This window comes from Moschus berezovskii, chromosome 13 (genome assembly GCF_049115385.1).
Source record: "Moschus berezovskii isolate FMDL1 chromosome 13, NW_MosBer_1.0, whole genome shotgun sequence".
In the NCBI taxonomy this organism is placed as follows: Eukaryota; Metazoa; Chordata; class Mammalia; order Artiodactyla; family Moschidae; genus Moschus; species Moschus berezovskii.
The window spans coordinates 75,766,148-76,054,505 of NC_142472.1; the positions used below are offsets into that span (position 1 = coordinate 75,766,148).

The 288,358-nt window shown below is 42.0% G+C and overlaps 5 protein-coding genes, 1 non-coding gene and 3 pseudogenes across 10 annotated transcripts in view; 6 read left to right on the forward strand and 3 right to left on the reverse strand.

Moving 5' to 3' along the window:
- The first annotated feature begins 2,440 nt into the window (after nt 1-2,440).
- MTRF1 (mitochondrial translation release factor 1) lies at nt 2,441-47,263 on the forward strand. 3 transcript variants are annotated; one of them, XM_055426026.2, is made up of 10 exons: nt 2,441-2,727; nt 5,190-5,615; nt 13,957-14,048; nt 15,880-15,961; nt 17,223-17,330; nt 26,302-26,474; nt 30,543-30,660; nt 36,086-36,222; nt 39,128-39,226; nt 45,920-47,263. In XM_055426026.2, the coding sequence occupies exons 2-10, from the start codon at nt 5,198-5,200 to the stop codon at nt 46,031-46,033; spliced, it is 1,341 nt and encodes a 446-aa protein (XP_055282001.2). In that variant the 5' UTR covers nt 2,441-2,727; nt 5,190-5,197; the 3' UTR covers nt 46,034-47,263. The 3 variants fall into 3 exon arrangements, with proteins under 3 accessions (XP_055282001.2, XP_055282003.2, XP_055282000.2); XM_055426028.2 differs by having other exon boundaries at nt 2,441-2,714; nt 45,886-45,995; XM_055426025.2 differs by having other exon boundaries at nt 2,442-2,714; nt 45,920-47,262.
- An 11,583-nt stretch (nt 47,264-58,846) lies between these two features.
- Nucleotides 58,847-61,426, forward strand: KBTBD7 (kelch repeat and BTB domain containing 7). The gene has a single exon (XM_055426023.2). It carries the CDS (start codon nt 59,153-59,155, stop codon nt 61,193-61,195), a length of 2,043 nt encoding a protein of 680 aa, XP_055281998.1. The 5' UTR covers nt 58,847-59,152; the 3' UTR covers nt 61,196-61,426.
- Nucleotides 61,427-65,141: 3,715 nt separating this feature from the next.
- On the forward strand, nt 65,142-146,476 carry LOC129556220 (kelch repeat and BTB domain-containing protein 6). Its single transcript, XM_088842788.1, has 10 exons — nt 65,142-70,312; nt 78,713-78,833; nt 79,122-79,193; nt 99,838-100,019; nt 101,169-101,500; nt 114,995-115,088; nt 115,188-116,361; nt 121,192-121,965; nt 123,960-124,060; nt 138,067-146,476. Exon 10 carries the CDS (start codon nt 138,801-138,803, stop codon nt 140,916-140,918), a length of 2,118 nt encoding a protein of 705 aa, XP_088698914.1. The 5' UTR covers nt 65,142-70,312; nt 78,713-78,833; nt 79,122-79,193; nt 99,838-100,019; nt 101,169-101,500; nt 114,995-115,088; nt 115,188-116,361; nt 121,192-121,965; nt 123,960-124,060; nt 138,067-138,800; the 3' UTR covers nt 140,919-146,476.
- LOC148775872 (proteasome subunit alpha type-7 pseudogene) lies at nt 93,087-93,975 on the forward strand (annotated as a pseudogene).
- A 30,407-nt stretch (nt 146,477-176,883) lies between the features above and the next one.
- WBP4 (WW domain binding protein 4) lies at nt 176,884-196,748 on the reverse strand. Its single transcript, XM_088842793.1, is given in 11 exon segments — nt 176,884-178,428; nt 183,372-183,589; nt 187,827-188,032; nt 190,006-190,081; nt 190,540-190,586; nt 191,694-191,861; nt 193,537-193,660; nt 193,751-193,813; nt 196,222-196,294; nt 196,619-196,661; nt 196,664-196,748. Coding segments are annotated over 11 exon segments (1,299 nt in total). The 5' UTR covers nt 196,734-196,748; the 3' UTR covers nt 176,884-178,217.
- Nucleotides 196,749-198,088: 1,340 nt separating this feature from the next.
- The window catches only part of ELF1 (E74 like ETS transcription factor 1), a 117,802-nt gene continuing 27,532 nt past the window's right edge, over nt 198,089-288,358 (forward strand). The window contains exons 1-3 of one of the 3 annotated variants that reach the window (XM_088842789.1): nt 198,089-198,207; nt 259,198-259,478; nt 286,917-287,097. In XM_088842789.1, the coding sequence (XP_088698915.1) occupies nt 259,407-259,478; nt 286,917-287,097 (253 nt within the window). In that variant the 5' untranslated portion in view covers nt 198,089-198,207; nt 259,198-259,406. Of the gene's footprint in view, nt 198,208-230,361; nt 230,699-258,236; nt 258,596-259,197; nt 259,479-286,916; nt 287,098-288,358 lie in introns of those variants that run through there. The other 2 variants (XM_055426016.2, XM_055426017.2) reach the window with 2 other exon arrangements.
- On the forward strand, nt 198,238-198,309 carry TRNAE-UUC (transfer RNA glutamic acid (anticodon UUC)). The gene has a single exon. It is a non-coding gene; the product is annotated as a tRNA-Glu (tRNA).
- LOC129556670 (small nucleolar RNA SNORA70) lies at nt 225,621-225,743 on the reverse strand (annotated as a pseudogene).
- On the reverse strand, nt 250,886-251,701 carry LOC129556219 (glutathione peroxidase 1 pseudogene; annotated as a pseudogene).

Sequence of the window (288,358 nt, forward strand, 5' to 3'; positions counted from 1 at the left end):
CTAAGGTTTATTTTTTAAAAAGAAAGCTTTATATGTACTACTTAAGTTATATATTTGCATTGTTGTTGTTTAGTCACTAAGTCATGTCCGACCCTTTGCAACCCCATGAAATGTGCACACCAGTCTTCCCTGTCCTTCACCATCTCCTGGAGTTCACTCAAATTCATGTCCTTTGAGTCAGTGATGCCATCCAACCATCTCATCTTCTGTTGTCCCTTTCTGCTCCTGCCCTCAATCTTTCCCAGCATCAAGGTCTTTTCCAGTGAGGTGGCTCACTGCATCAGGCAGCCAAAGTATTGGAGCTTCAGCTTCAGCATCAGTCCTTCCAGTGAATATTCAGGGTTGATTTCCTTCAGGATTGACTGATTTGATCTCCCTTCTGTCCAAGGGACTGTCAAGAATCTTCTCCAACACCACAGTTCAAAAGCATCAATTCTTTGGCGCTCAGCCTTCTTTATGATCCAACTCTCACATCTGTACATGACTGCTGGAGAAACCATAGCTTTGATGATACAGACCTTTGTCAGCAGTGTTAGCTTTAATATATTGAATTGGAAGGGATACAGTTCAGTCCATAGCACTAAGGTTTATTTTTTAAGGAGAAAGCCTTGTATGTACTACTTAAGTTATGTATTTGGATAATATATCAAAATAAAAATAAAAAGATTTTGTTGAATAATTTAGAAGAATGATTTATGTGGTTCCTCTGGAATTTGTGGGGCTTCCTTGGTGGCTCAGCTGGTAAAGAATTTGCTTGCAGTGCAGGAGACCTGGGTTCGATCCCTGGGTTGGGAAGATCCCCTGGAGAAGGGAACAGCTAGCCACTCCAGTGTTCTTGCCTAGAGAAGTCCATGGGGTCGCAAAGAGTCAGACACGACTGAGTGACTTTCAGTTTCTGGAATTTGTGAGGTCAAAGATTTATGTCTTTTCTATTTATTGCTAAATTCTCATGTCTAGAACAGTGAGGAGCATGTAACTAGTGCTCCGTATTTACTGAATGAATGACTGAATGCTCTCTTTTTTTTCTGGAGGAGGGAGCTAGTATCAGAACTTAAGAGCCATAGATTACTAAGACAGGTAAGCTTTATCACTAGTTCTTTTCCTTGGCCAAGTTACTAAAATTCTCTGTGCCATAGTTTTCTCTTCTGCAAAATGGGTTATTTTAGGGTTGTTGTAAAGATTAATTAAAAGGCTCAAGCCATTTAGAATAGTATCCAATATGTAGTTGGTAGAAGTGGATACCTTGATATAGGCAATAAATGCTAGATATTTATGTTTATGCCTAATTCCCCTTTTTATACTTATGTTCATAACCTAAGAAAATATCCTGTGAAGTCGGTAATATGGAATTCTTGTTGCCTCTGCTTTTCAGGAAGAAATACTGAGGCACAGAGTCCAAATGACTTGTAAATGTGATCTGCAATGTAAATAAGTACCCTACTTGAATATTTAAAGTAAGGCAATATATTTGCATTTTGCTGGAATTGTTTATTATTTATGTTTTTTAGTGTTTTACTTAATCGATGGTTTACAAACCTAAATTGAGCCCCCAAATTCGGTTTATGCATATACAACAGATATAAAGTCAGTAACTTGTGGCTATATATGGTCTCCCATATTTTGGATCCTCCTTGTGACTTTTAGGGCTTCCTGGTAGGCAGCAGTCCCTGGGGTCACTATGAGTCCGACATGACTGAGCGACTTCACTTTCACTTTTCACTTTCACGTATTGGAGAAGGAAATGGCAACCCACTCCAGTGTTCTTGCCTGGAGAATCCCAGGGACGGGGGAGCCTGGTGGGCTGCCGTCTGTGGGGTCGCACAGAGTCGGACACGACTGAAGCGACTTAGCAGCAGCAGGTAGTGCTAGTGGTAAAGAATCTGCCTGCAATGTGGGAGACCAGGGCTCAACCAAGGTAGGGAAGACCTCCTGTTGGAGGAAATGGCAACCCATTCCAGTATTGTTGCCTGGAGACTCCCATGGACATGGGAGTCTGGAGGCCTGTAGTCCATGGGAGGTGGGGGTCACACCACAAGAGTGAAACACAACTCGCTCTCTGAGCACTGCCATGATTTTTTTAAAGATATACATTTACAGTCTCAACTAGTCATTAGGTGTTTTCTCTGGCAAGGAAAGCTGAAAAGTACAAGCGTTCAGAATCCTGTAAACTTTCGAATCCTCATTTATAAAAAAAAAAAAAAAACAGGAATCCCTGCTCCAGTGGCTCCACATGTAAGGAAATTTTTGTATATCTTGAGCTCTTAATCAGAGCAGCAGAGAACCTCCCTTTTGAGCTTGCCTGAGACTGGGAAAACCGAAGCTGCAGGTTCGGCCTAGGGACTTGGGGGCGGAGCGCCTGTCCGACAGAAACTACAACTCCCAGGACCCCCGGGAGTCGCGGTTCATTCAACACGCGGGTTCGCGTCGTCCGCACGCCGCCCCTCTCGTCCCCTGGCAAGCCACACTTTGGGTTCCGACTCCAGACCAGCAAGCCCGCGGCCGTCTCGCGGGGAGTTTTCTTGCTGTGTCGTTTTCTCTCTTGTTCCCTCTGTTAGCTTTTGTTGCGCTCACTCAAGAACTCCTCCTCCGCAGGGGAGTGGAGACGCCCGAGGAGGCGGGGTCGGGCTCTAACCCAGGCTGGGTGAACCCGGAGGTGAAAGGACCCGGTGACCGCGGGGCTGAAATGTAGTGGATCACAGAAGGTTCCGACCTCAGTAAGGAAACCTAGTGTCCTTAATTTTTTTAAGTACTCACAGTTCATTTCTCTTTTCTGATCTTAAAAGTCTGTTTTCTTTCTCTAGCTTTTTTTCCCCACGGCGCCTCCCTCTGGGATCATGCCTGATACCGAGTAACTCCGCGTAACTTACACGCGATGCCCTTGTGCGGGCTTAGTGTCCCTTCTGCTCTGCCGAGGCTGAGAGTTCCTAGAATTTCAGATTAATCTTGTTGACTGTGTGTATCGGGGCGAGGGGCTGAGGGGTGAAGGAGAAGACTTGCGATTCTCTAGTATAGATAACCCTAGAGGGTGAAGGTCTTAGGGTTTACTTAACAAGAAGTTCATGACCTAGAGAGATATTTCACTTGTTCAGCCGCTCAGTGGTGTCCGACTCTTCACCAGGCTTCCCTGCCCTTCACTGTCTCTGGGAGTTTGCCCAGCCTCCAGTCCATTGAGTCGATGATGCCATCCAGCCATCTCATCCTCTGTCCTCCCCCTTCTACTAACTGTTCCTAAAAAGGAACTCTAGCTAGAAATGTTTCAACAAAAATCTTTTTGCCGTTTTTTACTCTGTCCTTTTTCAAATGGACACACCTTCTGTGATGGAGACTAGATGTTGCTACCCATCAGCGTTCTTGGCCTCCTTAATCACTAGAAAGTGTTCAGAGGCTAGTCAGGAAAATGAAACAAGGCTTTATTGAGGCCCCTGCTACAGCAGGGGCGAGCCAGAACAAGTTTGCTTGCTTGCTCACTTGCTGGGGCTGGGGAGAGAGAGGTGAGCTTGTTCGTGTCCGGGGGGTCGGAAGGAGGGGTAGCTTAAGTGGTTTGTCCCTCCCTTTGAGGGGTCATGCTTAGTACCATGCTTTTACTCCCAGCTCTTCAGGCTCTTGGGAGGTGGCAGTTGGGCTTTTTGGTCTCTCTGTATCTAGGTCTCCAGAATTTGCCCCAACTGCGCATGCACGCAGTTATTTTAAGTCCCTTATAGTTTGTGTTTTGTTGCTCCTGGAGATGTTTGTCCAGGTGCAAGCATGGTATCCCTGCACCAACGGGGTCCCAGGTACCAGCCTGTCTCAATGTGAAGACGAGTAGTAACTCCTGCTGGAGGACTAGCTTTTGTGGATACTGGACATTGGTGCCCTCTTTAGAGTGTGATTAAGTTACATTTTGTTAGGAGAACCCTGCAAATTTTGAATATTTTAGAGATCATTCTGTTTCTTAGGAAATAATGATATCCAAGTTAGCCGACCTGCAATGATCAACTGAATTAATATATTAATACACCTAGCATAGTAGGAACACTGGAGATAATAAAGGTTGATTCTGATCAGTTTTGACCCTTATTTCAAATTCAAACCTCAGGATTCTAGGGGCAAAGTATTTGTCTTAGAACATTTTATCTTCTCCCTTTCTTATTCAGTAATCACAATTGTGTACATTTGTTAGCTTTTTTGGTTATCTCTGTCAGAGGGAAGGAGAACAGATATTGGACACAGCCAAATTCACCTAACTTGAATTTTTTAAGTAATTTTTTCCTTGATTGTAAAAATACTATGTGCTGTATGTATAGGAAATTCAGAAAACACTAAAAAGTAGGGGGAAAAGAAAAAGTATCCATAATCTCACAACTAGAGACCGTAGTATTAACATTTTGGTGTGTATTTTTATCTAGTTTTCTTTTTTCAAAATAAAAATCTTCCTCAATTATGAGGGGTTATGTCCCCATAAATCTTTGTATTCCGTATACTGTAGAAATTTTGAAAACCTAATTGATAATATATTGTTTTGGGGTCTGCTTTTTTCTTTTAGTATAACTAGCTTCATTGTCTTTTTTTTAAAGCCAGATTTCTACATTTTTACTATTAATATGCAAAGTCTTTATCCTTTGAATCTCAGCTAAAAGGGAAGCATCTTTGAAGACAGATTGCATAGTTGGGAATGAAAAACACTGAGCTCTGAACAGGCAACTTGCATTCACCTCAGCTCTGCCTGAAACTGGTAGAATGAATAATCATGATTAAGTTACTTGACTTCTTGGGCATCTGGGTACCTAAAATTAAAGTATTAGACAAGGAAATAGTATTTCCTTCAAATTTAGAAATCTGTTAATATGTGAGACACCTAAGTTTGCATGGTTATTTTGTACCTGTGCTTATTCACACACTCAATTTTAGATTCTGGATATGTTATAAGAAATAGGTGATACAACCTATTCTATTGATATATTTATTCATTATACTCTTACTCATTTGCCTTAGTTAATTATTTATGGTGAGTGGGTGGAAAACAGTGCTGTCTTCATTTATTTTGTTTGATTCAGAGATTTGAAGAATCATTTTCCTTTGTGGGTTATTGAATTTGGGGACTGTGTTTGGAGCTGGCTGAGGCAGTGAACTGAGCTAGATTGCTTGAGGTTCCTCCCAGTTTTTCTGTCTGTGGAGTTGATATTTTTCAACTTGCGCTTATTTTGTTTCAGATGCTGAGATGAATCGTCACCTATTTGCTTGGCTTTTTAGACATCTGTCTCTTAATGGTCACCTCCAGTGTCACGTCCATCACCATTCTCATCAGCTTACACAGATCCCTCTTGACACAAGACTGTGGGTCTTTAGGCAAAACAGGAATCACATTCTCCATCGTCTGTTGAATGAGAATTGCTCCAGGAGATACTGTCATCAAGATACCAGCATGCTCTGGAAGCATAAAGCGCTACAAAAATATATGGAGGGCCTGAGTAAGGAGTACCAAACACCTGACCATTGTTTGCATCACAGCTCTGCCAGCGAAGGGGACCGGAGGTCCTTGGCTCGACGGCATGCTGAGATGGCCCTGCTTGCGGTCATTTACAAAGAAATTCGGGAGGCTGAACAAGCCATTGAAGAATTAGAATCAATGTGTAAAAGTAGGTAAAAGATGTGTGTGTGTACAAGTACAGGATTGATTCTAAGTTAAAGCGATATTGAACTCAAGCTCTTAAAAAACTGACGCGTAATAAGCCCTACAGTTGGAAAGGACAGGACTCTGTACTGTAGTCTGGGTGTCTGACAGCTTCTAAAGAGTAGCTCCTCCTATGAGACTGAGGTCCTCATGGCACTCGCCAAGATGCTGTTAAGGTCTGGGACGCTGAACACCGACCTTTTCAGAAGCTTGAATTTATTGAATAGATCTCGAGCACTGTGCTAGATGCTACATACCATGGACACAAAAATCCAATTTCTACCCCATCAGAGGGCTCATGTAGTACGGGTATTGTTTCATCACCCTCAGAGGAAACCCTGCACCCTTTAGCTGTCTCATCCCAATCCCGCCATCCCTACCAGCCTTACTTTCTGTCTCTACCCAGTTACTTATTTCAGGCATTTTATATAGATGGAGTCACCCAATATGTGATTGGGTGATTAGCTTCTTTCATAAGCTAAGATTGGCTGAGATTGGCTTCTTTCACTTAGGATATGTTTAAGGTTCAATTTCGTTGTAGCATGTTTGTGAGCTTCATTTCTTTTTATTGATGAATTACGTCCCGTTGTATAGATGGCTCACATTTTATTTATCCATTCATCAGCTTTTGGTTATTGAGTTGTTTCCACCTTTTGGTTATTATGAACAATGCTGTTACGAATACTTGTGTACAAGTTTTTGTGTGGACATATATTGCTGTGTGGTAACTCCATGTTTAATCTTTTGAGGAACTGCCTGACAGGTTTTCCTAAGTGGCTGCACCATTTTACACTCCATCTCCCATGTGTGAGAGTTCTGGTTTCTCCATATCCTCTCCAGCCTTTGTGATCCACCTTTGTGATTCTAGCCATCCTGGTGTGTGAAATGGTATCTTACTGTGATTTTGACTTTCATTTCTCTGATGAATGTACCTATTGTATGTTACCTGTGGATAAATGACTGTTTAAATCCTTTGCCCATTTTTTAAATTGAGTTGTCTTTTTTGAGTTGTAAGAGTTCTTTATGTTACAGGTACAAGTTCCTTATCAGATATATTATTTGCAAAATTTCTCTTCCATTCTGTGAGTTGTCCCTTGAAGCACCACCGTTTTTAATTTTGATGAGGTTTATCTTTTTTTTTCCTCCTGCTTGTGTTTTGGTGCCATATCTTAAGAAACCCACAAAGATTCAGATCTGTGCTTTATTCTGAGAGTTTTATATTTTTAGCCCTTACATTTAGGTCATTGATCTATTTGAGCTAATTTTATATACATAATGTGAGAGGTGTTAATTTTCAATTTCAGCATTTCTTAATATTACTGTCTTAACATTTTTCTTTTATAAACAGTTTCCAAAATATATAGAAGTTGAGAAAAAAGTATAATGGGTTACCCTGGGATTCCAGCTTACTTTGCTGTTAGCTTTCGGTTTAGTTTGTAAGCTTCGTTCTGTGTGTCGTCCTGTCTCATTAAGCCTCAGAGACGGTGAGCAGTATTGCTGCCAGTCACGGCTATACCTGTGAAGTCCTGGATGTCCAAACCCTCACCTTTTTCTGCCTTCTGTTAGTGGTCCTGTGAGTTTCTTACCTCTTTTTTTTTTAATATGTATATGGTTTTAAATTTTTTATGTGTTTGTTTTACTGATGGCTGCACTGCGTGTCTCTTGCAGCGTTGCCGCCCTTCTCTAATCCCGGGACGACTCTCTGGTTGCGGTGCATGGGCTTCTCATCGCGGCGGCTTCTCTTTCTGTGGAGCACACGCCCTAGGGCTTGCGGGCTTCAGTAGTTGTGCACAAGCTTAGTTGCTCCGCAGCGTGTGGGATCTTCCCGGACCAGGGATTAACCCATGCCCCCTCCAGTGTTCTTGCCTGGAGAATCCCAGGGAAGGGGGAGCCTGGTGGGCTTCCGTCCATGGGGTCACACAGAGTTGGACACGACTGAAGTGACTTAGCAGCAGCAGCCTGCATTGCAAGGCAGATTCTTAACCACTGGACCACCAGGGAAGCCCTTCTCGCCTCTTTCAATGAGTACTGTTTTTTACTCTTTGGCATAATTCCTCTCAAATTTGTAATTGGGAGAGTTGCTTGCACATATTATGCGTATAAGTCACTCAGTCGTGTCTGACTCTTTGCGACCCCATGGACTGTAGCCCTCCAGGCTCCTCTGTCCATGGAATTTTCCAGGCAAGAATACTGGAGTGGCTTGCCATCCCCCTCTCCAGGGAATCTTCCCAACTCAGGGATCAAACCCTATTGCACATAATAGGAGCTTAGTAAATGTTTTCCAAATTAAACTGACACAAACTCTGTCAGCCATGTTTGTATCATGCAATATTGGTAGATTCAATTAGTAGATTTCTTCTGAAGTTTCTACTACAATTCTGCTATTTTATAATAATAGTGATAATAGCTACATTTACCAAGTCTTATTATGTGCCAGGCACTAAGCTAAGTATTTTGGAAATATTAATCTCATTTGAATGCTCACGATGACCTTATGAGGTAGGAATTTTTATTAATATTCCCACTTTATAGATGAAGAAACCGAGAGGTTAAAATGCCAAAGGTCACTTAGCTGGTCCAGAGAGGAGCAGGGATTTGAACCCAATCAATGAGATTCCCTGGTGGCTCAGAGGTTAAAGCATCTGCCTCCAATGCGTGAGACCCGGGTTCGATCCCTGGGTCAGGAAGATCCCCTGGAGAAGGAAACGGTAACCCACTCCAGTATTCTTGCCTGGAGAATCCCATGGACGGAGAAGCCTGGTAGGCTACAGTCCACGGGGTCGCAAAGAGTCAGACACGACTGAGCGACGGAACGGAATGAGATTCCACAGCTGCTACTCTTAATTCACTGCCCAAGGATTCAAAGTCCAATATAGAGTGTACCTCTGTAATATATCTTGCATGAGTCTTCTCCTATTCTTTCCACTACTTTATATTTTCCTTATAGCTCATCAAAGATGCTTACAATATATTCCTAACTTGTACTCTCATCTCCAAGCTTTTCCAGCCTAGTGAGTGATTGCTCAGTTGTGTCCAACTCTTAGTGACCCCATGGACTATGTCGTCCATGGAATTCTCCAGGCCAGAATACTGGAGTGGGTAGCCTTTTCCTTCTCCAGGGGATCTTCCCAACCCAGGGATCGAACCCAGGTCTCCCACATTGAAGGCAGATTCTTTACCAGCTGAGCCACAAGGGAAGCCCAAGAATACTGAAGTTGGGTAGCCTACTGAAGTTGGGTAGCCTATCCCTTCTCCAGGGAATCTTCCTGACCCAGGAATCAAACCGGGGTCTCCCGCATTGCAGGCGGATTCTTTCCATATTGAGCTAGGAGGGGTTTCCAGCTTAAGTACAACCTTAACTATACTACTTTCCTGCTGTGAATTTTCAGTAAATCCCATTGCCTGTAAATATAGATTGTTTGGCTTGGCATTTAAGAGTCCCCGCAGAGTGACCCCCACCTCTCTGTGTAGTCTTAATTCCCTTTGCATGTTCTATCTTCCAACCAAAATAGACCAATTTGCCATTTCCTGAATATACTCAGACCATCCCATGTCTTTGCTCATGGTCTTAACCCACCAATTTCATCTTCTTGAAACTCAGTTCGCTTACTTATGTCATACTTTGGCTTCACTCCCCTCTGTAAAACAAGTATGATTACCTTTCTTTGTTTTGTATTCTAATCCCTTATGTAACTGTCTTAACTTCAGTCCCTTTCCCTGAGCCTCAAGTACAGGGCCTGTGTCTTATTTTTATTTCCTGCAGGACCAGTCACAGGGTGTAATAGACTCTTGAATCTGTTGACATTGGATTGAATCTGGTGAAATTGAATTAGGTTGGATTTTACAATTCAGTAAGGAATAAAAGACCACAAAAATAATTTTATATGATTGCAAATCAGCAAGTTTATCTGGTATACCTTTGACCCAGCCGACACATTGAGTCATGGCAGCCTGGCTACCGTCTGAGGCTTACATGCACAAGGCGAGGCCAGCAGTGATAGTACAATTCTGCAACAGGACGTTTATAATTAGAAATTGAGGTCAGGGACTTCCCTGGTGGTCCAGTGGTTGAGACTTCAGCTTCCAGTGTAGGCAGTGTGGGTTTGATCCCTGGTCAGAGAGCTAAGATCACACACATACAAAAAAGGAAGAGATTCAGTTCAGATGGCACCTTATTTAGGAATCTTCCTTAAGGGTCAGTGTCTGGGTTAGACCACCCTTTAGGCCTCACTGGCACTACTTTTACTACCTGTTGTAACCAGGTGAATGTGTCCATCTTTGCCAGCAGGCTGAGCCCCTTGAGGCCTGAACCATGTTTTATTCATCCTTGGGACCCCAGCAACTAGAGCCAGTGTTAAGTGTTGAAAGACGGAATAAGGCATAGAATTCCACCAGACCCCGATGACTTCCATGACTAGAGAAGGATTTTAAAGAGACTTCTCTCTTTTATGAGCCTTCATTTCTAATTTTTTTAATTATTAAGAATCAAGAATGTCTACCTCATTTAGCACACATCACCACTGACAAATGGAGTCTCTAGGCCTCTGAAGCAGTGGGGTCAAAGGTTATGGGATTCACCCTATTTGGCCACTATCTCATTGACAGCTTGTTTTGTGAGAGTTCCAGGATTTAATTTTCTGCTTTGAAATGTGAAAAGAACCACTCTTTCCATAAAGCAGAGGTTGGCAAGATGTGTGCGTTTTTGCCCCATGTGGTGTTTTAAAAAAATGTTTACTAAGGATGAGCATTTTCAAGAGCATTCAAAATTTTAAGAGTTCTTAGGTCTGACTTAAAAAAAATAGAGGTTCTAGCCATGCTAGATTACTCAGTGTGCTAACCAATGACTGCCACCTTTAGACAAATAGTCACCCCAGTTTACTCTAAAACTTAGCTCATTTGGGTCGGGAAGTTGTCATCACTGATTTTTATATTTACTTATAGACATGCATATCACCAGTCTTTGGAGCAAGATTATACTTGTTTTCACACAAGTTTTTTGGACATACTTCAGTTCAGTTCAGTTCAGTTGCTCAGTCGTGTCCGACTCCTTGCGACCCCATGAATCATAGCACACCAGGCCTCCCTGTCCATCACCAACTCCCGGAGCTCACTCAAACACATGTCCATCGAGTTGGTGATGCCATCCAGCCATCTCATTCTCTGTCGTCCCTGTCTCCTCCCACCCCCAATCCCTCCCAGCATCAGACTCTTTTCCAGTGACTCAACTCGTCGCATGAGGTGGCCAAAGTATTGGAGTTTCAGCTTTAGCATCAGTCCCTCCAATGAACACCCAGGATTGATCTCCTCTAGAATGGACTGGTTGGATCTCCTTGCAGTCCAAGGGACTCTCAAGAGTCTTCTCCAGCACCACAGTTCAAAAGCATCAATTCTTCGGTGCTCAGCTTTCTTCACAGTCCAACTCTCACATCCATACATGACCATGGGAAAAACCATAGCCTTGACTAGACAGACCTTGGTTGGCAAAGTAATGTCTCTGCTTTTTAATATGCTATCTAGGTTGGTCATAACTTTCCTTCCAAGGAGTAAGCGTCTTTTAATTTCATGGCTGCAATCAGCATCTGCAGTGATTTTGGAGCCCCCAAAAATAAAGTCTGACACTGTTTCCACTGTTTCCCCATCTATTTCCCATGAAGTGATGGGACCAGATGCCATGATCTTCGTTTTCTGAATGTTGAGCTTCAAGCCAACCTTTTCACTCTCCTCTTTCACTTTCATCAAGAGGCCTTTGAGTTTCTCTTCACTTTCTGCCATAACGGTGGTGTCATCTTCATATCTGAGGTTATTGATATTTCTCCCGGCAATCTTGATTCCAGCTTGCGCTTCTTCCAGCCCAGCATTCCTCATGATGTACTCTGCATATAAGTTAAATAAGCAGGGTGACAATATACAACCTTGATGTACTCCTTTACCTATTTGGAACCAGTCTGTTGTTCCATGTCCAGTTCTAACTGTTGCTTCCTGACCTGTATACAAGTTTCTCAAGAGGCAGGTTAGGTAGTCTGGTATTCCCATCTCTTTCAGAATGTTCCACAGTTTATTGTGATCCACACAGTCAAAGGCTTTGGCATAGTCAATGAAGCAGAAATAGATGGTTTTCTGGAACTCTCTTGCTTTCTCCATGGTCCAGCGGATGTTGGCAGTTTGATCTCTGGTGCCTCTGCCTTTTCTAAAACCTGCTTGAACATCTGGAAGTTCACAGTTCACATATTGCTGAAGCCTGGCTTGGAGAATTTTGAGCATGACTTTACTAGCGTGTGAGATGAGTGCAATTGTGCAGTAGTTTGACCATTCTTTGGCATTCCCTTTCTTTGGGATTGGAATGAAGACTGACCTCTTCCAGTCCTGTGGCCACTGCTGAGTTTTCCAAATTTGCTGGCATATTGAGTGCAGCACTTTCACAGCATCATCTTTCAGGATTTGAAATAGCTCAATTGGAATTCCATCTCATCCACTAGCTTTGTTCGTAGTGATGCTTGACTTCACATTCCAAGATGTCTGGTTCCAGGTGAGTGATCACGCCATTGTGATTATCTTCATCGTGAAGATCTTTTTTGTACAGTTCTTCTGTGTATTCTTGCCACCTCTTCTTAATATCTTCTGCTTCTGTTAGGTCCATACCATTTCTGTCCTTTATCGAGCCCATCTTTGCATGAAATGTTCCCTTGATATCTCTAATTTTCTTGAAAAGATCTCTTGTTTTTCCTGTTCTGTTGTTTTCCTCTATTTCTTTGCATTGATCTTTGAGGAAGGCTTTCTTATCTCTCCTAGCTATTCTTTGGAACTCTGCATTCAGATGCTTATATCTTTCCTTTTCTCCTTTGCTTTTCGCTTCTCTTCTTTTCACAGCTATTTGTAAGGCCTCCTCAGACAGCCATTTTGCTTTTTTGCATTTCTTTTCCATGGGGATGGTCTTGGTCCCTGTCTCCTGTACAATGTCACGAACCTCCATCCAGAGCTCATCAGGCACTCTATCTATCAGATCTAGTCCCTTAAATCTATTTCTTACTTCCATTGTATAATCATAAGGGATTTGATTTAGGTCATATCTGAATGGTCTAGTGGTTTTCCCTCCTTTCTTCAATTTCAGTCTGAATTTGGCAATAAGGAGTTCATGATCTGAGCCACAGTCAGCTCCTGGTCTTGTTTTTGCTAACTGTATAGAGCTTCTCCATCTTTGGCTGCAAAGAATAAAATCAATCTGATTTCAGTGTTGACCATCTGGTGATGTCCATGTGTAGAGTCTTCTCTTGTGTTGTTGGAAGAGGGTGTTTGCTATGACCAGTGCGTTCTCTTGGCAAAACTCTATTAGCCTTTGCCCTGCTCCATTCTGTGCTCCAAGGCCAAATTTGCCTGTTACTCCAGGTGTTTCTTGACTTCCTACTTTTGCATTCCAGTCCCCTATAATGAAAAGGACATCTTTTTGGGGTGTTAGTTCTAAAAGGTCTTGTAGGTCTTCATAGAACCATTCAACTTCGGCTTCTTCAGCATTACTGGTTGGGGCATAGACTTGGATTACTGTAATATTGAATGGTTTGCCTTGGAAACTAACAGAAATCATTCTGTCGTTTTTAAGATTGCATTTCGGACTTTTGTTGACCATGATGGCCACTCCATTTCTTCTAAGGGATTCCTGCCCACAGTAGTAGATATAATGGTCATCTGAGTTAAATTCACCCATTCCAGTCCATTTTAGTTCACTGATTCCTAGAATGTCGACGTTCACTCTTGTCATCTCCTGTTTGACCACTTCCAATTTGCCTTGATTCATGGACCTAACATTCCAGGTTCCCATGCAATATTGCTCTTTACAGCACCGGACCTTGCTTTTATCACCAGTCACATCCACAACTGGGTATTTGTTTCGCTTTGGCTCCATCCCTTCATTCTTTCTGGAGTTATTTCTCCACTGGGCTCCAGTAGCATACTGGGCACCTACCGACCTGGGGAATTCCTCATTCAGTATCCTGTCATTTTGCCTTTTGATACTGTTCATGGGGTTCTCAAGGCAAGTATACTGAAGTGGTTTGCCATTCCACTTATTTTGACATACTTAGCAAATACTTAATTAATATTCTCTATCTATTGTAATAGTTCTTTTTTATAATTCCTTGTCTTCACAAGATAAAATTTAGCAGATTGAGTTTAGGTACCTTTTTAAGAGTTTCTTGGTGAGTATTTAAGCATCTTTACTATTAGATAAAACCTAGTAGATAGAGATTAGGTAGCTATTTAAGAGTTTCTTTGTGAGTATTTAAACATTTTCACTATTATTTGATGGTTTGCAGGTCTAAATAAACAAGATGAAAAACAGCTACAAGAACTTGCATTGGAAGAGAGGCAAACCATTGCTCAGAAAATCAACATGTTATACAGTGAGGTATGTTTTAAGAGGTAAACTGAACCTAATACTATGAATATAAAGGAATACTGTTCTTGCTAGATTATGTTTTGGTGCTTAAAGTACTTTCTGAACACCAGTTTTGTTAAGTCTTCTCTTAGAATGATTGATAATGTTGGGTTTAGTGCTATAATTTACGACAGAATGAGATTGAGATGAAGAGATTGTGATGGCAAAGAAAAGAACAAGACCCCTACCTCCAGACAAAAGTATTCCAAAGCTGAATCTACTTCAACAAGGGGGGGAGTCCAGGGTTTTTAAGTCTTAGAAAAAGGGAGTGGTCCATGCTGCTTAGGTTAATTATGGAACGAGTCCAAGACTGTGGAGACAATGGGTTAATGTAAGTCTTTAGCCCTTTCTAGCTCAGTGGATGGATTGTCTGAAAGAAAGTGGAGATGCAGCCCTGCGTCTTATGTTCCCTTTGTCATGTTTGCCATCCTCCTGCCTTCAGTCTTCCCTACTCTAGGGATCCAGTAGACGCGCTTTTTTTTTTAATTGAAGTATAGTTGATTTACAGTGTCGTGTTAGTTTCAGGTGTACAGTACAGTTATTCTGTTACACACACACACACACACACACACACACACACATATGTCTTCTTTCTCAGCTTCCTTTTCATTATAGGTTATTACAAAATTTTCAGTATAATTCCCTGTCCTATACAGTAGGTCCTTGTTGTTTATATATATATATGTATGTTAATCCCAAACTCTCAATATATCCCTCCCCCTTTTCCCTTTGATGACCCTAAGTTTGTTTTCTATGTCTGTGTATCTATTTCTGTTTTGTAAATAAGTTCATTTGTATTCCATTTTTTTTTTTTTAAGATTCCACAGATAAGCAACAGTATATGATATTTGTCTTTCTCTCTCTGGCTTACTTCACTTAGTATGATAATAATCTCTGGAGAGGCTTTTTGAGGGGTTGAGGAGGATGTGGTGAGGTATCAATATTTTTTTCCCTGATGTAAACAGCTAGTCAAAAACAGAAGTCAGACGTCTGACTCCTAGTCTAATATTCTGTCCATCAGGCCATATCATTTCTAGCAGAGATGGACTATTTCAAACACTATCAGTAGGAAGAATCATGATACATGGGTAATTTCAGTTTGATTTGAAAGACCTTTTAGTAATAATAAAAATAAAACTGCTTCCTTTTTCTTCCTAAGGGAAATAGGTTCTTTATCAGAAAGTCCCTCTTTTTCTTATTACCCTAATAAAATATTTGAGTCTTATCTTGGGAGTCCTCAATCTACTCTTTAAACAGCAACTCTGCTAAGAAGACACGGCATGGCCTGGCACTGGCATTTATTGTGGGAGAGAACATGTAATCATATATAAAAAGTCCTCATTTTCTCCAAATGAAGACTTTGAAAGCCTTCTTTCATTAGATGAAAGAAGCTACTGTTCAGGACTACTAGAAGCAGAATCTGAAGAAAACTGAATGGAACACTGGACTTTGATCTAAACGTCTGCATTTTAGAAAATTGAGATAATTTGATAGCATTGTAGAAACTATCCCAACAAGTAACTTCATTGTTTAACATAAACTGATTGCTTATCTTAGGCCTAATTCAGTTCAGTTCAGTTCAGTCGCTCAGTCGTGACCGACTCTTTGCGACCCCATGAATCACAGCACGCCAGGCCTCCCTGTCCGGTCTACTTATTAAAGCCATACCTCTTTTGGGGTGATCTATGATTTTATTAATTACTCATTTTATTAATATTTGGGAATCTCTTGTCTAAGTTCAAGTAATAACAGCATACCATGGAAACTATACACACTAATACTGATTTTTCCTCCTTTTCAGCTTTTCCAGATTCTACTGCCAAAGGAGAAATATGACAAAAATGATGTTATTTTAGAAGTGACATCTGGAAGAACGACTGGAGGTCAGTAAAACAATTTTATTGTAAATGATCTTAAAAAATACTTGAACGTTACCTTGATTTGACACACTGTAACTTTAAAAGTTTGTTAAATGTGTTTCCCTTTGGAAGTAGTTACTTCTCAACTTCTAAGGGACCTTATATCAATACTTAAGGAGGACTTTCCTAAAATTTCCTGGAATTTCTTCTCCTAGAAAAAGCAGAAATTTTATTTTTATTGAAGTATAGTTGATTTATAGTATTGTCTTAGTTTCTAACATACAGTGATTCAGTTACACCTATATATTTATTCTTTTTCGTATTTTTTTAATTTGGTTTATTATAGGATATTGAATATATTCAATTCTAGTGTGCTATACAATAGAACGTTGTTGTTGATCTATTATGTATATAGTATTATGTATCTGCTAATCCCAGACTCCTCATTTATCCCTCCTCATCCCCTATCCCGGAGAAGGCAATGGCAACCCACTCCAGTACTCTTGCCTGGAAAATCCTATGGGCTGCCGTCTATGCGGTCGCACAGAGTCGGACACGACTGAAGCGACTTAGCAGCAGCAGCAGCATCCCCTGTCCCCTTTGGTAAACATAAATTGATGTCTGTATAAGTCTGTTTCATAAATAAGTTCATTTGAGTCATATTTTAGATTCTACATGGAAGTGATATCATTTGATATTTTTCTTTCTCTTCTGACTTACTTCATTTTGTAAGATAATCTCTAGGTCCATCCATATTGCTGCACAGATGGCACTACTTTGTTCTTTTCTAAGGCTGAGTAGTATTCCATTGTACATGTATGCCAGACCTTCTTTACCTACTTATCTGTCAGTGGACATTTAGGTTGTTTCCATGTCTTGGCTATTGTCAATAATGCTGCAGTGAACACTAAGGTGCATGTGCCTTTTTGTATTAGAGTTTTCTCCAGATACATGCCCAGGAATAGGGTTGTGAGTCATATGGCAACTCTATTTTTAGTTTTTTAAGGAACCTCCATACTGTTTTCCATAGTGACTCTACCAGTTTACATTCCCACCAACAATGTTGGAGGGTTCCTTTCTCTCCACACCTTCTCCAGCATTTGTTCTTCGTAGACTTTTTAATGGTGGCCATTCTGACCAGTGTGAATCGATACCTCCTTTGTAGTTTTGATTTGCATTTCTCTAATAATTAGTGATGTTGAACATCTTTTCATGTGCCTATTGTCCATCTGTATGTCTTCTTTGGAAAACGTATACTGACTGGATATTTAAAATTTTCTTTTAGGTGATATCTGCCAACAGTTTACCCGAGAAATATTTGATATGTACCAGAATTATTCAAGCTACAAACACTGGAGATTTGAACTTCTGAATTATACACCAGCTGATTATGGTAGGTGTGTTTGAGGATTTTGTCCATAGATGATGCTGAAAATTATTTTTTCTCTGCTTTTTTTTTTTTACCTTACATTAATATATTGGTTGGTTTTGCCATACATTGACATGAATCTGCCCCGGGTGTACATGTGTTCTGTTTCTTGAACCCCCCTCCCACCTCCCTCTTCCCCATATCCTCCCTCCATGTCATCCCCGTGCACCAGCCCCAAGCATCCTGTATCATGCGTCGAACCTGGACTGGTCACTTATGATAATATACATGCTACAATGCCGTTCTCCCCAATCATCCCACCTTCACCCTCTCCCACAGAGTCCCAAAGACTGTTGTATATGCCTATGTCTCAACATCCCTCATAATCAGAGAAATGCAAATCAAAACCACAATGAGATACCATTTCACACCAGTCAGAATGGTTGCTATCCAAAAGTCTACATGCATAAATGCTGGAGAGAGTGTGGAGAAAAGGGAACCCTCTTACACTGTTGGTGGGAATGCAAACTAGTACAGCCACTATGGAGAACAGTGTGGAGATTCCTCAAAAAACTAGAAATAGAACTGCCATATGATCCAGCGATCGCACTCCTGGGCATACACACCGAGGAAACCAGAATTGAAAGAGACACATGTACTCCAATGTTCATTGCAGCACTGTTTATAATAGCCAGGACATGGAAGCAACCTAGATGTCCATCTGCAGATGAATGGATAAGAAAGCTTTGGTACATATACACAATGGAGTATTTTTCAGCCATCAAAAAGAATGCATTTGAATCAGTTTTAATGAGGTGGATGAAACTGGAGCCTATTATACAGAGTGAAGTAAGCCAGAAAGAAAAACATCAATACAGTATACTAACACATATATATGGAATTTAGAAAGATGGTAACCTGAACCCTGTATACGAGACTGCAAAAGAGACATAGGCATATAGAACAGTCTTTTTCTCTGCTTTTGATTAGAACCATGTTGTCCTGTTTTTTAAAACATGTCGTCTATATCTACTAAATATTGTGACATGGACTCATCAATCGCAGTGGCTTACTACAGTAGAATTCTTGCTATAGAAGAAGAGAATGGGAGAGAGAGGAGTCCTCTCAGAAAGGAACATATGAATCAGAAAAACTTTCCCTGTGGAGGGCTGATAAATGCCGTGCCTGGGAAATCATTGTTCTGTTATTCAAAGCCAAGATGTACTAAACTTTTTACTCTAAAGTATGTATAATGTGTTAGAGGTTTATGGGAATGAAGAAAAAGTTAGTCATTTATCTTTAGTTTCAATATGCTCCCACTCAAGCTGGACTGATAAAAACTTAGACAACATAAACAATAAGAAACTAGTGCAAGTCTTTAAAGTTTTAAATACTCAAGTATGTTAAATTAGAACAGCTGATAATTCTTTTTTGTTCCATTCTTTTAATCCATCTGGAAGTTTTTTAATCTGCTTGGTTACACAAAAATACACCATAGTAGACAGAGGGCCCATGAGTAATAACCCACAGATGATCAGAGCGGGGAAAGAAGATTCACATAAGTGACACAATCCAGGGAAATGAAAACCAGTGGCGCGCATAGGAAGTGTGTGGTTGGTACAGATTTGAAGTATAGCCGGTGGTCAGGAAAGGGGAAGACCAGGAGAGCAGAGGGAAGGAGTAATCCAAGCAACGGCATGATGATGGGGAACGTCTTGCTGTGTGTGTAGAAGTGGCGAAGCCAGTTAATCGGGATATTTGTGATGAGAAGTGAGAGGAAATAGGTTTGAAAGAGTAGCTTTGCAGCAGACAAGAAAGCCGAACACGCCTGATTATTAGGGAGCTGCTGAACATTTTGTTAATAAGAATATCATTTGATAAATATGTATTGTAAGAAGATTATTTTTCTTTTTTATTGAAGTATAATTGGTTAATAGTATGTTTTCAATTTTTGCTATCTATCACAGTGATTCACACACACACACACACACATAATTCTCTGTGCTATACCGTAGGTCCTTGTAGGTCTTCTGTTTTATGTACGTGAAGTGAAAGTCACTCAGTCCTGTCTGACTCTTTGCGACCTCATGGACTATACAGTCCATGGAATTCTCCAGGCCAGAATACTGGGGTGGGTAGCCTTTCCCTTCTCCAGGGGGTCTTCCCAACCCAGGGGTCAAACCCAGGTTTCCCGCATGGCAGGTGGATTCTTTACCACCTGAGCCACAAGGGAAGCCCAGTTTATGTATAGTAGTGTATATATGTTAATCCAAATCTTCTAAATCTCTGCCCCTCTTTCCTCTTTGGTAACCAAAAATTAGTTTTAAGATTATTTTGACAGCAGTGTGAAAGATGGATTGAAGAGGCTAAATTTAAGGCAGGTGGCTGAGAGGTTATTAGAGTAACCAAGTATGACTAAGAGTTAGAATTGGGAGTAGACATATGAGAGACCTTCAGAGGAAGAATGGGCAGAATCTGGTAACTGATGAGAGAAACTATTGCTTGCCAACTGTGTCTGGCATGCGGTGTGGGTCATTTGATCCTTAAAACCCTGTGAGATGGGTATTGTTAATCCTATTTCACAGATGAAAATCTAGGCTCAGAGAGTAAGTAACTAATCCAAGATCACACAGTAAGTAATGGCAGTCCTGGGGTTAGATTTAACTCCACACTACATCCCATTAGTTTATTCGGACACAAAGGAAATGGGACACAGGGACCTAATCTTTCTAGCTGAGACGATTGCAGTATTCATTCATGCCAAATGAAATAGAAATTGGAAGGCAGACTCCACTTGGGAACAACAGGGAAAGTGGTTTTTGCATGATTGTGTGTGTTGTTATAGTGAATATCCCTTTAGAAATATCCAGTAAGTGCTGAAGTTGTATAGTCAGAGCTTTGGTGAGAGAATAGATTTGCGGAGAGATATTTGATAGCTGTTAGCAGAACAGAGATGGGGGCTTCCCTGTTGCTCAGCTGGTAAAGAATCCACCTGCAATGCAGGAAACCCTGGTTCGATTCCTGGGTTGGGAAGATCCCCTGGAGGAGGACATGGAAACCCACTCCAGGATTCTTGCCTGGAGAATCCCTGTGGACAGAGGAGCCTGGTGGGCTACAGTCTGTGGGGTCACAAAGCGTCGGACATGACTGAGTGGCTAAGCACAGCACAGAACAGAGATGTTGGCTGGTGCCGAGAGAATGAGTGAGGGAGAGTCTATAGAGAGGGTCCCAAACCATGGAGAATGGCCACTCTTAGAAAAACAGACTAGTTGGCAAAAGAGAAAAAGGAGTCAGGTAAGCAGGAACAAGGATGAGGACAGTATATGTTGTAGGCGCAGGAGAGGAGAGAGTTTCAAGACTGTACTCAGAAACAGCATTAGAAAAGAAAGTGTCATCTCAGGTGTATACACTGAACTCAACTTTCAACAATGAAAGGGAGATGAACTTGACATTGGGAGGAGAGATTCTGCTCCAGGGACACAGAGCAGACAGTGTATCTTTTTTTTAGATACACTGACTCCCTAGCAAAATAAAATAAAACATATTTTAAAAAGTACAAAGTTGAGCTTTCCTGATGGCTCAGTGGTTAAGACATGGTTTCAATACCTGGTCCTGGAAGATCCCATGTACCATGGAGCAGCTGAGCCCGTGTACCGCAAGTACTGAGCCCGTGCTCTTGAGCCCACAGACCACAGCAGCTGAAGCCGGCAGGCCTGGAGCCCGTCTCCACAACAAGAGAAACCACAACAGTGAGAGGCCCAGCACAACTAGAGAGTCGCCCCTGCTTCCTACAGCTGGAGAAGGCCTGTGCCCTGCAGCAAAGACCCAGCACAGCCATGAGCGAAGTAAATACATGTTTCAAAAAAGAAACAGATTATTGTATACAAAATAGAAGGAAAAAAAAGGTTAAAAATCCTTTTATCAAAAACGAAAAAATTTGGGGAATTCCATGGCAGTCCAGTGGTTAGGATTCTCTGCTTTCATTGCTGTGGGCCTGGGTTCGATCCCTAGTCGGGGAACTAAGGTCCATGTCTCACCTACCACCAAAAAAAAAAAAAGGAAAAAAAACCTTAATACTCTACGCATATACCTTTAAAACCTAAGAATAAACCTTTATCCATTAGAATTATAAAATATAATTTTATTTACTGTAATGAGGAGAAGACAAAGATATGGATAGGGAAAGACTAAAATAGAGATGGGGGAAAAAGTATCTATCTTATAAAATATGTATGTTAAAGTATATGTGTAGGGCTTCCCAGGTGGCACTAGTGGTAAAGAGCCTGCTTGCCAATACAGGAGACTTTAGAGATTCAGGCTTGATCCCTGGGTCAGGAAGATCCCCTGGAGGAGACCGTGGCAACCCGCTCCAGTATTCTTGCCAGGAGAATCCCGTGGACAGGGGAGCCTGGTTGGCTACCATCCATAGGGTTGCAAAGAGTTGGACACAACTAAAGAGACTTAGCACAGCATATATATATATATATGTGTGTGTGTGTGTGTGTGTGTGTGTATGTACATACTTAACGTTTAACTGAAATATAGGGAACTCACAGAGATTCAAATAGCACTGGAAGCTAAGATTGGGAAAAAATACATTTAAATGTAAAGATTCATATATCAAATGACTTCAAGTCTTTTAGTTTTGTGATCTTGGGACAGATAGGGAAAATCTTCAACCATTACATAAGTAGTCAATACTATGTGATTACAAGATTAGTCTTTGCAGGGTGATGGCTCTTGACATGTAGTGTAGGTCTGTCACTGTCATTCTGAATTTCTGATTTCTAGGGAGTTGAGAAAAATGTCTTTCAAATTAAAGGGGGCTTCCCTGAGTGGCTCAGTGGTAAAGAACCCACTTATAATGCAGGAGACTCGGGTTCAATCCCTGGGTTGGGAAGATCTCCTGGAGAAGGAAATGGCAACCCACTCTAGTATTCTTGCCTGGAAAGTCCCACCATGGACAGAGGAGCCTGGCAGGCTATAGTCCATGGGGTTGCAAAAGAGTCAGACAGGACTTGGTGACTGAAAAACAAAAACAAATGAAGTTTATTATATTCTCTCTTCCTTCCCAACCGATTAATGTTTATAATTATGTTTTGTTATTTTCTGCTCACCAGCTGAATTCAGGGAGAGGTCATTAAAGTAATGTGGTGGTTGGGACTTCTCTGGTGGTCCAGTGGTTAAGAGGCAGTGCTCCCAGTCCCGGGGGCATGGGTTTGATCTCTAGTTGGTGAACTAAGATCCTGCAGGCCACACGTCAAGGCATAAAAAAATAACTAAATAAATAAAAATAACATGGTGGTTAATTTAATGTGTCCAGATATTATACTTTTCACCACAACTATCGAGAAATAAATTTATGAAGGGAGCCCTGGTGGCACTCTGGTAGCTTTTACTTACAGCCAAGACCTTACAGTGGGAACTCTAGTAGATGAATTGGGAAACCTAGGGGCAGTTGGAAAATCCCATGGATGGAGGAGCCTGGTTGGCTGCAGTCCGTGGGGTCGCTAAGGGTCGGACACGACTGAGTGACTTCACTTTCACTTTTCACTTTCACACATTGGAGAAGGAAATGGCAACCCACTCCAGTGTTCTTGCCTGGAGAATCCCAGGGACGGGGGAGCCTGGTGGGCTTCCGTCTATGGGGTCACAGAGAGTCGGACACGACTGAAGTGACTTAGCAGCAGCAGCAGCAGCAGCAGGGGCAGTTGGAGTAATTGGATCTCAAGGTAGCAGTGTTGACACTCAGTGGCCAAAGGCAATATGGGCGTGGTTACCGTAATGGACAGCAAAGTAAAAGAGCAATTGGAACAGGCTGACTTATGCAGACAGGGCATTGGCTGGTTGACATGTGTCCCTGGGAGTAAAGAATGGAAGCCTACTAAATTCTTATTTGATCTGTATAAGCAGAAAAGTTCTAGGTCAAGTGAACAAAAGTCTAACCTGAGTCATAAAAACAGAAGTCATGGCCCCTTAGTCAGTTCCCAGACGTGAGCCAGTTTGTAGACATAAAACCCCTTGAATAGGGCAAGACTGGGTCCTCTTGAGAAAGTCAGTACATGCCAGCAATTTATACTGCCAGTCTCTCTCCCAGGCTTTCCTGGTGGCTCAGACAGTAAAGAATCTGCCTGCAATGCAGGAAACCTGAGTTCTCTCCCTGGGTTGGGAAGATCCCCTGGAGTAGAAAATGGTATTCTTGCCTGGGGAATCCCATGGACAGAGGAGCCTGGCGGGCTACAGTACATGGAGTTGCAGAATCAGACACGACTGAGCAACTAACGCTTTCACTTTCCCTAAAGGGGAGTATTAAATACATGATTATCTATAGAACTAGGTCTAGTTGAGGACTAAGAGGAAAAAGTACAGTATATAAGGACTGTTAGATCTGACAGTACAGAGTGCAGTCATTTGCAAAATGGGGAGGAGAATGGGAAGAGCACATGCAAAACAGTTTTATAATGTTTTTAGTAATCATACTGGTGGCGGAACTAGTACTGGCATTCTGAGACTGTTGTTTATGAAATATGGGATAAAATAGAAGAGTAATTATGAGAGACTCTGATTCTGGTATCTTCTCTGTCTTTGGGAACCAAGATCCTCAGTATGGAAAGCAAGTGACACAGGAGTGTTAGAGAAGACATAGTGATCTTTAATTTATATTAGAAGTATCAGTTATCAAGAAAAAGTTGTCTGAGATTTTATCCTACTTGCAAGACAGGAATTTAGCAAGTCATTTTCATGTGTGTGTGTGTGTGTGTGAGACACTCAGTCGTGTCCGACTCTTTGTGACCCCATGGACTGTAGCCCACCAGGCTGCTCCATCCATGGGATTCTCCAGGCAAGAATACTGGAGCGGGCCACCACTGAAGGATGGTTTATGACTCATGGTAGTAGCAGCAACCAGAATATCAGCATTTTTGTGCTGGTTTCATGAGCTCCACGTCCCAAAGGGCAACCGGAAGAAGGTTAGATGACACCTGCCCACATGGTGGGTTTCAAAACACGAGAGGAATCCTGAGCTTGGGGTTCTCAAGTCTATTTTATTTTGCTGAGTCTCCATTGCCATGCACGCAGGCTTAGTTGCCCTGCAGCATGTAGGATCTTAGTTCTCTGATCAGGGATCAAACCCATGTCCCCTGCATCGGAAGGTGGAATCTTTTCCTTGGCTGTGCTGGGTGGGCCACGTGGGCTTTTTCTCTAGTTGAGGTGAGCAGGGGCTCCTCTGTAGTTGCGGTGGCTTCTCTTGTTGCAGAGCATGGGCTCTAGGGTGTGTGGGCTTCAGTAATCGTGGTTCCCCGGCTCTAGAGCACAGGCTCAGTAGCTGTGGCGCACAGGTTTAGTTGCTCCACAGCATGTGAGATCTTCCCGACCAGGGATGGCATCCATGTCTCCTACATTGGCAGGCACTTTTCCTTTGCTCTAGAGGGAGACATTATCTCCAAAGCTGTTCACTAAACAAATACCCTTAAAAAGATATTCTGGAACAAAAGGGCGGGCAGTTCCTTGTTTACAAGATGTGGAGAAATGCAAGAAACTGATAAGGAATTGTTTCTCAACATCCCTGTAAACTCATGAGGTATTTCCTATCTCTGTCCATTGAAAAGGTCTAGAAACAATGACCAGCCCAGTATTAGTGAATATCCCTAGTTCCCAAATATTGAAAACATTGAAATATTATTTTCCTTCAGAAGGAACCAGGGCTTCTTGGAGAAATGGCTGAATCTAGGTTTTTTGTTTTTTGTTTTAAGTCACTCAGTTATGTCCGATTCTTTGTGACCCCATGGACTATACAGTCCCTGGAATCCTCCAGGCCAGAATACTGGAGTGGGTAGCTTTTCCCTTCTCCAGGGGATCTTTCCAACCCAGGGATCGGACCCAGGTCTCCTGCAGTGCAGGTGGATTCTTTACCAGCTGAGCCACAAGGGAAGCCCATAGAATTGGACTATCACCCTTTTACAACCTCTGTGGTATATGAAGCATCAAACATTGTCAAAGCCATAAAAACAGACAGCCAGACATTGTCTGTCTCCTGTTGTCTTGCCAAAGAGTTCAATCTAGTTTCTGGATCCAGCTGCCCAGTAGCAGCCAGTACAGAGGGCAGAAAAGAGATTGAAGCAAGCCAAGAGTATGCAGTCAGCAAAACCAAGCTGTGGGAAATTTCTATGTGAATAGCCCTGGTTCCTCAATGGATAACTTGATTTGGGTGATGAACTTATAGACTGAGATTTGAAAGACGTATCAACTGTTTTAAATGGACAAGACTACACTGTAGTGCCTAGGGCAGCACATTAGGTGATAAAATTATAGTATGGAAGGGAATAAAAAGTACTGGTTACCTGAGAAAGGGAGAGGATTGTAGGAAAGGCGGATCTATGGGAGGGCTTTGCAGGTGCCTGATAAAGTTCTCTTGAACCATGCATTTGATTCATGTGGTTTTCTACGTCTGTATATTATTTTACAATAAAAAGATTTTTTTAAACAATATGTTCAGTAAGAAGCTAGCTTAGGCATTGTGCTTATTTTCCCGCTTCACAGACAAGCAAGAATTGAATTTCAATAGATTCTTGAAAGCTTGGGAGGACCTACAGAATTATTCATCATTTTAAATTGCTGTGTTACTGAGCACTCTTATATATGGCACCAAATTAGCCTAAGATCGCATTGATTCAATGCAGAAAATGTCCCAGTATTCTTTTTTCTAATACTATTTTTATAAAAGTGAAATTTGTTCATCATATAAAACTTTGCAACAAAAAAATTTAAGATGAAAAACATGCTGTTGTTCTGTTCTCCAGAGATAACCATAAGCAATTTTTTGGCATGTTTCCTATTACATATTAATACACTTGTGTTGGGAAAACGTCTTTTTGGACCTACTTTCTGTTCTCATCTCAGGCTCTGTGCTCACAGAGGCCTTTGCTGAAGGCCATTTAAGGTCTTGATGCCTTTCAAAGTAGAATTTATTATTACGCTGGAACTTTTTTTTTCATAGGTGGGCTCCATCATGCGGCGGCCCGAATTTCCGGTGATAACGTCTATAAGCACTTGAAGTATGAAGGTGGGATTCACCGGGTTCAGCGAATCCCGGAGGTGGGGCTGTCATCCCGGATGCAGCGTATTCACACGGGAACGATGTCGGTGATCGTCCTCCCCCACCCAGATGAGGTAACCCCCTGCAGGAACCCCGAACCATTATCCGTGAAGATCCACCGGAGTTTGACTGTCCACGAAAAGCTCCTGTGCGTTCTACTTACAGAATGCTTCTGCACCCCAAACGTGTGAACTTCTTTTCCCCCACGAAGCAGTCCCTCCATTCTCTGTGGACAACAAGTGACCGTCCTACAGTTCAGCTCACGTCTGACACCGTCTCCCTGGGGAAGTGGCTAAGGTTCCACAAGCTGGACGCAGCCCCGCAGGACAGCCGCCCCTCCCACGTCAGAGCCGGACGCGAGACCAGGCTGTCTCCTGTGTTCCTGCATCCAGAGGGTCCCGTGACCCCCCTACTTAGTCTCAGTAATTTACTAAAGGGGCTCTCAGAACACAGGAAAACAGTGTCCTTACTAGCGCGTGCATGCTGTCGTGTCCGACTCTCTGTGACCCCACGGACCTCTGTCCGTGGAATTCTCCAGGCAAGAATACTGGTGTGGGTTGCCATGCCTTTCTTCAGGGGATCTTCCCAACCCAGGGATAGAACTCGAGTCTCCTGCGTTGGCAGGTGGATTCTTTACCACTGAGCCACCTGGGAAGCTCATACTTACTAGCTGCTGCTGCTAAGTCACTTCAGTCGTGTCCGACTCTGTGCGGCCCCAGACGGAAGCCGACCAGGCTCCGCCGTCCCTGGGATTCTCCAGGCAAGAACACTGGAGTGGGTTGCCATTTCCTTCTCCAATGTGTGAAAGTGAAAGTGAAGTCGCTCAGTCGTGTCCAACTAGTAGCGACCTCATGGACTGCAGCCTACCAGGCTCCTCTGTCCATGCGATTTTCCAGGCAAAAGTACTGGAGTGGCTTGCCATTGCCTTCTCCGCATACTTACTAGACCACTGCTTTATTACAAAAAATGTAACTCAGGAAGGGCCAGATGGAAGAAACTCAGAGACCACAAAGAGGTGTAGGGCTTCCATACCCTCTCCAGGCTCACCACCTACCTTGAAGCTTCACCTGTTCACCAGCCTGGAAGAGCTCTGAACCCTGTGCTTGGGGGACTTTTAGGGAATCTTCCATACATAGACATGATTGGTTAAATAAATAGATTTTGGGGATTAATTCAACCTCCGGCCCCTCTCCCCTCCCTGGAGATTGAGGTGGAGCTTTCAGCTAGTCCTGTTTGGTTCCTCTGGCCATCAGTCCACATGCTGTGGTTATCCAGGGTTTTCCAAATATCACCTTATTAACATAAAGTCAAATGTGGTTCAAAGGGGCTTGTTATGAATAACAAAGGACACTTTTGTCACTCTTATCACTTAGGAAAATATCCAAGGGTTTTATGAGCTCTCTCCTGAGAACTGAACAATATATATTTCTTACCATAAATCACAATATCACAATTAATACTTAGTTCAGTTAATAGTTTCCTCAGTCATCAAAAAGTATCTTTATAGCTATTTTCTTAAACCAGGATGCTATCAAGTTTCACTTATTGCAGTTTGTTGTTATAACTCTTTATGCGTGGAACAGTCTTCCAACCTTTTTTTTTTTAATGACTTTGACAATTTGAAGAGTCTAGACCTTTTGTCTTGTAGAGTGTTCCACGTTCTGGATTCGTCTGACTGTTTCCTTATAACACTCTTTAACTTGTTCCTTTATCTCCTGCCTTCTATGAAAAGTTGTATTTAAATATTCCATTCTATTCAGGTTATACATTTGGAGCAAGAATACTTTGCAGGTGTCATTATATTCATGTTGCGTCTCATCACCAGTCATAGAATATCAGATGCCCCAATTTTAGTGAGGATCACTTTGAGCATTTAGTAAAGTTGGTGACCACAAAAAAAATCCCAATTGTGAAAATGTATTTCTCCCTTTATAATAAGGAAATAATCTAGGTAATACAATAATATAGTAATATAAGTAATATATCCTATTCCCAACAACTTTTCTTCCATGGTCTTTAACATCCAGTAGTGATCTTTGCCTGAATTAGTTATTTAGTTTGGTGCTTCAAAATGATGATTTTCTAATTTCATCATTCTTTCTGCACTTATTAACGGGTGTTCTTTACTGTGAAGCACTTTCCTCCCCGCTACCTTCCCTCCTCCTTTCTGCTCTTTCTCTTTCCACTTTTATTTTACCTCATTATAAACGCATATATTGAATTTCGTACGTCTGTGACTTCATTATAGACATGGATTTATTTTTTAAATTCAGTAAGATATAATCACTATTATTTTTCTTTTGAAAAAATTGAGGTATAGTTGATTTACAATATTATGTTTCAGGTGTACAGCATAGTAATTCACTATTTTGAAAGGTTATATGCCATTTATAGTTATCATAAAATATTGGCTTTCTTCCCTGTGCTGTGCAATATATCCTTATAGTTCATTTATTTTATACATAATAGTGTGTATTTCTTACTCCCCTACATCTATTCTTCTCCTCCCCCTTTTCCTGTCCTCACTGGTAACCACTAGTTTGAGTCCATTTCTTTTTTTGTTATACTCACTCAGTTCAGTTCAGTCGCTCAGTCGTGTCCAACTCTCTGCGACCCCATGAATCACAGCACGACAGGCCTCCCTGTCCAACACCAACTCCCGGAGTTCACTCAAACTCACATCCATAGAGTCGGTGATGCCATCCAGCCATCTCATTCTCTGTCGTCCCCGTCTCCTCCCGCCCCCAATCCCTCCCAGCATCAGAGTCTTTTCCAGTGAGTCAACTCGTCGCATGAGGTGGCCAAAGTATTGGAGTTTCAGCTTTAGCATCAGTCCTTCCAATGAACACCCAGGACTGATCTCCTTTAGAATGGACTGGTTGGATCCCCTTGCAGTCCAAGGGACTCTCAAGAGTCTTCTCCAACACTACAGATCAAAAGCATCAATTCTTCGGTGATCAGCCCTCTTCACAGTCCAACTCTCACATCCATACATGACCACGGGGAAAACCATAGCCTTGACTAGATGGACCTTTGTTGACAAAGTAATGTCTCTGCTTTTTAATATGCTATCTAGGTTGGTCATAACTTTCCTTCCAAGGAGTAAGCATCTTTTAATTTCATGGCTGCACTCACCATCTGCTGTGATTTTGGAGCTCAAAAAATAAAGTCTGACACTGTTTCCACTGTTTCCCCATCGATTTCCCATGAAGTGATGGGACTAGATGCCATGATCTTTGTTTTCTGAACACTAGTGTGTTTTAATTTTTAGACTCCATATATAAGTGATACTATACATATTTGTCTTTCTCTGTTCAACTTATTTCACTAAGCACAGTACCCTCCAAGTTCATTTATGTTGTTGCAAATAGCAAAATTTCATTTTTTCTGGCTGAGCAATATTCCAGTGTGTGTGTGTGTGTGTGTGTGTACCACATCTTTATCCATTCATGGATACTTACGTAGCTTCCATATCTTGGCTGTTATAAGCAATACTGCTGTGAACATTGGGGTAAATATATCTCTTTGAGTTAGGGTTTTTATATTCAGATATATACCCAGGAGTGGAATTGCTGGATATGTTAGTTCTATTTTTATTTTTTTTGAGAAACCTCCATGCTACTTTCCACAGTGATGTATCAATTTACATTCCCACCAACAGTGTACAGGGCTTCCCTTTCTGCATATCCTCCCTGACATTGGATGATAGCCATTCTTTCTGATGATAGCCATTCTGACAGATGCAAGGTGATACATCACCGTGGTTTTGATTTGCGTTTCTCTGATGATTAATGATGTGGAGCATCTTTTCATGTGCCTATTGGCCACTTGAGTGTCTTCTTTTGAAAAATGTCTATTCATGTCTTCTGCCTTTTTTAAAAAATATGTTTTGTATCTAATACAGCTTTGTGGGATGATAGATAATAAAACTTTTGAAAGATTACATAATTCAGTGGTCTTATAAATCAGTATTTAAAATAGGATCTGTTTTTAAAAGGGTGTTTATGGTTCTTTGTTATAAGTCATTTCACCTCTTAGTCAAATGACTGATTTAAAAAAGTACGGTTTATTTGAAAGACCTTGGGATCAATTTAAGCATTTGTTGAGTATGGAATTTACTCATATTGTACTTTTGGATCTAGGTGGATGTGAAAGTGGACCCTAAGGACTTGCGAGTAGATACATTTCGAGCCAAAGGAGCAGGAGGGCAGCATGTTAACACAACAGATAGTGCTGTCAGACTTGTCCACATCCCCACAGGTAAGCCGGTCCTTTCACCTCTGCACTTGCAACTCTTTTCTCACATCTTAGAAAACCGTTCGGCATTTAGAAAGAGCTTTATGTTAGTGTCTGTCTTCTTGCACAAACCCTTTAAAGATGACACTGGAGGGACTTCCCTGGTGGTCCAGTGGCTAAGACGCCACACTCCCATTGCAGAGGGCCCGAGTTCAATCCCTAGTCAGGGAACTAAATCCCACGTGCCACAACTAAGAGATACTGCATGCCACGATGAAAGATCCCTTGTGCTGCAAGTAAGACCCAGAGCTGCCAGATAAAAAGCTAAATAAATAAATACATAAAAGATTTTCTAAAAAAAAAAGGTGACACTGGATCATGGGTTCAAAGTCCCCAGTGTGTTCATATTCCCTCCTGTTTGGACAAAGTAGCTCCTTGGCTGTATGTATACATTTAAGAGTGAGGTTCTAAAAACTCTGAGTGCATGGGCGCCACTTATCCAGTAATAAGTTTCAACAGTCGGGGAGTGAGTCGGCTTTTTTTATTAGGGCCCCTGAAATGTCAGCATTTGTAGAACTTTTTCTCTTGGGTAGTTTTCTCCTAAGAAGGCTCGCCCAGGACACACCTGACGGTAAAGTCAAGGTCTCCCCATTCAGTCAGCAAACTTTACTTAATCCTCTTTTTCAGTCTTGTGCCTCACGCTTGCCTTCCTTTGTCCCTTTGAAGATTCAAGGCTGGAACTTTCCTTATTTCATTCTCTAAAGACTACCTCCTGCCTCCTACAGATTGAGGGAGGGGACTTGAAAATGTAGTTGTTATATAGACTTTCTGTTTCTATTTCCCCAAATGGTCAACCCCAGTTTCTGGGATTCCTCATTATAGTGCTTCATAAAAGTCTTAAGGATCTATACATATATGTTAAAATATAAAGAAATACAAAGAAACAATTATTTTAAAATTTTAGGTAGTGGTTATTTCTGGGAGGCATGACATAGCTTCTGGTTTGGAAGGGGGCAAATGGGCGGTTTAAAAGGGCTTCCCTGGTGGCTCAGAGGTTAAAGCGTCTGCCACCAATGCGGGAGACCCGGGTTCGATCCCTGGGTCGGGAAGATCCCCTGGAGAAGGAAACGGTAACCCACTCCAGTATTCTTGCCTGGAGAATCCCATGGACGGAGAAGCCTGGTAGGCTACAGTCCACGGGGGTCGCAAAGAGTCGGACACGACTAAGCGATGGAACGGAACGGAAAGGGCATTTAGAAATATTCTTTGTGGCTCAGCTGGTAAAGAATCTGACTACAGTGTGGGAGACCTAGGTTCGGTCCCTGGGTTGGGAAGATACCCTGGAGAAGGGAAAGGCTACCCATTCCAGTATTCTGGCCTGGAGAATTGCATGGACTGTATAGTCCATGGGGTCGCAAAGAGTCAGACACGACTGAGTGACTTTCACTTTCAGCAATATTCTATTTAAGCTGCGTGGTACATATATATTCTTTTACATTATGTATATTCTTCCCTATGTGGGGTATACAGTTGACCCTTAAACAACATGGGTTTCAACTGCATTTTGATTGTTGTTTAGTCACTAAGTCATGTCCGACTCTTTACAACCCTGTGGACTGCAGCCCGCCTGGCTTCCCTGTCCTTCACTATCTCCCGGAGCTTGCTCACACTCATGTCCATTGAGTCGGTGATGCCATCCAACCATCTCATCCTCTGTCGTCCCCTTCTCCTCCTGCCCTCAATCTTTCCCAGCATCCGGATCTTTTCCAGTGAGTCAGCTTTTCCCATCAGGTGGCCAAAGTACTGGAGTTTCAGCTTCAACAGTCCTTCCAATGAATATTCAGGACTGATTTCCTTTAGGATAGACTGGTTTGATCTCCTTGCAGTTCAGGAGACTCTCAAGAGTCTTTTTCAACACCACAGTTCAAAAGCATCAGTTCTTTGGTGCTCAGTCTTTTTTGTCCAACTCTCACATCTGTACATGACTACTGGGAAAACCATAATCTTTGACTCTACGGACCTTGGTTGGCAAAGTAATGTCTCTGCTTTTTAATACACTGTCTAGGTTTGTCATAGCTTTCCTTCCAAGGAGCAAGAGTATTATAATTTCATGACTGTAGTCACTGTGCAGTGATTTTGGAGCCCAAGAAAATAAAGTCTGTCACTGTTTCTAGTTTTTCCCCTTCTATTTGCCATGAAATGATGGGGTCGGATGCCACAATCTTAGTTTTTTGAATGTTGAGTTTTAAGCCAGCTTTTTCAGTCTCCTCTTTCACTTTCATCAAGAGGCTCTTTAGTTCCTCTTCACTTTCTGCCATAAGGGTGGTGTCATCTGCATATCTGAAGTTGTTGATATTTCTCCCAGCAATCTTGATTCCAGCTTGTGATTCATCCAGTCCAGCATTTCACATGATGCACTCCACATAGAAGTTAAATAAGCAGGGTGACGATATACAGCTGTCATGTACTCCTATCCCAATTTCGAACCAGTCCGTTGTTCTGTGTCCCATTCTAACTGTTGCTTCTTGACCTGCATACAGATTTCTCAGAAGAGACGTAAGGTGGTGTGGTATTCTCATCTCTTGAGGAATTTTCCACAGTTTCTTGTGATCCACACAGTCAAAGGCTCTAGTATAGTCAGTGAAGCAGAAGTAGATGTTTTCCTGGAATTCCTTTACTTTCCGTATGATGCAAGGAATGTTGGCAATTTGATCTCTGGTTCCTCTGCCTTTCCTAAATTGAGCTTGTACATCCAGAAGTTCTCGGTTCATGTACTATTAAAGCCTGGCTTGAAGGGTTTTGAGCATTACCTTGCTAGCATGTGAAATGAGTGCAGTCGTCCGGTAGTTTGAACATTCTTTGGCATTGCCCTTCTTTGGGATTAGAATGAAAACTGACCTTTTCCAGTCTTGTGGCCACTGCTGAGTTTTCCAAATTTGCTGGCATATTGAGTGCAGCACTTTAACAGCATCATTTTTAAGGATTTGAACTAGTTCAGCTGGAATTCCATCTCCTCCACTAGCTTTGTTCATAGTAATGTTTCCTAAGGCTCAATTGACTTCACACTCGAGGATGTCTGACTCTAGGTGAGTGACCATACATACCATCATGGTTTTCCAGGTCATTAAAACCTTTTTTATTTAGTTCTGTGTATTTTTGCCACTTCTTTCTAATCTCTTATGCTGCTTTTTAGGCCCCCCTTTTCTGTCCTGTATTATGATGATCCGTGCATGAAAGGTTCCCTTGATATCTCCAGTTTTCTTGAAGAATTCTCTGCCGCTGCTGCTGCTAAGTCATGTCAGTCGTGTCCGACTCTGTGCGACCCCATAGACGGCAGCCCACCAGGCTCAGCCGTCCCTGGGATTCTCCAGGCAAGAACACTGGAGTGGGTTGCCATTGCCTTCTCCAGAAGAATTCTCTAGTGTTTCCTATTCTATTGTTTTCCTGTATTTCTTTGCATTGTTCACTTAAGAAGGCTTTTATCTCTCTTTGGTATTCTCTGAAACTCTGCATTCAGTGGGGTGTATCTTTCCCTTTCTCCGTTGCTTTTCACTTCTATTCTTTTCTCAGCTATTTGTAAAGCCTCCTCAGACAAGTACTTTGCCTTCTTGTATTTCTTTTTCTTTGCGATAGTTTTGATCACCACCTCCCGTAGAATGTTATGGACCTCCATCCATAGTTCTTCAGGCACTCTGTCTGCCAGATCCAATCCCTTGAATGTATTGGTCACCTCCATGCATAATCATAAGGGATTTGATTTAGGTCATACCTGAATGGTCTAGTGGTTTTCCCTACTTTCTTCAATTTAAGTCTGAATTTTGCAACAAGGAGCTCATGATCTGAGCCACAGTCAGCTCCAGTCCTTGTTTTAGCTGACTGTGTAGAGCTTCTCCATCTCCAGCTGCAAAGAATATAATCGATCTGATTTCGGTGTTGACCTTCTGGTGATGTCCATGTATAGAGTTGTCTCTTGTGTTGTTGGAAGAGGGTGTTTGTTATGACCAGCGTGTTCTCTTGACAAAACTCTGCTAGTGTTGATCCTGCTTCATTTTGTACTCCTCCAAGGCCAAATTTTCTATATTCTAGGTATCTCTTGACTGCCTACTTTGCATTTCAGTCCCCTGTGATAAAAAAGACTTTTGCGGTATTGTTCTATAAAGTCTTGTTGGTTTTCATAGAACCGTTCAACTTCAGCTTCCTTGGCATTAGGGGTTGGGGTATAAACTTGGATTACTGTGATGCTGGGAAAGGTTAGGGGTGGGAGGAGAAGGGGACGACCGAGAATGAGGTGGCTGGATGGCATCACCAACTCTATGGACATGAGTTTGAGTGAACTCCGGGAGTTGGTGATGGACAGGGAGGCCTGGCGTGCTGTGATTCATGGGGTCGCGGAGAGTCGGACACGACTGAGCAACTGAACTGAACTGAACTGTGATGTTGAATGATTTGCCTTGGAAACCAACCGAAACCATTCTGTCATTTCAAGATTACACCCACGTACTGCAAAACATTGACTCCATTTCTTCTAAGGGATTCTTGCCCACAGTAGTAGTTAAAATGGTCATCTGAATTAAATTCGCCCGTTCCCATCCATTTTAGTTCACTGACTCCTAAGATGTCGACGTTCACTCTTGCCACTTCCTGCTTGGCCATGTCCAATTGACCTTGATTCATGGACCTAACATTCCAGGTTTCTGTGCAGTATTGTTCTTTACAGCATCGGACTTTACTTTCAGCACCAGACACATTCACAACTGAGCATCGTTTCCCCTTTGGTTCAGTCTCTTCATTCTTTCTGGAGCTTATTAGTAGTCGCCCTCTGCTCTGCCCCAGTAGCATGTTGGACACCTTCTGGCCTGGGGGCCTCATCTTCCAGTGTCATATCCTTTTGCCACGAATACTGGAATATTGCCATTCCCTCTTCCAGTGGACCACGTTTTGTTAGAACCACCTGGGTCTATATAAATGCAGATTTTTTTTCAGTAAATGTGTATTTGTATTATAAGTTGAAACACCTTATTTAGAGATCAGAATCTAAAAAGCCATCTACAGCAGTTACCATCATAACTTATGTATAGTTTCTGGTGTGTACTTCATCTAAAATGTTTTTCATTCTTTTCTTGATTAACCTTTCCCCCTTTAAAACATTCCTCAGTTCTATCTTTTTTATCAGTTTTATTGTGATGTAATAGACACCTTGGGGTTTCCCAGGTGGCTCAGTGGTAAAGAATCTGCCAACAAAGCAGGAAACACCTGTTTAATCCCTGAGTCAGGAAGATCTCTTGGAGCAGGAAGTGGCAGCCTGCTCCAGCATTCTTGCCTGGGAAATCCCATGCATGGAGGAGCTGGGTGGGCTGCAGTCCTTGGGGTCACAAAAAAAATCAGACACATCTGAGCAAGTGAGCGCGTGCACACGCACTGTTTGCCTCTGACGCCTGTTATTTTTCAGGACTTGTAGTGGAATGCCAGCAGGAACGATCCCAGATAAAAAACAAAGAAATCGCTCTGCGTGTGTTAAGAGCTAGACTCTACCAGCAGATTATTGAGAAAGACAAGTGTCAGCAACGAAGTGCAAGAAAACTGCAGGTAAGATTTATTGAGTGAAATAACTTAATGGCTCTGTACAGAAAGCCATCATCTTCTGTAGAAAATGGAGTAAATATTCTTAATCTAATGGAACTACCTTGGAGCACTGGAAAACATGTTCATTTGTAAATAGCAATAATTTAATACTGGTTGGTTATGGCTAAACTCAGACATGCCAGTTTGCAAATAAGGAGAGGAGATACGTATAAACTAAAAATTATTTCCCAGCTGTGTTCTGTGTTTATATCATAGTTATCTTTAAGAGGAAATCAGTGTAAAAGACAATTCTCTAGAAATTAAGAGACTTTTCAGGTTTTTAATTTTAAAACCTATGCTTTTATTATAATTTTATGTGGAATCAAAAATATATGGCATGCAAAAAACTAGTAATAGTGATTGCTTCTGATGTAGTCTGGGAACAAAGAATAGAAAAAAGATTTATTTTTTGTTTATACTCTTCTACTTTTAAAATTTTGTACTGTTTATATTATTATTTACACAAATATATACATAGATAAGTTTTAACCAAAATGAATAAATGTCATTGTTTTAAGTAAACCAAGTGTTGTATGATTTTAACTTCTGAAAACATAAGGTTTGTCTTTGAGAGAAACTGGACGAGACAGTGGAACCCAGAAATCTGTGTTTCTGTGTTATTTGCAGGTAGTTATACTTCAGTAAATATGGGAGATGTTGTGGCCTGTTAGGATAATGAGATTGTATAAAACTAAACATCAATTTTTCTTTTCGTGTAGATTTCCTAGTCTTTCACACTTTTGCCCTTTTCATTTATTTCCCTTACTAACTTGCAGATAGTAAAAGTGACAGGATAAATAATATATCAATCTTAAACACTGTCAGCTCTGCCACATTTAATGAAAGACATTAGGGTTTTTAAAAAATATTTATTTATTTATTTGGTTGCACTGGTTCTTAGTTGCGGCATGTGGGAACTAGTTCCCTGACCAAAGATTGAGAGCACAGAGTCTAAGCCTCTGGACCATCAGGGAAGTCCCAGACATTGGGTTTTACTTGCCATTTGACATTTTTGCATCACACAGTAATTTTCAGAGCAAGTTTTGGCGATTGGCCTTTTTTGCAGACTTGGAGGGTTGTATCTGCTTCAGTAGTTTGTTTTGAAAGGCCAGAAAAGACCTTCTTGCCTCCCTTTGTCCATCTGTGTGAAGTTTTTTAGTAGGTGTCTCTAATGCTTAGGAGTTTTTCTTCTGCCAGTATATACAGGAGCTTTTCTATGGAAGGCATTGTGCCAAGTTCTGAACCCCGGCTCCACTTGGCACCTGAAGAGCTTTGCGGATGCTGAGATTCTGATATGATGCTTTGGGATAGTGGTTTCCAGACCTGGCTGGTTGCGGAATGAATGGCCTGGGGAATGTTTTTAAAATATATTACCCATAATTTAGTATTTCTTAGGTTAGGCTTTGGAATTTTTCAACAATTTCCCAGATGCTCAGACATACTTAAGAGTTTAGTTTCATACTGTTTGCTTTGTAAGTTGTAGGAATGGCTTTTTTTTTTTTAATCTTAAAAAGTAAAAGTGATATACTTGTAACTTATATTGTATAGCAACTATGCTTCAATAAAATATAAATAATACAATAAATTGTCAAATCAAAAGTGAAAGCGAGTGAGACAGGGTATTGTGTGCCTTGTGTGTGAGGGAGGGAGGGCAGGTGAGCAGACTAGACTGTGAATAACCATCGCATAAGGTAAACTGGTGTGCCGTGACGAAGATTCCAAGTGCATGGGGTTTCAAAGGAGGAAGATCACATATTTTTCATGTTGGGACCAGAAAAGTCAGATGGTACAAGAGTGCTAGGAAGTGCATCCCTTGAGGTGATGTTTTAGCTAACAGACTTGCACATAATAATGAAATGGCATACTAAGTGGTATTCTTGAGGTTCACACATTTTCAGAAGTAATGTTGGGAAAGTTGGCCACATTATGAAGTACAATTGAATGCTGAATTGAGTTGTGAGTGCTTAGTAGTCAAGGCGGAGAGGGCAATGGCAAGCCACTCCAGTACTCTTACCTAGAAAATCCCATGGATGGAGGAGCCTGGTAGGCTGCAGTCCATGGGGTCGCTAAGGGTCGCACACGACTGAGCGACTTCACTTTCACTTTTCACTTTCACACATTGGAGAAGGAAATGGCAACCCACTCCAGTGTTCTTGCCTGGAGAATCCCAGGGACGGGGGAGCCTGGTGGGCTTCCGTCTATGGGGTCACAGAGAGTCGGACACGACTGAAGTGACTTAGCAGCAGCAGCAGTAGTCAAGGAGCCAAAGAAGGAAATTGACAAAAAACAAAACAAAACACTGTGCTTTAGGAGAACTAAGCAGGGCAACTCAGAGTAAACAGAGAAATGGAAGATTAATTTTTACAGGAATATAGTGAAAGTAATGAGCCCTTGAATGATAATAAAAGTGGCAAGGGCAGGATATAGTAAAATTTGGAATTGGGGAGAATTGAGATGAGTTGAAGGTCCTTTCGATGTCTATATCAAAGCCTGCCAGATAGTCAGCCCCCATGAAATGTCTGTCAAAGTGTGTAGAATGTCAAGTTCCCTACTTAGATCAAAAGGAACATTGTGGGGTCATTTACAGAAACTACAGGAAGAACTGACTGATATAGAAAGGTAATTTGGTTTTAAATATTTCGTGTTTGAGGTACCAAAGAAACATTGATTCTTATCCCATAACTAAGCTTTACAAAACTATAGTCTTCAACGGTAAGTTCTGCCCATTCTTATTCCTGGTCACTTTGTATCTTTGAATTTAGAAAATAATTAAACTGTTAAAATAGAAAAGTAATTTGCAAGCACTTTTTCCATTGTAATAAAGATAATGATAAAGTTAAACTATGAATTGCTTTTTGTTATGGCACAGGTGGGAACACGAGCCCAGTCAGAGAGAATCCGGACATATAATTTCACCCAGGATAGAGTCACTGACCACAGGATAGCATATGAAGTTCGTAATATTAAGGTAATAACACTGAGTATGTTTCATATGCCTTTAATTTTTTAAGAAAGTGCAGTCAAATTCTAGAGTAATCTTTGAAATATTACCATGTAACTGAGATAGTTTATGTTAGTACCCCAAATCTGCAAACATTTTTCTTAGTTTGCTGATAAGAAATATACTCTTTATGCCAATATGAAAAGGCTATCTTTTAAATTCAAAATTCTGTGATGCAATCACAGTGTATTAATGAATTTTCAGTATGTCTCTCAGTTTTCTATTGCCATATAATAAGTAACTGCAAATTTATTGCCTTAAAAGAATGCCTATTTATCATCTAAGTTACTGTATGTCAGAAATCCAGGTATGACAGAGCTGAGTTCTCTGCTCTCACAAAGCTGAAATCAAGGTGCTGGCCAGCCGGCGTGCCTTTCTGGAGCTTGAAGTCCTCTTCTGAGCTTATGTGGTTGCTGGCAGAAGTCTGTTTCCTTAAGTTGTAGGATTGAAGTCCCCATCTTCCTGCTGGTTATCAGCTGTGTGCCGCTCTCAGCTCCCAAAGGCCGTCCACAGTTGCTTGCTGTTTAGTCCCCTCGATGGGCCCTCTCCCACTGAAACTCTTAAAGAAATGGCCTTTTTAAGGGATCGCCTGTTTAGGTCAGTCCCACCTGGAAAAGCATCACTAATTAGTCATCTGATCACTGCAGTGATCATCATCACAGCTTCTGCCTGCTCTTAAGGAAGAGGATTTTGCCAAGGTGTGGACGGCAAGGGGCGTCTTAGAATTCTGCCTGCCACAATGTGTATCATTAGATTCAGGTGTTACAATGATGCTTTCAGGGAAAAGACCCTGTCAGTTTGATTTGGACATTATCCTAACTAAATCCCATGTCGCCAGGCTCACTGACGGTAATCCATTAACAAAAAAGCATAGAAAAAAATTTTTTTTCTTCCACTGAAAGGGAAAATAAACTGGTTCCCATAAAGGACTACGTGGAAAAGGCAGGAGGTAGAAGGTTTTGATCCTTGTCCTTGCTACCATGTGAAACCTTGGGCTTCTTTCACTTGATTCTGTCTCATTTTATACACAGAATTAAAGTCCTGATTTTACAGAAGAAATGTCTATAGTTTTAACATATTTAGAAATTTCTGTGTTTCTTATGCCACTTCCTCTGTCTTCTCAGCAATTTCAGGCCGTCTTGCATAGGAACATAATAGCCTGTTGAAAAGGAGAAAATATTTACCAACTTCCCTTTCCTCAGGAAACACACAGTAGTAATACCCAAACATGTTTGGCCATATTGTTCTAGTTACAACATGATTTTTGCATTGTTTTTCTTATAGTGGTGATGGTTTACCATGAGACAGCTACATTTTTGTGACCAGTAATATTTTTTAGAAGGGCACACAGGTGCTCAGCAGTGGTTTTTATAGTTATAAAATATATGACTTTGGCCTAAATACTAATTTATTATTACTAACTAAACTAGCGTGCCAGCCTCAGAAAGGACAAGGATAGTCATATTGGTATGCTCTGCTAATCACCAACCAACTTAAAGGGAAGCAAAGAAAATGCTCCGTATTAGTGAAGGGAAAAGGTTTGAAAATGGTATGAAAAAAACATTGTTGAGGTAAAACATTAAAATCTGTGGAGAAGGGAATGGCAGCCCACTGCAGTATTCTTGCCTGGAGAATCCCACGGACAGAGGAGCCTGTGGGGCTACAGTCCATGGGGTCACTCCGTGCATGACTTAGCGACTAAACTACTCAGACTCTTAAGGTAATTTCATTGTTGGTGGCCTGATATTAGGACGTTTTCCATATTACTCATTTCCAGAATCTCATCCAATCCCGACATCTCTCCTGGGGGAGAATGTCCCAGACCAAGGGGGTGGGCAGGTCTTGAGGCGAGAGCAGTTACTAAACAGAACTCCCTCTGAGCTCATTCTGGTATCAAAGAGGCAAGATGGCTGGCAGCAGGATTCCTTCTCAGGATCACGTTGGCTGCCACGTCAGTTAATATCAGAGCCCTTTAATCTGGAGGGTGATACTGTAACTTAATTGAACTAATTCGCTTTTAATTATTGCTAGCTTCCTCATACAGCCCTGGGGACCACTGTAAACCTCTCAGACAACTTGTATTTTTGTAGCACTACGAGATTTATTGATATCCCTATAAAGAGAACTGTGAAAGTCACTCAGTTGTGTCTGATTCTTTGCGGGGCCATGGACTGTACAGTCCATGGAATTCTCCGGGCCAGAACACTGGAGTGGGTAGCCTTGGACTTTGACAGATGTCCTGCTGTGTGTTTGAAACAGGAAAGTCAAAGTGTTTCCTGTGTGTCAGCCTTCCCAGGTAGCGAAATGGAGGAGCAGGAAAGTCTGCCATTCACCACACAAACAGCCACTGACCCGGAGCGGAGGGTGTGTGGGCCGTGAGTGGCACACATGTGTGGTTTCCAGCTCTGCTGACGGCGGGGGCTCAGAGGGGCATAAAGGGAGGAGGGTCCACAACCCTCAGCGACCTGCCAGACTGAAGGCCAGGAGCAACTTGATGTAAAATTCTGCACGATCTTCCCTCTCCGAGCCCCTTCTCTGTTAGACCTGCTGCTGCTGCTAAGTCACTTCAGTCGTGTCTGACTCTGTGTGACCCCATAGACTGAAGCCCACCAGGCTCCCCCGTCCCTGGGATTCTCCAGGCAAGAACACTGGAGTGGGTTGCCATTTCCTTCTCCAATGTGTGAAAGTGAAAAGTGAAAGTGAAGTCGCTCAGTCATGTCTGACTCATAGCGACCCCATGGACTGCAGCCTACCAGGCTCCTCCATCCATGGGATTTTCTAGACAAGAGTACTGGAGTGGCTTGCCATTGCCTTCTCCGCTGTTAGACCTATTCACTTACAAACGGTCCCTCTCAAGGCTGAAAGATCTCTTGCCTTAGGCGAGCGGAGAGCTTAACCTGCCCTTTCCACACCCATCTCAACCCTGTGGTTTCTCCACATCTGTTGTGTGAGCTACTGAAGTGACCTCTTCCTCCCTCTGATTGGAAGCTCACCCGGCATTTTTTGGATTATAGAGTTCTTATCTCCTGCCTTGTCACTTTGGGAATTTTGAATTTCTTGGCTTTTGTTTTTAAGAAGTAACCTAAAATTTCCTACAACATTAAATAAAATGGTACTGGTCCTGTCCTTCAAAAAAAAAAATTGAAAAATCTGTGTACAGGACAGAGAAAGAAACTAGTCAGACTGAACTATTTAGGAACTGAACAGTTGTATTGGTTGGCCCAGAGGTTTGTTCGGTTTTTCCGTAACATCGTATGGAAAAACCCAAAGGAACTTCTGGGCCAACCCAACAGATGAGGCAGGAAGAGTGATAAAGGCCTTAGCCCCAGGGCAGCTGCTGTGGGACTGAACGGAGGCATGGAGAGGAAAGAAAGTGGACGCCTGAGGGTCTCTGCTCAGCCCTCCTCTGTCATTCTACAACCGGGCTCCTACCTGCTCCTCGCACAGAGCTCCTCATGGAGCGGCTCTGTCCTTCCATGATCACGATCTTGACCTAAGACAATAATTGGTTTGTTTGGTAAGGAAGTCCAGACAAGCCCCAGTCAATGAGCTTCTTCCCAGGATTTTTAAATTAAGAGACAAAAATGCTCCTTCTCTCTTGGTGGATGAAGCTGAAATATGTAAAGCTTACAAGTGGTTAGAAGCTGTCTTTCCAGCCATAGCGAGAAGCAGTCTTCAGTGAGGGAACACTGGAAGCTGATATATTGATCTTTTTTTTTTTAATATGCATTTATTTATTTGGCTGTGTCAAGCCTTAGTTGCAGCACACGGGGTCTTCTTGTGGACTCCAGAGCACGTGGGTTTAGTTGCCCTGGGGCATGTGGGATCGTCGTTCCCCCACCAGGGATTGAACCCGTGTCCCCTGCTTTGGGACGGGGAGTCTTAATCACTGGACTAGCAGGGATGCCCCACAGCTGATGTAGTGAAAGGAACAAAACCGGGAGAACGGGATACAGAGAATCCTGATGGTATTGTTAGTGATCGGGGTTCTTGGCCTTCCCTAATGAATAGAAGTTGAGTAGACACCAGACTAGGAATTCAGGTAAGGCTTCATTCAAGCCCCTGCTGCAGCACAGTTGGGGCAGGAACAAATAACAGTTTCCCTTACGTACTCTCTTCTGGTTGCAGGGATGAGTTTGTTCTTTATGTTGGGTGAGAGTAGGGGTGGCTTAGGTGTTTTGACCACCCCTTAGGTGGTGTTCCCTGGTGGCTCAGAAGTTAAAGTGCCTGCCCGGAATGCAGGAGACCCGGGTTTGATCCCTGGGTCGGGAAGATCCCCTGGAGAAGTCAATGGCAACCCACTCCAGTACTCTTGCCTGGAGAATCCCATGGATAGAGGAGCCTGGTGGGCTACAGTCCATGGGGTCACAAAGAGTCGGACACGACTGAGCAACTTCACTTTCACTTTAGGTGGCGTTATGGTGTTATGCATAGTACCAAGCTTTTCTTTTGGCTCCATGCCCCTCAAAAAATCACAGTTGGGTTTTTTGGTCTCTTTTTGTATTTTTGGGGTCCAGAATTTACCTCAGCTGCCCATGCACGCAAGTTATTTTTCCGCCCATACAGTCTCTTTGTATTTTGTTGGAGAGGTGCATCCAGTGCTGCCAGCATCACAGCACTGCAGCAAAGGGGCCCAGCCCCCAGGCCTATCTCAGTATGAATTCCCACGTAACTTATACCTGACGCTTAGCTTCATTCCCAGGGTGGTGGCAGTAGCCTTCTACATTCCTGCCCTTGGGTTCTCTGAGCCAGCCAGAAATATGTTTATTATGAATTCCCTTATAGATAATTTTTTTTTTTTTTTTTTTTTTACTTATCTAGATAGTAAGCTCAGATTACCATGTAATATCTGAGCCACTTCCCTGGGGGCTCAGTGGTAAATCAACATGCAAGCAGGAGATACAAGAGACATGGGTTCAACCCCTGGGCCGGGAAGATTCTGTGGGTCAAGAAATGGCAACCCACTCCGGTATTCTTGCCTAAGAAATCCCATGGATGGAGGGGCCTGGAGAGCTACAGTCCATGGGGCCACAAAAGAGTCGGACACGACTTAGCGACTAAACACCACCACCATCATGAAATATATCATTTTGTATTTTTATTCTGTTTCTGAAAGTCCCTGTACAGATTCCTTAGCACCATCCTATCTCCTGTCCTGTATTCCAGTTACACTGGAAATTTACTCTTGCCCTGGGTATTCATTGTACTGTTTCCATACCTCTCTTCATACTCATTCTTTTGACTGAAGTGCTCTGTTTGTCTCTATTTGGAGAAATACTATTCTCTTTTTAAGATCTAATTCAAAACGTTCTTCCTTTTTAAAAAATTTCTTACACTGTATTATGCTTATGTGTTGCCTAACTCCCCCCTAGATTGTAAGCTTCTGAAAGCTGGAAACTACAGCTCCATCATCTTTGTATCACTGGCACTCTGGTTAATCCAATTGAACTCTAAACGTGATGTGATTATCAATAAGAGTAATGACCCTTTTAACCTAATTTTCAGATGATGAAATCACACTGGCAGTAATCATAATAATTTGAGTTTACAGGGCACACTAATTTTATAAGCAGGTTTCAAATTATGTTCAAAATGGTATATAAATCAGTTTTAAAATTTCATCAAGTTTAATCGACATTTTACTATATGCTAGTGTTTTGTAGAATACAAAGATAGTAAGGCATATCTTTCCTCCTTCAGTTTAATTGAGAGACAAATGTGTACAGTTAATCTGAAATTTAACTTCAAGACTACTCAGGAAAGACTAAATATGAGTAGTCCATGCCTACATCTAAACTTTAAATGGTCTGTGTTCCAAATGTCAATATTAAAATAGTTCTGTTAAGTGAATGTGTGGATTTTGAGCGTTTCCAAAAGAGGAGGCTCTGCTAAATCACTAATCCCAACAATTCTGTTACACAGAAACTTTATAACACAAGAAAAGTGCTCATAGTCCATTATTTTACTCATTTCTTAGAGAAACTTCAGGGAGGACTGCTGGGAAGTCTTAAGTGAAACAATTTGCACCCAGTGGAATTATCTGGAGGTTTAATAGAAGAGGGGCTTTTTCCTTTAACTTTGTATTTGGACAGTTGAAGCACACATGTTTAACGACTGGCTCACACATGCATTCCGAGACCTAGACGCAGCCTTTGTTAACGTTTTGCTGTTCCTGCCTTCTCTTCCGCCTCTACTTCCTCTTTCGCTCTATGTATACGCTGAGCGCTAGAAAGCAAGTTGTAGGACTCAAGACACTTGTCCCCTAAATATTTCAGCATAACTATTTTTCAATACACAGGACTTCAGATTTTAAAGCCAATGTGTTCCTAATTTAAGAAAAAACAGAACTATTATAAAGCACTTCTGGATTAAATAATTTGAATTTGGAAGATTGGCTAATTTTAAAATGCTAATTTAAACTATTTAAGAAAGAGTATAATTCCATTTAATTTTTTTAGATTCACTTTTTACATAAAAAGTCAATACTAACTAGGGAATCCTCCCACGTTAGCAATTGTGTTCATTACACTGTAGGTTAGTAATCTTTTGTTGCTATTAAATAATGATTTTAAAGAAACAAAATACATAAATGCTTAATTCTTTGTGTGTTTCTCCTTTATTTCTAGTAATCAAGTTTTCATGATAACTGTCTTTTACCAGGAATTTTTATGTGGGGAGAAGTGCTTGGATCAGCTAATTCAGAGACTGCTTCAATCAGCGGATGAAGAAGCCATTACTGAATTTTTGGATGAAAACCTTAAATTAGTCAAATAAAGTCTGATTTATAATTTATTATTATAGAAATGAAATGGGCCTACATCAAGAAGCAGACCAAAGCAAGGAAGTCTTTAGAAAGTTGATAAAGTGCAGCTAAAAATATACAGTACTCACAAAAATATTTTGTTAATGAATCACGTCATGTTTCTTGACCTAAGAGTTTTATTTTAGGTTTCCTATAAAGTACAGTCCAACTTCATGTGGAACCGAAGTATGCAACATTGGAAAGAGAAAGTATTGAGAGTTGACTGTGTGGTTTAGAGCAGATCATTTGTTCTCTGTGTTTACCTTTTTTGTTTCAGTTCAGTTCAGTCGCTCAGTCGTGTCCGCCTCTCCGCGACCCCATGAATCACAGCACGCCAGGCCTCCCTGTCCATCACCAATTCCCGGAGTTCACTCAAGCCATGTCCATCAAGTCGGTGATGCCATCCAGCCATCTCATTCTCTGTCGTCCCCTTCTCCTCCCGCCCCCAATCCTTCCCAGCATCAGAGTCTTTTCCAGTGAGTCAACTCATCTCTTTAGGTGGCCAAAGTATTGGAGTTTCAGCCTTAGCATCAGTCCTTCCAATGAACACCCAGGATTGATCTCCTTTAGAATGGACTGGTTGGATCTCCTTGCAGTCCAAGGGACTCTCAAGAGTCCTCTCCAGCACCACAGTTGAAAAGCATCAATTCTTCGGCGCTCAGCTTTCTTCACAGTCCAACTCTTAACCATCTATAAATTAATTTAAATACATTTTAAATCTGTTACTTCAGGACTTTGCCCATGGTAAAATCTAGTGATATAAACTTAGAAACTTCCTTAAAGACAAAGTACCATTATTCATGTCAGTGTTAGGACTTAAACTACTACTTTTAAATTAAAAAAATAAAAGTTGTAAATAATAGGAGTCTGTAACGTGCACTATTATACAGATGGTTGAGCTCTGTGAGAGCTGAATGAACTCTGTACTGTGCAAACTACAAGTCAATATTTAAAGCAGACTGTCTGGCTTCTGTTTCTTATTCTGACTTAATAAACGTTCACAAATGTGGTATAATGTGAGTAATTCATTGGGGTCGGTTTTGTGCTGTGACATATAAAACCTAGTCCTCACCTTAAAAGAGCTTCCAGCTGAACAGGGAACCAAAATATGTCACCAACCCTAATTCAGAGTGGCACACTGTGTTTAGTACTCGTTCTTGGGAAGTTTTTTAAGTAAAAAAGAGAGCGGTTGTTATTTTAGACAGTTCCTCAGAAAGGAACCATATGCCAGAAAGGAACTGTATGCCAGAAAAGACTGGTTAAAATAGAGTTTTAAGACCAATTGAATTATTTGGAAATAAAAATGAGAGGAAAATTTTTTCTGAAGTTTTTATTTTGAAAATCAAATACTCAGAAAAATTTTACAAATAATTTTAAAGAACCAGTTCAATGAATACTATATTGTCTAGATTCAACTATTGTTAATATCTTGTCATATTTGTTTTTTCTCTTTCTCTGATTCACACACATACAGTGGTTGTTGAACTATTTAAAAGTTTTTTTGTTTTTTTTTAATTTTATCTTTTGGATGCACTTCACAGCATATGGAATCAATTCCTCGACCAAGGATCAAACCCAGGCCCCCTGCATTGGCAGCATGCAGTCTTACCCACTGGACCACTAGGGAAATCCCTGGACTATTTAAAAGTTAGTTTCTGATCTTATAACACTACTCCTAAATATTTTATCACATCCTAAGAAAAATTATAACTCCATTATCACACTGAAAATTGAAAATGTTAGTCACTCAGTTCAGTGCAGTTCAGTTCAGTCTCTCATTCGTGTCCGACTCTTTGCAACCCCATGAATCACAGCACGCCAGGCCTCCCTGTCCATCACCAACCCCCGGAGTTCACTCAAACTCATGTCCATTGAGTCGGTGATACCATCCAGCCATCTCATTCTCTGTCGTCCCCTTCTTCTCCTGCCCCCAATCCCTCCCAGCATCAGTGTCTTTTCTAGTGAGTCAGCTCTTTGCATTAGGTGGCCAAAGTATTGGAGTTTCAGCTTTAGCATCAGTCCGTCCAATGAACACTCAGGACTGATTTCCTTTAGAATGGACTGGTTGGATCTCCTTGCAGTCCAAGGGACTCTCAAGAGTCTTCTCCAACACCACAGTTCAAAAGCATCAATTCTTTGGCGCTCAGCTTTCTTCACAGTCCAACTCTCACATCCATACATGACCACTGGAAAAACCATAGCCTTGACTAGACGGAACTTTGTTGGCAAAGTAATGTCTCTCCTTTTTAATATGCTATCTAGGTTGGTCATAACTTTCCTTCCAAGGAGTAAGTTCAGTCGTGTCCAACTCTGCAATTCCATGGACTGTAGCCCATGAGGCTCCTCTGTCCATAGGATTCTCCAGGCAAGAATGCAGGAGTGGGTAGCCATTCCCTTCTCCAGGGGCTCTTTCCAATCTGGGTCTCCTACATTGCAGGCAGATTCTTTATTCTCTGAGCCATCAGGGAAGCCCACTGTATTATCACACTAATTGTATATTAATAATATAATAATAATTGTATTATATGACCTAATAAAGTGAAGTCACTCAGTCGTGTTCAATTCTTTGTGACCTCACAGACTGTAGCCTACCAGGCTCCTCCATCCATGGGATTCTCAAGGCAAGAGTACTGGAGTGGGTTGCCATTTCCTTCTCCAGGGGATCTTCCCGACCCAGGGATTAAACCCGGGTCTCCCGCATTGTAGGTAGACACTTTACCATCTGAGCCACCACTGTATATTAATAATATAATAATAATTGTATTAAATGACCTAATAGCTATTACAAATAAGAATTCCTTCAATTATCCCCCAAATTTTTTTTAGCTGTTTTTGTTTTGTCCAATCCAGGATACAACCAAGATTCACACATTACATTTGCCAGTATCTCTTTAGTTTTTAAATTACCCCCCCATTTTTTTCCCACATGACATGGACCTTTTAAAGAGTCCCACAGGGTTGTTTTGTAGAATAGTCTACATTCTAAATTTGTCTGGCTGTTTGCTCATGCTGCTGGTAACTTTCATTCATCCCCTAAATGTACTATGGGCTTCCCTAGTGTCCCAGCTGGTGAAGAATTCACCTGCAATGAGGGAGACCTGGGTTTAATCCCCAGGTTGGGAAGATTCCCTGGAGAAGGGAACGTCTACCCACTCCAGTATTCTGGTCTAGAGAATTTAATGTACTATAATGTAAAATTATGTCTAAAGATGAGTTAAATTCAGATTAAACACATTTGGTAAGACTACTTCATAGACGATATCGTGATACTGTATCATATCAGGAAGTTCCTGCTGTTAGTAATGCTAAGTTTGGAAGCTGGCAGACTCTCCATAGTAATGGAAATGGAGCAAGCTCTCCATGCTTTCTTTAATAATGAGTATATAATCTGCAGGGTAATACTTTGTCATCATAAACATTTGATTTCTCATTGTGCAAGGCAGCTTCTGAAATGACCCCAGTGATCCCTGTTCCTGGCATTTCACGCACTTGTGTAATCTTCTCCCCTTGAATGTGGACCAGACTTACTGACTCTTTTCTAACAGGCAGAATATGGTGGAAGTGGTGGGTTACCTGATACGAGGTTGTAGAAAGACTCGCTTCTGGCTCTGTTTGTGCCTCTCTTGGGTCACTCGTGCTGGTGGCAGCAAGAAGCTGTCATTACCAGCCCTATGGAAAGAGCCTCATTGTATGGCAAAACTGGTCCAACAGTCCTCAACAGCCTGCCAGCTGGCACATGAGTGGGCATGGAAGTGGACCGTGTACCCCTAGTTGTGTCCTGAAATGACTGTGGACAGTCTTAACTATGATTTCAGGAGAGCCCTACTCCAGGACGTGACCCTCAGACACCGAGTCAATTATGGTTTCTTGGTTTCAGCCACTAATTATTAGGGTAATTGGTTACACCCAAATATGTAACTGATACACCCAATGACCTTTAATCTCAATGATTTAACATCAAGGAATGATTCTTGCTTTGCCTGAGACATCTGTTATATTTGGAGTTACAAAATGGTGATGTTCTCAGACTTTCATTCTCTCTGAATTTATTAGCTGACATTCTTTTTAAATTATTTACTTATTTGGCTGTGCTGGGTCTTTGTTGCTGAGCAAAGGCTTTCTCGTGCAGGCTTCTCACTGCAGTGGCTTCTCGTTGCAGAGCACAGGTTTTAGGCTTATGGGCTCATTGCCCTATGGCATGTGGGATCTTCTCGGACCAGGGATCAAACCTGTGTCCCCTGCATTGGCAGGCGGATTCTTATCCACTGTACCATCAGGGAAGTTCAGAAACAGATTTTTGTTTTCAGGCATGCTACGTAACAGAGAAACCTCTATTTAAGGAAATGTAAGGCCACCTCATGAGAAGAGTTGACTCACTGGAAAAGACCCTGATGCTGGGAGGGATTGGGGGCAGAAGGAGAAGGGGACGACAGAGGATGAGATGGCTGGATGGCATCACCGACTCAATGAACATGAGTTTGCATGAACTCTGGGAGTTGGTGATGGACAGGGAGGCCTGGCGTGCTGCAATTCATGGGGTCACAAAGAGTCGGACACGACTGAGCGACTGAACTGAACTGAACTTTTAAAACATCATGTGAAACAAGGCAAAATGAAGATAGTCTACCTTAATGTTTTTTTTCTTTTAAATTTTTTGCTAGAAAACTGAAATTTACAATGTGTTTATATTACTCACTGAGTATATGGCATTTAAAAAACACATCATTACAAAAAAATAACAAAAATACAAAGTCTTAAAACCTACGGGATATGGAATACATTATCCACTGAGGCCTTAAATGTAGTAGAGGTTTACATAAAAAGGAAAAGCAATGAGTATACAAGTATACAGCCAGTTTAAGAAGTTAGCAAAATAAACAAAATAGTCATAAAGAAAAGAAAGCAACTAATACATACCAGGTATTAATGCAATAAAAATAAAGATAAAATTGAGAGGCTCAACGGTCAAAGCTGCCTTAAAAAGCTTCTCTAAAAGTGAAATAAGCCAGAAAGAAAAACACCAATACAGTATACTAACGCATATATATGGAATTTAAAAGATGGTATACGATGGTAACCCTGTATGCGAGACAACTAATTTTCGAATGTATAGGCATAAAGTTGTTTCTATTATTTATATTCTTAATGCTTCTATGAGTAATTCCCATTTTGAGTATTGTTTATTTGAAAGATTTTTCTTATTGATTATTGTTACCTGATGTTTACCTTAATGTTTTTCATTAGTCTGTCTTAATGTTTTCTCAAACCTTGGTGTTTATACCAATCACTTGGGAAACTTGCCATAAGGCAGATGCTGATTCACTAGGTTTGGGGCCCGTGGTTTTGCATTTCCAACAAGCTCCCAGGTGATGACCAACGATCATGATGGCCCACAGACACCACTTGGAGTAGCAAGGATCTAGACGCTGGCTCCGGCGGCGGCGCGGACACGAGAGACGCCGGCTCCGGCACAACCGACCATGCACAGAAGCATGGCCGAGAGGAGCTACCCCACGCCAAAGGTCAGGGTGGTGGCCAAGAGGAGCTGTCCCACGTCCAAGAGGCAGTGGCTGCGTGGGCACAGGAGGGCCGAGAGGAGCTACTCCACATTCAAGGTCAGGAGGGGTGGCCTTGAGGAGATACCCCTCGTCCAAGGTAAGGTACAGCGGCTGCACTTTGCTGTAGCGGCTGTGAAGAGATTTTCCACAACCAAGGTAAGTGAAACCCAAATAAGACGGTAGGTATTAGGAGGGGGCATTAGAGGGCAGACACACTGAAATCATAATCACAAAAAACTAGTTGATCTGATCATATGGACCACAGCCCTGTCTAACTCAATGAAACTAAACCATGCCATGTGGGGCCACCCAAGACGGACAGGTCATGGTGGAGAGGTCTGACAGAATGTGGTCCACTGGAGAAGGGAATGGCAAACCACTTCAGTATACTTGCCTTGAGAACCCCATGAACAGTATGAAAAGACAAAATGATAGGATACTGAATGAGGAATTCCCCAGGTCGGTAGGTGCCCAGTATGCTACTGGAGCTCAGTGGAGAAATAACTCCAGAAAGAATGAAGGGATGGAGCCAAAGCGAAACAAATACCCAGTTGTGGACGTGACTGGTGATAGAAGCAAGGTCCGATGCTGTAAAGAGCAATATTGCATAGGAACCTGGAATGTTAGGTCCATGAATCAAGGCAAATTGGAAGTGGTCAAACAGGAGATGGCAAGAGTGAACATAGACATTCTAGGAATCAGTGAATTAAAATGGACTGGAATGGGTGAATTTAACTCGGATGACCATTATATCTACTACTGTGGGCAGGAATCCCTTAGAAGAAATGGAGAAGCCATCATGGTCAACAAAAGAGTCCGAAATGCAGTACTTGGATGCAATCTTAAAAACAACAGAATGATTTCTGTTCGTTTCCAAGGCAAACCATTCAATATTACAGTAATCCAAGTCTATGCCCCAACCAGTAATGCTGAAGAAGCCGAAGTTGAACGGTTCTATGAAGACCTACAAGACCTTTTAGAACTAACACCCAAAAAAGATGTCCTTTTCATTATAGGGGACTGGAATGCAAAAGTAGGATGTCAAGAAACACCTGGAGTAACAGGCAAATTTGGCCTTGGAGCACGGAATGAAGCAGGGCAAAGGCTAATAGAGTTTTGCCAAGAGAACGCACTGGTCATAGCGAACACCCTCTTCCAACAACACAAGAGAAGACTCTACACATGGACATCACCAGATGGTCAACACCGAAATCAGATTGATTATATTCTTTGCAGCCAAAGATGGAGAAACTCTATACAGTTAGCAAAAACAAGACCAGGAGCTGATTGTGGCTCAGATCACGAACTCCTTATTGCCAAATTCAGACATAAATTGAAGAAAGTAGGGCAAACCACTAGAGCATTCAGATATGACCTAAATCAAATCCCTTATGATTATACAATGGAAGTGAGAAATAGATTTAAGGGACTAGATCTGATTGATAGAGTGCCTGATGAACTCTGGACAGAAGTTCGTGACATTGTACAGGACACAGGGATCAAGACCATCCCCATGGAAAAGAAATGCAAAAAAGCAAAATGGCTGTCTGGGGAGGCCTTACAAATAGCTGTGAAAAGAAGAGAAGTGAAAAGCAAATGAGAAAAGGAAAGATATAAGCATCTGAATGCAGAGTTCCAAAGAATAGCAAGGAGAGAAGAGAAAGCCTTCCTCAGCGATCAATGCAAAGAAATAGAGGAAAACAACAGAATAGGAAAAACAAGAGATCTTTTCAAGAAAATTAGAGATATCAAGGGAATATTTCATGCAAAGATGGGCTCGATAAAGGACAGAAATGGTAAGGACCTAACAGAAGCAGAAGATATTAAGAAGAGGTGGCAAGAATACACAGAAGAACTGTACAAAAAAGATCTTCACAACTAAGATAATCACGATGGCGGTATCACTCACCTGGAACCAGACATCTTGGAATGTGAAGTCAAGTGGGCCTTAGAGAGCATCACTACAAACAAAGCTAGTGGAGGTGATGGAATTCCAATTGAGCTATTTCAAATCCTGAAAGATGATGCTGTGAAAGTGCTGCACTCAATATGCCAGCAAATTTGGAAAATTCAGCAGTGGCCACAGGACTGGAAAAGATCAGTCTTCATTCCAATCCCAAAGAAAGGGAATGCCAAAGAATGCTCAAACTACCGCACAATTGCACTCATCTCACACGCTAGTAAAGTCATGCTCAAAATTCTCCAAGCCAGGCTTCAGCAATATGTGAACCATGAACTTCCAGATGTTCAAGCAGGTTTTAGAAAAGGCAGAGGCACCAGAGATCAAATTGTCAACATCCGCTGGATCATGGAGAAAGCAAGAGAGTTCCAGAAAAACATCTATTTCTGCTTCATTGACTATGCCAAAGCCTTTGACTGTGTGGATCACAATAAAGTGTGGAAAATTCTGAAAGAGATGGGAATCCCAGACCACCTGACCTGCCTCTTGAGAAACCTGTATGCAGGTCAGGAAGCAACAGTTAGAACTGGACATGGAACAACAGACTGGTTCCAAATAGGAAAAGGAGTACGTCAAGGTTGTATATTGTCACCCTGCTTATTTAACTTATATGCAGAGTACATCATGAGGAACGCTGGGCTGGAAGAAGCACAAGCTGGAATCAAGATTGCCGGGAGAAATATCAATAACTTCAGATATGCAGCTGACACCACCCTTATGGCAGAAAGTGAAGAGGAACTCAAAGGCCTCTTGATGAAAGTGAAAGAGGAGAGTGAAAAGGTTGGCTTGAAGCTCAACATTCAGAAAACGAAGATCATGGCATCTGGTCCCATCATCACTTCATGGGAAATAGATGGGGAAACAGTGGAAACAGAGTCAGACTTTATTGTTTTGGGCTCCAAAATCACTGCAGATGCTGATTGTAGCCCGGAAATTAAAAGATGCTTACTCCTTGGAAGGAGAGTTATGACCAACCTAGATAGCATATTAAAAAGCAGAGACATTACTTTGCCAACCAAGGTCCGTCTAGTCAAGGCTATGGTTTTTCCCGTGGTCATGTATGGATGTGAGAATTGGACTGTGATGCAAGCTGATGGCTGAAGAATTGATGCTTTTGAACTGTGGTGCTGGAGAAGACTCTTGAGAGTCCCTTGGACTGCAAGGAGATCCAACCAGTCCATTCTAAAGGAGATCAATCCTGGGTTTTCATGGGAAGGACTGATGCTAAAGCTGAAACTCCAATACTCTGGCCACCTCATGCGACGAGTTGACTCACTGGAAAATACTCTGATGCTGGGAGGGATTGGGGATGGGAGGAGACGGGGACAATAGAGAATGAGATGGCTGGATGGCATCACCGACTCGATGGACATGAGTTTGAGTGAACTCCGGGAGTTGGTGATGGACAGGGAGGCCTGGCCTGCTGTGATTCATGGGGTCGCAAAGAGTCAGACACGACCGAGCGACTGAACTGAACTGAACTGAGGACATCTGTTTAATTAATGAATACTTTCAGTTATTCTATACTTTATTTCAGACAATGAGATTGAGTTAAACCACAATCCTACATTATGCAGATAGAACTTTAGTCCCCAAACTATGAAGGTAAACTTAACATTTTTAACTGTAAGTAGAAAAATATTAGGAATGAACCTTTAACTATGCCCTCCTCCAGGGGATCTTCCTGACCTAGGGATCGAACCAGTGTCTCCTTCATCTCTTGCTAGGTCTTTAAGCCAAAGATAAATCAGGGTTCTTGTAAAACAGTCTGGAAAGCCAAAGTTCATTGCCTCGTATAATCAACACCTTTAAAACAGCAAGGAGTAACAAACTTTATTTAAAAAGTACATTTTGGAACTTCCCTGCTGTTTCACTGGCTAAGACTCCGTACTCCTAATGCAAGCGGCTGGGGTTTGAGCGCTGGTCAGAGAACCAGGGGGCTTCCCAGGTGACTCAGTGGTAAAGACCCTACCTGCCAATATAGGAGACACCGGTTTGATTCCTGGGTGGGGAAGACCCCCCTGGAGGAGGAAATGGCAACCCACTCCAGTATTCTTGCCATGGACACAGGAACCTGGCAGAGTACATGCAGTCCATAAGGTTGCAAAGAGTCGGACACGACTGAGCAACTGTGCACCCACTCATACAAGGAATTGGATTCCACATCCTGCAACTAAGACCTGGCCCAACCAAATATTAAAATAAATAAACAAACAAACCTTAGAGATAGTTTGAAATTGAGTCAAGGGACCTAGGATCACCAAACTAGTACAAAGAAATTGTTTTTAAAATCATTTGTCTCTAGTGTTGGGTGGCAACAGTGATTAGGAAACGCGCATTGGCAGGGGTGGAGCTTCTAGGGTGCTGGTAATGTTCTATTTCCAGGCCTGAATGAAAGCTACATGGCTGTATTCATTTTGTAATAATTGTATTTACAATTGAGTTATTTTGGACAGTTTCATTCACCTGTGCAACTACCAGCACAATCAAGAAGAGAACATTTCCCTCACCCCTGAAAGTTTCTTTGTGTTCCTTTCCAATCAACCGAGCAATCTGTTACGTCCACCCACTCTCCCAACAGTGGCTGCCTCTTTCATGATTTTGATTCATCAGAACTTATTTTCAGTGTTCTGGAACTTCACATAAATGGTCATAGAGCATATACTTCCTGTATATCTAGTTTCTTCTGTTCAAATTTTTGATATTCAATTTACAATTACAGGTATCAAAGATTGTTTCTTTTTATTTCTGAGTAATATTGCTGTATATGAATATACCACAATTCATTTCTTTCATTCTATTGATGCATATTTGGATTATTCCCAGTTTTGACTATTATGGATAAAGCTTCTATGAACATCCTTGGACAAGTCTTTTTTTAAAAAAAAAAACTTCATTTATGTATTTTTGGCTGTGCTGGGTCTTTGTGCTGAGTGGGCTTTTCTAGTTTCAGCAAGTGGAGGCTGCTCTCTAGTTGGGTGCTCAGACTTCTCTTGTTGCAGAGCACGGGCTCTCGGGCACTTGGACTTCAGTAGTTGTGGCTCCTGGGCTCTAGAGCACAGGCTCAGTAGTTGTGGCACATGGGCTTAGTTGCTTTGCTGCATGTGCAGGGATCGAACTCATGTCTCCCACATTGGCAGGTGGATTCTTTACCACTGAGCCACCAGGGAACCCCTGCACAAGTCTCTGTAGACGTGTTTTAATTTCTCTTGGGCAGATGCATAGGTGTGAAACTGTTGGGCATTTAACATTCAAAGAAACTACCGAACAGGTTTTAAATGTGGATATATCAATTTATAGTCATAGTATTAATATATGAGGGTTCCAATGGCTCCCTATTATCACCAACATTTAAATTGTTGACCTTTTAAAAAAAAGTTTTAATTGAAGGATAATCGCCCTACATACAATGTTTTTGTTGCTTAGTATTGTTGATCCTTATTCTTAATATTATTGAGCTTAAGTTTAGTCATTCTAGTGGGTGTGCAATGTTTTCTCATTGGGACTTTAATTTGCATTCATCTGATGATGAACAACATTGAATGTTGAACAGCTTTTCATATGTTTATTGAGTATAATATGTATTACAGATAGTTTTTCCTAGTCTCCGACTTGCATTTTTATTTTGTTTTTCACTGCTTTTTGATGGGCAAAGCTGGAATCTTGTTCGTTTGTTTTTTTATTTTTACTTACTGAGCACACAGAGTAGTCAAATTCAGAGACCTGAGTAGAATGGTAGTTACCAGGGATTTTAGGGAGGAAGACAGAGATGTTACGAATGGGTACAAAGCTGCAGTTTTGCAAGCTATAAACAGTTGGGTGGGAGTGATAGTGGCAAAACAAGGTCAATATACTTAATGCCAAAGCAATGAAAAATTTAAAAATTGTTAAAATGGTAACCTTTATGTAAAGTATATTTTATAGACATTAAAAGTTTTGTTTTTTTCCCAGCTGGTGTTAGTGCAGGAGGGAAAGCAATCGTTGTTACTAATAACTTAATTCTCTTTGGTGTACCTGAAAGACACCCAAGGAAGGTGTAGAAGAGACATTTGGGCCCAGAGCCCATCTTAGTTTAATATCTCTATCCTGGAGTATTTCCATTAGACCCTCATCAGTTAATCAGAAAAGAAAGACAGTTTGACTAAGAGTTCTTCTTTTGTGTGTTATTCACCTATTCGTGTACTAATACTAAAGGTTTAATTCACTAGGTTATGGTAACACATGGCAGGCAAACTAGCAGCAGGAGAAGACTGGTTTTTAAATAAAAGTTCTCTAACCTTAACCCCAAACTTAACTTTAAAAAAAATCTAGGCACTTGATTTTGAATATTTAAATGTTGATCTGTCATATATAAACCCTTTTGTACAGCATAAACTACTATATTATTTCAAGGAATGTGTAAGCATGTATGAATACCATGTTTTGAGGATCTTGGGCTTTTTACAATACAAGGTATGTTTGTTTAAATATTTTAATTTAGAACTCTTCTTTGGAACTTCTTAGTAAAGACAATTATAGAATCTTCAACTGATTTTTGGAAAGGATGCGGAAGAAGAAATATGAGTAACTGTCTTATTAAGAAGTTATGAAAATAATTTTGCTCCCTAGTTGATGAAGTGTTGATTAGGCTAGAAGTCAACCTATCTGTGAAAGTGCCTGATTTGCCCATGTAAGACCATGCTGTTCTCTAGGACCTCATTTTTGTCTAAGATATCCTAGTGAACCTGCATATCATTTAGTACTGAAAATACTGTCATACTCTTCAGAACCTTTGAAAAGAAGCAACAGTAAACACTGAAAGTTTTCTTTGTAGAAATTGCTCATGGTTTCGAATAAGTGGATGCCTCATTTTTCATAAATTAGAAATGAAAAGCCAACAATTACTCAATATTTGTATTTTAGTCACAGTGTAAACAATTATTAATCTAATCAACAAGTATTTATTGAAGCATCCTATGTCCTGTGAAAGTTAGATCATTCCATTCTCCCAGAATCCTATGAAATACTATTATCCCCAATTTCCAGACAGGGAAAAGTTCTGACAGTAAAGTTACACAACTAATGAATATTAAAACGGGACTTCCACTCTAGACTTCAAACCCACAGCTCTAAACCATCAAATTTGGAATAAACGCTTGCTGATTCTGTTAAAGCAGTAGACCCCGAGAAGCCTCGCGATATTACTGGAACTACTGATCCCAACATGCACAGCGGCTCCTGTGAGGCAGCCTAAGCCGCGGGGTCCCGACATGCCTCGAGGCGCGAACGGCAACCTGGGAGCCGTAGTTCTCCTGGGCGCCTACCGGTATTGCCAGCGCGGCGGTGGCGGATCGCTTGGTTCCAGTTTGTAGGTCCTGTGAGGGCGAGCTGAGGCGGAGAAAGGGCGTGGAACTGGAACCGGGTGAGTCAGGCACTGTCTACGCGATAAAGGGAGGCGGCACCGCGAAGCAGGGCTGACTTAAATCAGCGCGGCAGTCTTTTCAGGGACATAGCGGTCTCGGCGTCAGCGAAAATAGAGCGAGGAGGCGCCAGAGTCCGGTTCTCGTCCTTCGCTCCCCGCCGCCCTCTCCACCATGCAGTCCCGGGAAGAAGCTCCGCGCTCTCGCCGCCTCGCCAGTCCCCGCGGCGGGAGGCGTCCCAAGAGGATTTCCAAGCCCTCGGTTTCGGCTTTTTTCACGGGCCCGGAGGAGCTGAAGGACACGGGCCATTCTGCAGCCCTGCTGGCCCAGCTCAAGTCTTTCTACGACGCGCGGCTGCTCTGCGATGTGACCATCGAGGTGGTCACCCCCGGCAGCGGGCCCGGCACGGGCCGCCTTTTTTCCTGCAACCGTAACGTGCTGGCGGCCGCGTGTCCCTACTTCAAGAGCATGTTCACCGGCGGCATGTACGAGAGCCATCAGACGAACGTGACCATGCACGACGTGGACGCCGAGTCCTTCGAGGTGCTGGTGGATTACTGCTACACCGGTCGCGTGTCATTAAGTGAGGCCAACGTGCAGCGCCTTTACGCGGCCTCCGACATGCTGCAGCTGGAGTACGTGCGGGAAGCCTGCGCCTCCTTCCTTGCCCGCCGCCTTGACCTGGCCAACTGCACGGCCATCCTCAAGTTCGCCGACGCCTTCGACCATCACAAGCTGCGGTCACAGGCCCAGTCGTTTATAGCCCACAACTTCAAGCAGCTCAGCCGCATGGGTTCGATTAGGGAAGAGTCCCTGGCAGATCTGACCCTGGCCCAGCTGCTAGCTGTCCTGCGCCTGGACAGCCTCAACATCGAGAGTGAGCGGACCGTGTGTCACGTGGCGGTGCAGTGGTTGGAGGCGGCTCCCAAGGAGCGGGGTCCCAGCTCTGCAGAAGTCTTCAAGTGTGTCCGCTGGACCCACTTCTCTGACGAAGATCGGGGCTACGTGGAAGAGCTGCTGACCAAGCCCATTGTGAAGAAGTACTGTCTGGACCTTGTTGAAGGGGCCCTGCAGATGCGGTATGGTGACATGTTGTGCAAGTCTCTGGTGCCCAAGCCAGAGAGCAGCGGCAGTAGCTCTGTTGTGTCCATAGCAGAAAATCCACCCCAGAGGCTGGGTATGTGTGCCAAGGAGATGGTGATCTTCTTTGGCCATCCCAGAGATCCCTTTCTGTGCTATGACCCATACTCGGGGGACATTTACACAATGCCATCGCCTTTGACCAGTTTGGCTCACACTAAGACTGTCACCTCTTCAGCTGTCTGTGTCTCTCCAGACCATGACATCTATCTGGCTGCCCAGCCCAGGAAGGATCTCTGGGTGTATAAACCAGCCCAGAATAGTTGGCAGCAGCTTGCTGACCGCCTGCTCTGCCGGGAGGGCATGGATGTGGCATACCTCAATGGCTACATCTACATCCTGGGTGGGCGGGACCCCATTACTGGAGTGAAATTAAAGGAAGTGGAGTGCTACAGTGTTCAGAGGAACCAGTGGGCCTTAGTGGCTCCTGTACCACATTCCTTCTATTCTTTTGAACTCATAGTGGTTCAGAACTATCTTTATGCTGTGAACAGTAAGCGCATGCTCTGCTATGATCCTAGCCATAATATGTGGCTGAACTGTGCTTCTCTTAAACGGAGTGACTTTCAGGAAGCCTGTGTCTTCAATGATGAGATCTATTGCATCTGTGACATCCCAGTCATGAAGGTGTATAACCCAGCCAGGGGAGAATGGAGGCGTATTAGTAATATTCCCCTGGACTCGGAGACCCACAACTACCAGATTGTCAATCATGGCCAAAAGTTGCTCCTCATCACTTCTACAACCCCTCAATGGAAAAAAAACCGGGTAACTGTGTATGAATATGATACAAGGGAAGACCAGTGGATTAATGTAGGGACCATGTTAGGTCTTCTGCAGTTTGACTCTGGCTTTATTTGCCTCTGTGCTCGTGTGTATCCTTCCTGCCTTGAACCTGGTCAGAGTTTCATCACTGAGGAAGATGATGCACGGAGTGAGTCTAGCACTGAATGGGACTTAGATGGGTTCAGTGAGCTGGACTCTGAGTCAGGAAGTTCAAGTTCTTTTTCTGATGATGAAGTCTGGGTACAGGTAGCCCCTCAGCGAAATGCACAGGATCAGCAGGGTTCTTTGTAAATATTTTGAAATACTAAGATGTTTCTATTGCTATGAATATATCTTAAAAAGATGTCCTTTCCTTTTCTGGGGAAAAAAGAAAACTTTAGGATTGCAGATTTGGTTTAGAAAGGGTAATGTTTGAATTGCTAATGTAATGTTACAAAATGTGAACAGTCCATGAAATCAGCTATATAATAATTTACTGTGCTGAAAGTCGAGATTAAAATATGCAAAAAAAAAAAAAAAGAACCATGTAATTGATTAGAATGCTTGCTGGTTTTTTTCTGTGTTCAAGAATTTGTTGCCCTAGTGAATTGTTTTCATTAATTACACGGTTTATATTTTGATTATCTAATTTAGTCTTTGTTCATTTTTAAATTCTATTTAGTGTTGTCGGGGAAAAGTTAGTTTTTTCATTTTTGTGTAGAAAATTGGACTAGAAATTGTTGACAGGGTTTCAAAAATTTATATCTTCCTTCTGAATAATGAAAGTAGTAGAGTTCCCAAATTCTCACATAGTCAGTTTTTAGTCTTCTAAATTTAATATAGTTTGTTAAGATTTGATTTTCTACTCTTCTGCAAAGAAAAACAATTGGATATATAATTAAGGTTATTAAAGAGTGATTTCATTTTGATAATGGACAGAATGGTCTTAAGCACTCAGAAAGTAAGAAAAAAATCAGGATTCCACTGTCTTAAAAATTTTTTTCCTTTTTATTTTTGGAATATAAAATGTGTACTTGCTAAATGTGACCATTTTTCTGTCTTAAAAAGCATCCATTCTGGTAGTAACACTATTTAGACCCTTCTAAACCAAAAACAATAGAAAACTTCATCTATACCTGATACATGTTTCACTGAATCAGAGGAACAGTTGTTTTTTTCACTGGACGCGTGATTGGGTAATGTAAAGTTTTAATCCATTGGTCATGCCTTGTCTTAAAAAGTTTATATGCTTTTCTACAACATTTTGGCTGTATAGTTCTGGTGTTTGTCTTAGAGAATTCTTTGGCAGGAAGTGATTTTTGTGTGGTGATATGGCTTTGAAGATATATATAAGCTAAAAACAGTATTTTATTGAGATCAGTAGTAGTTATTGTGTCTATCAACTCTAAAATCAAGTGCCAGAAGAGAACTTTAAAATTTTAAGCTGTGTATAAAATTGTTTTACGTAGCATTGAAATTTTCTGTCAGTTTTGTAAGTCACTGTAAATGATTATCAGCTTGAAGGTATTTTTATATTAAAAGTTGACAAATAACATAAGTGGATGATGACATTTGGGGCCAAAAGTGAGAGTATGTTTCCTCTAAAATACTTCCCTAAGCAGTGGTGTACCTGGTTATTTTATTTATTTGTATCTCTCCTATATTTCTCTGTGAACCATGCGCCAGTCTGATTTTTGTGTTTTTCGTTTTATATCACCATAATAAGGGAAGACCTAGAAATAGAGACTTAAGTTGCACAAATTTGATACTGTTAAATGTGAGAACATATAGGTGCTTACTTTTTGAGGGTCTGTTAATAGGTATGGTTGTCACAATACAAATACATGATAAGTAGTGTATATGTACAAATGCTTATGGTCTATAAATTTTTTTATACTCAGTTTATCTTCTTGGACCGTTGTTCAATAACATACTAATTTCTCTTCTATATTTATTCTCTAGTGACCAAATGCTGACATTAGTTTTCGCCCAGGCAGGGTACTGAGGAGTATTCTGGAGAACAGAATTTTCAAACTAAGAAAAGGGAGGGAGAGAGATAGTGGTTTAAAAAAGCCAAACACACAAATGTTTTCTTAGCGATTTTGATGGGCCACTGAAGAATCTACAGGAGGTTCCTGTCTGACATTATTTAGTGAAATGAGATTCTTACTCTAGCAGCATGCTGCTGCTGCGTCACTTCAGTCGTGTCCGACTCTGTGTGACCCCATAGACAGAAGCCCACCAGGGTCCCCCGTCCCTGGGATTCTCCAGCCAAGAACACTGGAGTGGGTTGCCATTTCCTTCTCCAATGTGTGAAAGTGAAAAGTGAAAGTGAAGTCGCTCAGTCGTGTCCGGCCCTTAGCGACCCCACGGACTGCAGCCTACCAGGCTCCTCCATCCATGGGATTTTCTAGGCAAGAGTACTGGAGTGGCTTGCCATTGCCTTCTCCGGCTTGCCATTGTCTTCTCTAGCAGCATATGCTCCTTCAAAACAGCAAACGGTGCTCTAGTTTTTGTTCCATAGAGGGATGTCAACAAGCACTGCTCTTAACATGGAAAGCTCTGTCTTAATTGTATTTTTTGGCCAACTTTTCTTCACCAGTAACTTCTTGTTGATAGTTTTTTGTTCTGTAAGATCAAAATAGAAACAAGCTGTTCACAACCACATTTTCCATCTACAGAATTAAGGTATGCAACCAACTGATAAGAGACATTCTCTCATGTGTCGTTCTCATCCTCTGAGTTAGGTATAAGCTAATTAGTAGTAAAATATTGGTTTACAGAGAGCTTTTCTTAGGATTTTGGTTTCATAATATGTTTGTGAATTAAGGATAGATGTTAACCTTTTTTTTTTTTTTTAATAGATAAGTGATTTGTACATGGTTAGTTACAAATAAAACTGGCACTAGAACCCCAGGCCTTCTGACCTCTTGATTTAGTTTGTGCTAAATGTACAAAACCCTTGCTTACATAGTGACACAACTAGCAGAGCAGTGTTGAAATCCCTTCATCACAGGAAAGCTCCTTTGTCTCAGTTTTACAATTAATCGACACAGAGTGTCATTTGCAGGATTACTGTTTGTAAAACTTAAGAATGATCTTATTTTTCATATCTATCTGCCTGTACCTGAAAAGCTCAGAGAACCCAAATTATTTCAAATAATTTAAATATTCAAATGGTTAGCATTGGTATTTTTCAAAAGGACAAAAAAAAGGGACTAATTTAGTAAACAATTTGGGTTTAGGATTAAATTTAAATTATAATTTCCTTCTATATCTGGTTGAGCAGTGTTTTGTGTGGTTTTTTTTTTACCCTGTTTCATACCTTGATCTTATTGATAATCTGATGAAATCTTTTGACCCATTCCCCAGAAAAATGTACATGTTTATGTTTTCATAATTTCAAAGGTGTTAGATATTTCTGCAGTTCATTTGCACACTCAGAGTAAGAACACTGTAACAGTCCCAAGAACACTTCTACAAAAAAGGAATTCACATTTTGCAAGAGACATATTGCTCAAATGTTTGTGAGGGGGAAGGGCATTAATAAAATAGAGCTTAAAGAAATCATATGCATTTTCCATCTGAAAGGGATCTGAGTATCAGAACAAAGACAAAATTGACACTCGGTGAATTTCAGATTTCCTCATGATGTTACGCCTGAGAACAGTTAAGTAACTAAATGTAAGTGACTTAAAGAAATGGGTCAGATGAGCTAATGCATATGAAACCTTTGACATGTGATATGATTATTGTCTAAAGTGAAAGAAAGTGAAGTCTCTTTGAGACCCCATGGACTGTAACCTGCCAGGCTCCTCCGTCTGTGGGATTTTTCAGGCAAGAGTACTGGAGTGGGTTGCCATTTCCTTCTCCAGGGGATCTTCCCAACCCACCCAGGGATCAAACCCAGGTCTCCCTCATTGTAGGCAGACGCTTTACCATCTGAACCACCAGGGAAGTCCAGGGATTATTGTCTAGGAAGGCTGTATATATATTAGGGTTCAAAGTAAATTATAGTTTCCAGGTATTTCAAACTTGATATCACAGCTGTTTATTAGGTATCTAAATTACAAGAGTTCTTTATCTCATAATGACCAGGTAAACAGGTGCTTGGAAAGGGCATCCACCCATAAGGAATTTATTTAAGGTATCATTTAAAAATATAAATTTGCTATTCACTGCTTGGCAACCCACTCCAGTGTTCTTGCCTGGAGAATCCCAGGGACGGGGGAGCCTGGTGGGCTGCCGTCTATGGGGTCACACAGAGTCGGACACGACTGAAGTGACTTAGCAGCAGCAGCAGCAGCTCATTAAACTAGAAACCAGTATTTTGCCTGATGTCACTTTCATCAATTTGTGCTGAAATGAGGAAAATAGATAAAACAATGGGTAAAGTGAAAGTGAAGTAGCTCAGTCGTATCCAACTCTTTGTGAACCCGTGGACTGTAGCCTACCAGGCTCCTCCGTCCATGGGATTCTTCAGGCAAGAGTACTGGAGTGGGTTGCCATTTCTTCTTCCAGGGGATCTTCCCGACCCAGGGATCGAACCCAGTTCTCCTGCATTGCAGGCAGACACTTTAACCTCTGAGCCATCAGGGAAGCCCAAATAATGGGTAAGTTGTAAACTAAAAGCATTTAATTGAAATTTTTTTAATGTTCGTGAATTGGAAATATAAAAAGTTTGCAGTTCTATGTCAGTCCCCTAAACTTGAAAAGAAAGTTAACTTGTCTTTGAAATCCTAAAATCTATTGCTTACTTCTTGGCTGTTTTACTTTACTCAGTCCTCTCATTTGACCTCTCCAATATGTGCTTAAGAGTGTCAGAATCTTTTCATCATAACATTAAAAGAATATTTATTATAGCAAATATGATAGAGCAGGAATGTATAGGAGGCAAATTTGTTTATATAAAATATGGCTAACTAGCAATTCTAAGAGCGTTTACTGATAAACTTTTTTAGAACCATAGAGATTGATAAATGTATACAAAGAAACAAAAATTATAACAAAGCAAAACAAGATATAGTGTTCACAGAAGCTGCCAAGTCTTCCAGTACCAGATAGACAATACATTGTATCAGTTCAGTTCAGTCGAGTCACTCAGTCTTATCCGACTCTTTGCGACCCCATGGACTGCAGCTTGCCAGGCCTCCCTGTCCATCACCAACTCCCAGAGTTTACCCAAACCCATGTCTATTGAGTCGGTGATGCCATGCAACCATCTCATCCTCTGTCGTCCCCTTCTCCCACCTTCCATCTTTCCCAGCATCACGAACTTTTCAAATGAGTTCTTCCCATCAGGTGGCCACAGTATTGTTGTGTGCCCTCTCCTTAACTCTGGACCATTTTGTCACCAAGGTCTGTTCTACCAGCTCCTGTTCTTCACTTATTTAACCTTGTGAACTCCACACTGTCCAAGACACAGGGTGTAGGAACAATATTGTTGCATACCGTTCCCCCTCCTTTTCTGAGGCATATTTTCTCAGAAATTGTTCTAGTCTGTGAGCAATCACCTCTCTATGACAGAATGAACCTTTTACATTTTCCAAAGCAATTTTAGCTGCTCAGAACCACCATATCTTCAGTTCAGTCACTCAGTCGGGTCCGACTCTTTGTGACCCCATGGACTGCAGCACGCCAGGCCTCTCTGTCCATCACCAACTCCCAGAGCTTGCTCAAACTCATGCCAATTGAGTCGGTGATGCCATCCAACCATCTCATCCTCTATTACCCACTTCTCCTCCTGCCCTCAATCTTTCCCAGCATCAGGGTCTTTTCCAATGAGTCATTTCTTCCCATCAGGTGGCCAAAGTACTGGAGCTTCACCTTCAGCATCAGTCCTTCCAATGAATATTCAGGACTGGTTTCTTTTAGGGTTGACTGGCTTGATCTCCTTGCTGTCCAAGGGACTCTCAAGAGTTTTCTTTAACAACCCTGGGAGTGGGGAGAGGTGGCAAACTATCCCTTAATTCTGGGGAAATTAGCAAATAGCAGTGGCTGTCACTTCAAGGCACTGCCTGATCTAGTCTCAATATCCTTATGGCTTTCTTTGCACAGAGAAGGTATCATGGGGCCATGTTTTCCTCTCACTTTATACTTTAGTTAGGGATCTATGTGTGGTTTGTTCAACAGAGACCCTGTAGTTTAGAGGGTTTTTAAAGATTTATTTTATGTGGATCATTTTTAAAGTCTGTATTGAATTTGTCACAATATTGTTTCTGTTCTACATTTTTGGGTTTTGGGCCTCAAGGCATGTGGGGTCTTAGCTCCCCAACAAGTGATTGAACCTGCACCCCCTACGTTGGAGGGTTGAGAATTAAAAATTGAGAATTTTTAAGTAGAGACTTGACAGTTGAATCTGTTTTGTCAAGAGTCCTCTCCTGGAGGTATTGACAGTGCAAGGCAGAGGGGGCAAGACCGGTTACAGGAAGGCAGATGGAGTCCAGACGGTGAAACTGAGGTAGGGGACACAGGGGCTGCCGGGCCAGACAGCCGGTGTTTGTCAGGTGGAGTAAAAGTCAAGCTTCGTTCTCCCCCAGACACTCCAGGCACAAAGCTAGTGGCAAGAGCTGAGCACTGCTAAAGTAAAGAGAGACAGTGCCCACTCCTGAGATCAAGGAAAACTTCCCTACCTGCACATGTGCAGAAAGGCTGCTTGGGGGTTGAAAAGGGAGAGAGTCCCACCCCATAATAAGTGTGGACAGGCACCCACTATCCATCTTAGCAAATAGTTGCTCATGCATCTTGGGTAGGGTCCAAGGACAAGTGAGGTGCGGAGAAAGAAACTAGATAATTGGCCAAATGTAAACAAAGACCCAGAAGAACTGTCCTATAGAAGTGACTGAGACTGCCTTCTGACTACTGCATCCTTCACTCAGGACTTTCTCTCCTCTCTGGGTGTGTGTCTCTGCCTAGTTTCTGAGTGACTCTGTTCCTCCTCACTCAGGATGCCTGCGTTCCTCTCCAGGTGTGTATCTCTCCCTACTTTCTGACTTGCCGTGCTCCTCATTAGAGAGGACTCCCATACCTTTTCTCTCTGGGTGTGTATTTCTTCCTAGTTCTGTCTTAAATAAGCTATTTCTCTGTGTACTCTCCCAGATGTTATGCTGTCTCTAATAATAAACTTTTACCTATTACAGTTTTTGCCTCCTTGAAACATTATTATTTTCAAATAGGGTAAAGAGCCAGGGCCACTTTGCTTCTAGCTTCTAGCCTGTAATCTGGTGGCTAGGATTCATCATTTGCATCCAGGCTTCCCAGGTGGCGCAGTGGTAAAGAATCTGCTTAAGAAACAAGGGTTCGATCCCTGGGTTGGGAAGATCCCCTGGAGTAGAAAATGACAATGTACTCCAGTATTATTGCCTGGAAAATTCCATGAATAGAGGAACCTGGTGGGGTACAGTCCTTGGGATTGCTGAGCACACACACCTAACCCAGATTCAGTTCCTGGGCAGGGAACTAAGATCTCTCTTCAGGACTGCTCAGTGCTGTCTCCTAGCGCAATTGTGGGCTTGATGAGAAGTGGTCAGGCGTAACAGAGACTGAGGTATCTGTAAGTGTGCTTTTAGAGGTGAGGGAGCTGAGAAAGGAAGGACATCAGGCTATTTCCTAAGCTTCCGGCTTGCAGATCATGTGAGGGTACAGGCCAAACTTCTATACAAAAGAGGCCCTAAGGTGTAAGGCAGAGACTGGATTCTCTCCATTCAGCTCAGAAGTGAGCTGTGAAGTGTTGGCAGGGTGGTTCTGGCCCACTGAGGTTCTTCATGAGCCTGGGTTCCTTCAGCACTGTCCCCACAGCTCCTAATGAGTGAGTTGTCTTCATTCTCACGGACAAAGCACACCCGCCAGGGTTACATCTATGTTGCAGCCTGCAGGGATGGGCAAAGAGAGGAGATGGAGAGCAAAAAATTCCTTTTTAAAGCACTTTTACACCACTTTTGCCATTTTTCCACGGGTGAGAATTTCATCAGATCACCATATCCAGCCACATGTTTACCTGAGAAATATCATTAGATGAATAGTTTATGTCCAGCTAAAACTCAGGGCTTCTGTTATTAAATAGATGAAAAAACGAATAGATTTTAATATAGATGTACCAGGCTTCCTGTATTTAAGTGTAGACAATTCACAACATGTGAGCTTTGTTACTCTGATGGTCATTTCAAATCTCCCTAACCCTCCTTCTATAGTAAATTCACAATCAAAAGTTAAATTCCATATAATGCTGAATATTTAGAAAAGGCAGAGGAACCAGAGATCAAATTGCCAACATCTGTTGGATCATCAAAAGAGCAAGAGAGTTCCAGAAAAACATCTATTTCTGCTTTATTGACTATGCCAAAACCTTTGTTTTGTGTGGATCACAATAAACTGTGGAAAATTCTTCAAGAGATGGGAATCACCAGACCACCTGACCTGCCTCTTGAGAAACCTGTATGCAGGTCAGGAAGCAACAGTTAGAACTGGACATGGAACAATAGACTGGTTCCAAATAGGAAAAAGAGTACGTCAAGGTTGTATATTGTCACCCTGCTTATTTAACTTATATGCAGAGTACATCATGAGGAACGCTGGGCTGGAAGAAGCACAAGCTGGAATCAAGACTGCCAGGAGAAATATCAATAACCTCAGATATGCAGATGACACTATCCTTATGGCAGAAAGTGAAGAGGAACTCAAAAGCCTCTTGATGAAAGTGAAAGAGGAGAGTGAAAAAGTTGGCTTAAAGCTCAACATTCAGAAAACGAAGATCATGGCATCTGGTCCCATCACTTCATGGGAAATAGATGGGGAAACAGTGGAAACAGTGGCTGACTTTATTTTTCTGGGTTTCAAAATCACAGCAGATGGTGACTGCAGCCATGAAATTAAAAGACGCTTACTCCTTGGAAGGAAAGTTATGACCAAACTAGACAGTATATTAAAAAGCAGAGACATTACTTTATCAACAAAGGTCTGTCTAGTCAAGACTATGGTTTTTCCAGTGGTCATGTATGGATGTGAGAGTTGGACTAGCTGAGCACCGAAGAATTGGTGCTTTTGAACTGTGGTATTGGAGAAGACTCTTGAGGTCCCTTGGACTGCAAGGAGATCCAACCAGTCCATCCTAAAGGAGATCAGTCCTGGGTGTTCATTGGAAGGACTGATGCTAAAGCTGAAACTCCAATACTTTGGCCACCTAATGCGAAGAGCTGACTCATTTGGAAAGACCCTGATGCTGGGAAAGATTGAGGGCAGGAGGAGAAGGGGACAACAGAGGATGAGATGGTTGGATGGCATCACCGACTCAATGGACATGGGTTTGGGTGGACTCCAGGAGTTGGTGATGAACAGGGAGGCCTGGAGTGCTGCGGTTCATGGGGTCACAAAGAGTCAGACACGACTGAGCAACTGAACTGAACTGAATGGGTACAAAGTTGCAACTAGAAGGTGAATAAATTCTGGGGATCTAATGTACATTACAGTGACTATAGTCAACAATACTGCATTTCCTTTTCTTTCTTTCTTTGCCTTGCCAGTGGAATCTTAGTTCCCTAACCAGGGGTCATACCCATGCCCTTGGCAATGAAAACATGGAATTCTAACTACTGGACTGCTAGGGAATTCACTAATCCATAGCCTTTTTTATAAGATAAAACTGAGGTAACTGTTAGCATCTTTTTGATGAACTAATATCTCTAAAACAAGAATTCCTCTAAATGTGTAATTTCTCTAAATTCCTCTAAGTATGTATATTCCTCATATACTTGCTTAACTATGAAGCCATAAATAAAAGCACGAGATACGTCCCAGGTCATTAGGTGAAAGAAAAGGGTTACTACTGTTCTACTGATTTGGATAAGCACCGTGGTAATCCTAGTTTGACCTTGTAGGGTCAGACACTCTCCTACCTGATGTGAAGGAGGGTCTAGTGATGTAAGCCTGATTTCTACTCAAAGAAAAGTCTTTCCCTCCTCCCCCACTTTCCTTTGATTATACAATTGTAGCCCACTTAATTCTTGGGGGAGAGCTCTCTTGCCTGCTTGCTTGCATCTCTCACAAATATATTAATAAACCTACTACTTGCCTGTCACTTTACCTCTGGTTGAATTCATTCCGCGCTGAGACACAAAACCTGAGCCTCAGTAAGTCGGCACTAGGTACATGTGTGCTAAGTAGCCTCAGTTGTGTCCGACTCTTTGTGACCCCATGGACTGTAGCCTGCCAGGCTCCTCTGTCCATGGGATTCTCCAGGCGAGAATACTGGAGCAGGTTGCCATTTCTTACTTCAGGGGATCTTCCTGACCCAGGGATAGAACCTGCATCTCTTATGTCTCCTGCATAGGCAGGTGGGTTCTTTATCACTGGTAGTCCACTAGGTGAGTGATTCTAATTAAAAGACTGTGGGTTCATTCCCAATTAAGGTATAGGTTGGCTTCAAATCCCAGTGCATGGGTTCAAGCCCCAGTCTGAGGCGCACTGTTTCACAACCAAGAAACTGACACTGATCCAAATCATTGACGTTCATATATTACCACTTGTAGCCTAAGGGCGGGAGTTCCCTGGAGAAAGAGAATCAGGCATGGCTTTCTTGACAGATTAGAGGTTGTTTTTGGCTTAAGCCATTTTATGATCCAAACCTGGCCACAATGCTCGACTTTGAACAGGTCTCAGTAATTAATGATCTTAAGGGGAGGAAAGAATGCAGAAGCAAGCAACTGTTATTAGGCAAAAGAGGTAACAATAGCTAAAATAATGTATCTTTGGTGAAGACTCTCAGTACTATTTCAATGGTAAAGATCAGCCTGAAGCACTCAACCACCAGATAACTGGAACCTAAGGGTGATGATGGGTCTTTTCTGACCCTCAACTAAACTTCAATCAAGTAAACACTCTACTCTGTTGACTGCCCAAGCCCCTTCATGAATATGCATGTACCGTTAGCTTAAAAATTCCCCCAACCTTCTGTTGAGGGAGATACTGCTTTGGGAAGGATCCCGTGTTCTCCTTACTTGCTGCAAGTAATAAATTCTTCCTTCTGATGCCGAAAGCTTGACCTCTGTGCACTGGTGCTGAATCAAACCTCGGAGACAGTTTTGGGTGAAGTCGAATATCTTTACTGCTTTGCCAGGCAAAGGGGACACATGCTCTCAAAATTGTGTATCCCAATCCAGGAGGATTTAGTGGAGAGTTTTATAGCAATGGTTCCAGGTGATGGGGAGGTTGCTGATATAAGGGTCAACCTGCAGTGCAGGGCCTGCAGTCCTTTAATCTGGCCTCAGGTGGTCTCCTGATGAGCTTCTGTGGTTCTGCAGGTTCTTAAACTGTAACCTTTTCTCTGGGATGAAGAATGCTTAGTCAAGTAGTTAACATCTTCATTTATCGGGGCTTTAGTTCTTCAGAAGAGCTCAAAGATATTGCTATGCATATCCTTGAGGCAGAGGACCCTGTCCCAAGGCTACGCTGTTGTTGCTGAACTGCTCCTTCCTGGTCTCTACATCCCCTCTCTTCTCTGATTAGCAACTATTTGAATCTGCCCTTTGGAACTCAGGGAAGGTTACCGAGTCCGAAACCTGTCTCCTACAAGCAAGAAACAAGGACAGAGAAAAGCTTTATGCCCAGGAGCCCCGCAGGGTCCTGCTTGGTTTCACTCCTCCTGATCTTTGTGTGCTTGGTTCTGTCTTTTGATTTGACACCTACAAGAGGTGAACCCAGTTTTCAGCTAACACTACTTTTATATGCATGCATTTGTGTGTGTATATTTAATTCATGAAATTAGACTACAAGTGCAATTAAGATACAAAACTGTTTTATTGCAAATATCCCTTGTACTACACTTTTATAACCACAACTTTTTCTCTCCTCATTTCTCTGACCTTTTCCATCCAGAGCCTGTAATCCATCTGTATAATTTTTTAACTTAAAGAATGGTACCTAAATGAAATCATATGATATGTAACCTTTTGAGGTCATTTTTTTCCACTCAGTATAATTCTCTTGAGATTTATTCAAGTTATCTTGTGTGTCAGTGATTCATTTCAGGGAGAGTGTGTGTGTGTGTGTGTGTGTGTGTGTGTGTGCGCGCGCGCGTGTGCTCAGTAGCTCAGTCATATCCGACTCTTTGCGACCCCATGGACTGTAGCCCGCCAGGCTCCTCTGTGCATGGAATTTTCCAGGCAAGAATACTGGAGTGGGTTGCATTCCAAATGGTTTAGTAACAATCTCACCCGACCCCAAAATCTGATTCTCCATAAAAGCAATGAGAACACAGCAAAAACTCTCAAAATAAACTTACTAGAAGAACTCTGGAAATTAAAGGCTTGCAGCATTCCGAGAAGTGTTTGTTCAAGTAAAACAGCTGAATATTGGTAAGAACAGTGAGCCTTGTGATTTTCTTACCATGCCCTCCACCCATCCCTCTGTCAACTGAAGAAAAACGCGCAACTTCAAAGTTATGAGTTAGGGGTCTTACTAAGGACTGTAGCCTGGGAGGCCGTGTTTCAGATAGCTCTGAAGAACTGCTCCAAAGAGATTGGGGAGGAGCCAGGATATATATGCGGAGAAGGTGATGGCACCCCACTCCAGTACTCTTGCCTGGAAAATCCCATGGGCAGAGGAGCCTGGTAGGCTGCCGTCCATGGGGTCACGAAGAGTCAGACACAACTGAAGCGACTTAGCTTAGCAGGATATATATGAGATTTTTTTCTGGAAATAAAAAAGGTATGTGCACATCAAAAGATTACTGATAATAAAAAAAAATCATATCTCGAGTTAATGATTTTAGTGCTTTTCTAGGTATGGGAATATACAAGAATCTGGGTTCCTTGGAATTATTCCTTAGATATGCATCTTAACTATCTAGGGCCAGTATCCAGAGCACAGTAATGCTTCCTGTTTTTTTCTATCTTGAACTCCTATCAGAGTGCACTGTCAGTGGGCAACTGTAGTAGCTAATGGTTTGATCCTTGTACAACTGGAAGTAGTTCTTTGTTTACAGTGCTCCCTCTTGGTTATAAATTAGATCAAAATTTGGGAGGAATTTGTTGATCCATTTGTTCCATAGCACTAGGAAGTCTGGTTCCTAGATCACATGATTTCATTGTTAGGCCACTCAGTGTGCTGTTTTTGGATTAGACCTTATTGGTTACCTAAAACCCTCTGGATCATCTGTGTTACTAGTCTCTTATGATCCCAGAAATCATTCCCTTGTTGTTTCTTCCATATCTGCACCTGCACTATTACAATTATTCCATATAGTTAAATGAGTGATCAATTGCCTCTAAATTGCCATTAGTTGCCAAAATTGCCTCAATTAGCCATCATTCATTTTGTCAGAGGCCTGGTGACACAGAGTACTGCAAGAGAAAGCAGTCTTATAAAATAGAAAGGCTATAAGTAATATATTTCAGTTCAGTCACTCAGTCATGTCCGACTCTTTGTGACCCCATGGACTGCACCATGCCAGGCCTCCCTGTCCATCACCAACTCCCAGAGTTTACTCAAACTCATGTCCATTGAGTTGGTGATGCCATCCAACCATCTGATCTTCTGTCATCCCCTTCTCCTACCACCTTCAATCTTTCCCAGCATCAGGGTCTTTTCAAATGCGTCAGTTCTTCACATCAGGTGGCCAAAGTATTGGAGTTTCAGCTTCAGCATCAATCCTTCCAAGGAATATTCAGGACTGGTCTCCTTTAGGATGGACTGGTTGGATCTCCTTGCAGTCCAAGGGACCTCAAGAGTCTTCTCCAACACCACAGTTCAAAAGCATCAATTCTTCAGCACTCAGCTTTCTTTATAGTCCAACTCTCACATCTATACATGACTACTGGAAAGACCATAGCTTTGCTAGACGGACCTTTGTTGGCAAAGTAATGTCTCTGCTCTTTAATATGCTATCCAGGTTGGTCATAACTTTCATTCCAAGGAGTAAGCGTCTTTTAATTTCATGGTTGCAATCACCATCTGCTGTGATTTTGGAGCCCCCCCTCCCAAATACAGTCTGTCACTGTTTCCACTGTTTCCCCACCTATTTGCCATGAAGGGACGGGACCAGATGTCACGATCTTAGTTTTCTGAATGTTGAGTTTTAAGCCAGATTTTTCACTCTCCTCTTTCACTTTCATCAAGAGGCCTCTTTAGTTCTTCTTCGCTTTCTGCCATAAGGGTGGTGTCATCTGCATATCTGAAGTTATTGAGATTTCTCCCAGCAATCTTGATTCCAGCTTGTGCTTCATCCAGTCCAGCGTTTCTCATGATGGATTCTGCATTTAAGTTAAATAAGCAGGTGACAATATACACCCTTAACGTACTCCTTTCCCTGTTTGGAACCAGTCTGTTGTTCCATGTCCAGTTCTAACTGTTGCTTCCTGACCTGCATACAGGTTTATCAAGAGGCAAGTCAGGTGGTCTGGTATTCCTGTCTCTTGAAGAATTTTCCACAGTTTGTTGTGATCCACACAGTCAAAGCCTTTGGCATAGTCAATAAGACAAAAGTAGATGTTTTTCTGGAATTCTCTTGCTTTTTCGATGATCCAACAGATATTGGCAATTTGATCTCTGGTTCCTCTGCCTTTTCTAAAACCTGCTTGAACATCTGGAGGTTCACGGTTCATGTTATATTGAAGCCTGGATTGGAGAATTTTGAGCATTACTTTACCAGTGTGTGAGATGCGTGCAATTGTGTGGTAGTTTTAGCATTCTTTGGCATTGCCTTTCTTTAGGATTGGAATGAAAACTGACCTTTTCCAGTCCTGTGGCCACTGCTGAGTTTTCCAAATTTGCTGGCATATTGACACTTTCACAGCATCATCTTTCAGGATTTGAAATAGCTCAACTGAAATTCCATCACCTCCACTAGCTTTGTTCGCAGTGATGTTTCCTAAGGCCCACTTGACTTCACATTCCAGGATGTCTGGCTATAGGTGAGTGATCACATCATCATGATTATCTGGGTCGTGAAGATCTTTTCTGTATAGTTCTTTGTATCCTTGCTCTCTCTTCTTAATATCTTCTGCTTCTGTTAGGTCCATACCATTTCTGTCCTTTATTATGCCTATCTTTGCATGAAATGTTCCTTTGGTATCTCTGATTTCCTTGAAGAGATCTCTAGTCTTTCCCATTCTATTGTTTTCCTGTATTTCTTTGCATTGATCACTTAGGAAGGCTTTCTTATCTCTCCTTGCTATTCTTTGGAACACTGCATTCAAATGGGTATATCTTTCCTTTTCACTTTTGCCTTTCACTTTTCTTCTTTTCACAGCTATTTGTAAGGCCTCCTCAGACAATCATTTTGCCTTTTTTTGCATTTCTTTTCCCTGGGGATGGTCTTGATCCCTGCCTCCTGTACAATGTCATGAACTTCCGTCCATAGTTCTTTAGGCATGCTATCAGACCTAATCCATTGCATCTATTTCTCACTTTCACTGTATAATTGTAAGGAATTTGATTTAGGTCATACCTGAATGGGCTAGTGGTTTTCCCTGCTTTCTTCAATTTAAGTCTGAATTTGGCAATAAGGAGTTTGTGATCTGAGCCACAGTCAGCTCCCGGTCTTATTTTTGCTGACTCTATAGAGCTTCTCCATCTTTGGCTGCAAAGAATATAGTCAATCTGATTTTGATGTTGACCATCTGGTGATGTCCACATCTCTCAGAGTCTTCTCTTGTGTTGTTGGAAGAGGGTGTTTGCTGTGACCAGTGCATTCTCTTGACAAAACTCTACTAGCCTTTGCCCTGCCCTCAAGACCTTCTAGACCTAACACCCCCAAAAAGATGGCCTTTTCGTTATAGGGGACTGGAATGCAAAAGTAGGAAGTCAAGAAATACCTGGAGTAACAGGCACATTTGGCCTTGGAGTACAGAATGAAGCAGGGCAACGTAATATAGCTAGTAACATAAATAAAGTCATACATAGGAATTTATGCCTTGAACTTTGAGAACTAAATCAGCTCCCTAAAAGATCACCAAGACTTGGAAGAGGATCACTTAAGGCAGAAATATGATTTTTCACCTGGGTCATTAAATGTTATATACACAGACAAATGCTGATTTGTCTGTGTGAAAATGCAGCATTCAGTTTGAATCATAACAGGTGCCGAGAATACTGAGAGCCATGCAGTTTCGTAATATCAGTTTTCTCATCATAGCAACCTCAGAATTCAGTAGGCTAAGAGCCTGTTTACTGTCATGTAAAGAGTTTAGGGTGAATTCTATTAAAGCTTCCATGTAGGCAATTACATATTCCAATCCTACTGAAGTCACAAAAATAGCTGCTAAGTGGTTGTAATACAGATCTCTTGGTCCATCAGGCTCATATTAATAGTAAATTTGCTGGAGTCATATCTAAATTGGCACGCACGTGACCTTGACCTAAGAGAATTCTGGAATACCCCTTCCTGTCCATCCTGTTGGAAGTCAGAGCCATAGATTGGTCCTGCAAAACCACTGAGTTCTGTTAGGTCCTACCTGATATATTCCTAGTCACCTGATCCAATTTGTGTCATACCAATTGCTATCTTTAAAGGAAATGATATATTGGCATTTTTTTAAGGCACCCAGCCTAATTTTCTAGTTATTATTAGGCTGATAATCTTTCAGTTCAGTTCAGTTCAGTTCATTCGCTCAGTCGTGACTGACTCTTTGTGACCCCATGAATCACAGCACGCCAAGCCTCCCTGTCCATCACCAACTCCCAGAGTTCATTTAAACTCATGTCCACAGAGTCGGTGATGCCAAACAGCCATCTCATTCTCTGTCGTCCCCTTCTCCTCCCGCCCCCAATCCCCCCCAGTATCAGAGTCTTTTCCAATGAGTCAACTCATCGCATGAGGTAGCCAAAGTATTGGAGTTTCAGCTTTAGCATCAGTCCTTCCAATGAACACCCAGAATCGATCTCCTTCAGAATGGACTGGTTGGATCTCCTTGCAGTCCAAGGGACTCTCAAGAGTCTTCTCCAGCACCACAGTTCAAAAGCATCAATTCTTCGGCGCTCAGCTTTCTTCACAGTCCAACTTAACTGTTCCCAGCATGGGAGGACCTTAAATGACCCCAGTCTGGTGTTAGCCATATAAATCCTTCCCATAACTGAGGGACAGGTCTTCCTAATAATTGTTAAGTTATAGTTTTCCAGTGAAATTTAGCTCATTGTTCTGATGGAGCTTGAGTAGCTTTAAAGGAAAATTCTTATTTCTGACCAGGGTCATAGCAAGTATGATTGATTGGCCAAGTGAGGGGTCCCATCTTAGTAATATCATCAGTGACCCAGACATAGCTATGACTTCTTTCTTCTAAAATAAATTTTCTAAAGTCCATCCAAGCAGAGCCTTGGAGAAGAGAAACCCACCAAAGTAAACCAGAAATATTGGACATAGATAATTGACAAGAAACCCATCAATTGGATTGATTTCTAAAATTTGCACTGGACTGTGCCCACAACAGAAGAACAATTGTTTCATGCTCAAAAGTCCAAGAAATCAAGGAAACCTTATAAATAATCAAACAGGTCAGTTTTAGCATCTTGGGATAACTGTCTATTTCTGATTCCCCCATCTTGTCCTGGCATGGGTATCCTTCTTGCTTTTCGAATGTCATTTGGAAAAGAATTTTATGCGCTTCCAGGCTCTGGAGCACAGTTGCAATAGTTGTGGCGCACGGGTTCAGCGGCTCTGCAGCGTGTGGGATCCTCCAAGACCAGGGACTGAACCCGAGTCTCCTGCTTGTAGGTCATGGGGTATCAGATCTTCATTTAAAGATAAAGTACTGTGATAAGCTTCAGAAACCAGGTTAGAATGTCCTGCTAATAATTCAATTAGATTCTCGCAATAATGTAACATATCCCCTTTCAATATAGGTTTATACAATCCTTCATCCAGTCTCATGGGTCTCCCCATGATTATCTCCAAAGGAGACAAATGATGTTTGCCGAAAGAAGAGGATCTGAAGCTGAGGACCAATGGAAGCGCCTAGGCCAGGTAAGGAATAAGCGTTCGTAATCTTAGACGACAGAGAATGAGATGGCTGGATGGCATCACCAGCTTGATGGACATGAGTTTGAGTGAACTCCGGGAGTTGGTGATGGACAGGGTGGCCTGGCTTGCTGCGATTCATGGGGTCACAAAGAGTCAGACACGACTGAGCAACTGAACTGAACTGAACTGATTAGTCTATTGGGTTGTTTTTTTTTTTTTAAAGATTTTCTGATGTGGGCCATTTTAAAAGTCTTAATTGAATTTGTTACAGTATTGCTTCTTGTGTTTCAGTGTTTTGGCCTCAGGGCATGTGGGATCTTAGCCCTCAACCAGGGCTCCAATCAGCAGCCTCTGCACTGGAAGGTGAGATCTCAACCACTGGACTGCCAGGGAAGTCCCAACCAGTTGGGGATTTGATTTTTTTTAATTAACTGATTTTTGTTTTTTCTGGGTCTGTATTGCTGCTCTTGGGCTTTCTCTGGTTGCGCCGAGAAGGGGCTACCCTAGCTGTGGTGTGCGGCTTCTCATCGCGGAGACTTCGCCTGTTGCAGAGAGTGGGCTCTAGGCACAGGCTTCAGCAGCTGTGCACATGGACTTGGTTGCTTTGGGCATGTGGAATCTTCCCAGACCGGGGATCGAACCCACGTCCCCTGTGCTGGCAGCAGATTCTTCAGGGAAGTCCCCGGTTGGGTTTTAATTGTCCCATTTGTTCTTTAACTATTCTGTTAGTAAACACAGGAGATTGGTGGCAATAAGTGTAACAAAAGTGCCACATAATCAACCAAATCTCACAAATTTCTTGAATGAATTGTCAGGTAAAGTGAGTTCTTCTATAGCTACAGTTCTGAGGGGGTTCCCCAAATAGGAATCACTCTTTCTAAAATCACTTTCCCTACTGACTATGCTTGGGACCCTTCTGCCACAAGTGTGAAAACATGCACATCAAAGTCAGAACATACTGATAACTGGGAGAGGGAGACGTGTGTATAAAGTCAACCTGCCAAATTTCAGAGGGACTTGCAGGCAACAGAAAATTTCCTTGAGAACTGTGTAATGACTTCCTCGGGTTTTATTTTGGACAAATGGTACATCTTGAATAGACCATGTGGACTATTGTAAAATAAAGCTTCCAAAAATACTGTTTACCCTATAAGATGACCTTATCTGGGTTCCAGTGAGTTAACTTCAATAGGTTGAGCTTCAGATGGAAGGATAGGCCTTCCGTTTGGGTTTATCCAACACTCTTTGCTGGAGCTGAACCTTCCTCCTTTTTGTGACCAGGTGTCTTTCTGGTGCCATTCCCTGAAACTTAATGTCAGTAAAGTTACCGGGAGGCTGAAAGTGAAAAACAGTTGTTAGTTGGTTGTTTTGTTTTGTAAAGCCACTCTCTTGGCAGCATGATCAGCTAGTTTCCTTTTGCTTCTGCAGTGTCAGCCTTTGAAAGACCCAATACCTTAATAATAGCAAGTGCGCTCAGAAGCAGATTTACATCTAATAATTCTCAACTTGTTTCCCAATTTTAATAGGCTGCCCTGAGGATGTTAAAGATCCTTTTTGTTTCAGAAGCTTGGCAAAATCACGTACCACCCCAAAAGGGTAGCGGCTATGTGTGTAAATATTGCCAAAGTTTCCTTTTGCCAACTGGCAGACTCTTGTAGTGCTGTTAACTCAGACACTTTGGGTAGCAAAGACATTAGTCAAGGGAGCATTTTCAAGGATAGAAACAGTGACAAGTTCAGCCTGGTACTTTCCATGAGGTCCTCTCAGGCAGGATCCATCAATAAAAAGTATAAAATCAGGATTAGTCATTGGATTTTCTTAAAGATCAATCCTAGGCAATAAAAGATTGTCAGTTAAAACAATCATGTTTTTCATTCTTGACCGCTAATAATTCTGGGAGCAAGGTGACTGGATCAAGTTTATTATACCTGTGAAGAAGTTATATTCAATGAGAGCAAAACAATTTCATGAGAAGTTAATCAGCTTGCTGAATAATGTTGTGTGTGCTGAGAGTTTAACAAAGCTTCTGAACAAACACGGTGAGAAGGGTGACTCATGCCTGTTTCTTCTGAGGACTGACACAGCGCAGATGTTGCTGTGACAACCTGGAGACAAGAAGAAAGGCCCTTAGCTACCTAGTCTAGCTGGTGGCTGTACTATCCTATTGGTGGGTACTAGCCGCTGGGTTGCTGGGTTAATATCCAGCAACATTGGTGCAACATCTTTGTTTTCACGTCTAAAAAGTGGGGCTTCCCTGTTGGCTCAGACTGTAAAGAATCTGCTACAGCACAGGAGACCCGGGTTCAGTCTCTGGGTCAGGAAGATCCTCTGGAGTAAGGAATGGCTACCCACTCCAGTATTCTTGCCTGGAGATTCCCATGGACCAAGCAGTCTGGTGGGCTGCAGTCCACAGGGTCGCAAAGAGTCAGACATTGACTGAGCGACTAATGCTTTCACTTTCACTTTTCTTCCTTTTTTTTTCTAAAAAGAAGAATGGTAGGAAATTCCCTGGTGGTCCAGTGGTTAGGACTCAGCACTTCCAGTGCCTGGGGCCAGGGTTCAATCTCTGATCAGGGAACTAAGATCCCATAAGCCACACAGCCAAAAGAACAAAGAAAAAAATCATAATTTCAATGCCCCAGGGCTGAGACCTTTGTCAGGAGGCTTTGAAGTGGTTCTCCGTGGCTTCAGAATGTTCTATTTCCCAGCAGAGAGGTTCAGGTTGGTCTTGTTTAAGCAAGCCATATAATGGTTGAACCACTAAGGAAAAATTTGGAATCCAATTTCTGCAAGGCCTTGAAAGCCCCTTCATTGCCTTTTTGTCTTCAAAGTAGGGAACAATATCAAAACACCTTTCACTCTATCTAGAGCAATTAAAGTCCCCTTGACGTTAGCTTCTGAAGTAAACACAAGGTGTCTTGCTGACTATTTATCAAAGAATTTTTGAACCCAACAACAAATCATCTACATACTGTATCAGAAATGATGTATGTGGAAAAACCCGATTGTCTAGTCTGCTTTTAATATTTGGGAAAGTGAAGTGGGGCTTTCAGAATAGCCCTGTGGCATCACGAGTCCATGTATATTGCTGTTCATCCCAAGTGAAGGCAGAAAGATATGGGTCATCGGGATGTGCAGGAATACTAAAGAATGCACTTCAGAGATCTACGCCAGGAAAGAAGTCACTATCTTCGGAATATAGGACAGTAAAGTATGGGGTTTTGGCACTGCAGAATGGCACAGAATAATAATAGTGTTGACAGAGCTCAAACCCTACTCTGATCTCCAACCTTTGCCCTTAAGTGTTTGAACGGTGAAGAAGGGCTGGTGCAAGGCACAATAAGCCCTTCCTTAATGTAGTTAGTCACTCAGTCATGTCTGATTCTTCATGACCCCTTGGGCTGTAGCCCACCAGGCTCCTCTGCCCATGGAATTCTCCAGGCAAGAATACTGGAGTAGGTTGCCATTTCCTTCTCCAGGGGATCTTCCCAAACCCAGGGATCGAAACCACGTCTCCCGTATTGCAGACAGTCCCTTTACTATTTATTCTGAGCCACCAGGGAAGCTCCTTGATGTTGCTGATGTCAGAGATCTTAATCCTTTTCTGGCCTCTGCCTCAGTGGGTATGGACCGGTATTGGGCAGAGGGTTATTCTGGTCTACGGTAATTTAAAAATTTTTGTATTATATTATATACTTATTTATTGTTCGTGCCAGGACTTAGTTGCAACACACAGGATCTTGGATCTTTGTTCGGAATGTGGGATCTTTAACTGTGGCATTCGAACTCTTAGTTACGGCGTGTGGGATCTAGCTCCCAACCAGGGATCAGGCAGACCCCCTGCATTGGGAATGCGGACCACTGGTCTTAGCCCCAAGGCTAAGTCCCCAAGGTCTATAGTAATTTTAATGGGTAACATGGGACGTATTTTTCCAATGTCAGTAAGATTCATTGCCTGTAATTCTTCAGGTACTGAGCCCAGCAGTTTTTCTTGTTCTGCGTCACCCTCATTACGGGTCACAAACATTATATGATGAAGAAAATCTTACTGATCCTTCAGTGCTAAAAATATTGCCCCCTTAGGAGTAAAAGAAATATGGGCTTCATAAGTTTCTGATAAACTCTACCTACCAGGTGAATAGTGGCAGTTTCTACTCCGAGAAAACAGTGCCTTCCCTTAAATTCTCCTAAGTAAAGTTCTAAAGGGGATGACTTCAAAGTCTTAATGTGTGTGTGCTGTGCACATTCGTATCTGACTCTCTGTGACCCCATCGACTGTAGCCTGAGTTTTCCATGGAATTTTCCAGGCAAGAATACTGGAGCAGGTTGCCAATTCCTACTCCAGGGGGTCTTTCCGACCCCAGGACTGAACCTGCGTCTCTTGCGTCACCTGCACTGGCAGGTGGATTCTTTACCACTGTGCCACCTGGGAAGCCCGAGAGCCTGAAGAGGTGCATTAGAAACCCCTACCGTGTGCACTGAGATATTTCTCTGAGGGAGCCTTTGGTTTTGGCAGCGTTTAAAACTGAAAAGGTGGCTGCACTGGGCTTTAATTGTTTCCCCTGGTATTTTCACTTCTCCTTACCCCAGGGTTTTGGAGAAAAGAAGAGGAAAGACTACCAGCGTTCCCCAGGAGGAGCCTTATTCATGTTTAGCTTGGAATTCTAGTTAGAAAGTCTGTTTTCCCCTGAAATCTTTCCAAATTTTTTTGCAACTCCTTCTCTTGTGACCAGATTTTCTATGGTAAAAGCAAGTTCTATATTCCTTTGTCAGCCATGGTTGAACAGGGGTTTGTTAACCAGTGACTGACCTTGATTTCTTAATTGGGATGATTGAAAGTTTATAATCCTTATATTAAGAGTTGGATTTCTCTCTCTCTTTTTTAAAAATAAATGTTTATTTATTTTGATTGCACTGGGTCTTCATTTTGTGTGGGCCTTCTCTAGTTGCGGCGAGCAGGGGCTGCTCTTGTGTGCAATATGTGGGCTTTTCATTGCAGTGGCTTCTCTTGCTGTGGACCACAGGCTGTGTGTGCATGGCTCAGTAGCTGCTCTGAAGCACACGGGATCTTCCCGGACTAGGCAGGCGGATTCTTAACCACTAGACCATCAGGGAAGTCCCTCTACTTTTTAATGGTTTTGGAAAGTTGGTTAGCCAGTGTGATAAGGGCGCTTATGTGTAATGCAGATGAACCTAAATCATGTCTTTTAAAAAAATATTTATTTTTATTTATTTGATTTATTGGGCTGCACTGGGTCTTAGTTTTCTTCACTGGGGCATGAGGAATCTTTGGTCATTCCATGTGGACTCTTAGTTGCTGCATGTGGGACTAGTTCCCTGACCAGGGGTGGAACCCAGGCCCCCTGCACTGGGAGAATGGTGTCTGAGACCCTGGACCACCAGGGAAGTCCCCAAATTGTGTCTCTTAATTAGAACAGCCAATTTCTCATCTATGCCTTCTGAAACAGCAGAATTAAGCAAAGGATCTTTCTCGTGATGAGAAAATGATTCAGACGTCATGCCAGAATATTGTTTGAAAGTTTTCTTGAATCCCTCCTAATAATCCAGAATTTATTCATCTGGTTTTTGTTTATACTGCTGAATCTTTGTCCTGTCTACAGTTTTGGGAAAGAGCTGTGGGGTAAATCTGAGTCATTTTATGACCTAATTTCTTGCATTCAATTCAAGCCTCTAGACTATGCAGATCAGAACCTGTTAAGGGGTGTGTCCGTTCTGCTTTCCCTATCTATTCCTGTTCCTTACTTTCTGAACTGAGAGCTGTATTAATTGTAGTCATTGATTATTAATCTGGGTAACTCAGATTCCTTAGCAAATCCCAATGGGTCTCAACTCAGGCCAGGACATTCCTTAATCAAAGCTCTAAGTTCTGCTCATGTCAAGGTTGTATACATAAGTACCAAGGATGGTTCCCGGGTTGTAAGAGGTATCTCCTCAAATGGGACTGTTAATTACTTCATCTGTACAAAAAATTTTTTATCAAAATATAGTTTATTCACCATAATTCCAACTTTATGTCCTCCTTCACTGGGTGAGAGGAGACAGCAGTTGGCAGAGGTGGCAGAAGAGAGAAAGGGACGGTGTCTGGGTCAGGCAATTCGGATAAAAGAGGGTATGAGACAGGGGCAGAGGGGGAGCCTGGGTTAACACTAGTGACTTGTTAAAACTCCAGTATCATTTCAATCCATTTTTTGCTTGTTTCCTGCAAAGAAATTACTTTATCGTTTCCTCTTTTAGAAGCCTCTGAATATTGATCAGAATAAGCATTCCATTCAGCCTAACTGATCTTATTGCCATCTTCCTCTAGCTTTGCATACACAAAAAATTAATTTTGAAATGTCAAAAGAACCTCAATTTGGTCATTTTAGGTTGAAATCTCCTTTAATATGGTTTTCCCAATTAAGTATTTGCAAGTATAAATTCTTTGTACATAGTACATGACCCTGGCTGGGGCTTTGTTAGAGGCTGGTGATCTGTTGCTCTTTTTCCTTTGTTCTGACAGCTTTGTTTCCCGTCCTGGGGCTGGTTTGTCAAGATGTCAGTAAGCGCCAGTGCTGATGCCTGTGTGATGGACCCATGTGCTGTTTGTGAGCTTAGCTCCTCTAGGTGGCGCCCTAGAGTCATTTCAGCTCTTTTGCAGGCCTGGGTTTCGCACTCCCACGATCTGAAACTGTTGTGGGCACTCAGAACACTGATGGCCAGCTAGCTCTTAGATATGGGCCTGGGACAAGAAGTTTTTAAATTAAATGAGGGGTTTGCCTATGGGACTGCCTCCACCACTCCTGTAGGTTTTTCAGTTGCTTGAGAAAGCCGTTGCTGGCCAGGTGGAGATGTTCCTTTTGTTATTTAGAGCTGAAAGCTCTCGTGTGATATTTTGTCATTTTTTCCAGCAAACTCTATTCAAATAGCCAATTCAAGGAAAATTGATAGGCTAGTTTTCTCCCTAATCACCCAGTCCAAACCCACTCAATTCACAGAGTCAGACACGACTGAGCAACTGAACTGAACTGAACTGAAAATCATCCCAATGTCTTTGTTTGTTTTGGGGGGTTTTTTTGGTCTTCGTTTTTTGGGTTTTTGTTTTGTCAGTGTCTCTCAGTGGGGGTGGGCGTCCCTGGTAGCTTAGCTGGTAAAGAATCCTCCTGCAATGCAGGAGACCCCTGTTCAATTCCTGGGTTGGGAAGATCCTCTGGAGAAGGGATAGGCTACCCGCTCCAGTATTCATGAACTTCCCTAGTGGCTCAGCCAGTTAAGAATCCACCTGCAATGCAGGAGACCTTGGTTCAATCCCTGGGATAGGAAGATCCCCTGGGAAAGGGAAAGGCTACCCACTCCAGTATTCTGGCCTGAAGAATCCCTCATAGTTTAGTCAGTAAAGAATCTGCCTGCAATGCAGGAGACCTGGGTTCGATTACTGGGTCAGGAAGATCCTCTGGAGAAAGAAATGGCAGCCCAGTCCAGTATTCTTGCTTGGAGAATCCCACGGACAGAGGAGCCTGGTGGGCTACAGGCCATGGGGCTGCAAACAGTAGGGACGTGACTGAGTGACTAAGCACTGGACAGCTCAGTGGGGGTAACCCCCTGTGTCTTTTCACTGAGCAAAATCTTCTGTGTTTTTCAAATGGGGTAACCCAGGCACCTCTTCTAGAAACTAAGTTCATGGAAAACTTATTCCTCACATAAAGAGTTTGTCCACCACAGAATAAAATTTAGGATCACCAGCTAATAATGGGAGCTCCAAAACCCAGAATCTCCCAAGTTCATCAGAACTCACCCAGAGACATGTGGGCACGTCTGCTGGTACCAAAGATCCAGATCCTTATAGAGTTCAGGCAAAGGACAGAAGTCCACTCTGAGTCCTTTCGTGATTGCTAAAACTATCTACTGAATAAAAACTCACAACCTAAAAGTTGTGAGTTAAATTTTATTTGGGCACTTTATTGAGGACTATAGCCCAGAAGGTAGCCTCTCAGATAGCTCTGAGAGACTGCTCCAAGAGGACCCAGGATATATATAGGATTTTTCCCTCCCCGGGGGAAAAAAAATAAAACATGTAGTCAAAATTTAAAAGATTACTGCTCATCAGGAAGAACAGACCTCTCAACTTAATGCTTTTAAAATTCTTCTATGTATGCGAAGATGCAAGAATCTAGGTTCACTGAAATTATTCCCTAAATATGCATCTTAAATAGGACCAGTATCCAAAGCACAAAATGCTTCCGATTTTTCTCCAGCCTAAACTCCCTTGGCACAGTGGCCTGGTGACTTGGTGTGTGGCTACAGTCCCTGATTGCTTGATCCTTGTAGAACAGGAATGGCAAGCAGTGTTCTTTGTTTACACCCCTCTCCCCAGCTCCATGGAATCCTGGACATCAACAGCTTCATAATGACAGTAGCAGTGAAAAACAGTAGTTTAGCAGCCACTGTAGGGGACAGAATGGATTTGGAGCTCTCCAAAGGCCCATCCCTAGAGAGTTGTCGCTAGTTGACTTGTCTGATAGCTCACAGAAAAGCTCTATTATGAGTACTTGTCTTTATTTGACCTGTTTCAGAGGACACTCTGTGAAAACAGTTTGACAAACACAGCATTTGTCAAAAAGGAAAATAAAAGATCAGTGGCACAACAAAATAAAAAATAGATAAATTGGATTTAATCAAAATCAAACTTGTGCTTCATATGATAGCATTGGTAAAATGAAAAGACAACCCATGCAAAAGGAGAACATATTGGCAAATTATATATCTGATATATATAATTTGGGGTTTGTGTCTCTAATATGTAAGAACTCATATAATTCAAAGATGAAAATAAAAATAACCCAATCAAGAGTGGAGAAAGGATTTGTACAGCTAATTCTCCAAAGAAGATACATTTTTGTTTTGTTTGTTTGCTTAGTTGCTAAGTTGTGTCTGACTCTTTTGTGACCCCATGGATTGTAGCTTGCCAAACTCCTCTGTCCGTGAGATTTCCCAGGCAAGAATACTGGAGTGGTTGCCATTTCCTTCTCCAGGGGATCTTCCTGACCCAGGGATTGAACCTGAGTCTCCTGCTTTGCAGGCAGATTCTTTACCACTGAGTCACCTGGGAAGCCCCTAAAGAAGATATACAAATGGTCAACAAGCACATGAAAAGATCCTCAACATCAATAGCCGTTAGGGAAAAACCAGTCAAAATCACAATGCTATACTGCTTCACACTTGCTTGGATTGCTATAATCAAAAGCAAAGCAAAATAAAACAGTGTGGACCACTCATGTCCAACAGGTCTGGTGCCTCAGGACCTTCCTGCCAGGACAGTTGCACAGCAGGGGAGGGCCAGTGAGGGTGGGCATCAACCCATCTGAAGGCTCATGCTCCAGCCAGTGTGGAAGGAATGGCCCCACTGAAGTGCCAGTGGATAGAAAGAAGCAAAGATTCCTCCCTCCCTCCCTCCCTGTTGATAAATCTTTGATTTTCTCCAAGAGGACCTTAAATAGCATCTCCATAAGAGAGGATCTAACCACATGTCTCCCCAGCAAAGTCACACCCTGGTCAGGAAATTCCAGGAGGCAACACCGCGGTTGCAGTTTCCAAGCGGTGACTGTGTAGACGTCAGAGTGCATCCCTGAATAATGGAAAAAGGGGAGTGAGGGCCTGGAAAGATGAGCACATTGGAGCACAAATGAGCTCAGTAACTTCACCACTTCACAAAAGGGGAAAGTGACCGTGGAGATAAGCGTTGAGCTCAGGCCATCAGAGTCCGGAACTACAGTATAGGGTATGTATATTCAATGGAATATTACCCAGCCATTACAAAGAATGAAATAATGCCATTTTCAGCAACATGGATGGACCTAGAGATTGCCCTACTGAGAGAAGTAAGCCAGATAGAGAAAGAGAAATATCGTATGACATCCTTTATATGTGGAATCTAAAAGGAAATGATACAAATGAACTTACTTACAAAACAGAAAGAGACTCACAGACTTAATGAATGAATTCATGGTTGCTGGATGAAAGGGATAGTTAGGGAGTTTTGGTTGGACATGTACACACTGCTATATTTAAAATGGATAACCAGCAAGGATCAACTGTATAGCACATGGAACTCTGCTCAATATTATATGGCAGCCTGGCTGGGAGGGGAGTTTGGGGGAGAATGGATACATGTGTATATATGGCTGAGGCCCTTCCCTGTTCACCTGAAACTATCACAACATTGTTTGTTAATCAGCTGTAGGCCAATACAAAAATGTTTTAAAAAGAACCATAATTATCATCACAGTGACAAATACTGATGGCAGAGCCAACACCCGGAAGACACAATAGTAACCTTTAATGGATGCTCGGCATTCAGCTGGAGTCCAGGCTGCGTTTTGGTAAGGAAACCTGGCAGGTGAATTTGCAGTCAGAGCTCAAAAGTGTGTAGGCCTGGGGCAAGTCCTAGGCAGCAGAAGTTTCTTATACCCATGAAGACTGAACTAAGTCTTTGAATGTACAAGTCCTCATATGAAAGTGAAGGAGAACTTGAAGGAAACATGTGCTGGAAACGTAGCAAATATGAACAAAAAAAGACTGGAAATTTGTTAAATATATAGGCACATACATGGGATTCCCTGGTGGCTCAGACAATAAAGAGCCTGCCTGCAGTGTGGGAGACCTGGGTTCGATCTCTGGGTCAAAAAGCTGCCCTGGAGAAGGAAATGGCAACCCACTCCAGTATTCTTGCCTGGAGAATCCCATCAATGGAGGAGCCTGGCAGGCTACAGTCCACGGGGTCACAGAGTCTAACACGACTGAGCAACTTCTTTATCTTTTATGTACATACATACATAAACAAAATACAACAGCAACAAATGAAAAATAACAGGTGTTGGCAAGAATATGGGAAAACTAAAGCCCCCATTTCCTTCTGGTGGGGATGTAAAACAGTACAGTTTCTTTGGAAAACAGTTTTGATTCTCAAAAATTTAAACATAGAGTTACCATATGACTCAACAATTCCACTTCTAGGTATATCCGAGAGAATTGAAAACATATGCCCCAAAAAACAAACTGTTACACAAAAGTTCATAGCAGCATTATTCATAACTGACGAAAAGTAGGAAAAAATGCCCATTCACTGATAAATGAATGAAAAATGTTAATATCAATGCAGTAGAATATTATTTGGCCTGAAATAGTAAAAGAGTTCTGATTCATGCTACAGCCTTGATGAACATCGAAAACATTATAAGTGAAAGAAGTAAGATAAAAAAAAAGAGCACATACTGTGTGATTACATTTGTGTGAAATATCCTGAATAAGTAAATGCATAGAGACAGAAAGATTAGTGGTTACCTAGGTCTTGAGACGGAGAAGGCAATGGCAACCCACTCCAGTACTCTTGCCTGGAAAATCCCATGGATGGAGGAGCCTGGTAGGCTGCAGTCCATGAGGTCGCGAAGAGTCGGACACGACTGAGCGACTTCACTTTCCCTTTTCACTTTCATGCATTGGAGAAGGAAATGGCAACCCACTCCAGTGTTCTTGCCTGGAGAATCCCAGGGACGGGGGAGCCTGGTGGGCTGCCATCTATGGGGTCGCACAGAGTTGGACACGACTGAAGCGACTTAGCAGCAGCAGCAGGAGGTCTTGAGAGCTGGGCATATGGTAAGTGAGGAGGAAAGAAATACTGATGGCAATATGCAGGGAATTTCTTTGCAGGAGGGTGATGAAAATATTTTGGAATTAGCCTTTATTGTACAACAATCATATATATATCTAATTTTTATATCATGACTGTAGGGTAAAAAAGTGAATTGTAAACTTTAAAAAGACAGTCTTTATGTATGTGAGGGCTTCCCTGGTGGCTCAGACAATAAAGAATCTGCCTGCAATGCGGGAGACTGGGGTTCGATCCCTGGGTCGGGAAGATCCCCTGGAGAAGGGAATGGCTTACCACTTCAGTATTCTTGCCTGGAAAATCCCATGGACAGAGGAGCCTGGGGAGTTAAAGTCCATGGAGTTGCAAAGAGTTGAACATGACAGAGCAACTAACATTTTCAAAGCTCATATACCTTATAAATTAAGGTTTATGACACATGCATGATCTGTGTTAGAGCAGCCACTCTCTGCTTTGTATAGTATCAGGCCCAGGGTTATATTAGGGCTTCCCAGGTGGCTCAGTGGGTAAAGAATCCATCTGACACAGGTTTGATCCCTGAGTTGGGAAGATCCCCTGGAGGAGGACTTGGCAACCCATTCCAGCATTCTTGCCTGAAGAATCCCATGGACAGAGGAGCCTGGCGGGCCATGCAGTCCATGGGATCGCAAAGAATCAGACACAACTGACATGATCGAGCACAGCATACATATGGCCTTTTCACATGTTGGAATTATTTAGTGGATTGACTTTTACTCTTTATTATCTGTCTCCTCCACTAGAATGTGCACTCCATTATAAGGGAGACTATGTCTGTCTTTTTCAGCATTTCCTAACATATTGCCAGACATGGAATCAGTGCTCTTGAAAGAAGAAATAAGTGAATGTGTTTGGGGCTTATTTGCATTTATATGTCAAACACCTGCCTTTCTAGATCTCATCATTTAGTGAGTTACCTATCTTTGAGGGAGAGCTATTACGGCACCATTTTTTTTCTGGTTGTCATAGCAACCCACTGGCCTCCAGAGTTACAAGTTAATTCTGACACATTTATTGTCCCAGAAGTCCAGCAGTATTTTCAATTATGAGATAATGATGCTATTATAAATCACATTTCTCATACTAAAAGGGGGGCATTGTGGGGTTTTCACTTTATCTTTTCTGAAAATGGAAGAGAATTAGAAAGGAAACAAACCTGTTCATACTGATAAATGCTAGGAAGAACAGAACAAAACAGTATGACACACATCTTTACTGCTAATCCTTTCCTATTTCCTCCAAGTTCTCCACCTTTCCATAAGCATCATGAATTTTGTTTAGTTTTCTGCTATTACCAAAATTTTGAAAGGTAAATACTACAAAATAAACTCTAAAGAGTTCTGCTACAGCTTAAATATTTTCTTGTTTTTCTCCTTGTTGGTGTTGCTTTAACCTGTCATGTGAAGGGGCTTCTCTGGTGGCTCAGTGGTAAAGAATCTGCCTGCCAAATGCAGGAGACAGTTTCAATCCTTGATCCGGGAGGATACCACATACCTCAGAGCAGCTAAGCCTGTGCGTGCCCCACAACTATTGAACATATGCTCTAGAGACTGGCGGAGAAGGCAATGGCACCCCACTCCAGTATTCTTGCCTGGAAAATCCCATGGACGGAGGAGCCTGATGGGTTTCAGTCCATGGGGTCGCGAAGAGTTGGACATGACTGAGCGACTTCACTTTCACTTTCATGCATTGGAGAAGGAAACGGCAACCCACTCCAGTGTTCTTGCCTGGAGAATCCCAGGGACAGAAGGGCTTGGTGGGCTACAGTCCATGGGGGTGCAGGGAGTCAGACAAACTGAGTGACTGACTACGCATATTTCCAAATTTTTGTGTGTTTTGGAGGTGGGAGACCTACATGTTTTTCTGGCCGCCATACACCAAGTCTTTCCCCATCACTAGCGTATCATTCGGAGAAGTCAATGGCAACCCATTCCAGTACTCTTGCCTGCAAAATCCCATGGACAGAGGAGCTTGGTAGGCTGCAGTCCATGGGGTCGCTGATGATTGAGCAACTTCACTTTCCCTTTTCACTTTCATGCATTGGAGAAGGCAATGGCAACCCACTCCAGTGTTCTTGCCTGGAGAATCCCAGGGACGGGGGAGCCTGGTGGGCTGCTGTCTATGGGGTCGCACAGAGTCGGACACGACTGACGCGACTTAGCAGCAGCAGCATCATTAACCATGTATCAGTGATGTGGTCATCTTTGTATTAATTTTTGTGAAATGTCACTATGCAGGGGGACAAGGAAGGGCATCTTTTATGATTGTGTATATGATGAATTTCATAAATTTGGAGATGGATTGACTATATGATGTTGGATATAAGTTTAGGGAAATATCAAACATTATCCATCCTGTTTCCCAATGATTGGAACATATAAATATTGAAAGATTAATTACTATGTTCAGCTGAATTTAAAGTGGAAATCCTAAAACAAAATCTTGGCACAAAAGTATCGAGCAGGGTAGCGTAATTCGGGGCGCCGGGGGCGGGCGGGCCGCGCGGCGCCGCTGCAGCGACGTTGTGAATCGCCGGCTGCGCGGCCGTGAGTGTGCGCTTTTCCCGGGCCCGGCCGCGTCGTCCCGCAGGCATGAGCCACGACCGCGCCACCACCTTTTCTCGCCCGACGGCCACCTTTTCCAAGTGGAGTACGCGCAGGAGGCCGTGAAAAAGGGCTCGACCGCGGTCGGTGTTCGAGGAAAAGACGTTGTTGTTCTTGGTGTGGAGAAGAAGTCAGTGGCCAAACTGCAGGATGAAAGGACAGTGCGGAAGATCTGTGCTCTGGATGATAATGTCTGCATGGCATTCGCCGGCCTCACTGCTGATGCAAGAATACTCATCAACAGGGCCCGGGTGGAGTGCCAGAGCCACCGACTGACTGGAGGGCCCGGTCGCCGTGGAATACATCACCCGTTATATTGCCAGTCTGAAGGGGCGCTACACGCAGAGCAATGGGCGCCGGCCGTTCGGCATCTCTGCTCTCATTGTGGGTTTTGACTTGGACGGCACCCCTCGACTCTATCAGACTGACCCCTCGGGCACATACCATGCCTGGAAGGCCAATGCTATAGGCCGGGGTGCCAAATCAGTGCGTGAATTCCTGGAGAAGAATTATACTGACGAAGCCATTGAAACAGATGATCTGACTATTAAGCTGGTTATCAAGGCCCTTCTGGAAGTGGTTCAGTCAGGTGGCAAAAACATAGAGCTTGCTGTCATGAGGCGAGATCAACACCTCAAGATTTTAAATCCTGAAGAGATTGAGAAATACGTTGCTGAGATTGAAAAAGAGAAGAAAATGAAAAGAAGAAACAAAAGAAAGCATCATGATGAAATGAAATTTTGCTTGTAACGATTTTTAAATTCAAATCATGGCTGATTTCCAAAAGGATACATAAGCGTTTCCACTCCATTTATCCATAATGTCCAATTATCCTACAATAAATTTGCCTATTTTAAAAAAAAGTATCAAAGTTATTCTTTGTGTATAAATAATATATGATAGCCTATGATAAAATGTTTAATATAAAGTAGATCAAAATATTAATGCCTCATAATATTATGGAGAAGATGTTCAACATAAAATAACAGGTATTAGACCAACAAGCAAGAAAATCACAACTTGAATAAGAAAAGACAATCAACTGATTCAGCATGTCAGATGTTAGAATTATCTCAGAAAGATTTAAAGCATCCATCTTAAAGATGCTCTAGGATTGCTATAAATTCTCTTGAAATAACTGAATACTGGAAAATCTCAGTAAAGTTATTTCTTAAAAGTTCAAATTTTAAAATTAGAAAATATCATAACTACTCTACTTGATGGACCAAACAGTACAGTGGAGATGACAGAGGAGAGAATCAGTGTGTCCTTCAGTACATATCAATAGAATTTACCCCGCCTAAAAAACAGGAAAATAGGAAACAAATGAACAGGACTTCTAAGCCCTGTGGGACACTAGCAAAATGTTCAAAATTTGTATCAAGTACCACGAGGGGAGGAAGAGAATGGAACTGAAAGAATATTGGAAGAAATAATTGCTGAAAACTTCCCAAATTTGTTAAAAGACACAAACCTATGGAGTCAAGAATCTGAGCAAGCCCCAAATGGTAAAAACCTAAAGAAATTTCTTCCAAGATACATCATGATTAAGCTTCTTGAAACCAAAGGGAAGGAAAAAAAAACCTTGAAAGTAGTCGGAGGAAAATGACAAATTACCTACCAGTCAGTTCAGTTCAGTTCAGTCGCTCAGTCGTGTCCGACTCTCTGCGACCCCATGAATCACAGCACGACAGGCCTCCCTGTCCATCACCAACTCCCGGAGTTCACTCAAACTCATGTCCATCGAATCGGTGATGCCATCCAGCCATCTCATTCTCTGCCGTCCCCGTCTCCTCCCGCCCCCAATCCCTTCCAGCATCAGAGTCTTTTCCAGTGAGTCAACTCATTGCATGAGGTGGCCAAAGTATTGGAGTTTCAGCTTTAGCATCAGTCCTTCCAATGAACACCCAGGATTGATCTCCTTTAGAATGGACTGATTGGATCTCCTGTAGGACAACATCAGTTTGAATAATGAAGAATTTCTCTTCTAAAACCAGGGAAAGCAGAAGGAAGTGGTATAAAATGTGTGTGTGTGTGGTTTTTGGTTTGGAGTTTTTTTGAGGGAAAGAAAATGAAAGTAGTATTTGTTCAGTTGTGTCTGACTCTTTGTGACCCCATGGACTGTAGCCCGCTAGGCTCCTCTATCATGGAATTCTCTAGGCAAGAATACTGGAGTGGGTTGCCATTCTCTTCTCCAGGGGATCTTCCCGACCCAGGGATCAAACCTGGATCTCCTACATTGCAGGAAGATTCTTTTGAAGATTCTTTTGAGCCACCAGGGAAACCCTTTTTTTGGCGGGGGTGGGGGCGGCGGGAGGGGTGTGGTGGTGATGTAAATAACAGAATGGGCTTCCCAGGTGGCACTAGTGGTAACAAACCTGCCTGCCAATGCAGGAGACACAAGAGACGTGGATTTGGTCCCTGGGTCGGGAAGATCCCCTGGAGAAGGGCATGGCAACCCACTCCAGTGTTCTTGCCTGGAGAATCCCATGGACAGAGGAGCCTGGTGGGCTAAAGTCCGTGGGGTTGCAAAGAGTTAGACTTCTGTGTCCTCATGTGATCTTTTCTCTTTTTCTGTCTCTTCCTCTTCTTCTTTTTTTAATTTGAAGGATAACTGACCCACAACACTATTAGTTCCAGATGTACTACATGGTGACCCAATACTTGTATGAATTACAAAATGGTCACCATGATAATACTAGTTACTATCGGTCATCAGAGTTATTGCAACATTACTGACCACACTCCCATGCTTCGTCCCCAGTACTCATTTATAACTTCTCTGTCTTCCTCTTGACCTTATATGTGTCCTTAAATAGGAGGAGTCTCTTAGAGGCAACATATAGTTGATTCTTGTTTTTTAAAATCCTTTTCATTGGTGACTTCTATCCATTTATATTAAGAGTAAGTGTTGATATTAGGGATTTACTGATGCCATCCTGTTCACTGCTTTCTGGCCTTTTGTAATTCCATTGTTTCCTTTTCCCTCTGCTTCTCGCTTGCCTTTGTAAATTGGTGACTTCCCACAGAGGCATGCTCTGTTTCCTCTTTATCATTTGTGAGCCCACTCTAGGTTTTTGGTTTTTTGTTTTCTTTATTTACTTTATTTAATCAATTAGTTTTTGGCTGAGCTGACTCTTTGTTGCTGCACTCGGCCTTTCTCTAGCTGCGGCGAATGACGGCTACTCCAGTTGTGCTCAGGCTTCTCATCGGGGTAGCCTCTCTTGTTGCAGGGCATAGGCTCCAGGCTGCAGGAGCTCAGCAGCTGTGGCTCATGGGCTCAGTAGTTTTGGCTTGCAGGCTGAATTCCCCCTCGGGTGTCTGGAATCCTCCTGGACTAGAGATCAAACCTGTGTCCCCTGCACTGGCAGGTGGATTCCCAACTGCTGCACGACCAGGGAAATCCCCCTCGAGGTTTTTGCTTTGTGGTTACTATAAGGCTTCCATTTATATTTTTGAGGTTTTATCTCTTTTTTCAATTCTATATCCATTAATCAAATTAGTACCTATGGTTGTTTTATTACCTTGTTCCTTTAACCTTTTTTTAAACATTATTTATTTACTTTTGGCAGCAGCGGGGCTTTGTCACTGCGCTCGGGCTTTCTCGAGTTGTGGCGAGCGGGCTCTCAGTTGCAGTATGTGGGTTTCTTATCCTGGTGGTATCTCGCTGCGGCTCAGGGACTCCAGAGCATGTGGGCTCAGTGGTCATGGCACATGGGTTTAGTTGCTCCATGGTATGTGGGATCTTCCTGGACCACAGATCGAACCCTTGTCCCCTGCATCGTCAGGCAGATTCTCAACCACTGAACTGAGAAACTAGTACGGGTTAAGTCCTCTTTAACCTTTATACTACAGTTAAGGGGTTAATACACCATCTTCTAATTCATTGGAAAGACTGATGCGGAAGCTGAAGCTCCAATACTTTGGCCACCTGATCAAAGATCTGACTCATTGGAAAAGACCCTGATGCTGGGAAAGATTGAAGGCAGGAGGAAAAGGGGACGACCGAGGATGAGATGATTGGATGGCATCACCAACTCAATGGACATTAGTTTGAGTGAACTCTGGGAGCTGGTGATGGACAGGGAGGCCTGGTGTGCTATGATTTATGGGGTCTCAAAGAGTCAGACACGACTGAGTGACTGAACTGAACTGAAATCTGTATATACACCATTACCAGTGTGTTAGATACTTTCATATGTTTTCATTTCACTAATTAGCATCTTCTTTTGGCTTTAAGAACTCTATGCAGCATTTACTTCAAGATAGGTCTAGTGGTGGTAAACTCCCTCAGCTGTTGTATCTCAGAAAGTCTTTACTTCTCCTTTGTAACTTTGCTGGATAGAGTATTCTGGCCTGGCATTTTTTTTCATCAATACTTTGAATATGTCATTCCATTCTTTTGGCCTGTACAGTTTTTCCTGAAAAATCTTCTCACTGACTAATGGGGCTCAATCAGTTCAGTTCAGTTCAGTTGCTCAGTCGGGTCCGACTCTTTGCAACCCCATGGACTGCAGCACGCCAGGCCTCCCTGTCCATCACCAACTCCCGGAGCTTACTCAAACTCATGTCCATTGAGTTGGTGATGCCATCCAACCATCTCATCCTCTGTCGTCCCCTTTGCCTCTTGCCCTCTATCTTTCCCAGCATCAGAGTCTTTTCAAATGAGTCAGTTCTTCGCATCAGGTGGCCAAAGTATTGGAGTTTCCGCTTCAACATAAGTACTTCCAATTAATATTCAGGACTGATTTCCTTTAGGATTGACTGGTTAGATCTCCTTGCTGTCCAATGGACTCTCAAGAATCTTCTCTAACACTGCAGTTCAAAAGCATCAATTCTTTGGCGATCAGCTTTCTTTACAGTCCAACTCTCACATCCATACATGACCACGGGGAAAACCATAGCTTTGACTAGACGGACCTTTGTTGGCAAAGTAATGTCTCTGCTTTTTAATGTCTAGGTTGGTCATAACTTGTCTTCCAAGGAGCAAGTGTCTTTTAATTTCATGGCTGCAGTCACCATCTGCAGTGATTTTGGAGCCCCAAAAATAAAGTCTGTCACTGTTACCATTGTTTCCCCATCTATTTGCCATGAAGTGATGGGACCTCTGCCATGATCTTAGTTTTCTGAATGTTGAGTTTTAAGCCAGCTTTTTCACTCTCCTCTTTCACTTTCATCAAGAGGTTCTTTAGTTCTTCATTTCCTACCATAAAGGTGGTGTCATCTGCATATCTGAGGTTGTTGATATTCCTCCCGGCAATCTTGATTCCAACTTGTGCTTCCTCCAGCCCAGCATTTCTCATGATGTAGTTTCTCTGCAGATAAGTTAAATAAGCAGGGTGACAAATTACAGGGTGACAGTATACAATGGGGTTCATTTGTAGATTATGATCTTTTTATTCTGGTTTCTTTTTAGGATTCTGTCACTGTCTTTGATTTTTGGCAGTTTCATTATAATGTGTCTTGGAGAAGGTTGTTTTGCATTGAGAAAATAGGGTGATCTCATGAACTTGGATGTCTGATTCTCTACCCAGGATTGGGACATACTTGGCTATTATTTTTTTATTAATTTATTTTTAATTGGAGGATAATTTTTTTTTACAGTGCTGTGTTCGTTTCTGCCATACAACAATGTGAATCAGCCATAATTATATACACATTCCCTCTCTCTTGAGCCTTCCTCCTGCCTGCCCCCACCCCACCCCTCCCATCATCACAGAGCACAGGCTGGTCTCCCTGTGTTATAATAGCTGCTCCTCACTAGCTATCTATTTTATACATGATAGTGTGTATATGTCAACGCTACTTTCTCAATCCTTTAAACACATTTTCTGACCACTTTCCCCACTCTTCTGCTTCCAGAGCCTAATTATTCTAATATTTGTATTGTATATTTGGTAGTGATTTAGTCGCTAAGTCGTGTCCAACTCTTGCGACCCCATGGACTGTAGCCCACCAGCCTCCTCTGTCCATGGGATTCTCCAGGCAAGAATACTGGAGTGGGTTGCCATTTCCTTCTCCAGGGGATCTTCCTGACCCAGGGATCGAACCCGGGTCTCCCGCATTGCAGGCAGATTCTTTACCAACTGAACTACAAGGGAAGCCCATGGATTTTTGCTTAATTCCCTTTCATTATTTATATTTCTGTTAAATATCTCATTTTGTTCATGTTTTAACTCATTTCATTGATCTGACTACTTGTGTTTTCTTTTAGTTACTTGTGTCTCCTCAAAGCAGCTGTTTTTAATTCTTTATGTGCCTTTGATTCTGGTTATCGGAGGATTGTTATCTTTTGTTTTTTCATGACATGTTTCCTTGTCTCTTTGTGTTCCTTGTAGTTTTGCTTTGCATTTTGCATTTTGCTGCTTTCGAACTGGACATTGCAGAGAGCGCTTCACCTCTTTGCTGGTTGCCCTGGGGTGGGATACATCGTTTGCCGGTCCTGTCACATCAGAGGCTTTTCTCTGACCTTGTGCGGGCACCCCTGCTTTGCATCTCTTGCTCTCTCATGGCAGCATTCTTAGGCACTTTTTGTCTTCTCCTGTTGTTTTTGTTTGTTTGCTTTTGACCACGCCAGGCAACTTGAGGGATCTTCGTTCTCCACCAGGGATTGAACCCCAGCGCATGGCAGTGAAAACACTGAGTCCTAACCACTGACCCACCATTCTCTGGGTTTTTATAACTCACCAGGCTGGCTGCTGAAAACTGCTCCTCTGTTTTCCAGCAGGTGGAGTTACAGCTCAAGTTTGTGAGTTCCTCCTTTGCCCATAGACCTTTTTTACTTTTTGGACAGCACTGCCAGACAGAGCTCACACTCATTGCTGCGTTCAGGAGCACGCACAAGGAGCCAGCCACAGATCTGCGGGAGATGGTCATGGCCTATATGGGAAAAGAATCTAAAAAAGAGTGCGTATATGTGTAACTGGTTCTCTTTGCTGTACAGAGAAGGTAACAACATTGTAAATCAACTATACTCCAGTAAAAATTAAAAAAAAAAAAGTAGAGCTAGTTGTTGTTCAAATGCTCAGTTGTATCCAACTCTTTGCAACCCCATGGACTGCATCACGCCGGGCTTCCCTGTCCTTCACTCTCTCCCAGAGCTTGCTCAAACTCATATCCATTGAGTCAATGATGCCATCCAACCATCTCATCCTCTGTAACCCACTTTTCCTCCTGCACTCAATCTTTCCCAGCATCAGGGTCTTTTCCAATAAGTCAGTTATTCGCATCAGGTGGCCAAAGTATTGGAGCTTCAGCATGAATCCTTCCAATAAATATTCAGGGTTGAAGTCCCCTAGGATTGAGTGAGATTCCCTTAGGATCTCCTTGCAGTCCGAGGGACTCTCAAGAGTGTTCTCCACACCGCAGTTCAAAAGCACCAATTCTTTGCAGTCAGTCTTCCTTATGGTCCAACTCTCACCTCCGTACATCACCACCGGAAAACCATAGCTTTGGCTGGATGGACCTTTGTCAGGAAGGTACCAATACTTAATGGTTTATAGCTTATACTGTATAGAATTCATTCAACTGCTAAAGAACCTTATAATCTGTATCCTGGAACTGCCACTGTTCTTGAGTGAGCCTGGTGCAGTAGTCATAGGGTGAAGTACTCCTTGAGGGTCTTGGATGAAATTCCTACCGAAATCCTGGGTGCAGTCAGCAGAAACTGTGTTCCTTTAATGCCCTTTGATATTCTTTATCTTTCCCAATCTCCTTCCCCCCAGTTATGCATGTCCCACTTCAGTACTCTGGGTGCTGGAAAGAAATGGGTTTCTGCAGCATCCTCCTAGACAGCTGGAGCAGCTACACACGCAAACACGGCTTTTCTCTCACCGCTGTGCAAGATGGTGCCGATGGCTGGTTCGGCAGTGTTATGGGGGCGGGGGGGCGGGGGGGGGAGTGGCGGCAGTGGCTAAGTTCCTCTTACCTCTTTCCTATGTGTCCAGACTCGTGTGTGTGAGAGAGTGTGTGTGTTGTGTGTGTATTTTGCTGTAACAGTGTGCGGGACTCTCACCTTGAGAAGGTTTACTTCTACAAAGTCTCTGTTATCTCTAGGTTTGTGACCAAGTCAGCACTCTCCAGATTTTACCAGCTGCAGCCCAGAGGGGTTGTGTGCATGCGTGCTAAGCCCTTTCTTTGCGACCCTCTGGACCATGCCCTGCCAGGCTCCTCTGTCTATGGGATTCTCCAGACAAGAATACTGAAGTGGGCTGCCATGCCCTCCTCCAGGGGATCTTTCACACCCAGGGATGGAACCCGCGTCTTTCGGATCTCCTGCATTGGCGAGCGAGTTCTTTACCACTAGCGCCACCTGGAGGCAGGATCACCTGCTCTTGCTGTGTCTGCAGTCCCTGCCCAGGGCTGTCTGCCTATCACTGGATGCACAGGTGAGCAAGACATTCCTACCGTGTCCCTAGGCAGATGGGGCTGGATCCTTCAGCTGGCACAGAGGAGCTTTTGTCAATGGGTGGAGGACCGACCAGTGATGTTTTGCTGCTGCTGCTAAGTCACTTCAGTCGTGTCCAACTCTGTGTGACCCCATAGATGGCCTCCTACTAGGCTCCCCCATCCCTGGGATTCTCCAAGCAAGAACACTGGAGTGGGTTGCCATTTCCTTCTCCAAGTGATGTTTTATACTACTCTAATGCTGATGTCACTCCCCATATAAACTTTAGAATCAGTTTGTTGTTATCCAGAAAATATCTTGCTGAGATGTTGGTTGGAATTGCTTGAATCTATAGATCAAATCGAGAAGAAGAGTTGCTGTTTTTACTTTAAAGGAGTATTAACAAATTATGAAGAATTTGAGTCACTCAAGAACAATGAGCAATTCCAGGATACGGACTCTATGGTTCTTTAGCCCTTGAATGAATTCTATACAGTATAAACTATAAGCGTTAGTCAGTCTTGTCCGACTCTGCGACCCCATGGACTGCAGCCCACCAGACTGCTCTGTCCATGGGATTCTCCAGGCAAGAATACTGGAATGAGTTGCCATACCCTTCTCCAGGGGATCTTCCTGACCCAGGGATTGAACCTGGGTCTCCTGCACTGCAGGCAGATTCTTTACTGTCTGAGCCACCAGGGATGTTTAAAGTATTGGCCTTGGAGAGTAGCATGGAAATGTACGCACTACCATAGGTAAAATACATAGCCAGTGGGAATTTGCTGTTTGCCTCAGGGACTTCAAACCAGGCTCTGTGACAGCCTGGAGGGGTGGGAGGGAGGTTCAGGAGGGAGGGGATGTATGTATACCTGTGGCTGATTCGTGTTTATGCACAGCAGAAACCAACACAGTATTGTAAAGCAATTATCCTTCAATTAAAAATAAATAAATTAAAAAATAAAGTGTTGGCCCAAACTCTACTTTCTAAAAAGAATTTTACTGGAGTATAGTTGATTTACAATGTTGTGTTACTTTCTGCTGTACAGCAAAGTGAATCAGTTATCCATATACATATATCCACTCACTTTAGATTCTTTTCCCATTTAGGCCATTACAGAATATTGAGTAGAGTTCCCTGTCCTTGTTAGTTATCTATTTTATATATAAAATAAATTATATTTTATATATAATAGTGTGTATATATTGGTCTCAATCTCCCCACACACACACCTTTTGCCCCCTGAAAACCAGAAGTTTGTTTACTACATCTGTAATTCTGTGTCTGTTTTTTAATGAGTTCATTTGCACCATCTTTTAAGATTTCATCTGTAAGTGATATCATACAATATGTGTCCTTCTCTGTCTGACCTACTTCACTCAGTATGACAATCCATCCATGTCACTACAAACAGCCCAGCTCTACTTCTCTGGTTCACTTTTTATTCTTGTTTTTCTTTAGCTTAACTGAATAAGCATCAACAGGTGGTCTAATAAGAGTACTCTATTGTGTCATTTTATGGAAATGTCAGTGATCAATAAAATATAGTCCTTCCCTTCAGGAGCTTCCAATTGAGTTCCTATGAAAGTAATCAACTATACGACAATGTGGCATGATATATGTAGGAATTGTTCTGAGGAATGTTTTTGAGTGAGTAGGGCAAAGTTTATTATTCGAAGCATTTCTCAGAGAGGAAATACGTGCCAGACAAGCCTAGCCGAAACTATTTTCAACCCTGTGGAATTAAGTGCACAAGAGATATTTTCACCAGCTTCTGGACGGAGGTTCGTGACATTGTACAGGAGACAGGGACCAAGACCATCCCCATGGAAAAGAAATACAAAAAAGCAAAATGGCTCTCTGAGGAGGCCTTATAAATAGCTGTGAAAAGAAGAGAAGTGAAAAGCAAAGAAAAGGAAAAATATAAGCATCTGAATGCAGAGTTCCAAAGAATAGCTAGGAGAGATAAGAAAGCCTTCCTCAGAGATCAATGCAAAGAAATAGAGGAAAACAACAGAATAGGAAAAGCAAGAGATCTTTTCAAGAAAATTAGAGATATCAAGGGAACATTTCATGCAAAGATGGGCTCGATAAAGGACAGAAATGGTATGGACCTAACAGAAGCAGAAGATATTAAGAAGAGGTGGCAAGAATACACAGAAGAACTGTACAAAAAAGATTTTCATGACGAAGATAATCATGATGGTGTGATCACTCACCTGGAACCAGACATCTTGGAATGTGAAGTCAAGTGGGCCTTAGAGAACATCACTATGAACAAAGCTAGTGGAGGTGATGGAATTCCAATTGAGCTATTTCAAATCCTGAAAGATGATGCTGTGAAAGTACTGCACTTAATTTGCCAGCAAATTTGGAAAACTCAGCAGTGGCCACAGGACTGGAAAAGGTCAGTCTTCATTCCAATCCCAAAGAAAGGCAATGCCAAAGAATGCTCAAACTACCACACAGTTGCACTCATCTCACATGCTAGTAAAGTCATGTTCAAAATTCTCCAAGCCAGGCTTCAGCAATATGTGAACCGTGAACTCCCAGATGTTCAAGCAGGTTTTAGAAAAGGCAGAGGCACCGGAGATCAAATTGCCAACATCTGCTGGATCATGGAGAAAGCAAGAGAGTTCCAGAAAAACATCTATTTCTGCTTCATTGACTATGCCAAAGCCTTTGACTGTGTGGATCACAATAAACTGTGGAACATTCTGAAAGAGATGGGAATCTCAGACCACCTGACCTGCCTCTTGAGAAACCTGTATGCAGGTCAGGAAGCAACAGTTAGAACTGGACATGGAACAACAGACTGGTTCCAAATAGGAAAAGGAGTACGTCAAGGTTGTATATTGTCACCCTGCTTATTTAACTTATATGCAAAGTACATCATGAGGAATGCTGGGCTGGAAGAAGCACAAGCTGGAATCAAGATTGCCAGGAGAAATATCAATAACCTCAGATATGCAGATGACACCACCCTTGTGGCAGAAAGTGAAGAGGAACTCAAAGGCCTCTTGATGAAAGTGAAAGAGGAGAGTGAAAAGGTTGGCTTGAAGCTCAACATTCAGAAAACGAAGATCATGGCATCTGGTCCCATCACTTCATGGGAAAGAATTGGGGAAACGGTGGAAACAGTGTCAGACTTTATTTTTCTGGGCTCCAAAATCACTGCAGATGCTGATTGCAGCCAGGAAATTAAAAGACGCTTACTCCTTGGAAGGAAAGTTATGATCAACCTAGATAGCATATTAAAAAGCAGAGACATTACTTTGCCAACCAAGGTCCGTCTAGTCAAGGCTATGGTTTTTCCCGTGGTCATGTATGGATGTGAGAGTTGGACTGTGAAGAAAGCTGATCGCCAAAGAATTGATGCTTTTGAACTGTGGTGCTGGAGAAGACTCTTGAGAGTCCCTTGGACTGCAAGGAGATCCAACCAGTCCATTCTAGAGGCGATCAATCCTGGGTGTTCATTGGAAGGACTGATGCTAAAGCTGAAACTGCAATACTTTGGCCACCTCATGCGACGAGTTGACTCACTGGAGAAGAGTCTGATGCTGGGAGGGATTGAGGGTGGGAGGAGACGGGGACGACAGAGAATGAGATGGCTGGATGGCATCACCGACTCGATGGACATGAGTTTGAGTGAAGTCCGGGAGTTGACGATGGACAGGGAGGCCTGGCGTGCTGTGATTCATGGGGTCGCGGAGAGTCGGACACGACTGAGCGACTGAACTGAACTGATAGCCTTGTTAACATGTGATAATTTCAGCTAAGGGACTCTGCCAACATGTACATGTACCCATTCTCCCCAAACTCCCCTCCCACCCAGGCTGCGCTGAGTAGAGCCCCTGTGCTGTCCAGTAGGTCCTTGTTGGTTATCCATTGTAAATACAGCGGTGCATACATTACATATCCATTCCAGACTCCCTAATCATCCCTTTCTCCCATCCTTCTCCGGGGCCACCATACGCTTGTTCTCTAAGTCTGTGAGTTTCTTTCTGTGTTGCAAGTATCATTTCTTTTTAGAGTCCACATGTAAGGGATGTCATGCGGTATTTCTCCTTCTCTGTCTGACGGACTTCACTCAGTGTGAAAATCTCCAGGCCCATCCCTGTTGCTGCAAATGGCATTATTTCATTCTTCCTTAGTGGCGGAGTAATGCTCCACTGAATGTGTATGTGCCACATCTTCTCTGTCCGTTCCTCTGTCGATGGACATTTAGGTCGCTTCCATGTCTTGGCTATTGTAAGCAGTGCTACAGTGAACATTGGGGTGCATGTATCCTTTCAGATTACGCTTTGCTCCGGATCGAAACCAGGTCCCCTGCATTGGGAGCAAGAGTCTTAGCCACTTGACCACCAGGTCAGTCCTTGTACACTCTTTAATAATAGCCACTCTGACTAACATGAGGTGGTGCTTCCTTGTAGTTTTGATTTGTATTCCTGCATATCATTGACTTTTTGAGCAGTCCAGCAAAGTTGTTTTGTAGAATACTTTACATTCTGGATTTGTCTGGCTGCTTCCTCATAGTGTTTGTAGCTGTATGTTTAATTTTGTGTGTCAGCTTGAGTGGATCACAAGGTGCCTGGATATTTGTATAAGCATTTTTTCCAGATGTGTCTATGAGGATGTTTCTAGAGATTAGCACTTGAATTGGTAGACAGTAAAGCGACTTAGCAGGGAGAAGGCAATGGCAACCCACTCCAGTACTCTTGCCTGGAAAATCCTATGGGTGGAGGAGCCTGGTAGGCTGCAGTCCATGGGGTCGCGAAGAGTCAGACACGACTGAGTGACTTCACTTTCACTTTTCACTTTCATGCATTGGAGAAGGAAATGGCAGCCCACTCCAGTGTTCTTGCCTAGAGAATCCCAGAGACGGCGGAGCCTGGTGGGCTACCATCTATGGGGTCGCACAGAGTCGGACACGACTGAAGTGACTTAGCAGCAGCAGCAAAGCGACTTAGCAGCAGCAGCAAAGCATATTGCCTACCCCATAGAGATGAGTGTGTGTGCTCAGTTGTGTCTGACTTTTTGCCACCCCATGGACTGTAGCCTGCCAGGCTCCTCTGTCCATGTAATTTTCCAGGCAAGAATAAATACTGGAGTGGATTGCCATTTCCTTCTCTAGGGGATCTTCCCAACCCAGGGATCGAACCTGTCTCCTGCATTGGCAAGCGGATTCTTTACCACTGCGCCACCAGGGTGAAAAAGTGTTAGTCGCTCAGTCATTTCTCTTTGCAACCCCATGGACTGTAGCCCACCAGGCTCCTCTACTCACAGGATTCTCCAGTTAAGAGTACTGAGGGGTTCCATTCCCTTCTCCAGGGGGTCTTCCTTCCCCAGGGATTGAACCCAGGTCTCCCACATGGCAGACAGATTCTTTACCATCTGAGCCACCAGGGAAGCCTGCCACCTGGGTCGGTATCATCCAATCCAGTAAAGGCCAGAAGAGAACAAACAGGCAGAGGAAGAGAGAATGCACGCTCTCTGACTGAATTTAGACATCAGTCTTCTCCTGCCTTCTGGCTGGGATCTGTGCCACGAGAGCTTCTTTCTCGAGTCTTTGGACTCTGCCTCGAACTGCACCACCAGCTTTCCTGGCTCTTCAGCTGTATACACAGCAGCTCATGAGACCTCTCAGCCTCTATGTCCATTTAATCCGTTCCTTGTAATATATCTCTTCTTCTCACAAAAGAATATGACAGTGACAGCGGGACATCCCTTCCCAGATCAGGTTATGGAGAAAACTGTGGCATGGGCTCCATCTCTCTCTCCTTCTCCCCCTGGCTCTCCTTTCATGCTGGGATAGTATGGAACGGGCAGAATTCCTCATTCCAACAGTATTTAGGAAACTGAAACCTAATAACAATTTTGAGAAAGAGCTCATAAACAGATTCTGCAGTGCTAGTGGTGTTTTGAGATGACCGCGCCCCTGGCCTACAGCTCGTTATGACCTCATGAGAAACAGGGAACCAGGAAAACCCACCTAAATCTTTCCGATGTTTCCTGGCGGCAGAAACTATAGGGTAATAAACATTGCTTATTTTAAAGGTGCTGAACTTAAGTGTTATTGTTTTCCAACAATGAACATTTACCCTAAGCTGTTCAGCTCCTGGTTTTATATTCCACTAAAAATTATTGCCTGACTCTTTTTTACAAGTTTGCAAGTTGCTATTCTTCTGTAAAGAAAGCTTTCTTTTATTTTTTCTTTATTTTTTTTCCTGAGTGGGAAGATAATTACATCTTATTTTCAATCAATATTATTATTTCCTCTTCAAAAGCAAGAGGGCAGATTAAGGGTCCCCAGGTTTTAGACTCCCTCACAGAATAACAAGCGACTATCCAGGCAAGAACACTTGTGTGGGGACTTCCCTGGTGGTCCAATGGTTAGGACTCAGCCCTTTGACTGCTGGGAACCTGGGTTCCATCCCTGGTTGGGGAACTAAGATCCCACAAGCTGTGTGATGCAGCAAAAAGAAAAAAAAAGAATAGCTGTGTGAAAATTCTAGATCCCAGCAGGGAGGATGAAGAACCCCTTGAACAACAAAACTGAGCAAAGCCACATTAGGAGGGTGTGAAGAGGTTTCCCTTTGACCACCCCTCTCCCAGGCTGGCACAGCACCACATAGACAGCGTACTCCTGTGCCTACGGTTTTTCCAGTGGGGAGAGCCCGAGGCTGACATCCAGTTTGGCCGGGATTCCGGAGGGCCTCCCCAGAGGACACACTTCTGTCTCATCTCCTAGCAAACACTGGGGGAATCAGCAGGGCTACACCAAACGGGGTCAACTTGAAACCAAGCAGGAGAACAGGGCACCTGACAGCCAGTGCAGGGATCACGCTGTGGCACTGTAGAGTTCTGCTGGTGGCACTGAGCAGAGCACCCCGGGAGTGATGCCATCCCCCCCACATCTGAGCCAGAGTCTCCCTGGCTGGCCAGAGAACACAGTCAGCAGTTCTGCCCAGTTTCGGTATACAACCAGCAGTCCAGCTCAGCTAAGGGGCTCATTCTACCACCCCAACTGGACAGGGAGTTGAGCTGGTAGCCTTGCCCAAATGCAGAGCACAGTTTCTCTCCCCAGGCACCCAGGGCAGCCTGAGCAAACAGCCTACATGTTACCCCTGTCCATCTGTAGAGCCCCACCTTCAGCACCACATGATGACGGCCTATGGCCCTGCCTGTTTGTTGAGCAGAGCCTGGGGCCCCAGCTGGACAGGAAGCTGGGTTGGCAACCCTGCCCAGTGGTGGGGCACAGTCTATAGACGCCCCACCAGAGAACCCAGATGGTAACCTTGTCTGCCAGCAGAGCAGAGGCCCACCCGCCCACGCCCCGCCCCGCCCCAGCCTTAGAGAACAAGAAACAGCCCTGCCCAAAGAGAGACCCCAAAGCAAGCCCTGCTGTCCTGCAGGGGCTGCCAGCTAACACCCACTGAACCCCAGACTGGGCGGGCTGGTGAAGGCTTTCTCTGCCAAAGTGAATGTGTAGACCCTGGAAGAGGAGCCCTCTTCCTCAGATAGGCAGATACCAGGGCAAGGATTCAAGAATCACAGGTAATCAGGTACACAAGACACCGTCAAAGGAAAGGAATGAAGCTCCACAAACCCTAAAATATGTAGAATTATGAATTGTATAGGACTTCCCAGGTGGAGCCAGTGGTAAAGAACCTGCCTGCCAGTGCAAGAGACGTAAGAGACGCAGGTTTGATCCCTGGATTGGGAAGATCCCCTGAAGGAAGGCATGGCAACCCAACATCAGCATTCTTGCCTGCAGAATGCTGTGGACAGAGAAGTCTTGCAGGCTACAGCCCATAGGATCGCAGAGTCAGACATGACTGAAGGGACTTAGCGTGTATGCATGCGTGAATTGTGTAATAAAGAATTCAAAATAAACTCTTAAAGAAAGTCACTGAAGCCCCCACCAAAAACCACATAGATAACTAAACGAAACAGAAAAATAACACATGAACAAAATTTCAGCAAAGAAATAGAAACCATTAAAAAAATCAGATTAGAACTCAAGAATGCAATGAATGAAATGAAATATTCAATAGAGTATCAACAGTCAGATAAAAGAAATGGTGAACTTGAAGATAAGTCTTTTGAAGTTTTCCAGTCAGAAGATCAAAGGCAAAAAAGAAAAAGAGTGAAGAAAGCATATAGGACTTACGCAACACTATCAAAGGCCGCATCGTTGGTATTATGGGAATTCCAGAAAGAGAAGAGACAGAAATGATGGAAAAATATTAGTGTCTTAGTATTTTATCTTTATTTTTATTGCACTAATACCTGGTATGTATTAGTTGCTTCCTTTTCTTTATGATTATTCTGTTTATCTTGCTAACTTCTTAAACTGGCTGTATACTTGTATACTCATTGCTTTTCCTTTTTATGTAAAGTCTACTACATTTAAGGCCTCAGTGGATAATGTTTTCCATATCCTGTAGGTTTTAAGACTTTGCATTTTTGTTATCTTTCTGTAATGATGTTGTTTTTAAATGCCATGTACTCAGTGAGTGATATAAACACATTGTAAATTTCAGTTTCCTAATAAAAATTTTTATAAAATTAAAAAAAAATTAGCATCTCTTCTGACCACGATGTTATGAAGCTAAAAATCAATAGCAGGAGAGAAATTGGAAAATTCACAAATATGTGGAAATTAAACAACGCTTTCTGAACAAATATGGGTCAAAGAAGAAATCAAAAGGAAAATTAAAAAAAAATTAGGACTAGCAAAAATAAATATACAACATACCAAAACTTATGGGATGAAATGAAAATAGTTACTTTTTTGGGGTGGGGCCACGACACAGCTTGTAGAATCTCAGTTTCCCAACCAAGCTTTGAACCCGGGCCACAGCAGTGAGTGCTGAGTGCTAATCACCAGAATACTGGAGAAGTCCTGAAAACAGTTCAGCAGGGAAGTTTATAGTGATGAATGTTTAAGAAAAAAGAAGAATCTCAAATAAACAACTCCAAACTGAACCACACCTCAAGCAACTAGAAGCAGAACAAACTAAACCAAAGAAGAAAGGGAGTAAGAAAGATTCGAATAAAAATAAGAAAAATCGAACAGAAATAAATGAATTAGAAACTAAAAAAGTAGACACCATAATCAAGTGGGAGTTATCCCTGGGATGCAAAGTTGACTTAACATACACAAGTCAATAAAAGTGATACAGCGCATTAAGAAAATGAAGAATTAAAATCATATGGTCATCTCAACCAGTGTAGAAAAATATTTGCTAAATTTCAGATAACCTGATTAAAAAATGGGCCAGGACCTAAATGGACAGTTTTCCAGAGAAGACATATAAATGGCCAACAGGTATATGAAAAGGTGTTCAACATCACTAATCTTCAGGGAAATGGAAATCAAAACCACAATTAGATACAACCTCACACTTGTTGGAGTGTCATCAAGAAGATGAGAAATAACCAGTTGATTGAGGATGTGGAGAAAAAGAGAATGCTTGAGCAGTACTGTTTGGAACTTAAATTGGTACAGCTAATATGGAAAATTGTATGAAGGTTCTTCTAAAAATTAAAAATAAAGCTACCATGTAATCCAGAAATCCCACTCCTGGGTACATAAACAAAGGAAATGAAATCAGTAGTGTGAAAAAATACCTGCATTTGTATGTTCACTGCAGCATTATTCACAATAGCCAAGAAACAGAAATACTAAATGTCCATTGGTGGATGAATAAAGAAAATGTGGCATATGGAGAGAATGTTATATTACTCAACCATGAAAAAGAAGGGCATCTTGCCATCTGAAACATGGATGAACCCGGAGGACATTCTGCTGAGTGAAATCAGCCAGGTACAGGTAAATGCTGTATGATATCACTTATAAGTGGAATGTGTTGATAAACTCTCAAACTCATAAAGCCCAAGAGTAGTATAATAGTGGTTGCCAGTGGTTGAGGGTGAAGAAACTAGGGAGAGATTTGAAATGGCACATGATTTCAATAGTAAGATGGATAAGTTCTGAGGATCTAAGGTGCAGCATGGGGACTACAGTTAATAATAGTGTATTACTACTACTACTGCTAAGTCACTTCAGTCGTGTCTGACTCTGTGTGACCCCATAGACGGCAGCCCACCAGGCTCCCCTGTCCCTGGGATTCTCCAGGCAAGAACACTGGAGTGGGTTGCCATTTCCTTCTCCATAGTGTATTATGTACTTGAAATCCGCTCAGAGCAAATCTTAAGTGTTCTCACCACAAAAAAATTTTTAAACATTTGAAATGTTACTACTCACTCGATTATAGTAATAATGACACAAAATGTATGAAATCATCATGTTACACACCTTAGCCAGGACATGGAAGCAACCCAGATGCCCATCGACAGACGAATGGCTAAGGAAGTTGTGGTATATACACACAATGGAATATTCAGTTCAGTTCAGTTCAGTCGCTCAGTCGTGTCCGACTCTCCACGACCCCATGAATCACAGCACGCCAGGCCTCCCTGTCCATCACCAACTCCCGGAGTTCACTCAGACTCATGTCCATCGAGTCGGTGATGCCATCCAGCCATCCCATTCTCTGCTGTCCCCTTCTCCTCCTACCCCCAATCCCTCCCAGCATCAGACTCTTTTCCAGTGAGTCAACTCGTCGCATGAGGTGGCCAAAGTATTGGAGTTTCAGCTTCAGCATAAGTCCTTCCAATGAACACCCAGGATTGATCTCCTTTAGAATGGACTGGTTGGATTTCCTTGCAGTCCAGGGGACTCTCAAGAGTCTTCTCCAGCACCACAGTTCAAAAGCATCAATTCTTCGGGGCTCAGCCTTCTTCACAGTCCAACTCTCACATCCATACATGACCACTGGAAAAACCATAGCCTTGACTAGACGGACCTTGGTTGGCAAAGTAATGTCTCTGCTTTTTAATATGCTATCTAGGCTGGTAATAACTTTCCTTCCAAGGAGTAAGCGTCTTTTAATTTCATGGCTGCAATCAGCATCTGCACTGATTTTGGAGCCCCCAAAAATAGTCTGACACTCTTTCCACTGTTTCCCCATCTATTTCCCATGAAGTGATGGGACCAGATGCCATGATCTTCGTTTTCTGAATGTTGAGCTTCAAGCCAACCTTTTCACTCTCCTCTTTCACTTTCATCAAGAGGCCTTTGAGTTCCTCTTCACTTTCTGCCATAAGGGTGGTGTCATCTGCATATCTGAGGTTATTGATATTTCTCCCGGCAATCTTGATTCCAGCTTGTGCTTCTTCCAGCCCAGCGTTCCTCATGATGTACTCTGCATATAAATTAAATAAGCAGGGTGACAATACAAAACCTTGACGTACTCCGTTTCCTATTTGGAACCAGTCTGTTGTTCCATGTCCAGTTCTAACTGTTGCTTCCTGACCTGCATACAGGTTTCTCAAGAGGCAGGTCAGGTGGTCTGGGATTCCCATCTCTTTCAGAATGTTCCACAGTTTGTTGTGATCCACACAGTCAAAGGCTTTGGCATAGTCAATGAAGCAGAAATAGATGTTTTTCTGGAACTCTCTTGCTTTCTCCATGATCCAGCGGATGTTGGCAATTTGATCTCTGGTGCCTCTGCCTTTTCTAAAACCTGCTTGAACATCTGGAAGTTCACAATTCACATACTGCTGAAGCCTAGCTTGGAGAATTTTGAGCATGACTTTACTAGCGTGTGAGATGAGTGCAATTGTGCGGTAGTTTGAGCATTCTTTGGCATTGCCTTTCTTTGGGATTGGAATGAAGACTGACCTTTTCCAGTCCTGTGGCCACTGCTGAGTTTTCCAAATTTGCTGGCATATTGAGTGCAGCACTTTCACAGCATCATCTTTCAGGATTTGAAATAGCTCAAATGGAATTCCATCACCTCCACTAGCTTTGTTTGTAGTGATGTTCTCTAAGGCCCACTTGATTTCACATTCCAAGATGTCTGGTTCCAGGTGAGTGATCACACCATCGTGATTATCTTCGTCGTGAAGATCTTTTTTGTACAGTTCTTCTGTGTATTCTTGCCACCTCTTCTTAATATCTTCTGCTTCTGTTAGGTCCATACCATTTCTGTCCTTTATCGAGCCCATCTTTGCATGAAATGTTCCCTTGATATCTTTAATTTTCTTGAAAAGATCTCTTGTTTTTCCTATTCTGTTGTTTTCCTCTATTTCTTTGCATTGATCTCTGAGGAAGGCTTTCTTATCTCTCCTAGCTATTCTTTGGAACTCTGCATTCATATGCTTATATCTTTCCTTTTCTCCTTTACTTTTCACTTCTCTTCTTTTCACAGCTATTTGTAAGGCCTCCTCAGAGAGCCATTTTGCTTTTTTGCATTTCTTTTCCGTGGTGATGGTCTTGGTCCCTGTCTCCTGTACAATGTCACGAACCTCCGTCCAGAGTTCTTCAGGCACTCTATCTATCAGATCTAGACCCTTAAATCTACTTCCACTGTATAATCATAAGGGATTTGATTTAGGTCATATCTGAATGGTTTAATGGTTTTCCCTCCTTTCTTCAATTTCAGTCTGACTTTGGCAATAAGGAGTTCATGATCTGAGCAAAAGTCAGATAATAGAATATTACTCAGCTATAAAAAAGAACACTTTTGAGTCAGTTCTAATGAGGTGGATGAAGCTGGAGCCTACTATGCAGAGTGAAGTAAGCCAGAAAGAGAAACACCAATATGGTATATTAACGCATATATATGGACTTTAGAAAGATGGTAACGACGACCCTTTATGCAAGACAGCAAAAGAGACACAGATGTAAAGACCAGACTTTTGGACTCTGTGGGAGAAGGCAAGGGTGCGTTGATATGAGAGAATAGCATTGAAAGTTTTATATTACCATATGTAAAAGAGCTGACCAGGGCAAGTTTGATGCATGAAGCAGGGCACTCAAAGCTGGTGCTCTGAGACAACCCAGAGGGATGGGGTGGGGAGGGAGGAGGGAGGTGAGAGGGGGTTCAGGATGGGGGACACATGTACACCCATGACTGATTCATGTCGATGTATGGCAAAAACCACCACAATATTGTAAAATAATTAGCCTCAATTAAGACAAATAAGCAGAGAAGGCAAGCCACTCCAGTACTCTTGCCTAGAAAATCCCATGGACGGAGGAGCCTGGTAGGCTGCAGTCCCTGGGGTCGCTAAGAGTTAGACACGACCGAGTGACTTCACTTTCACTTTTCACTTTCACATATTGGAGAAGGAAATGGCAACCCACTCCAGTGTTCTTGCCTGGAGAATCCCAGGGACGGGGGAGCCTGGTGGGCTTCCGTCTATGGGGCCACACAGAGTCGGACACGACTGAAGTGACTTAGCAACAGCAGCAGCAAGACAAATAAATTGACTAAAAAATCATATTGCACAACCTTAGTATATATATATAATTTTTACTTGTCAGTCATACCTCAAATAAAGCTGGGGCTGGGAAAGAAGTGTATTGTTTAATTGTCATGCATTTGGGGCTTTTCCAGCTATTTTTCTATCATTGATTTCTAGTATTTGCACAGTGATGTGAGAGGATATATATTTGGCCATACTACCTGACCTGCGGGACCTTCGTCCCCCCAACCAGGGACTGAACCCAGGCCTGGTGAGTGAAAGCACTGAGTCCTCACCTCTGGACCACCAGGGGATTTTTTTTTATGATTTCTATTCTTTCAAATGTGTTACGGGGTGTTTTCTGTTTCAGAATGTGGCCTGTCTCCACGTATGGATTTGGAAGGGACGTATATTCTGCTGTTGAAGATGAAGTACTCTTTAAACATCAGTTGGAGCCATTGATTGCTGGTGCCTTTCAGTTCCCATGTGTCCTTACCTCTCTTCTGCCAGCTGGACCTGTCAATTACTGACAGAGCAGTGCTGAAATGCATTTTATATAAGTCCATTTCTCTCTTCTCCTGGCATAACAGTCTTCTCAAAAATTTTTTCAGTGTTTTTTCTATAGTTTGCAATGTACATTTAAAACAAATTTAAGTCCACTTTCAAATGCCTATCAGTTCAGTTCGGTTCAGTTCGGTTCAGTTCATTTCAGTCACTCAGTCGTGTCCAACTCTTTGCACCCCCATGAATCACAGCACGCCAGGCCTCCCTGTCCATCACCAACTCCCGGAGTTAACTCAAACTCATGTCCATCAAGTCGGTGATGCCATCCAGCCCTCTCATTCTCTGTCGTCCCCGTCTCCTCCTGCCCCGAGTCCCTCCCAGCATCAGAGTCTTTTCCAGTGAGTCACTCTTCGCATGAGGTGACTACCCGTTAGCAATTCCTCACTGTCTTCCCTTAGAACACTGGTGTCACCCATTTTATCTAGTCATATAGTTAATATGACAGCAGCTGTTGCAGTCACTCCTGTGAATATTTATCTATTAGATCAACTCATAATATAAAAATAAATATTTTATTTTCCTACATTTATTCCTTCTCTCATGCTTTTATCTTTGTGAGATGCAAGTTTCTGACCTATATGATTTTCCTTTTCTCTGAAGAACTTCTTTACCATTTGTGTTTTTAATTGAGATATAACTGACATGTCACATTGGGTAAGGCTAAGGCGTGCAACATGTTGCTTTGATATGTATATATTACAATCAGGTTACCACGTAATGCTGACACCTCCATCATGTCCCACGATTATAATTTCTTCTTTTGTGGAGAGACCATTTAAGATAGAAGTTTTTAGCCAATTTGAAGTATAGGATATGGTATTATTAACTATAATAATAAAGCTGTGCATTAGATCTCTAGAATTTACTAACCTTTTCACTGCAATTTGTTTCCTTTGACTAACATCGCCTTAAGTCCCCGACTGTCTCTGAGCTTCCTGACCTGAGGCTGAGTGTCTGACAGTAAGCTGGAGAAATTCTAGGTTATTACTGATTTCCTCTTTTATTCCCTTCTCTCTTTTCCTTCTACTGGTCCCCTATGTGTGACACATTTTGTAATTGTCCCACAGCCCTTGTAGATTCTGGTCCAGTTTGTTTTTCCAGTCTTTATTCTCTTTGCTTTTCCGTTTTCTTTTCTTTTAAAATATCTCTCTATTTATTTGACAGCACTGGGTCTTAGGGTCTTCGTTGAAGCACGTGGGATCTTTCGTTGACATGTGGGGTCTTCCTCCCTGACCAGGGATTGAACACAGGCTCCCTGCTTTGGGACGGTGGAGTCAGCCACTGGACCCCCAGGGAAGTCCCCTCAGTTTTCAGTTTGGATTGATGCATCCTCAAACTCAGTGACTCTTCCTTCAGCTGAACCTAGTCTACTAACAAGCCCATAAAGGCCTTCTGCATTTCTCCGTTGGTGTTTCTGACCTCTATCATTTCTTTATTTTCCTCTGTTTCATTAAGGTTTTTTCCTGAAATTTTATCGTGTTGTGTTTGGAACACATTTCTAGGTCGCTTCATTTTGCTTGATGCTCTGAGTTGCTTTCTTTGCATTGGTTGCCACAGGCACCTCTCCCTGTCTTGCGGGGTTGGCCTTCTGTCGGAGATGAGAGCTTTATTGTTCGAGCTGCCCTAGCTCTTCATTGTTTCTCAATTTCCTTGTGAGTCAAGTGGTATTTTACTTTTAATAGCTCCCAGTGGTTGAGGATGCGCCAAGACCAGTCAGTGCCAAAGGAGAGGATCTTAGTCAGCACCTAGATTCAAGCTGATTGGAAGCCAGATCCCCAGGGAAGTGGCTTTTACAGAATGCAAACATATACAGTCCTGTGGGGTGACAAGCATAAGCCCCACCGGCCACTAGAGTCAAGGGATCCAGAGGTGTCCTCTGGGTGACAGTCACAAAAATCAGGGCTCCAGACAAGTGCATTAGTTCCTTTCTAGTAGGTGCCAGTGAGGTGTGGGCAGGCAGAAAGTGAAAGTCTCTCAGTCATGTCCGACTCTTTGCCACAACATGGACTATAGCCCCAGCCAGGCTCCTTTGTCCATGAGGATTCTCCAGCCAAGAATACTGGAGTGGGTTACTATTCCTTTCTACAGGGGATCTTCCTGACCCAGGAATCGAATTCAGGTCTCCTGCATTATAGGTGGGTTCTTGACTGTCTTAGCTACCAGGGAAGCCCAGGCAAAGGGAGAGTGTAAAGGTGGGGTACCCTGGCTGACATTCCCTGAGCCCCTCCGTAGCCTCTTGATGCCTCTGTGTGTGTGTGTGTTAGTCACTCTTTGTGACCCCCTGGACTGTAGCCCTCCAGGCGCCTCTGTTCATGGGATTGATTCTCCAGGCAGGAATACTGGATTGGGTTGCCATTTCCTTCTCCAGGGGATCTTCCCAACCCTGGGATCAAATCTGGGTCTCTTGCATTGTAGGCAGCTTCTTCGCTGAGCTGTCAGGGAAGCCCCTTCGATGCCTCTAGATGAGTGCCACACAGCAAGCCTGCTCCTAAATCAAAGTTCCAGGACAAGCAAGTTGGCCTCTTTCTCTGAAAGCCCTGGGGTGTATTTTAGGTTGCTCTCTGCATAGTACCCTGGGGGTGGTGGCCTGCCAAGAGCTATCTATCGTATTGCTAGATTCTTGTGCATGCAGGAATACAGGGGCCCCTGGCCACCAGAGCCAAGGAATCAAGCTGCCAAAACCAGAGGACCAGAGGTAAAAACTGGGGCACCAGATAAACATAAGAGCTCCTCTCGAAGAGATGCTGGCCCACTGGAGCTGAGCAGAGGTAAATTGTGAAGATAGCATCACCCTCCAAGATCTCAGGAAAGGTTTAAGGTCAGCCTTAGATGTGCCTTTCATTAGAAGCCTGCCCCTCAGGCGGCAACTATGATAATAAACTGATAGGCCTCTCCCACAGAAAGACCAAGCTTCTGGGTCTGTTGCCTCTGACCATGCCCCAGGGATGGTAGAGGTTTATGAATTCTTTCTCCTTGATTACTGTCGTAGGACTCCTGGAGCAGAAACTCCACTGGCCAGCAGAACCAGGTGACAGAGGTGTCTGCCAGCAGCAGCCGCAAAAGTCAGGGACCAGATAAGGGTCCAGGTTCCTTTTTGGAAGATATTGGTGAGCTGGAGCAAGACAGAGGGAGAAGGCAGATTGCATTCGTGGGTCTCCATTCCCCAAGAGCATCTCCATAGGCCCAAATAAGTGAGTCAAAGCAGAAGCCCATCCTTTAGGCCAAAACTCCTGAACAAAGAAAACAGGTCTCTTTCTCAGAAAGCCTGGAGAAGCATTTTAGTCTGCTATCGGGGTGGCTCCCTGCCAAGAACTGATGGTTACAGTCCTGTGGGGCCCGAGAGTGCAAGTCCTCTCCTTTGGCACTGGCTGGTCTTGGCACACCCTCAACCACTGGGAGCTATTAAAAGTAAAATACCGCTTGACTCACAAAGGAATTGAGAAACAATGAAGAGCTAGGGCAGCTCGAACAATAAAGCTCTCATCTCCTGCACAAGGCCAACCCCGCAAGACAGGGAGAGGTGCCTGTGGCATCCAATGCAGAGCAAGCAACGCAACATCAAGCAAAATGATGCCACCCAGAAACGCGTTCCAAACGGAGCACGGTAAAACCGCCAGGAGAAAGCCTTAACGAGACAGAGAGAAGTAAAGAAATGATAGAGGTCAAAACATGATACAAACGGGCGGGTGTGCCTGCCTAATCACTTCAGTCATGTCCAACTCTTTGCAAGCCCAGGGACTATAGCCCACCAGGCTCCTCTGTCCATGGGATTCTCCAGGCAAGAATACTGCAGTGGGGTACCATTTCCTTCTCCGGGGGGTCTTCCCGACCCAGGGATCGAACCTGCATCTCTTACATCTCCTGCAATGGCAGGCAGGTTCTTTACCCCTAGCACCACCTGGGAAGCCCATACACAAACAGGGACACTGGACATGTGTAGAAGTTCCCCTTTGGGAGATATTGGTGTTCTGGAGTGCCGCAGGGTGAAGATCCACCTACTGGCAGGAGCAAGGTGGCGGGGGTCGGGGGGAAAGCAGAGATGGCATCCACTGAAAGAGAAAGAAAAGAAAGAAAAGTAGTAGAAATGAAAGTTAGAAAAAAGAGGGAGAGCAGGGAGATTGCACCTGCCAGCCTCCATCCCTGGAGTTTCCCAGCAGGCCTCTGCCCCTTGGGCGAACATGGTCAAAGAAGGCAAGTCCTTTTCACAAGAAGCCTGGGCACTTTTCAAAGGGCTGCTTGTGCACTGGGCCCTGGCACCAGTGGGTCACCGCACCAGCCCTCGGTTTGCTCGAGCCGCGTGTCTCCTGTGTGGTCTGCCCTGCTGGTTTTCAAAATCAGATGTTGTGGGGATTGTCTTTCAGGAGCAGGTCTTAAAGGCTGGGGTGTCCAATATGGGGTACAAACCCTTCACTCCTCGGTGAGAAGCTCCGGGTGTTGAGACCCCCCACTTTATGGGTACCCGCTCTGGGGATGAGGGGCTTGTGGCGAGACTGTCTCAGCCCTTCCCACCTGCTTCGTTGTGGCTTTTCCTGTTGCTTCCAGGTGTGAAGTGTTTCTCTGCCAGTTTTTAGGTTTCTTTCAGAGGAAATTGTTCCACATAAATTTGGCTTCTCAAAAAAAATGGTAATAATAAAGGGACTTCCCCACTGGTTCAGTGGTTTAAGACTCCATCTTCCAATGCAGGGGGTACTGGTTCAATAAGGGAGTTAAGATCCCGTGTGCCATGCAGTGTGGCCAAACATTAAAATAAGAAATTAAAGAGAAATAAAGATAAATTCAGTGTGTCCATGGGAAGAGGTGAGGTCAGGATTTTCCTATGTAACCATGATGAATTGGAACCTCTGTCACTTCTTTTTGGTTCTTTCTTAGAATTTGTTTTTCTCTGCTTACCCATCAGTTGCCCAGTTCCTGCAAGCTGTCGACTTTGTCCTTAGAGCCCTTACCATAGTATTTAGAGTTGTTTTCAACTCCTGGACTGATAAATTCCAACATTCCTGCCATATCTGGTTCTCATGTCTCATCAAAATGTGGTTTTTGTGGGCAGAGGAGCTGAAGTCATCATCAGATGTGAAATATTTAAACCAGACACACAAATGTGTCAGCAGTGCAGACAATTAGCTGTGTTGCTGTGGATGACGGTGCTGTTGGCAAAACATGTGTTCTGATATCCTGCACAACAAACAAATTTCCATCTGAGTATGTACTGACTGTTTTTGACAACTATACAGTCAACAGTTATGATCGGTGGACAGCCATATACTCTTGGACTTTTTGATACTGCAGGGCAAGAGGATGATGACAGATTATGATCTGAGTGACCCACAAACAAATGTAGTTCTAACTTCCCTGGTGGCTCAGATGGTAAAGAATCTGCCTGCAATGTGGAAGACCCAGGTTCGATCCCTGGGTGGGGAAGATTCCCTGGAGAAGGGAATGGCTACCCACTCCAGTATTCTTGCCTGGAGAATCCCATGGGCAGAGGAGCCTGTCTGGCTTCAGTCCATGGAGTCACAAAGTGTCGGCTATGACTGAGTGACGAACAATTACCTACTTAGATATATTTCTAGTCTGTATTCTAGTGGGCTCTTCATCCTCATTCAAAAATGTGAGAGAAAAATGGGTGTCTGGGACTTCTCTGTTGGTCCAGTGGCTAAGACTCTGTGCTTCCAGTGCGTGGGGCCTGGGTTCCATCTCTGGTTGGGGGACTAGATCCAGCGTGGAGCAACTAAAACCCAGCACAGCCAAATGAATAAATGTTTTTTAAAAAGTGAGTGCCAATGTTAGCTAACCACTCCTTTCTTGCTTGTTAGGACTCAACTGACCTCAGAGGTGACCTCTCCACTGTTGAGAAACCTGCCAAGAATGAACAGAATCCCATCACTCCAAAGATTGCTGAAAAACTGGCCTGTGTGGCCTGAAGTTTGCCAAGTATGTGGCATGTTCTGTACTCACACAGAAAGGCATAAAGAATGTGTTTAACGAAACAATTTTGGCTGCCCTGGAGACTCCAGAAGCGAAGAACAGCCACAGGTGTGTGTTGCTGCCAGCATCTCTCCAGGAGTGTTTCCCACGGCTGGTGTCCGTGTGATCCTACAAGCAATGTTTCCATCAAACTAAGGATTACAAATTAAAATTTGTTTGTGCAATAATAACAAAAACTGCACCTACCTACGTGCACTTATGTGAAACAAGGCCCAAAGACATGGCCTCCTTCCCTCTCTAAATACCAGTGAATTTTGAGTAATCGTGGATTGTCAGAAAAATGATCAGTGCTAGGTTTTGTTTTATTATTTCCAAAAAGAATTTGTTGCTGTTGCTTCGATTGAAAGCAAGGCACGCTCGCGATGCCTCTGCAACAGACCGATTTGGGAGGTTGAAGGTGTTCCTGAGTTCTACTCGGGAGAGCCATCTAGGATGTGCGTGCTGTGTGCTCAGTCACTTCCGTCGTGTCCGACTCTCTGCGAGCCCTCCAGGCTCCTCTGTCCATGGAATTCTCCAGTCGTGAATACTGGACTGGGTTGCCATGCCCTCCTCCAGGGAATCTTCTGTGGATCAAATCCACATCTCCTGTGTCTGTTGCATTGGTAGGCAGATTCTGTACCACTTAGAGCCACCTGGGAAGCCCGTTCTGTTTTCTTCCTTTTCGTGGGGGGTGGGGCAGGAAGTGTGTATAGCGTTTGGTTTTATTTAGTCTTGTGTTTTTAATTCATTAACCATTGGACAGCCCTTAAGGGGAGGAGGACGGACTGATTCCACACTCTCCTTCCTAAATTTAGTTTGGAAAACATGTTCCCCACATGGTACTCTCAAAAAGGAGTACAGTAAATGCCTCATTTAATAATATAATCCTTTAGGGGAATTCCCTGGCAGTCCAGTGGTTAGGACTTGGTGCTTTCACTGCTGTGGGTCCCAGATTCTATCCCCGGTCGGTGGAACTAAGATATATTAATATATACTCTGTGAAAGTTGCCTTTTCTCTTCACCCTTAAGCAGGTCCAATATTTAATGAAACTTATGGAAGTGGGGAGAAACTGTCTTGCTCCTCCCCTGTTCTAGGATGCACTATATATGTGTCTGTAGCTCTCAAGGAAATTTTGTTTGCCATTAGCTGATTTTTTAAGTTACTTTCTTTTTTCACTGATAAATGTAGAAAATATTGTGCCTTTTGAAATACACAAATGGATTGAGTGAAAGTTGCTCAGTCATGTCCGACTCTTTGGAACCCATGGACTATACAGTCCTTGGAATTCTCCAGGCCAGAGTACTGAAGTGGGAAGCCTTTTCCTTCTCCAGGGGATCTTCCCAACCCAGGGATCGAACCCAGGTCTCCCACATTGCAGACGGATTCTTTACCAGTTGAGCCACAAGGGAAGTCCAGATGGATTGAGTATACAATTAAGATACATTTTTTCCACCGGTTCAAAAAAGAAAATATGGTTTGGCCTTTTAAATTTTTCCTCGATAGCCAGATTTGATGTGCTCAGTGAAAGGAACTGCTCTAAATAGGCCTGTAGTAATGTGGTGGCCAGGTGGGGCAGGGGAAGTCCTACTGGTCACGATGAGGTTTCAGCCTTTTAAGTCACCTAGGCCCCTCAACTGTGAACTTCAAGTGTTTTGATTTTTTTTTTTTTTTTTTTTTTTACTGTCTTCCTTCCCCTTTGGGGGCTCTTGTCCCACTCCACTGCGCTGGAGGAGGCATGAGCCCTAGCTCGAGCTAGAAGTAAACCCCATTCTTGCTTTTGCATTGCTGCAAGTGTCTTATTCTACCAGTATGGGGGGACCAGACTCAGGGCATAACATTTGGGGGCTCGTCCGGGATCCCTCTGACTGGGGAGAATAACGCTCTCCTGGCAGAAGGGGTTCATCAGCCTGGAGGAGGGCTGATTACAGCACCGGTTCAAGGTCTGTTCAGGGGCGAATTGATTGCTGTAGCCGGCATAAAGGAGAAGGCAATGGCAGCCCACTCCAGTACTCTTGCCTGGAAAATCCCATGGATGGAGGAGCCTGGTAGGCTGCAGTCCATGGGGTCGCTAAGAGTCGGACATGACTGAGCGGCTTCACTTTCACTTTCCCCTTAGGGTGATCTTCCCTGGTGGCTCAGATGGTAGAGTTCCTGCCGCCCTCCCTGCCCCCGCCCCCACCCCAACTCCAGTGTTCTCGTCTGGAGAATTCCAAGGACAGAGGAGCCTGGCAGGCTACAGTCCATGGAGCTGCAGAGGTGGACACAACTGAGCAACTTTCGCTTCTTCCCCATAGATAGGACTGAGTGGGCTGGAGCTGTGTAGTTCCTTTTTCCCACGTGAAGGCTATGGTTAAGTGGAGTTGGTTATTTCTCCTCCCCTAGGTGAAGCTCTTTTAAGACCCCAGCAGACTAGGCTCTGATTTAACTAGTTTCTCCTGAGGGCAGGCCTCATTAAGAAAGAGCCCTGGGGTATTTAAGAACAGGTTCCATTTCCCCTCACCCTTCTGGAGGTATGAGGGGATTGTTCTCCCGTGTTTACTGTGAAGACTCTCAAGCTGTGGGAGTCAGAGGCACCCCGGCTTTGACTGGATTCTCTGGCGTTTTTTAACTCTACAGTGATCCACACTGAGCGTCTAGCAATTTAGCAATTGTATTTCGAGTCTTCCTACATCAGCACCGGTTCCTGCCACGGTTCCTACTCCTGGCTCTGTGCTCGGGTAAGCCAGCAGTCCCTGTTTTCTTCTCCAGTCTTGGGAACAGGAGCATGCCCTGTGTCCTCCCTTCCCTCAAGGATCCAAGAAGAGATGTTGATTTTCAGTCCATTCAGTCTTTTAATTGTTACTAGGACAGGGTGGTGACTTCTAGGCTCTTAACTGAGAATGGGGAATGGTTTTCCTTTTTTTTGTTTGTTTGTTTGTTTGTTTGCGGTTCAGAACATTCTATCAGAACCCAAAAGGGAAGGTTTGGGGGTTTGGGGGAGCATACTTCGCTCTTCTTTTAGTTGCTGGAGAAAATACTGAGCTTCCACCCTCCCAGCTGCGCGCGTGAAGGGGACCCCAAAAGGAATAAGCCTCTGCCTCCTCCCAGGGTGCCTGTTTTGCAGTTTTTTAAACTGTGAAACATAAAGTACATGTTGTGCTTCGTGTAGTTTTGTAGCAGTATTGTTGGTTAGGACACAGTCTAAGATCTCTTCCATTTGGGTTCAAGACTGGTCTCTGTGTTTTTTTCCGGAGGACTGAATCTCCAGTTTGGAGTTCATGTAGGGGCTGTGGTGGGAAAGGAAACCTGTCCTGATGATAAATAAGAGTGTAGTTAATAAAACAGTATTTAAGGATAGATATTTTTAAAAAGCTTTTATCGGAGTATAGTTGATTTATAATGTGTTAGTCTTAGATGTATGGCAAAGTGATTCGGTTAGACAAATATAACTTCAGATTCTTTTCCCATGTAGCTTATTTTCCAAACAGGTTGTAGTAGTATTCTCTGTGCTATACAATAGGTCCTTGTTAGTTATTTATCTATTTTATATATGTGTGTGTGCTTAGTCACTCAGTCGTATCTGGCCCTTTGCGACCTCGTGGACAGTAGCTCGCCAGGCTCCTCTGTTGATGAAATTTTACAGGCAAGAATACTGGATTGGTTTGCCATTTCCTACACCGGGGAATCTTCCTGACCCAGAGATTGAATCCAAGTCTCTTGTGTTTGCTGCACTGGCAGTCAGATTCTTCACCACCAGCATCACCCATAGTACTGTGTATAAATTGACCCTAAGCTCCTCATTTCGGAGAAGGCAATGGCAAGCCACTCCAGTACTCTTGCCTAGAAAATCCCATGAATGGAGGAGCCTGGTAGGCTGCAGTCCGTGGGGTCGCTAAGGGTCGGACACGACTGAGCGACTTCACTTTCACACATTGGAGAAGGAAATGGCAACCCACTCCAGTGTTCTTGCCTGGAGAATCCCAGGGACGGGGGAGCCTGGTGGGCTTCCATCTATGGGGTCGCATGGAGTCGGACACGACTGAAGTGACTTAGCAGCAGCAGCAAGCTCCTCATTTATTCCTCCTTCCTCCCACCTTTCCCCTTTAGTAACCATTAGTTTGTTTTCAACGGAGAAGGCAATGGCAAGCCACTCCAGTACTATTGCCTAGAAAATCCCATGGATGGAGGAGCCTGGTAGGCTGCAGTCCGTGGGGTCGCTAAGGGTCGGACCCGACTGAGCGACTTCACTTTCACTTTTCACTTTCACACATTGGAGAAGGAAATGGCAACCCACTCCAGTGTTCTTGCCTGGAGAATCCCAGAGACGGGGGAGCCTGGTGGGCTTCCGTCTACGGGGTCACACAGAGTCGGACACGACTGAAGTGACTTAGCAGCAGCAGCAGCAGTTTGTTTTCAAAATCTGTGAGTCTCTTTCTGCTTTGTAAATAAGTTCATTTATATCATTTTTTAAAATTAGATTCCACTTGGTAAAGCGTCTGCCTACAATGCCTACCATGTAGGAGACCCAGGTTCAGTCCCTGGGTTGGGAAGATCTCCTGGAGAAGGCAATGGCAAGCCACTCCAGTACTCCTGCCTAGAAAATCCCATGGATGGTGGAACTTGGTAGGCTACAGTCCATAGGGTCGCAAAGAGTCGGACATGACTGAGCGACTTCACTTTATGAGTGATATCATATTTGTGTTTCTCTGTCTTACTTTACTTAGTATGATAGTTTCCAGGTTCATCCATGTTGCTACAAATGGCACTATTTCATTCTTTTTTATGGCCGAGTAATATTTTATTGAATAGATATACCACTTCATCTTTATCCATCCTTTGTCGATGGACATATAGGTGGCTTCCATGTCTTGGCTTTTAAAGATAGTGCTGCAGTGAATGCTGGGGAGCATGTATCTTTTCGAATTATGGTTTCCTCTGGATATACACCCAGGAGTGGGATTGCTGGATCATATGGTCATTCTATTTTTAATTTTATTTATTTTTTTATTTTTTAATTTTTTGTGACTTTCTCAAAATTTATTTATTTTTTTTTATAATTTTTTTTTCTTTACAGTTAAAAGTATTTTTATTAAAAAAGCACAAATGCAAAGAAATGAACAGAGGAAAATTTATGCGTCGAACCTGGACTGGTCACTTATGATAATATACATGCTACAATTCCATTCTCCCCAATCATTCCACCTTCACCCTCTCCCACAGAGTCCCAAAGACTGTTCTAAATGCCTATGTCTGTTTTGCAGTCTCTTATACAGGGTTCAGGTTACCATTTTTCTAAATTCCATATATATGCGTTAATATACAGTATTGATGTTCTTCTTTCTGGCTTACTTCACTCTGTATAATTGGCTCCAATTTCATCCACCTCATTAAAACTGATTCAAATGCATTCTTTTTGATGGCTGAGAAATACTCCATTGTGTATATGTACCAAAGCTTTCTTATCCATTCGTCTGCAGATGGACATCTAGGTTGCTTCCATGTCCTGGCTATTATAAACAGTGCTGCAATGAACATTGGAGTACATGTGTCTCTTTCAATTCTGGTTTCCTCGGTGTGTATGCCCAGGAGTGCGATCGCTGGATCATATGGCAGTTCTATTTCCAGTTTTCTGAGGAATCTCCACACTGTTCTCCATAGTGGCTGTACTAGTTTGCATTCCCACCAACCGTGTAAGAGGGTTCCCTTCTCTCCACACCCTCTCCAGCATTTATTGCATGTAGACTTTTGGATAGCAGCCATTCTGACTGGTGTGAAATGGTATCTCGTTGTGGTTTTGATTTGCATTTCTCTGATGATGAGGGATGTTGAGCATTTTTTCATGTGTTTGTTAGCCATCTTTATGTCTCCTTTGGAGAAATGTCTGTTTAGTTCTTGGCCCATTTTTTGATTGGGTCACTTAGTTTTCTGGAATTAAGCTGCAGGAGCTGCTTGTATAATTTGGAGATTAATCCTTTATCAGTTGCTTCATTTGCTATTATTTTCTCCCATTCTGAAGGCTGTCTTCTCACCTTGCTTAGAGTTTCCTTTGCTGTGCAGAAGCTTTTGATTTTAATTAGGTCCCATTTGTTTATTTTTGCTTTTATTTCCAATATTCTGGGAGGTGGGTCTTGGAGGATCCTGCTGTGATTTATGTCGGAGAGTGTTTTGCCTACGTTCTCCTCTAGGAGTTTTATAGTTTCTGGTCTTACATTTAGATCTTTAATCCATTTTGAGTTTATTTTGGTGTATGGTGTTAGGAAGTGTTCTAGTTTCATTCTTTTACAAGTGGCTGACCAGTTTTCCCAGCACCACTTGTTAAAGAGACTGTCTTTTCTCCATTTTATATTCTTGCCTCCTTTGTCAAAGATAAGGTGTCCATAGGAGCGTGGGTTTATCTCTGGGCTTTCTATTTTGTTCCATTGATCTATATTTCTGTCTTTATGCCAGTACCATACTGTCTTGATGACTGTGGCTTTGTAATAGAGCCTGAAGTCTGGCAGGTTAATTCCCCCAGTTCCATTCTTCTTCCTCAAAATTGCTTTAGCTATTCGAGGTTTTTTGTATTTCCATACAAATTGTGAGATTATTTGTTCTAGTTCTGTGAAAAATATTGTTGGTAGCTTGATAGGGATTGCATTGAATGTATAAATTACTTTGGGTAGTATACTCATTTTTACAATATTTATTCTTCCAATCCACGAACACGGTATATTTCTCCATCTATTAGTGTCCTCTTTGATTACTTTCACTAGTGTTTTATAGTTTTCTATGTACAAGTCTTTTGTTTCCTTAGGTAGATATATTCCTAAGTATTTAATTGTTTTCGTTGCAACAGTGAATGGAATAGTTTCCTTAATTTCTCTTTCTATTTTCTCATTATTAGTGTATAGGAATGCAAGGGATTTCTGTGTGTTGATTTTATATCCTGCAACTTTACTGTAATCATTGATTAGCTCTAGTAGTTTTCTGGTAGAGTCTTTAGGGTTTTCTGTGTAGAGGATCATGTCATCAGCGAACAGTGAAAGCTTTACTTCTTCTTTTCCAATTTGTATTCCTTTTATGTCTTTTTCTGCTCTGATTGCTGTGGCCAAAACTTCCAGAACTATGTTGAATAGTAGTGGTGAGAGTGGGCACCCTTGTCTTGTTCCTGAGTTTAGGGGAAATGCTTTCAGTTTTTCACCATTGAGGATAATGTTTGCTGTGGGTTTGTCATATATAGCTTTTATTATGTTGAGGTATGTCCCTTCAATTCCCACTTTCTGGAGGGTTTTTATCAAAAATGGATGTTGAATTTTGTCGAAAGCTTTCTCTGCATCTATTGAGATAATCATATGATTTTTATTTTTCAGTTTGTTAATGTGGTGTATTACGTTGATTGATTTGCGGATATTGAAGAATCCTTGCATTCCTGGGATAAAGCCCACTTGGTCATGATGTATGATCTTCTTAATGTGTTGTTGGATTCTGATTGCTAGAATTTTGTTAAGGATTTTTGCATCTATGTTCATCAGTGATATTGGCCTATAGTTTTCTTTTTTTGTGGGGTCTTTACCAGGTTTTGGGATTAGGGTGATGGTGGCCTCATAGAATGAGTTTGGAAGTTTCCCTTCCTCAGCAATTTTCTGGAAGAGTTTGAGTAGAATAGGTGTTAGCTCTTCTCTAAATTTTTGGTAGAATTCAGCTGTGAAGCCGTCTGGACCTGGGCTTTTGTTTGCTGGGAGATTTTTGATTACAGTTTCAATTTCCGTGCTTGTGATGGGTTTGTTCAGATTTTCTATTTCTTCCTGGTTCAGTTTTGGAAAGTTGTACTTTTCTAGGAATTTGTCCATTTCTTCCAGGTTATTCATTTTATTGCCATATAATTGCTGATAGTATTCTCTAATAATCCTTTGTATTTCTGTGTTGTCAGTTGTGATCTCTCCATTTTCATTTCTAATTTTATTGATTTGGTTCTTCTCCCTTTGTTTCTTGATGAGTCTGGCTAGTGGTTTGTCAATTTTATTCACCTTCTCAAAGAACCAGCTTTTGGCTTTGTTGATTTTTGCTATGGTCTCTTTTGTTTCTTTTGCATTTATCTCTGCCCTAATTTTTATGATTTCTTTCCTTCTACTGACCCTGGGGTTCTTCATTTCTTCCTTTTCTAGTTGCTTTAGATGTAGAGTTAGGTTATTTAGTTGACTTTTTTCTTGTTTCTTGAGGTGTGCCTGTATTGCTATGAACTTCCCCCTTAGCACTGCTTTTACAGTGTCCCAGAGGTTTTGGGTTGTTGTGTTTTCATTTTCATTCATTTCTATGCATATTTTGATGTCTCTTTTGATTTCTTCTATGATTTGTTCATTATTCAGCAGCGTGTTGTTCAGTCTCCATATGTTGGCACTTTTAACAGTTATTCTCCTGTAATTGAGATCTAATCTTACTGCATTGTGGTCAGAAAAGATGCTTGGAATGATTTCAATTTTTTTGAATTTACCTAGGCTAGATTTATGTCCCAGGATGTGATCTATCCTGGAAAAGGTTCCGTGTGCGCTTGAGAAAAAGGTGAAATTCATTGTTTTGGGGTGAAATGTCCTATAGATATCTATTAGGTCTAACTGTTCTATTATATCATTTAAAGATTGTGTTTCCTTGTTAATTTTCTGTTTAGTTGATCTATCCATAGATGTAAGTGGGGTGTTAAAATCTCCCACTATTATTGTGTTATTGTTAATTTCCCCTTTCATACTTGTTAGTAATTGTCTTACATATTGCGGTGCTCCTATGTTAGGTGCATAAATATTTATAATTGTTATATCTTCTTCTTGGATTGATCCTTTGATCATTATGTAGTTTCCTTCTTTGTCTCGTTTCACAGCCTTTGTTTTAAAGTCTATTTTATCTGATATGAGTATTGCTACTCCTGCTTTCTTTTGGTCTCTATTTGCATGGACTATCTTTTTCCAGCCCTTCACTTTCAGTCTGTATGCATCCCTCGTTTTGAGGTGGGTCTCTTGCAGACAACATATATGGGGGTCTTGTTTTTGTATCCATTCAGCCAGCCTTTGTCTTTTGGTTGGGGCATTCAACCCATTTACGTTTAAGGTGATTATTGAAAAGTACGATCCCGTAGCCATTTTCTTTATTGCTTTGGGTTCAAGTTTATACACTCTTTCTGTGATTCCTGTCTATAAGATCCTTTAGCATTTGTTGGAGAGCTGGTTTGGTGATGCTGAATTCCCTCAGCTTTTGCTTGTCTGTAAAGCTTTTGATTTCTCCTTCATATTTGAATGAGATCCTTGCTGGGTATAGTAATCTGGGCTGTAGGGTATTTTCTTTCATCACTTTAAGTATATCTTGCCACTCCCTTCTGGCCTGAAGAGTTTCTGTTGAAAGATCAGCTGTTATCCTTATGGGAATCCCCTTGAGTGTTATTTGCTGCTTTTCCTTCCCTTGCTGCTTTTAATATTTGTTCTTTGTGTTTGATCTTTGTTAATTTGATTAATATGTGTCTTGGAGTATTTCGCCTTGGGTTTATCCTGTTGGGGACTCTCTGGATTTCTTGGACTTGGGTGATTATTTCTTTCCCTATTTTAGGGAAGTTTTCAACTATTATCTCCTCAAGTATTCTCTCATGGTCTTTCTTTTTGTCTTCTTCTTCTGGGACTCCTATGATTCGAATGTTGGAGCGTTTAACATTGTCCCAGAGGTCTCTAATATTGTCCTCATTTCTTTTAATTCGTTTTTCTTTTTTCCTCTCTGTTTCATTTATTTCTACAATTCTATCTTCTAGTTCGCTTATCCTGTCTTCTGCCTCTGTTATTCTACTGTTTGTTCCCTCCAGAGTGTTTCTGATCTCATCTATTGCATCATTCATTGTATATTGACTCTTTTTTATTTCTTCTAAGTCCTTATTAAATCTTTCTTCCATCTTCTCAATCCTTTTCTCCAGGTTATTTATCTGTAACTCCATTTTACTTTCAAGATTTTGAATCATTTTCACCATCAAAATTTGAAATTCTTTATCAGGTAGATTCCCTATATCTTCTTCTTTTGTTTGTGTTGGTGGGCAATTATCTTGTTCCTTTACTTGCTGGGTATTTCTCTGCCTCTTCATCTTGATTATATTGCTTTGCTTGGGGTGTCCTTTCCCTCTTCTTGCAGTTTGTGGAGTTCTCTTTATTATGTAGTTTCTTCGCTGTGTGTGGGGTTGGACAGGTGACTTGTCCGGGTTCCCTGGTTAGGGAAGCATGTGTCAGTGTTCTGGTAGGTGGAGCTGGATTTCTTCTCTTTCCTTTAGAAGACAATGGGCTGCTTTTCTGGGAGCCTGATGTCCTCTGCCAGTATTCAGAAGTGGTTTTGTGGACTTTACTCCACGTTCAAATGTTCTTTTGATGAATTTGTGGGGAAGAAAGTGGTCTCGCCGTCTTGTTCTTTCCTCCCCAGAACACTGGATTCCTATATTCCACCTGGTCGTGGAGTATCCCTTCCCAGCCGCTCCAGCAAGGCGCAGCCGCTGTACCCTACCTTGGATGAGGGGTATCTCCTCAAGGCCGCCCCTCCTGCTTTGAATGTGGATCAGCTCCTCTCGGCCCTCCGGTGCCCAAGCAGCCACCACCTCCTGGACGTGGTACAGCTCCTCTCGGCCACCGCCCCAACCCTGGGCGCGGGGCAGCTCCTTTCAGCCACGATTCTGCACGTGGTCGGTTGCGCCGGGAGCCGGGCGTCTCTCGCGTCTGCGCCGCCGGGAGCCGGGCGTCTCTCGCGTCTGCGCCGCCGGGAGCCGGGCGTCTCTCGCGTCTGCGCCGCCGGGAGCCGGGCGTCTCTCGCGTCTGCGCCGCCGGGAGCCGGGCGTCTCTCGCGTCTGCGCCGCCGGGAGCCGGGCGTCTCTCGCGTCTGCGCCGCCGGGAGCCGGGCGTCTCTCGCGTCTGCGCCGCCGGGAGCCGGGCGTCTCTCGCGTCTGCGCCGCCGGGAGCCGGGCGTCTCTCGCGTCTGCGCCGCCGGGAGCCGGGCGTCTCTCGCGTCTGCGCCGCCGGGAGCCGGGCGTCTCTCGCGTCTGCGCCGCCGGGAGCCGGGCGTCTCTCGCGTCTGCGCCGCCGGGAGCCGGGCGTCTCTCGCGTCTGTATTTTTAATTTTAAAGGAACTTCCATACTGTTTCCATAGTGCTCGTACCAGTTTACACTCTCATTAACAGAGTAGGAGGGTTCTCTTTTCTGCACACCCTCTCCAGCATTTTTTGTTTGTAGACTTTTGATGCTAGTCATTCTGACAAATGTGAAGTGATATAAGGATAGATACTAGATTAGATCAAGTTCAGTTCAGTTCAGTCGCTCAGTTGTGTCCGACTCTTTGCGACCCCATGAATCACAGCACGCCAGGCCTCCCTGTCCATCACCAACTCCCGCAGTTCACTCAAACTCATGTCCATAGAGTCAGTGATGCCATCCAGCCATCTCATTCTCTGTCGTCCCTGTCTCCTCCCGCCCCCAATCCTTCCTAGCATCAGAGTCTTTTCCAGTGAGTCAACTCGTCGCATGAGGTGGCCAAAGTATTGGAGTTTCAGCTTTAGCATCAGTCCTTCCAATGAACACCCAGGATTGATCTCCTTTAGAATGGACTGGTAGGGTCACTTAATGCTGGGAAGGATTGGGGGCAGGAGGAGATGGGGACGACAGAGAATGAGATGGCTGGATGGCATCACCGACTCTGTGGACATGAGTTTGAGTGAACTCCGGGAGTTGGTGATGGACAGGGAGGCCTGGCGTGCTGTGATTCATGGGGTCTCAAAGAGTTGGACATGACTGAGCGACTGAACTGAACTGAAGTTTCAGAAGGGGTAAGAAATCTTCATTGACCTGCAGTATTTTTTCATAATACACAATTATTCATGAGGGAATAATCAGTGTTGCCTGGGAGGGGAAGGACTGAGGATCACTAGGACCAAGTCGGACACGACTGAAGTGACTCAGCAGCAGCAGCAGGACCAGGTGCACGATTTTGGGCAGGCTGGCTGCCTCGGGTAGTTTGGCTAGCTTGAATTTAAGAGCACTGTTGGTCTGCTTTATTTTTCTAGAGAATGGAAGGTGGTGGAGGCGCTTGTTGAATATCCTGACTAACCTGCCTGTTGAAGTGGGCTCCTCTGTCACTAGAGAGGAGGAAAGGGGCCCCGTACATGGAAAATTCTTTCCGGTACCAGCTTAGCTACAGTTGTGGCAGTAGTCTGTTTACAGAAAAAATAGCTTCTAACCATCCCCCACACAAAGATATACATGTGCTTCTTTTTTGTGTGTAGACAGGGAAAAGAGTAATGAGTAACTGAGGGGTCCAGAGGTGGGAGAAGAGGATAGAGTGTTTTCGACTTCAAAACACTGATGTGGAGATAGAGTCCACTGTTAGTGGATCAGTGTTGTTTTCTTTGTTGTGGCACAGAAGGGAGAGGCAATCGTGCAAAAACAAGGGATCGGGCTTAGTAATAGCATCCTAATCCCAGAAACTCTCAGGGTTGTCTTTGATGTCAGGGAAGGGGTTTTTTTTCTCTTTAAATTTTTATTGGAGTAGAGTTGCTTTACAGTGGCCTCCCTGGTGGCTCAGTGGTAAAGAATCTGCCTGCTAATGAAGGAGACGCTGATTCGATCCCTGGGTTGGGAAGATCCCCTGGAGAAGGAAATGGCAACCCACTCCAGTATTCTTGCCTGGGACATCCCATGGACAGAGGAGCCTGATGGGCTACAGTCCATGGGGTGGCAAAAGAGTCAGAGACAACTGAGTGACTCAACAACACAACAACACAGCTGCTTTACAGTGGTGTGTTAGTTTCTGAAAAGTGAATCAGTTATATGTGTGTCCAGTCTTTTTTCGATTTTCCTTCTCACTTACATCACCACAGAGCTATAAAATAGCTAGCAACAAAAGCAGACCAAGAGAGGGCACCCCCAAACCAAATTCAAATCCTTCCCATGCTACTGTGGACACTTGTCTGGAGTACACGGGTCAGAAGCTGGACTCCAGCATAAACCACTTCAAGGACACTGCACTGGGGCTCAGAAAGCCTCAGGACCTGAGTGGAGCAGATGGGGGCCTAGAGATGGATTTCCAGTTCCATTCCAGTAATGGCACCAAAGTGCCATCAAAGACAAAAACCAAACAAGGTGGTCAAACGGTAAAGAATCTGCCTGCAATGCAGGAGACCTGGGTTCAGTCTCTGGGTTGGGAAGATTCCCTGGAGAAGGGAATGGCTACCCACTCCAGTATTCGCCTAGAGAATTCCATGGACAGAGGAGCCTGGCAGGGTATGGTCCACAGAGTCACAAAAGAGTTGGACACAACTGAGCGACTAACACAGTGGCACCAAACTGTCAAAGACAAAAGCCAGACAAGTAAGGAAACTGAGTTTATTCAGATTGTTGCCATTATGCAGAACAGTTTGGATCCAAAATCAGGGTGAGTTTGCCTTAGATTTTTTTTTTTATAGGGAGGATATAGACAAATTATAGGTAGAGTGGTTTACAGTTAGAATTGCTTTAATAACTTGGGGACGTCTTGGTCAGCTGACTAGGAAATGTGTATCTTGGTATCTAGCTACTTTGAGTTCATTACTTTTTATTTTGGCTGCACTGCAGGGCTTGTGGGATCTTAGTTCCCCGACCAGGGGTCAAACCCATGCCCCAGCAAGCTGAGTCCAGTGGTTAACTGGACCACCAGGGAGTTCCCTCCATGGGTGCTGCCCTTCTAATCTCAGTTAATCATTCATAAGACAAAGGACTAGGAGATAGAGACCCTGTGTTTGGGGCTTATTGGTAGGCTCAGGCAAAAATGGAAAGGTCTGTGTTTAACCTTCTCACAGGTGCATGAGGGAATCTTCTGTGAGCCTTATGATAGTCATGAGAAAGAGTGGACGGTGACTCTAATATGAGTCATGTGGGAAAAGATGGTTTACTGTGGTTGTTGTTCAATCACCAAGTTGTATCCAACTCTTTGTGATCCCATAGACTACAGCCTGCCAGGCTTCCCTGTCCTTCGCTGTCTCCCAGAGTCTGCTCAAATTCACGTCCACTGAGTCAGTGATGTCATCTAACCATCTCCTCTTCTGTCACCCTCTTCTCCTCCTGCCCTCAATCTTTCCTAGCACCAGGGTCTCTTCCAATGAGTCAGCTCTTGCTGTGGTTACCTATTTCCAACCACAAAATGGGTAGGATGATTTTCAGAGGGTGGGAGAAGTTGAAGATATTTCTTAATTATCAATGTTTTTCTGTGGTACAGGTATTAGGCATAAAGTTCAACACTGTCAGTTTCAAGGTGAATTTTTTTTTCATTATGATCTAGTTGTTTTGGTAGTATTTGTTGAAAAGATTGTCCTTTCCCCATTGAATTTGTTGCTGCCAATGCTGCTGGATTTTCCAGGCAAGAATAATGGATTGGGTTGCCATTTCCTTCTTCAGTACTGGAGTGGACCGCCATGCCCTCCTCCAGGGGATCTTCCCAACCCAGGGATCGAACCCAGATCTCCCTCATTGCAGGCGGATTCCTCACTGTCTGAGCCACCAGGAAGCCCTGTTGAAAAGATTTTCCTTTCCCCATTGAATTTGTTGCTGCCAATGCTGTGTTTCTAAAATTAAAACTTCAGTTCCTCAGTTGCATTAACCATACTTCAAGTATTTAAGAGCCACATGTGGCTCATGGCTACCATAATGGATAACACAGATATAGAACATTTTTATCATCACAGAAAATTTTATTGAACAATACTGCTATAGGCCATATAGCACAGTGTCTAATAAATATTTTTGCTTTTTGCGAAAAGCAATCGAAAGCAAATGTCACTGTTAAAGGCATATATGAAAAAGTTAAAACTCGATGACTGAGCACAATTTATTTTGAGGATTTTATAGTGAGGAACTCTGGGGGATAGTGAAGGACAGGGAAGCCTGGCACGCTGCAGTCCATGGGGTTGCAAAGAGTCAGACATGACTGAGCCACTGTGTAACAATAACAATAATGGGGCATGGAGAAGGCAATGGCAGCCCACTCCAGTATGCTTGCCTGGGACATCCCATGGTCTGAAGAGCCTGGTGGGCCGGATTCCATGGGGGTTGCAAAAGTGTTGGACACAATTTAGCGACTAAACAACAACATAGTGAGGCAGTGTTAACAAATACAAATATAAAAACACTTTTGTAAAGCATACATTAGACCAGAATAATTCAAAGGATGTTTGGGCATGCATGATGCTGGGCTCTTAGGATCTGGCTCAGTACAAAGTCTCTTTGTTAAATATTTTTATTTAAAATTCTCCTTAATAACTAGAATTCCAGAACCTTTAATTTGGGGATGGTAGTGAAAGGAGCTGTATTGGACTAGTTATGAGCATTTCTATTAAGAGAATTAATGAAAATACTTTAGCAATACTTCCAGAACAGGAAACATAGACTTTATGAGGCCACCAAAGCATCTATTAATATTCTTGATTTGCATATTTGAGAGAATTCATACCTACTGCTCTCTGGCACCACAATTGAACAACCTTGTAGATATTGCTAGATGTTTAAAATATGATCAGATCCTTCAGAATTTTTTCCAGAGAGGCAAGTTTCAAGGTTGTACACTATAAAAGCCAAAACACTGACAATACCAAATGCTAGGGAGGATGTGGAACAATAGGAATGCTCATTAATTGCTGGTGGGAATGCAGAACAGTAGAGCTACCACCTTGGAAAACATTTTCACACTTCCTTACAAAGTTAAACATAGTATTAGCGTGTGATCCAGCAGTCACACTCCTTGGTGTATACCAAGATGAGTTGAAAACTTATGTCCATGTAGAAACCAGCACGAGTGTTTATACCAGTTTTATTCACAACTGCAAAAATTCAAAGCAAACAAAATGTCATGTAGTAGGCGAACGGATAAGTAAACTGGTATACAATGAAATATTATTCAATGAAAAGAAATAACTATCAAGCCATGAAAAGACATCTGAAAAACCCTGCAGGTTTGTTTACGATTTTTCGGTTTTGTTTTGTTTTTTAATAAATAGCTTTTAAAATCATATTTTAAGGATTATTAGAAAATTCAACGGAAAGCTTTATTAATCTGAATTGAATATTGCTAAGTGAAAGAATATATATTCTAACTGCATGATATTCTGGAAAAGGAAGAACCAGACAATAAGAAAATTAATGGTTCCGAGGGGCTGGGAGGCAAGGAGACGGAAGCATAAATAGGTTGAACAGAGGCTTTTTTAAGATTGTGAAACTGTTCTGTGTATTATTGTCATGACAGGTACATGACATACATTTATGACATACATGTAGGTCATACATACATGTACATGACATACATGTTATGATACATGACATGCCTGTACAACACACAGTAAATCCTAATATAAACTACATGTTTTAATTAATGATAGATCACTGTCAGTTCATAACTTTTAACACGGGCATACACTAATGCAGGATGTTGTGAACAGGTTAAACAGAGGGGTGGAGTATATGAGAGCTTCCTGTAGCTTTCTGTTGGATTTTCTAGTAAACCTAAATCTGGTCTTAAAAATCTATTTGTTAAAAGCAAAACCAAAAAAACTTAAAAGGTATCTCTGTAGAAACCTGTAGGGTTTTTCAAATTTTCCCCACAGGCTCATGGTCTCAAATGAGAGGGTGCTTCATTCTTCATAAACGCTAGAAGAAAAGCTAAAACTCATTAAGCCTTTATATTATGGGTACTGCATATAAGTACATTACTCTGCTAATCAACAAATGTTTATTCAAAGCAAGGAGAGCCAGCCTACGCGATTTAATGCGTACATCACCTACGCGATTTGTGTGTGTATCATCTACGCAATTTACTTCGATCGTCACACAATGCTATGAAGTACCACTGCCATTAACGTTTTCAAAAAACAAGCGGCAGCTCTGAGAGAAGCCAGACAACTGATAAATACAACAACGGGCATTTAATCTGAATTCCAAACCCAATGTTCGAAACCATAAAACCGAACAGGAGAGAATTAACAATTTCCAACTCCGTCAGCTGAAACAATGAAAGGCCAACAAATCTCGCGATGCTATTGAAGCTACTACTACTCCCAATATGCAAAGCGGTTTCCGTGCCGCAACCTGTGCCGCAGCAGGTGCCGCAGCCTGTGCCGCAGAGTCCGCGGGGTCCCGACATGCCTCGAGGCGCGAAAGGCAACCTGGGAGCCGTAGTTCTCCTGGACGCCTAGTGGTGTTGCCAGCGCGGCGGTGGCGGACCGCTTGCTTCCAGCCTCTGAGGGCGAGCTGAGGCGGAGAAAGGGCGTGGAACTGGAACCGGGTGAGTCGGACGCGGTCTACGCGACCGAGGGAGGCGGCACCGCGGCAGAGGGCTGACTCAAATAAATGGACCAGTGCTGCAGTCTCTCCAGAGACACCGCGGTCTGAGCGTCAGCGAGAAGAGGGTGAGGAGGCGCCAGAACCTGGTCCTTGCACCCGTTCTCGTCCTTCGCTCCCCGCCGCCCTCTCCACCATGCAGTCCCGGGAAGAAGCTCCGCGCTCTCGCCGCCTCGCCAGTCCCCGCGGCGGGAAGCGTCCCAAAAGGGTTCACAAACCCACGGTTTCGGCTTTTTTCACGGGCCCGGAGGAGCTGAAGGACACGGGCCATTCTGCAGCCCTGCTGGCCCAGCTCAAGTCTTTCTACGACGCGCGGCTGCTCTGCGATGTGACCATCGAGGTGGTCACCCCCGGCAGCGGGCCCGGCACGGGCCGCCTCTTCCCCTGCAACCGTAACGTGCTGGCGGCCGCGTGTCCCTACTTCAAGAGCATGTTCACCGGTGGCATGTATGAGAGCCATCAGACGAACGTGACCATGCACGACGTGGACGCCGAGTCCTTCGAGGTGTTGGTGGATTACTGCTACACCGGTCGCGTGTCCCTGAGTGAATCGAACGTGGAGCGCCTTTACGCGGCCTCCGACATGCTGCAGCTGGAGTACGTGCGGGAAGCCTGTGCCTCCTTCCTTGCCCGCCGCCTTGACCTGGCCAACTGCACGGCCATCTTCAAGTTTGCTGATGCCTTCGGCCATCGCAAGCTGCGGTCACAGGCCCAGTCGTTTATAGCCCACAACTTCAAGCAGCTCAGCCAGATGAGTCCAATTCGCGAAGAGTCCCTGGCAGATCTGACCCTGGCCCAGCTGCTGACCGTCCTGCGCCTGGACAGCCTCAACATCGAGCACGAGCAGACCGTGTGTCACGTGGCGGTGCAGTGGTTGGAGGCGGCTCCCAAGGAGCGGGGTCCTAGTGCTGCAGAAGTCTTCAAGTGTGTCCGCTGGACCCACTTCTCTGACGAAGATCGGGGCTACGTGGAAGAGCTGCTGACCAACACCGTGGTGAAGAAGTACTGTCTGGACCTTGTTGAAGGGGCCCGGCAGATGCGGTATGGTGACATGTTGTGCAAGTCTCTGGTGCCCAAGCCAGAGAGCAGCGGCGGCAGCAGTGGCAGCGGCGTTGTTAGCTGCGTTGGTGGTGGTGGCGGTGGTGGTGGTGGCGGCAGCAGCAGCGTTGTTAGCATTGTTCTTAGCAGCGGCGGAAGCAGCAGCTCCGTTGTGCCTGTGGTTGATCATACACCCCAGAGGCTAGGTGTGTATGCCAAGAAGATGGTGATCTTCTTTGGCCATCCCAGAGATCCCTTTCTGTGCTGTGACCCATACTCGGGGGACATTTACAAAGTGCCATCACCTCTGACCTGCCTTGCTCACACTAGGACTGTGACCACCTTAGCTGTCTGTGTCTCTCCAGACCATGACATCTATCTGGCCGCCCAGCCCAGGAAGGACCTCTGGGTGTATAAACCAGCCCAGAATAGTTGGCAGCAGCTTGCTGACCGCCTGCTCTGCCGGGAGGGCATGGACGTGGCATACCTCAATGGCTACATCTACATCCTGGGTGGGCGGGACCCCATTACCGGCATTAAACTGAAGGAGGTGGAGTGCTACAGTGTCCAGAGAAACCAGTGGGCTCTGGTGGCTCCGCTGCCCCATTCCTTTATTTCCTTTGACCTGATGGTCATTCAGAACTATCTGTATGCTCTCAACAGTAAGCGCATGTTCTGCTTTGATCCCAGCCACAATATGTGGCTGAAGTGCGTTTCTCTGAAGCGCAATGATTTTCAGGAAGCCTGTGTCTTCAATGATGAGATCTACTGCATCTGCGACATCCCTGTCATGAAGGTGTACAATCCAGTCAGAGGAGAGTGGAGGCAGATTAATAACATCCCCTTGGTGTCGGAGACTAACAACTACCGGATTATCAATCATGGCCAAAAACTGTTGCTGATCACCTCACGCACCCCGCAGTGGAAGAAGAACCGGGTGACTGTGTATGAATACGACATTAGGGGTGACCAGTGGATTAATATAGGTACCACATTAGGCCTGTTCCAGTTCGATTCTAACTTTTTTTGCCTCTCAGCTCGCGTTTATCCTTCCTGTCTTGAACCCGGTCAGAGTTTTCTCACCGAGGAGGAAGAAGTACCTAGTGAATCCAGCACTGAGTGGGATTTAGGTGGGTTCAGTGAGCTGGATTCTGAATCAGGGAGTTCAAGCTCTTTATCTGATGATGATTTGTGGGTTCAGGTAGCCCCTCAGTGAAATGCACAGGGTCAGCAGAATGTGTTACAGATAAATTGAAACACTAAGGTATTTTTACTGCTTTGGAAAGTATCTTAAAGAGATACCCTTTCTCTTTGCTGGAAAAAGAAAAAAGAGTTGATTAATTTCAAGTTTGGCTTAGAAAGGGTATTGTTTGAAATACTAATATAATATCACATTACAGAATTTAAACATTCTTAAAAGAAATCAGCTTATTTAATAATTTACTGTTCTAAAAGTCCAGTGTGGATTTGTCTGGTATGTTTATGTTTGACAATATAAGTTAATTGTAATCAGTAGTCTTCTCTGATTAAATCTTACATTGTCTTGTGCCACAAGTGTTTCAACTTGAATTTTAATTTCTACACTAAAAAAAATGATTGGATAGGAATTATGAGGGTGGGAAAGCATATATTTTCCTTCAGAGCAGTGTAGTAGATTTCCAAAACTTTAAACTAGTGGGTTTTTACAAAATGTGTTCTAACAAATATAGTCTGCTAAGTTTTATTTCCGTTTTCTTCTCTTTTGTGGAGAAAAAAAATCATATATATCTTTAATGTGACTAAATGGTGATTTCACTTGTGACAATGTATAGAATGGTCATAAACTCACCGAAAGTAAAAACAAAAAAACATGATTCTGTTTGAACAGAAATTTCAATTTAAATCTGTAACATAACATGTATTTGCAAATAGTGAGCAATTTTCCATCTAAAAAATTTCCATTCTAACAGGTCACAAATTATCTAAAAATCTTTAAAAAGCAAAAACTAACTTGCTTTGTAGGTTCATATTTTAAATCTATACTTGACAAATGCTTCATTGAATCAGAGGTATAATCCTTTTTTTCACTGGACATGATTGTGAAAATTTTTATCCATTGTCTTAAAAAGTTTATGTGATTCTTGAAATATTTTGGCTGTATAGTTTTGGTGTTTATCTTAGATTTGTCAACAAGGTGTGATTATTCTTTACTGTTTTGTGAGTAATATTGGTTTTGAAAGTATATACTGATTAAGAACAGTATTTTATTGAAATCAGTAGTTATTGTGTCTATCAACTCTCAAAATCAAGTGCCAGCAAAGAATTTTCAAACTTTAAGTCGTGTATAGAATTGTTTTGTGTAGCACTGAAAAATTCTGTCAGTTTTGTAAGTCGCTAAATGTTATTATCAGCTTAAAGGTATTTTTCTATTAAAAGTTTACAGTTAAATAACATAAGTGGATGATAGCGTTTGGGGCCAGTAGTGAAAGTATATTTCGTCTAAAATATTTCTCTATGCAGTGGTGTACGAGGCTATTTTATTATGGTATTTGTACCTGTCCTGTGTTTCTCTATGAACCCTGCTTCAGTCCTTGTTTCTGTCAACATATGTAAGGGAAGGAAAGCCCAGAAACAGAATAAATGACACAAAACTTACATTGTTAAATACAAGAAAATGTAAGTGCTTACCTCTTGAGGTTTTATTGGGTGTGATTGTCATGATACATACACATGATAAGTGACCAAATGCTTATGATGTGTACCTTTTTCTCCACGCAGTCAGAGTTTTCTCTCTGAATCTTCCTTCAGTGACATGCTAATTCCTCGTCTGTCTTTTCTCCAGTGACAGAGTGCTAACACTTCTTACACCCTGGCAGAGAGTACAGAGGAGCGCTATCTTTCTGGTAGGGAATGGAATTTTTTATTGAAATATCACAGGATGAAAACAGAGGAAGACATAAAAGGTATTTTTGTTTTTTACAAGTTGTTCTTAGACGTTTTAATGGGCTGTTTGAAGATTCTACAAGACATTCCTGTTCAACATTTTTAGTGAAGTACGATGCTCACTTATCCAACCAGTGTGTGTTCCTTCAGAAGGACAAACGTGCTTTTGGTTGCCTTCAGAAGGGCAAACCTGCTTTGAGTTGCTTAGGCTGAATTTTGTTTCATTTGACATCAGGGTTTTTCTGGGCACTGTCCTTAACACAAAGCTGTTTCGCCATAGGATTATTTTTTGGCCAACTTTTTCGTCGCCAGTTGCTTCTTGTTGATAGCTTTTCCTTTGATCGGGTTGAAACAGAACAGTGATGATCTCAACCAGGTCTTAATTCTGCGGAATTAAAGTATGCAACTGGTTGATTAAAAACATGTTTTCCACTTGTCATTTTCAACCTTTGATTTAAAGCCTAAGCTAAGCAGTAGTGATATCTTGGTTTACAGAGAGGTTTTCCTGGGAACAACTTTGGTTTTGTGCTATATTTGTGAACTAGAGAATAGTTGTTAATCATTATTTTATGGATAAGTGATTTGTATGTGATTAGTTACAAATAAAACATACGAGAATCCAGGCTTTTCTGACTTTTCAATTCATTGTTTTCTGGTAAATTTATAAAACCCTTGCTTGTACAGTGAATGGCAACTAGCAGTGTTGAAATCTGTTCTTAACAGGAAAGTACCCTTGTCCCTGTTTTCCAATTAATCAGCACATCTTTTAGTAAATATGTTGATAGGCCTGTTCTTTGTAAGCTTCAGAATGATCTTAATTATCTTTTGTATCTATCCCTGTAGGCTGAAAAGCTTTGTCAAAGGACCCAAATTTTTTCAAGTTCTTTTAAGTTCAAACGATAAGTGGCATTTGGATTTCCAAAAGGATAAAGCAGAAGTATTTGTAGCTGATCTTGAGAATCTGGAGAACACTTTTGATCTACTTCTAAGAAAAAGGCCGATGTCATAACATCCCTGAAATCATACAAGTATGACAACTCCTGAAGCTCATCAGACCTAGGATAAGAGTACTCATAACAGTCTCTCTTCCCCATACGTGCGTAAAAGCTTTAGCCCTTTTCATCATTTTAACCGAATTTAAAGGAACATTTATTATTACAAATACAGTAAAGCTGGGCAGTGTTAGGAGTCAGCTTTGGTTACAGAAAATGTGACCATCAGTAGAAACTTGAAAGGATCAATGTCATTTTTACAACCAACTAGAGGGTTCAGTATATACAAGCCAATTGTTTGGGTTTTTTTTAAATAATGAAAAACAAGAGACAGTATTCACAGAAGTTGCCAAACCTCTGGAATACCATGGAGAATACCGTGGAAGCAGTAGGTTTGTGCAAAATAGGAGTAAGAACCCCTCTCTTTACTCTGAGCCATTGTCAGTCACCTATTTCATCAAACTTGCATCAGACATTTTTAGCTTTGAGGACTTGACATGGTACAAGGCAGAGGAGAGGCAGAGGTGACAGATAATGTTGTGTAACATTTCATCCACATCTGAGACATTTTGTCCTGAAACAGCTTCATCTGTGGGGAGTCACCTGTCCCTAATGGAGTCACCGTTTTTCACTGCCACTTCTAAACTAAAATTGATGCATAGAATCTCCATATCAAGAATATTCTTTTGGGCAGAACATTAATTGTGGGGGAATGGTTTAAAAGGACTTTGTAATTGTCAGGCAAAGTACTTCTTCCAAAACAGGTATGTTTATGCCTTGAAGAAAGAGAAGAGCCAGAACTCTTCAATTGTATACGGTATCACCTTAATTTAGATCGTGTTAAGAAAATAGAATTTTTTTGTGTGTATATTGTGATTAAAAATTCAGCCATGGCACTTATTTCAGATACAGCTTGCTCCAGAGTCTCAATATCTTCAGGGCTTTCTTTATACAGAGAATATATCATGGGGTAATGTTTTCCCTTGCTTTCTACATTGGTTAGAATATATTGGTAATAGATACCCATAATTGTATAAATATGAAGTTTCTCCTATGAAAGTCCAATCTGTTATTTTATCTAGAAAGTTGACTGAGACCCAGGCTTTTCTGTTTTCTTGTTCTGCTACCCTTAGGGTGTTGTTCTAACCCACATGGTCCAAGCTGGTTCACCCTTGTGTCCACATTCCAGCCATTAAAAGGAGAGGAAAGGGGAGGGGAGGGCATGACCCTTCCGTGTGAGGGAGGTTATGAGCGTTGCTTCAGTCACATGACATTGGCCAGATCTCAACTACAGAGACATACAGAGCGGCAGGAGGGCCTCGGAGAGGTAGTCTTTGTTTTGGGTCAACATATATCTAGTTAAACTTCAAAGGTTCCTTCCTATGTAATGGGGGGAAAGGCTGTTAGATTAAACAACAATATTATACCACCTGTCAGGCCAGGTTCTATCACATGGCAGCCAGGATGATCATACCATTCCAGGAGTTACTGCCATCAAAACAAGGTGGACTAGGCCTCCCATCCCAGAAACACTCAGCTCCCTGGGCTCTTGCTGTTACTCTGTACAGAAAAGGCAAGGGTGCCTCATCTTGTTCTAATTAAGAAAAGCCTCCTAGACTCAGTGTGTACTGGTACCCTAGATCATGAGCCAAAGTCTAGTACTCATTGTATCAGGGAATGTTCCAGCTTCCTAAAAGGAAAGAAAAGAATACTGAGAAAATGGCTCTGAATGGTCGATGGCAGTATTGCTTCTATTTAAAATGTGAGGTGTCAGACTTCTGTGGTGGTTCAGGGGTTAAGAATCCATGTGCCAATGCTGGGGACATGCATTCAATCTCTGGTCTGGGAAGATTCCACGTGAAGATTCTGCCATAATTGCTGAGCCTGTGCTCTGCAACAAGAGAAGCCACTGCAATGAGAGGCCCTCACTCACTGCAGCTAGAGAAAGCCCCCGCACAGCAATGAAGACCCAGTGCACCCCAAAATAAAAGACAAAAATTTTAAAAAATAAAATGTGGAATATCAATTATACAGTAATGATGAAAATGGAATATTTCTTAGAGCAACATGAGCTATTTAGCAACATTCTGGCCTTTTCTGTGCTGGGATCCCCTTTGCAATGCTGTGCTTCTCCCCCTCTGTGGAAGCTCAGACCAATTAGCCACAATAGTCTATTCAAAACCTAGTGTCTTGCTGAACTTTTTAACTGACTTCAGGTTAATCACAGTTCATGCAATATACACATATAGTGTTACGTTTTGTGTTTGTGAAAACTTCAACTGTGAGAGAACATTTTGAACAATTGTATCCATCAAGTATGTAACAGATCATCATGATTTTCATTACAAATATCCATACTTAATTTTAAAACACCCTCAAACAGCCCTTATTTTCATATGTAACCCTGATCCCCGCCAGCAAGAAGAGTAAGACTTCTGTTAATAGTTGTATTTCATTAATACATTGTTGTTGTTCAGTAGCTAAGTCATGTGTGACTCTTTGTGACCCCATGGCACACCAGGCCTCCCTGTCCCCGCCATCTCCTGGAGTGTGCCCAAGTTCATGTCCATCGAATCAGTGATGCCATCCAACCATCTCATCCTCTGCCGCTCTCTTCTTTTGCCTTCCATCTTTCCCAGCATCAGGATCTTTTCCAGTGAGTCGGCTGTTATGATCTTAGTATCTTTAATGTTAAGTTTTAAGCCAGCTTTTGCATCTCCTCTTCCACTCTCATTAAGAGGTTCTTTAGTTCCTCTTTGCTTGCTGCCATTAGAGTGATTACATTAGTACATTCATGAAGACTATAAGACCCCATTCTCTATTTAATTTCTTGTCTAAACACAAGATTTTTGATGTATGCTGTGACTGGGCTCTTCTCCATGTTTTGTGCTAGCTACTGCTTGGTGAAAGATAGGGAAGCCTGGCCTGCTGCAGTCCATGTGGTGGAAAAGGGTCGGACACGACTGAGCAACTGAAGAACAACGACTCCGCTTGTTGAGTATCACAGGCTCATTACTTTCTTGTGTGGCCTTCTTACGTGCTGTCATTATTCCGTGTATTGACTTCTTTGCCCTTTACTATGTGTCTCGGGCACTAAAGTGTGCACTCTTCTTAGGGAACCCACGTCAGGTTTTTCCATGGCTCCTAACCTCGCACCAGGCACACCGTCAGCATTCAGTAACTGTTTGCTGAACAAAGAAATAAATGCATTTTGTGCTTGTTTGCATTTATATAAGAAACACTCGCATTCAGAGCTCTCAGCTTTCTGTCAATTTTCCAGCTATGAAGGAGAGCTATTATTAAACTCTTTTGTCTAGTTGCCATAGCAACCCACTGGCCTTCAGAGCTACAGGTTATTTCTGATGGGCAAATTCTCCTAGACAACCAAATACGCAGTGTTTTCAATTATGGAATAATGATGCTATTATAAATCACATTTCTGACACTATATATTTCTCTGTCTTTTATGAAGATGGCAGAGAATTAGAACGGAAACAAATCTGTTGAGATCAACAAAGGCTAGGGGAAATAAAGCAGTATGACTCATATCTCTTCTCTCAACCCTTTCATATTTCCTCTAAGTTCCCCACCTTTCCATAAGAACTTGTGAATTCATTTGGGTTTTCTAACCAAGTTGTTAAGGAAGTTTGGAAAGTTAATTGCTGCAAGACAGACTCTAAAAAAGCTCTATTGCAGCTTAAATACTTTCTCATTTTCTCCTCCTTCCTTGTTTGTCTTTTTTTGCCTATGCTGAGCCTTGCTGGATCTTAGTTCCCAACCAGGAATCAAACCCGTGACACGTACAGTGGAAGCACTGACTCCTAACCACTGGACCACCAGGGAATTCCCAGTCCTTGCTTGTTACTTAAATGTCATGTTAAATTAGTGAATAATAGGCTTGCAAAAGTTGATATTTGCTCGGAAATGTTTCAAAATCAGGCTTTTTCCCAACCCCGTTCTTTCCATTCACATTTTAGTGGCAAGAACTGAGAAAAGTTTTATTAAACTGGGTTAGTCATCATAGAAAAACTCATCAATAAAACAGGACTTTCCCAGCCCATTCAATGAGCCATGAATGTAGTTTCTAAGTGAAATAATCCATTTTCTTCTTCTTTTATTGGCTGCTCAGCTTGTGGGATCTTAGTTCCCTAACCAGGGATCAAACCTGGATCCTTGGTAATGAGAACTCAGAGTCCAAACCACTAGACTGCCAGGGAATTCCCAGCAGAGTTGTTTTCTAATGGTGGATACCTTAAGGGGATTTTACGTGTATGTTATGCTCTGTTTTCTCTGTAGGTTCTGGTCATATGTTGTAGGGAGAGTCAGGCACCACCTAGTTCCAGGTGGATGATATAATAAATACTTCATTTCCTCTGTGCAGGTCTAATGCCTCCTTCCTCTATGCCAGTTTAATGTTTTTCTCACAACACAGCTGTAATACTCACCAGTAAACAGTCCCCTAACTTTATGTAAAAGAAGTGATATTGCATTTAAGTTGCCTATTGGGCTTTGACTTCATAAAAATGTAAGACTTTAGTAAACTCAACCATCTTTAGCAAATTGTATATAATGGAGATACTGTCAGGAGGATGAAGAGAGAGAAGTGGGATGGTATCAAGTGTGATGTCCAGATTGCAGGTTTTGGTACCTGAACGGCCAGGGTATTTTGATTTACATATTTTAAAGAACTTTATTTTAGTCTTCTAGAAATGTCCAGGCATTGCTATTATTTTCAGGAAGCTTTGAATCCTACCAACCATGATCTCAGATGTCAAAACTTTGAGACAGATGAGCGCAGATGTCTGCCTAATGTAAAAATTGAAAATGGCCCAGTGGAAGGGAAGGTTTTATCAGGGGAGGATCAAATGTCCAGCCACACAGATCTCGCAACAATTTTTGATGAAATCACTTTTTCCCAAGTCTAGTTCTCTTCTCTTGAAGTTAGCAATTCTCAGTAATTGCTGCTGCTAAGTCACTTCAGTCGTGTCCGACTCTGTGCGACCCCATAGACGGAAGCCCACCAGGCTCCCCCGTCCCTGGGATTCTCCAGGCAAGAACACTGGAGTGGGTTGCCATTTCCTTCTCCAATGTGTGAAAGTGGAAAGTGAAAGTGAAGTCGCTCAGTCGTGTCCGACCCTTAGCGACCCCACGGACTGCAGCCTACCAGGCTCCTCCATCCATGGGATTTTCTAGGCAATAGTACTGGAGTGGCTTGCCATTGCCTTCTCTGAGTAATTGCTGCACCTTGATTCAATTGGATTTGGGTACTGAATCAGATTAACCAGACTGTAAAGAAGCAAATATATAAAAGTCACTGATATATATATATATATATATAAAATTTTTATATATGTAAAATAAATATGTAAAAATAATATATATATTATATATATAAAGTATATAATAGTCATGGATACACTAACTTGCAGTTAAAAAATAGAGCTTTTGCATTTAGGCGGGAGCCCCCACTGCCCAATTCCTCCCTTGGGAGTGAAGAGTTTGGATCAAGTATCGGGTGCCCCAGGTTTGAAGGATGCCACCCAAGAGCCTGCATCCCAAATCACATAGCTTGGGGAGACCTGGGAAGCCAGCCAGCCAGCCTTGTCATCTGCAAGTCCTCCAGGACCACATTAAACGGAGGAGCAATTTCAAAGCAATTTCAAAGTGGGCATTCAAGCACTTCCATGGCTAGTCACCTCCCAAGGTCAGCACTGGGGAAACAGGCAAAAACACCCCTCCTCTAGTTTCTCCTTGAAAGGTGCTTTACTGCATACTTTTCCAGCTACTGCCTGAAGGTCCAGCTTCTAATTGGCCTTTGTGTGAATGCTGTCTGGGATTCTCCCAGGAGCCCCCAAGCACTCCCCCTGCGTGTTCTCTAAAGCTTGCTCCAGTGATAAAAACCAAGTCTCCAATTTCTCTGTGGAAGGAGCTTGTCTACACGTGCAGCACCCGAACTGTCTTTGTGCCACCTGAGGGACTAGCTCCCACATCGTCACCTTGCTCTGGGAGCCAACAGCACCCAGCTTTCACAACTACCCTGGGGCCACGTGAAACTAAGGGGCAGTTTGACACAAAAATGTCTGCTGGCTCAACACAGGGGGAAGTGACAAAAATGGGAGGCTCTGAGTTTCTTCCTAGAAGGTGTTTGCATACTTTTTCAGCTGCCCAAGGGCTGGGCTTCAAATTAGCCCACATCTGGGAGCTGACGGGCATATAATTAGTCACTGTCTGAGGGACTGAACGGGCTTGTGGTGACTTGTGTCTTCTTCTCATAGCTCACCCCAGCTGTGAAGCCAAGTCTCCAGATGCACTTCTCAACGTGTCTAGCACGCCATCTTCTATGGCTGCAAGCTGAGGGACTGGCTGCTAAGTCTCCTAGCTCTGGGAACTGATGGGGTTCAGCAGTTAGTCCCCTGGGACCACAGAGAACAGAATTTTCTATGGGTGCACAGGTGTTTCTGGCCTGGATTCCCCCTGACTCAGCACAGAGCAAGCAGGCTGAAATACCCAGCTCTTGGTCTCCCTTTTATCGGGGCTACAGAAACTGTCTACCTAATATCCTGACCTTCCCAGTTGCTGCCTGAAGATCAGGCTTCCTATTAGCCTGCACTGGGGACTCGAAGGGACAAGCATTTAATATAGTCATCTGGGAGCCTGAACGTGTGTGTGGGTATTTCCTGGGCCTTTGGTGCAGTATCTCATCTTGGCACATCCTAATCTAGAGGCCACCAAGAACAAACACTGACTTAGATAAGCACAAAAGTTGGAGAGGCGACCAGGTGCTCAAGTCATGCTGACTGACAAGATTTATCTTGAACACATGGTCACTCCTTCATGACTGGGGAAGAGGGAATCCCCTGGTGGGCAAGTGTTTAGGGCTTTGAGTTTCCACTGCTGGGGGCCCAGGTTCGATCCCTACTTTCACTTTTCACTTTCACACATTGGAGAAGGAAATGGCAACCCACTCCAGTGTTCTTGCCTGGAGAATCCCAGGGACGGGGGACCCTGGTGGGCTTCTGTCTATGGGGTCACACAGAGTCGGACACGAATGAAGTGACGCAGCAGCAAGCTAAGTAGCAAAAAAACACACACACAAAACACACACACACAAAAAAAGACTGGGAGAGATGACTGTTTTATTTGATGAACAGAAACCAGCCTAGAGAGTCAAAGAAAATGAAGAAACAAAGGAATATGCTCCAAACAAAAGAAGATGAAACCCCAGGGAAAGACCTTATTGAAATGAAGATAAGTGATCGACATGATAAAGTGCTCAAAATTGTGGTCATAAAGATGCTCACAAGGTCAGGAGAAGAATGCATGAGTAAAAAATGCGTGAATTTCATCAAAGAGATAGAAAACATGAGATACTATCTTATCTTAGTTATATTTTAATTAATAACTATATTTTAAATAAATTGATTTTATATGTGATCTTATATATTTTAATAGTTTTCAGTTCAGTCGCTCAGTCATGTCCGACTCCTTGCGACCCCATGAATCGCAGCACGCCAGGCCTCCCTGTTCATCACCAACTCCCGGAGTTCACTCAAACTCATGTCCATCGAGTCAGTGATGCCATCCAGCCATCTTATTCTCTGTCGTCCCCTTCTCCTCCCGCCCCCAATCCCTCCCAGCATCAGAGTCTTTTCCAGTGAGTCAACTCGTCGCATGAGGTGACCAAAGTATTGGAGTTTCAGCTTTAGCATCAGTCCTTCCAATGAACACCCAGGACTGATCTCCTTTAGAATGAACTGGTTGGATCTCCTTGCAGTCCAAGGGACTCTCAAGAGTCTTCTCCAACACCACAGTTCAAAAGCATCAATTCTTCGGCAGTCAGCTTTCTTCACAGTCCAACTCTCATATCCATACATGACCACGGGAAAAACCATAGCCTTGACTAGACGGACCTTTGTTGGCAAAGTAATGTCTCTGCTTTTTAATATGCTATCTAGGTTGGTCATAACTTTCCTTCCAAGGAGTAAACATCTTTTATTGAGATATAATTCATATACCATATAATTCCCTTACTTATAGCATATAATTTAATAGTTTTTGTATATTCAGGGTTGTGCAACCATCATTACAATTACATTTTTTTCCCTTCACTCTAAAATAGAAACCCTGTATCCATTAGCAGTCATTTCCCATTTTCCCTCAACTTCTCCCTCTTCTCCAAAACCTAGACAACCAATAGTCTACTTTCTAAATTCATATGAAATAGAGACACAGACACAGAGAATAGATATGTGGACACAGCAGTTGGGGGATGAGGGCGGTGATGAAGTGGGAGTTTGGGATGGACACATATACACTCTATGTGTGTACTCGGTTGCTCAGTCACGTCCTACTCTTTGTCATGGACTATAACCCACTGTCCATGGAACAGGCTCCTCTGTCCATGGAATTTTCCAGGCAAGAATACTGGAGCAGGTTGCCATTTATTACTCCAGGGAACCTTCCTGATGAGGGGTTGAACACTTGTCTCCTGCATTGCAGTTGGATTCTTAACCACTGCGCCACCTGGGAAGCCCAAGTGGGAATCTGCTACACAGCACAGGGAACTCAGCCTGGCGCTCGGTGATGACCTAGAAGGGTGGGATGGGAAGTGGGGGGAGGCTCGGGGGGAAGAGGATATATGCACACTCACAGCTGATTCACTGACTTAACTGACATGCGTTTGAGCAAACTCTGGGAGGAAGTAAAGGACAGGGGAGCCTGGTATGCTGCAGCCCGCAGGGTCACAAAGAGTCAGACATGACTTAGCCACTGAACAACAACAGCCATATTTTATTATACAGTCTCATTTGATGGACATTAGGTCTTTTCCCACTTTTTGGCTATTATGAATCATGCTACTATGAATATTCACATACAATTTTTTGTGTGGATGTATACTTTCAGTTCTCTTAGGCATATATGTTTAACTTTCTGAGAAACTGCCAAACTTTTTTAAAGCTGCTGCACCATTTTGCAATTCTATCAGCAATGTAAGAAGGTTCCGGTGTCTCCACATTAACAACTGTTATTTATCTGTCTTTTTTATTATAGCCATCCTAGTATGTTTGAAGTGCATTCTCATTGTGGTTTTTATTTCAGTTCAGTTCAGTCACTCAGTCATGTCCGACTCTTTGTGACCCCATGAATCACAGCACGCCAGGCCTCCCTGTCCATCACCAGCTCCCGGAGTTCACTCAAACTCATGTCCATCGAGTCGGTGATGCCATCCAGCCATCTCACTCTCTGTCATCCCCTTCTCCCCCCGCCCCCAATCCCTCCCAGCATCAGAGTCTTTTCTAGTGAGTCAACTCTTCGCATGAGGTGGCCAAAATATTGGAGTTTCAGCTTTAGCATCAGTCCTTCCAATGAACACCCAGGACTGATCTCCTTTAGAATGGACTGGTTGGATCTCCTTGCAGTCCAAAGGTTTTGATTTACCTGGTATCAAATAGCTAAAGACATTGAACATTTTTCCATGTGCTTCTTGACTAATTGTATATCTTATTTAGAGAAATATCTTCTCAGATCCATTGTTCATTGTTCAATTGGATTTTCTTTTTATTAAGTTGTAAGAGTTAAGCCCACCCAGGCTTCCCAGGTGGCGCTTGTGGTAAAGAACCCGTCTGCCAATTCAGGACAGGTAAGGGACGTGGGTTTGATCCCTCAGTTGGGAAGATCCCTTGGAGGAGGGCATGGCAACCCACTCCAGTATTCTTGCCTGGAGAATCCCATGGAGAGAGGAGCCTGGAGGGTTGCAGTCCACGGTATCGCAAAGAGCCAGACATGACTGAGCGACTAAGCACACAGAAGAGTTCTTAGTATATTCTGGATACTATTGCCTTATCAGATGTGTGATTTGCAAATATTTTATTGCATTCTATATGTTATATAGGCTGTTGTGTCCTCCTCAAAATTCATATGTTAAAGCCCTAATTCCCCAGGACCTCATTTTGTGTCTCTATTTGGGGATAGGGCATTAATGGAGGTAATTAAGTTCAAAATGAGAGCCCCCGTAGGATGGACCCTAATCCAATCTGGCTGGTGTCCTTATAAAAAGAGGAAATTATGACACACATAAAAATACAAGGGATGCGTGTGCACAGAGGAAAGTCCACGTGAGGATGTATTGCAACGGTGGCCATCTGCAAGCCAAGAAGAGAGACCTCTGTAGAAAGCAAACTGAAATCTAGCCTCCCAGATTGTGAGAAAAACATGTCTGTTGCCTAGGCCATCCTGGCTATGGTATTTTGCTATGGTCGCCTTCAGTTCAGTTCAGTTGCTCAGTCGTGTCCGACTCTTTGTGACCCCATGAATCACATCACGCCAGGCCTCCCTGTCCATCACCAACTCCCGGAGTTCACTCAAACTCATGTCCATCTAGTCGGTGATGCCATCCAGCCATCTCATTCTCTGTCATCGCCATCTCCTCCCGCCCCCAATCCTTCCCAGCATCAGAGTCTTTTCCAGTGAGTCAACTCGTCACAAGTGGTGGCCAAAGTGTTGGAGTTTCAGCTTTAGCATCAGTCCTTTAAATGAACACCCAGGATTGATCTCCTTTAGAATGGACTGGTTGGATCTCCTTGCAGTCCAAGGGACTCTCAAGAGTCTTCTCCAGCACCACAGTTCAAAAGCATCAATTCTTTGGTCATCAGCTTTCTTCACAGTCCAACTCTCACATCCATACATGACCACGGGAAAAACCATAGCCTTGACTAGATGGACCTTTGTTGGCAAAGTAATGTCTCTGCTTTTTAATATGCTATCTAGGTTGGTCATAACTTTCCTTCCAAGGAGTAAGCGTCTTTTAATTTCCTGGCTGCAATCAGCATCTGCAGTGATTTTGGAGCCCAAAAAAATAAAGTCTGACACTGTTTCCACTGTTTCCCCATCTATTTCCCATGAAGTGATGTTCACTCTCCTCTTTCACTTTCATCAAGAGGCCTTTGAGTTCCTCTTCACTTTCTGCCATAAGGGTGGTGTCATCTGCATATCTGAGGTTATTGATATTTCTCCCGGCAATCTTGATTCCAGCTTGTGCTTCTTCCAGCCCAGTGTTCCTCATGATGTACTCTGCATATAAATTAAATAAGCAGGGTGACAATATACAACCTTGACGTACTCCTTTTCCTATTTGGAACCAGTCTGTTGTTCCATGTCCAGTTCTAACTGTTGCTTCCTGACCTGCATACAGGTTTCTCAAGAGGCAGGTCAGGTGGTCTGGTATTCCCATCTCTTTCAGAATGTTTCACAGTTTATTGTGATCCACACAGTCAAAGGCTTTGGCATAGTCAATGAAGCAGAAATAGATGTTTTTCTGGAACTCTCTTGCTTTCTCCATGATCCAGCGGATGTTGGCAATTTGATCTCTGGTGCCTCTACCTTTTCTAAAACCTGCTTGAACATCTGGAAGTTCATGGTTCACATATTGCTGAAGCCTGGCTTGGAGAATTTTGAGCATGACTTTGCTAGCGTGTGAGATGAGTGCAATTGTGTGGTAGTTTGAGCATTCTTTGGCATTGCCTTTCTTTGGGATTGGAATGAAGACTGACCTTTTCCAGTCCTGTGGCCACTGCTGAGTTTTCCAAATTTGCTGGCATACTAATATATATTTTTATATTGAAAGTTATGGCTGTTTCAAAGACTTAAAAATGTGAAAGTAGCTTTGGAACTGGTAGTGGGTAGAGCTTGGAAGACTTGAGCTCATGTTAGAGGAAGTCTAGGTTGCCTCGAGAAAACTGTCAGTAGAAATATGGATGTTAAAGGTGCTTCTGGTGAAATTAATGCAGAAAACTCAGCGTCTGTTCTAGTGCTGAGTAGAATCTTGGAGGCAGAGTTTTGGGTGCAGTAGAAGGAAATGGCAACCCACTCCAATGTTCTTGCCTGGAGAATCCCAGGGACTGTGGAGCCTGGTGGGCTGCCATCTATGGGGTCGCACAGAGTCGGACACGACTGAAGTGACTTAGCAGCAGCAGAAAAGAATAGCTGCATTGCTTTGCCAGGCAAAGGGGTACACAGCAGTTTCCTGTCCTCGAAAACCATGTATCCCCACGTGGGAGGATTTGGTGAGAAGTTTTATAGCAAAGGTTCAAGGGTGGGGTTGCTGATAAGATTAGAGTGTATGCAGGGCCTGTACTCCTTTTATCTGGTCTTGGGTAGTCTTTCGCTGAGTTTCTCTGGTTCCTTTAATCTGGCCTCAGGTGGTCTCCTTTGAAATGAAAAATGCTGACATGTTAGGCATACACGCTAAGTCGCTTCAGTCATGTGGACTGCAGCCCGCCAGGCTCCTCTGTCCATGGAATTTTCCAGGCAAGAACACTGGAGTGGGTTGCCAGTTGCTCATCCAGGGGAGCTTCCTGATCCAGGGATTGAGTGCTCATCTTTTTTGCCTCCTACATTGGCAGGTAGGCTTTTTTTTTTTTTTACAACTGGCACCACCTGGGAAGCCCATCCATTTGTTGGGGGGTTCTATAAAAGGTTTAAAGATGTTGTGTGCATCCCTTGCAGTGGAACCAGGATCCTACCCCAAGGCTGCACTGTTGATTCTTGGCTGTTATTCCTGGGTCTCTGCATACCCTCCTTTCCCTGATTAGCATCTGTTTGAACCTGCCCTTTGGGACTGATGGAAGGTCATGGCAGCTGGAGTCTATTCCCTACAGACAAGGAACAGGAGACACAGAAAGGCTTCTTCCCTAGGATCCCCACAGGGTCCTACTGGGTTTCAAGACCTCAGAGGAAAATAAATGTTGGTCACTCAGTGGTGTCTGACTTTTTGCAACCCCATGGACTGTAGCCCGCCAGGCTCCTCTGTTCATGGAATTCTCCAATCAAGAATACTGGAGTGGGTAGCCAATCCCTTCTCCAGGGGATCTTCCCAACCCAGGGATCAAAGCCATGTCTCCTGCATTGCAGACTGATTCTTTGCCCACTGAGCCACCTGGGAAGCCCCGGATGGAAATAAGGAACATGTTATTGGACATTGGAAGAAGGATAATCCTTTTATAAAAGGGCAGTGAATTTAGCTGAATTGTGTTGGAGTGTTCTGTGGATGGTAGAAACATAAGTGATGAACTTGGCAGTTCAGCTGAGGACATTTCTAAGCAAAGGGTTCAAGGTGCAACTCAATTTTCCCTTGTTGCTTGTAGTAAAATGTGAGAGGAGAGAAACTGAAGAAGGAAATGTTAAGCAAAAAGGAACCAGAAACTGAAAAGATCTGGAAAGTTCTCAGCCTATCCTTTTTGCAAAAATATGAAGAGGAACATTCCAGAGATAACATCAAGGTACAGTCACACAATCCCTTGATGAAGAGATGGTGGACGTGAGTCCTGGATTCAGTCAGCCTTGTCCTCAGACTCCAGGAAAGGGACACAGTGGAGGGAGGCTACTGAACTTCTGAGATTCTCAGAAGGGATGACAGAGCTATCTCTGTGACCACACCTCATCTTTCAAGAAAAGGGAAGAATGGCCCTGAGGGTGATTCCTAAACTGAAAGGACAGCCATTCCCACCGGGCTCCGCCTTTCAGCAGGCCAGGATGTCCCAGAGGTGCCTCAGAGGTGGGGCTGTTCCCTGGAGCTGAAGGGGTGGCGCCCGCCCGGGTGGGCCTGGGGTGGGTGGATCGAGCCCAGGAATATTATTCTTGAGCTTTAAAATCAGGGAAGGTTTTTCCTGCCAAGTGTTGGGCTTGCTTGTGTCCCCTGGTCCCTTCTTTCCAATTCCTCCCTTTTGGAACAGGAATGTTCATTGTATGCCTGTCCCACCATTGTATTTTGGAAGCAGATAATTTGGTTCAGCGCCAAAGAGGGCTTTTTGCCTCAGAATGAATTAAACTTCAAGTCTGTCTCACACTTGATTTAGATGATATTTAGGGAAACTCAGGATTTGAAACTGATGCCACAATGAGTTAAGATTTTTGAATTGTTGATATGGGGGTGAATATATTTTGCATGTGGGACAAACGTGAATTTGCGGGTCCAGATGGTAAGTGGTTATGCACTGAATAATGTCCCCCTAAAAATTATATCCGAAAGCTTAACTCCCAGTACCTCAGAATGTGACTAGAGTGAATAGCCATTCCCTTCTCCAGGGGATCTTCCTGACCCAGGGATTGAACCCCGTCTCCTGCCTTGTAGGCAGAGTTTTTACTGTCTGAGCCACCAGGGAAGCCCCCCACATTTAATCTGAAAGCTTAATCCCCAGTACCCCAGAATGGGACTGTATTTGAAATAGGGCCTCAAAAGAGGAAATTCAGTTCAAAGGAGGTCACTAGGTTGAGCCCTAATCCAATCGAACTGGTGTCTTCATAATAAGAGGAGATGAGGACACACGAAGAAACAGCAGGGATACACATGCACAGGGAAAGACCAGGTGAAGACACAGAGAAGGCGGCCATCTGAAAGCCGAGGAGAGAGGCCCAGAAAATACCAAACCTGCTGGCACCTCTGTTCCAAAATGAGAGCAAATTTATTTTTGTTATTGAGGCCATCCTGGCTGTGGTGTTTTGTTATAGCAACCCCAGAAAAATAGTACACCACAATTATCTTTTCACTTTTGCGTCTGTGGCTACACTGTGCAGTCTGCGGGATCTTAGGTCCCCAATCGGGGATTGAGCCTGTGCTCGCTGCATTGGGAGTGCAGAGTCTTAACCCCTGGACTGCTTGGAGAAGGGATTGGCTACCCACTCCAGTATTCTTGCTTTGAGAACTCCATGGACGGGGGGCTTGGCAGGCTAAGCCTGTGAGGTTGCAAAGAGTCGGACATGACTGAAGGACTAACACTTTCACTTTTACTACATTGCAACACTCAGTTCAGTTCAGTGGCTCAGTCGTGTCCTACTCTTTGTGACCCCATGGACTGCACACGCCAGGCTTCCCCATCCATCATCAACTCCCAGAGCTTATTCAAACTCATGTCCATTGAGTCAGTAATGCCGGCCAACCATCTCATCCTCTGTCATCCCCTTCTCCTCCTGCCTTCAATCTTTCCCAGGATCAGGGCCTTTCCCAATAAGTCAGTTCTTCACATCAGGTGGCCAAAACACTCAGAATGTAGAAATTACCCTAAACATTGACCAATCAGTTTTGTCTGTTTCATTTCCATGGCATTCCTGATAGATTCATATTTTGCTTGAATATCACCAGTGACAGGGAAGTCATTATTTTGAAGAAGTCTCTTTCTCTCTCTCTCTTTTTTTTTTTTGCTGCACCAGTTGATTTGTAGGATCTTAGTTTCCACACAAGTCATGGAATCTGGGACCCCTGCAAGTGGAAGCTGGAATCCTAACCATTGGACTACCAGGGAATTCCCAGAGAGTTCATTATTTCACTCTTCTAAATTTGTGTCTCCTTGCTTGGATTAAGAAAAGGAAAAAAACCCACAAGATTTTCTAAGTTGAGGAAGAAGATGGAGTCTAGGATTTAGGATACCACTAGATGTACCAACCACCCACTCAACTTTTTATTGTTTTATGTGAGGAATACTGTCATGTCATCTGCTGAAAATGGTGTAGATTATTAGCAGTACCATTGACTGGAAAAATCAGGTCGGCAAAGATTTCATGAAATGATTGCACCTGTTAGTGCTTTTCAATTTTGAGACCTCCTGTGTCATTATTTTAAACAACCCAGCAATGATGAGCCATAATGTGAGTACGTAGATGATGATCCCAGTAGGCCACATGTGATAATTCAGTGTTATGGTTAAATCACCTGTGAAGCACAGGAGCCCATAGGAAAGTAAACATATCGTACTTCTCATTGAAGCAAATATTGTTGTATCAAAACAAATCAGAAAAAGTAAGAGTATTATAATAATTTTAAATTTATTTTTTCATGCTATATTTGAGGAAAGATGGATTCAATTCCAGGAGAATGAAGAGTTCTCATGAGGGTTTTCTAGTTTTAGAAATAGACTGTGTGTGGAATGCTGTTCAGTACTCTGTAATGTCCTACATGGGGACAGACCCTAAAGAAAGGGCACATATATATGTATACATGACTGACTCGCTTTGCTGTACACCTGAAACTAACACAGCACTGTAACTCAGCTGTGTGTGTGTGTGCTCAGTTGCATCCGACTCTGTGACCCCAGGGACTGCAGCCCTCAGGCTCCTCTGTCCATGGGATTCTCCAGGCAAGAATACTGGAGTGGGTTGCCATTTCCTTCTCCGGGGGATCTTCCCCACCCAGGAATGGAACCCGCATGTCCTGAGTCTCTTGCATTGGCACGTGGATTCTTATCACTGAGCCACCTGGGAAACCCATACTCCAATAAAAAATAAAAATAAATTAAAAAAATAGCTTGGGTTCCAAAATCACTGCAGATGGTGACTGAAATTAAAAGATGCGCTCTCTGAGACAAGGCAGAACTAGTACACAACATAGTTAAAAACTGTTGGAGAGGAGAGAGAGACGCCCGGCTCCGGCGGCGCAGACGTGAGGCAGCCGACCATGTGCAGAATCGTGGCTGAGAGGAGCTGCCCCGCGCCCAAGGTTAGGGCGGTGGCCGAGAGGAGCTGTACCACGTCCAGGAGGCGGTGGCTGCTTGGGCACCAGAGGGCGGAGAGGAGCTGATCCACATTCAAAGCAGGAGGGGCGGCCTTGAGGAGATACCCCTCGTCCGAGGTAAGGTACAGCGGCTGTGCCTTGCTGGAGCAGCTGGGAAGAGATACTCCACGACCAAGTGGAATATAAGAATCCAGTGTTCTGGGGAGGAAGGAACAAGATGGCGGAGGGATAAGACGGCGAGACCACTTTCTCCCCCACAAATTCATCAAAAGAGCATTTGAACGTGGCGTAAAGTCCACAAAACAACTTCTGAATACTGGCAGAGGACATCAGGCTCCCAGAAAAGCAGCCCATTGTCTTCTAAAGGAGAGAGAAGAAATCCAGCTCCACCCACCAGAACACCGACACATGCTTCCCTAACCAGGGAACCCGGACAAGTCACCCGTCCAACCCCACACACAGCGAAGAAACTACATAATAAAGAGAACTCCACAAACTGCAAGAAGAGGGAAAGGCAACCCCAAGCAAAGCAATATAAGCAAGATGAAGAGGCAGAGAAATACCCAGCAAGTAAAGGAACAAGATAATTGCCCACCAACACAAACAAAAGAAGAAGATATAGGGAATTTACCTGATAAAGAATTTCAAATTTTGATGGTGAAAATGATTCAAAATCTTGAAAGCAAAATGGAGTTACAGATAAATAACCTGGAGAAAAGGATTGAGAAGATGGAAGAAAGATTTAATAAGGACTTAGAAGAAATAAAAAAGAGTCAATATACAATGAATAATGCAATAGATGAGATCAGAAACACTCTGGAGGGAACAAACAGTAGAATAACAGAGGCAGAAGACAGGATAAGCGAACTAGAAGATAGAATTGTAGAAATAAATGAAACAGAGAGGAAAAAAGAAAAACGAATTAAAAGAAATGAGGACAATATTAGAGACCTCTGGGACAATGTTAAACGCTCCAACATTTGAATCATAGGAGTCCCAGAAGAAGAAGACAAAAAGAAAGACCATGAGAGAATACTTGAGGAGATAATAGTTGAAAACTTCCCTAAAATGGGGAAAGAAATAATCACCCAAGTCCAAGAAACCCAGAGAGTCCCCAACAGGATAAACCCAAGGTGAAATACTCCAAGACACATATTAATCAAATTAACAAAGATCAAAGAACAAATATTAAAAGCAGCAAGGGAAAAGCAGCAAATAACACATAAGGGGATTCCCATAAGGATAACAGCTGATCTTTCAACAGAAACTCTTCAGGCCAGAAGGGAGTGGCAAGACATACTTAAAGTGATGAAAGAAAATACCCTACAGCCCAGATTACTATACCCAGCAAGGATCTCATTCAAATATGAAGGAGAAATCAAAAGCTTTACAGACAAGCAAAAGCTGAGGGAATTCAGCATCACCAAACCAGCTCTCCAACAAATGCTAAAGGATCTTCTATAGACAGGAAACACAGAAAGAGTGTATAAACTTGAACCCGAAGCAATAAAGAAAATGGCTACGGGATCGTACTTATCAGTAATTACCTTAAACGTAAATGGGTTGAAATTTTCAAAAAGGCTAGGAGACAATTCTCATAGCCATCAATAGTTCAGTGTTGAGTTCATGAATAGTTTTTAAAGTTTGGGACAAACTGTAGTATTTGCTATTTGAAGTACTATTTGTAATTGGCATATTAAGATGTAACATTGGTCTTCATTTCCAACTTAAAACGCCTAAAAATGCCTAACAGGTTTTTAGATTTGTGAATTTTAGTTGAAATGTATTTTACGATGTTACTAAACCTGCAGAAATATTGAAATATTTCAGAGAACTTATTCACTGTACATTTAATTTATTTTATTTATAAAAGTTATGAACTGTAGAAAGTTTTACTTGTTGGGTCAAATGCTTGTTGCATTTGAAGTGCTAGTTACAAGAAAATCGAATACCTTCAATGTATAAATGCTATTAAGTTTTTAAAGGACTCTGGAGTATAAGTAAGTTTGTTTAAAGAAATTTAGTCTGTTCAACTTGAATCAGCTCTGTCAAACGTTAATTAAAAGCCTCATTTAAAAAAAAATAAATAAAATAAAGATTAAAAAAAAAAGAAAAAATTAAAACAAGAAAAAAAGAATGAACAATGGAGCATATTACTTAATTCTATAATGTGACATCAAGACTTTAATATCCTCTGAGCTTCCATTACCTAATAAATATTTCCGAACATTAAAAAAAAAAAAAAGAAACAGATTATACAGATTCTTTTTGGAATAACAAGTTATATCTTAAATTTGGGTCAAAATTAAAATTCTTTATATGTATATTAAGGAGATATTAAAAAACAGTAAAATTTAACCAGTCAAAGCAAAACATTCATGCATTTTTCAGTCTATTCTTAATTGGTCATTTGCTTGCTGAATTTGAAGATTATTTCTTTTTTGACTTGTATATGTGTTTTGATGCTTAACCAAGGTCTTTACCTCATCCTTATCTCATCATGGGAACAAGTAAGATTTTATGGATCTACACTTACACGTTTCTTTCATGTTCCATTTTGGATTACTTTCATTTTGGCACACTTCCTTCCAGCCTTCTATTGAAGATGTTCTTTTACAGATCATCCTATAGACATGATTTTATATGATTTTGCCATACTATTTTATTTCACAGAAGTTCTCCCAACACATTTGTACATGTGTGCAAACTAATATGATAAAGAAGCTATATATACAAGGATGCTTATTACAGCATTTTTAAATACCTTATTTCTGTTGTTCAGTTTCTAAGTCCTGTCCAGCTCTTTGTGACCCCATGGACTGCAGCACGCCAGGCTTCCCTGTCCTTCCCTATTTCCCAGAGTTTGCTCAAACTCATGTCCACTGAGTCAGTGATGCCATCCAACCATCTCATCCTCTGTCGGCGCCTTCTCCTCCTGTCCTCACTCTTTCCCAGCATCAGAGTTTTTTCCAATGAGTTGGCTCTTCACATCAGGTGACCAAAGTATTGTAGCTTCATAGCATCATATTTAAAAAGTCATTAATGTCCATCAACAAGCATTCAGATCCTAAACATATAAATAAAAATTCATTAAACATTTATACTACAGAATCTTGTGCAGCCATTAAAAAGAATGAGGTGGATCTGTGTGTCTTGATGTGGAAATTTGTTACCGTAGACTTTGTTGTTATTTGGACTGTGTGACATCTGAAACCCCTCCTGTTTGGATAGCCTGAAATTTTGACGTCTCCAAGGGACCAGGTTTTTTCTACAAAAGTGAAAATGTTTGAGGGCAGGTATTTTCTCAGACTCCTGGTAGAGAGAGCTTGTAGGCAAAATTCAGGAGTATGTACAGTCTTTTATAGGACTTTGAGTCTCAAGAAGTGACACAAAGAACAAGGTATTTAGAATTCTTTCTGGTCATGGCAGCAGTAGTGGAAAGAACACATCTATGTTCTCGGGCAGGAGAGTGGCGGCATATTAACAAGACCCTTTAATGGGACTTTTCACTTTCAAAATTTGTATTGCACATTTCTGACAAGGGTGGACATTAGGATTATACTAAGCGAATATGTCAGACAGAATAAGACAAATGGCACTCACACGTGAAATTTAAAAAATAAATGAATAAAGCCAAACATAAATACAGATAACAGATTGGTAGTTACCAGAGGGGAAGAGGTCGTGGGAGAGGGTGCTATGGGTGAAGGAGGTCATTTATACGGTGGCAGATGGTAGCTAGACTCATTGTGGTGGCAGTGTATACAAATGTTGAATTATGGTAAAAGACCTGCCTGCCGTGCAGGAGATTCAGGTTCAGTCCTGGGTTGGGTATATCCCCTGGAGAAGGCAATGGCAACCCACTCCAGTATTCCTGCCTGGAGAATCCCATGGACAGAGGAGCCTGGTGGGCTACAGTCCATAGGGTTGCAAAGAGCTGGACACCACTGAGCGACTAACACAATTTCCACACACACAAAACCAGTATATTATATACCAATTTACCTCAATTTAAAAAAGAAATTAAAAGTCAGTAAAACAAACAAAACACCTGGTAACATGTTCAGTTGGTTAAGAATTCAACGAGTACAAAGGAAAAGTCCCCCAGCCCCACTGCCTGTTTCCTCCACTCCCCCTTATCCCTGTTCCCTAAAACACCTAGTTTTCTTTTCCTTTTTTTTTTTAAAGCTGTCACTTTTAAAAAATTCTATCTATTTTTGGTCGTACTGGGTCTTTGTTGCTGTTTGGCTTTTTTTCTCTCGTTGCTGAAAGCGAGGGCTGCTCTCTAGTGGTGCAAGGGCTTCTCTTTGCAGTGGCTTCTCGTTGCAGAGCATGGGCAGTAGGCAATGGGCAATAGGCTTGCAGGCTTCCGTAGCAGTGGCATGTGACTCAGTAGTAGCACAGGCTCAGTAGTTGTGGCGCATGAGCTTAGTTGCTCCACGGCATGTGGGGTCTTCCCAGACCAGGGATTGAACCCATGTCCCCTGCATTAGCAGGCAGATTCTTTACCATTGAGCCACCAGGGAAGCCCCTAAACACCTACTTTTCTTTCCCAATGTTCTTAATTTTGTGTGTGTATCCCTTCGGAAATATTTTATGGACTTATTACACTGTATGTAACTTTCTCTTTCCCCCATTATTATTATTCTTTTAAACTACAGTGGCATCATACTATGTAAGTTGCTTCTGATCTCGGAGCACATTCTGTATGCTAAGTCAGGAGCCTGTTCACTCTTTTTTGATGGCTATAGAGTAGACATTACATTTATTGTTGTTTAGTTGCTCTGTTGTGTCCTATTCTTTGTGACTCCATGGACTGCAGCACGCCAGGCTTCCCTGTCCTTCCCTATTTCCCAGAGTTTGCTCAAACTCATGTCCACTGAGTCAGTGATACCATCCAGCCATCTCATCCTCTGTCACCCCCTCCTCCTCCTACTGCCCTCAATCTTTCTCAGCATCAAGGTCTTTTCCAATGAGTCAGCTCTTCACATCAGGTGGCCAAAGTATTGGAGCTTCAGCTTCAGCATCAGTCCTTCCAATGAATATTCAGGGTTGATTTCCTTTAAGATTGACTGGTTTGATCTTCTTGCAGTCCAAGGAACTCTTAAGAGTTTTCTCCAGTGCCACAGTTCAAAAGCATCAGTTCTTTCACACTCAGCCTTCTTTGTGGTTGAACTCTTAAATTTGTACATGATTACTGGAAAAACCATAGCTTTACACATGTATTATAATTCGATCAGTTTGTACTGGTGGACATTTAGGTGACCTCCAACCTTTTGCTCTTACAAATAATGCTGTTGTGAATACATTTGTACTTGTTATCTTCCATGCCTCCACCAAAATACCTGTAGCATAAATTTCTCAAAGGATATGTTTGTTTGGAATTTTGATGAGGTTTAACAAAGTTTCTCCTCAGTAAATTTATACCAATTTATGTTTTCACCAGCAATGGGTAGTGGTGCCATTTCCCCAGAATGTGTTATTAGACTTACTACTTTTGCTCTGACTTTATTTTGACCTTTAGTTCTGGCTGCTTGAGAAATGTTGGTCTTCCTGCACATTTCCTGAGTTGGTTCTTTGCCTTACCAGCTAATTCTTTTTTCCTTTTCTTTATTCCTTACTTCCTTTTTTCTTTCTTTACCAGAGGAAGTTTCTGTTCTTTGCAACCAAGAATCTGGACTGGTTTTATGTCTATGTTGCATTGTTCACAGCAAAAACAAGTCAAGGAATAATATGCTTGTGTGTGTGTGTGTGTTAGTCGCTCAGTCATGCGACCCCATGGGCTGCAACATGCCAGGCTTCTCTGTCCATGGGTTTTCCAGGCAAGGATACTGGAGTGGTTTGCCATTTCCTTCTCCAGGGAATCTTCCTGACCCAGCGATCGAAACCAGGTCTCCTGCACTGCAGGCAGATTCTTTACCAACTGAACTACTAGGGAAGTCCCAATATGCTTATGGCGATTCTCATTTTTTTTTTTTTTTGGTTGTGTTGCCCAGCTCATAGGATCATAGTTCCCCAACCAGGAATGGAACCTGTGCCCCCCAACTGCGGTGGAGTCCTATCCATGAACCGCCAGGAAATCCCTGGTGATTCTTATTTTCATGAAAACAAAAATCACAACAGGGACTTCCCCGGTGGCCCAGTGGCTAAGACTCTGAGCTCCCAATGCAGGGGGTCCAAGTTCGATCCCTGGTTGGGGAACTTGATCCCACATGCCAAAACTAAAGATCCCATGTACTGCAACTAAAACCCAACTCAGCCAAATAAATAAATATTTTAAAAAAATCAAAACAAAATCATATGCATGTAGGTGTCTAAAAGAAATACCCAGAAGGACACATCCTAAACAGTGGCTGGTTACTTCTGGATAGAAAAGTGGACAGGGGAGTTTAGGAAAACACGTTAGCTTTCCCCCTCATACACTTGATTTTTGTTGACATTTTTTACAATGAGCATGTGTAATACTTTTTGAGATCTTAAATTAAAGTATTAGGACCTTAAAAACTCTTCTCAAATGTCTCAAATTACAGTGTTGCATTAATTTGCTTGGGCAACCATAACCAAATACCACACACTGGATGGCTTCCACAGCAGGAATTTATTTCCTAAGAGTTCTGGAGGCCAAAATTCTGAGATCAAGGTGCCAGCAGAGCTGGTTTTCCCTGCGGCTCCTCTCAGGTTGCAGGCGGCTGCCTTCTTGGTATGTGCTGGTTTGGTGTCCTCTGAGGTTGTGCATACCCAGGGTCTCTCTCTGTGTATCCTAACCTCCTCCTTATAAGAACAGTAGTCATACAGATTATAGCCCATGCTAACTGCCTCATTTTTAACTTAGTGAGTAAGTCCCTCTTTAAAGGCCCTGTTTCCAAGTTCAGTAATATTGAAGTACTAAGGGGTTAAGGCTTCAATATATTCATTTTGGAGAAACACAATTCTATTCATAACAAATGTCATTTAAAATTGGTCAAGCTAGAGACTTCCCTGGCAGTCCAGTGGTTAAGACTCTGTGCTTCCACTGCATGGGTTTGACTCTGATCAGGGAACTAAGATTCTGAATGCTCCCCACTCCTCTGCCAATATAAATAAAAAATAAAATTGGTAGAGTTTTTTTATAGCTTTAACATGTAAAGAGCTTATAGTCATCACTCCATCTATCACAAGGAAAAATAAGTTGAACAAACTTTAAAATCAGTAACTTAGATCAATCAGAAAACTGAGGTCAGAGGACAACCCACGATTCCCTAAACTGGAGAGACAGATAAATACAGAGAACAGAAGTCAGCTTACCTGAAATATTGTAAAAAACACTGGAGCCAGGACTTATAGAAACACTCAAAATGTAATTGGCAAGTGGCTGGAGCGTGGATTCTTTTAGAGTTGACTCCTGGGAACCAAGTCTTTGATTTTTACCTCTGAGAACATTATCAGTTCTCACAGTGAAGACCCCCAGTGACTCAGAGGGTAAAGGATCTGCCTACAATGCACAATTCACAGGAGACGCGGGTTCGACCCCTGAGTCAGGAAGGTGCTCTGGAGGAGGAAATAGTAAGCAACTACACAGTGTTCTTGCCTAAAAAAATCCCATGAACAGAGGATCCTGGCAGCCTACAGTCCAAAGAGGCACAAAGAGTCAGACACAGCTGAGCACGCATGCACCAAAGGTGCCTCATAGTGAAGACCACAGTAAGGAAAGTTCCCTCTTGTTTGGCCAGGGAAAATTAACTCTTTTGAAATATGCAGAAGGGGAAAAAGTGGTATTTTGAAATACCCCCGAGAGCTTCACTTTTCCACATTAAGGCCTGCTGTCAAGAGAAATTGTTTTATCAGAGCCATAGCTAATGTAGGAGGAGGGAAACAGCCAACTCCAGTACCCTCCAGTCTTGCCATGTCACCTAAGTGGGGAAGAAGGGAAGCTGAGAAGTATTTGTGACGGTCACAACCCAGGGCAACAGGCTCACAGAAAGACCGAGATTACTCATCAGGTTATAGACTCCCGTTCCCGCCATGTTGATGTTCCTGTATAGTAACAGTGGATCACAGCTGAAAGAAAAGCAAGGCTCAGGTTCTATCTGAGGAAGGATTTCTAGGGGACTCTGCCTGGCGGTCCAGTGGTTAAGACTCAGCACTTCCATAGCAGTTGGCATGAGTTCAATACCTGTTCAAAGAACTAAGATCCCACATCATGCTGTGCAGCCAATAAAATAAGACAAAGTAAAACAAAATAATAAAATAATCCAACGTTAAAAAAAAAAAAAAAGTCGGGTGAGGAATTTCTAGAGAAACCCAAGACAACAGGGGAAACGAAAACAAGGGTACTTGAGCAAATTGAAACCGCTGACACAGCTTTGCGTGTGCGTGCTGAGTCACTTCAGTCATGTCTGACTCTGTGCGACCCCATGGACTGTACCCTGCCAGGCTCCTCTGTCCATGGGATTTCCCAGGCAAGGATACCGGAGTGGGTTGCCATGTCCTTCTCCAGGGGATCTTCCCGACCCAGGGATCGGACCCACGTCTCCGGCATTGGCAGGTGGGTTCTTTACCACTAGTATTACCTCAGAAACCCACTTACAGCTCTGCTGCTGCTAAGCTGCTAAGTCACTTCAGTCGTGTCCGACTCTGCGCGACCCCATAGACGGTAGCCCACCGGGCTCCGCCATCTCTGGGATTCTCCAGGCAAGAACACTGGAGTGGGCTGCCATTTCCTTCTCCAATGCATGAAAGTGAAAAGTGAAACTGAAGTCGCTCAGTCCTATCCGACTCTTCGCGACCCCATGGACTACAGCCCACCAGGCTCCTCCACCCATGGGATTTTCCAGGCAAGAGTACTGGAGCGGGGTGCCATTGCCTTCTCCAACTTACAGCTCTAGGAAACATTAAAACACTGCTTAACACCTAGTGAATAAACATAAAACCTCACACGGCAGCTCTCCTTACTTCTTTCTTTTATCCAATATACCTTATGTGGCTTTCAACAGAAAATTAAAAGGCACACTAAAAGATAGAAATACAGTCTGAAGAGACAAAGCAAGCATCAGAAACAGACACAAATAGGGCAGAGGTTTTGGAATTATCTGAAGAAAATTTAAAATAACTATGATTCATGTGCTAATCGCTCTAATGGAGAAAGTGGGCAACATGCAGGAACAGATGAGTACTGTAAACACAGAGATGGAAATTCACAGAATCCAAAGGAAATGCTAGAAATAAAAACACTGTAAAGATGGGGACCTCCCTGGCAGTCCAGTGGTTAAGATTCTGTGTTTCTAATGAAGGGGGCACGAGTTCAGTCCCTGGTCAGGGAACTAAGATATCACACGCCACAAGATGTGAACAAAACAAAAACACCAAGAACACAAAACATTGTAAAACGAAGAATGGCTCTGATGGGCTCATCAGTAGACTGGACATTGTCAAGTTAGCAGCTAGCTTGAAGGTATGTCCATTTCACTTCCCAAAGTGAAACGCAAAGAAATAAAATGAAAACAAACAACCAATCACAGCCACAACCCTGGAACAGAATATCTGAGACCAGTACAATATTAAGAGTAAACGTTAATGAAAGTTACAGACTGAGGGTGATTATGAGGGGTCAGCACAGGTTCATCAGTTGTAAACAGCGTCCCACTCGGTGAGGGATGTTGGTAACGGTGGAGTCTGTGCATGTGTAGGGACTGGGCTATAGAGGAGAAATCCCTGTACCTTCCTTTCAAATTTGCTGTGAACTTAAAAAAATTGTTCTAAAACAATCCATTTTACCTAAGAACATGGAGGCACAGAGGGATTAAATAATTTCCCTGAGTTTCTACCAAGGTTCATTTGGTACAAAATAGGATTTGGCCATGAGTCAGTCTGGCATGAAATCTTTTTGTCTTTAACCAGCATACCTTTCTTTCTTTTCTGAATCTTGCTGCTCTTTTTACCTAACAGTGTATCTTGCAGATTAATCCAAAACTACAGGAAATCTCTCTCCCACTCTTTTTTTTCCTGCTGCACTGTGCAGCCTGAGGGACCTAAGTTCCCTGAACAGAAATCAAACCTGTGGCCCCTATATTGTGAGCACAGAATCTTAACCACTGGACCACCAGGCAAGTCCCCAGGGGAGCTCATTTTAGAGCGCTTTTTAATTTAACCAGTTATATATATATATATATATATATATGTAATATTTTTTCTTTTCCATTATGTTTTTAAAATATTTTTATTTTTTAATGCCTACTTTTTATTGACTACAAGACATTTTAAAATATTTTTGAGCCTAATATAATGACAAATTTATTTGACAAACCAAATATGCTATCCACTCTGGTTTATTCCAGGGTATTGAATCCAGTTCCTTGTGCTATACAGTAGAACCTTGCTGCTTAACCATTCTGTATATAATAGTTTGCATCTGCAAACCCTGAACTTCCAGTTCATTCCCCTTGCCACTTTGGCAGCCACAATTCTGTTCTCTATATCTGTGAGTCTGTTTCTGTTTCATAGGAGATACGTTTGGTAAAGATCCGGATGCTGGGAAAGATTGAGGGCAGGAGGAGAAGGGGGCGACAGAGGATGAGATGGTTGGATGGCATCACCAACTCAATGGACATGAATTTGAGCAAGCTCCAGGAGATAGTGAAGGACAGGGAAGCCTGGTGTGCTGCAGTCCGTGCGGTCGCAGAGTCAGACAAAACTGAGTGACAACAGCAATAACAACAAGGTAAGTTTATTTGGCTTCCCTGGTGGTTCAGAGGTAAAAAATCTGCCTCCAAAGTGGGAGACCTGGGTTTGATCCCTGGGTTGGGAAGATCCCCTGGAGAAGGGAATGGCTATCCACTCCAGTATTCTGCCTAGAGAATTCCATGGACTGTATAGTCCGTGGAGTTGCAGAGAGTCCGACACGACTAAGCGACTTTCACTTCACGTTTATTTGTGTCCTCTTTTAGATTCTACATATAAGTGATATTGTATGGTATTTATCTCTCTTTCTGATCTACTTCACTTAGGATGATTATCTCTAAGTTTATATATATGTAGATGCAAATAGCATTATTTCATTCTTTTTCATGGCTGAGTAATTTTCACCGAAGAATTGATGCTTTTGAACTGTGGTGCTGGAGAAGACTCTTGAGAGTCCCTTGGAATGCAAGATCCAACCAGTCCATTCTAAAGGAGATCAATCCTGGGTGTTCATTGGAAGGACTGATGGCTAAAGCTGAAACTCCAATACTCTGGCCACCTCATGCGACGTGTTGACTCACTGGAAAAGACTCTGATGCTGGGAAGGATTGGGGGCGGGAGAAGAAGGGGACGACGGAGAATGAGATGGCTGGATGGCATCACCGACTCAATGGATATGAGTTTGAGTGAACTCCGGGGGTTGGTGATGGACAGGGAGGCCTGGCGTGCTGTGATTCATGGGGTATCAGAGAGTCGGACACGACTGAACTGAACTGAATTTTCATGAAAAAAAGTGTTAGTCACTCAGTTGTGTCTGACTCAATGTGACTCAAAGGACTGTAGCCTGCCAGGCTCCGCCTGCCAGGCTCCTCTGTCCTTGGTTTTCTCCAGGCAAGACTACTGGAGTGGGTAGCCATTCTCTTCTCCACATCACATCATCCATTCACTGGACATTTAGGTTGTTTCCATGTCTTGGCTATTGTGAATAGTGCTTCTGTGAACATCGGGGGTGCATGTATCTTTTTGAATTATAGTTTTGTCTGGATATATGGTTTGTGGGTCATATGGAAATTCTTTTTTAAGTTTTTTTGAGGAAACTCCATACTGTTTTCCATGGTGGCTGCACCAATTTGCATTCCCACCAACAGCTTAGGAGAGTTGGTTCCCTTTTCTCTACACCCTCTTTAGCATTTGTTATTTTTCATGATAGCCTGGTGTGAGATGGTACTTTTTGGACTGGTGTGAGATGGTACTTCATTGTAGTTTTGATTTGCATTTCTCTAATATTTGATTTGCATTTGATTTGCATTCTCTAGATTTGATTTGCATTTCTCTAATAATTACTGATATTGAGCATCTTTTCACATGGCTGTTGGCCATCTGTATATCTTCTTTGGAGAAATGTCTATTTAGATCATCTGCCTATTTTTAAATTTATTTTGTTGTTGTTTTTTGTGGAGGTTTTATTGTTGTTGTTATTGAGCTCTATGAGCTGTTTGCAAATTTTGGAAATTTAGCCCTTGTTGGTTGCATCATTTGCAAATATTTTCTCCCAGTCCATAGGTTGTCTTTTCAGCTTGTTTATAGTTTTCTTTGCTGTGCAAAAGCTTTATAAGTTTGATTAGATCCCATTTGTTTATTTTTGCTTTTATTTCTATTTCCTTGGGAGACTGACCTAAGAAAACACCGGTATGATTTATGTCAGAAAATATTCTCTTCTAGGAGTTTTATGATGTCATGCTTTATGTCTTTATGTCTTAATGCTTTAAGTCTTCAAGCCATTTTGAGTCTGTGTATGGCAAGAGGGTGTGTTCTAACTTCATTGATTTGCATGCGGCTGTCCAGCTTTCTCAACACCAGTTGCTAAAGAGACTTGTTTCCCCATTGCATGTTCTTGCTTCCTTTGTCAAGGATTAACTGACTGTAGGTGTCTGAGTTTCTTTCTGGACTCTGTTCTGTTGATCCGTGTCTGTCTTTGTGCCAGTCCCACACCGCTTTGGCTGCTCCAAGTCTGCAGTATTGTCTGAAGTCTGGGCGGGCGACGCCTCCTGCCTTGTTCTTTCCCCCAGGATTGCTTTGGCAATTCTGTGTCTTTTATGGTTTCAAATTTATTTTAGGATTATTTGTTCTAGTTCTGTGAAAAACATCATGGGTAATTTGACCATGAATCACATTAAATCTATAGATTTCTTTGGGTAGTCTGTCCCTTTTAACAATATTAACTGTTCCAGTCCAAGAGCACGAGATATTTTTCCATTTCTTTAAAACCTTCAATTTTCTTAACACTTTATAGTTCTCAGCTTATAAGTCTTTCACCTCCTTGGTCAGGCTTACTCCTAAGAATTTTTACTTTTTATTTATATATTTTTGATGCAATTTTAAAAGGGATTTTTTTTTTTTACTTTTCCTTTCTGAATTTCATTGTTAAAGAAATGCAACTAATTTAACCACTTTTCTATTGAGAGACATTAAGGTTGCTTCCAATCTGATTTAGGAATAATGTTAGATTAACCTTATACCTGTCATTTCTAGCATGTGTGAGCATGCCTATAGGATAATAAAGTTCTTGAAGTGGAATGACCTGCTATTACATTAATAGATGTGTGTTTTAAACCTTGGTATTTTGAAAACTTGCTCTATTGGAGGTTGGATCCATCTGTACTGTTGTACAAATGTACATGTTGGCTATGACATGGTCAAAGTAGGTGTGGCCACATGAGACCGAGGCTTGGGAGGACAACGTCTATTATTCGACAGATCTCAAGAGTGGAGGTGACCACATGCCACTTGGGGCTACAGGGGAAGCACCAGATTCTGGCAGAACACAGGAGCAAGGGAAAGGTCTAGGTCAAGGTCTTTATTGGAGTTTACTCGGGAAAGGATTGGCTGGTCTGAACAATGGGTCTTCCCTGATAGCTCAGTCAATGCAGGAGACCCTGGTTTGATTTCTGGAGAAGGGACAGGCTACTCACTCCAGTATTCCTGGATTTCGCTTGTGGCTCAGCTGGTAAAGAATCCACCTGCAATGTGGGAGACCTATGTTTGATCACTGGGTTGGGAAGATTCCCTGGAGGAGGGGACCCACTCCAGTATTCTGGCCTGTAGAATTCCTTGGACTATATAGTCCATGGAGTCGCAGAGTCAGACACAACTGAGCGACTTTTACTCACTCACTCACTCTGAACAATTCCAGTGGACTTTGGACTACAGAAGTGGTCTCTAGTTGCCTGGTATCTGGCCCTGGGATGCCTTAGGGCAGAGGAAATATCGGACTGGTGAGTGAGAATTAGATAAAAAGGTGGTTGGGGCAAGAGATGTGGAATTGACTGCTCTGTATGTGAAAGATGTGCTCCTGGGCAAGCCCTTTGTTCTAAGGGCTAATCCTGGGAGAGGCAGTCTCTCCAGTCTGCAAACTTTTTAAGATGTAGGAACATCATAAAATACAGAAAAAAAATTATTGCATGCAAGATCACCTGTTTCCTCACAACTTCACCAACACTGACAGACTGATGTTTGGTAATCTGGTGGAAAATGATAGCCAGTTGTAATTTTGAGTCACCTCTATTTCTTTTTTTCCCTCCTTTTCTTCTACTATTTTTCTCATTCATTCCCTGAACATATTAAGTGCTTATAATAGGCCATGTACTTATGATGTGTGAACAAAACAGACAAGGCCCTGGCCCTCAGGAGCTTACCTATCAAGAATTGTATATATAGGGCCCATTAGGGAGAAAACTACACAAATTTAGAGAGACATAAGAAACTGACTAACTGAAAAGACAGTGTTGATAGATGAGAAGAATCAATGTCAAAAACGACGGCAGGTATTACCAACTCAATGGGTTGTGGCATGGGATGAGTCTTTTGGGGGACATGCAGAAGTGGCAACTTGAAATAATGAATAGGAGCATTTTGAAACCGAAAAGCAGTATGAGGGGTACCTGCTTTACCGGATGTTAAAACATACCATGAAAACGCAATAATGCCATCTGTGTGGCACTGGTACAATAACAGAGGACCAGAAACGAACTCCAGTGTAAGTATGACGTACCTGTGTGTAAATAAGTACCACTGCTTTGAAACCCTGGGCTGGAGGAAGCACAAGCTGGAATCAAGACTGCCGGGAGAAATATCAGTAACCTCAGATATGCAGATGACACCACCCTTATGAATGGCAGAAAGTGAAGAAGAACTAAAGAGCCTGATGAAAGTGAAAGAGGAGAGTGAAAAAGTTGCCTTAAAGCTCAACATTCAGAAAACTAAGATCATGGCATCTGGTCCCATCACTTCATGGGAAATAGATGGAGAAACAGTGGAAACAGTGGCAGATTTTATTTTGGGGGGCTCCAAAATCACTGTAGATGGTGACTGCAGCCATGAAATTAAAAGACGCTTACTCCTTGGAAGAAAAGTTATGACCAACCTAGACAGCATATTAAAAAGCAGAGACATTATTTTGCCAAGAAAGTTCCATCTAGTCAAGGCTATGGTTTTTTCCGTGGTCATGTATGGATGTGAGAGTTGGACTGTGAAGAAAGCTGAGCGCTGAAGAATTGATGCTTTTGAACTGTGGTGCTGGAGAAGACTCTTGAGAGTCCCTTGGACTGCAAGAAGATCCAACCAGTCCATCCTAAAGGAGATCAGTCCTGAGTATTCATTGGAAGGACTGATGCTGAAGCTGAAACTCTAACTTTCGCCACCTGATGCGAAGAGCTGACTCATTTGAAAAGACCCTGATACTGGGAAAGATTGAAGGCGGGAAGAGAAGGGGGCGACAGAGGATGAGATGGTTGGATGGCATCACCAACTCAATGGGCATGAGTTTGGGTAAACTCTGGGAGTTGGTGATGGACAGGGAGGCCTGGCACACTGCAGTCCATGGGGTGGCAAAGAGTTGGACACGATTAAGCGACTGAACTGAACTTTGATTATAGTTTTTCAGTCCTTAAAAATATGGGGGAACTTCCCTGGTCATCCAGGCTTCCCTTTTGGCTCAGTTGGTAAAGAATCTGCCTGCAATGCGGGAGACCTGGGTTCGATCCTTGGGTTGGGAAGATCCCCTGGAGAAGGGAAAGGCTACCCACTCCAGTATTCTGGCCTGGAGAATTTCATGGACTAAGTCCATGGGGCTGCAAAGAATTGGACACGACTGAGCGACTTTCACCTTCACCTTCCCTGGTCATGCAGTGGTTAAGATTCTGCTGCCAGTGCAGGGGACCTGGGTTCAATCCCTTGTCAGGGAACTAAGATCCCACAGGCCACAACTACAGAGCCGATATGCTGCAACTCCTCAGCCCACGCTCTAGAGCTTGAGCACCACCACCAGAGAGGCCTGCGTGCCGAGACGGATCCAGGCGTCCTAAGGGTCATCCACATGCACCCACAGTGTCAGAAAGCTTAGGGGAAAGACCCCACAGCGGCAACAGGGGAAGAGGTCTTTTTTTAAACACTTAACTTCTCTGTTTATATATATACATATATATAATAAAAATACATCAATTTTATAAGCTACCTACACACACACACACACTTCCCAGGTGGTGCAGTGAGAGAATCCACCCGCCACACACACACACACGCTTCCCAGGTGGTGCAGTGAGAGAGAATCCACCCGCCAGCGCAGAAGACACAGGAGATGTGGGTCAGGAAAATCCCTTGGAGAAGGACATGGCAACCCAGTCCAGTATTCTTGCCTGGAAAATCCCATGGGCAGAGGAGCCTCATGGGCTACTGTCCATGGGGTCACAGGGTCGGACATGACTAAGCTTTTGCATATGCATATATATAGAAACGTATATGCAAAATAATATAATAGAAAGGTAATAGAAGAAAAGGTATCAAATATTTAACTTCTGCAAAAATCCAGGAAGTTAAAGCTGGTATATTTTCTACTTATTCTTTCAAAACAAACAGAAAAGTATTATTTTTCATGATTTGATTTAGTAAAATTGTTGTGTTTCTCAAGTCTTTCCTGAGCAATCCTTAAAACCAGTCTGTTTAAGGCAAACTGACCTTTAAACTTGGGTAAAGAAGATAAAGAATGCACCAAACAGAAACACTTCACAGAATAAGGTGTGGTTTTGAAAATGTCTTTAAACTTGCATATTTTATATAAGCTAAATATGTGGGTAAAACATAGCAGTAATCCATTTATGGTCTTATTCTCTTTTCCAATTGAGGAAAGCCTAGCACCAAAATGCACTGCTTATTAGCTAGATGACAAATGGGCTTAAAGAATGTACTTCTCCATAATGCTATACATTCATGAAATACTCAGATAAGTACACTAAACAAATACAAGTCTCCAAATACTCTCTCACCAATGCTAAGTTGACACTGATCAGTAGTAGAATAAAAAATAAAAACTATTTGACTTTCATAAAAGTTTTTAATAAGCTATAATTTTCTTACATGTACACTAGTAACCTTAAAAAGACAAATATTTACTGCCAAATGTTAACTACTGTACAACTTATAAAAAATATAATCTTAAGAATTTGGAATAATAAAGGGAAGGTACCTACTTCAAATGGATTAAATAAGAAAGTTACACTTTTTAAAAATTTTAACCAGGAAATGGGAAATTTCCAATCTGTCTAAAGAAATACCAAAACTTTTCACTGAAGTCAGAGACCTTACTATTTTTGTTCAAGACTTCATCTACAGAGTTTTAAATAAACCCTAAAAAATATTTTCCAGTACATATAAGGCCGGTGCACAGAGTGCATGACTGGGGAAAAGATTCTGTTTGAATGAGAAGTTGTGAAGAACAGAGACGTATCCTGTTCACCGTTACACCCTCAGTTCCAAGCACAGTGCCTGGTTGAAGGTGAAAATGCCGACGCAATGGCTGTCGCTTCACGCTGAACCAGGCGGATACACCTATCTTCCTTTGGTTCCGATTTTCAGTCCCTATTAACCACTACCTGAACTACAGTCCTGGTTCTTGGTCCTTGAACTTAAGTTGAAAAAAGTAAGTAAGATATGCATATACTTTCTACATCAGCCTTTCTGACAGGATCCTCAGAACTGAATCATCATGTGCTATGAATCTTCTCTTATGTGGTATAATTCTTATTTCTTGGAAAATATCAGTGTGCAAAGGTAATTCATTTTCAGTGCAATATAAGTATGTTCATAAAAGGAAGAATGGGATAAACGTTTTAAATAACAGATACATAGCATCTTATATTATGATAATAATTACCAGTTTTTAGACACTGAAGATAATACACTGTATTACAATGCAATGTGGTAGGCTTCCATTTTAGGAACAAAAATCAATTTCACATGAAAAAAGATTTATTTTAAATTCACATAAAATGCACTCAGAGTAAGTCTAAATTTTTATCACTTAAATAATGTAAAACAAACACGGAGGAGCTTTTAAAGATGTACAGTCTCCATTATGTCCAAAAAGCACACATTAAAAGCTTTCTTATAATTATTGATCATCACCTCGTTGCCTTAAATTTCTAGACTTTCCATTTTCAAGTCTTCTCTTTTTGAAGACTGGGGCCACTCCCTCTGCCACGACTCCAAGAGAAGTGACTGTTTTTTCTTTAAAAACCAGTTGGGGTGCCCCAGCAGCATCAGCCTCCGAAGTTGATACATATTCATTTTCAGTGTTTGGAAGCTCCAAATCTACCTCCTCACTGGAACAGAAAGAAAAAAAATAAAACCACTATTTGACAGTGTAAAACAAACTTTTATATAATATATGAGTCCACCAAAACCTCAAGGTCATCTTTCTAATGATAATACTGGAAATTAGAAGCTGGTCATTCTGGAGAAGGTGATTATTTTAAAATACTGATTTTATAATATTACTTAAGATACTGAGCATCCGTACAGGTGGACACACAAGGAAAATTCCCTTCTACTCTTTTGTTCCTACTGGGTATATCATTGAAGGAAATACTTGTACTTATAAATGAGAAGTGTCTATGAAAAGGGATTTTGCCATGGACTGAGAAGGATTCTGAAGGCTTTCACAGCACACGATGAAAACCGTGGAATTTCAATGTCCTGGTGTAGTAGGACTACCTAACTGGCTGTTATAAAGAATCAGACGACTGGTCCAGAGATCAGTGCCTGGTTAATATGAGTCTATCACAGTCTCTGCCCTCGACACAGACAACTGGTCTGGGAAAGAGCATTCAGTCACAGCACAGTCATCCGTCCCGCCCGTGAGCTTTTTGAACACAGGCCAGGAGGACCATTATGTTTACCTCTCTAGTGGCTAAGCACATAAAACTTGTTGGGAATCATACATTCTCCTACTTAGAGAAAGCAGTTCTGTAGAGATAAGAGAAAAAGGCCTGCAAAGAAAAGCAGGATGGGAGATGGAGAATCCTGCCAACGTTTCAGGCCTGGTTCCAGTCATCTGTGAGGCCCAGCCCAATTCCTGCCTCTCCTGCAGCTTGTAGGGAGAACCTTTCTGGGAATTTTTGAACTAATAACCTTCTTCCTTTCTTTTTTTCTTGTGAGGATCTTAGTTCCCCAACCAGGGATTGAACCCATGCTCACTGCAGTGGAATTCTGGAGTCTTTAACCACTGGACTGCCAGGGAAGTTCCCTTAACCTCTTCTTAAAATTTAAGGTAACTCAAGTTTTTCACTTGAAACCAAAAGATTACCTGGTCAGCACGAAAGGAAGAGTGATGACAGGAGAGAAAAAGGAATAATAAGGTAAAGGGATGATTTAAATGTTAGAAGTCTCAGGTATCAAGAGTTGAGAACCCCCCATCTAAGAAGAGTGAAGATTAGTAAAGCTCACACCCCTCAATCGCAGAAGAACCCTTGTAATGTAGTCATTCATCTTGATCCTTGGAAACAGAGGAAAACCTTTCCCAGGGGCCAGGAGAAGTCTGAAAGTTTATGGTACATGTAGAGTAGTAGTATTTTTTTTTTTTTTTTGGCCACACCACATGGCATGTGGGATCCTTTGTTCCTTGACCAAGAATTGAACTGGCATCCCCAGCATTGGAAGCACGGAGGCTTACCACTGGACTGTAGGCAAGTTCCTCAAGTAGTAGTTAATCTAACATGAGCATCCATACTGAATGTATACTATAAACCAGACTGTGTTCTAGGCACCTGGAGTAGAAATACTCTATTTTGGTTTTTCTAGTGTCTTTTTTAGTACTAGAACGCTTTAAATTTTCTTTTGTTTTTTCCCTTTTGGAAATGACCTCTTTCTTCCTCTCTGAGTTTTGAGCTTATTTCAGTTCATGTCCAGTCAGAATTCACAGTGGTTAGCTCAGGAATGGGAACTGGGTATCTGATGAAAGCTAAACAGGGCCACTTTTGGAACTGGTAAAGCAGCACTTCTTTTTTGCTAGAATCTTTGTCAGTATGAGATAAACCGAAAGCTTTGCTAACAAGTGGGGAGATCCTGCCTGAGAAAGGCAGGCAAGTCAGAGGAAAGCGGAGACAAATCAGAGATCTTCACAGTGATTTCTCATCAACTACAGCTCTTGATAACTACAGAGACGTGATTTTTATGTTTGCTTAGAATTTAAATTTAATATACGCTCTTCAATTATCTTAAAAGTACATGGTAACAAGTTTGCTTCCCTCTCACACAGACTGTGCAGAGAGGGCCATGGTGACAGTATTGAGATCTTTTCATGGTCCATTCTATATACATGTGGATAAACACAGGCTTAAAAGAGGTCTCTAGGACTGTGAAGAAAGCTGATCGCCGAAGAACTGATGCTTTTGAACTGTGGTGCTGGAGAAGACTCTTGAGAGTCCCTTAGACTGCAAGGAGATCCAACCTGTCCATTCTAGAGGAGATCAATCCTGGGTGTTCATTGGAAGGACCGGTGCTAAAGCTGAAACTCTAATACTTTGGCCACCTCATGGGAAGAGTTGACTCACTGGAAAAGACTCTGATGCTGGGAAAGATTGGGGGCAGGAGGAGAAGGGGACGACAGAGAGTGAGATGGCTGGATGGCGTCACCAGCTCGATGGACATGAGTTTGAGTGAACTCCGGGAGTTGGTGATGGACAGGGAGGCCTGGCGTGCTATGATTCATGGGGTCACAAAAAGTCGGACACAAATGAGCGACTGAACTGAATTGAACTGAAGCACTGTAATAATTTTAAAAACTGAAATAGTTAGGAAGCTTGCTAGGACTGCAAAAAAGAATATAAGAACAAAGAAAATTTCAAATCTGTAATGCACAGGTCAAAACTAGAAAAAGCAAAACTAAAAACTATTCTGTATAATACAAATGTGAGGAAGAAGCTATCTCAGTAGATCCTGAGATCCATTTCCTCAAAATCTGATGAGGGGATGCAGGAAACAGGTGTGCTTACTGGAATAGGTCTTAAATCTGATTTGTTCTGAATACAGATGCCATCCAAACTTTTCTTTACTGTATTAAACATATATGACAAATGCAACTTTTACTGGCTTTTCCTACTTCCCTACTTTCCCTTAGATTGCCAACAACAGTACTTCCCAAGAAGGCAAGCAGCCCCTGAAGTTGATGGGGTATTCATTTTTGGCTTTTTATATTTTTACAGAGGCGGAGGCTGAGGCTTAGAGAGAAGTTAAATAACTTGGTGAACCAAACTATTATGGCTGTAATATTACTTGGATTAAAACCCAGGCCAGGGACGTCCCTGGCAGGCCAGAGGCTAAGACTGTGTTCCCAATGCAGGGGGCCCAGGCTCAATCCTTGGTTGGGGAACTAGACCCCAAGTGCTGCAACTAAGAATTCACATGCTTCATTGGTTTGCATGCCACAACTAAAGATCCTGCACGGCAAAATGAAGACCTGGCACAGCACATAAATAAATATCTAAAAAACAAACAAACAAAAAACCTAGGCCTGTGTTGATCTAAAACCTATATTCCTTCCCCTAGACCCCTCTGCTTCCAGGTGAAACTAAAATATTTCATTAGCCAAGCAGAGAAAGATTTGAGTAATGCAGGGTTTGATGGCTGAACAAATGAATCTCTGTCCAAGAAAGTCTATGACAGACTCACTGATTTCACAATCTCGGTGTTTTGTGTTGTATTTGATAAAGTGGTCAAGTCATAGTATTTATTACTTCCTAACTGGGATTATGGGAGAGATAAGTAGAGAATGGGTTCATTTCTGAAATCATGGTCCTAGGAAATTCCTAAGTGGAAGCTAATAGAAGTGGCAATGAAGTAGGGAATAAACCCTGTGACATAATCAGAGGAAAAGACGTTTGAAAGAAAGGTAAGAGATTACAAATAAAATATATTACAGAGAATACACTTTCCTTTCAAATAACTTCAAAAATAATTACATAAGCACTTCCTCAAAACCACAGTCATTTCCAAATTAAAAATGCAAACATTGTAAAGGTTATAGTATCTGAACACAATGAAATAAAGGTGGAAAAAACAAACCAACCTACGTAAGAGTTTGAAAAATACGTCCTTTTGGAAAACCACCAAGTCAAAAAAGCAAACACATGATATTAAACTGTTCCAAAAACAATGAAATCAAGGAAGCATCTCTCAGAGTTTATGTGATACATGGGCAGAGTTATACTAAGACACAATACAAATTTAATCAGTTTCAGTAAGAACTAACAACAGACCCCTTCCTCACCCACTGTCAACAGTCTTAAGTGTTCATCTGAAGAAAGAACAAACACGAAGAAACTTAAGAGTCGTCAGAGGAAGAAAATGTGCATTATGTTTCTCACAGATATGCTGTGTCAGGCACCGTGCTAGGATACAGAACTGGAGTCAAGCTGAATTTTCTTCTCAACTCGGTCAAGAATTCTACTCATGTGGGCTGGCTCTAGAGTTATTGGGTCATAGCGATCCTGAGTTTCTGTGAAATGTTTTAAATGTAAAACACTAAGAAGCATTTCTAAGTCAGTGTTAAAAAAAAATGAATATAGATCTTTACTTTCCAATATGGTAGCCACCTATCTCAGTGGCTCATGAGGGGCTGAGGAAACTAATTTCCTCAATTGCACTAGCCACACTTCAAACACTCCCTAGCTATACTTGCCTGCTGCTGCTGCTAAATCACTTCAGTCGTGTCCGACTCTGTGTGACCCCATAGATGGCAGCCCACCAGGCTCTGCTGTCCCTGGGATTCTCCAGGCAAGAACACTGGAGTGGGTTGCCATTTCCTTCTCCAATGCATGAAAGTGAAAAGTGAAAGTGAAGTCACTCAGTTGTGTCCGACTCTTAGCGACCCCACGGACTGCAGCCTACCAGGCTCAACCATCCATGGGATTTTCCAGGCAAGAGTACTGGAGTGGCTTGCCATTGCCTTCTCCGAGAATAACCATGGTGAGTGTGAAAATACTCATAGGTATATGGCATGTTAGTGTGGTCAATAGAAATCTTTGTAAGAATGAAAGCAATGCTTAGTTTTACTTTAAAAAATAAACATTAGCTTACACTTAAAAATATTTAATTAGAAAAAATAAAACCACTCTAGAAATAAAAGAAATGAGCTAGACTTTTTAATGAGCACTGTATTCCTGAAATTAAGTACTACAATTTACGGAAGTACTGGGACATAAAAATACTTGTAATAATATGGGACAGGATTAAGTTACAATTGTTGGATTAAGTTTCAAGTACTTACTGGGACTCAACTTCTGTTTTAATTTCCTGCCATTCTCCATATGGGTTTGGTTTTTTATGAGCTTTGGGTTTTTCTTCATTTGGACCTGATGAATTCTTTCCTTGGGTATTTTTTTCTTTGGGTTTTTCTTCACTTGGACCTGATGAATTCTTCCCTTGGGTATTTTTTTCTTTCTGTGTTTCTGGTTCAGTTCTTTTATTACTATTTTTATTTTTTTCCTGGAATGTCAAAGTCAAGAAATATTAGTAACAAACCTCAAAGAAAACTACTAGGACCAAAAATTCTTTAATATAGTCTTGCTGCTGCTGCTAAGTCACTTCAGTTGTGTCCGACTCTGAGCGACCCCATAGACAGCAGCCCACCAGGCTCCCCCATCCCTGGGATGCTCCAGGCAAGAACACTGGAGTGGGCTGCCATTTCCTTCTCCAGTGCATGAAAGTGAAAAGTGAAAGTGAAGTCGATCAGTCGTGTACGACTCTGTGCGACCCCATGGACTGCAGCCTACCAGGCTCCTCTGTCCATGGGATTTTTCAGGCAAGAGTACTGGAGTGGGGTGCCATTGCCTTCTCCGATAATCTTGCTACTGATTTATAAATAATAATACATTAATTCAATAGTTCAAATTTGCACATAACACAACAAATGTACATGGAAGAACTTCTTTAATGCTTGATTAGGTTTCTCATTATGTCTAAAATGCTAACATATCATGGCCAAGGCTATAAAATATAACATGACCCCTTTACCTGTTCCATACTTAGAGACATTCATAGGCCTTATTTATTCTCTCTTCTCCACTTTAGTGCTTTCTCCCCTTCCTCACATGTCCATCAGTGACCTCCCTTTATACTGCGCCCCTTCTAAATTTAATGCCATGTTGCTGGACCCTTCTATACCCATTACTTATGTAAAGAACTCCTGGTGGCTCAGATGGTAAAGAATCTGCTGGCAATGCAGGAGACTTGGGTTTGATCCCTGGGTTGGGAAGATACCCTGGAGAAGGGAATGGGTACTCACTCCAGTATTCTTGTCTGGAGAATTCCACAGTCAGAAGAGGGTGGTTGGCTACAGTCCGTGGGGTTGCAAAGAGTCGGACATGACTGAACGACTAACATTCAGCCAATTAGAGTTAGCTGAAATCCATCTGCACATTGAGGACACTGCCAGAAATTTACTGGCCTATACAACTGGTAATGACATGAAATTAGGAAAAGACACACCCCTGAAGGAGAAGCAGCTTCTGCAGAGCCCCTGGGGAGAGCTGCTGCTTTTACGGCACCCCTTCAACTGGGATAGCAAAGCCCTGTGGCTCGGTTTAGCCTCTCTGCAAACTGTACTACCACAAGTGGCAGTCCTGGGACTCTGCTCTGTTTGCAATTCTTTGAATGGATGTTAATGCATTTTCTTAGCTGCTGCTTTCACAGAACCAGGACACGGCATCAGCTTTCTCTAGCTATAATGACTGCTTCCAGACCATGTCATTTTTAAAATAAGACATTTTTACTGAGGACGGGATGCGTTTTACTCTGATCCTCGTGCAATGACCGCCTCCTCTGAGACCCATGCCACCTCCTACATACCTGTCCTCCCTTCTTCCTCAGTGATCCAAGGACCTCTGGCCACTACGCCATGCAAGTGGTGCCACTGGCAACTCAGGCACCACCTTCTCTCTATTCAAACTCTTGTGGTCATCCTAGAGCTTAACAATTCCTGACCCTCAGTTTTGTGATGCACAAAACCACTGACTTTGGCCTTCACTATATTTCAGTGACCTAGTAAGGCATTTTCCTCACATGTAGCAGTTGGTGCATAGGTAGTATTCAAATATTAAGTCCTCATGTTTATGTTCCTGTTATTAGGTCATCACTCAGAAATGCCCCAGTTGTGAAATCTTTTTTTTTGCTGAATAACATTTCCTTCAAAAATATGTTTTATTCATGATTTTTCTACATTCGATTTTAAAATTCAACAATAATTTGTGAAATCCTAAAAGTCTGACACAATGTTACTCCATTGGCTTTCTGGCTCCCTTACTTCCACGATACTTCCTGTTCAACCTGGCTGCTGTCTCTACCACCTTAATTTCCTGTGCTCTGAGTCTGCTGGTCTCATCTAGACTTCATATTCTTCATTATCAGGCCCCAGCCCACAGAGAATCATTTCACAGACATTCCTTTACTCACACCCTTAAATATCTTTGTCCCTATGCCTGTCTATTGTAAAAGATCTAAAAATCTCCAACCCAGGTCTATCCAACCATCAGTCTGTCAAGTGTTACCAAAAAAAGAATCACACAACACACAAACTGATAAGCTTTCAGAATTTATGATATCCAATTTCAGCAGAGACTTTAACACTGCTAAGTAATGTGCCTCCAGTTATTTCTTCTCCTGGTCCCTTTAGTGATTATTCAAAATAGATATTCCGCTCCACAGGGCTGAATTAATCACTGTATATTCATATCATGGAATACTATTCATCCATTATTTCAGTAGATGAAGACTTAATGATGCTGTGTGATAGATTAAATTGCAAAGTGATAATGAAACCTTATTACATGTTTTGCTTAAAGCAATGTTCAAATCTGAATATAAAAATATTATAGACTAGTAACACCAAGGTATTTACTGATTTTTCTGGCTAGTAGCCAGATTATAGTTTGTCCTTTTTTGTTGATGTATACTTTGAAATATTTTGTTTGCTTGGAGTTAATAATATCTGTCCCAAATTGGATGCTGGGTTACCTAAATTGAACTATAAACACTGAGATATACGTTACACAAAAAGTGTTGCTGCTGCTCTTCTACAAACTGGATACGTTCTTCATGCTAAGTTCCACCAAGATTTATGGGGTGGGTAGAGAAGTTGCAGGCAAAGACCAGACCTTAGGGAAGGCTGCAAGTGCCCTCTCTCCAGCATCCTGGATATACATTCACCTCTCAGGCCAGTACTCAGATTAATGTTATATATCTTGTCCACTTTGGCATCCAGGCTCCTGATTGTTCCTAGAACGGTCACAAAAGCAGGAGGACTAGCAATACTACTGTGTGTGAGTGTGCTCAGTGGTGTCTGACTCTGAGACCCCATGGACTGTAGCCTGCCAGGCTCCTCTGTCCATGGGATTTCCCAGGCCAGAGTACTGGAATGGGTAGCCATGCCCTCCTCCAAGGGATCTTCCCAACCCAGGGATCAAACCCTAGTCTCTTGCATCTCCTGCATTGGCAGGTGGATTCTTTACGTGCTGAGCCATTGGGGAAGTCCAGCAATACTATTAACACTATTAAAATGTTGGTTTTACTTTCCCACCACGGCTGGGCACTCAGCACCACCACCTGTCAATCCTCTTACTTGGTTCATTTCCTCTCCCACCCTGACTCAGGGATTATTTGAGTCTGTTAATGTTGTCAAGCTCCCCAAAGTTCCTCTCAGCAAACAATCTTGATTTCTTTACACATGAGTAAGCTGAGGCTAAAAGGCATGACTTCCTCCCTGACAGCAACTCATCCAGTCAAACCTTGGAAAATGAAAGCCTTACCTTCCTACAGAGAATGAGTAACCTATTCACTTATCCTTGTTGGTATTCTTTTGGAGTTCCTCTTAAGGAAAACATCACCACTGCAAATCTCTCACAATTAAAAGTCAGTATGTAGCCACCATCCTATCATTTAATTTCTACTTTTCATTTCATATCCCAAGCACATACACACTGTGAACCACTTTTCATCCTCCTGTAATCTGACTTTTACCTCCTGAAACTCTGGTCTAACCACTAAAAGGATATCAAGGACTTCCTGTCTGCAAAATTCAAAGGACATTTTTTCTTTGCTAGACCAAGTTAGTCCTTGATGCTGTCTACTCCAGGGCTTCCCCAGTGGCTCAGTGGTAAAGAACCCGCCTGCAATGCAGGAGCCGCAGGTCCAATCCCTGGGTTACCTAAACTGAACTACTGAAGCACTCTAGTTTTCTTCCCTGGAGAATCCCATGGGCAGATGAGCCTGGCGGGCTACAGTCCACAGGTCACAGAGTCGGAAACGACTGAGCGACTTGGCATGCACACTCTCCACTCCACTGGCTTCTGGGATGCTGGATTCTGCGCTTCTCTGCATACCTTCCTAATCAGTCTTTCCTCATTCCGCCTGTGGGCTTCTCTCTCACTCACATGTTTAATGTTTCCCAAGGTAATTTTTCTAGGTTACTTCATCCGTTCTAAGACTTAAATTACTACAAGTTAACATTTCTAGCCATAGACATTCATCTGTGCATGTTCAGACAGCTCTCTGGATGTTACAGAGGCATCTCAAACTTAGGAGATCTAAAAATCAATTTACTATCTTGCTGCTATCATTTATCCAGGTGCCAAAAGGGATGCATATCTTGGTTTTATTTCCACCTTCTACCAGAAAGCTGAAGAGTCTACATAAAGTAACAAACTTTTGTAAAGAACCAAGAACCTACCTTAAACTTTATTATTAGCTTTTGTGTTTCTGTTGGGGTCTCTTCTTTCCTTTTCTCCTTTCCTGCTTCCTGTTCGCCATCAGACTCACTATGTGAATCTGATGATTTGGACTCTTCTAGGGTGCCAAGTGACTTTTCATTGACTTTACTAGAAGGCAGATCACTGGAGTGTGGAACGAAATCATCAGGTTTTTCCCATCTGGATTCTATTCAACACATTTTAACAGTAATGTTATTTAGTTACCAATTCTATTTAAAACTAATTTCCAATATAATGTTTGCTATCACTTACAAGATATTATTAAGTGACAACACTACATCTGTTTCACACCATCACTTGATCAAGAAGATAATAAGAATTCTCAAAGATCTTGCTATTAGCTTTCAGAAATTAAATTCAAGCAATCTGGGTTCACTAGATGTATCAATTACAGTCCCAGTGGAAAGAGAACTAAAAACTGGGTAATACATTCTGAGGACTCAAAATTTAACCACCACCAATTTCAGAAAACATGGTAATGAACACATAGGAGATTTTCTGAAATTTATTTATCACAAAATTTCCCTGGGATCTTCACAAAGTGAAATAATATGGCAAGGATCTGAATAAATAACATTTATGATTTTATAGTCAGAAAAAAAAACCCCTCAGTTGAACTATACTGCCACCCAGTGGTTTGTTGGGCTTTTAGTAAAAGGACAGCAGCTCTAATTATCTTGCAGTTATTCTCTATTTTTAGTTTAACAAAAGTGATTCTAAAATTTATTGTTCAACTAGGAAAGTTTTAAGAGTAAAAGGGGCTCTATTAATAATCACATTGGTCCAGTCCCTTATTAACTGCAGGGAACTTTCTAGCACTAATGAAAAACATTACTTTTCCTTGCCTCTATTTCACACAAGTAACAAAAGAGCTTTCATGAAAAATTTGTTAAGCATCTAATATGTACTAGGCACTGTTTGGGGAACCTTACAGACACGTGACCATCATGACCTCACAGCGTACACGACCGACTCTACTTAAGAGCAACTACAGACTTGCCCACAATCACAGAGCTGGTACGGGAAGCAGGTGTGCACTGAGCTCACTCAGATCTAGCCCGAGTTATGTTATTTTGTGTCTACACAGATTTAGTCTGTCAGGTTTACTGACTGAGCTCACTCAGATCTAACCATGAGTTATGTTATTTTGTGTCTACACAGATTTAGTCGGTCAGGTTTACTGAGAGAGCACCACTGCCATCATTGGGCAGACAGGGTATCTACTTGAAGATGAAAAGGGCCTTTTCCTCCTAAAAGACTTAATGCTATGTAGCAATCTTGGATAGCAGGAATCAAAAAACAACAACAAAAACCATCTCAGAGTTACACCAATACTATAGCTAGTCTGATAAATTTAACTGTAGAAGAAATCAACTATAATTACTGTGAAGATGAGTTTTATGAAATTAGATAAAATCTTAATTTGAAAAACTTAAATAATAATTCAGTTCAGTTCAGTTGCTCAGTTGTGTCCGACTCTCCGCGACCCCATGAATCACAGCACGCCAGGCTTCCCTGTCCATCACCAACTCCCGGAGTTCACTCAAACTCGTGTCCACAGAGTCGGTGATGCTTTAATTACACGTTTTCTAAATATTTACGTAACTGAAAATTATTAAAGTAAAAGTGAAAATTAGACAGTCTTCGCCACTGCTAAAATAGCTTCAGTTCTGTTTTTTAAAAAAGGAGAAGGCAAGCTGAATGAGGTGATCTTCCAAAGGAATGATTATATTTCTAAACTAATTATGATAACACCAATCATAGTGGAGAAAATAAAAATGAGTTTCGAAGTAAAATTTGTGAATGCAGTGTCACTTGAGAATAACAATGTACATCTCAGTATATTATAGAAACCTCTTTGCTTTTCCATTGTATTAATGCTTTTAAATTATAAAAAATAATACATTGGAGAAGGAATTGGCAACCCACTCCAGTATTCTTGCCTAGAGAATCCTGTGGGCAAAGGAGCCTTGTGGGCTGCTGTCCATAGGGTCACACAGAGTCGGACATGACTGAAGCGACTTAGCAGCAGCAGCAGCATACTAAAATTCTCAAGTTCAGACAGTTCACCAGCAGGCTAATGAGCAATGTCAGGTACAATTTTAGACAGTTTAAAAGATCATCAAAAGTACTACTTACCCCCTGTTTCTGTATTATAATAATAGGTATAGCCATCTTCACTTAACCCTTCTATCCACACAATCTTCCCTGTTGCCTAATGGGAGGAAAAAAACCCAACATAAACTGAAGATGTGGTTATATATTAGATAACTAAGACAGTCAGCCAACGCTTCCTTTCCTATGGAAACCTGGGAATTGGTACTGATCATGGCCAGGAAGCTGGTTTGTGTTAGTCATGAGCCACCTTTCATGAATGGATCATCTCACTTCTGAACACCTGGACAGTTCTTTGCAGACCGACTGGGATATGTAAATGGCAACTAACTGCAAGTCAACTAGTAACATTCGCCCTGCATGGACTTTTAGGGTAGACAACACTTTTCCACCTCCATCCACCTTTTAACCAAAGGATTATAGAAAGAAAGGAGCAAAGTGCCTGGGGGCATTGGGAGGCTTATCTGCAAGTAAATCCCATTAACTAAACCCAACAAAAATCCCAAACGCCAATCACTTTAAAGAATAAAGAAAATACTATTAATGTGCTTCAGTTACCTTTTTTAAGTTTCCTTGAAATCCTTCAGGTTTCTCCCACTGAGATGCTTAAAGCAAAATATACTGTATTTGTAAAATCTTTCCAAAATAATTTAATTTGGCAAATATTAACAATATATTCAACATGAATGAAATACTATGTGTCTGTAGTTTAAAACATAATTCAAAAACAAAAGAAACAACACACACCCTAGTAGTATTGTGCGGAATACATGTGAATGCTATGTAACCAAGAAGGGAGGACAGAATGAAGGATAAGAAGTTACCGGTGCTTCCACAAGAAGTATTAGAGCCAGAGAGGGCTCCTCTTAAAGACTCCTTGGAATTCAGGTTTGATAAATTTTGAAGGCATGAGAAGGCCTTCTGACATCTTGGGGCAGGGGAGAGTGAAAGATGTAATGAATGACTCAAGACAGAAATAAAATAAAATACGTAGAATTAAAAACAAGCATTGCTAAGAGAAACAGTATATAAAGTAGGATGGTGAACAAAGGCAGCAAGGAATAGGCTGCAGAAGGGGGAAAATGTAACTGATAAGTAATTACATGTAAATTTAAGACAATATTTAGCATATAATTATTTATGGTTCACTGCTGAACTACAACATGCACTTCACTAACAGCTCGGTGCAAACTCTCAAGAGATTATTACTGTTTCTGCGTAGTCAAAGATTGACTGTGACCAGAGATCTTAATAACTCCCACAATATTGGTAGCCCGAGGTTTTTTCCTCATTAACTCTCTAGTCTCATCTCCTACCTTCGCAACCATTTGTAACTTTTCTTCTACCCACTCCGTGAATACATGTACCACCCACCCTTTCTATTTCTTGTTCTCTACTTTCTCCATGATTCATACACCCCTTAAGTTAAAATACTTACAAAGTTTTAGCAAGAAAATATAAAGCTACATAGTTCATTTATATTTATAGTGTATAAAGAACCCACTATTAAGTCTTTAATGATGATCTTAAATCACTATGAAAAGGGTATATTTTTAAAGGGCACAGTTTTTTTTTTTTTTTTCAAACCATTGCGGCAAAAATGTAAAGTTACAGTCTTTCACTGTTTAAGTGTTCTGATAATAACTAAAAGTTCTAACACAAATAAACTGTCAGTTACCATTTTCTACTGTCTTTATGCCTAAATGACGTACCTCCTGTGATAAGATCATAATAGTAATGATGACCCTCCGAGGTGATGCCTTCTACCCATCTGCCCTTTGAAGGGTCTTTTTTCTTTTTCTTCTTTTCTTTCTGCTGATTTGATGCAGAGGTGGGTGGGACCGTGCTGGTTACTGGTGACACGCTTGGCTCTGAGATCTCTAGAGAAAGGTGAAGGAAGGGTGAAGTAGCTGACGGAAATTTTTCCTTTCTGGTTTAATAATTTTATTCCAATCAATAGCTTGACAAGACTCCTTTGGGAACCGGATGCATTACTACAAAGTCTATTTGGAAAGCGAAACATGGAAGAATATAAGACTATCCAGGGGAACATCCCAAAATATATATATAAGACAGACAAACGATAAATCTTTATAACAAATACGACAGAGGGTTAATGTTCCTAACAAAGATCCCTTACAAATCTAACTTTCTAACTCAAAAATGGGCAAAAAGTCAAAGGTAACTCAGAGAATTAACATTATCTTCACTAATAACCAAGGAAATGCAAATACATACAATTTTTTTGCATTAGATCAACACTGAAAAGAATAACCAAACTCACTGTTAGTCAGTCTTATTCATCAGGTATTTACATGGGTGTAAAAAATAGGTAGTTTTTACAGCTTTGCTTTTTTCCAAAGGAACAGTTATTTCCAACATCAGTTAACAAAATAATTTTATTTCTAGAAAAAGTGTAAATCAGCCCAACATTTGTGAAGACAGCTTGATTTCATCAATCAATTTATAAAACATTTGCACTGCAAATCTGCAATCTCACTTCTAGAAACTGAGCCTACAGATATAAATTGTCACAACGTGCCTGCATAAGGGCGCTCACTGAAATATTCTTTCTAAGTGTGAAAAACTCTAAGAATCCTAAATGTTAATCAGGAAGAGACTAATTACATAAACTATGGCATTTTAATACACACAAACATACACATACACATACATATATACAATTCAGCCACCAGAAAGGACTGTGCCATTTGCAACAACATGGATGAACCCTGAACACATTATGCTAAGTGAAATAAGCCAGATACAGAAAGACAAATACCGTATGGTTATCACTTATATGTGAGTCTAGAAAAGTAGAATTTGTGAAAAACAGAGCAAACAGGGGTAGTAAACAGGGGGTGGGGAGGTAGAGGAATAAACTGACGCTGGGTAAGGGTACAGATTTGCAGTAAGCAGTAAATAAGCCAGAAATCTACTGCACAGTTTGAATACAGACAATGATAACAATTTTGTAATGTGATAAATACTGTCATAATGCAATCACGTTACAATAAATCTATCACACTAACGTACTGTAAACTTTAAATTTACATAATGTGTCTAACAGTCAATAAAAAAAAGTAAAAAAAAAAAATCTACTTTCTAGTAGTGAAGTCAATTATCTGTTCACAAAAGGTTAATTCACTATAATTCAACTACATAAATAAACATGATTCATAGTTTTGATGGTATGGATAAAGCAAACTAGGGTTATAAGGCAAGGCCTATTTTTTAAATGAATAGATCCATTTAGTCAAAAGATTAGGATCCATAAAAAACTCAAGTGTCTCTGAAATGAACTACTGGCCTAAGAGCAAGGGCTTGGTAACCCCTAGCGTAATACAGTTGTTATGAACAGAGGTACTGAAAGATGAAGCTTCAAAAGCAAAATGAAAAGTGCATGAGCAAAAGTCCCACAGTCTAAATAGGGCCGTGACACACAGGCAAAGCACTGAGAGTATACTGAGTGTATAGCTTCTCTATGGAAACAGGAAGAGCTCACTTAGAACGACCTGTGATGTTACTTTTAAAACATGCTGGCTGCTTTTTTACCTGACTCTAAGCCAAGCCTTTTCAAATCCTCCTGGTATGCTTTCAGGGCAGCTGCCTCCATTGCAGCAAACTCCTTTGATGCCTTTTCTTCTTCCTTTGCCTTATCCAGGCTTTTCTGTTTAATCTATGTAAGACATATAAAAGTGAATGCTAGATAAAGGGCTGATATTTACAGAGAAAATAAACTGGCAAAGAAAGAAACAAACTAGATTACCTCACTGATCCTCTTCGCCACATTTTCTTTATGATTCTTTCCTCTTTCATGAAATTCAATGCTCTTGAAGGTTAAAAAAAAGACAAAATACAAAGGAAAACTACACATCATAATTTCACAGCAAAGTAACAGTAAATAGGGAAATGGAACATAACAAAATTGAAGTACAACTGGCAGAAAAGATAAAATTAATGTTCATGCAAACTGGCCCTTTTAATCAAATGATGCTAAGGAACTAAACCACATTATTTATTATTATGCCCTCTGACAAGGTTTCCTTTGGTGCTTAAAATAAACTATGATGACCATATTGATACAGAAATATACAAGGTACCCTTGTTGACTTATCTAGTGAATACGACTGTAATGAGGGTTCAAGCAAGGCATGAAGCCAAAAGAGGGGTGGAAAAAAAAACACCTCACGCTTCAAGAAACCCCTCTTGAGGCTTCCCTGGTGGCCTAGTGGTGAAAAGTCTGCCCGCCAGTGCAGGAGAGGCGGGTTTAGGAAGATCACACACGCTGAGGAGCAGCTGAGTCAGCGCACCGCAACTACTGAGCCTGTGCTCCGTAACAAGGGAAGACACTGCAATGGGGGCCCACGCGTGGCGACGAGAGCGCCGGACTGCAGCGACGAAGACCCAGCAAAGCCAAAAGTAAATACGTAAACTAAATGAAAAAACAAAAAACACCCATCAACATAAACTGTCACAACCGACGAGTCTAGGATTTGTACTGCTCTATTTGCCACATTATGCTAAAAAAAAAGAAGAATAAACAATGATTCTCAACTTCTCCAAATTGAGAGAAAAGTAGGCAGTAAAAAATGCCTTCTAAATCATAAATAAATACTATTATACAACGTGGTAATGGTACAAAATGTAAAACTCCTGTGCAGGGCAATCTAAAATTAGGATGCTGTAACAGAGAACAAAGGAGCTCCTTACATCCTGATGATAAAAGAGCACCAAGATATGCTGTCCAATTAAAAAAAACAAAACTACTGTGGTGCATGACAGTGTAAACAGCATGCTACCTTCTATGCACGTTAGAATCTACAGAAACATTTAGATACAAATATGGAAGCACAGACAAGAAAATGAAAAGAGGGGTGACCTATGAGGAACGATGGGAACTGGATGGATGAGGGCTGAGCTGATGAACGAATATTATTATCTATTTAACAGCCAGAATGCTCCCTACATTACAAATGTGTTGTATGAAATAAGAAACTTCTGGTTAACTTTGCAAAGTTCTGTCAATCAATTCTTACCTAATGCACTTGCTGAGTTACTCTAAAGTACTGCTGTGAATTCCTCTTTAAAGTGTGACTTCGTAAAGCAAATATTCATCCTCTATTTTTCATACACTGGTTTCCTAAAGTTGGTTTTACTATACAGAGAATATTAAAGGCCCAATCAAAATTAAATTGTTTCTAGTTAAAGGTTAAATCAATGTGTATTAGCTATTCAAGGAAATGAAGAAAGACAATCCTAGAATGAATTATTTTCTCTAGATAACTCAAAAATTTCACTGAATTGCTTGCATACTTTCAAGGAAGAGAGGCTATCGGTGATTTGTGTAGCTTTTAAAACTTGTGACCTTTTATTTTTGGTAAGAATGGGCAAAATCAAGAGAGTCAAGAATTTTAGCAACTATTCAAAAAGAAATAAACAAAAATAGACAAAACTGAAAAGTATCCTCAAACTCTTTGTGGGTAATAATAAATAAATGTCTACCAAAGAAAATAACATTGTTACAGATGGTGTTACTACTCTTTTACCCATCCAGCTCTACCACGTAATACCATACGAATAAACATCTAAAAAATACCCTTTCGTTCATCTACTGCATGCATAGTACAAAGACATGCGTGAGATGGGGTGAAAAAAAATCAATGGTGCCTTTCGTTTCATGTCTTAAAAGGTGAATTTGGACTAAAAGATACACTAATAATGTGCTTAAAGTTTGCTATTTTCATATTCCATGACAAAAATAATGATGTCTTGTAAATTTAAGCATTTAGAAATATAAAGCTCTACATCAAATATATCTAACTACCTTTAGAGCAGAGATACACAAGAACAACTATAATAATGTTTCTTTCTACAGGTTAAGGACTTTCTGCTTTTACTTTTCTTTGTATACAACAATATTACAAACAGCACCGTCATAACCTAGGTGTTTCATAAACATGAATGTGATTACCCACTCAATGTCCAGTTCCTGAATGTGACTGAAGGGCCAGAGAGAAATAATTTGGCTTAGTACATAATCAAATTTGGGCTGATGATAGAGAAGAAGGCTCACAGCTTTCCTACAAGGAATGAAAACACAACAGAAATTGTTCGATGTTTTGAAAAATCAAGAGCAACGTATATGAAAGTATTTTGTAAGTTCTCAGTTGAGATCAACAAGAAACATCTCACATGAACACAGTATTAGGAGACTCTCTAATAGGGGAATTATCATACAGGCCTATTGTCCGCGATCCAACACTTGCAGTAATCACAGAATTTCTTTGGTTGTGACTTCCAGTAGTCTGCCCTGGAAAAGAAAAAACAAGTTTATTTATAATCTAAAAAGGTAATATTTGCATGATTTACATCTTCTTAAGAGTCTGATGCTGGGAGGGATTGGGGGCAGGAGAAGGGGACGACAGAGAATGAGATGGCTACATGGCATCACCGACTCTATGGACATGAGTTTGAGTGAACTCCGGGAGTTGGTGATGGACAGGGAGGCCTGGCGTGCTGTGATTCATGGGGTCGCGGAGAGTCAGACACGACTGAGCGACTGAACTGAACTGAAGAGTCCCAAATGCAAGCTTCAGAGTCTTGTTACACACAGCATCCTGCTTTATTATTTAGCTGAGTGAAAGCAGTCAACTGAAATTCTGCTGGCACTAGAGTAAAAAATTCTGTACCGGATTTAAAACTCCCTTAAACAATATAGCTTTAAAAAGTGTATCATTTGTTATTGTCATCAGTGTTAAGAAATAAGAAACACGTTGGAGAAGATCATTCATTCCTTTCCGCCATTTTTGGAGGTGAGGTTACCGTAATGAAGACTTGAAGAGACTCATAAAGTTCAAGTTAAATCAAGTTATTTCCACTCAAAGAACTAAACATAAGACGCCTCCGGTGGGAGACTATCAGTTAATACAGTTTGTTCTTGAGCCTCAAGGCAAGAGAGAGCTGGAAAAGCCAATGGATCTCTCAGCTGGCAAGACCAAAAATTAAAGTCGTAAGCTAACCAGGGCTGGCCGCTTCTGGCAGGCGGAGGCGGCGGCAGCGGTGGCCGCAGCCCAACCCTACGGTTTCACAACACCGCACGGTTCCAGCGACCCCGGGACGAGGATGCTCGCGGCTCCCGACGGCGGAGGCGGCCGCCAGCCTCCCTGCCGGAGCCCGCGCGTCCGCACCCCGGGACGGGAGAACCGGCCCCGCCGGCCCGCGGCCGGCCCCGAGCGAGTTAAGGGCGCTTCCGTCACGCCCTGGCCGAGGGCGGGCGGCCGGGGGGAGAGGGCGGTGGCGCAGGGAGAGACCCGGCGGGCGAGCGGGCGCCCGGGGAACAAGACCTCGCTGTCTGAGAGCCTCAGGGACCCGACTCACATGACTGGACCAGGCGCTCCGCGGGCCGCGCCGGCCCCGGCCGAGGCTCGCGCCGCCGCGCGCGCAGAAGCGGGCCCGGCTCAGCACGAGGCCCGCCGCAGGCCCGCCGCAGCCCCGCCGCGCGGACGCCGCCTGCCGTGCCCGGGGCCCGCGTGCCGCAGCTCCCCGCTACGGGTGCCCCGCCGACCCAATCCGCGTTCGCGCCCTACCCCCGCCCTCCTGGAGGGGCGGGCCCCCGGCGCCCCCGCAGGCGGGGCCGTTATAAGCGGGCCGAGGTCGCCGGCCCGGGGCGAGAGCGCGACGGCACTCGAGGGCGCGCTCGGGCCCGGCGTCCCCGCGTCCGCGCGCCTTCTCGCTCGCTCTTCCCCTCCCGAGATCTAGCGCCTCCACCCTCCTTCAGGCTCGCTGGCTCGCGGCCCGAGGAGCTCGCGCGCCGCCTCCGCCCCGAACGCAAACAGCTGTTCCCAGCGACGTCGCCGCCCGCAACTCTGCCAACTGGTCCGCACGCACTTTGACCGGCCGAGCAGCCCGGGCCCGTAGGCTGGGGAGGGGGCCGTTGGCGGAGTTTAAAAAATAAAAAAGAAAGACAAAAAAGAAAGAACGAGAGGTGAAACAGCTGGTTTCGGGCCCGCGAGTCGCTGGGCTTGGCCTCAGAACTTTCGCTCGGGCGGCGCAGCGACCCCGCCCGCCACTGGGACGCCCGCGCGCTCCTGCCGGGCGCGCTCCCGGGCTCGCGGGCGCGTGGGGAGCGGGGGAGCCGGCGGCGGCGGCGGCGGCCGGGGAGGCGGCGGCGGCGGCGGCGGGTGGCGGAGCCGGGGCGGCGGCGGCGGCGCTCGCGCTTGTCAGGTGAGTCACCGCGGCGCTGCTCGCAGCGTTTCCCATATGGTCTAGCGGTTAGGATTCCTGGTTTTCACCCAGGCGGCCCGGGTTCGACTCCCGGTATGGGAACGTGGCAGCACTTTTTAGAAACTGACAGGCGAAACCGACTTGTTTTATTTCCAGCGGCCCTGGCTCTTTTTTCTTTTCATCCTGTTCACCCCGCCATCCAGGTGATTTTTGCGGAGAACGCGCCTCAGAGCCGTGTGGTTAGAGCTGGGCGGCCTCGAGTGCGGAGCCGGGGCTGCCGCTGCTCGCGCGGGAGGCCGGCGGGGCTGAGCCGCGCGGCACGGAGCGTCCCTTCTCCCGGGGCCGTCCTCCCGGCGCTGCGGCCGCGGGCCGTCCCCGCCCCAGAGCTCGGGAGGCGGCGATTAACCCCGGCCTCGCCGCATCGGCCGCCGGCGCCCCGCGCAGGCCCACACCCTCGCCTCGGACGCCCGCGCCCGGGTTCTCCACAGAAACAGCCCGGCCGCGCCCGGACCCCCGACGCAGAGCAGCCCCCGGGCGGGGCGCGGGCCGCGGACCCCCGCGCCGAGGGCGCCCCGCGCCGAGGCCACCGCGGCCTGACAGGTGGGGCGCCGGCCGCCGCTCGCAGACCTGACTCCCGAGCCGCAGACCTGAGTGTTTTGGCTCGGGAAGGGCGAGGGCATCCGGCCGGTTCTCCGCGCCCCGCTCCCCGCCCGGCACACGCGCGCGCACGCTCTGCAGGAGAAAAATAACCACTGGGATGAGAGGTCTTTCAAGAAGAAATGTGACTTCTCCAAAGGGTCTCTAACGTCTTGAGCGCCGCGGCTAGAAAATCCTGGCCGTGGTGGTGGGGCTCGGAAGAGAGAAAATTGGCCGGAGCCTGGGGAGGGGATGTTATAACAAAGTTTCACTGTATTTTTAAATATAGAAGCCCTGTGTTTATTACAAAGAAGGGGCAGCTGTGTCAGCAGCATGTGAGCTGTAAATGAAACAAAAGCGTTATCTTAAATGCAAGCTGAAGTTAGAAGATGGGGTGAGCTATATAATGTTTAGCCTGTTGGGCCTCTGGGAACAAATGAAGCGGGAAGAAGTGGCTCTTGTGGATGGGTTTCTGGGCAGTGCCATGAGGAACAGCAGAAACTTCAGTTGTATGTGCCTTCCCAAACTCTTGTTTTGATAATTTTAGCTGTACAGTGAGTTTTGAAATAATCTGTTAGTGTGATCTGCATGATTAAGAATTAATTACTTTCACATTGTAAATAAACTTCCACAGCTAAATATGTTTTAGATTGTCTCCATTTAAAGTTAAATATTTGGACGTTTGCACCAAGCACCCTCAGGTATTTTGAAAGTTGACCTGACGTTCGGGTTTTTTTATGTGAGGAGGTTGTGGAGAGAATACTAAATGAAAGTGTATTTTGGCTCCTTTGATCAGTCTGACTTTGTGTAGCTCTTTCACGTATTTTCGCTCTGGGTATAGAGCCATAAATTCTTGATAATGCATATCACTCACAAACTTTAGAGCTTCAGGAATTGTTGAGTAATTCTTGTGTCGGTAATAAGAGTGTAAAAGTTTCGTTTAAATAGAGGATTGTGTCATTGTTCAGAAACCATTTACTGAAGAATTAGGCTCGAATTTGGAAGAAAGAGAAGAACTCTCTGCCTTAATTGTCTCCATGGTGCTTCATTCGTGATCTTGCATTTCCTAACGAGTTGGTGTTATACTGTACCTAATTGTGCTAAAATGGGTGTGATTTTCAACTGAGTACCAGCTACAGTTGATGTACTCGAGAGTATGCTGAGAGGAGAAGTCTGATGACAGTTTCTCTGTGTCCAAGACGTAGACTTACAGGGCTTCCTCCGTGGCACAGTGGCTAAGACTCTACCTGCGAATACAGGAGACATGGTTTCGATCCCTGGTCTGGGAAGATTCCGCATGCCGCCGAGCAGTTAAGACTGTGTGAACTGTGTGAGGCAAATACAGAATCCGGATGGCCCTAGAGCCTGTGCTCCACAACAGCAGAAGACACTGTGATGAGGAGCCCTCGCACTGCAACGTAGAGGAGACCGTGCTCGCCGCAACTGCAGAAAGCCCTTGCGAAGCAATGGAGACCTAACGCAGCCAAAAAAAAAAAAAAGACATAGATTTTTATATTGTTCTGTACCAGGCAGAACTGGATAGGCCAGCGTCTGAGTTATAGAATTGCTTCAGGAGCATATGGTGAGAAATCAGTTCTACTCAGGGAAGAGGACTAGAGTCCAGACAAGGAGAAAAGAGTGTTTGTCCTGGACCTTGAAGAATGGGTTGAATTTCTCCTGGTGGGGAATGTGTATCAAAGCTGAGCTTGGGAGGGGTGGGGGAGTGTGAGGCAGGTAAGTACCCAGAGGGAGAGTCATTGGGATCAGGTTGGGATAGTGAAAGAGAGTTTTAACTTGATAACTTTTGACTGGGTAACAAGTTGTTTTGAGTTTGAGCGAACTCCAGGAGGTAGTGAAGGACAAGGAAACCTGGTGTCCATGGGGTTGCGAAGAGTCGGACACAACTGAGCGACCGAACAACAACATAAGTTGTTTTAAGGGAGTGGTATTTATGTCAGTAGAGTTTTTAAAACATTTTTTGTCTCTTTGAAAAAACTAAACATAGCATAATATGTGAGAAATTTTTGTTGTTTTTTAAGTCAAACTATATAGAAACATGTAGAAATTTGTGCTTATGAGTTTTATGTTTAGCAGTTAGATATTAAGTTTTAACTAATGGAATGGAGAAAAATCAGTCAACTAGAATTACATTTAAGAGAAGGGATTCTAGATTTAAATTATGAGAATGATCTGTACTATATTCTTACTGAGTTGCTTTATTGAAAATGACCTTAATATTCTAAAACAGAGTTGCTAGTTATTGTCTGGGAAGTATACTCCTTAAATTGGTCAAGACTAGGTAATACATTGTTCAGGACTAGGTAATACATTTGAAAGGATTCACTCATATGCTTGTCCCTTGTTTCCAGAACACGGTAGTCTTGTTTTACATGTTTTCTCTTGAGCCATGAAGTCATACTAAGTGATGTGAATTATCCAGAGTCTCTTTACTGTTTGCTACTGTTTGGTGCAATTAGAAGAGAAGGTGTATGACCGATCGGTAAGTGTTTGCATAGATGAGCACTTAAAGCAATGTCAGGGATTAAAACATTATGATGGTGTTTTAAAACCCAAAGACCTTTACCGTGGTCTCTGAGCCCAGCGTTGTCTGACCTCTGCTTGCCTCCTCAATGCCGCCTCCTACCTTGATCTTTCCATCCTACTTTAGCCACACTGGCTTCTTCCTTTCTGTCTCTTGAATGTGCCAGACTTGTCCTTTTCTCAATTTTGTATCTTGCTGTTGGCACTGCCTGCACTATTCCCTTTCTAGCTCTGCACACCTCCCTCTTGTCAGTGTTACCTTATCAGAGAAACCCTGTGTACTAGAGATTCTCCCTTTTCTGGTTACTGTCTAGTTACCTTATGCTGTTTTATTTTCTTCTTATCTAAAATAAACATTTTTGTTCCTGTTTATTTCTTGTCTTATTCTACTTAGAATATAAGTTCCATACATATGTGCTTAGTCACTCAGTCATGCCCGAATCTTTGCAACCCATGGACTGTAGCCCCCCAGGCTCTTCTGTCCATGGAGTTCTCCAGGCAAGAATACTGGAGCGGGTTGCTATTTCCTTCTCCAGGGGATCTTCCCAACCCAGGGATCGAACCTGAATCTCTTACATCTTCTGCATTGGCAAGTGAGTTCTCTGCTACCACTAGTGCCACCTTACCATATGACCCAGAAATTCCACACCTAGGTATATACCCAAGAGAAATTAAAACATGTCTACACAGAAACTTGTACGCAGATGTTTATAGCAGCATTATTCATAAGCAAAAAGTGGAAGCAACCCAAATGTCCATCATCTGATGAATACATGTATCCATACAATCGCATAACATTTGGCAATTAAAAAGGATAAAGTACTGATGTATACCACCTCGTGGATCAATCTCAAGAATGTTGTGCTAAACGAAAGAAGCCAGGTTCAAAAGACCACACTTTATATAATTCCACTTATATGAAATACCTGGAATAGACAAATCTGTAGATAAAGGGGATCGATTATCGTTGTCTAGGACTGGAAGGAAGGAGGGAGGGGAACACAGAGGAATGGAAACTGGTTGCTAATGTAGGTACAAGGTTTCTTTTTCAGTTCAGTTCAGTCACTCAGTCATGTCAGACTCTTTGCGACCCCATGAATCACAGCACGCCAGGCCTCCCTGTCCATCACCAACATACAAATATCCTGAAATTACATTATGATGTTGGTTGCACAACTTTGTAAATATACTAAAAAGATTGAATTCTACTGTGTGGATGAAGCTCATGGTTATGTAAATTATATCTGAGGAAAACTGTTAAAAAGGATTGAGACAATTAAAACATATGGAATATTTTGTCTACCTTTTACATTTATAATTTGAATATTGAATATCTGAAAATGGAATGATTTAACACTGCAACTCTAGATAGTCCAAGAATGTAGCAAAGAGCTCAGTAAATAAATGATGAAGGAGGTTAAAGTATACGGATAATTATGATACAGCACATAGTGTGTTAAATGCCCAGAGGAGACCAAGCCAAGGGTTACGGGGTTTGAAGGTCTCTAAAGCATCAGGTCTGGGTTTGTGTGAAGGAAGTGGGGAAAGACCTCTAGGAGGCAGCATTTGAGACTGGCTTAGAATGTTGGTTAGGCTTTGCTAGTAGAGTTGATTTGGTGGGAGGCAGGGCAATAAGGGGGGCTTCCCTGGTGGCTTCAACGGTAAAGAATCTGCCTGTAATGCAGGAGGCCCGGGACATGGGGACGGCTTCCCACTCCAGTATTCTTGCCTGGAGAATCCCCATGGACAGAGGAGCCTGGCGGGCAATAGTCCATGGGGTCACAAAGAGTCAGACATGAGTGAGTGACTAACACTTCCACCTTTTTCAAGGCAGTAGGGAGGAAGCAAGCAGGAGCAGAGGTCCTTTAGTAGTTGCTAGCACAGTTTGGCTGAACTGAATACGAGCTGTGTTAAGAATGGACTGGCAGTGGTAGTAATATAGCAGCATAGTGTAAGACTGCAAAAATAGGCTCAGGTTTGTAGCAGACAGTGTCACTGGTGGCAGATCTCCTCTGATGTCTTTATATCGCCCCCCGCCCCCCAGCCATTAGTGTGCTTCTGATGGCTCACTCTTGGGAAGAGTTGTATCCCTTACCAGCAGAGAGCTGGAAGTGCTGGGGGCTTCTCCCTCTTCCACTAACAGCGCTCAGTATCATTGGAGCAGGGACTTTGGCGCTTTCCCCGTCTCTGTATCCTCAACACTTGAATGGATAAATGAATGAAAAGCAGGAAATGGCAAGGTATATTCGAAGTGAAGTTTATTTCATAAATCCTCTTGACTTTTTAATATTTATTTTTATTTATTCATTTATTGTATTTGGCTGCTCTGGGGTCTTAGTTGCGGCGTACGGAATCTAGTTCTGGCATATGGAATCTAGCTCCCTGACCGGGGATCTAACCCGGACTTCCTGCATTGTGAGCGCAGTCTTAGCTGCTGGACCACCAGGGAAGTCCCTCCACATTGACTGCAGAGCATTTTTTAGGTAGGAGATTTGGAAAGATTCTGATTGTGAAGGCCCTTGAATTTTGGAGTAATTAGTTTACTTAGCTGGAACAAGGTATCTCTGATAATATGATGAGTGTTTTGGTGAAATTAATTTGGCAGTAGTGAGCAAGATGAACTGGAGCATGGAAGGATTGTGTCTGTGGTGTCCACATTGACCAGGATTGGAGAGGTCTTCTGCAGTATAGTAATAATCCAACAGCTTGTCTTGACTCTAGTACCTCCCTCAATAGGGTGGTAGCAGCAGAACAGAAAAGATGAGAAAGAGGTACATTGAAAGAAAAATTTAAGATGTCAGAAAGTAAATAATCCTTAAAGAATAGGGAAATTATGAAGTGTAGATTTTTTTTTGAAGGGACAATTTTTGCAATTGTTGATCAGACACTAAAGTGTTATTGCTCACCTGTGTGTGTGTCTTTTTGAACACTGAAATTGTACATTGAATTTGGAGATAAAATTAAGACTGTGAGACTGCCACCCTGTGGAGAATATAACTTAGAACTAAAATCCTCAAAAATTATAATGAAACTTGATTTATTTGAAGTTTACTATTATAGAACTGATTATGATTCTTCCACATTGGTATATGTAGTTATACTTGTTAAATAGAAAGTTGAAATTAGTTTGTTTTCTGAACTTTTTCTGGAGCTTTTAAATAAATGGAATGGAAATGAAAATCAATAGCTTTAAAATGTTGCAAAAAAAGTAAAAAATACCTTTTAGATGACATACTTCTTTCTCTAGAAATTTAATGTTAAAAGAGGGTGCTTTTATAAAATGTTGTGGCATGTATGCCTGTTATAAATGGTATTTTTTCTTATTGTATTTTTTTGTTCTATTTTTATATATATTTCCTTGAGAGTGATATTTCTTGAAAAATAGGTGAACCCATACCCCATTGTTTTTTTCCCCCTAAGTGAAAGTGGCTTTCCCTTCTCATTTTTGTAGAATTGGATTTTATTGTTAGAAATTAGCCATGCTTTGATGAATTACCTTCATTGTATTTATGTAAATAACTTGGATTTTATTATAGGTTGTTTATCTAGAAGGACAGTCTGTTCACAAAGTAAACTGGTAAGCTAGCTTGAATCAAAATAAAATGGTAGTTGTGAAAAAATTGTTTGGTCTTTGCAACTCAGAAAATGGTTCTGTCTAGATTTCTGCAAAATAAAACTTCCCGGCAGATGAGTTCTTTACAGCCTAATGTTGTAAAGGGCTTACATGCTTATTTTCCCTAAGGTGTCTGGAGGCGTAGGGTAGCCATTTAGTGCTGGAAATTTGTGTTAGCAATAAAGCAGAAGTGGGCTGACGCCTCATTCTCAAGTCACAGTCACACATCTTTTCTGAACGTGATATCCAGCCCGAGGGAGAGAATGAATGGCGCACCAGCTGAACCCCCTCACTTCAGGGACCTTAAGTGTTGGTCATGGTTAGATTTTCAAATATAATGTTAATGATGTTAAATATTCAGATATTGCTCAGTTATTTTTCTCAAAAGTGTAGAATGATAACATACTTTGTTTTTAAATAAATTTCTTATTAAAAAAAAAAAGCCATTTAGTTTTGGCAGTGCCAGGTCTTGGTTGCCGCGTGCAGGCTTCCTCTAGTTGCAGAGAGTGGGGGCTACTCTTCATTGCGCTGTGCAGGCCTCGCATTGCCGTGGTGGCCTCTCCTGTTGTGGAGCACAGGCTCTAAGTGAGCCGGCTTCAGTAGTTGTGGTGCAGGGGCTTACTTGCTCCATGGCATCAGGAATCTTCTGGACTAAGAATCTAACCTGTGTCCCCTGCATCGGCGGGCAGATTCCTACCCACTGCGCCACCAGTGAAGTCTGATAATGTACTTTCGATGTTTGGTTTCATTTAACCTTTTCGAAGTAAATCGATGAGTTGTGAATGACTTTTCTGAACTATTTTTTTGCTGCATTTATATCTTATATGCCCCAGTTGAGGTATACTGTGTAATTTTAAGTGAAATAGACTATTAATATGAAAATACAAATGTTTAATCTAGGTCCCTAAGGTATGTCGGACACGACTGAGCAACTGAACTAAACTGAAGGTATGTTACCATATAATAAACAGTATTATTTAGATTTTGTTTAAGGAAAGTAACTTTCAAAATACTTCATGGTTTGGTTTTTTTTTTTTTTTGGTCTCCTTTTCTGAGTATTGGAACAAGAGTCAATAAAATTAGAGATCTATTTCTGTTTTGTAACCTTCTTTATTGGTGTCATTATTATACTGTTTTAAAAACCATGACCCTGAACTTATATAAAGAAACTTTTCATTTATTATTTAGCCTACACTTAAACTTTATCATGTGATATCTGTGGTGTGATATGACAGAATGGTAACTGTTTTAGGATAAATGGTAGTTAATACTCCCTTTTAGTTTTTACTTAGAGTTGGACATGAGTGGGTGACTAGCACACTTAGTGTTTACACATGGGTTCATTTTCATAACTGTAAGTATAAAACATTTTGTTCTTTGAAAAGTAATTCCAGCATTGATGACTTAAATTTTGATGAAGCAATAACAACTATTTCATAAGTTTTGCCTGTTTGCTGGGTGTGTCTTTACAAATCTTAATAGGTCTTTTATTTTTGAATGCAAACCATTCACTATTAAATACATACCTTTGTTTTGAAACTTTTTTTTTTTTTTGCTTTATTTTAGATCTCTGGGGAGGTACTTAGCTAGTGACTTCTAGGTCCAGAGAATCTTCTAGATAGTCTGGAATCTTTGTTATTGTTTAGTCTCTAAGTCATGTCCAACTCTTCTGTGACCCCGTGAACTGCAGCCGTTCAGGCTTCTCTGTCCATGGGTTTTTCCAGGCAAGAATACTGGAGTGGGTTTTCCATTTCCTTCTCCAGGGGATCTTTTCAACCAAGGGATTGAACCCACATTGGCAGGCAAGTTCTTTACTACTTAATTAAGGTTTTCTTTGGATTCCTTAGACCCAAGGAGTCCCAAGACCAGGATATATTTCCCATTTGGGGTGTGTTGATGTATTGCTTTGTGTGAAGCTTTTTATGTTTCCAAATTTAATTAGGCACTTAATTCAAGTTTTCAAGGTTGTAAAAGGATTTGTTTTGCCCCAGCTCTCCTACCGTCTGTGCTTATCACTGATACCCTCCAATGCCAAGGAACCCAGTGACCCTGCCACCTGGGAACGACAGAGCCCTGCTACTCAGTCATCCCGTGTGTAAGGCAGGCACTGAGCCAGTAGCTGGGCGGAGCTGAGGTAGAAAGGAAGAATATCCCAGGAAGGGACTGTCCCAGCACACAGGCAGCAGGTAGGAGGGGAAGGGAAGCATTCTAAAAGAAGGCTGAACATCAGCTTAAGGAACTCAGAAGGTTATGCAGGCAGTTGGCATTCGGAAATTTCACATATGAATGGGAATGCCTTCCCATTGTTTTTTCTCCTTTTTTTTGGCCATTTCACATGAATTACAATTTTATTGTCCCTTAAATCCTGCTTTAAAAGACTATTTCTTCTTTTCTACTTTCAATAAAGCACCGAAGAGTTGATGCTTTTTGAACTCTGGTTCTGGAGAAGATTCTTGAGAGTCCCTTGAACTGCAAGATCTAACCAGTCCATTCCTAAAGGAAATCAGTCCTGAATATTCCTTGGAAGGACTGATGCTGCTCCTGAAACTTCAGTACTTTGGCCACCTGATGTGAAGATCTGACTCACTGGATAAGACCCTGATACTGGGAAAGATTGAAGGCAGGAGGAGAAGAGTTTGACAGAGGATGAGATGGTTGGAGGGCATCCCCGACTCAATGGACATGAGTTTGAGCAAGCTCTGGGAGTTGGTGATGGACAGGGAGACCTGGCGTGCTGCAGTCCATGGGGTCCCAGAGTCGGACACAACTGAGCGACTGAACTGAATTACTTTCAATACCTTTTGGAATTGTCTTTTGCTAGTTCATGGAGCATATTTTAGAGGGCTTTTAGCACATGTTTGTAGGAGAAAGCAAGCACATAAAATTTATGTAAAAGCAAATCTAGGGCTTCCCTGGTGGCTCAGTGGTTAAGAATCTGCCTGCCAGTGCAGGAGATCCCTGATCAGGGAAGATTCCACATGCCCCGGAGCAGCTAAGCCTGTGTGCCACAACTGTTGAGCCTGTGTGTTAGAGCCTGGAACCACAACTCCTGCGCCCACAAGCTGCAACTCGGGAAGCCCCTGCGCCCTAGAGCCTGTATTCTGTAAGAAAAGAGGCCACTGCAGTGAGAAGCCCCTGCTTGCTGCAACTAGAGAAAAGTCCCCGTGCAGCAGTGAAGACCCAGTACAGCCAACAAACAAGCAAATCTTCCACCTGCACTCACTAGGGTGGCTACTATCAGGAACCCCAAAACACAAAACCCTAAATCACAAGAGTTAGTGAGGACATGGGGAAGTTGGAGCCCTTGTATACTGTTCGTGGAAATGTAAAATGGTACAGCCACTGTGGAAAACAATTTGGTGGTTTTTCAAAAAATTAGAATTACCAAATGATCCAGCAATTCTGTTTCTAGGTTATCCCCAAAAAATTAAAAGCGATCTCAAAGAGAGATTGTGCACCCATGTTCTTAGCAGCGTTATTCACAACAGTGAAAAGGTAGAAGTAACCCAAGTGTCTATGAATGGATAAGTGGATAAACAAAATGAGGCATACACTTACAGTGGAATGTTTTTCAGCCTTAAGGAGGAGGGAAGTGCCAACACATGTTATGACATGGGTGAATCTGGAGGTATTAGTCTAAGTGAAATGAACCAGTCCCACAGAGACAAATCAGTGCATGATTCTACTTACCTGTGGTGCCTCAGGTAGTCAGAATCACAGGGAAAGCAGTAGAATGTTGGTTGCCGGGGACTGAGTGGAGGGAGGATGGGGAGTTGTTTAGTGGATACAGACTTCTAATTTTGCTAGATAAAATGAATTCTGGAGGTTGGCTGAGAATATGAAAGTACTTGTTATTCATGAAAGTGAAAGAGGAGAGTGAAAAGGTTGGCTTGAAGCTCAACATTCAGAAAACAAAGATCATGGCATCTGGTCCCATCACTTCATGGGAAATAGATGGAAAAACAGTGGAGACAGTGTCAGACTTAATTTTTTTGGGCTCCAAGATCACTGCGGATGCTGATTGCAGCCATGAAATTAAAAGACGCTTACTCCTTGGAAGGAAAGTTATGTCCAACCTTGATAGTATATTGAAAAGCAGAGACATTACTTTGCCAACAAGGGTCCGTCTAGTCAAGGCTATGGTTTTTCCCGTGGTCATATATGGATGTGAGAGTTGGACTGTGAAGAAATCTGATTGCCGAAGAATTGATGCTTTTGAACTGTGGTGTTGGAGAAGACTCTTGAGAGCCCCTTGTACTGCAAGGAGATCCAACCAGTCCATTCTAAAGGAGATCAATCCTGGGTGTTCATTGGAGGGACTGATGCTAAAGCTGAAACTGCAATACTTCGGCCACCTCATGCGACGAGTTGACTCACTGGAAAAGACTCTGATGCTGGGAAAGGTTGGGGGCGGGAGGAGAAGGGGACGACCGAGAATGAGATGGCTGGATGGCATCACCGACTCTGTGGACATGAATTTGAGTGAACTCCGGGAGTTGGTGATGGACAGGGAGGCCTGGCGTGCTGTGATTCATGGGGTCGCGGAGAGTCGGACACGACTGAGTGACTGAACTGAACTGTTATTCCTGAACTGTACACTTCAGTGATTAATTTTGCCATGTATTTTTTTGAAAAGGTAAATCTGAATTTGTACTTTTATATACCATTTGTAGGAGCTTCCCAGGTGGCCCTAGTGGTTAAGAATCCACCTGCCAATGCAGGACACCCAAGACATGTGGTGTTCGATCCCTGCGTTGGGAAGATCCCCTGGAATAGGAAGTGGCAACCCACTCCAGTATTCTTGCCTGGAGAATCCCATAGACAGAGGAGCCTGGTGGGCTGCAGTCCATGGGGTCTCAAAGAATCAGACATGACTGAGCACATGCACACACACGTGCAACTGGTAGGAGAGTGAAAAGCAAATGTGATGAGATTGCAGGTACTGATTCAGGCAGTGTTAGGTGCCTGGGATATAACAATGAACAAAGTGGATAAGATCCTCCTGAAACCCCTGCACCTTACGGGGAAAGACGGACTTTTATCAAATAAGTGAAAAGTGTTGCAGTGTTAGGTACATAACGGGGAGACAGCTAACAATGGGTGGACAGTGGCTGTATTGAAAAGGCTTCCCTCAGGAAATGACGTTAAAGTGGGATTTGAAGGATGGGTAACCTTTGGCTAGGAGAAAGAGGGGGATGGAAATTGATGGGAGGCTGAGGGAGTAGCCTTATGCAAATACTACAAAGCAGGAAAGAAAGGATGTGCTTTGGGAAATGGAAGAAGGCCCTGAGGACTTTAGAGGGAGGCAAGTATCAGATTTTAGAAGACAGGGGTCCCCAGCCTCCGGGCTGCCGACTAGCACCTCTTGCCAGATCAGTGGCAGCGTTAGATTAGAAGCACGATGGGCTTCCCCAGTGGCTCAGTGGTAAAGAAACTGCCTGCAGTGCAGGAGATGCAGGAGATGCGGGTTCGATCCCTGAGTCAGAAAGATCCCCTGGAGGAGGGCATGGCAGCCCTCTCTAGTACTCTTGCCAGGAGAAGTCCATGGACAGAGGAGCCTGGTGGGCTGTGGTCTGTGCGGTCGCAGAGTCAGACACGGCTAAGGGACTGAGTACACATGCCTGCACAAAGTGCACGGTAAATGTAATGCTCTTGAGTCATCCCTAAACCATCCCCCTACCCCTGGTCTGTGGAAAAATTGTCTTCCCCAAAATTGGTCCAACCCCAAAAGGGTTGTGGACCACTGATACAAGGCATGTGAAGGGTTTTGAGTTTTATCTTAGAGTGGGCAGGCATTGCTGTGTTTCAAGCTGTGGCTTATGGAGGTAAAGTGGAGTGGAAGTAAGGGGAAACATTGTGTCCTTTCAGACAGTGTGCCCTTTAACTATAAATTACATTGTTAATCTGGTGTTTGAATGTGAGAAGGAAAAGTGTTTCAGTTATGTTTACTGAGATGATGTGTTGGTCGCCATTGTGGCCTGTTAGGTGGCGCTAGTGATGAAGAACCCGCCTGCCAGTGCAGGAGACATAAGAAACATGGGTTCGATCCCTGGGTCAGGAAGATCCCTTGGAGGAGGGCATGGCACCCCACTCCAGTATTCTTGCCTGGAGAATCCCATGCACGGAGGAGCCTGGCGGGCTGCAGTCCATGGGTCTCAATGAATCGGACGCGACTGGGTAGGCACGCACGTGGCCTTTAATGTGGTAAAATGTACCTAAAGGGTGGGTTTGAGGGGGCTGTGAAGGGTAACTGAGCAGAGGTGAATTTCACCTTTATGCTCTGACTCTGTAGTTGAAATCCCAGAAGTGGATGTGTTTGCCCAGGGAGAGTCTGGAGTGAGAAGAGGCTTTTCCGCCTAGGCTCCCAGTGTTCAGTCGTGAGGTGGAGGAGGCGGGCGGAGCAGACAGGAGAAGGAGCGCAGCACTGGGGCAGCCAGGAAGGAGCATGCGTTGGTCTAGCACGGCAGGCTCTGCAAGTGGTGGTTCGATTTAGCCCAGTGTGGTCATCGACTGTAGTTAGAGCAGGTTTAGTGGCTCAGTAGGGGCAGGATTAGGCTAAATAGACTGGAATGAGCAGGAAATGAAGTGGATTTAGGCAAATCTTTGAGGAAGGCTGGCAGTGAAGGGCCTGAGAAACGATGTCAGGAGGGATTGAGGTGTATGTGGCACTTGGGGTGTCAAATAATGGAGTTTTTTTTTTTTTTTAATGAAAACTTGAATTAAGTAAAAATTTTCTTTACATCTGTGAAATACTTGAAAAATATATCACACACCTTGCTGATTCTCTGAATAGCATCTACTGAGTACAAATGTGACCCCACTGACTTAATCTCGGTACAGACTTGTGGGACTCTGTATACACAGGTGCAGTCAGGTTTGCCTGCTGAGGTACAAAGGTCTGTTTGTCACTATACTAATTCCTGATCATCTGGACAGTAAAAAATAGAGAATCTTGGGTTCACTTGTGAGCTACTAGTTTGAATCTTAGGCATAGGACTGAGAAGTGTATGTGTGTATATGTTATGTTTGTGTCTTTGGGTAATTCTCATGCATCTGTTCTGTGGACTGGATTTGGAGAACTTTGGTCCCAGGAATGTTCTATTGATACTTTGATGTGTTCTGAATGCTTTTTTTTTTTTTAATTATTTTACTTTTAACTAGATGATAATTACTTTACCTTACAATACTGTGATCAATAATTACTTTATAGCATTGTGCTGGTTTCTCCCAGACATCAACATGAATCAGCCATAGGTGTACCCTGGAGCCTCCCTCCCACCTCCCTGCCCATCGCACCCCGCTACGTTGTCACCGAGTGTCGACTTTGGGTTCCTTGCATCATACAGGAGTTCCCACTATCTGTTTTTACATATGGTAATTTATATGTTTCAGTGCTACTCTCTCAAATCATCCCACCCTCCCCTCCCCCCACTGTGTCCAAAAGTCCATCTTTTATCTTTGCGTCTCCTTTGCTGCCCTGCAAATAGGATCATCAGCACCTTCTTTCTAGATTCCATGGATACGTGTTGATGTATGATATTTGTCTTCCTCTTTCTGACTCGCTTCGCTTTGTGTAATAGGCTCTGGGTTCATCCTCCTCACTGACACTGACTCAGATGCGTTCTTTTTACAGCTGAATGAGGTTCCACAGTGCTTATGTGCCGTGTCTTCATCCACTCATCTGTCGATGGACATCGAGCTTGCTTCCATGTCCTGGCTGTTGTCAGCAGTGCTGCAGTGAATTTTGGGGTCCATGTGTCTTTTTCAATTGTGGTTTCCTTGGGGGGTAAGCCCTGTAGTGGGATTGCTAGGCCATTTGGTGGTTTTATTCCTAGTTTTTAAAGGAATCTCCACACTGTTTTCCATGGTGGCTGTATCAGTTTGCATTCCCACCAACAGTGCAAGAGGGTTCCCTTTTCTCCACACCCTCTCCAGCATTTATTGTCTGTAGACTTTTTGATGATGGCCATTCTGACAGGTGTGAGATGATACTGTGGTTTTGATTTGCATTTCTCTAATAATGAGCAATGTTGAGCATCTTTTCATGTGTTTATTAGCCATCTGTATGTCTTCTTTTGGGAAATGTCTGTTTAGGTCTTCTGCCCACTTTTTGATTAGGTTGTTTGAGCTGCTTGTATATTTTGGAGATTAATCCTTTGTCATTTGTTTCATTTGCTATTGTTTTCTCCCACTGAATGCTTTTGAATAGCTCAATCATGAGGATTCCCTGGTGGCTCAGAGGTTAAAGCGTCTGCCCTCAATGCAGGAGACCTAGGTTCAATCCCTGGGTCAGGAAGATCCTCTGGAGAAGGAAATGGCAACCCACTCCAGTACTCTTGCCTGGAGATTCCCATGGACAGAGGAGCCTGGTAGGCTACAGTCCAAGGGGTCGCAAAGAGTCAGACACTGAGCGACTTCACTTTCACTTTTATCATGAGGATTAAATGAGATATTTATGTTAAGCTTCCCAGGTGGCGCTAGTGATGAAGAACCCATCTGCAGTGTAGAAGCTTTAAGAGGTGCGGGTTCAATCCCTGGATTAGAAAAATTCCCCTGCCTGGGCTGGAAAGATCCCCTGGAGGAGGGCATGGCAACCCACTGGAGAATCCCATGGACAGAGGAGCCTGCAGGCTACAGTCCGTGAGGTTGCAAAGAGATGGGCATGACTGAAGCAACTATCACAGCACATGTCAAGCCCTCAGCAAGGGAAGATTTCTGTAATTTTGTCCACCTGTATGATTGGGGTAGTGGTAAGGGTTTTTTGTTTGTTTGGTTTTTGGGGTGAAACTAGCTTGATCTTTTTTCCTGATTGTAGGGGTGATACTTGTTTAGTGTATGCACGTCTCCAGCCACTTTGCGTACTTCTCTCCTCCCTGCTCTCTGAGGGCAATGGCGCTTCCTCTTGTTGCTTTGCTCCTACAGCTTGCTCTGCTGATAATATTCTGCCCCAGCCTCCCGCTTTTACATGCCTGGCACCTTATCGTTAGGTCTCAGAGCAGCTGTCACATTTTCTGAGAGGCCTTCCCTTATCTAAGGTTTTCTTGGTCACCCTTTATGTTGCTTTGTTGCTTTCCTTCATATGTGGGCAGGGACTGTGTCTGAATTGTTTACTGACTATGTCCTGAGTCTACAGAAGAGTGCTCAGCACATGGCTGCTGCTGCTGCTGCTAAGTCACTTCTACTTAAATACCAAATAGCACAGACAAATAATGTAAATCATAAGAATTTTACTAACTAGCATATGTACTGTAAGCTTTCCAGCTGATCATTACTTTGGATACTGAAATTTGGACCATAAAAGTGGACCATAAATATTGATTGTGCAGTGATACACACTATTTTCTAACTTATGTATTTCAGTTACATATATAGTGGAGATTTTTTCAGTCAGTTCAGTTCAGTCGTGTCTAACTCTTTGTGACCTCATGGACTGCAGCACGCCAGGTTTCCCTATCCATCACCAACTCCTGCAGCTTACTCAAACTCATGTCCATCGAGTTGGTGATGTCATCCAACCATCTCATCCTCTGTCGTCCCCTTCTCCTCCTGCCCTCAATCTTTTCCAGCATCAGGGTCTTTTCCAATGAGTCAGCTCTTCACATCAGGTGGCCAAAGTATTGGAGTTTCAGCTTCAGCATCAGTCCTTCCAGTGAATATTCAGGACTGATCTCCTTTAGGATGGACTGGTTGGATCTCTTTGCAGTCCAAGGGACTCTCAAGAGTCTTCTCCAGCACTGCAGTTCAAAAGCATCAGTTCTTCGGTGCTCAGCTTTCTTCACAGTCCAACTCTCACATCCATACATGACTACTGGAAAAAACCATAGCTTTGACTAGATGGACCTTTATTGGCAAAGTAATGTCTCTGCTTTTTAATATGCTATCTATGTTGGTCATAGCTTTTCTTCCAAGGAGCAAGGGAGATTTTTTATTGGTATATTATTTTGATAATTATTCTTCAACAGTTTAATAATATAGTATGCTCCATATAGTGAAATATGATTTCTGTAACACCTAATTTCTGTAACAGTTTATTTCCAGTTTTTTACTGTTTTGAACAATGGTACTGAATTTCTCTAATTTTCGCATACCTTATTTGTTAGAATAAATTACCGGGACTGAGAAATACATGAAGTCCTTTTGATTGTGAATCGCCTTCTGGAGTATATTCTTGTACACTGGTGAGTGTATGAGACCGTCTATCTCTCCTGTTCCTTCTCTATTCATTTACTCTCTGCTGCTGCGTCACTTCAGTCGTGTCCGACTCTGTGCCACCCCATAGACGGCAGCCCACCAGGCTCCCCCTTCCCTGGGATTCTCCAGGCAAGAACACTGGAGTGGGTTACTCTTTGCCAGTAGGTGAAAAATGCTATTGTTTCTCTGCTCTGAGGTTGTGAGAATGAACATCTTTGAATGTCTTCTCTTGTGTTTGGCCATATTCTGTGAAGTGCCTCTTCATGCCCAATGTCCGTTTTTCTATCAGAGTGAGTCAATCAATAATAGTTTTTTCCTTCCTCATTTTATTATAAAAGTTTTTAAACAGGTAGCAAAGCTGAAGTTTTATAATGAGCACTCATATACTCACCTTCTGGATTTTAGCATTAACTGTTTATATTTGTTTTGCCACACTTTTATCCTTCTATCTAAAGTGAATTGCAGACATTAGTGCATTTCCATCTAAATACTTTAGCATCCTTATCACTGACTATAGTTTCGATATTTGTTTACTTTTTTCCTTGTGAGGTACAATTTGCATAAAGTTAAATGCACGAATCTTTTTTAAACATTTTAATTTAAAACAGAATTGGGTGTTCATTGGTCAACCTTTGAAGAGACAGGGCTGTTTTCTTTGAGAATAAGCCCACTGTTGCAGGTCCATTTTGTACTGTTTTTCTTACACACCCACATTATATTGGCTAAGATTTCTAGTTGGCTTTTTGAATGGAGCAGCAACTTTATTTTTTGTAAAGCATTGGCTGAGTTTCAACACATTAATTTGCCAGGGTAAGCCAAACCTTAGACTAAGTTTTATTTACTTATATTTTGTTTTTAAAATGTCATATTTCCCCCCTAGTTTATCCTTTGACTTACCTTTGGTTCTGGTGCTTTTAGATTTTTTAGGTAGTCAAATGCCATTCTTTTCCTTATCTTTTTTTTTTCCTGCCCTTTGTGTCATATAGAAAGATGTGGCACTAGTGGTAAAGAACTCGCCTCTTAAAACAGGAAACACAGAGGATGTGGGTTTGATCCCTGGGTCGGGAAGATCCCATGGAGGAGGGCATGGCAACCCACTCCAGTATTCTTGCCTGGAGAATCCCACAGACAGAGGAGCCTGGTGGGCTTTGGCTCATAGGGTCACAAAGAGTCAGACATGACTAAAGTGACTTAGCATGCCTGCACCGGATAGTATATAAATGCTTATATTTTCTTCTGCTCCTTTTTTAATTGGAATAATGTGGTATAGGCTCTTTTTAGAAAAATGATTATCAGTGGTTTGAAATTATTAGCTAATACTGTCTAATGAACACTCTTCCCCTCTGTGGGTTTTTCCCTCCAGACAAAACTGAATTTAATGTTTCTGTTAATGCTATTTTTATTATAACCTAAATTTGTATATAGTATCATATCCTTTTTAAAAATTTATTTTATTATAGTTTATTTACAATGTGTGTTAATTTCTACTGTTCAGTAAAGTGATTCTGTGATACTCATACATACATTCTTTTTCATATTCTTTTCCATTATGGTTTATCCCAGGATGTTGAATATAGTTTCCTGTGCTATACAGTAAGACCTTGTTTATCTCTTCTGTATAGATCAGTTTGCATCAGATATCTTTTTCAAAATATCATAGTCTATTTATTTATTACTACACTTAGCTACTTGAGATAATATCTTATCTGTATTAAGTACGTGTCTTCTTGCTGTGCTAGGGATTGAACCTGAAACCCTGCATTGCAGGCAGATTCTTTACCACTGAGCCACCAGGGAAGCCCTGTAAACGGTTTGTGAAGACTTTAATTATGACTTAATTTTTTTTTTTGTGAAAACAGGAGCTATACAATGGTTTTGAAACAGGAGAGTAATATGATCTGGATGTATCTTTTTAAATGGATTACTTCTGATTGTTGCTTTGAGAGTAGATTGTAGAGGAAATCAGAAATAATCCATTTACGGAGAAGGCAATGGCAAGCCACTCCAGTACTGTTGCCTAGAAAATCCCATGGATGGAGGAGCCTGGTAGGCTGCAGTCCGTGGGGTCGCTAAGGGTCAGACACGACTGAGCGACTTCACTTTCACTTTTCACTTTCATGCATTGGAGAAGGAAATGACAACCCACTCCAGTGTTCTTGCCTGGAGAATCCCAGGGACGGGGGAGCCTGGTGGGCTGCCATCTATGGGGTCACACAGAGTTGGACACGACTGAAGTGACTTAGCAGCAGCAGCAGTGACTATATAACATCCAGCTGAAGACTAGCAGGGGGGTACTCTTTCTGCCCCCTTCTGATGTCTATGTCAGAAGCTTTCTCTATCTCCTTTATACTTTAATAAAACTTTATTACACACACACACACACACAAAAGAAATAATCCATTTAAAAAGATGCATCAGGACACTTGGACTACAGTGGTGCAGGGAAGAGATGACAGTAACAGTGAAGTTCAGTGGTGATAGGGTTCTAGGTTGAAAACTGAACTAATAGTATTTCCTTTCAGATTGGATGTAGGTCTGTGACAGTCAAGAAAGAGCCAAGATTTTTGGTCTGAGCAGCTAGAAGTGTTAAGTAGCCACCAAGAGGCCTGGAAAAAACTGGGTACAGTACATTTTGGAGGGGTGGTCAGAAATTCAGGTTTGGATATGTTAAATTTGTCAATCAGACATTGGAATGAAGTTGTCAGCTTGGATAGAACAGTCTGTGTGGTACAGGAATGAGACCTGAAGATAGAAATTTGAGAACATTAAAATACTAGCATCAGATATCCAAGAAATATTTCATAAAATGATGATAAGTCTGAAATACTCGTAAAGTTTTCAAGTTTCATTTGTACCAGTGATATGGCTTCACGTGTGGAGGAGTAGCAGAGCAGTATTGTAGTATTGTAGCAGTGCTGTAGCTAACGTGTGTTCTTTGCGCTGAGATTAAATTATCAGTGCAAAAAGGCATTGACTGTTCATCTGAATGGAGTTGTGAAACACAAATAAAGCCTGAAGTCTAAATATTTTATCTGAATATTCCTTTTACTGAAATGTTTCCTAACTTATTTATAATTTGAGAAGTTTGTTGACAGGAGTCTGTGTAAGTAAAAGCCTGAAAGAAACAGAAGACCCAGAAGTCGAAAGAAAGGGCCACATTTGGCTGATCGGTCCAAATCTGCTGGGCGTCTCCTCTGTTCTCTGTCTCTGATTTTCTTGTAGACTGTTAACATAATGAGGTATCCGGGTGTAAGCACGGGGACTCATCTAGAAGTTGTTCTCTGTTAACAAACACAGAGCTTTGCTGCTATGGGCTTGTCCATTAAATGGGGCTGCCAGAGCCAGCTTAACCAACTTATTCATAGGAATTGGACTGTTCAGGAAAGGGAGAAAGCAGCCTTGCTTTTTGTGTCACTTTGACGTGCAGAAATGACCTGAAAATGGCATGGATTGTGTGGAAGAGAAAAAGCAGATTTATCATTGAACCAGTGTTTACTTGAACCTTCAAATGTTTTCTTTCAACAAATATTTATTAAACACTGTTGTGAGTCAGGAATGCTATTTGGCTGAAATAAGTGACCAGTCAGACATGTAAATAAATGGTTAAAAACAAAAACAGTGTCTTCACTAGAAATTCCAGTAGAGTAGATGGAAGGAATTATAAAGGAAATCAATTCACCTCGAGGTCCCCCAAACCTAGACTGCTTTGTGTATTGTAACCTTGCATAAATTTATGTATGAATGGGTAAGCAATGTGATTTGTTTATTAGATCACTTATAAAATTAGGAGCACAAGGAGGAAGTGACCAGTTCTTCCTTCCAATGGTGGAGGAGAGAAGGGTTTTGCAAGAGATTTCCTGGGTGGAGAAGGCCAGCAAATGTGAGGTGAGAAAAAATAACATGATCTGAATTAATAAGCTCAGCAAAACTGAATTATAGGGTGAACATTGGGAGGTGGCATAGTCACAGGTGAGGCTGTAATATGGTAGAACATAGTCAAAATGCAGAAATATCTTGTATTGGAATTTATTCTGTGGGTGTTGGTAGGCCATTGAATTTTTTTATTTTTTAAATAAGAGTGTTAAGAGGTAGAATTTATGAGAAATTCCTTAAGAAGGACTCATTTTTTTTTTTTTTTGGCTGCACCTTGCGTCTGTGGGATCTTAGTTTCCTAACTAGGTATTGAACCTGGGTCCCAGTCATAAAAGCACGATGTCCTGACTGCTGGATCATTGGGGAATTTCTGGAAAGAACTCCATTCTTCAATTAGGAAATCAAATGTTGATAGAATTTTTAGTTAAAAATGTATACCCTGAAGGTGGGCCCAACTAGTAAGTGATATAATTTACGGTAGAATCTATTTTCTCTCATTCAGAGAACATGTATGCTCTTAGTGTGGGTATTACCTACACTAGGTAATCAAACTTAGGCTGAAGTCATCAACATATGCGGGATGGCACTGATTTGTTTTTGAAAGAGAAGTGTATTTTTGCTTTATGAAATTATGGCAAACGTTTTTCTTAAAGCTGCAGCATTTAACTTATTTTGAAATGATTTTAGGCTCGTGGAAGAATAGCAGTAAAAGTGCAGAGAGCTCCTGTGTATTCTTTATCCGTCCTCCACTACTGTTAACACCATCCGTTCCATTCCGTCTCTCAGTCGTGTCCGGCTCTTTGCGACCCCGTGGACTGTAGCCTACCAGGCTTCTCCGTCCATGGGATTCTCCAGGCAAGAATACTGGAGTGGGTTACCGTTTCCTTCTCTAGGGGATCTTCCCGACCCAGGGATTGAACCCGGGTCTCCCGCATTGGAGGCAGACGCTTTAACCTCTGAGCCACCAGACAGTGGCAATACAGTGACCAAAATTTTAAAATTAGCGTTGGTACAGTGCCATTAGTTAAGTGTAGACCTCAGTAGGATTTTTATAGTTTTTCCGCGAATGTCCTTTTTCTGTCCTAAGATCCACCCAGGATACACACATTGCATTTAGTTGGCATTGTCTCCTTTCAAATCTATGATGGTTCCTTGTCCTTTTTGATCATGACACCTTGAAGAGTACTGGTCAGATATTTTGTAGACTGCCCCTCAATTTGATTTTGATATTTTCTAATGACTGTGGACTGGAGTAATGAGTTTTTTGAGTATTCGAATTAACAGTAGTTTTTGTTTCATTTTTTAACTTAGGAAGTAAAATTGGTATTTTTTGCCATACAAGTCTGTGAACTTTAATACTCGTGTAAATTTGTGCAGCCACCACCTTAATCAGGTTACAGAACAGTCCATCACCCTCAGAACTCCCTCATGCTCGGTTTCTGTGGTCAGTCACCCCTCGCCCAGTCCGTCCCCTTTGGCCATTGATCTCTTTTGCATCATTATAGTTTTGTCTCTTCAAGAATGTCATATGAATGGAACCTTGTGGTATGGAGCCTTCTGACACTGGCTGCTTCTTTCACTCTTGTAAGTGTCATCCGAGTTGTGTTTATCTGTAGTTGATTTCGTTTTCTCGCTTGGTATGGATGTATTCTTAGTGTGTGTGTTGCTCTCCTTTTTTGGTAGGTATTTGAGATCACATTATGTGTCCTGGCACCATAATAAGCAGTTCAAGTCATTTTTTTGTGGATTTACATGGTTGGTTGCTAATGTTAGTTTCTTCCGTATCTCTATTTTGACCAGCAGTGTAATTAAGAGAAATTGAAGTTCTTGTTTCTTTAACATATCCTAAAATGCCCCTACTCTTCTGTTTATATTTGGCTTTTCTTTTTGTGAAAGAGCAAAAATAATAGCAAGTTAATCTTTTTCATGTTGCTGGGTTTTAATCTTCAGGGCTAAACATTGTATGTGTGATTCAGGCCTATAGCAAAAAGTCACACCAAATAAGTCATCGGTCCACAAACAGTGATGAATTTATAGAGTCCATTTATTTGTAAGAAAGCCATAATACTTTTTATTAATCTCTTTGTAAGTAGAACCTTTAATTCATTTTATAGATAAATAATAAATATCAAAAATAGACATAGTCTAAATCGGGCTAATTAAAATAAGAGGCTTGACCTCTGTCATACTGTCTTAAATTTACTAATGGCAAAAGATAGTTGTCAGGGACTTCCCTGGTGGTCCAGTGGTTAAGAATCTGCCTTCCAATGATGGGACACAGGTTTGGTCCCTGGTGGGGAAACTAAGATCCTATGTGCTGCAGGTCAACTAAGCCTGTGGGCCACAATGAAGATCCCACACCTGAGACCCAAATTTAATTAATTAGTTAATTTTTTGAAAAGATAGTTGTCTTTTTTTAAGAGTATGGAGTTTTAAGATGAACTGTTTTGGACTTGTGTTAGAAGACTATTTACTTAAATATCCTACTACCATTAAAAAAAAAAGTTTCTAGAATATTAGTATAGATTTGGCTTCCCTTGTGGCTCAGCTGGTAAAGAATCTGCCTGCAATGCAGGAGACCTGGGTTTGATTCCTGGGTTGGGAAGATCCCCTGGAGACGGGAAAGACTCTCCACTCCAGTCTTCTGGCCTGGAGAATTCCATGGAGTGTATAGTCCATGGGGTGGCAAAGAATCAGACACAACTGAGCGACTTTCACTTTTTTTTTTTAAATTTTATTAGTAAAGTGTAATAAGTGAAATTGAATTTTTGGAGGACTTTATAAAGTTTCCAGGTTGTTCTGAATATCTGATAATTTTGTGTATTACTTTCAGTAAGCTATGTAAAAATTTGATGAGGAAACTTCTCTTTTAAATGTAGCCTTAATGTGATTTTTGTTTTCAGTTCCTCAAACACTATTTAGAGGACTTGGAGAGGCTGTGAAACAATAAAATGTCAGAACTAAAATAGATCTTCAAAATTATCAGATCGTTAGATTCTCCCAGTATTTTACAAAAAAGGGAAACTGAAATCCCATGGTGATGTGAAGTAACTTGCTGTTCACAGTCACAGTTGGTTACAGAAACTGTATGATACAGTTTCTGCCCTCAAATGGATAACTGGTTTATAAATGGAGACACAGAGTTGTACAAACTTAACTGCAATACAAAATGGACTGTTCTAGGCAATGGGAGAAGCACTGCTTTTCTTAAACAGCAGTCTCCTATCACCCCTAAACTCTTTTCTTGACCTGTTCACAACAAAATTACTTTCTGTCTTTAGTTTCTCACCTCTCATTCTCTGCTAAACTCTCACCTGATATTTTGCTTGTTTTTTTTTTTATTTTTTATTTTAACCTCTATCACACCATGAAAATTCTTTCAAAATCAGCAATGGTGTCTGTGTTGCTAAATCAACTGTCATTTTCCTTTCAGATCTCATCGTGTTTGATCTGTTGTCAGCCTTTGGCACAGTTTCTTCCTCCTGGAAACACTGCTACTCAGATATCAGGGTAGTACCACATTTGCCTTATTTTCCTGCTGTGTTGCTGTGTACTCCTTTTCAAAAAGTCTTCTTTGCTATTTCCACCTCATCCCCGCTACTTCTAAATAGTACAATGTCCCAGAGTCTGTCATCGTTACCTTTTATATCTGTACCTTTCATACCATATATGTTAATGACTCCCAAATATATATACCTAACCCAGACCTCTGCCCCAGGCTCCAGGACTGTATTCAGCTCCGTGACAGTATACCCGTTTTGACATTTTTACTTGGATCGCTAATAAGCTTGTCACACTCTATGTGTTTCATAACTCCTGATCTCTTCCTACCCCAAATCGTCACCATTTGTGTTCAGCAATTCCTGATACTCCCTTACTCCAAACCTGTCAGTTTTGGCAACTGCAGTCTTCCAGTTGCCTAAAATTGAATTTTGAAGCCTTCCCCCTCCTCCATCCCCCAAAACCCACTTTTGTCCATTAAAAAATCTTACTGGGTATTCCTTAGAAACATACCCATAATTTAATCGTATCTTCCTCTTCTGCCTCCTCTGTCTAAGTCATTGTCATCTTTTCTGCTATTGCATAAGCTTCTCTTTCTTCCATCCTTTGCAGTCTTTTTTCAACACAGCAGTCAAGTCTTATGACTCAGCTACTCAAAACTCTCCAGCTGAAGTCTAAACAGTGAGGTTCTCCCTTAGTTTCTAGTACTCTTCCTCCTCCTGTTAACTCTCTTCCTTGTTTTCTCTTCGTGAACCACACTGGCCTTCTTGGTTTCCTAAAACGTATCAGGATAGCTCCTTGTTTGTCTTTGCATGGGCTTTTTTTCTGCTTGGAATGTTCTTCCTTAGGTATGGCTAGAGGTCTCTACTTAGAAGTGATCTGGCAAAGGGAAGTTTTTCCTCACTAGCTGTCTAAACTGTCATATTCTTCTCAGTGCTATATTATTTTTTTCTAATTTGTCCTTATCACTAACATACTATACATTTTATTTGTATCTTTTCTTTATAATCACCATACTGTATATTTAGTTCATAACATTCCTCTCTTTCTAGCTAGAATGTAAGTACTGTGTGAGTGGAAATCATTTATCAACTAGGTGTCTTTCTTCACTGCTATATAGAAAGGGAGCAGTGCCGGGCATGTAGTAGGAGCTCAGTGAATATTTGCTGATGAATGAGTGCCTAAGAGTGCCTCACATCTGTTACTAACTTGACATTGCTCAAGTCGCTTCTTCCTGTAGCCCTCCTTTGTGTATGTGTGTGCTCAGTCATGACCGACTCTTTGTGACCAGTAGACCTCCTTTCCCTACTTTTAAATGAGACTGGATTGTATTGGTGTTACAGAAGGCAAATGCAGTAGTAAGGTTCTGTGAAGACTTTTATAAGAATTCAGCTACTTAGCAGGAAAGTTTAAAAACCACTGGACTGAAAAGAGGATCTCTCAAGTTCTCCTTCAGCCTCGTGGTCAGTTCTTGTGATAATAATTGTAAGTGGAGCAACACGGGGGAACTGTCATGCAGAAAAGGCATTTGAACTGAGACTGTGAAGGATGGATGAGTAGGCAGAGATAAGGGAAAGGGTAGGAAGTAAGGCAAGTGCTTTCCAAGCTTAGGGAAGGCAAACAAACAGGAATGGAGCAATCCAGAAGGTTTCAGTAAGGCTGGAGTGTGTGTGTGCGCAAGTGAAGGGGGAGGGGGAGGCCAGAGGGAGGGAAGGACAGAGAAAAAAAGAGCCCCACGAGAGACAGTGGGGAGGTGGAGAGAGGGGAGGACAGCGCCGGAAACAGGTGATTGAGGTCACAGTGTGAGAACTTTGAACACCGGGATAGGTAGTCCAGCTTTCTGCCTGCAGGGAATCAAAGTTGGTTTTTCAGCCATGAGTGATCATCACATCACTCACAGAGCTGTTCTTCAGGAAGATTTCCCTGACAGTAGTGAAAGGTGAATTGAAAGTAGACAGTTGGTGGTAGAGAAAGGGACAGTTAGGATTTTGTTGACATGCTATTTTCCCTTGATGTTACTTTTACCTGAAGAGTAGCACAGGAGGAACTGGAGTCTCACTCTAATCTCAGATTAAAAAATAGAAGATTTCCTCTCCACAACATTTGGAGATTGCTGAGTAGCAGGGTGACCGAGTGGCTGCTGGGTGAAGAGCACCGCCTGCATTGGGTCTAGGGCTGCATAGCAGCCGAACCGTGGCTCCGCCCATACCGCTGATTCTGCTTCTGGGGAGTAGGCCTGTGTCTTCACAAACTAGGTAATCTGGAGGTGCGTCCCTGGTTACAATCCACTGAGGTGGAAGATATATTGTCTGTAATACTGAATTTTAAATTGTAAGAGATACAATTTCATATGATACGAAACTTGAGATTGCAGTTAGCCTGTTACCTGGAAGCATCATAGAGAATATAATTGTACAGTTAAATCTTGGTTATTTTTGACAAGAAAGGGAAATCTAACCCCCAAAGTAGTGCCTACAGTAGAATCTGGTGACATAGTTATATGAATTCAGCTGTATCGAATCATGGATCAAAGTGTCTACTGATGGATGAAGGGATAAGGTAGAGGTGTTGTGTGTGGCTGAGATAGTACTCATGTCTCTGAGTCTCTGCTATGTGTTGGACCGTGTCCTTTTCTTTTTTTGACAGAAAAGCAGGCTTTATTAGTGGGCACGAGTAAGGAGGGGACCGCACCAAGGCTCTCATGACTACAGGGCCCACCATTTGTCCAGAGGGCCTCGATTAGGGATGTATTTGACTCCACCGCCATCCAGGATGAGCCGTTTCTGCAGCCATGTCTTCAAATTCATCTCCATTAAACTTAGTAAATCCCCACTTCTTGGAGATATGTGTCTTCTGGTGGCCAGGGAACTTCAACTTGGCCCAGCGGAGGCCCTCAATCATATGCTCTTTATTCTGCAGCTTAGTGAGGATGGACCTTATGACTTGACCAATGTGGACCCTGGCCACTGTGCCCTGGGGCTTTACAAAGCACCACATATATCCCTATCTGGAGCATAGGTTGGGAACCCCATGCCAGTCACGAATGTCCACTGAAAAGGACTGTCTCCAGGGTCCCTTAGGGCAACCTGCACGTGTATACACACTGAGGAGGGTTCTGTGTGTGGCCACGGCACACTGGATCCCCGTGGGGACCAAACATAGTCCACTTAATTGGCTGCAAATGGACCCTGGCTTAGTGGTAGGAATGCAGTAATGAGCAAAGCCAGACGCAGCTGTGGCCCTTTCGCCTTCACCGTGCCTGTGAGAACACACAGACACTTGACCAGGAGAACATTCTTGTGGATGAGTCCTGGTAATCTGTGCAGAACTGGGAAGGGGGCCTTGGTTTAACAAATCTAGTGATAGATAATAGAGAATTAACTATGTTTTACATTTAAGCTCACATTTGGGAATGCTACACATTGCTCAGAACCTAGCATTACCCTTCGAGAGGCGTTAGCATCAACAAAACTAATGCTGTCCCCCTGAAAGATTTGTCTAACACTGAATCTCAGTCTGTAAATTTTTATTTTTATTTAAAAATAATAGAGAAGAGTGATTTTGGTCTTTTGTCATTTTAATGGTTTGATCTTCTCTTCTTCTATCTCTGAATGGAAGCGTGTTAGCTGCTTGCCCAGAAAGATTCAAACCATACCTTTTTTTTTAAAGCCCAGGTTTCCTAGGTATGAAACTTAAGACTGTTCTGTATTTTTATATACTTGAAGTTCTTAAATTTGAGGTCAAGGAGAAGAGGTAAAATTAAAAAGGAAGAAGAGAGTGCTTGCTTACACGGTAAATTCTTTTCATGAGTTCCATCTTGAAATAAACAGTGTCTTAACTTTAGTTGGCATTTAATAAATTCATTCAGTAGAAATCTTTCTCAGCTAATAGTTCAAATATGAATGTTGGCAATTCCCCCAGGTGTGACAACTCTATATTTAAGATACATACTGACTTTGATATATATATCTAATTTTAGAAATAAACATACGCACAGTATATATAGGTACATTATATTTCCATCACAAATCTGAGATGCCACATTTTATTTACATACAAATTTAGAGATCTAAAGTTTGTCTTCCTGAAGTAGTTAATACTGGTTGCTTCTACTAAGAAGCATAGTGATAGCAGCTAATATTTATGAAGTCATGAAGCACCTGGTACTGTATTAATCACTGTAGTACCCATGAACTGGATTTCTTTTTAAAGTCCGGTTTATTGATGTATAGTTTATAATACTATATAGTTTGCCCTACTTAGTTATATAGTTCTGTGATTTTTGACAGGTACAGGTCTTATAATCAATAACACAACCAACCATACGAGGTATTTCCATTACCCCAAACAGTTCCCTTGTTCTTCTTTGTAGTCAACCCACTCCCCTCATTCCCAGTCCCTGGCAACCACTGATAGGATTTCTTCTGCCTGTATTGCCTTTTTGAGAATGTCATATAAATGGAATCATACAGTATGCATTTTGAGTTTGGTTTATTTAATTTAGCCTAACGCCTTTAGATTCGTCCATATTGTATCATCATCAGGTGTAGAAGTTCATACCTTTTTATTGCTGATAGCATTCCATTGTATGGATATATTATTGTTTAGTTGCTCAGTCGTGTCTGACTCTTTGTGATCCCATGGACCGTAGCCTGCCAGGCTTCTCTGTCCATGGAAATTTCCAGGCTAGGATACTGGCGTAGGTTGCCATTTCCTCCTTCAGGGAATCCTCCTGACTCGGATTGAACCCATGTCTCCTGTACTGGCAGGTGATTCTTTATTGCTGAGCCACCACGGAAGCTCTTGTATGGATATACCACATGTTTATTTGTTCACCAGTTGGTGGACATTTGCATTTCCAGTATTTGGTGATAATATTTATGTAGAAGCATATATATATATTTCTCTTGGGTAAATATCTAGGAGTGGGACAGCAGGATTATATGATAAGTATATGTTTAACTGTATAAGAAATTGCTAAAGTGAAAGTGGAAGTCTCTCAGTTGTATCCGACTCTTTGCGACCCCATAGACTTTACAGTCGGTGGACTTCTCCAGGCCAGAATACTGGAGTGGGTAGCCTTTCCCTTTTCCAGGGGATCTTGCCAATCCAGGGATCGAACCCAGGTCTCCCACATTACAGGCAGATTCTTTACCAGCTGAGCCACCAGGGAAGCCCTAAATTAGAAATTGCTAAATGGTTTTCCAGATAGGCATTCCCACCAACAGTGTATGAGAGTGTAGTTGTTCCGTATCCTTACCAGCCCTTGGTACTGTAGGTGGTGGTGGTGTTTTTAATATACTCTAATGGGTGTAGTGGTCCTGTGACTTTAATTTGCTCTTCTCTATTGAGTAATGATGTTGAGCTCTTTTCTGTTCTTACTTACCATCTGTGTCTCTTCTTTTTGAAGTATCTGTTCAAATCGTTTGAGCATTTAGAAAGTTGATTTGTTTTCTTATTTTTGAGTTGTGAAAGTTCTTTACGTGTTCCAAATAGTAGTATATGAACTGACTCTAATTCTCACAATAATTCTTTGAGGTGGGTACTGTTACTCTAAATTATATATAAAAAAGTTTAGGCACAGGTTTTAGTAATTTCCCAGGATTTCACAGCTAATAGGAAGCAGAGCTGGTATTGGATCCCATCCTGTGCTAAACTGTTTGCCAGTTTTTTTTTTTTTTTTTTGGCTGAGCTTGATTATGGGAGGTTGTGAATAGAACCGGGATCCAATTCCTGTAGGTGGTAAAATAATGGTTATAGAGACACCCCTGAACAAAGCGGCAGTATATTACAGTAGCAACTCTGCATCGCCTCTTTGGGAACAGCTGTTTGTTTCCGTTGAAAAAAGTTAATTATTTTTACTGTACGTCTCTTCTACTGGTGGCCAAAAGTACTTCTTCTAAATTACAGTCCAAGTATCTGCCATTATCAGGTAATGAAGTACTGTATATAAATGGATTTTCTGAGCAGCAGCAGTTTACCGTTTTATGTATCTATGCTTCATAAAAATGTTTATGCATTTGATGTTGATCATTTGTTTTTTTAAAACCTTTATTAATGCTGACTTCTAGGCGCTCACTCTTTGGTGATGTCCTCGGATATCCTAAATATCCTCTGACATTTCAGAGTGGCTTCAGACCCTGGTACTCTTTGTTTTATATTTATTTTATATTGGGGTATGGCTGATTAACGATGTGGGATTGTTTCAGATGCACAACAAAGGGACTCAGCCATCCATATTCATGTATCCATTTTCCTGTTCAGGCTGCTAGGTAACATCCAGCAGAGGGAGTTCCATGTGCCATACAGTGGTCCTTGTTGCCTGTCCATGTTAAAATAGCAGTGTGTACATGCCCATCGCAAACTCCCTAGCTTTCCCAGGCTCCAGTACTTTTAAAGTTACATTTGTAAAAACCTTCTCTTATTACCCCCTCTGCCACTTGTTGGTTCTGAAATCATCCTTTCACTAGTCCCTCTTTCACCATTTATAATTCAGTTGGCTGAAAGATAATCAAATTAGGCTTGTGTGGATATTATCTAAGATAAATTTTAACTCTGGGAAACAGCTTGGGGATTTTCCAAGTGAAAATCTCCCGTGACTCCTCAGAAGACCTCTCTTGGTGTTTGGGTTCCAAAGAGTCCTTCTGGATAAATGAGCTGTAAATCAAGTCAGGTATGACATTTGATAGTAGAACATGTGATGCATTTTTCTTTTTAGCCTAACTTTTATTAATAATTTATTAAATCGTGGAGATTATTTTATTAAAAAGATTAGTCAGGCAGTGTTCAGTGACATGGAATAAACAGGCACTTAGTGGGCAGAAAGTTGGTTCACAGTCATTATGTTTTGTAGCAGTTTACAAAGTTCCTAAGTCAGTGACAGCTTGTCCCCTCAGCTGTGCCTCTAGTAGGGCAGAATGATTACTTCCAAGTAATTAACTGAGGGGCGGAGACCTTGCTAAATCCTATTTATTTTTTGTAAAAGATTAGGATGAAGGCTAGCCAGTGAGCTGCTCTTTTAAAGTACTTTTGGAAGTGCTTAATGCTTTCAAACCATTCTGATCATTTTAAGCTCTTAGAAAAAATTAATATATATGCAGCCAGGGACAGGGTAAATATCTGTAGTGACTGCAGTTTCAGCTGCTTGGGCACCTTGTCAGATGGACAGGGACTTGGAGAGTAAAACTTCACTGGCCACATATTGACATCCTGGTGCTCTCCAGGGCACACCATGGTTGGCTTTTATTTGTGGACAGTTCTGTTTGAAAGGTAAAGAGAACTGTGGCTATCACTTGGAAGCAGTAGAGTTATGAACCACGATCGTATTGATAATCTGATTCAAATAGGGTTTCATCAAACTTGCAGTTTTATTTAAAATCATTTTGCTGTATTGGACTTTAGTTCCTTTCTAACCCCAAGTTTACTTTTTTTAGTCTGAAAAACAAATTAGTAATTCACACTTATTTTTCCACTGAACTTTGAATTTTCTAGTGGATTTTATCTGTTTAGCGAATTTATAAACCTGCATCTGGTATTGCAGTGTGCTGGCTTTTCCAGATTACATAGCAATATACCTTTTATATAAGAGTTAATGAGTAGCCAGGTTAGGCTTCCCGGGCCATTGTTACATTCAAAGCCAGAAAGTTTGCTGTCTCCCTTCCATGCCCTCCCCTGCTTTTTTTCCCTTTCATTTTTATATTTAATTGCTATATTAAAATAACTTTTAAAAGTTGTGATTTGTATTTCTTTTTAAACAGCATGCAGGTTTTTCATTTTGCTTCCTTATAGATTCTGATTCTGTTTCATTGTGAATTTTAAATTATGGTAATTAACCTGGGCTGAGTAATAGTTTAATCAAGGGAGATCTGGCTGCTTGGCTCCTCTCCCCCTTTTCCATCTCTCTGCCCCGTTTTTACCTGTGGATTTGCATGTTTGACCTAGCAGAGTAACTGGGTCCACAGCAACATGGGCGTGCCTCCCTCAGAAACACTCAGTTTCACGTATGACTCATAAGCTGAAGCACAGACACCACTTCCCCAATCTACAGGAGCCATTTTAACAGCACAAAACTTGCCGGATAGCTTTTTACTTTCCAGTCTAAAGGACAGTATCTAAAGAGAACGAGACTATTGGAAGGTAACTCGTTAAGATTTTGCGTGTCTGCTTCTGGCTGTTTCCTGGGCTGATGAACGGGGAGGGTGCTTCTTACCTGTCGAAGAACATGGCTGAATGTGTTCTTTAACTCTTTGGAAAAAATGTGTGTCGGCAGTCTCATGCCTGATTGCACTTTACTACTAGGGGGAAACAAAGCATTCAAATTGTGGAAACTTTGAGATCTTCTTGATGAAGCAGTTTTTTAATTTTCTGTGATTTCTCTTCCCCCTCTGTGTGACTTGAGAATAAAGGAGACTTTTCTTGATTTTTTTTTTACACCACAAGGGAAACGAGGTCAAATTCTAATTTTTAAAAATGTAACTGTATTTGTGAGGGTGTCCTGTAAGTTACAATTAAGCAAACTGTATTATTCATGTGTGATTTGAGTGTTAAGGAAGAAGTTGAAGGGCGATGGTTTTGTTTTGGCATTTTAGTTAAGGGGAAGTTTGTAGACAACTCAGTCATAGGTATTGCTCACTGACTGTAATATTCTGTGTAATATATTTTTTGTTTCTTTAAAGTTAATGAAATTTATACTAAACATTTAATTTTGAAACTGAATGTAAGTTTGGATAAAATGCACGGTCATTTAGATAACAAGTTAAGGTGATTATTAAAGAGGAAGACAGGCTAGAATGATTCATTTACAGTTAGGAAAAAATAATAAAGTTTTATAATTCACACTAGAAATTTGTTCAGAATAGCAACCTTAGAAGCATAACTAGTTTCTGAGGAAATATAGTATTTTGATTTGTGTTTAAAAAAGGAATGTTGCCTTCCATCTTTACAACTGTTCTTAAAATTTGCTTGTTTTGAATTTAAAAACTAAGAAAAGATTACTTAGTCTTTTCCTGAAATAGTTCTCATTATGGAAATTAGGAGATTTTGTCAAGTGTATAAAGTGTCCCTTCAAGTTCTAGGTGCTCTGAGAAACTGGATGCAGCAGTATATTAAAAAGTTATTTTGTGACACTAAAATTTGAATGAAAGTAAAGTTTGAATATGCAGTGATTCCAAGTACAGTTTTCAGAAATCAAACTTGGCAAGTTATTTATTGTTGACTGTGATGATATTTAGCTAGTTCATCGAGGATTCGCTGTTAATAACTTTTATAAGTGACTGAAGGCCTGTCAGATGAAAGGGAAGATAGAAAGGCAGTCAATTATTATTTCTTACTCTTTGAAAAGATTGTTCCTGTTATCAGATCTCAATTGACAAGCATAAGCAGACATTTTACCAGTTTAGCTATGAGCCATTTGCTATCATCTTTGTTTGCATATTGCTGGTTTAGTCAGCTTTTGAGTAAGCAGAAGCTGTATTTACTTCTGGTCTGCTCTGTGTGAAAAATTTAATGAAACTTTTGCCTTTCTTTCTTTTTTTTGAGTTTTTAAGGCCAGTGACCCACAGAGAAAAATCAAGGGGCACACAAATGAGCAAATAATTAAGATTTAATTTATTAAACTAGAAGAATTTAGTATATTAAAATTAAGACACCATTGCAATTGAAATAAAAATAAATACGAATTGTATATTTTGGTTTCTTGTTATGTGGAGAAGACTGAAGTGGGGCTTCAAGGAGAGGGAGGAAAAAAAAAACAATGGCAAACCAGTATGACTTATTATGTAGTCCCCTTCCCACCCTTTTCCTTTCATAAAGTTGAATAGAAGTTAAAGTGAGTCATCAGAATTAAACTGAGAATGACCGGTTTGAAGAACTTTGCATTAAAAGACTGAAGATCCTTCGGCTGCCTCACTTTTAAAGTTGAGGAGACCGTGGCCCAGAGAGGTCTTGTGACTTGCTCAAGGTTAGGTCGTGCTGGGCTGCAGGCCTTCCATTCTGGAGCTGCTCAGTGTAGCCCCCCCTAACAAGTGATGCTTTGTTTGAAATGGCCTGTGTTGCCTCAGGAGTGAATAAAATCTTACATTAAGTTCCTTGGTGATGATTTTGGTGATAAGGTACGACCAAATGAGTTAACTAATGATTTTGAAAATTTGTTCAGACTGGTTTCCTTTTTTCATCAGAGAGAGGATGAGGCATTTGTTTAATTTCTACAGCAGCTTTTTTCTCACTATTAGAATTTTTTCATAGTTGAAGCATTGTGACATTACCTGTTTAAGATGGGCCTAAGGAAGATGGGAATTTGCTTTGAACTCCTAGATATGAAGACAGATTTATTTCCACTTTAATCTTACCTCATCTTCTTTTGGTAGGGCAAATACTGTTTCATATGATGCCTTGTTCTATTAAAGTGTGTGTAAAACTGCATGTGTTTGCAAAACCTGGAGGTCTGGAGGTCTCTAAACTCTAACATAAGTATAATCTTGAATTTAACCCTCCCATAAGTAATAATCTCATTCCATCTGTTGTACCTTCTTCTTTGAAAGTTTACTTCACATACCAGGCACTTGATTCTTAGAACTGTCTGGGGAATACAGAATCTTTGTCTATTAACTTTTTGATATGTTTTATTGTGGTGGTTAAAATTTACCTTAGATCTGCCTTTCTTTAAGTCTGAAATCTGGATTTTCAAATTGCTTTTCATATGACTGTTGAATCTCTTAAATTTCTGAGTCCCCTAACCTAATTCAGTATCAAATTTTCCACAGTGTGGTGGTCATCATTGTCCTAAACAATAAACAGGGCACACAAGTCTACAAAACCTGGGCTGTATTCTCACAAACTTAGAGTCTTACCGAGAAAATAGGGTGTGGTAACATATGTGAAATAAATAAAGAATGGAACAAAGCCACTAAGTTATTAAATTTAGGTTCAGATTGCTTGCCTAGGGGTGAAAGATGACCAAAACTTAAAATGGGCATGAAAGGTCTATGAGTCTTTAGGAGTATTGAAGAAAGAGTAGCATTTGTACAGGTTTGGAAGAGTATCTTCAGTAAGAGTAAGAATGTATGCTGCTGCTGCTAAGTTGCTTCAGTCGTGTCCGACTCTGTGCGACCCCATAGACGGCAGCCCACCAGGCTCCCCCGTCCCTGGGATTCTCCAGGTGAGAACACTGGAGTGGGTTGCCATTTCCTTCTCCAATGCATGAAAGTGAAAAGTGAAGGTGAAGATGCTCAGTCGTGTCCGACTCTTAGCGACCCCATGGACTGCAGCCTACCAGGCTCCTCCGTCCATGGGATTTTCCCATAAGAGAAACAAATACAGCATATTAACACATATATATGGAATCTAGAAAAATGGTCTTGATGAAACTGTTTGCAGAGAGGAAATGGAGACCCCGACGTCGAGAATGGACTTGCAGACACAATGGGGGAGGGAGAGAGTGGGGCCGAGGGAGAGAGGCATCGGTACATGTCCACTATTGGTGTAAGGTGGGAAGCTGATGAGAAGGGGCCGAGTAGCGCAGGGAGCCTGGCGCGCTCTGCCTGCCTGGATGGGTGGGGTGGGGTGGGGCAGGCTGGGGGGGAGGGGATATGTGGATAATTGTGGCTGTATAATTATGCAATAATTCGCAGTATTGTATGGCAGAAACCAACACATTACACCAGCATTAAACCAAACATTTAAAACACCAAAATTAAAGAATAAGAATGTAAATTCTTAGAGAGCAGAGGTGTTTTATTCTGTTTCTCCATCTTTTTCAACCTTTGACAGAGTATCAGGCACAAGTGTACAGGCGTTACTGTTACATTTGCTGCATTAAACCCTTGGCTACTCAGCTGGGCAGGACCTGCTATAGTGGTAGCAGACCTTTAAAGGACATGTGGCCCTTAGCTTAATCTCTGATGCATACACAATGTAACCACCGAAATAATTAACACCTGCCTGGTAATATGCTACATTTAAAGTAGTAATTTTTGACCTTTGTTGTAACAGGGAATCACCTGGTTTCAACTTAGAGATTTTGGTTTATTAGGCCCTGGGGTTTGGCTTATCCATCTGCAATTTTAATAAGTACCCTAGATGACTTTCTCAGAGAGTTTGCAGGTTTAAGAGCTGTGAAGAGTGATTAATCAGTTACTTAGCATTTTAATATCTGAATTTTTAAGGAACAGTGGTATTTGGAAACCCACAGACTCTAGTAAGTATTAATAAGAAAAATGACTAGGAATTACTTAGCCTCATCTCCCTGCCCCATTGCTCCCTTTCTCTATTGGTTTTTTGCTGGGCTTTGTCTTTCAGTGTTGTGGCTCTTCCTGTGTCCTTTCCTCTAATTCTGCTTTTCTTCCTCTGGCTGTCCACTCACAGTCGTCTTGACCATTATATAATTAATCTAATTATTTTTGTTTTTCAGGTGTAATTAGCCTCTTTATCTCTCAGTGAACCATCACTCTCCCAATGTTAGTATTTGTTTTTTTTTTTAGTTCCCTTTGGTGCCTCATGGTAACTCTCCATTCCCTTTTCCTTGGGGTAGGTAAGGCAAAAAAAAAATAAAGTCCCTTCCTGATGTGGGGTAACATTTACAGTCTTTGAAAACCCTTCTTTCCTCGGAGACACTGTTATTGTTTGTTATTGTTTGAGTCTGGGAGGGAGTAACTTTTTTTTTTTTTTTGCCGTGTAATACTTTAATATGGTTTTTGAAATTTCTTTGGACATTTAACTGCATAATGGATTGCATATTTGTAGGCTTTGCATGACATATTGTCTAGACTGCACTGACTCTTAAACGAGAAGAAGAGTCCCATCAGTTGAGTGGTCTGAATGTAATTTTGCCTCCATCAGTTGGTCAGAATATTTTGCTCCTTTGCTTAGAAGCTTCTTCTTTTAAATGGTGAGAACTAAATCAGTAATGTCATTGAGTCAACCTAATTGATTTGGGCAGTTTTCAACCCTCTGAGCAGTCTTCCTCCAGTTAGTAAAGAGGAACTCCTGATGGGAAAGTTAGTTGTCACCTCTGTCTTTGCGTCTTGTCAGTTGACCTGTGTACTAGAGTGAAAGTGGCTGTTGATCTATACTATAAATGTATAGGAATCCACCCTTTTTGAAAAGAATAGTTCCTGTGTGGTTTGCTTTGTTGGTAGAGGGGATAAATTAGGCAGCTGAGCTTTGGTTGTGTAAATTTCTGTGCAGAAACATTTTTGATTCCTTCTCTTCCAGTAATAAGTATCTGAACTAATAACCCCATTGTCATGATCAGAAAACTCTTCCTAAACTTGTCTTTTCACCTTCGTTCATTTACCCCTATGGGAATTCAGAGGCCTTTTCATTTGCCTGTTAATGCTGAGTGGCAGGGTATCAGGGGCTTCCCAGGTAGTGCTAATGGTAAAGAACCCGCCTGCCAAGGCAGGAGAAATAAGAGACGCAGATTCTATCCCTGGGTCAGGAGGACCCCCTGGAAGAGAGCATGGCACCCCAGTCTAGTATTCTTGCCTGGAGAATGGCTGGTGGACTAAGTCCATTGGGTCACAGAGTTGGACATGACTGAAGCAAATTAGCATAGCATAGCAAGATATCAGCTCTTTTTTGTCTCCATATTTTGTAGCTTGAGATTGATTGCTAGCATCAAAAAAAAAAAAAAGCACAAGTGTAAACAATATGAATGCCTTCTAGAGTTATGAAGATTGATTTAATAATTTTTATATTAAAAAGCTATCAAAGTGTTGCACATTGTTAAAAATCTAATAAAAAGCCTTTAGTGAAAAGCAGCCTCTCTCCTCTACCCCTTCCCCATCTCAGTCCTGCTGCCTAGAGGCAGCCACTTATACAAGTTTTTGATTTCTTGATTTTTCAAATTTCTATTTTCTTGGATCTATCCTTTCCCCATCTTCTACCCTATGGAATAGAAGTTCTTCAAGTTAGCAGGAACCAGTGTGACTTTAAGTGATGTCAAGTCACATAAAGGTCATAATCTATGTGGTAGATGCTCAACAATACAGTGGTCATTGTATTTGTGCAGTTGTATGGTATGGTTTTAGAAATTAAATAAAAGAAAATTGGTTATTTTCTGTGTTTTAGAAAACAGTCCTGTAAACACTGAAACTAGAAGATTTTATAATAAAACAATAAAAATGCGGTGTTGATTTAATAACTGTTAGTTTCTGTGCACCTTATTTTTTGTATCAAAATACGAAATGGAACCTGTGTGTTGTAGTAAAGCAATTCATTATCCTTTTTTCTTTAAGAAATGTGAGTGTAGGATAATGTATAAAACATATACAGTTAAATGTTATTACATAGTGTTTGCCCACGTCACAACAGCCTAGGTTAAGAAATAGAGCACGTTTATTAAGATAAAAAGCCCCAACTCTGCCCATGTTTGTTTTTCCTTAAAAATAGCTATTATTCTGGTTTTTATGTAACCCTTTCTTTATAGTTTTACCCCTTTGAACTTTACTGAAATGGATCATACCATGTATACTCTGTAGTGACTTGTTTCTTTCATTTAACTCTATGAGATTTATCTTAATTAATTTTAATTGCAGTATAGTACTGCATTGTCTGTTTGTACTGGAACGTATTTACCATCTTGTTGATGGCAGTAGATTATGTCCAGTTTGGGAACATTGTTGATGTAATTCTTGGAACATATGTGCAAGAGTTCTTTATTATATCATCACACTGAGGTATGTGAAGAGTTTACAAAGTGTATGGGGAGAATGCAAATTAAAGGTAATCTAGAGTTTTTCATTATCTTTCCTAGGAAGAGATGCTATTGATGCCTTCTTACCCATTCAGCCTCTTGCCATGGTGGTTTGCTCTTGGGGCTCAAACCTTCCAGTGTATGCTCAGTTGCTTCAGTCGTGTCCAACTCTTTGTGACCCAGTGGACTGTAGCCTGCCAGGCTGCTCTGTCCATGGGATTTTCAAGGCAAGAATACTGGAGTGGGTTGCCATTCCCTTCTCCAGGGGATCTTCCTGACCCAGGGATTAAACCTGAGTCTCCTGTATTTCCTGCATTGTAGGTAGATTCTTTATTGCTGAGCCACCAGGGAAGCTAGGACTCTAAACAAGTGGGCAGGTGGTGTCTTTAGAATAAGTTGTGGACATTTATACATTTGACCACTAAACACTCAGCAGTTTAGCATGCCTCCCATTTATTAACTAGAGTTTATTTCAAACGGTTTTGAGTAAAAATTTTTTGATAGATACATTAAAATCCCTATTACGTACATAAAAACAGTACTATCATTGATACATATGAAGTAAAGTTATAAAGTATAGGCAGTTGGGCAACAGCAATTTTAGAATGGTCAGAAGAGATTGGAGAGGGATATATGCATATTTATATTTGACTTTTTTATTCTTAAGACTCTGAAACAAATTATGGAAAAATGTTAATATAAAGCTGGGTGATGGGCATGTCATTGCATTCTTTCTTTGGTTGAACTACTTCATAGTAAATTGTGCTATGTAAGGGGTAGATTTTTTCCCCCCCACATTTATATATAACTGAGAAATAATGTTTAATTTGATGAGGACCAGAAGTTGATTTTTTAAAAAGAAGTGGTGAGTAAACTCTACATCAGTTTAAAAAAATCATCATTTCAGTGAAGGAGAAGAGCTAGATTCAGAATTAAGTTATACATAAGACTGTTTATCTGTCCCCTGTAAGTAACCAGATGGCTCTAGGCATACTTCTGATGAGTAAATGATAATTTCCAGTTGACATCCATTAACCAGTTGGAGATAATAGTTTGTTAGAAATAATTTAGCCTTTAGAATCATCACTTTCAAATATTTTTCAAAAATGCATTTTAGAACAAAGATTCTTAAAACATAATTGATATAGTGTTAATTGATATTGATAAACTTTTTTTCCCCCCAAACTTGAAACTTTTTATGTTGTATTGGGGTATAACCAATACACTAATAAACTTTTAACTGGCAAATACCTTGACTTAGACTTTTGCGTCTAACCAGATTTATTGCCATAATTAGTGTTTCGTCTTCCTTCCTGATATGTTTCATCTTGTTTCCTTAAAATTCTTACTTATAATGATAGTAATTCTTGCATCTTTAGTTATTAACTTGATATGGAATCTTTATGTAAGATTTCCAAAATTCAATAATGTGAATGTGGGATTTGCTATAAAAAGTGAAACGTAGACCTTTCTTTCATAGTCATCCCCTGGCACAAGCTCTCTCTTTTTTTAATTGGGAATGAAAACACAGTGGTTTATTATCAAAGAAATGCAGGCCCTGGGTAAACACAACTTTGCATATGTGTCCATAGCGGGGGAAGAAAGAAATCAAAGTTTTCATTAAGTTCTCAGAATAGCAGATTGCCCTGGCTGTCTCTATTGTAGTAGCAGGAACACAGAGAAACAAATGGAAGAAGTCATAGGATTTATGTAACTGGAAGGGTTCTCATAAGTCATGCAATTCAGGGGTCTCCTGGATTTTTTTTTTTTACTTTTCCTCCTATATAATTTACCCATTCACTCAACAATTGTTTATTGCCTGTAGTATTCTTGATGCTGGGGAATACAGCAGCCAGAGATTTTCTTACTGCAGTGTAGAAGATAGCCATACCGATGGAACCAATGCAGTGTGTAGCGGTGTGTAGACTGCACCTTTCACGCAAGCTAGAAAGGGACTGCTGGGCTTAGACCCCCGAACTTCTTGTTAAGATCTCTACACATGGCATTCTGGGGTGCGCTGCCTTTGCTCTGCAGAAGGTCGGAACATGTTGTGAGCAGCATCACTGAAGATGGGCTGCTTTGTGTGTCTAAGATATTTCTCTTTGTTGTAGTGGAAGCCAAAAATCATGACTTATCTTTCTTTGCTAATAATATTTTTCTAAGCACTAAGTCCTTGCACATGTTTAAAATTCCTTTCCAAGCAACCTTTGTGTTTATTCAGAATTTTATGTCTTAAAGAAGCTTGCTAAAGTATGCTGGAAGAAGATATACAGTATTATACTATTTATGTAAGGTTTAACATATACCACACAAAACGCACATATATATTAAAGCGTGAAGAAGAAGAATGTGAAGATTTTAGATTTAAATTAGAATTAATCAGAATTAAAGTTATATGTGTTTTAGTTTCAGAGACAGTTAAGACAATTTGTATTTAGAAACAGAAGATTTGTGTAAGTTATTTGTTTATTCAAAATACTTTATGGTATAAACTGTTAAAACTGGGTATTATATTTGATCCTTTTGTCTATGGACCAGAGACAGATATGTGGTTGTTATGGGATAATTTATAACCTGTTAGTCTTAGAAATAAACTGAAAGGAAGATGTACTGTTCATCTGCACTTGGTAGAATAGAACAGTTGCCTGCCTTTGTTAGCAAATGATTGTCAAGAAGGTGGTACACTCTAGGTTCTCTGCAGATGTCCTGAGACTTTTCTCACCATTTAGAGTAGTTTGAGGGTGTCCCAGGTGGCACAATGGTAAAGAATCTTCCTGCCAATGCAGGGGATGCAGGAAACTCAGGTTTGATCTCTTTAGTCGGGAAGATCCCCTGGAATAGGAAACGGCAACCCCTCCAGTATTGTTGCCTTGGAAATCCTGTGGACAGAGGAGCCTGCATGGCTACAGTTCATGGGATGGCAAAAAGTTGGATGTGACTGAGCACCCTCACACAGGGTGGATTGACAAAGCAACAGAGCCACAGGCTGTGGGAAGGGAGCTAATGTGTAAGGAAACGGACACTTCCCTTAAGGTTCAGGGAGCATGTATTTCCTAGATACTGGGGACAGTTGAGGGTAATACACTTACAAGTAAGAACAGAAATATACTAAAGATGTGCTGGGAAGGCACTGGTAACTCTTAAACTGTTGAAAAGTATAAATTAGCTATTTTCATTGAAAAATACTGAATAAAAACGCAGTTGTTATCCAAGATACTCATTTAAGAAATGTTACTTACTTTAGGAGCGTGCTGCCATGCTTAAAGTTGATTATTATGTGTATATTAAATTCTCTTAAAGAAAAAAACACAAGATGAGCTTACTTGCAGTAAAATATTGAGTCATTGGGGACACGGACCTAGAGATAAATAACACTATTGCCTGGTGAAATTATGGTTGCAGTAGCTTATAGATTAGGTGAGAATTGACCATTCTGGATGGAAAAGATGACTGTATTGTAGGTTTTTATGGAATATGAGGCATGTGAGTGATGAATTGCAGTGACTCTTAGGAATTATTCACTGGGGAGGCAGCTAGGCCTGATGAGAAGTGACCATCTCTGTTTTGGTTGTAATTAATTGGAAACTTGCTTAAAATGACCTACTTAAAACAGCAAGACTTTACCTATTAGGAATAGAGTTCTGTTTGGTTTGTTAACAGTAGATGGTTGAACATATGTGAATAAATGATGTGAGCCAAGAAGAGAGCAAGGGGGTAGAGATAGTTTGGTTGGCAGGGGAACACAAATGGTAATCTGGAAAAAGTGCTTACAAGAAACCATGGTAAAAATGGCCAGAGATCAAAGAGGCAAGGTATCCATACTGCTGTTTTGAGTTGACTGTTGGAAGGATTTTTGTTTTCGTTTTAAGTGGTGGTTATCGTCTATGAGAGGTGAAAGCTGAGCGGGAAGGTCTTCTGTCTAGGTGGTCAAATGTTACTCATCTAACCGGTTGGGTGAAATAGTTTGAGGGCTGTTCTGTTGTTCAGACGTTTCATTTTGTAGTCAGTCATTCTGATTTTCAAGTCTTAATTTGTAAGGTGTTTACTCCTAAAAACACTTCTTGAGAAAACTATGAATAATGAGTCTTCATGTGTGAAGTGAACTTAGATCCCCACCTCAGAATACCTTTTTATTTGTTCTGTTTTCATAAACACTCTTCACCAATTATGTCTGTATGCTTCTGGCACCAGGCTTTGATACATTTTCACGTAGACTATTGGACTGTTTATAGAACAAGACATAAAGATGTAGCAGGGAAGGCAGGAAGTGCTTGCTGTTTGTATGCCGTATCTTGCTTTCTGCTTCCTGTCAGTTAAACCACGACGAGAGGAGCAGAGACACAGATGTACAGCTGCTGCTCTAATTTCCCATTAGGGGGACATGTTAAGTATAAAGCTTGTTTCATTAAACTTTTGTCACTTGTCAGTTCTAGGCATGTCACAGGTTTGTTTTGTATTATATGGATTGTGTGGATCACAGTTAGATAGAGAAAATATGAAAATGTGTTTACTTTTTGTGAAATTTTTGTAGGTCATAAAAAACTGGCCTTCAGTATGAATTGATAAGCTAATATGTTGGTCTCAAATTTTGATACGCATTCTTTTTTTTTTTTTTGTATTTTAGCGTATCGATATTCTTTAAAACTTTTAGAGCACTTGATGGTTTACAAAGTAAAATCTTAGTAGGTACAACTTTTAAGATGATGAAAGAAAGGTCACAGAGGTTGACTTACCCAAGGAAATAAAGTTATTTAATGGCAGTACTAGGATTTGAACACAGGTCTTCTGATGCCAGATCCTGCGTGCTTTTAGGAAAAAGCTTGTTTTCATTAAATTCCCATTTCATCTTTATTCAGTTTTCATCTTTATTCAGATTTAAGCTTTTAGGTTTACCTTAGCTCCTTCTGTGTGGGATATCCCCCCAGCAAATAATTCCTGAATAACATGGGAAAATAAGTTTTCTATCTAATTCTGCTGCATCTTTGGTCTTTGCTGATAGACTGATTGCCCATAATGTCTTAGCTACTTGTTTCTTTCCTGTCCACCCTTACCCACCAGTGTCTAGCAGGTAGGTCCCTAGCGAGTCCTTGTGAAATAAATAAAAGAATGTGGATAGTACTAATATGACTTCTGAAGGCTGCTGAGTATATAGGAGAAGACAATACAGGGAAAGTTTACTCTTTTCCTTGAAGTGTTTATATTTGTGAAGGGAATGCTTAAAAAAAAAAACTCCCCAATAAACCTTTTGTTAGTCGCTCAGTCGTGTCCGACTCTCTGCGACCCCATGGACTACAGCTTACCAGGCTCCTCTGTCCATGGGGATTCTCCAAGCAAGAACACTGGAGTGCCTTTTAGTTGTTGTTAAATTTCAATTAACTCAAAAGTCAAATTAAAAGTTAAAGTGAAATAGTGGCCTTGAGGTTTGCCTGTAAGAAGCTGGCCGTTGGATTTAGCTGTATCTATTTTCACCTCAGGGATGCGGGAGCCTGGTGGGCTTCTGTCTATGGGGTCACACAGAGTCGGACACGACTGAAGTGACTTAGCAGCAGCATTTTCACCTCAAATTTTCCCTTCCCCTCTCCTTATGTACCTATGGACGTCTGAAAGGTAAGAAATTATCCCACAACTCTTCCTGTCCACGTAGAGAGGTCACATTTTCTGTGTCCAGTTTTCAGGGGTTTGGAGGTAGCTGGGAATTGGATGTGAAGGAGACTGGCAGGACTTCTGTTTATGGGTTGTAAGACAACCATATTGCCTGACAGTTCCACATTTTTAAAGCAGAATTTTTGAGGGGATCATCAGGATCACTAGATTAGAAACCCTATGAAGGCAGAAATGGTCTGTTTTTTTTTTTTCTGTATTCCTGCCACCTAGAACAGAGTCTGACATGCTGTAGGTGCTCAGGGGATATTTGTTGAATGGGTGGGTGAATGAATGAGCGTGGCTGAGGTCAGACATGTACTCAGACTGTCTCTGAGCATCTTGAGTGTTTCTTTGACAAATAGTGTTCATGACCATCTGGGTAAGCTGTGGGGGTTTGGTGGTGACCACGACAGAGTCCTTGCCCTTGTTGGGTTGGTCTCTCAAGCCATGGCTGTTACTGACATGACGATTAAATGTCAGATACAGCAAAGTACTTTAATATGAAGCCTGGCACTCGTAGCTATTATTTTCTTATTATTTATTTTCTAATGTGTTATTATCATCTCCTTCTTAATTCCTTGAGGATAAGTATCATGGTTTTTTGTCTATGCAGCAACGTCAGTGGTTGTAGAGATGTTTAAGAATTAAGTAGTATGTATATGTCCGGCTTCCCAGGTGGCACTAGTGATAAAGAACCTGCCTGCCAATGCAGGAAATGTAAGAGATGTGGGTTTGATCCCTGGGTAGGAAAGATACCCTGTGGGAGGGCATGGCAACCCACTCGAGTATTCTTACGTGGAGAAGCCCATGGCAGAGGAGCTTGGAAGGCTACGTTGCATAGTGTTGCAAAGAGTCGGACTTGACTGAAGCTACTTAGCACGCGTGGTATGATATGTCTTGTTTTATAAATTGTAAGACATTTATTAGGCACTAGATATTACCAACAAATTATAATATAAATAGACCTCATTGTGCTGTTGTAAAATTTCTAAGTGTATCTTCATGCTAAAGTATTTTTTAAAATCTAGTAAGTGCCCACTGCATCTACTAAAGCAACTTTGAATTCTTGAACTTCTGAAGAGTCAAGCAAAGCCACAAAGCAGAAAATACATCTAATAAAGAGCCAAGTTTAATGCAAATAGACATTTTTACAGGAACTTCTTTCTTCTAAACATTGCCCTGGAAGAAAGTAAAGATTCATTGAAAGTTGGTGCTAGAAGTATCTATTAAATGACTAAGAAACTTTCATCAGTCATGGATGTCATATCCTTCCTCATTGAATAACTGAATGTACATCATCTTTTCAAGGTATTTAATACTAGAAACAGTAATATGCAGTCATCCATAGATGCAGCGAGCTCATATATTTCAAAGTTTCTGTGGTGTCCACATGGGTATAGGACAGTTTTGAGGTTCAGTTGATTAACTTGTAAGAAAGGTTGTATGGTAATGAGTCATATCTTTTTAAAAGTCTTATTTTTCTATTTCTGCCTTCTTTCAATCCTTAGGCAAAGAATAAAAACTTGATATAAACTAGTGAAGTAATTTTTGCTTGTTTTAAACAATTTTCCTATACCCCGGGTGATTTATAAACCATTGTGGAGAATCTCTATTACACGTAATTAATAAAGAATTTAAGGAGGATAGTATACACATCAGTGGCTAGAAGTTATTCATATCAGTGTAGCAGTCAAGCTATGGGATGTTTGTTTAAACTGTCCTCCTCCTTTTTAGATGATAGTTACCCGACCCCCTTGCTTTGGGCTTCGTAATCTTTGGGACCACACAGTGTTGCTGCAACCGGATTTGAAAACCTCCAGGAACTTTCCACTTCTTTCCAAATCAAGCCTGCACTCCACTGCCTGGCTTTTAAGACTCTGCGTAATTTGGTTTTGCTTTGGTTCACATTTTCTACTGTTTGCTGTTGTCGACTTTTAGCTCTGGTCCGTCTGTTAACTGTCTCCAAACGTACTCTGTCATTGGTTTTTGTTTATTCACTCATTCACTCATTTTTGCGTTGGGTGTGCTGAGTCTCGGCTGCTGCTGGGGCTTTTTCTTCTCTGGTTGCCGCGAGCGGGGGCCACTCTCCAGCTGCGGTGTGGTGGCCCCTCTTGGAGCATGCGCTCTTGGGTGTGAGGCTCCAGAGCTGTAGTGGTTGGGCTCTGTGGCTGTGACTCCTGGGCGCTGGAGGACGGCTCTGCAGGGGTGGCGTGTGGCTCAGCTGCTCCTCAGCACGGCATGGGGGATCCTCCCAGATCAAGGATCCAACCTGTGTTTCCTTCATTGGTCGGTGGATTCTCCACCACTGGGTCACCAGGGATGCCCACTTTGGTTGGTTTTAATTCTCTTTATTCCTTTGTGTCTCAGCCTTCACACAGATGCGCGTCTATGCACATGTGCATGCGTGTACACATGTCTGCCTGCCTAAGGAAACATGTGTACACACACTGTACTTGGCTATCTTTCCCTTTCCATACAGTCTCTCCACATCCTGCCTCACTTGAAGGTTGAGTTTAGGTCCTTCACTGTCTAAAGTGTTTCCTTAACCCATTTGACCATCCTTTCTTCTGAAATGCTGCAGTATTGACCAGCTTTACTAACGTTTAATTAAATACTGAATGTCAGTGTTCAGTTATTTTCTCTCCTGGTCTTGTTTCCTGAACTAGACTGTAAGCTCCATATAAAGCAGCCCATGCATTCTCTCTTTGTCTTTCCCACAGTGCTGAGTTTAGGGGAAGTTCACTAAGTATCATCAGTTTTTTTTTTTTTTTTTTTTTAACCACCAAGTTGATCAGTAGAGCATGGTTTCTTGTGAAAATGGATGTTGTAAGAAGGTCTAAAAATTGAACGTTCTGTATTATAATTTTTTTTTTTTCCTGCACTGCATGGTTGTGGGATCCTAGTTCCCCGACCAGGGATCAAACCCATGCCCTCAGCAGTGAAAAGCATGGAGTCCTAACCACTGGACTGCCAGAGAATTCCCTGTGTCACAAACCTTTATATAACCTGTGAATAGTATTTAAAGTTTGCTTCAATCTGAGATCTGTGCAGTAGGAAAATATAAAGTCACATATGTAATTCATACCCAACCCATGCCCTTCCACTGCCTCATTTCTCAGCTTGTGGTTCTGCTGCTTCTAGTTTTTTTGGTGTCCTTGAGTTTACCATCTTAGGCACGAGCCAGGTCATTATGAGGATGATTGTAGAAAGAATCCCATTTTAACGATCCTGACATGGAGCACCATCGTTTGATTATAGCCAAACTTATTGAAAATAGATTTTTATTGTTTAAAGAAGAAAAGGGGTATGCTATGAAATTGGAGATCTTCTCACGCGTAGTGAGCAGGAGGTTTTGTGCATGAGGATGAGTCCATTAGACTTGTTGGTTGACTTGGGAAAAGGTAAACATGCTTTGCTTCTCTGGAGTTTATGTCCTTAACTCAGGTCCCTAGTGACTTGGCCCCTAAAATGCCACAGGTATAAAAGGCTATGATCACTCAAGAAGATGTGGAAAGCTCTGAACTGAGCCAGCAAGCCTGGGACAGGGTGGTACGTACAGGGCACTGGGGGAACTGGAGCAGGACAGACTCTGGCTCTTTCCTTCAAGGGTGGGGCAGCGGGCCAAGAGGGACTGTGAAATGCAGCGATGCCGGTGTCCTTGTTTCTGAGATGGGAATGAAGAGTCGTAGTACTGTGACCTGGGTGTCCTTTTAAACTTGTTCCGGGAACGACTCCCAGTCACTCTTCTGCACAGGTGTTCAGATATCCTACTTTACTCATCTGATGGCTACAGTTTTCTCATACCTTTTGGGGCATCATCAGGAGCCACTTCAGCCCTGTTAAAGGACTTGACAGTGGAAGCCTCTGACTAGTTTTTTTTTAAATTGAAGTATAGTTGATTTACAGTGTTTTGTTGATTACTTTTAAGTAGAGAAGTCGATTGGTTCTGTTTTCATTTTTGGTGAATTATTCCTATTGCAGGGTGAAGAGCCGCAAGGGGAACTAAAGGCAGTAAGGACCCCTCAGTTGAACACATGGAGCAGCTGTCACCTAATAATGCAGTCTGTGGCCATTAAGCTTTCTATGTGACCTTCAATTTTGTTTTCAGCTGATGGTGTATCTCTTCCTAAGAGTGAAAAGTTCTTAGGACAGAGTAACAATCTCTTCTAGAAGAATATTGCGCATTGCAGGAGTTGGAGGTAGGGGGAGGCATGTCCTTAGCAAGATCACCTGTGGGCCTTTCAGCAGTATCCCTGGCCTTTTCCCCTTCACTGTGGGCCAGAATGAAGCAGTGTTCTGGATGGGAAAGTGCTGTCTTCTGGAATGGGGGACCCGCTGCTCTAGAGTGTGTCTGTTTTAAGAAGATGAAAACGTTAAACAGGAGAATAAACAACCACAGAAATGAAACAGCTTTCTTGCAAGTTGTTTCTTGTTTGTTATAGGAAGAAGATTGTTAACTGCCCAAACAGGTCTTGCTGATAAGCACATTTCAGCATATTTGTGTTCCCAAGCAGGTGTGTTTTCGTCAGAGTTCAGATTTAGCTTGCTTGGAGGAAAGAAAACTCTTTCAGTCAGTTTATTTGCATAATAAAAGCGCCAATTAATGACATTTTGACAATGATCACTTTCAGTCATTTGGAGAAAGTAAAACCTTTTTCATGACCCAGGATTAAAACAATACCTGATTACTGTTGAGTATTTCTCTTTGGTTTTATTTTTTTCGCTTCGGTTTTAATTCTCTTATTTTCAGAACAGGCTCAGAAAAAGGGTTAATCTTGAGACCACAGGTATGAACAGGCCTAGGTATGTGATCTGGTTTTGCAAGGTACTGTGATTGTTGCCTGAGTGTAATCTGACACCAGGCAGGCCCGCGTGGCCAATGGTGCGAAGTGGAGAACAATGTGAAAGAACCGGCCTTTCAGGTCTGGGTGATGAGGAATTGCAGCCTGCCCTCCAAGTCCCGGAGCTGTCCTGGGGTGTCGGTGAAAAGGCCAAGCACAGAGAAGTCAGCCTGTTTCCTTGATCATATTGACTTTGTGGGTTTTGGGTTTTTCTTTTTTTTTTTTTTTTCATTTAACGTGGTTGAAGCTAAGGTGAGCTTATTCAGGTTTCTAAGGCGTGCTTCAGTTTTGCAGATGTCATCAGGATACAGAAAACATTAATTTGGGTTTCGTTCACATGGAAATAAAACTATATTCTGGAAAAAGATCTAGGTACTTCACTTCCCCTGCCTCCCCTCAGTTTCAATGAAAGAAGACTAAAGCTGGGGAGCTCCTTAAAAGATTATTGTTTAGTCGCTAAATCTTATCCGACTCTGCGACCCCATGTACTGTAGCCCTTTTAACTTTTTCTCTGTTTTCTTAAATTCGTGAATATTTGAAGTAATTTAAATTTAAAGGTTGGTGTACAGGAACATTTTCTCTTTGAATTCAGAGAACCGTGAATGTGGTAGGGAGTGATCTGCTCCCCTTGTGACACTCACTTGTATTTTTCCTCCAGTGTCTTGTTTATGTTGCTCAGTCGTGTCTGACTCTTTGTGCCTGCATGGACTTTATAGCCCACCAGGCTCCTCTGTCCATGGAATTCTCCAGGCAGGAACACTGGAGTGGTAACCATTCTCCTCTCCAGAGCATCTTTCTGACCCGGGATTTGAATCTGGGTCCTTGGGTTAGAGAGGACTGTGCCGTGAGGTTTATTTCACAGTTGGTGTCTTTGTTTGTTTGTTTCCTCATTCAGTAGGAACTTAGGAGACTACCCTTGCTTGGGGAAGTGTGAAGTCTGGTTACTTAACTGTAACTACATTTTGGTAAGTTTTAGTAATTTTTGCTTATCTACGGTGTTTGAACTGTGATAGCAGTACTGTATTCAAAGAACTAGCAAGAAAAATGTCAATTAAAGTTTAAAGTATTTTAATGACCTAAATTGTGGTAGCTTTATAAAAAGGCTTAATAATGTTTCCTTTTTTACTTTAGGCTGAGTGAAGATAAAACAAGATAGTAGGATATGATAGAACTTGGGAAGGAACAACTAAAGTACAATTGTAAGATTTAAAACAATACTAGATCTGGAAACTCCTCTGCTTCAGTTATTCGATGTAAAAATATTATTGACAATGATTTTCCAGGTATCAAAAAAGTTATGCAGAATAGTATAGAAACTGTACTATACTATACAGATATTTTTCTACAGATACTGTACAGATCTGTTTCTGCTTTATTGTCTATGCCAAAGCCTTTGACTGTGTGGATCATAATAAACTGTGGGAAATTCAGAAAGAGATGGGAATACCAGACCACCTGACCTGCCTCTTGAGAAACCTATATGTAGGTCTGGAAGCAACAGTTAGAACTGGACATGGAACAACAGACTGGTTCCAAATAGGAAAAGGAGTATGTCAAGGCTGTAAATTGTCACCCTGCTTATCTAACTTATATGCAGAGTACATCATGAGAAACGCTGGGCTGGAAGAAGCACAAGCTGGAATCAAGATTGCTGGGAGAAATATCAATAACCTTAGATATGCAGATGACACCACCCTTATGGCAGAAAGTGAAGAACTAGAGAGCCTCTTGATGAAACTGAAAGAGGAGAGTGAAACGGTTGGCTTGAAGCTCAACATTCCGAAAACAAAGATCATGGCATCTGGATCTGGTCCTATCACTTCATGGCAAATAGATGGGGAAACAGTAGAAACAGTGGCTGACTTTTATTTTTCTGGGCTCCAAAATCACTGCAGATGGTGACTGCAGCCATGAAATTAAAAGACCCTTACTCCTTGGAAGGAAAGTTATGACCAACCCAGATAGCATATTAAAAAGCAGAGACGTTACTTTGTCAACAAAGGTCCGTCTAGTCAAGGCTATGGTTTTTCCCGTGGTCATTTATGGATGTGAGAGTTGGACTGTGAAGAAAGCTGAGCGCCGAAGAATTGATGCTTTTGAACTGTGGTGTTGGAGAAGACTCTTGAGAGCCCCTTGGACTGCAAGGAGATCCAACCAGTCCATTCTAAAGGAGATCAATCCTGGGTGTTCATTGGAAGGACTGATGCTAAAGTTGAAACTCCAATACTTTGGCCACCTCATGCAACGAGTTGACTCACTGGAAAAGACTCTGATGCTGGGAAGGATTGGGGGCGGGAGGAGACGGGGATGACAGAGAATGAAATAGTTGGATAGCATGAGTTTTGGTAAACTCTGGGAGTTGGTGATGGACAGGGAAGCCTGGCGTGCTGTGGTTCATGAGATCGCAAAGAGTCAGACACAAAGGAGCGACTGAACTGAACTGATACAGATATTTGTGTAATGGATTTATTACTTGTCCAGATACTTTGCTAATGAAAAAATACTAATGAAGTTCTATTAATGCAGATAGAGGGGCCTGAGTAGAGAATTGGGCTGGGAATTGGAGAAAAGCAGAGAATTGTTGCTTTCTTTGCCATCAACCGTGTGTGACCTTGGACAAGTCAGACTGCTCTGGGACCAAATTCTCTTTAAGTGTTCAGTGAATACATTTTCCTAGGTAATCCATACATTCTTTTCACCTCAAAGTCTGTGATTCCATACTTTTTAGATTGAGAGTGGACCATTCTGTGAAAGATTGTATAGAATTTATCTTGATACCACTGATTTCTTATTTTCATTTCTGCTGAGAGCTAATAGAAAGCATTTTACCATACTCGAAAAAATTGAAAAGGCCTAACTATGATCTGTTACATAAGAATTATTCCATTCACTACAGTTTATGGACTTATTGCTTGCTTCTCATTTCTAACTTAAATAGCTTCTCTTTTCTCACTTTTCTCATTCTTTTTTAAAATTTTCATTATATTTCTTCTAGTTTCATGGTTTTTCTAAACTATTATGATGAGTATGTCTATATGTTGAAAAAGGCAGTTTATTAGGTTACCACTTCATATAAAAATACTTCCCATTTAGGTATTTGTCATCTGGAGTTACTACATAATTCCACTTCTTTAAATATTCCCAGCCTTTTTTTTTTTTTGCTCACATTTGGCACTTTATTCATGAGGAGCTGTGGTCTGGGAAAGGGGAGGCTGTGATGGACAGGACCAGCGGCCTCCTCAGGGGATTTTCCTGGACATCAGGCATTCCTCCACGTAGGTTTAGAGGGAACACCTTCATGGGCAAAATCCCCGGAGAGCAGCGCTGACTGCCAAGCAGCAAGGGTGGGAGGGGCACCCTAGGCAGAGGCCCCCTGGGACAGCAGGGTTTCAATGTCAGGCTTGATGTCGATGGTCAGAAAGCGGCGGCTGTACCTGCGCGCGGGCACACCATCTGGGCCCACCAGGAACTTCTCGAAGTTCCAGGAGACGTCGTTGCGGCACACCGGGGACCATGTGATGAACTTAGGGTCGGTCATGAGAGCAGTGGCGTCGTCACTAGGCGTGGACAGAGACTCCCGAAGGAAGGTGAAGAGCGGATGCGCCTTCTCGCTATTCACCTCGCACTTTTCGAAGAGCATGAAGTTGGGCTCGAACCCGCCGCCTGGTAGGACGTACTTCAGGCAATTCAGGATCTCCTCGTTCTTGGCGTTTTCCTGATGCCCAAACTGGTTGCACGGGAAGCCGAGCACGACCAGGCCCCGGGGTCCGAGGCGCCGCGGCAGGTCATTCATCTGGGTGTTGTGCCTCAGAGCGATGCTACGTTCTCAATGAGCAGCACCTTGCCCCGCAGGGAGGCCAGGTGGAAGGGCTCCCCGCCGGCCAGAGGGCGCGCGGAGAAGGTGTACACCGTGCGCGGGGCCGCCGCCGCCAGGGCGGTCGCCGAGCGCTGAGCGGCGCACATGGTGTGGGTATCCGAACCGAGAGTAAGGAGCCGCGGACTTGAACTTCCCAGCCTTTTGAACACACACACAGTCTGAATGCTATTAGAGATAGTCATTGAAATTAAAAGTAGTCATTCGACCACCCATTGCTCTAAGCTGGTATATTTTACCTTCTTTGGGTTCAGTTCAGTTCAGTCGCTCAGTCGTGCCCGACTCTCCGCGACCCCATGAATCACAGCACGCCAGGCCTCCCTGTCCATCACCAACTCCCGGAGTTCACTCAAACTCATGTCCACAGAGTCGGTGATGCCATCCAGCCATCTCATTCTCCGTCGTCCCCTTCTCCTCCCGCCCCCAACCTTTCCCAGCATCAGAGTCTTTTCCAGTGAATCAACTCTTCGCAAGAGGTGGCCGAAGTATTGCAGTTTCAGCTTCAGCATCAGTCCTTCCAATGAACCCCCAGGATTGAACTCCTTTAGAATAGACTGGTTGGATCTCCTTGCAGTATAAGGGACTCTCAAGAGTCTTCTCCAACACCACAGTTCAAAAGCATCGATTCTTCGGCGATCAGCTTTCTTCACAGTCCAACTCTCACATCCATACATGACCACGGGAAAAACCATTGCCTTGACTAGAGGGACCTTGGTTGGCAAAGTAATGTCTCTGCTTTTTAATATGCTATCTAGGTTGGTCATAACTTTCCTTCCAAGGAGCAAGCGTCTTTTAATTTCATGGCTGCAATCAGCATCTGCAGTGATTGGGTTAGAGCTGTCTTATCTAAAAACTTTTTGCTTTTTTGCTTAATTAGTTCACTTAATCAGTTTTCATGTTAAGTGTAATGAGTTGGTGGCCTAGTAACTTCCAAAAGGTAGCGGTAATTTTTTTTTTCAATTGATGAATTGATGGGTTTATAGACTCTTGTGTTTAAAGTCCTTTTGAAGGAAGCTTAAATTTGCATTCAATTAGGGATTAAGGACACTGTTTCCACTGTTTCCCCATCTATTTGCCATGAAGTGTTGGGACCAGATGCCATGATCTTTGTTTTCTGAATGTTGAGCTTTAAGCCAACCTTTTCACTCTCCTTTTTCACTTTCATCAAGAGGCTCTCTAGTTCTTCTTCACTTTCTGTCATAAGGGTGGTGTCATCTGCATATCTGAGGTTATTGATATTTCTCCCGGCAATCTTGATTCCAGCTTGTGCTTCTTCCAGCCCAGCGTTTCTCATGATGTACTCTGCATATAAGTTAGATAAGCAGGGTGACAATTTACAGCCTTGACATACTCCTTTTCCTATTTGGAACCAGTCTGTTGTTCCATGTCCAGTTCTAACTGTTGCTTCCTGACCTACATATAGGTTTCTCAAGAGGCAGGTCAGGTGGTCTGGTATTCCCCTCTCTTTCTGAATTTCCCACAGTTTATTGTGATCCACACAGTCAAAGGCTTTGGCATGGTCAATGAAGCAAAAATAGATGTTTTTCTGGAACTCTCTTGCTTTTGCAATGATCCAGGTGATGTTGGCAATTTGATCTCCGGTTCCTCTGCCTTTTCTAAAACCAGCTTGAACATCTGGAAGTTCACAGTTCATGTATTGATGAAGCCTGTCTTGCAGAATTTTGAGCATGACTTTACTAGTGTGTGAGATGAGTACAACTGTGCAGTAGTTTGAGCATTCTTTGGCATTTCCTTTCTTTGGGATTGGAATGAAAACTGACCTTTTCCAGTCCTATGGCCCCTGCTGAGTTTTCCAAAGTTGCTGGCATATTGAGTGCAGCACTTTCACAGAATCATCTTTTAGGATTTGAAAGCTGTTGGCCTTACTTTGCCAACAGAGGTCTGTCTGGTCAAGGCTATGGTTTTTCCAGTGGTCATGTATGGATGTGAGAGTTGGACTGTGAAGAAAGCTGATCACCGAAGAACTGATGCTTTTGAACTGTGGTGTTGGAGAAGACTCTTGAGAGTCCCTTGGACTGCAGGGAGATCCAACCAGTCCATCCTAAAGTCCTGGGTGTTCATTGGAAGGACTGATGCTGAAGCTGAAACTCCAATACTTTGGCCACCTGATGTGAAGAGCTGATTCATTGGAAAAGACCGTGATGCTGGGAGGGATTGGGGACAGGAGGAGAAGGGGATGACAGAGGATGAGATGGTTGGATGGCATCACCGACTCGATGGACGTGAGTTTGGGTAAACTCTGGGAGTTGGTGATGGACAGGGAGGCCTGGCGTGCTGCAGTTCATGTGGTCGCAGAGTCGGACACAGCTGAGTGACTGAACTGAACTGAGGAATTAAGGAAGCAAATGTCAAAAAATAATAAAAACTGATGTTGACTATCATGTTTATTATACCTGAAATCTTTTATAATAAGTTATACAAAAATTAACCGCTTGAGTTAGTTATAGTAGCCAGTATTGTGGCTCGGGGTTTTGTGTTTACAATCAGTAAATTTGTTTTGTTTGGATTAGGAGCATAATGGAACTGTGTCTTAAGGGAATCTTGCCAGACAGGGTGTGGTCCCAACCTTGAAGCAACTGGATTATCAAATAGGTGCCAAATTTTTAGGCACTGGAATAGAAGTATACTTTTGTTGATATGGGGCTACGGTGTTGTTTGTTGCAGTCTAGCAAATAACTGTTAATGGAGACTCCCAGGGAGTATGGATATGAGACTTAAGTACTTGTTACATTATCTCTTGCACTATACTTAGACTATAATGAAGCTAATCTTTATCAAGTAAAATTTATATGCCAGGCATTTCTGCACATATATTTACATCTCATCTTCATAGAAAATCTAGATTTTCGTGGTGTTATAATCATATTACAGAATGAGGAAACTGTGGCCTATAGCTGTTTTGCAGGAAGAAGGTACTGATGCTAAGTAAGTAACTTGTCCATAATCACAGTGCAGAAGATTCAAACCCAAGTGGTCTGATGCCAGAGCCTGTGTTCTTCTGTTTTGCTTGAGCTACTGCTTCATCTTAAATATGAAGCTTAGTTTGACAATAAGAGCTGAGGAACCTCATTGATGAGGTATTTCTCTGGCGTGACTCCTTGAAGATTAAGAATATGGTCTTTCCCAACTTGAAAGAGATGAGAGCCAGCTCAGGGAGTTTTCATTATTTGGTGGATTCCTAACTAGATGACCTTTCAAAACTGTGCAGATAAGTTAACTGTTTTTGTCTTTGTGTTGAATGCATTGTTTTCACTTTTTACTTATTATTTTATAAAGACTAACTGATACTTTGAAAGTTATGGAATGTGCTTGGTAACTATTAATACTGCAGAGTGTTCCTGAATGTAATACATATAACTAATGGTTAGTAAATTCAACCATGTTTAAAATTTACTGAAGACCTTGTAATTTTGTTGAAGTAGATAAACGGCCCCTACTTTATCCTAAGAACCCATGTTTTTTCCATACTAGAGCAAATTTGAGGAATGAAAATGATAAGCTTAGTTCTGAATGTTTTAGACACATTGACTCTGCCATGGACTTATCCAGTAGATAATCTAGTGAGTAGATTTAGGCATCAGGAGCTAAACAAGAGATGGAGATTTGTTTTTTCTAATTTAACACATGTGTTTACTTAGAAACTTGTGTCCTAGGAAATTCCCTGGTGGTTCAGTGGTTAGGACTGAGAGTTTCCACTGCACAGGACATGGGTTCCATTCCTGATCGGGAGGCTAAGATCCCACAAGCTGCTGTCAGCCTAAATAAATGACTAAGAATAAAGAAAAACATTAAAAAGAAAGAAAGAAACTGTGTTCTAAGCTATTACAGCATGAAGGATTTGAGTAGATTTAGACACTGTGCACTTTAGTCATGGACAGAGTCCTGATTTAGGAGATGAAGCTTCTAGTTGTAATTCTGTTATGCTTTCAGATTGTGACACCTTGGGCACAGAGACTCAGTTCACTCGTGAAAAACTGAATCATCGATCTAGGTGTCTCGTCTCATCTCTTACTGAAAAAATGTTAATACACTGAGACTGTTGTTTCAGTTCAGTTCAGTCACTCAGTCGTGTCCAACTCTTTGCAACCCCATGAATCACAGCACGCCAGGCCTCCCTGTCCATCACCAACTCCTGGAGTTCACTCAAACTCATGTCCATCGAGTCGGTGATGCCATCCAGCCATCTCATTCTCTGTCGTCCCCTTCTCCTCCCGCCCCCAATCCCTCCCAACATCAGAGTCTTTTCCAGTGAGTCAACTCTTCGCATGAGGTGGCCAAAGAATTGGAGTTTCAGCTTTAGCATCAGTCCTTCCAATGAACACCCAGGACTGATCTCCTTTAGAATGGACTGGTTGGATCTCCTTGCAATCCAAGGGACTCTCAAGAGTCTTCTCCAGCACCACAGTTCAAAAGCATCAATTCTTCGGGGCTCAGCTTTCTTCACAGTCCAACTCTCACATCCATATATGACCACTGGATAAACCATAGCCTTGACTAGACGGACCTTTGTTGGCAAAGTAATGTCTCTGCTTTTTAATATGCTATCTAGGTTGGTTGTTTAAGTGCATCTGATATGGGTGTGTAGACTTACAAGGTGGCGCTAGTAGTAAAGAATCTGCCTGCCAGTGCAGAAGACACAAGAGAGGCGGGTTCAATCCCTGGGCTGGGGAGATCCCCTATAGTAGGAAATGGCAGCCCACTCCAGTATTCTTGCCTGAAGAATCCCATGGACAGAGGAGCTTGGTGGTCTCCAGTCCGTAGGGTCACAAAGAGTTGGACATGACTGAGCACAGCACAGCAATATGTATGGGTAGTACCTCTGGATCAGGACTTCCCGAGAACAACCTTGGTGCCATAGGCTGTATACATACTCAGAGAAAAGAAAGAGCGGTGGGACAGAGTGAAAGAAGACGGCAGGTCAGAGGCCTAATAAAGCCAATAAAAGAAGGCAGGGCTTTGCTTTCCTCACTCATCCTCAGTCTGTGAGCGACAGTATAGAAATGAACAACGGCCCCTCACCAGGATAACGGTGTCTCTTTCTACCCTCACAAAGCCTTAGTGATCATGGGCGATCACTTCAGTTTTGGTTGATTACTGTTGGTTGCTAGTATGTACTATAGTTTGTAAATATGTTGATTGCTTGTTCCTATCTTTGAAATAAAAAAAAAATTCAAAGAATAATAGCACCGTGGAAGTGCTGGTAAGAAAAAGTTTGTGATTGCAGTGGAAAAGAAAGTGAAACTTCACTGAGATGAGTTCACATTGGTCGTTGGAACAGTGTCGCTTTTGTATTTATGAATAAATGGATTTTGGACTAGTCTTTTGGAATCCAACCTTTTACAGAAAAAAACACAACTTTTTTTATCAGGAAACATCCCTTGATTCTGGTTATCTGGTTATTCTTACTATGGTTCATCAAGTTTAGAATATTGGTTTCCTCATTATCAAAAGTATTATAGTCATTGTTTATAAAGAATAGAAAGAGTTTAAACACCTATGATAGATTATAAAAATATGATAGATTGATGACAGAAAACAATTATCTGTCATCAATATCTATCTTTTATTATGGACACATAGATTTGGTAGTTACAGAAGAAATGTTAAAAACAGTGGTTACTTACCCAGAGAAGTTTTTCTCTAATTATCATGGTGCCTGGCACATTGCTTTGCAAATAATAGATACTGAAACATGTATTCAGTTGATTACGGGGACATAATTTTCAAGTGTGAGACAGTAAACAGTTAGTGCTAATTTTGTGGTAGGGGCAGTAAGTGTTGTATTTTTGAAGGCCCGTGTAGGTCAAGTCACCGAGGTTGGGAGGCTGTGAAAGAAATGTACCTTGAGTTGAGCATTTTGAAGGATGGAGAACATAGAAATGTCTGCTGAGAGGTGGGAGAGGGATTCCAGGTGTAGGGGATCCCAAAAGTTGAGAAGGGAGGCCAGAACGAGTGTGGTTTGCGGGCGCAACCTGGGAAGACAAGCCTAGTGCAGAAGAATTGGATGAGACTTGAGAGGAGAATCCTTTGTGTACGTTCTGTAGATCTGTCTGCAAAGCACTTTTCCTGCCTCTAGACTTGATGCATTGCTCAAAAGCTACCTGACTCAGGAGGGAGGGGGATATATGTATACACAGCTCTGATTCATGTTGTGCAGCAGAAACTGGCACAGCATTGTAGAGCAGTTATCCTCCAATTAAAAAATAAAAAAAATGCCTGAATAGTAGTGCTGAAAATATTTTCCCAATGTTAGAGTTGAACTCATTATTAAAAGAAGTGGACTAGGTGAGTATGGGAGACCGCTGGGTAAGAAGTTAATGAGTAGAAATATCACCTGAATTGAATTCTTAGCCGTTAAAAAAAAATTTTTTTTAAATTTTTAATTTCCTGTTAGGGAAATCATAGTCATCCATGATAACCCCTACAATCTGGAATATATAGGAAACTGACTACTGAAATTAGGAAAATGAGTGTGTGATTTAGCTAGCACACACTGGCTGGTTTTCAGGGAAAGTGATTCATGAGATCAGCTTCATTCCTGAACTTGTAAAATTGTGGATGCTGTTTCAAAGACCTAGATGTTACCTAGTGTGATTATTTGTATATCTTTGTCTCTTTATGTCATATTTGTGGCCATAACCATATGATGCAGTGTGTAACAAAATTGTGATCAACTTTTAAATTAACGTTTCTTTTGACTTTTGTTAGTAACTTAAAAAGAATTAAATGGACAGACGTCTTTGCAGGCACTTTGTAAAGCTTTTCTCCCTCCACTGTGAAATTGTTTTCACTCTTAAGTTGCTCTTCTGTTTTTCTATTGTAAAGTGCAGTTCTTTGCATGTTCTAATTTGCCATGACGTGGTCAAGCGCTGTTTCCTTCCTGTTGCTTGCAAGCCTGTGCTAGAGATAAGGGCACGTTTCAGTGCATTAAACAGAAGCCACTGAAGACAGACTTAAGCATGGTAAAGCATTCTACTTACCAGAGACCTTTCTAAAGAACAGAAAGAGTGGGCTTTAATTTCTGCTTATTTTTAAATGCTCTTAAAACAGTACTTGTTAAACCTTAAATGTATTAGACCAAATTTAAAGCCTAACAAGGATATTGTCTGAATGCTTATATCAGACCTAACAAGGATATTGTCTGAATGTTTCTATTTAGGCAAAAAATATATATTATGAAATTACTCATGGAATACCAATTCCTGTGTGTGTAGTTTGCTAAGTTAGTAGAAAGAAGTTATTTATATATCCTTTATTGCAATTACAAGAGCCTAGTTATGGCTGGGTGGGATTTTTTTGTTTTTAATTAATAGTACTTTGTAGTTTAATAGGGAGTTGGAGGAAGGATGGCTTCATTTTCAGTAATGAGAGGTGACATTTTCTTAGCAGGAATGAAATCTTAAAAGAAAACATATATCTAGTTTAAAAAAAAATTCACTAGTCATGTTGCTTTTGTTTAAAAACATTAAAAAATACTTTGGAGACATTTTCATCTGTATTGACTGTTATATTCTAAATAATATGCTTGTTTTCTCATAACTAATTCAAGCTTTGTGTTTTTCAGGTCAAGAAGTTCCAGAGAAGAAAAATTTCAGAAAAATTGCCTCAGTTTAAGTAAAATCTCAGTGAAGCAAGAAAATTTGAAGTACCTTCCTTAAAGAAAACCTGGGTATACAGTACCTTCACAGGTTTAATCGTTCACTGGTCTCTGCTGCCTGGTACTTGAACCTGTTTGGAGTTTTTCTCATGTGGATCTAAGGGGAATGCTTTATTATGGCTGCTGTGGTCCAACAGAACGACCTAGTATTTGAATTTGCTAGTAACGTCATGGAGGATGAACAACAGGTATGAATGATACTTAGAGAAAATTGGATTTTAATAAAAGTATTATAATGATTTTTCTATTTGTCTCAAAATTGCTTCCTTTAAAAGAGAGCAGGAGAAACTTTATTAATATAAGCACTCAGATATCTAAAATGTGAAAGTAATGTGATTTTATGTGTTAAGTACTAGTTAGTTCACTAAGAAAGAATTTTATCCTTAGCTTTGATGTGGTAACAAGGATATAGTACTTTGGGGGTTAGCTCGTTTTTTTGTTAAATGAGAACTTAACAGCAAATATCTTAAGTAATTATTTCAAAATACTTTGAAAAGTTCTAGATGACATACTGACAAGACATGTATATTTTTCTTAGGACTGGTGATTGTTATACTTGCTTGCAATTACACAGTTTTAATGTATGTGGTTAGTTGCAATTTCTAATACTTAACTGTTGCCTTGGATGGAAAGATATTAGCAGTCTCACCATCAGACATCATTTCAGTCCAAAGCATGTGACTCTGAGGAAGTTACTCAACTTCTCTAGATCCTGATTTCATCACCTGCTGAATGAGGGCATTGAAGGGGAGAATTTCTGAATTGGCTTTCTTTTGTTGAATTTATACAAGATGTTTGAGTTACTATCTCTAGAATGAAAAAGATTCAAGAGATAAAGAGAAAAGGACTGAGTTAATTCTGCTCCCTCCCCTCCCAGAGGTTCTTGGGATTTTATAATCTACTTCATTTTGAACAGGTTATTTTGAAATGTAAGATGTGATATGAGAGAAATTGTGTGTAAGAGAGATTCAGTATACTGGGAGAAATACTTTGAGAGCTACTGGCTTAAAATATGTCTATAAAGTTGATATAAGTACTGAAATAAGCCCAATTCTAAATACCCGACTTTAATAGGTCAATGGTAACATATCATGCTTTTATTCTAGGTGATTCTTACTTTTGGCAGGGCATTGTAATTTCTTAGTTCTTGCTATTGTACTGTCGAATGCAGAGACAGAAGAAAAATTTATAAGTAAACCTACAAAGGGTGAGAATTTGGATTAAGGTGCCTTAAAATCAAGATGAACTTTTGCTAGGAAAGGAAAGAGTGTGAGGGAAGGAATTGGATCCCAGTGAAAAATAGTTTTATCTGGGAACAATAGAAAAGGTATGTTAGGAGGAGAAAGTGTTTTGAATTTGTCTTAAAATAGAATGTTTCTGTTAAGGTTTGAAAACTGTGTGTTTACTGTGCAGGCCTGGAAGATGAAAGGTCTGAGACTTGGTGTGGTGAGGTTTGCTCTTGGGGTGTGGCCACGGGACAGAGCTCCGAGCCGCTCAGTAGCACACTTCCACTGCACTGGCTTTGATGCTCTTTGACCATGATAAACACGTTTTATGTTACTGTGAGGTATTCATACATGTGTCTTTACAGCCTTAGGAAATAAGATAGTACCCACCCTTACTGTGTATGAAATGATGTACTTAGTTTAACTTGGAGAGGTTATTAATGTCTTTGGGTAGGGAGATGTACACATACCTTCAAACATATATGATTTTTCTTAAGTTATTTATTTGTTTAAAAGTCATTGGAAAGACCCTGATGCTGGGAAAGATTGAAGGCAAAAGGAGAAGAGGGTGGCAGATGATGAGATGGTTAGATAGCATCACCAACTCAGTGGACATGAATTTGAGCAAACTCCAGGAGATAGTGAAGGACAGGGAAGCCTGGCGTGCTGTAGTCCGTGGGGTCGCCAAGGGTTGGACACGTCTTAGTGACTGAATGACAACAGCATTGTTTATTTTTTATCTAACAAAATGAATATTTATTAGTTTTTGCAGAAGTTACTCTAAGGAGTTTACAAATGTAAAACGTGGGCAAACACCCTCATACCTATTTTACAATGAGGAAATTGAGAAAATAGGTTGACTAACTTGAAGTCATACAGTTATAAACAGTGGAGCTGCAGCTTGAACCCAGGCAGTTTGACTTTCATTAATGATGCTGAATACTGTTACCATGATGAATGCTGATCATACGGTATTATAATGAATTGGCCAGGTTTAGGGTTTTTCCATCTGTGGCCAGGAGCATAGGAAACTTAACTTGACTCATGCAGATCAAGCAGTATTAGAATTATTAGCATCTTATCTTAACTATTAGGTAAATACTGCTCTACATCATTGCTTTTCATTTGCTTCAATTTGTTTTTGGTTTAAAAGTAAGAACATGCCAATTATAAAATAAGTAGCCTAATACAAAGATACAAAGTAAATCATGAAAATCCCTTTTCACTTACTCCCCCTAATCCTGTTCTCAGAAGATACCATTAACTATTTGATATGTAACTTTTTGAACAAAGGTCTAAAGGAAAGAACAATATATATACATACCAACCTATGTACAGAAGTTATTTTTAAGATACAAATGAAAGAATGCAGTATCTTTTTTGTGACTTATTTTCACAAATACTTGCGTGTACCTCCACCAGCACTGCGTCATTTGTTTTTCCACATAGTGGATGGATTATAATTTATTTTACCAGTATTTGGTCACGGACAATTGGCTAGTCCCAATATTTTGCTATTGTACTATAAATGAATATCCTGGCTTGGGAGACAGTACACATATAGTGGTTAAGAGCTCAGATACTGATGTCAGAGCACCTGGATGTGCATTCTTGCCCCACTGCTAATTGCCTCTGTGACTTGGGCAAGTTCCTTACTTCTCTGTGTCTTAGCCTCCTCATCGGCAAGAGGGAGGCGATAATAACAGACTTAATTCTATAGGTAGAGTTATGAAGATTAAATGAGTCGATACCCATAAAGTTCTTAGAACCAGGCCTAGAATATAGTAATATTTACTGAGCCATATCATTTCATTATTACACATGTGTGTTCACATGTATGTACAGTATATCTTTGTACAATTGTGTGACTATTTCTGTAGTTGGTTTTAAAAAGTAGAATTACCGAGTTTACTGAAAGTATAAGCTAAATGTACCACCGAATCATTCTTGAGAAGGCGGTATCAGTTTCTGCTACCATAACGGTTCAGTTCAGTCACTCAGTCGTGTCCGACTCTTTGCGACCCCGTGGACTGCAGCACTCCAGGCCTCCCTGTCCATCACCATCTCCCGGAACTTGCTCAAACTCATGTCCATCGAGTTGGTGATGTCATCCAACCATCTTATCCTCTGTTGACCCCTTCTCCTCCTGCTTTCAATCTTTCCCAGCATTAGGGTCTTTTTAGATGAGTCAGCTGTTTGCATCAGGTGGTCAAAGTATTGGAGTTTCAGCTTCAACATCAGTCCTTCCAATGAACATTCAGGACTGATATCCTTTAGGATGAACTGGTTGGATCTCCTTGCAGTCCAAGGGACTCTCAAGAGTCTTCTCCAACACCACAGTTCAAAAGCATCAGTTCTTTGGTGCTCAGCTTTCTTTATGGTCCAACTTTCACATCCATACATGACCCCTGGAAAAACCATAGCCTTGACTAGGCAGACCTGTGTTGGCAAAGGAATGTCTCTGCTTTTTATTTTTATTTTTATTTTATTTTTTTAAACAACAACACACAAAGGTTATTTTGACTGGGTCCATTCACACACTGCTGGCAGAGATAAATGATGAACTGAGAGGTTCAGAGAGAGGGAAGCATTTTCTCTTTGACAAATTCTTTTCTGATGTTCAACACATTGTCAGGATCTCCCCTTCCAGTTGAGGACGTGTGGGGCTCTGCATTCCCCAAGAAACTGGAGGGTACCAGCCTTCCCCATCCACCAGCAGCAGAACAACACACAGGTCCTTTGGAAGGTGGCATTTCGGCTCAGTGCGTATTTCAGGGCTGCTCTTGAGACAGGTATAGGAGTTCTTGTCCGTGGAGCAGAAGAATGGAATCCATAAACATGCAGACACTCATGGTAGCAATTGAATAAAGGGGACGGCAGAGGGTGAGATGGTTGGATGGCATCACTGACTCAACGGACATGAGTTTGAGTAAACTCCAGGAGTTGTTGATGGACAGGGAGGCCTTGTGTGCTGCAGTCCATGGGGTTGCAAAGAATCAGACACAACTGAGTGACTGAGCTGAACTGAAAGAGGAGGAAAGTACAAAGCTCCCAGCCTAGACACTGAGAGGGGGTAAAGAGTCGCCCCAAGGTGGGGCTTACAGCAGTTTTTATGTCCTTCCTTATCTTCCCTGATGGCTCAGATGGTAAAGCGTTTGCCTACAATGCCTACCATGTGGGAGACCCGGGTTCAATCCCTGGTTCAGGGAAGATCTCCTGGAGAAGGAAATGGCAAGCCACTCCAGTATTCTTGCCTGGAAAACCCCATGGATGGTGGAACCTGGTAGGCTACAGTCCATGGGGTCTCAGGGTCAGACACTCTGTCTCTGCTTTTTAATATGCTGTCTAGGTTGGTCATAACTTTCCTTCCAAGGAGTAAATGTCTTTTAATTTCATGGCTGCAATCACCATCTGCAGTGATTTTGGAGCCCCCCAAAATAAAGTCTGTCACTGTTTCCCCATTTATTTCCCATGGAGTGATGGGACCAGATGCCATGATCTTTGTTTTCTGAATGTTGAGCTTTAAGCCAACCTTTTCACTCTCCTCTTTCACTTTCATCAAGAGGCTCTCTAGTTCTTCACTTTCTGCCATAAGGGTGGTGTCATCTGCATATCTGAGGTTATTGATATTTCTCCCGGCAATCTTGATTCCAGCTTGTGCTTCTTCCAGCCCAGCGTTCCTCATGATGTACTCTGCATATAAGTTAGATAAGTAAGGTGACAATATACAACCTTGACGTAGTCCTTTTCCTATTTGGAACCAGTCTGTTGTTCCATGTCCAGTTCTAACTGTTGCTTCCTGACCTGCATACAGGTTTCTCAAGAGGCGGGTCAGGTGGTCTGGGATTCCCATCTCTCTAAGCATACCATAACAGTATATCACTAATAAATCCTTTCTTCTTTTTGGTCAGTCTTTTGGGTGAAAATTACATTTTTCCATTTAATTTGCATTGGCTACTAGTAGTGAGGTTATGGGATGTTCCGTTAACTTTATTGATTGTTCTTGTGAATTTTCTTTGAATTGCTAGTATCCTTTTGCGTGGTAGGAGTCCTTTGTATGTTCTGAATTTACATCAGTGTCACTGTCTTCTACTTCATTGCACAGTCAATGGCTAACTCCCTTTTTGTGACACACAGTGCACTTGTATTGTCCCAATCTGGTGCTGTCTTTTAGCCACATGCTGTCTTGTGCCCCGTGGAAATTTAAAATATTTACATCATGTGTTAGTCACTCAGTCATGTCAGACTTTTTGCAATCCCATGGACTGTAGCCCACCAGGCTCCTCTGTCTGTGGAATTCTCCAGGCAAGAATAGTGGAGTGGGTTGCCATTTCCTTCTGCAGGGGATCTTCCCAACCCAGGGATCAAACCTAGGTCTCCCACATTGCAGGCAGATTCTTTACAGTCTGAGCCACCAGAGACACCTGTTTATATCATAAAATTTACCAATTTGGGGGGTGATTTTTCTTTAGGAAAGCTTTTCTTGCCCCTAACACTATTGACTATTCTCTTTATATTTTATAGATTTCATGCCTTAGTCCATATGAAAACTGCTTTTATAGGATGCAAGGTATAGGAATGTGACAACTCTCCTCGCCTACAAATGGGGATTTTGGCTCTTCACCATTTATTGAGTTCTCTGAACTGAACTGAACTGATGATTTCTACACTAAGAAAGACTGCTGCTCTTGTTATATAAATTACCATGTGTATAGACTAGTTTTGAACTTGTGTATTTTATTACATTTACCTGTTTTGTATTGTGCCACTATCACATTGCTTTTTATTAGTATCACTTCATAGGCTTGATATCTTTTCAGATATTCTTCCTCCCCTTCCAAAAATTGGGGTAGAGTTTTGATTGAATTTTAGGACTGACTTGTTAAGTTATATAGCTCTATTGGGATTTTGACTTTTCAAAGTTAAAAAATATTTGTGTCTTTAAAATAATTTACTCTGTTTTTGATCCTATTTTGGCTTAATTGGTTGGTCTTTATAAAATCACTGTTTTGAAGGCATCAGATGAGAATATATTTCCTGCTTTTAGTTATGGTTTGTGGTTATTAGTGTATTTGTCTAAAGAAACTGACACCATTAATGTGTGGTTGCGACCACCTTGATCATTTCCCCTTATATCAGTTCCTACTCTTTTCAGAATTGCATGGAAGGATTCCTTTGGGCAGGGATGAAGAAGGTGGTATTGGAAAGGAAACATCAATATTGTTGATGCTGACAAGCTGTATATTTATTTATTCTTTAATTTATTTAATTGGAGGATAATAACAATATTGTGATGGGTTTTTTTTTTCATGTATGGATTAGCATGAATCAGCCACAGGTATACATGTGTCCCCGCCCCCATCTTGAACCCACCTCCCCTTTCCCTCCCCACCCTATCCCTCTGGGTTGTCCTGGAGTGCTGGCTTTGGGTGCCCTGCTTCACGCATTGAACTTGGCAGCAGCCATCTGTTTCACATATGATAATATACATGTTTCAGTGCTATTCTCTCAAATCATCCCACCCTCACCTTCTCTCACTGAGTCCAAAAGTCTATTCTTTACATCTGTGTCTCCTTTGCTACCCTGCATACAGGATCATTGTTACAGTATTTCTAAATTCCATGTATATGCGTTAATACGCAGTATTTCTGACAAGCCATTTAGAAGTGTATTCTTGCTGTCTGTTCCAAGCTAGGTCTGTTTGTTAGGTGAGATAAGGTACTTCTGTGGGAAAGCCACACCATCAGTACTGAATTACAGTATACTTTTATTTGAAGGTGCCTTGTTTGACCTTATTGAACATGCATGTTTGTTTGGTGAATGTATACGAATAAAAAGAAAGCTGAAGGTTGTGGACATAAGTTTCCAAAGAGAAAGAAAATTGACTGTATGCTCAAATATTCCAGAAGTTAATTGTGTGAAAAACAGCTGGTAGTTTAATGCTTTTTATAATTTTGATACATTAATTACACTTTCGTTTTTTAGTTGTTGGTTCTAAAAGTAGAATTTAGCATATCATAGTTATTTGTGCTTAGTAGACTTTGCTTCACCAGGGAGAAGGTTGGTGACATGCTAGGGAAAGTGAAACAAATATTTTTGTAAAATCCCATCTGTGTAAGAACATGGCCTTATGGCTTTCGTTCTTAGGGTATAAACTACTGTGGTCTGACTGCTGATTCCCAGAGGCTAAAGGATAAACAGTGCTTGCTGTCTTTTCACCAAGCTGCCCATTAATTCTCATGCAGTGTTTCGGAATCACTATTCAGTGTAACTTCCCTGGTGGCTCAGATGGTAAAGAATCTCCCTGCAATGCAGGAGATGTAAGAGACATGGGTTCGATCCCTGGGTCAGGAAGATCCCCTGGAAGAGGAAATGGCAACCCACTCCAGTCAATTCTTGCCTGGAAAATTCCAGACAGAGGACCCTGGGGGGCTACAGTCCATGGGGTCGTGCAGAGTTGGACACGACTGAGTGACTACTCTTTCATGCACAGTGTAGCAGAGGTTAGCCCAAAGTGCTGTGGATACAGAGGGGAGCCTTGGACTTCACTGCAACTTTGGGGAAGCTTCCCTGTGGAAATTACATTTGGTGAGCTGGATCTTGAAGGAAGATCTCATTTATTTGACAGATGAAGAAGAGGAAATGTTTCAAAACAGTAGAATATACCAAAACTTTTGATAGATTTCTCTTGACTGTATAATCAATCTAAACACCTTAACTTTTGGTTAGAAGCTTTTCATAGTGCGACTGTTTCAGGCTCTTTTCTTTCTTGTACTGTGTTAATTTTGCCAGCCTACTGTATAATTTTCCCAGATGCTTTCCTGCTTCCCCACTGTTTGACCTTCCACATCCATACCTGTTACCTGTTCTAAGTTCTAACCATCTTTCAGAATCTTAGGACAAAACCTAGTTATTCTGGGAGCTTAACCTAAAATCATCTCTTAAGTAATTAACAACTTTATTCTGTTATTCCTGCATGACTTATTGTCATCGTCATACATTTGCCATGTTAAAATTTTTATATATACATTAACTTTCCAGATAAGTGCTACTTGAAGAAAGGGTTGCCTTCCCCTCTTAGTACTCTCCATGCCTTTAAAATAATTTATATGAAGCACAGGCTGAAATCAAAGTTGCCAGGAGAATTATCAACAACCTCAGATACTCAGATGACACCACCCTTATGGCAGAAAGTGACGAAGGACTAAAGAGCCTCTTGATGAAAGTGAAGGGTTAAAGCTCAACATTCAGAAAACTAAGATCATGGCATCCGGTCCCATCACTCCATGGCAAATAGATAGAGAAACAATGGAAACAGTGACAGACATTATTCTTTTGAGCTCTAAAATCACTGCAGGTGGTGACTGCAGCCATGAAATCAAAGGACGCTTGCTTCTTGGAAGAAAAGTTATGGCCAACCTAGACAGCATATTAAAAAGCAGAGACATTCCTTTGTCCACAAAGGTCCGTCTAGTCAAGGCTATGGTTTTTCTAGTAGTCATGTATGGATGTGAGAGTTGGACTATAAAGAAAGATGAGTACTGAAGAATTGATGCTTTTGAACTGCGGTGTGTTGGAGAAGACTCTTGAGAGTCCCTTGGACTGCAAGGAGATCCAACCAGTCCATCCTAAAGGAAATCAGTCCTGAATATTCATTGGAAGGATTGATGCTGAAGCTGGAGCTCCAATACTTTGGCCACCTGATGAGAAGAAGTGACTCAATTGGAAAAGACCCTAATGCTCGGAAAGATTGAAGGCAGGAGGAGAAGGGGACAACAGAGGATGGTTGGACAGTATCACCGACTCGGTGAACATGAATTTGAGCAAGCTCAATGGACAGGGAAGCCTGGCGTGTTGCAAAGAGTTGGACATGACTGAGTGACTGAACTGATAATACATTGATTGGCCGAGTCGTCTTAAAGATTTTTCTTCTCTTAATCCTATTGGCAAAATGATGTGGGATGTCTGTGTATGTGTCTGTTATGGCCCTTATTGCATCAGAAGGCCTTTGAATGAAAGGTGATATCTTGCCCCACAGCTGTCTTGACTACAATTTTTTTTTTTCTGGGACCTGTTTGCCCACATTCTCACTTAGTGCATGGGCAGTGTGGCATGTCAGCACAATTCTGAGACCAGAAGCAAATATTCATGGAGTTCTGTTTTGTTTTCTGAAAATGTATTTGGAACTGTTCTGTTAAATGTGTTTAGTGGAAGCCACCTTGTATAACTTAAGTTTTGTTATTGAAATTATCAATAAGTATCCATTGAAAGTTTTCATATTTCTTGAGGTACTCATTCAAGTTGTAAAGAGGGAGTTTTTGACATGATTGTGTCTTGTGAATAAGGTCATATTTTGTTCACTGAGAAAAGTATAGATCACATCAACCTGCCATTTTTTAGTTGAAATTGTAAAATTCTGTTAAGCCAGGAAGTTAGTTTACCTTAGAGTAGAAGGAATGTGTTGACAGTGTTCTGTGTGTAACTGGTTGTGGAGATAGGAAGTTGAAATGATGTTACTGACTCGTACATGGATAGGCTAGCTCCTCTGTTATTTACTTAGAGTTCTAGGTATACCGACTGCTCTGTCTGTTCCTGTCATCCTCATCCTTAATCTTAGCAGTTTGCATTTGTCAGATGTGACATGCAGAGATTGCTTGTTTCTTTTTCTTTTTAAAAAGTTTTTCATTTTTGGCTGCACTGGGTCTGTGTCGCTTTGCATGAGCTTCCTCAAGTTGCGGCAAGTGGGGTTCCTCTTTCTTGCAGCGTGTGGGCTTCTCATTATGGTCATTTTTCTTGTTGCTGAGCACAGGCTCCGGATTCATGGGCTTCAGGAGTCGCAGTTCCTGGGCTCTAGAGCACAGGCTCAGTAGTTGAGGCACACGGGCTTGGTTGCTCCACAGCATTTGGAGTCTTCCCTGACCAGGGATTGAACCCGCCTGCGTCGGCAGGTGGACTCTCATCCACTGTGCCACCAGCGATGTTGATTGCTTGTTCTTTTCTGTATATTTTGCAAAGCCTTTATCAAAGGGGATATGCAATAGAGCCCCCAGTGACAAGCCTTATTATCTTTTGGAAAAGTCTGACTTTGAATAAGGCAGATTGTGTGACGGGCCAACCCTACCCGTGGCCTGGAGTTTGGCCTGTCTTATCTCCCTACCAACTGTTGGCAGCAAGGAAGCTGATAGTTGGTAAGAAGGAAGAGCTAGTGAGGGAGTTGGAGCTTATTACTCTCTCCTGCAGAGGTTTCCTCTAAACATCCTCCAACCATCACACCGAGGCCCTGTGACAACGTCTGAAAATGAATATGGATGACATCATTGTATAGGGTAGGGCATGGACCAGTTTGGCTCCAGAAACATTCATTTCTGAATTTTAGTAACGGGTGTTCACTTAGCATTTTACTCTGCATACTCTGCTATGTGCTTTGCAGAGATTATCCTATTTAATCCTTACAACAATCTTTGAAATAAGTATTCTAATTTTTACTTTACAGAAGGGTAAGTGAGGTTCAGAGAAGGAGAGCAACTTGCCTACCAATACTAAAGCGGGGATTTGCAAGGCAGCTTGTGCCTTGCTGCTACTGCTGCTAAGTCACTTCAGTCGTGTCCGACTCTGTGTGACCCCATAGACGGAAGCCCACCAGGCTCCCCCGTCCCTGGGATTCTCCAGGCAAGAACACTGGAGTGGGTTGCCATTTCCTTCTCTTGTGCCTTACACAACTGTATTTGGGTAATGCCAGCCCCTGATACACGCAAATGGTTTAAAAAAAATGTGGAAGAATTATTATACTTTGCATTTTTTATATTAGCAAAAGGAAAATGTTATTCATTCTATTTGATAACAGGGATTTCTTCAGTTTTGCCTTTTTTTTTTTTTTGGCTGCACCACCTGCCTAGATGGTTCTTAGTTTCCTGACCAGGGATTGAACCCAGGCCCTCGGCAGTAAAAGCGCAGAGTCCTAACCACTGGATCACCAGGGAATTCCCTAAATGACAGTTTAATAGAGATATAACTTATATGCCATATAATTTACCTATTTAAAATGTGTAATTCAGTGGCTTTTAGTATGTAAACAGAGTTGTGCATCCATCACCATAACCAACTTTGGAACATTTTTATTACCCCCAAAAGAAGCCTGTACTCATTCATGTGGTATTCTTCCCCCCGCGTCCCCCCCGCCATTGGCAGCCACTAACTACTTTTTGTCTCTGTGGATGTGACTCTTCTGCACTTTCCTGTAAGTGGCGTGCAGTATGTGGTCTCCTATGACTGACTGCTTTCACTTAGTACAGTGTAGAGTTTCCCCGTGTTGTAGCATCAACCAGTACCACCTTCTTTTTGTTACTGAATAATGTTCCATTGTATTGTTAATACTACGTTGCAGTTATACACTTTATATACCTTTCAAAAGAATGCTGTTTTTTCAGTGAGGTTTGTGTTGATCAGATTTGTGTGTGTGTGTGTGACAGAGAGAGAGAAAGAATAGAATTAGCTATCTCTGATCTCCCAGAAAGTAAGTACTCTGTCACCCAGAGCAGCCTTGCTGAGTAAATAGTACCTCTTTGATGTAACTCAGTTTATCTATATAATCTTGAAATTTGTTGCCCCCTTTCTATTTCACTTAACACATAACACATGTAGAATAAGACATTATATAAGCAGATGGTATTACTGTGTTACTGGCCTTTCCCTTTTTTAAAGCCATTGTCATCTTCAATACTATTTGGAGGTTATTGATGAAGATAATGTCCTTGATTTAGTGAAGTAAAAAGAAAACTGATTGTTAAAGGTTTGTTAAAATGTGATTTTAACAAAGCGATGCCCCTAATAATGTTCATAAATCTAATATGCCTGATATTAAATAAGTAGAATACAGGCAGAATTTTTTTTAACACAGTAACCAGAATTCTTAATATTATGCAATTATTTTCTTGGAAAGAAGAATTGTAGTGACCAGCGATCTATCTGTGAGCTTATCTGTTTAATCTGTTCCCACCTCTTGTCAGTGAAGAGTCTTTGTGATGTGACATCAAGAGTGTCATCTTGGAAACGGGGCTCCTCCACTTCCTAGCTATGTGACTTAAGATTTTAAATTTCACTGAACTCTGATTTCCTCTACCAAAAGTGAAAGCTGTGTCCCAAGGTTATGAGCTTTAAATGTTTACGTAAAACATTTAGTAAGAGCCTGGCACAAAGGAAGCAGTCAATAAATGTGGTAGTTGCTGTATTAATGACCTGAGGTAAATAACAGAAAAGCGTTAAAGTTTGTCATGTTGCACTCTGAACTCGCTATCACTCTGCTGTCTTGGATAAGGGAGGTAATGAAGGCAGTTTTTATGACTTGGATACCAGACAAATTTACTCACCCTTTTTTTTATAAAAAATGTTTTCTTATTTTTTCTTTGATACTTGAATATGACTGACGTGTTTCTAGGATAAGCCAATAAACTAGTCATTCAGGGTTTTAAAAATCTGGGAGATTCATTCTGTGGGGGCGCACTCTCCTTTGACGTTGTAACATGTGCAGTTTCTTTTGACATAGTTTGATCTGGAATCGTTCAGAGTGACTGATTTCTGTCATTGTCTGTGATCAGCTAGTGTGACATTTCATTTGTAGTTTCATTGTAGCCAAACTACTATATTCACAAATGCTGTGCTTCATTTTATTTTATGAATTATGCATTTGTGAGAGTCTTGTCAAGCTTCATCTTTTAGAAGTAGGAATTACCTCTTTAAATATGATTATACTTAAATTCTTTGAGTTATATAGAATCTGCATATTTAGAACATTTATCAGTCCAGTAGTGACTGTTGTGATGTTGCCTAGTTAGTTTGCAAGTAAATATTTAAACCTGGTTAAAACTTACTACACCTCCCAAAATTTACCTTTTTTTTTTTTAAACCCATAATTGACTCTGTTCATTCTTAGCTAGCTACACACACACAGATACACACCCCCCACCAGTATATTAAACTTTTTAAGAGGTCACTCTAGTTCAAAAAAAACAAAACCCTAAGGTTGTTTTCAGTGATTATTTTACTTTTTTCAAGATGCATGGCCAAGTTGTAATTTATCCTGGCTGAAAAGAGAAAACTCTGAGCAAAGACTAAATAAGGCCAATTGTCATGAAAGACCTAAAAAATGAGATTAGACTTAGCTAAGTCAACTTCACAGGGGTTTACAGTGGAATTTCAAACATTATCTTGGGGAAGTCTGGAGAAAAGAACATTTTACTTAGACCTTTCTATTTTTCATGGTGCTGTGCAAGAGAAAAGGCTTCTTTAGAAACACTCATCTCTACTGGAGCCAACAGAAATAACTAATTTTTTTCAGCTATAGCTCTAACGCAGTGTACATTAGGAAATATATGTGTGTGTGTGTATTTAAAACCCATACTTTAGCTGTGATGAAGCTTTCATTATGACTGTAATTTATCTGTAGGATCCTGTACTTGTAGTCTATCAGTGATTAAGCTTGTGGACTCTGGAGTCAGACTGCCTGGGTTCAGATTTCAGCTCCACCTCTTGCTGACAAGTGTCAACAGAACAGCAGCACAGTGTTGTGGGGTCACTGGCATGAGCCTGTGAAGTACTTAACATAGTAACTGTTTCATCATCATTATCACCACCCTTACCGCCTCCATATTAAGAATATCATTTTATTTTTATTTTATTCTAGTTTATCGTTTAGTGACGAGCTCTCAAAGATAGAAACTGGAGGATACTTTTTACACAGCATCGTAATGAGTTTCTTTTTAATCAGATTAAGGAAGGACTTTGACTATGGTAATTATTACCAGGCATTTGAATCATTTTCCCTTATGCAAAGCCACTGGCTGTAATGTAATATTTATCTACATCATGATACAGAAGGTACATAATTATAAAAAACTAGGACACTGGAGAAGTGAGGGGCTGAGTGAAGCAGGTACTGGGACTTCCCTGGTGGTCTAGTAGCTCAGACTTGACCTTCCAATGCAGGGGGTACAGGTTCGATCCCTGGTCGGGCAGTATGGTGCGTGCTGAGTTCCTTTAGTCATGTCTCATTCTATGGACTGTCGCTCGTCAGGCTCCTCTGTCCATAGGATTCTCCTGCCCTCCTGCAGAGGATCTCCCCAACTCAGGAATCACACCCACGTCTCTCTCATCTCCTGCACTGGCAGGTGGGTTCCTTCCCACTAGTGACACCTGGGAAGCATTAGATCCCACATACCTTGTGGCCAAAACATAAAACAGAAGCAATATTGTAACGGGTTCAATAAAAGACTTTAAAAATGGCCCACATTTAAAAAAAAATCTTAAAAAGAAGCATGTATTAAATTTGGGGCCCTGATGGCCATCTCATGCGACGAGTTGACTCACTGGAAAAGACTCTGATGCTGGGAAAGGTTGGGGGCGGGAGGAGAAGGGGACAACGGAGAATGAGATGGCTGGATGGCATCACCGACTCTGTGGACATGAGCTTGAGTGAACTCCGGGAGTTGGTGATGGACAGGGAGGCCTGGCGTGCTGTGATTCATGGGGTCGCGGAGAGTCGGACGCGACTGAGCGACTGAACTGAACTGAACTGATGTTGCTTTGGACGTTAATCTCTGTGCCAGGAAAACATTACCTGCTGTATTGTAAAGTGTAAAAATAACACTGTCTAACTTTTGGTAGGGGTCTGTATAGCTTACAAAGTCTTCTCCACATACACTTTGATTCTCACAAATCACCCTGTGATACAGTGCTTTTTGCATTTTCTCTAGTAGACTGTCATCTTGAATTTATTATTGGATAACCATAAGAACTATGTTAGAATCCTGTAATAGATTCCTAGAGCAGGGTTACAGAGGTACCCAGAGTTGTGTTCAAAATAACCTGGCTTTTTTACTAAGGTTATCTGGATTCCTATTCTGATTTAATAGCATTCTTTTTTTTTAATAGCATTCTTTTACAGTGTGGATAGTTTGCCTTATTATCCACTTATTTATTTCCTTATTAATTTTTTGGCAGAACTCGATTTGTTTGTTTATATTTCTATTAAGAGATGATACAGAACTGTGTATACACAGCTGAGCTAGTGCACTGAAATATTTTAAACTTTTTACAATGTGCGATAGCAATCAATATTTGGTTATTTGTTTAAAATGAAAATGTTCTAGTAACGACAACAACAACCTGAGGAAGTTTCCAGGGGACACTGTCCATGCGTGTAAAACTGGTAGCCCCAGGGCTTTTGGTGGGCGAGCTATCTCAAACTTGAGTGAATCATTTAAACAGTTTCAAGTTGGAGAGAAGTTCCCTAACTCATTTGTACAGAGCCACTATAACACAGTATGCCAAAACCTGGCAAATATGTGCATGCACACATGACCAGTAGGCTCATTTCAAGATGGATATTTGTCTGACTGTTTGAAAGTGTTAGTCAATCAGTCGTGTCCGACTCTTTGTGACCCCATGGACTGTAGCCTGTCAGGCTCCTCTGCCCATGGGATTTTCCAGGCAAGAATACTGAAGTGGTAAGCCATTTCCTCCTCCAGGGGATCTTCTAGACTCAAGGATAGAACCTGGGTCTCCCGCATTGCAAGTAGATGCTTTGCTGTCTGAGCCTCCAGGGAAGCCCATCTGACTATATAAAGTACTGTTTGTTGTCTCTTAGCTTTACCAGGTCCTGTAGGCAGTGTACATTTTCTCTTTTGATCCTCACAACACACCGTGTACAGTATGGCAACTGATTTTTTCCTTTTATGACTAAAGAGCGTCTTTGTAGAGAGGAATCTCTGGAGGAATGAAGGGCTATATTTGCCCAGGAACACAGCTGTAAAGTGACAGTGCCTGCATTGGAGTTGACTCTTTGACTTGAGAAAGTCCAGAATCTTAACCTACGTAAGAGACAGAAAGGAACCTTGAAGGGAAAAAAGAATCTGGAGGAATATTAAGTAGATAGCCTTTTATAGGATTACACTTGTGATAAGTAGGGTTTTTGCTTTTCCCCCAGTACATTTAAGTATTAAAAAATTTAAAAACTAGATTTATGTGCTACACTTTCAGTCAGGAAAACTTTATAAATTAGACCAGCGTGTGGTACACTGCAGCTCCCTAAGACTTGCCGCCTGGTTGCTAAAACAGCTTTTCATTTTCTTTTAAAATGAGACTAGAAGGGTTAAGTTCCTATAAAGAGAGCTTGAGTCAGTCAACAGAAGTGTTTCATTTGCAGATAATGAAGCTGTTTTAATGACAGATTTTGAAAGTATGCTGAGAATCTGGCTGTGAAGAATCCTTTCCAAGGACTTATTGCTGAGTCCCAGAGACCAATTGCACAATCCTGGCTTGTTTTATGTTCATCAGTTCCTGAAAACATTAAAAATGCACTTTGGAAATTGGTAACAGTGGAAGTTACTGGGGATGGGGAACTGTATAGAAAGGGGGATGGTGATGTTTTACACTCTTGGAATACAGATATGTTCATATATTAATCTATCCCCTAAAATAGTGTTTTTAATTTTATTTTTGGCTGTGCTGGGCTGCACGCAGGCTTTCTCTAGTTGCAGTGTGAGGGCTTCTCATTGCAGTGGCTTCTCTTGTTACCGAGCCCAGGCTGTAAGGCATGTGGGCTGGAGTAGTTGCTTTCATGGGCTCCAGAGAACAGGCTCACTAGTTGTGGCACACGGGCTTAGTTGCTCCATGCACGTGGGATCTTCCCGGACCAGGGATCAAACCTATGTCCCCTGTATTGGCAGGAGAATTCTTATCCACTGCGTCACCAGGGAAGTCCTCCAGAATAATTTTTCAAAATATGCCGTGGGAGCTTGTATAAAGGATTGTGACTTTGACTCATTTTGTCCCCCAGTCACCCTAATTTGGTGCATGTGTCTTCACCAAGATGTGCTGTGGCACAGGTTTTCTCGCATTCTGTTTGCGTTTCGTAGGAGGGGTGAAGAAACGATGCTTGAGTGCTTGGCCTGGCCTCAGTCTCCTCCCCCTAGCTGCGCTCCTTTCACCTCCCTGGGAGAACAGTGCTCAGAGCTGAGGGAACTAGAGAATACTGAGTAGAAGACATTTTCGAGTTGTGTTTCTCCTAGTGTGTGAACCTCTGCTCTTTAAACTTTTTATTGGAGTATAGCATAAACACAAGGATACACAGACTGTGAGTGTACAGTTTGATAAATTTTCATAACGTGAACACACGTGTGTATCCAACTTTTGCTTTTAGTTGAAGCTAAATGTTGTTTGCTGGTACTGATAGCCACATTAGATGATAGTATTTCATGCACTAGTTTTCCGAGAGGACTTATTTTTACTACAAGCAAAACAAAAAGGACTACCCTGGCTATCCAGTGGTTAAGATTCCACGCTTCCAATGCAGAGGGCTTGGGTTTAATCCCTGGCCAGGGAACTAAGATCCCACATGTGGAGTGGCATGGCCACATTACAAAAGAAAACAAAAAACATGCTTGTCAGTGTAAGATTTCAGTAAGTCAAGCTCCCCCACCACCCCCTGCAACACACATTATACTGAGATGCAATTTACATATAACAGTGTTAAAGTGTGTACAGTGTGATTTGATTTGTATATGTGTGTATATATTTATTTGTGTGTGCATATATATGTGTGTGTGTGGTAAGTCAAGTTTTAAGGGTGCTTGTTTTTATCTAAATCAAATATTGAAGGATTTTTATCATCAAGAAGATATATTGAATGCTTAATATATACCATGCAGTATAAGTGATATATTTACATGTTATTGAATTTTTACAGCTTGAAGATATTCCTTTCCTTATTTTAGTTGGACACAAAAACTAAACCCTAGAGAGACTGAATAATTTGCCTGAGTTCAAGCACCGAGGCCACGCTGTGAAATCTGGCCTTAAATAGGGTCATTCTGACTCTAGAGCCTGAGCACTTAAAGTTACATCCTGTTTTCACCGTGTGTGTTTCTGGTGCGCTTGCTGCATGGTAAATATTGTCAGATCCTGTTCTGATAGAGTAAGGGCTCGGGTTTTTTCTTTTAAATCAAAGGTGAAGGAAGTCATTTCAAAGTGGTGTCTTCATAGGATGAGGCTTCAACAGCATTCTGATTGGAAAAGAGGGCACAGGAATTTCTCTTAAAGAAAGGTTTCTGGAGCAAGTGCACTGTGCTTGGTTTGTGTGTTCTTTGAAGTGGCCTCGGAGTGCAGGGTGACACTGAAGGTTGTGGGAGTAGTGGGCCCCCAGCCTATTCCTGGTATTGCCTCGACTGGAGGCCCAAGAAATGGTATAAGCAACTTGGAAGTGTGCTCATTTTGCATCTTACCTTTGAGAAGGATTGTCTTCATTGGGGAATCTCTTTTCTTTTGACTCCGCACAGCACACAGGGTCGAACCTGTGGCCCCTGCCGTGGAAGCACAAAGTCTAAACCTCTGGACTGTCAGGGAAGTCCCTGCATTGGGGAGATTTTTAAAGACTGTTTTTAATCAGCTTTTCATTTAGGAAAGCATTTGATAGATATTTCATTTTAAACCGTTTCATAAGGGATCTTGGCAGAATGTTTCACAACAGCCTCTGACAAGATTGAGCTCTGCTGTTGGAAAAGCTTGGCAAACAAGTTCTTTGAAACTTCTTTTGCTTTTTTATATCCAAAAACTTGTTGAATAAGCTTAATAATTGAGTTGAAATGTGATCCATAGTTCCTTAAATATCCACCTAGGACTTGGATTGTGGTAGACTGAGGAAATAAGCAAGCTCTCTCAGAGTAGTACCATACTGCTGAGAGATTGGTATCTTCTGTTTTTTAACTTGATGGTATTGCCACATATATCATCACCCACAACAAACAGTCACTGTATAGTGGACCCTGTTGAAATTTGGGGAATTGTCTCTCTGCTAACACTTGGTTTGATTTTTATTATTGCTGCTAAAAAAATTATTAATTTTGTTTTCATCACAGGTCATAAATTTACCTGAAATTAATAGAAAGGGAAACTGGTATTTGTATTTTTCTGTCTGGAGCTGTTAACACTTTCACTAAAGTTGCAAAACAGTCAAAAGTCAGTCTATTGTTTGTTGTTGTATTAGTCATTTTATTTCTACTACAGTTTATTACTGTAGTTTAATTTGTTTATGGAAATAGTTGAAGTTGCTCAGTCTGTCCGGCTCTTTGTGACCCCATGGATTATACAGTCCATGGAACTCTCCAGGCCAGAATGCTGGAGTGGGTAGCCTTTCCCTTCTCCAGGGGATCTTCCCAACCCAGGGATTGAGCACGGGTCTCCCACATTGCGGGCAGATTCTTTACCAGCTCTAAGAAGCCTTCCCTCTCTGTTCCCACCCGTCATTTGTGATTTATTTTGATTCTCTTTCAAAAGCAAATGGGAAAGTAATCTGCAAGTGCCAAATAGCAAAAAATCTCATAGCATAATAATATAACTGTTTGTTTCTTTGGATTACTAGGATCTCAGACATTGGCATAAATAATAAGAGCTGACTCAATTTAGGGAGTGCAGTTTATTTAAAAAATTTTTAAAACATTATTTGACCGCATTGAGTCTCAGTTGCAGCATGTGGACTCTTCAACTGTTGTACTTGGGTTTGGGCCCAGCTGCCCTGTGGCGTGTGGAATCTTAGTTCCCGACCAGGGATCGAACCCCTGTCTGCTGCATTGCAAGGCAGAGTCTTAACCACCAGGGGAAGTCCCAGGAATGCAGTTTAGAATCTTGGTTCTGACCTCTGCATTCTCATTGGAATCATCTGAGAAGCCTTGATAACATGCGCTGGTCATATGCTTAGATACTCTGATAAATTTGGTCCCATATAGAGGAAGGCACTGATATTTTTAGATGTTTCTCAGTGTATAGTTAGGGTTGATAACCACAGAGAGGAGAGGTTTTAAAGTTGATGTAGAGGATTTGGAGAAAAAGATTTTTTAAGTAGCCAGCCAAATAAAATGTAGTATTTTTGTTTGATCATCAGTAAATTGTTGACTCCCTTATTTCTTAAAGGAAGTTTACATTTTATTGCTAACTATTAGAAATGTGGCCATTTTATGACTAGCTCTGACCTTCCTGAAATTCTTGTTTTAAATAAATCTTAGGAAGGAGTCTGGTTGAAATGATATGGCAAAACTAGGTAGATAGACTTTGATGGTCTTCAGGAAAGAAACTTGAATGATACTATCTAATCTTAATTTAGGAATAGTAACATGTGTGTGTATATATATGAATATATTCTTATATAAGAATGCAATACATGTTATATAATATATTCTTATATAGTGTATATATTATATATATTCTGTCTATATATTCTTATATATATGTGTTCTGTATATATTATTTTATATATATTCTTACATATTATTTTTATGATATATGTAGAATATGTGTGAATGTATTCATTGTTACTATTGTTACATTCTTGAGTTACTTGTTATTATTATAACAAGTTACTATTGTTACTATTGTAACAATTCCTGTTAATATTCCTGAATTACTATTTTGTTGTTCTGAAACTGCAATACTTTGGCCACCTCATGCGACGAGTTGACTCACTGGAAAAGACTCTGATACTGGGAAGGGTTGGGGGCAGGAGGAGAAGGGGACGACCGAGAATTAGATGGCTGGATGGAATCACTGACTCTGTGGACATGAATTTGAGTGAACTCCGGGAGTTGGTGATGGACAGGGAGGCCTGGCGTGCTGTGATTCATGGGGTCGCGGAGAGTCGGACACGACTGAGCGACTGAACTGAACTGTTCAGTCACTCAGTCTTGTTTGACTCTTTTCGACCCCATGGACGGCAGCACACTAGGCTTCCCTGTCCTTGACCATCTCCCGGAGCTCATGCAAACTTGGGTCCATTGAGTCGGTGATGCCATCCAACTGTCTTGTTCCCTGTCGTACCCTGCTCCTTCTGCCCTCAATCTTTCCCAGCATCAGGGTCTTTTCAAATAAGTTAGCTCTTCGCATCAGGTGGCCAAAGTATTTGAGCTTCAGCTTCAGCATCAGTCCTTCCAATGAATATTCAGGATTGATCTCCTTTAGGATTGACTGGGTTGATCTTGCAGTCCAAGGGTCTCTCAAGAGTCTTCTCCAACACCACAGTTCAAAAGCATCAGTTCTTCAGTGGTCAGTCTTTATGGTCCAGCTCTCACAGTCATACATGACTATTGGAAAAACCATAGCTTTGACTATATGAACCTTTGTTGGCAAAGTAATGTCTCTGCTTTTTAATATGCTGTCTAGGTTTGTCATAGCTTTTCTTCCAAGAAGCAAGCATCTTTTAATGTCATGGCTATATATATATATATATATTTTTTTTTTAATTGCCATAAAGATGGTAAAGAATCCACCTGTAATACAGGAGACCTGGGTTTGATCCCTCTGTCGAGAATATCCTCTGGAGAAGGAAATGGCAACCAACTCCGGTATTCTAGCCTGGAGAATTCCATGGACAGAAGAGCTTGGCTGGGTACAGCTCATGGACACGACTGAGCGACTAGCATTTATTGCCATAAACTATCGAGATTGTTTAGGGTCAAGGGACTTAGTTGTCAAATGAGAGACTTAAAGCTAAATTAATTTGAGTCTTATTATAGTCTGAATTGCCCTTCACTCCTCAAATTCAAATGTTGAAGCCCTGACCCCCAGAATGTGACCTTACTTGGAAATAAGATTGTTGTGGATACAACATGAGGTTATACTGGAATAGGGTGGGTTCCTGATCCAATATGATGAGTGCCTTTATAAGAAGAGAAAACTTGGACAGAGACACGTACAGGGAGAGCACTGTGTGACCATGAAGAGGGGCATTCACAAGACAAAGAGAGAGGCCTGGGTGGACCCTTCCCTCACAGCCCTCAGGAACTGGCCTTGTCGCTGTGGCGTCAGCCATCCAGACCCTAGAACTGAGAGACAGCACATTTCTGCTGTTTCAGCCATGTAGCCTGTGGTCCTTTGTTATAGCAGCTACAGCAAATTAATACAAGTCCCCATATTTTACTTTTAAAAATTTAAATCTAGGAAAATTCAATATTTGAAATTTTACCATCTTTTTTTTTTCACTCAAGAGATTAGGGTCCATTTCTTTATCAGGGATTTTATTACTTAAAACAATTTTTGTTTTTCATTTATTTTTGTTTGTGCTGGGCCTTCATTGTCCCTTGGGCTTTTCTCTCGTCGCGGCGAGCGGGGCCTGCTCTCTAGGTACAGTGTGTGGGCTTCTCTTGTAGTGGAGCTCAGCCTCCAGGGCACCTGGGCTGCAGCAGTTGTGGCGAGGGGCTTAGTTGCTCTCGCGTGAGGGATCCTCCCAGACCAGGAGTCGAACCTGCGTCTCCTGCATTGGCAGGCAGATTCTGTACCACTGAGCCACCAGGGATGCTCTACAAGGAATTTTAGAATGTGTGGTTATGAAATTTTTAAGTTCCTAATGACTCAGTTAGTAGTCAGTGAGTTTAGTCAGTTTATAAGGCAGGAGTTTACCATGAGCCCAGATCAGCAGCAGGCATTTCTGGAGTATGTATTTTCCTTCTCTTTATGGTCATAGAGGGGGAGTATCTTTCCAGTCATCTGAGAACGGTTTCCTGGATCTATTTTGTGTATACAGATTGAGGCTGGTTACCTAAGACTCAAAGTTGGTCTATTTATTATACGTGAATTAACAGCACCCTGGAGAAATTAAGAGTCGAACAACTGTGAATATAAATCTCAGTGGACTAGAGAAGAATGGCCTATGTTTTTCATGAGACGAGCCAATATCTAGAAGGGGAAGACAGTATAGCCAAATTGGGAGTGATCCTGGGAAGTCCCTGGGGAGTGGGAGGAGCTGGCTGTGCCCTCAAGATAGTTTATAGTAGATTTGGATTGGAGAAGTCCTGAAAAAGATAACACTGAAAGTCATGCCCCAAACACAGCTCCTTACCTATTCTGTGTTTCTAAACGGAGCTAAGTAAATATGTAAAAGGAAAAAAAAAAGTTCCAGAACAAAACAGCATCATGTTTCAGGCTGGCTATAATAGTGAAAAGGTAAAGAGCTTGGTGGTCAACTTTAGGTTAAGATTCTTCCATTTACAGTGAACTATTTTCCTTCTCTTTGAGACTTCATTTTCCCATGTATAAGATAAATCATGTGATGTGCCTTTCTCACTGGATTTTTGTGATGATAACATAAGGTAGTAATCCATGTGAAGCAGTGAGCAAAATCCCTGGTGCTAATAAATAGTGGCTAATAGCAGCAGCAAAGCCAGAAGGTGACCGCTGTGCATAGATGATGGCCGCCCCCATTCAGCCCATTAAAAAGGAGTAATCTCTTCCGATGTAAGCTTCATATCCGTGCCTTTCAAATACATCTTAAAACCTGGAAGTGCCCTATAAATGATTGTCTAAAGCAAATTAGAATATACTTGACTATGCATAAACTGCCTCTGTTACGGAACAAAAATACTACTGGCTGCAGTGGTTGCTTCTGGAGAGGGGCACTGCAGTGCTGTGCTGTCGCTCAGTCGCGTTCGACTCTTTGCGACCCCGTGGACTGCAGCCCGCCAGGCCCCTCTGTCCATGGGGATTCTCCAGGCAAGAATGCTGGAGTGGGTTGCCATGCCCTCCTCCAGGGATCTTCCCAACTCAGGGGTTGAACCTAGGTCTCCCCACATTGCAGGCAGATTCTTTACTATCTGAACCACCAGGGAAGCAGTACTGGTTATAGGAGTACATGACGGGGTGTTTTCTAACACCTGTGTACCTGGAGAACACAGCCATCAGCTCCAGTCCACTTGCAGGATAAGAGACTGGGATGAGGTAGAAAGTAGTAACAAGCACCTGTAGTTATTTGAAACTTGGGAACTGTACGGATTCAGAAAAATTTGGTAGCTATCCCTCTTAATAGCCACAGTCTAAATACTCCAAATTTCAGGAGCCAAGTAGATGTGGGTAGGGAGAAATCCTTTGCTTTCATTTGAGGGCTTCTTCTGTGAATTGCATTGACCTGCCTCTGTCTCTGACTTAGTGCTGATCTTGGGTAAATTTTTTTTTTAATATTTTAACTTTTTGGCCACATAGCATGGCATGTGGGATTGAACCTGTGTCCCCTGAATGAAAGCTTGAAGTCTTAACTACTGGACCACTAGGGACATCCCCTTGTGTAAATTTCTTAGTCTGATTCTTCATTTGCCAGTAGATAGAAATAGTAAGCCATATCCTTACCTGATGTGTAGAGTTGTTGTGGCATAAAATGAATTCATGAAAATTAACTCACTCTGGGCTTAGCCTTGTTAGATGAGGAGCTTAACTTGAGCTCTTAGGAGAGAAGAAGTGTTGTGACAAGCACGTGCCCTGCTGGGTTGCTTGTGCAGCAGTTCATTCTCAAGAGAGGTGCGAGGCAGTGACTGTACTGTGGCCCCTTTATGTGACACTCCCTCCAGCGCCTCCCTGTGTGTGTTTGTCTTTGTAACGTTTGAGCCTCTTTCTGTTTCAAAACTTAGATTAGGACAGCTGGTTACTTCTCACCAACTTCCTCTTGAAATAGGAAGAAACATTTGAAAATAAAACCATCCAAATATGCTTTAGTATTAGTATTATTTATAAATTTCAGAACATAGCATTCTTGAAGGCATGGCTGGTATTTAGTACCTATGATATCATATATTTAATTTGGGTAATTCTTATGATTGAAGTAGTGTTTAACTTATGTGCACTGCTACAAACATATTAATTTTAAAAGATTGAGGATGCTTAAGTTATAATGAAGTCATAAATAATATTTTCTCCCTACATATTTTAAGAAAAAGGATATTTACATGAGCTGTCTTCCCATAAGATGTTTACTAATTATAAAAGGAGATACAGTAATGTAGAGAAGTCTGGTAGACCGCATCCAAACTAAATAAATGATCAAAGTTAATATCACTCATAGTGAGACTAAGAGGTATTTTGGACTTCCTGATAAGATGTATTTGAAAGGACACAGCGTTGCTTTTTTGGTATTCTTGCTGAGTTACTAACTCACAAACCCAAATTGGGAGACATTTTATGAAACAAATGGCCTTTATTTTTCCAGAGTGTCAAGATCATGAAAGACAAACTGAAGAACTGCTCCAGATTAAAGGAGAAGAAAGGAATTGTTCTAAATTAGAGAAGTTTTCATGAAGAAACATGATATTTAACAAATGAAAGTTATGATCTTGATCTCAGTTTTTAAAAAATTTTTTAAAGACATTAGTGAGACGATTGGAGAAATTTAAGTAAATTCTATAGATTCAATAATAGTGCTGCATCAAGGTTACTTTCCTAATTTTGATAATTGTGCTGTCTTTATGTAAGATAATGGTTATATATTTAGAAAATATACGCTTAAGTGTTTAAGGTTAAAGGATCAATATGTTTTCCACTTTCAAATAAATCACAAAAACTATAGATATAGAAAGAGTAGTATAGAAAGAGGATGGTAAATGTGATTAAGTATTAATGTTTGAGGAGTATGAATGAAGGTTGTAAGAGAATTCTACTTTTACAGAGATTGTAAGAGAATGTGCTACTTTTACAGCTTTTTAAAGTCTGAAGTTTTTTAATTTTTAAAGTAAAAGAGGTAGAAACTTAATGAGGTCTATCACTAATTGATTTTTTTAAATCAATAGACTTTAATATGTATTAGTGGCTTAGGAGATGATGATTTGCAGAGAAACATTAACGTGAAGTGTAACAAATAATACTCTTACCATATGACAAGGAGAGCAATATGAAACAAGTTAATAAGCGTCTGCCTTTTTACTTTAAGAAGTAATTATTTTATAGACAGCCCTTATTAAATAGTATTATGATTCATATATACTTAGATATGAGATTTCCCTGATGACTCAGCGGTAAAGAATTCACCTACCAATGCAGGAGACGCAGGTTCGATCCCTGGATGGGAAGGATCCCCTGGAGAAGGAAATGGCAACCCACTCCAGTATTCTTGCCTGGGAAATCCGTTGGACAGAGGAGCCTGGAGGGCTACAGTCCATAGAGTTGCACAAGTCAGACATGACTTAGCGACTAACAACAACGAAATACTTAGAAAGCATTTTTTATTTACTTTTCACTTTAACGTTGAATTTTTTCATGACTAACAGTTATTTTAGTAGGCTATTATAAAGTCTTTCTGGGTCAGTTTCCTCATCTGTGAAATGAGATGGCTGGACTAGAGCTCTTTCAGTTCTCAGATTCCCTGATCTTATGACTGAATAGAAAGTGAAAGTTAATTTTCCCATTTGAGTCAAAAGCAGTTGTTAAACACAGCCTTTGTGCCAAGTGACACAAAGCTCACAGATCTTTTTCTGTCCAAGAAACTTTGGTTGAGGTTTTATTTAATTGTATACTTATTCGTATGCCACTTCTTATTCATGATACTAGTTTTTGTTTTTAGTTTAGTTCACTTTAAAAACATCCTTTTATAGAAATTCCTGGTGAAAATTTGGTTATTAAGACTCAAACTTGGATAGTTAGGGAGTTAGAGATGGACATGTACACTTTGCTATATTTATTTTTAAAATTTATGTGACTGCACTGAGTCCGAGTTTTTGCACATGGGCTCTTTCTTTTCTTTTTGCCAGCATCTTCGTTGCTGGGTGTGGGACTTCCTCTAGCTGTGGCAGATGGGGGTGGGCTGCTCGCTGCAGTGGCCTCTTCTGTTGCAGAGCACAGGCTATGTAGACCACACAGGCTCCATAAATATGGTACACGGGCTCAGGGGCCCCACAGCATGTGGAGTCTGCCTGGAGCAGGGACCAAACCCACGTCACCTGCAATGGCAGGCACAACCGAGCCACTGGGGAAGTTCTCCGGTGTGTTTAAAATGGATGGCCAGCAAGGACCTGCTGTAAAGCACGGAGAACTGCTCAGTGTCATGTACAGCCTGGGTGAGAGGGGATTTTGGGGGGAGAACAGACGCATATGTATGTATGGCTGAGTCCCTTCGCTGTTCATCTGAAGCTGTCACAACTGTACCCTCAACCCAAAGTAAAAAGTTGAAAAGACCCAAAATTGAGTAATGAAAGTTTTATTTGGTCATAGTAGTACTATTGCCTAGAAAATCCCATGGATGAAGGAGCCTGGTAGGCTATAGTCCGTGGGGTCGCTAAGGGTCGGACACGACTGAGCGACTTCACTTTCACTTTTCAGTTTCACACATTGGAGAAGGAAATGGCAACCCACTCCAGTGTTCTTGCCTGGAGAATCCCAGGGACGGGGGAGCCTGGTGGGCTTCCGTCTATGGGGTCGCACAGAGTCGGACACGACTGAAGTGACTTAGCAGCAGCAGCAGCAGATGTATATTCTCTGTAGCCTAGGATTGTCAACATACAAGTAGCTGACAATGTGAGAACTAAATTGTTGTCTGGTATAAAACAGGTTGGGTTGTATTTAACAAAAGCAAAACTTGGTTCATGTTTTTCCCCCTTGACCTCCCAGCTTGGTGATCCAGCTGTTTTCCCCGCCGTCATTGTGGAGCATGTTCCTGGCGCTGATATTCTGAACAGCTACGCAGGCCTGGCCTGTGTGGAGGAGCCCAACGACATGATCACTGAGGGCTCCCTGGACGTCGCCGAGGAGGAGATCATCGACGAGGATGAGGACGACATCACCCTCTCAGGTCTGTGCGCCCCCAGCAGCGTCGTCATCGGCGTTGGCTTCTCTCTGTGACTTGGGGGCTGGAAGAACGTTCCCGACTGGGTTTCGAGTAACGTCGTTAGTGGCAGAAGCTAGAGCCCTGCAGGGAGAAGGACGTGCCGTTTTCCTTCTGGTCTGCCTGTGGTTCTCAGTACCTGCTCACCTCCCCCTTCTTCTCTCCTGAATAGTCGGAGATAAACGTGGCAAAAGAGGAGGTGTGTGAGAGGAGCCAAACCAGCTCAGTTCACCAGGTCTTCACTGAGCACTGTGTGTGCCTAGCTCTGCACTGCTGGTAACAGCGAGAGGTTGCCTGTGGGGCAGAAGATAGGTTACTGCTGCCGCGGATGGCGGAGTAGGAGGCCGTGACCCAAATGTAGGATAAGGTGCTGGGGTTTCAGGAAGATTTCTTCAGTCAGAACTAGGAGGATATTTCAAACCAAAGAGTTCACTGTGTAAGTGTTGAGGTGGTGCTTTTTTCATTGGTTTTGGAAACTGATGCATGCATTTTTATTTTTAACTTTCCTGTATCTTGGCCAGAGATGTTGGAGGTGTTTGAGAAAATAAACTATTTGGAAGTAAAGATTATCTGAATATTTATTATTAATTTAAAAACCAGAAATTAACATTTTTCACAGTACTATCAACTGAACCTGACCTTTATTTGTACTCCACTCATTTCACACTAATGTCCTTTTCTGCTCCAGGAGCCTATCTAGAATCTCACACTGCGATTAGTTGGTAGTCATTTTTTTCCTAGGCACTCCCAATCTGTGATGGTTCCTTTGTCCTTCCTTGTCTCTCATAACCCTGACACTTTTGAGGAGTACTGGTCAGACATGTAGACTGTCCCTCAGTTCTACTTCTGTGATGTTTTCTCATGATGGAATGTGACAATGCATTCTGGGGCAAGAGTACCACCAAACTGGCATTGTCTGCTTCTTATTGTATCATATTAACATTGTAGATCTCTGTAAAAGTACGTTATCTCACTTAATTTTCAGCAGAAAAAGAAATTGAAATTAAAGAAGTTTAGCGACTTGCCTAATGTCACACATCAAGTGACTGTGCCCTCACTGATAACGTTGACCAGCAACACTTAATTTTTGTATTGTCCTCTTATATTTTACAAAGCGTGTTCTCGTACATTCACATCTTTGTTCAGAGCAGCTCAGTGAACGTTTTTAATGATTCTAGGCTTGTCTTTCCCTTATCAATAAGGGAATTAGATTACTTCAGTTAGAGGT

Bases quoted from the DNA above. Each gene is read 5' to 3' on its own strand.
- MTRF1 (XM_055426026.2), top strand. From the start codon at position 5,198: ATGAATCGTCACCTATTTGCTTGGCTTTTTAGACATCTGTCTCTTAAT. The intron at 26,475-30,542 runs GTAACCCCCTGC...TTTTGGATCTAG, and splicing joins TCCTCCCCCACCCAGATGAG to GTGGATGTGAAAGTGGACCC. The intron at 39,227-45,919 runs GTAATAACACTG...GTCTTTTACCAG, and splicing joins ATGAAGTTCGTAATATTAAG to GAATTTTTATGTGGGGAGAA.
- KBTBD7 (XM_055426023.2), top strand. From the start codon at position 59,153: ATGCAGTCCCGGGAAGAAGCTCCGCGCTCTCGCCGCCTCGCCAGTCCC.
- LOC129556220 (XM_088842788.1), top strand. From the start codon at position 138,801: ATGCAGTCCCGGGAAGAAGCTCCGCGCTCTCGCCGCCTCGCCAGTCCC.